General features: G+C 42.7%; 1 non-coding gene across 1 annotated transcript; it reads left to right on the forward strand.

Moving 5' to 3' along the window:
• Nucleotides 1-170,779: 170,779 nt before the first annotated feature.
• On the forward strand, nt 170,780-170,886 carry LOC128109222 (U6 spliceosomal RNA). Its single transcript, XR_008217757.1, has one exon. It is a non-coding gene; the product is annotated as a U6 spliceosomal RNA (small nuclear RNA).
• Nucleotides 170,887-288,358: the final 117,472 nt, after the last annotated feature.

The raw sequence follows: 288,358 nt of genomic DNA on the forward strand, positions 1-288,358 counted from the left end.
TTCAATGAAAGTATCTAGCTGCAATGAGGAGAGAAAAAATGAAAACAAAACCAAGCAAGGCTTCAGAAATGTTAATAAGCTGTTGTCCCTCAGAAAGAAAGGAAACTTACTTGAAGAAATAATGACTAAAAAGAGGTCCAAGTGTGATGAAAGCAATACTATATAAAACCAAATCCAACAGACCCAAGCAGGATAAACATCGGGATCCAGAAAACCACACTGAGATGTTGTCACAATCAAATTATTGAAAACTGAAAAGTGAGAAATCCACATCAGCTCACCTGAACTATAAAAATACGAAATGAAATCTTCAGCTGAAGGGACACACAGCCAGAAGAAAGTGTGGGTATGCTGGCGAGAATGAAGAACCCTGGGAATGGTATGTGTGTCGTTAAATATTGAAAAGAACTCTTTGTTTAGCATCGTAAAATTTGTATAGATGATATTAAACTCTTTGACACCAAAACAAAATATACTGTGGGCTTTACAACGCACACAGACATTACAAAGTCTTCAAGTTTTCTGTAATTATGATGTGATATATTCAGGTCTGTCTGTGTCTTGCCCTTTGGCCACTTACTACGTTTATTCCGTATGACTTTCTAGGATCACATTTTTAGTCTTCTCTTTTATATCCATATTTGCTTGCATTATTTTCTATGTCTCCTCTAGGGATTAAAATGCATACTTTTTAACCTCACAACCTAATTTGAATCTAATACTTATGGGAAGAGGGTATTTGATAAAAGTCACTGTTTCTCCATGAGCATTTGTTGCTCCAGCAGAGGACTTGGGTTCATTAAGTTCCCAGCACCCACAGGGTGGGTCACAACCATCTGTAATTCCAGCTCTAGATGATCAGACACCCCCTTTGGCCTCTTCATGTGGTGCACAGACACACATGAAAGAAAAAATTCATATGCATGAAATAAAAATAAATTATTGGCTGTAGAGGTAGGAAAGCAGTTAAGAGCTCTTGTTCTTGCAGAAGACACAGGTTAGATTCCCAGCACCCACATAGTGGCTCACAACGATCCATAACTTCAGTTCCAGGGCATCTAGCGCCCTCTTCTGACACCTGCAGGCACCAGGCTCACATGGAGTACACAGACATAAATGTGAACAAAACATCCATAGACATAAAAATAAAATCAATATTTTAAAATACTTAAAAGTAAATCTTTAAAAGATTCCTGAAATGTAGAAATCTTAATAATATGAAAAAAGAATCTTAAAATAACACCGTGAAGCTAACATTATATACGATGGTGAGAGAAAACTCTTCAGATCAGTAACAAAGCAGATTTTTGTCTTCATTATTTGCATTCAGATTGTATGGGATGCGTAAGGAAAATGAGACAAAAAAGCAGAGACACAAAGGCCATTAAATAAGTAAAATCCTAATGATTATGCAAAATTGTGTTAGTATTAAGGGATCTTCAAAAATACTATTAGGATGAATAAATTAGTTTAGCAAAGTCAGAAAGCTCAAAGCAAATACAACAAAGTGAATGTATCTTTCTATACCAGTAACCCACATTTGGAGAACAACATTAAAAATAGCATTACTGACAGTGTCACCAAACAACCAGTGAATAAATACATAAAAATATGCAAGTCCACTGCATAAGTTACATTACATTTTTCTGAAAGAATTTTAAGAGTCCCAAGTAAATAAAAACAGTGTTTGCAAATCCACACACTGTCAAATTTCCTCACCCTGAACAATATATTCAATTTAATTCAAGTCAATGGGAGCAGGTGCAAAGACCCACCATCAGAAATTACAAAGAGAGTCTAAATTGGAGGTCTACATTGAGTCCCTCCCCTCAGAACTCAGGGAATCTCAAGGAAGATGGAGAAGAAAGACTGTAGGAGTCAGAAGGAAGAGAGGACACCAGGAGAACATGGCCCACTGAATCAACTAAGCAGGGCTCATGTGGACTCACAGAGACTGAAGCTGCAAGCACAGAGTCTGCATGGGTCTGCATGGGTCTGCAGCAGGTCCTCTGTGTATATGGTATGGTTGTTAGCTTTGTGTTTTTGTGAGACTCTGAACAGTGGGAGTGGCTGTGTATCCAATTTTTTTGGCTGCTCTTAAGACTCTTTTTGCCCATTGAGTTGCCTAGTCCAGCTTCAGTGTGAGGGCTTTTTCCTTGTCTTATGGTACCCTGTTTTGTTGTGTTTGGTTATTGTCTCTTGGAGGCCTTCTCTTCTCTGAAAAGAAACAAAGGGGGAGTGAATCTGGTGAGAGGGGAGCTGGTAGGGAACTGGGAGGAGCAGAAGCAGGGGAAACTGTGGTCAGGATGTATTATGTAAGAGAAGAATCTATTTTCAATAAAAAACAACAACAAAAGATATCAAATGAAAACACAATTGTATGCCAGGTGGTGGTGGCGCATACCTTTAATCCCAGCACTCAGCACCCGGGAGGCAGAGTCAGGCAAATCTCTGTGAGTTTGGGGCCAGCCTGGTCTATGGAGTGAGATCCAGAACAGGCACCAAAACCACACAGAGAAACCCTGTCTCAAAAAACCAAAAATAAATAAATAAATAGGAAGAATGTAAAATAACCAAATAATTATGAAAAAAGATCAAATTAAAAAAAATTAAAGCAATGAAACAGCAGCATAATGTTATAAGGAAATACGCACTGTTAGCTGCCTCATACAGGGACTCCAAAAACAATTTGAAGCTTGTCTAGATACTGAATTTTTCAAAAACAACAGCCTACAGAATGGGAAAAGATCTTCACCAACCCCACATCTGACAGAGGACTGATCTCCAAAATATATAAAGAACTCAAGAAGTTAGACAGCAAAATACCAAACAATCCAAATAAAAAATGGGCTACAGAACTTAACAGAGAATTCTCAACAGAAGAATCTTAACTGGCAGAAAGACATTTAAGGAATTGCTCAACATCCTTAGTCATCAGGGAAATGCAAATCAAAACAACTCTGAGATAACATCTTACACCCCTCAGAATGGCTAAGATCAAAAACATGGATGACAGTTTATGTTGGAGAGGATTTGAAACATGGGGAACATTCCTCCACAGTTGGTGGGAGTGCAAAGTTGTACAGCCACTCTGGAAATCAGTATGGCAACTTCTCAGAAAAATTGGGAATCATTCTAACTCAAGACCCAAGGATACCACTCTTGGGCATATATCCAAGGCATGCTCAGTCATACCACAAGGACACTTGCTCAACTATGTTCATAGCAGCATTATTCATTAATAGTCAGAGCCTAGAAGAAATTTAGATGCCCCTCAACTGAAGAATGAACAAAGAAAATGTGGTACATATACACAATGGAGTATTACTCAGCTGTGAAAAACAATAACATCATGAAATTTGTAGGCAAATGGACAGAGCTAGAAAGTATCATGAGTGAGGTAACTCAGACTCAGAAAGACAAAAGTGGTATGTACTCACTCATAAGTGGATACTAGATGTAAAGCAAAGAATAATCAGACAACAACCCACAGCTCCAGAGAAGCTAGGAAACAAGGAGGACCCTAAGAGAGATGCATAGATCACCTTGGGAAGGGGAAAGAGGAGATCTCCATGAGTAAACTGGAGATGAGGGGGGCAATAGAGGGGAGGGAATGGGGGATGAGAACATGAGGGAACAGGGTGGTTGAGCTGGGGGAGGAATGGAATGGAAGAGCAATGAGTGCTGTGGGATGGTCTGTATGTCAAGTGTGTTGCTGATTGGTCAATAAATAAATCACTGATTGGTCAGTGGCCAGGCAGGAAGTATAGGCGGGACTAACAGAGAGGAGAATTAAGAGAACAGGAAGCTGGGTGAGAGAGACACTGCCAGCTGCCACCATGACAAGCCGCATGTGAAGATGCCGGTAAGCCACGAACCACGTGGCAAGGTATAGATTTATAGAAATGGATTAATTTAAGCTGTAAGAACAGTTAGCAAGAAGCCTGCCACAGCCATACAGTTTGTAACCAATATAAGTCTCTGTGTTTACTTGGTTGGGTCTGAGTGGCTGTGGGACTGGCGGGTGAGAGAGATTTGCCCTGACCATGGGCCAGGCAGGAAAACTCTAGCTACACAATGAAAGAGAATCTTAATAGAGGAAGACATTATGGAGTAAGGGAGAAACCTGGTGCTAGGGAAATTCCCAGGAATCTATAAGGATGACCCCAGATTAGACTACTAGCAGTAGTGGTGAGGGTGCCTGAAGTGGCCTACCCTGGTAATCAGATTGGTGAATACCCTAACTGTCATCATAGAGCCTTCATCCAGTAACTGATGGAAGCAGATGCGAAGATCCACGACCATGCACCATGTGGAGCTCTGGGAGTCCAGTTGAAGAGAGGGAAGAAAGATTATATGAGCAAGAGGGGTCAAGTTCATAATGGGGAAATCTACAGAGTCAACTGAACCAAGCTCATAGGAACTCATGAACTTTAGACCAAGAGCTGTGGAAACTGCATGGGAGTGGACTAGACCCTCTGCATACAGGAAACAGTTGTGTAGCTGGGTCTGTTTGAGGGGCCCCTGGCAGTGGAATCAGGATCTATCTCCAGTGCATGAACTGGCTTTCTGGATCCCATTGCCTATGGTTGGACACCTTGCTCACCCTTGAGGCAAGGGGGAGGGGCTGAATCCTGCCTCAGCTAAATGTACCAGGCTTTGCTGTCCCCCCATGGGAGAACTTACCCTTCTGGAGGAGGGAGTGAGGGGTGGGTCATGGGGAGAGGAGATTAGATGAGGGTCGGGGGAGAGGGACAAGGGATGAGAGGGGGATCTGTGGTTGGTATGTAAAATGAATAAAAAAAATTTAAATAAAAAAATCACAAGTGAAAAAAATAAGTATCTAACCCCCGCTCCCAAATAAGTTTAATAGGCAAAGGAACATGGTTTCCTTACATGAATCTGGAAAATGTGGTTGATTTATGGGAAAACGTACATGACAACCACGCCGAAGGCAATCCCGGTTTAGCTGCTGTGCTGATTAATTTTTGTCAACTTGATGGAAACCAGGGTCACCTGGGAAGAGGGAACCTCAACTGAAAAATCGTCTCTGTCAGGCTGACCTGTAGGCATGGCTATGGGGCATTTTCTTAGTGACTGATAGGAGAAGGTTGGGTGTACTTTGGGTGGTGCCTTCCCTGGGCAGGTAGGAGGTCCTGGCTTGTATAAGAGAGCAGGCTGAGCAAGCCATGGGAGTAAGCCAGTAAGCAGCTCCCTCTGTGATTCTTGAGTCTCTGATCCTGCTTCATTTCCTGCCTGGATTTCCTTCCATGATGGATTGCGACTTAGATAAATAGTTATAAGCCAGATAAACCCTTTCCTCCCCAAGTTAGTTTTGGTCACAGTGTTTTGTGACAGCAATCAGACGCAAAGTAGACAAGGAAGGATTTTCAGAAAGAAGAGGAAGCCACAGAGCTTTTGAGGTCACAGAAACATATTGCCACTGGGTGAGGCATTGATGTCCTAGACTACACAAAAAAGACCCACTAATCTTTAAAGGAAACAAAAGACAAATTAAGCTCTAAGAATTAAAATGGTATCTTTAATAAAAGATGATGTTACAAAATAAGCAACTTGTCATTTGGGACAAAATAAAATAACATATATCTGATGTTGGACTCCTGTCTGGGATTTATAAGTAGTATCTACAACTTAATAATAATGAGGACAAGCAAGCCAATAAAAATTGATAAAAGATGTGAACAGATACTTCACGATGAGGATATAGGCACAGGCAATGAGTACTTCAGATGTTATTAAAGGTCATTAGTAATAAGGGAAAAGGCCTGTCAAAGCCATAAAGAGGCTTCTAACTGCTCAAAGTGATGAGCATAAGTGACTATGAATGCTCATCCCTGAGGGGGACATTCCTATTAACCCCTTCCACCAAAGCTCAGGGAACTTCAGAGAAGAGACAGAAAGAATGAGAGAGCCGGAGGATGGGGAGGTGTGCTGGGAAGTGTTGTCTTCTGGATGTGATATGGCTCTTATTATACTCATGAATTCACTCACAGCAGCTCTAGTTACCTGAATAGAGTGTGCATGAGATCAAACAGCTAAAATCCCAGTGTTGACGGCACGGCTCCAGACGTCCTAGCCCTAAATGAGAAGATATTGGCAGTTGATAGCTACCGGGGAAGGAAGAAATATTCTGTGCAAGAGTGGCTGCTGGTAGATGGTCCATGCTCTTCTGGGTGGCCTCACACATGTGGACACATGGGCAGCACCAATGGACTTACTAAGCTACTCTTTTTTAAAAGAAGGAGATGAAGTTTGGGAGGAAGACATGCTGAGGGACCCTGTGGAAAGTAGAGGTGGATGTGGTCTTATTTCATTGTATACATTTAAAGACCACTATGAGATATGACTTAACAACATGGTAAAAAATTTTAAAAATGATAACAGAAACTTCTTATAAAAGGGGCTTATATACTACTGGTGAGAATGTAGAGTAGTAACATTGTGCTGAAAATCTTGTGACATTTTCTTACAAAGTTAAACGTACATATATCTTCTAACCTAGGAAATCCATTTGAAAGTATTTATTAATTTAAAAAAATTATCCTCTAAAAGATTGTGTAACAGCTGAAGCCTGAGAAATTTCAATGGAGTAAGCAACAGAATGGATTCAGCAATAAAAATAAACTGGTGATACACACAACAGGCCTGGGACCCATCGGCATCTGGTGAATTTGAAAAAAAACAAACCAAACCACAGATGACTACCTGCTGTGGGGTTCTATTTTTGTGAAGCATAAGCATAGGCAAAGCTTGCCTACCATGGTAGAAACTGGAGTGGAAACTGACTTGGAGATTGGAGTGTGACTAGCAGGGGGTATTAGTTACTTGTCCTGTCCCTGAGACCAAATCCCCAACAGGAGGAACCAAAGGAAGGCAGGGTTTACTGGGGCTCACAGTTCTAGGGTGTGGCTCCTCAAGGTGGGAAACCATGGCAACCAGAACTTGAGGCAGCTCTTCATCCTGTATTTGCCACCAGGGAGGGAGGGAGGTGAACGCTGCTCGGCTTGCACTCAGCTTGCACTCTTTTTCTTTGGTCTGGCGATTAGGATGCGTCTTCCTACATCTATTACCTAATGTATAAAACCCCTCAAAGATTTGTCTCCCTGGTGATTCTAGATTCTATCAAGTTGACACAATTAACTATCACACAGGGCATATGTGGGCAGCTTCTTGAGTTGGTGGAAATGTTTTGTGTCCTGATTGGGACTTTCCAGAGATGCCACAGTTTTCAGAGCCTCTCAAAAAGGAAGCTTTGGATTTTCTTTATAATTACCATTCTGTGATGGGAAGGGAACATCATCTTCCGTGTGAAGAAAAGGTCGCCATGAAGCGACGACACAGTCACGAGCAATGCTGGGGACCAGAAAAGGAGATAAAGAGTTGAAGGTTCTGGAAAGACTTTTCAGAGAGATGAACTTGCATTTACACTGAACACCAAGTTAGGAGCGTTCTGCCAGCTAGGAGAGTGTCATAGGTGAGAGGCAAGAGCAATAGGGCAGACGTTGTAACCAGCCATGCAAAGGCCCTGAGAGCTGGAAGGCACAAGGCAAATTCAGAAAACGAGCCATTATGGCTGGAAGACGTCTGCTGAGGGGTAAGGCAGTAAGGCAACTTGTACATGGAATATGTAACATCACCTCAGTTGCAGTGCTGTTTTTGTTCTAAAGACATGGGTAAATGTCTCAAGTGTCTTCACAAGAGGCTGAGATGGTTGACAGCATTTAAAACTTGCCTTTTGAAATGTGAAGGGTCAGTGTGAAGTGGCCAGCGGTGGGTGGGGATGAGTGTGAAGTGGCCAGCGGTGGGTGGGGGTGAGTGTGAAGTGGCCAGCGGTGGGTGGGGATGAGTGTGAAGTGGCCAGCGGTGGGTGGGGGTGAGTGTGAAGTGGCCAGCGGTGGGTGGGGGTGAGTGTGAAGTGGCCAGTGGTGGGTACGTGGACATCACTGAGGAGGTTACTGCTGTAGTCTGGGATCATCACATAAACTTTGGTTAGAACAAGGGAGCTAGTGAAAGAGTGATCCAGAGGACAAGTCTAGCAGGACTCCTTACTGGATGAGATTGGAGGTAATGGTGAAAAGAACCTGGGAGGGATGTGATGCCAGCCACCCAGACACAACAGAAAGCACATCACAAGGACAGCACAGGAGCTGATTTTTGAGCAGATATAGATTGGTGCGGCTTTGAGACCTCTAAGTGGATATTGATTGAGCAGTTGGAATGCACAAAAATGATCTGGACTGGAAATGTATTTACTGGAAATTTGGGAGTCATTCACTTCGCCTAATGAAGCATTTCTGATGTCATTCAGGAAGTGATTAAAGCTAGAGAAGAGTTTAAGACCAAGCGTTGAGAAACCCCCAAAACACTGTGATCTGGCAAAGGAGAGAAGGAACTGCTAGAGGAATCAGAGGGGTGGATGGCAGTTGGCATGCAAGTCAAGACAGAAGAAGCACGCACAGATGGAGAAATGGCCACCAAGATCTAATACTGCTGCCTAGTTCAGTAAGAGAACTAGAAAAATGCCTTTTTAACTTGCTAGTAGAATAGCTTTCCACATAATAGAGGTCTACAGACACTAAGAGGACCCTGGATTCCCAGAGGCCATCCAGAACTGTTCATAAGGAGTGTGTCCTCTTCTGAGGATGTGATGTGTAGATTACATCATTATCCTGCGACAGTCACAGATCTGCTTTCCAGGGCTTAGTTGTTTATATATGAGTGCAGGTGGGAATTCATTCTCAGAGACTGGCACCTACACATCCTTGCTGAAGAATATTGGTATTTATTTTGTCTTTCTCACGTGAGGGGAAAGTGAACATAAAGATAGTTTTGCTTTTGTTCTTGATCAACAGTCTGAAGAAATTCTGCTGACTTTTTGTAGATCCTTTGACCTTGGGGAAGCAGGGTTGAATAGATGCTTAGACTCACCGAATTTTTATACTTCAATTTCTTTGTGAAATAAACACCTGGGTGGGGCAATTGGGACAATAAAGTATGAAGGAGACTTAGAGTTTTGCAAATTAAAGTGTTATAAAGTAACAAGTAATCTTTATGACATATATTTCACACGAAGAGATGTAAAAATGGAGAGGCTTTCTTGGTGTTGTGACTGGTAGACAGGTACCAGGCTGAAGGGAGAGGTGCTGTTCTCACACATCAGGGCAAAGTGTGAAACATTCTCTGCTGGTAATACTCAGCACACTGACTGCAGCAAAAACAAACTAAACCCAAACAAAACCCCAAACTCCCGCATATGAGGTAGGTGAGAGCATATGAAAAACCATTGTGTTTTATTTTTTATTTCATTTTTAAGTTTCATTCATTCATATTGTAAATAGAACAATATAAGCATATAAACATCATTAGTTGTGTATTAGCTAGTCAGTGGTTAAGAGGGAATTTAATAGAGAAACAAAATGTGTCAAGACTTAAATGTTGCCCCTTTTCGGTGGCTTGTGATTTCTTAGGTTTTCACTTAGAATGCATTTGTGTTTCTGTAGGAGGAGGGTAGCAAAATTCACTTTCCTTTCTCAACAGTAGAAAGATTTTTCTTTGACTATGTATCAATGAACACATAGCTCAGCACCGAGGGTCCACAATGCTGATGTGGACTCTTTCTCTCTACAGAGACTAATTTTCATTACCTTCCCCATTAATGCAACAAATGTGTTGCCTGGAATTCATATCACACGAAATTGTCTCATTTCACTTAAATATGGAGATCCCTCCTCACAGCAGATGTATGAGGTATTGTTTATGATTCTGTGAAATGAAATATGTTCTATGTTTGACAAGTAACAATAAAGGCCCTCGGCTTCCTCTCCATTCCTGGTGAGAGAGAGGCCCACAGTACTGAGGTGTGGTGTTAGAGAAGCCACAGAAATGACCTTCCCCATCTGTGGGGCCATCCTTGCCCATGTCACTAATTATGAAATCAGTTGAGGAGAAGTGCAGAGATGATGAGGAGGAATGATATCCATACAACACTGACTTGGAAATCACAGTTTAAAAATATAATACAGGTTCCCTAAAAATTGAGGTACTGATTTCATTAAAAAAGATTCAAACACTTGAGAAAATTAAAGGAATTAAATATAATCTTATTAATGTATAGGGCCTTTTGTTATATGTTAAGCTATATTAAATTTTTCACTTTATTTTTATGTGCACAGATAGGCATTTCGCCTGCATGTATGTCTGTGCACTTGCATGCATGCAGTGCTGGAGGAAGCCAGAAGAGGGCACCAGACCTCGGGGGACTGGAGATACAGGTGGTTGTGAGCTGTTATGTGGGTGCTGGAAATCAAACCCCTGGGCCTGGAAGGGCTGACGGTGCTTTTACCTACTGGGCTACCTCTCCAGCCCCAGGCTATATTAATTTTTAAAAACATGGGTTGTGACTGTAAGGCAACAGGTCATTCTCTTCAGTAGGTTTCCCCCGTTCTTTGTAGTCCCATGAGGGAACTATTTCAACAATAATATGATGTCAGCACTTCAAATGTTCCTGGAACATAGTTTGCTAGTGTTGTCACAGTGCCTTCCTGCCAGGCCATCACTGTGCTTGTCCCCAGTGAGTCTTGACTATTTGGCGACAGGAAAACTGTCCTCAGAGATAAAGGGTTCTCTACCACAGAGGTTATTTACATGATTCTACTTCAAGCTTTGGAGACTATGTTTTAAGCGGTCATTCCACATCTGGTTTTAGGATGGACAGCATTGTTGAAAAACAGTATACGAATTTTGGCTTTGTCAGCATTAGGGCAGCATCTTGATCTTGTTGTCCCAGACTTCCTTACTTCAGCACTGAAAGTCTAACATCCTTGAGAAGCTCTCAACTGCAGGAAAAAAATGAGAAGGCAGACCACTCTAAAGGGGTGATGGTGATCTTGGGCTCTTTGTGACTCTAGTAAGGTATGTGGGATCTAAAAGAGTATCAAGTGTCTGTGACGTTCAGGTTTATTCTTGTATCCGTTCTTTGCCGCTTTCATTGTTAATAGCAATAAAGCCCTAGCTATACAGATATAAAACAGCCCAGAATGAAGTCTCTCTTGCTAATTCCTCTTCTAGCTAGGTGTGGTCACTTGACTAAGTACTAGCCAAAAGGACGGAACTGTAGGTAATATGCAGAGTTTCTAGGAAGTGTTCATTGAATAGGAATGTGAACTGCTTTTGTTACATAGTAACTTTGTACTTTCAGAACACTCACTTTTCTCTCCCATCTAAGACTACTTTGTATTTCTTTCATTCTCTTCCAGGGACTTCAATTTTTAAAATTACAACTTGAACATTGAAATCCAGTACATACAACACACACACACACACACACACACACACACACACACACACACAGTGGCGGGGGAGGAATAGAGGAGAAAAAAATCTATTATAATGGTATCTCTACTTCTGAACTCCCTTTCCTTAACAAAAAAATAAAAAGAAAGAAAAAAATTCTTTTATTTCTTTCATAGAGCAAAGGTAAATAATCTTGAATTAACTTTATTTTTATAAATCCAATTACTATATGAAATACACTCAGTTTTCTAGTCTATGCTGGTTTACTTCTACTTGGCTCAAAATAGTTATCACAATTGTATTTTATTGTATTAATCCACTAACAGTCCATGGCACACAGTTTGAAAAGTATTCACTGAATTCTTCTCAAAAGGGAAGGTCAAAGAAGAATGGCCCAGGTATTTTCCAAAAAAGACTCGGTAAGATAATGACCACTGCTCGCTGTGTTTATGGTAGGAGAATAACATCTCCCCTGTTGAAGTGAAGTAGAGGCTGGGACTCATCTGCTTCTGGATTTTATGCACTATTATTATGTTGATCATGTCCACAATTTTGTCCTAGCTCAGGCTCTCTGCGGCTTCAGTCGGCTAGAGTCAACTGCTCTTTGATAAGTGTTTAACTCAAATCTGACCTGCTCAAGACCAAACTGATTGAAATGAGCAACTTCTGAGATGAGTGTGGTGATAAGTAGTTGTAATCTGGTACCTGGGAAGTGGAAGCAGGTGGATCAAGAGTCCAAGGTTCGGACCGGGATGGAGAGATGTCTCAGTGGTTAAGAGCACTGGTTGCTCTTCCAGAAGACCTGGGTTCAGTACCCAGCACTCACATGGCAACTTATAACCATCTGTAACTCCAGTTCCAGGGGATCCAGTGCCCTCTTCTGGACTCTGCAAACAGCAGACGTGCATGTGGTGCACAGACATACATGTAGACAAAATTCCTATAGACATAAAACAAATAAAACAGAATTCCAAAACAAAATATTAAAGAGTTCAAGCCCACATCAGCTTCATAGTGAGTTTGGAGGCAGCTGGAGCCATACAAACCTCGTCTCAGTAACAGCAATGACAAATGTATAAAGGAAGAGAGATGCAAAGGGAAGAATGGCTGCTTCACATCTCTAAATCTGCCTCACATCAGTCCTGCCTGAATATTTGCATTCCCTAAAGCCATATGCTGGAGCCTAATCTCGCTGCAGTATGATGTATTTGGAAATAAAAATTGGTTGTTGTGGGGCATTTTGATCACACTCTGACACTCCCAAGACTGACAATAAAGCTTACCTTGAATCAGAGGGCAGAGCTAGCTACTAGCTGGCCAGAATTAGCCATGGAAGTTTTGGAGGACCCGGGACATACAGAGAGACACAGGAAGTAGTAGGGAAGGGCTTAGAAAGATTCACGGGCCTTTTGGATCAAGGAAGGAGAGAGAGAGGAGGTCACTGGCTGCTTCTCTGGCACTTCTCTGATCCATGAGGTTTTTACTCGACATCTGACTCCCAAGTTTTATTTAATAGTAGAACAATGTAAATAATCACTTCAATTGGTAGTGAGTGGGTCTTATATGTGTTTTGTAACTTAAGTCTTTCAGTCTATGGTGTCCTGCTATAGCCCACTGCCTGGGACACATCTTGTGGTCTCAGTTTCTGTCTTTAAGCGACATAGACAATGACCTAAGTCAGAAACCAGCCATTCCCGACTCTGCCATTTTACTCACCCTCCATGACAAATACTTATTTGTAGCATGAATCTTAGAGAGTCTTATTAACTAAATCAAACCTGAGGCCAGTTATTGGGGTGAACTCTGGAAGGTCAGAGAGACAGAACAAGCCACAGCTAACCTCACCTGGCCAACTTCTCAGCTGGTCTTGTTTCCTCAGACTGGAAGCTTCTGTGTCCTCATATCCGAATGGCTCTCAGCTGAACTGTGCTGCTAGAAGCCTGAAAGCTTAACCAGCCAAATGCTTAACCAGCCAAATGCTTCTAGTTTCTGGTCCTCACGCCTTATATATCTTTCTGCTTTCTACCATCACTCCCTGGGATTAAAGGCTCGCTTTTCGGATTAAAGGCATGAGTCGCCATTCTTGCCTGTATCCTTGAACACATGGATTTCTTCCTAGCTCTGCCTTCCAAGTGCTGGGATTAAAGGCGTGTGCTACCACTGCCTATCCTCTATGTTTAATATTGTGGCTGTTCTGTCTCTGACCCCAGATAAGTTTATTAGGGTGCACAATATTTCGGGGAACACAATACCACCACACTTATTACTCAAGCCTTGCAAACTGTGTGGCTTAAGTGTTTGCCAAATGTCCTGTACATTCCTCAACGTTATTGCTGCTGGCCAGTTTCGATTCACCTGTTTCTCTGCTTGTGTTACTATAGAAACCTGAATCTCCTTCTTGCTGTAGTTTTGTGCTCCTCCAAGCCCATTCCTCTACCGGGGTGTTATAGGAACTAATCTGCATTTCAGATCTGTCTTCTGCCATACCATGTGATCATCTGGAGGAGGAGGCTTGGACAGAGATGACAGCCTTTGCCTGGAAGGAAGGAAGTCACCATCCACATTATTTTCAGTAGACTGTGAACAGACTCAATTCAACAATAATTCTAGAAATATTTTTTGACCATATTATTCTTGACAAGGTATCTAGAGTCAATCAATTTTGCATTTTATAACATGATACATTATACAGATTCTATAAACTCTTAGAAAAGTAGTTCATTTAAATGAGCCATTTAAATGGCTCAAAGATTAATTTCCAAGTAAAGAGAAATTGGATTGCCCCAATTGTGTGTAATATTTGGCAGGAAGCTAACTAGCTTTAGAATGCAAAGAAAAGTAAGCAACTAAAATGCTCCTTACAAGAAAGCTCTTAGATGCGTTTAAAATCATTTATATTTTTAGTGCATAATAACAGTAATTTATTCCAATCTCTCTTTCTGTTTTCAGACAGAGTCTTTTAATATAGCCCCGGCTGGCTTGGAACTTGCTGTGTACACCAGGCTGGCCTCGAACTTTGTGCTTGTCTCTGTCACTATATACATACATACATATATATATATATATATATATATATATATATATATATAGTGTGTGTGTGTGTTAGTAGAGATGATATGTATATATATAGAAATTATATATATATATATATATTTATTTATTAGTAGAGACAAGATTTAATGAGCAGAAATCACAGTATACCAAAACAATAAAACCCATGTTTGAAGTGCTAGAGGAATTTGGGTTATGAGTTTTCTTAGCATACTTCAGGCTAGGGCCACACGTTACAGAGGAAGTGGATGGATTGGCTTTAGGTACCATGTCTCTTCTGTGAAGGCTGGTGGGGTGTGGGATGATACAATGGTGGAAAGCTATCTTGGTGAAAGGCTAGGAGTGATCTTTGGTAGTGAGGTGCAATTAAAGAGAAACTCTGTAATGGAATCCTTTATAAATGCTCTCTTCTGTTACTTCCACTCAGGTCACATGTAGCCAGAACGGTAAGCCAAGGCTACGGTGATGTGTTGTGGGAAAAGATGCTGCTGTTTTTAAATAAATACTTGCAGAGGCAGGAGGAAACTGTGAGCTTCATACAATATCTGGTCTAGGTTTCCAAAATGGAAAAATCCCACATAAAGTTGTAACTGGCCATAAAAACCTGTATTCATTTGGACAATGCTTTAGAATAGAAATTGTGGCATGATTTCTTAGTTTAAGGATACTATACTTTTCATCTATCACAACTAATATGAGACACAATGGTATTTACCATTTTAACTATGTCTGCTTTTTAGATGGAGCTACTCTGAAAGCAAGAAAGGGTGGAAGAAAGATTGCTAGAAATAAATACATATACAGATCTATATGTACTTATATTTAATATATACGTGACAGTGAGATTTAATAGTTGCTGGCATTTACTCCAATGTTTTTCTTTCTCTAAAGGACTGAGGTTGATTTTCAAAATGATTTATCCTCATGGCTCACACTAATATATCAACTCTAAAATGTTGCTTCATACAGCTGTAGCTTTACCCATATGCCACAGGAAAACAAACCTTTTTAATATATGAAGGGTGTCAATGTTAGTCATGTGATTTGTAATGCTTTTGCTTAAATATCGATTTTTTCCAAATCCAATTTTTATTGATTTTGCTTAAATATTAATCATTTCTAATGACAGCTTAAAAAATAGGCTGAGCCCCATGAACATTCTTGCCATCCACTCCTGGTAGAAATAGAGTACATTTTAGTATGCTTCAAATTAAGTCAAACAAAAACATACTGCTTTTTCATTCTAGGATTTAATGTCATGAATCAAAGGTTTGTTTGTGCAAATCCAGGACTTGGTGCAGAGTGTGAAATGTGGCCATGTAGTTTCTTCCTGAACAAAGCAGTGGCTCCTGGCTGTAGCCATTTCGTCTGTGTTTGGCTGTGTGGTGACTTGAGGAGAAGCCATTCCTTGACTCGAGGTCAGAGTGCTGTAGACTCGGTGGTGCCTAGGCACAGCCTAAGTACATGAGCGGCCAGTTACAAATCATCAACACTTCCCGAGGACCTGCTTCCCCACTCCCCACCCCCAAAAGGGTGGGAAATGCCGTGACCTTCTGGAAAACAGGCCCCGCTTCCTCATATTGACTGATGTCTACATTTTTGGTTGGGAAATGATTGTCTCTAAAGGACAGAGGGCCTTGGTTAGAAACTGAAGGATCTGGTGGGTTGTGCTGTCATTTTGCTTTGACTCTAGGACTTTTAAATTTTCCTCCCTGATTTCTTCACTGATCCCATGGTTTTTCCAAAGTGCATTGTTCGATCTGCAAGTGTGTGTGTGGTTTCTATAGTTTTCCTACTGTTGATTTTATTTTATTCCACTATGATATGATGGGATACAAGGGGTCACTTCTCTCTTTTTTATTTTCTATCTGTTAAGGCCTGATTTGTGGCCTCTGGCATGATAAATTCTAGAAAAGTTTCTAAGGGCTGCTGAGAACATTGTGTATTTTCTATCTACTGGATGGATTCACTATTCTTATATTGAGCCATAATTAACCTCCTTTTGTCTCACAAGTAAACTGGGGACAAAACACAGTATAATAAGCAAGATGTGCCAGTCTTTGGTGATACAAGATGACTCGTTCAAAAGCCAAATGAGGCAAGAGTATGAGGATGGTGAACTATGGAGAAAGGACATGGGAGAAGTAGTGTGTACCGGTTTTCAATGTCTAGAAAAAAAATTCTTTGTGTTTGGAGGTATTTAGCTCTGTATATAAGCATTTCATGAAATTATAGAACTTCATTTTTACTACAAATCTGATTTAATCAAGCCCGGTTCCAATTCAGGCTATACCACATCAGCATTGTGTAAATCCAGGAAAGCTTTGTTTAATTTTTTCCACTCAGAAAAAGTCAAGTCTAAACTACAATCAGCCATTTTGGAGTACAGGCCAGTGGCGTGGAGTGCATTCAAAATGCCGGCCAATGTTTACCTAGTTTCAAAATCTTTTCACCATCCAAACAGAAAGCCACAGCAATAAGGCAGTCACACCCTGTCCCTCTTCCTGGAACCCACTGATCTACTCTCCATCTTTAGGGGTTTACCTGTTCTGAATGTTCACATGCAATCACACATTCCTGATCTTGCATGCACTTTTAACTTCTTTGGCTTCTTTTCTATATGTGGGTCCTCCGCCATATTCCCAACTTAACATGCACCTTACTGGAACATTGTATGATATTATTTATGTATATTATTTATTATATCTATAATTTATAAGTATTATTTATTGTATACTATGATATTAATAGGAAATGATATTATTGATATAATGTACTCTTCCTGGTTTTTTTTTTTTTTGTCAATTTGTTACAAGCAAGAGTTATTTGTGAAGAGAAGTCTCAATTGACAAAATGCCCAACCCAGATTGCCTGTATGCAAGTCTGTAGGACATTTTCTTGATTTATGATTGATATATGGCCCAGCCCATGGTGGCCAGTGCCATCCCTGCAGGTGGTCCTGAGCTGTGTGTTAAAACAGGATGAGCAAGCCTCTAAGCATCATTCATTCATGGTCTTTGCTGAAGCCCCTACCTCCGGGTTCTTGTCTGGAATTCTTGCCCTCACTCCCCTTCATGATGCATGTGGTCAGGACATGTAAGCTGAAACAAAGCCTTCCCTCCCCAAGGTGTTTTTGGTCATGGTGTTTTATACCAGCAATAGAAACCCTGAGACGATATCCCAAACACAAACCCTGCAGTAGTGTGGACCTGTCAAATAGTTTCTCTTTTGCTGTTTGGTTTTAAGTCACTGGTCCTTGAATGTAGGTATTCTTCTAATCAGTGGGGATATCCATAGTATAAACTCCTCCACTCCTCTCCCTGGGGAACCCTTTTAGTGGCCGTGCTGGTATAGGGGTATCCTGGGGCTCTCATGTCGACCTGCAATGCTGCCCTTTGCTCTCACCTTGTCTCCTGCTTTCTTTTCTAAGCACAGTGATACTTCCATCCATTTGGTGGGTCCTGGAAATTCTCTTTTCAGATCTGTGAAAACAGCATGCTGACAAGCTTCTTTTTGGCATGACACAGCGTGTGAGACTCTTATGTCGCGTCCAAGCAACTTTGTTCATAGTTAATTTGTCAAATTCTTTGGGAGAACAGACGTGGAGTTCCCTACTGAGCAATCGGTGCAGCTGTGAAGCTCAGCCCTGGCCAAACAGAGCCCAGTGGGAGATGTGTATTCAAAGTCCAGAGACAGCAATCGTGACTGAGCCCCTGAAAGTTTTTGGGCCTCACTTTGGGGATAGAGTCTGCCTAGGAGCCCTGGCTGCCAACAACCTTGGGAACATAAAGTGGCTGGCTCTGAAGGGCTAAACTTACAGAAAGACGTCTGCAATTGACATTATGACCTCACCTGACTCCACTGTCTCCCTCCCTTATTCATTTTTATCTTCCCTTTCTTTTCTCCTCTCTGTCTCTCTCTCCCTCCCTTCTTCTCCCTCTACTATTTCCCTTCCATCTACTTAGCTGCTTTGATCTTGGTGTGGTGCCCCTTTGACAATCAAGTGATGGAGACTGGCCCCCTGACAAGTCATTACGAAGGGAGCTGGGCTTTCAAAAGAAATAAACTTCAGACACTATTGGCGTGAGCCAGCACAGTCCACGAGCCACCTTGACTAGCGCAGACAGTGGGTGGGCAATAGGCGGTGTGTACACAGTCTTCAACAAGCACTCCCGATGAAGTTCCCCCAGCTGAGATGATCAAAGGCTGCTTTTCCCAGAGAAAGCAAATCCAGGGGTTCTGAAAGGCAGCTTGGCACATCATGGTCAGGACCACAGGTCTTGAAAAGGCCCATGTAGTCCAGGAGCTGATCTTTGCCATCATGGGTAAGAAAACAAGCGTAGACTCATGAGAACTGGATGTAGAGATTCAAGGCAGTGGGCCTAGTGAGATTATCAGCAAACTTGATGTCTTCTTTCCTTTGGCTTTGGGGTGCTGATAGGCGGCTCTCCCCAGTATTCTCTAAGGCACATAGAAAAGAGGGGCTTCTTGTAGACAAGAAATAAAGATCACAAAAGTCCCCTTCATGATTCTAGGTCTACCGAATTCTGCTGCAGGTTTTCAGTATTCCCAGCAGGTGTGTCTCAGTAAGCTTTTGCAGAAATGCTGCTAGAGAAAGAAGATTCTGGGAACTTCTAATTAAATCTCTGAGTGTGAATCTATACATTCATGTGTGTGCATACAAGTGTGTACACAGGCATGGTGAGCACTGTGTTGAGTTTGCGTGTTACAGTCTTTGTCACTGACAAATATGAGTTGGTATTGGAGAAAATCGAGATTAAGAAATGGAAAACGACATGCCCAAATCTGCCAGAAAGACAGTAGATATCAAGATCAAAAGTTGACTAAAATATCTGTTCCCAAAGACCGTACACTTTGCCATGTGTCCCCGAGGGTCAGCCTCATGCCTGATGTCCCACTCCTGTCTGTCAGTGACCTACGGAACTCATTCCTTGAACAGACGGAGACTGGATACACACACACACACACACACACACACACACACACACACACACACACACACACACACAGCTCTATGGGGAAGTAAGGGAAGGGGCCCAGTTCCTCAGGGGCATCACAGTCTAGGGATAAGGAACAGTCTCACAGACCTCGAGCCCAAGGAGAAACTAGCCAGGGGGGTACTGGGTAAGGAGAGTTTCATTTCCACCTGGAGTACATGGAAGGATGGGGGTGAGCTTTTGCTATTTGCTTTGAAGATAGGAAGCTTCAGAAATGCAGAGAAGGATGAGACACGGGCTGGGAGTGCGGAAGGGTAGGGCTGCAGAGGAAGAGACCCCAGTGAGAGCATGCATCCCCATTCGCCAGGCTCTCAGCCGATTAGGGCTGCCACCTGAGCAGTTTGGACTAGCTGCAAAGGCATGAAAAAGAAAGCTGAGCTCATACGTGGATGACTGACAGGCACATTGCAGAAGATCAAAATGAGGTTTTTTTTGTTTTATTTATTTATTTTTTTGATAAACACAGTGGTGTTTTTAAAAAGAGAATTTAGTGATTATTTAAAAGCAGAAGTAATTCATGTGCTGATCAGCTGGCATTTGGGAGGACAGCCATGGCTGCTGTGGAGTCACGGCTACTCCTGTCATGGAGGCTATACACAGCTCAGTCAGCAAAGTCCTGTAGAGGCCAATGTGCCTGTCTGGGCCAACACCAGCACTGCTGCATTCACTTTCCTTGTCCCTGTGGACAGTGAAGTCACTAGATCATGTCTTAGGCCATCACCAGTAGGTGATTAATTGTCATAAATCAGAAAAGCTCAAGATTTAACTTAATGGTCACACAGAGGTTAATTTTGTTGTAAGTATAAGGGGGAGAATAGAGGGATAATGGGAGGGGAAGAGCAAAACCAGAAGTTTCTAGAAACTTGGCTTTTGTGGATCTGAGCTTATTTTTCTTCCCATTATGGCAAAGACCCCCCCCCCTGGACTGGACGGACTACATCGGGATGACTTGAGATCCTGACCTCGGCATGCCTGGCTGCCTGTCATGCAGCGGCTCTCTTTGTAGAAAGCAGCTTTGGTCTCAGCCGGGGAACGTCACTGGGAGTCCTTATGGAGGACTGTGTACACACGCATGTATACAGCATGAAGTAGACCTGGATGCTGTGTTTGCAGCATGCTTTCAGAGACTGTTTTAGGTCCTCCTTGCTGCTAAAATAAATTACCACAAATATATTCGCTGGCACAGCAGAAATGTGTTGTTATATTAGTCTAGGTATCAGAACTCTAAAATGAGCCTGAAGAGGTTAGTTCAGGGTATCTGCAGAGCGGCATTCCACCTGGAGGCTTTAAAGGAGAGCTCAGTCCCTTGACTTTTCCAGATTGTAGAGGAAGCCTGGACTGGTGGGCTCATGGGACACTTAGAAATCCTGTCACTCTGCCTCTGGTTCTGCTACTACAGCCGTCTTTCCCTCTGGTACCTTACCTCCTTTTGTCTTCAGAACTATCACTGTCTTCAGATCTTTGGTCACGACTGTGCCTCTGTGTGGTCGTGTATTCAACATTCATAGGCCGAAGGATGGGGCCTTCGGAGAACAAGGTGCGATTCTATGTGCTAGAGACCATCACTAGAGTGTAACCCCAAGTGGGTACCTCTGTGAACTGTTCAAATTCCTGAAAATTTCTCAGAGCTTCTTGTTCTGCAAGAATAGCTAGGAACGAAAACTAAGTCAAACACTATCTTAAACTACATAGCAGGGGCCAGAGAGATGGCTCAGTAGTTATGAACACTCAATGTTTTCCAGAGTAACTGAGTTGGGTTCCCAGAAGCCACACTCACTGATGGCTCAAAACAGCCTCTAGCTCCACCTTGAAAGCATCATTACTCTTCTGACTTCTGCCTACCCTGATGTGGCGTGCACGCACGCATGCACGCACGCATGCGCGCGCGCACACACACACACACACACACACACACACACACACACACGGCAGTGGGGGAGTGGAGAAGAAGAGGAGGAGGAAGAAGAGGAAAAGAAAATCTAAAACAATCCTCACATCAGGCTGGAGCATAAATTCTGATCGAAAGTTCTGGATAAAAAGTGAAGGTAAGTGAGATGAACAGGTCCCTGTAGGGAAGGGTGTGGGAGGAGTATGTGGACGTGATGAACACGTAACTATTTGCACAATGATTACAGCTGGTCAGTGTTTCAGTGTGTCATCGTGAGACTCACCAGAGAGTTCACACCTTCAGACTGCACTCCCCCCCTTAGGTGTATAAACACAGTTCATTTTAGGTGACTTCTTGGGGACACACAGCTAAGTGGACATAGACAGGCCTTATGTGCAGATCGGTCCAACTCCAAGCCATACCACAAGGTGACCTGCTGAGTAATATGTGTTAGGAAGTGTGGGTGCCATCATCCACATTTAATAATTTATGAGTATTTCTGGAGGCTCATTTACTTTGAGAATTCCTCCAGAGAGAAAGACTAAGTTGCTTTAACAGATGCAGCTTATATCGAGGTCTCATAGAAAAACTGGAAATGGTCTAGGTCTTTTCAACAGAGAATATGACAGGTGACTTGTCATACAAATGTTGAGTGGTTAAAAGAACGAAAAAGCATGTTGTGTCAGTTTTCAGAACCTCCTGAACCAGCTGTTATTTTCCATGCTGCTGTACAAGTCATGCAGGTGACTTGATGGGGTTACCAGACCCTCTGGACAACTTGTAGATGGACACCCACATCTCTGCATTTGTTCCTCTAAAGAAGGGGCATGGTTGGCTAAAGCTGATACTGGCAACTTTCACAAATGGCTCTGGGAGTCCTCAGGCAGGGAGCAGAGCTCTAACCTGCACTGCGCACCAGAGACTACAGACAAGGCTGTCTCCAACTGAAAGGCCCTTCGCTCCCCTCTGCTTTTGACTCTCCCTCACTTTCAGCCCTCAGAAACTGACAACAGGGTGCTCTGGAAAGGATTGTGTGACCCAGCGTTAGCACTGGAGGGCAGAGACTGGGAAAGTAAGCAAAGACCCGTGAACCACAGCTGAATTATCGGTACATAGGCTGCATTGCTAGTGGAGTATGTGTTTACATCTGCTGCATTCCAGGCACTTACCTGTAAGATGTTAGTTAATGTTATCATCTTGCAGGGTATCCACAATGAGTCAGAGAGAAAATCATCAGTAGGAATTGATTAATCTAGCACATATTCTTGGTCCAGCATTCCCTTCATTATTCCTATGGATCCCAAGTTAATTTTTCTTTTGCATTTTTTGAGTTCATTTTCAAACATGCATCTTATGAATGACAGATTTAGGTGAACACAGCATTTCATTAGATCATACAGTATCTTACTGAACTAAGCCATGTAGTCATTCAAGACTGCAGGAGCACGATTACTGCTCTTGCCAGCTCAATGTCTATTAAATCTTACAATATCTGGGTACCTCAGTTTCCTAATCTGTAAAGTGGGTACAGTTTCATAAACCATTCATGATTTAACTGTCTTAATATGTGGGAAAGTATTATCCTGGCCTTATGGGCAGCCTTTACTTATAATTATTATTATCGTTGGGATAAGAAACAATCCTTCAGGATAAATTATTTTCTCTATCAGCCACTATCACACTCACCAAACAAACAACCTCATTGAGAGGGTGGCTTTGTCTAGATTTTTGGCCATCTGAGAGAAGTCTACCCTGGACTGAACTTTCACGTTCCTCTGATCTCTTGATTCAGGCTGGGGCTTTCCCCTTTGAAAGTCATAGATGAGTATTTTTGTCATCTCATGAATGTAGTCAGGCACCCCTCAGTGTGAAGGGTGAGCGTGTTTTCAATTCTTAACTTGGTGCTTTTCGGCTGTCTCTTCCTTCCCTTTCTGGTACGGATTAAAACTCCTGGCAGCTCAGGTCCGATTGCCCAGGTTTTCAGCTGAATGACTTTGTGCATGGCGTCTGCTCTCCTCGCCTGGCCGCCTTGGCTGGTTCTTGAGTTGCCCCTGTCTGCCAGGTTGTCTGACAGTGTGTTACGATTCCTGATGAAAGAAGGGATGGGTGGGGAAGCGTTCCAGGTGGAACTCTCCACTGCTCTTGTCCTTCTGCCTCAGTTGTGTTTCCCTGTTTGTCATTCAAGGTTTTGTTTATGAGACAAGAGGACTGAAAATGGACTCTGATAAGTTCCCAGTGGGGCAGAGAGAGGGTCCTATGCAGTACAGTTGATGCTTGAAAGTCAATTAAACAAGGACAGCTGAGGGTGTTTGTGGGGATGGTAGCTGTAGGGGCAGGAGCTGACTCATGTCAAAACTGAGCCTGGATTGGGTCCTTCACTCCCCAGCAAAGCCTGCTCAGTGCAGAAGCTATGTATATAACACACACTGGGAGAAGAGTTGCAATGGCATGGCATGTGCACCTGGCATCTTCCATGCCCAGGGCTCGCTAAGAGTCTTTTCAGGGGGTTGAATATATATTATCTGGAATCAGCTTATTAATTTTAAGGTACTTGTTGACTACTGTAGTCAATAAATATTTATCAGATTCCTACTATATTCAAGATTAAGATCCTCTTTTTCCTGTCCTTATCAGCCCCCACAAGGAGCCTCGACCTCCTGCGCTAACAATTGTCTTTACGGCCGTTCACAGCACACTTCACGCTGTCTTAGAGTTGTTTTGCATGGGGCTTCCCTCCTTCACTTCAGTTCCATGTTCCCAGGAACCGTGTTTCCTGTCTTCTCATCCCTACACCCAACAGTGCTCAGTCCTTGGTCAGCATGGCCATTGTGGGACTTAAACCAAGGAGACCGTCAAATTTGCCATCTGTTAACATCAGCAAGAATTCTACAAATGGTGTGCGTTTGCTGGCCATTTCCTTGACTTTAGTCATGAAGCTTTATTCTTTGTTCCTCACTTTCTTTATGTGTAAATTGCACATAATGACAGAACATATTTCATAGGATTATATCATAGTAAAGTGGATTAAAATGTATGTCTATCTATAATTTAGTACCTGTTACATAGTAAAAGGCATTTAATGGTCTTTTACAGGTTTTACTGAGTTCTGTTTACATATGCTATACTTTTTCTTGTTAACAAGCCTCTTGCAAGTACATTTTTGCAGATGAGGAATATGAGACTCAAAGTCTAGAATTTCACAGCCTAGGGTTGCCTGAGACTTAACTGCCAAGATAAGCTACCATCAAGCCTTCTCTCCAACTCCCATAGAGACTGCTGTGTTCCTGGTGTGAGATTTTGAACTTCAAGAATAATGGAGATGAGGACTATTATATTTCCTTCTCTCTACATTTCAATCAAACATCTTCATCCTGATATACTTCCTTCTCTAGCTTCTGCTTATTATAGTCTACATTTTTCAATCACTATGCCTCAGCAACAAGATGTTCTAATAATAGTATTTTTTTTCACTGATTGGCACAAAAAGAACATATCAACAATGTAATTTCTGCTTTACAAATTACTGAAATATAATTCATAGATGCTGAGTTCAAGATTCTGCAATTAGTAGAAATACTTGTCATCCAACCTTGTCTCTATGGTGTATTTATCAAGGTTTCAGGGACAGAGAATTTAACTATTGCCTTCAAGAAGGTTGTCTTAAAAGTTTCTATTGCTGTGATAAAGCACCATGACCCAAAAGCAACTTGAGGGAGAAAGGACTTATTTCAGCTTACAACTTCTGATCACAGTCCCTCACTGAAGGAAGTCAGAGCAGGAACTCAAGGCAGGAGCCTGGAGGCAGGAGCTGAAGCAAAGGCCATGGAGGAATGCTGCTTACTGGCTTGCTCTTCATGACTTGCTCAACCTGCCTTTTTATACAGTTTAGGACTACTTCCCAGGGTGGCTTTGCCCCATGGTGGGCTGGGCTTGCTCACATCAAACATTAATTTAAAAAAATCCTCTATAGATTTGCTGACAGGCAATCTGATGGAGGCATTTTCTTAATTGAGATTCCTCCTCCTAAGTAACTCTGGCTGTGTCAGGTTGACAAAAACCCTAATGAGCGTAGAGTTGAACAACTGGCATGAAGGAAGGAGGGATAACCAATCACAGTTGATGATCCATCTAATGTCAAGGTGTGTACAGGGTAAGTGGAGGCACTTAACATCTCGGAGGAGGAAGAAACTGCTGTACTGGAGCGCCCAAACTGAACATTGGTTGTTTTTGGGAGCAGAGACAGTTGAAGCCAGATGTGACTTGAGGAGAGAATTGGGTATCAGAAAACTGATGATATCCCAGAGAAGACCAAAACCTCTCCATGAGTAAATGTGCAACCTGCATGAAAACAGTGCGACACCGAGACAGGAACACCGTAAGTTTAGACTAGCCGGGGCTATAAAACAAGTTCAAGACAGCCTGATCTTGTCTCAAAATACAGGAAACAGAGAACCAAAAAAATCCAGGCAATTAGTTAGATTAAAAGTACTGTGATTTTTATGCTGTCTCCTCACATCTGGAAGCAAGCAGCTTCCCACAAACCCTTTGTTGAAATTCTGAAATTCTCACGGAGTTTCCGGTACCACAGACAGTTACCCAGAGCACTTGCATTACTGTTATAAGGTTAATCGATGAAGAAGCAAGGACTGATGTGGTAGGAAGTCTGTGTGTTGAGATCAGGTCATCCACTGAGATTTCTTGAATCTTTCTATCGCCTTTTACAAAATATCCTTCATTAATCTTAGCATTTGCTGGCATAGCAGACTGCCTATAATGTAAGGAAGTGACCATCCTATTTTCCCATTTACATATTCAAAGATGTAATATACACATATAATATACATATATGTGTATATCATATAATATACATATATAATATACATGCCCATTTACATTTATATTTATCTTCTCATTTACAATAAATGCACTTGTCTTCTCATTTATAATATATATATTCACACACATATGTACTATATTCTCAATACCTGTTGAAAAGCTCCAGATAAATGTTGATAGCTGTAAAGAAAATAATTCAGCAATGGTAGGCTTGTTGATCCCAGCCTGATTCCTTAGCCATTTGAAGGAATATCTTTTATTTGTCACAATAAAGTATCTGTGCACGGCTATTTTAAGGGCTGTAGTCTCCGCGGCTATCCATTAAAGTTATAAACCCATGCATTTTGCTTTGGGATTCAAGGGGAAGAGTTTTTAGGAGATTATAATATTTTCAGTGTATAGGAAAAGTCACTGTTATTAAATATTTAACATACTACAGCATCCGGCTTGACTAAACTGACGAGTCAGAATTTGATTTCCTAACACTTAAAGGTGGCTTTGATGGTTGTATTTCCTTTACTATAAAGTAAATAACTGACACAGAAAATCCTTAAACTCCGCTTCTTTTTGTCTGATAAAGCAGCAGGCTGATGGGAAGAAAATACCTCACGTGAGATGAGAAGGAAGCATGTGGCAATTCTATCAAGCTGAGCATGAAATTTCTAAGTCTTTCATACCATTGGGGCTAAATCTGGAAAATAAAATTCCCTGCCTGCTTCTTCAGGCCCACTGATTTGAACATAGAAAATAAAATGGGGAAAAAAGTGATTATGCCAGAGTTGTCAAAGGCCTTGTGGTCCAGATGAGGTAGGAGGAAAAATCGCGTGTTGAGATCCCGATCAGCTCTATGTGGAGGTTTCAGGTGGCTCACGTCCTTACATGCAGAATCTCAGTTCTCTAGAGATTGCTTCCTGTTTGAATGAATGAAAACCCACAAATCTCTGAAAGTCCTCATGATGGTGCAGGCACAGATCCTTAAGGGAAAAATATTTTTAGCTAACTAATGTTTTGCCATCATTACTTTTAATGGCTTTAAAATTGTTAAAAACGAATTATCTGTTTACCCCAGTAACTCAATAGTAAGTATACCAAGACCCCATTCTTATGAGATACTCAGAACCAAAGGATGGGATAGAGAGAAGTTAACTATTAAGTCAAGGTGCTGATGGTGGTCATCTCAGGAATATGCTTCATTATATTATTTAGTACCTCTTAAGTAAATTATGTGACAATCACTGAGAAACAGGGATTTAAAATAATTTTTAAATGAATAATGTTTCTGCCATTATGAAGCTTACAGCAAAATACAAAGAAATGGACATTCCACAAGAGAAAGAGACCAGGTTTCCACCATAAACTTGCCTGTAGTTCATCTACCTATAGCATGGTGAACTGGATTATGCATTTCCCCCACTGAATACCCTTACATCAAGTTTATTAATTGCTTTATGAAAAATTATTTGTACCTGTCTTATATTAGGTACCTTCCAGTTCTTTGACCCCTTGATTTTATGGAGTCTATGCTGAAGTATCTCCTTAATGAAAAACAGTTATTAAATTATAGATCCTATTTAGGAATCTTTAAAATAAAAGGCCTGTGAGCCTTCCTGTCATTTGGAATGGCTCCTGCTACTTGGCCCTCATTCTGCACATTGTTCACTGCCTAGCATTACGTTTTTGGACTGGTTATGTGTGAGTCTTAAGTCAATGTTAATTAAATAGCTCATGTAGCCAACCAAAAGTAACTGGGAGAGTGTAGAATGTTGCAAGCATGGTCTAGGCTGCTACTTCATGTCCTTGATGTACCAGCCTCTTCACTGTACATATGAGTGATTGGATCTGGCATTCTGGGGAAGGTTAATGAATATTTTTATAGGACTTTCTCAATAAGTGTTACACTTCCTTTGAGTTACTCAGTAATTTCAATGTACATTATAATTTCTAGAATAACTGTCTCCACTTCTTACAGTCTATTGTTGATCCATTTATTTGGTTTCTGCCGGTCTGCTTCTGCCTCTGAGTTTCCTCTATTATCCTTCACAAGTCTTGACCACAGTGGTCTGCAGAGGAGTAACTTTATTATGCTCACCTCTGAACCTTATCAGACATATCTCCCAGCCTCTCTGATTTATTCAGGGTTCCTAGAGCTTTTACCTACCTTATATTAACAGCTATTTTTAACAAGGTCTTCATTACTTCCTAATTCTGCAAATTCCATTTCCTTATTTATCTTGCCAAAGACAGAGTTGCAGAGGAGTTCATTATCTCAGCTGTTTTAGGGCCATTATTAATTTCACTCCTTCCCTTATTTGTTAATGGCTCTACATATGCTCAGAAATTTCTCTCCCTAGTACAGTTGTAAAACACCTCAGTCCCTTAATGTATTTGGCCAGCCTGAGCTCATTATCCCTTTGGGCTGTCCTTTCCATTCTGTTCCCGAGAAGGTGAACAGATTTTTGTGTCTTTGTGGGACAGAAGGAAGGACAGGGACAGACTCATGTTTTGGGGCATCCTGTTAAAAAATTATGAATGTAAGTGTGACTGTGAATTTTTATTATAAGATAAAACTGTGAAACACTTCATGTGTCACAAAAGCCAGAAAAGTATTTTTTGTTCATTATTTAACAGAAAAGCTTCATTCATGCTTTTTTTTCCTCCCTGAAAGTGTTGGCTACATAATCTTTGATCATTTCTTTTCACACTGATGATTTTGGAATATGTTATATATCTATACATATAACATATAGGTTTTTATATATTATATACAATAATTAATTAATAACACTAAATAATAATATTATATTGTATATAATATATAGGTTCAGCAAGTTAAACTATAGATGTTTTCTTCAATTTTAATTTTATATAATTAATAAATATAAGTATGTTCTGTGCACTATTTTAAAATATTATATTGGAAAATTATATGTAGAAAAAATATTAGTGTATGTTTTCTTCTATGTGAAAACTAAATAAGCAAATCAAGTACCTTCAAGCCAAAAGCAGGCGGTGCTCAGCATGGCTCAGGGGTGTGAGGAGGGGAAATGCTGGTCAAGGGTCTAGTATTTCAAATAGGCAAGAAGGATAAATGACATGTATTAGAAGTGATGGATATATTAACTAGGCAGATTCAATCATTCCAAATTGTATATTGCATACACATGTCACAATATCACTTGTTTTCCATTAATATATGAAATTGTAAATTATTGCTATTAAATAAAAATTAATTTGAAAAATTATTTACTGTTTATTTGAAGTTCATACTTAACCAAGGAGCTGTGTTTTATCTGCCAGTACTAGTTAATATCATTTTCTATAAAACAATATCAAAATACTTTAGTCTGTCCTGCTGAGCAGGGGTCAAAGAACAGAGGAGTTTCTGTGGCTTCACAAATTATTACTTACTATAAAATGCAAACCTTTAAAATTGTCAAATTTGGGGAAACCTCTGCCCAGTTTTTTTTCATATATGAACTGTAATTACTTTGTCCATATGTTCTAGCTTTATTTTATCTAAATGAACACACTCTCTCCCCCAAAAAACAAACAAACAAACCCAACTTAAGTGAGCAAGAGTTTCTTTGGTTTACAATTGAAGGTTGCAATCCATCACTGAAGGAAAGTAAAGGCAGGAACTCAAAGCAGCTGGTCACATCACAACATCACTAATAGCAGAGAAAAATAAATGCACATAGGCCTGCTTGCTTGCTTCTCTCTCATACAGTTCAAGACCCTGTGCCTAGGGAATGGTACCACCCACAGTGGACTGGTTATTTCTACTTTCATTAACTATCAGGACAACCCCCGACAGGCCATCCTTATCCGTATAATAATTCCTCAGTTAAGACTCTCTTCCCAGGTGATCCTAGATTGTGTCAAGTTGACTTAGAAACGAACCATTACATATGTTGTGGGAAGCATCATCTCTCCTCCCCCAGGCACCCCTTTGGTTGTAACTCCATTGGATATTATCTGTAGGGCAGCCTGCCCTCTGGCCATGTGTTCCTGTGACTGTGGAAACTGAAGCCAAATGGAAACTATCTTTAATTTACCTTGATCTTAGACTGAGCTATGAATGTTTACAGCCTTCTTTAGTGTCACCTACCTGGAAGAGGAAATGGAAAGGGAAGAGAACGTGGTCTTGACTGGTTTGGAGTTAAGGAATATTTGCAAATTTAATTAAATACATGACCTTTGAGAATGGACAACCGAGGCTTGTCTTTAAGTTTGGGAGAGGAGTTGAATGCTGTAGGATTACAAGGCCTAAATTTCACGGGATTCATGGTAAGTCTGCTTCTGGCACGGTATGTTGGTGTGTGCTCGAGGAGGGAGCCCCGTTCTCCTCCCCTCCCCCTCCCCCATTTCCCTTTGTCCTTCTCCCCCTCTCTTCCTCTTCTCTCTAGTGAATTTCCTGCTTGTATTTCAGTATGGAATCTTACTTTCTATGAAAAGAATCCACTGGCCCTCAAAGGATGTTATTTCTTATTTTCTCTGACTCTTGGATGTTAATGCATTTCTCAGTGTTCCCGATGCCCTAGTTAATTCTTAATTCTCCCAACAGCAGTCCTTTGAAACCTGAAACTCCTCTAGAACCGGTCCTCAGGGGTGATTCTTCTCTTCAGTTCAGATTGTTCCTTAGCAGGAACATTAAACTTCTTTAACAGTGTTACATTTTCAATGGCTTGGCTTTAGTTTGGAAGACTCTTCATGGGTCCCCCTGTGGTAGGCTTTCTATTGACCTGGGTTTGACCCAGCTCCGTGCACAGTTTTAGGGTCAACTGCATAATAAATGTTATCCAAATCTCACATCTCTTAGACTGAGAAATTGAGATTTTCGTATAGTCTGTGTATTTAGTCTGAATTTCTAAATTAGAAATTCAAGTAAGAACTCCCTGCCTTCAGAATTATGACTTTACAGCAAGAATTTCATTCACCTTGGGTCTTTGTGTTCTTTTCCTTCTGTTGCTCCTTATTATACACATATCCCAAGTCCCCATGTGAACACACTGTCTTCATAGATGATGGGGTGTTTTTAGAAAATGATTATCATCAGTCTTATTTTTGTAAGCCAGCTGAATGATTTATGTAGATGATCCATCTTACCACTTAGCATTTTCAATTCCTGATGAGATATATTGAAATGACTTGGATGAAAATAAAAGTCAAATTGATCCTGCAAACCACATCTAAACTACCATCAGTGCCAGCCACCATCTTTATAGCAGTTTGTGTGTGCTAAACACAGGGGCATGACTTCAGAAGCATTATGTAACTCAGCTTTATGTTATTGACAAGGAAACAGGGGCTATGAGAATTTGCTTCACTTCACATGTGTATTTGTAGGTGGTACAGATGAATTCATATCCACAATCTCCTGAATTTAAAGTCTGAAACTTAATCACCATGTAACATATATGTAACAGGATTTCCAATGGAACTGGTAATTTAAAAACAAAACCCCTCCAATGTAGAGGCACTTGCTGCCTTCTAAAGAGCAGACTAGCCCTGAGCAGGTCCTCGCTGTCTGAAGAGGCAATTGTTGCTGGGCCTTTAGTATTTAAGGTGGCACACTGCCCTCACCACTTGCTGCCGTTTGTCACTATGCCTACATTCTTCTTGGAATGCTGCCTTCATTCATTTGGCCTCATCTTTCATGCTATTTGTTTCTGATGGAAACTCCCATATCTCCTGTAATAATGTGCAACTGAGGGAGAATCGATCAAAGGGCTTCCGGCTCCTCCTTTGAGAAGCTAAACTGGAATGGGACAACATCTGGCCTAGAGTTGTCTGTAGCTATTAAAACTTCAACCTTCTCTCTGCTACATGGCTGCTGGACTCTCCTTTAAGAGACAGGCATAGCTTGGTGATAGAGGAAGCAGGACTTTGACAATGACAATGTGTGAGTATAGCATCCCAAGGAGTTGTGTTCCAAGACTTAGTTATGTGAACTAGTGAATTTCCTCCAGGGTGATAGTCTCTTACTTGTTTTCTATATTTGTTCATAAAAGTCTAGACGTGACTTGTATACCATTAGGTAAACCAGGCAGGCCCAAAACAACGCAAACTAGACAAAACTTTGCATTTTGCAAATATCAGACTTTCAAAACCCCACAAGCTGGGTTTTGGGAGAATTATTCTGCTCTAATTGTAAAATTCCACAGCCAGATATCAGCCTGTGAGTAGAGGTTTCCTTCTAAAGGAAGCCATCTGTGAACTGTCAGTCTTCTGAGTACACTGCCCTTGGGAAAGAGACAATTCTGCTCCTTGGCTGCAGTGGGCCTTCTCATCTCTTTCAGATTGACAGGATAGGGGCCCTGAAGGAGTGAGACTTGGATCCAGAGATTCTGAAGTGGGTTGGGCTCTTCCACATGGGAATGTAGGGAACAAAACCAGAGATGATGCCGTGAGATGTCCCACGAAGAGGACAATGCACCAGGAGAGTGGTGTGCTTGCTACGTCTGCCAACAGAAAAGGTGGTCATTGACAGGAAAGTGTAGTGGGCAGCCATTCCAGCTTTGATCTGGAAGTTCCAACCCCCATTGAGGCTTCAGTAACTGTCACGCCTACAAAGTGGGGCCAAGAGAGGACCCTAAAGACCCAAGATCCAGATGCACTGGCTCTCTTGGTTCCTGGACCCTGGATGCTGGAGGTAGACTTAGCAGAGTTCTCCAGAGTACACAGCTGGACTGCGACACACCTTTCCCAGACCCTGCAACCTACCTATCCCTTCATCTGTAAGTTACCCCACAAAATAAACCTCCCTTTTAACTACATGGAGTGGCCTTAATAATTTCACTAATAGCAAAGGGTGGGAAGGGACAGAAGAAAAGACAAGGCAAGCAAGGCTGAATGCTGAGGAGAGACATTTTCTGGGCTCCATGAGATAGCAAGTGCAGTTCGAGAGTTTTGTGTAGAAGTACTGGTGGGTATTGGAACAAACATCTGAGTTTCATGGTTCTCAATCACTAATGTCTGATACTTATTGTTAATTGGGTTAACAGAGACTTGCTGAAAGGGAATTCTTTTCTAAAACTGCTCAGTCCTGAGGCTTTGTACCCACCCTCTATTAGACTGACTAGTTCAGATGGAATGCTGCCAGAAAACCACTGTGTTCACACCATCTCCTCTTGGTTGTGGCTGTCATTACAGGTCATAGTTTATGCACTTTAATTAAAATGGAGATGATGTTCTTTAAACTTGACTCTGAGGTGGCCATGAGGCTGGCACTATTTTTTTTAAAGGAAAGTAAATAAAACTGACATTTTCATTCTTAATGTATCTAGCCCAGATTACATTTCCAAATCAACGCTGTGTCTAAAACTCAGACCTCACTGGCATATGGATTCTTGTCATATAACAATGATTGTCACATACATGGTTTGAATACCACCTTAATATTTACCAAGTGTTTGCAGGGCCTGTAGCTTTTCTGTTCATCAATAGCCCAGACAAGCCTATAAGGACAAGAATTATTGTTATTCCCAGGGTGTGGATGACACAATTAGGTTTAATGAAGTGAAGTATCTGGCCTGAGCTCACACTGATGGTGAATGGTGTTCCTATGTCTTTTGACTCTGGATTTTACTCTTTCCATTCGGCACTCTTATTTCCTACCTAAGTTTGTTAGTGGAACAACAACATTAAGATTTGTGGACCTCTTTCCACTAAGGTGAGGAATACATTGGGGCAGGCCAAGATTCACCTCAGAGTCTATATATACTCAACACAGTGGGTGGAGGTTGAGAATGCTGAGTGAGAGCTGGGGTACAGCTGAATTCCACTTATGTTACCCAGAGAATTCAATCTAACTCAACAACGAATTTCCTCATATGTAAGTTAAATGGCAAAGTTATACTTGGTTTCCTTCTAACTTGTATACATAATCTTCTTCTGCCATTTTTGTTTACATGATTTTACAAGATCTCTGAGAGTCTTTCTTTATGGCATCTATCTGCAGTAAATACTCTTTCCTTAATCACCTTGTATAAAGTCTTTTTATATGCATCTGTCTCAAAACTTTCAGGACAATTTCATTCTACAGGACTAATCCCCCAGCCCCCACCTCTGTGCTAATCGATTATTGGCAATGTTTTCAATCCCATCACATCTCTATCATAATATTCTGAATTGAGCCAGGCGGTGGTGGTGCACGCCTTTAATCCCAGCACTGGGAGGCAGAGCCAGGCGAATCTCTGTGAGTTCGAGGCCAGCCTGGTCTACAGAGTGAGTTCCAGGAAAGGTACAAAACTACACAAAGAAACCCTGTCTTGAAAAATCAAAATAATAATAATAATAATAATAATAATAATAATAATAATAATATTCTGAATTGGATTTGTAAGAGATTTAGATAAATGTCCCCTTAAGATGGGTCCTACTTATAAGAATCATGTATCTCCACAGATCAGTGGACACCCAATGGTCCCCCATGAAAGACTCACATAAATAAAATCAAGAAATTTTCTTGGAGGTTAAAAAGTTCATTAAAATAACCTTACATTCATGTGAAACTGCAACCAAAATGAGATGACTTGGTACTGGACTGAATGAGTCCTTCCAAAAGTCATACATTAGAGGTATTGACCTCAGAATGTAACTGTGTTTGCTTTTATGACCTTTAAAGTTACATAAAAGTAAATTAAAATGAAAGGCTTTTTTGTGTTCTCTCTCTCAGTCTCTCTCTGTCTCTCTGTCTGTCTCTCTCTGTCTCTGTCTGTCTCTGTCTCTGTCTCTCTCTCTCTCTGTGTCTGCTTGCTTGCTTAGAGGAAGGTTTCACTGTATGGTTCTGGCTGGGACTTACCATGAAGACTTACAAGTTGGCCCAGAACTCACAGAGATCTGCCTGCCTCTGCTTCTAGAGTGCTAGGATTAAAGTCATGCTCTACCACACTACAAAGAAGTTTTTGAAGTAAGTTTTACCCCAAATTGAATGCCATTCTTATTCAAAACAGAAGAAATTAGGCTCTACAGAGGGATGCCTAGGATGAGCACATGCAGTGAAAAGGCCAAGGGAAACTCACAGAGGCCACCATCTGCAAGTCTCTTGCAGGGAGGACTCAGCGGGCATCAAACCCGCCTGTACCATGACTCTGGACTTCCAGTTTCCAGGACATGTGAGAAAAGGAGCATCCGCTGTTGAAGTCAGTAGATGTACACCAGGTATCACACTGTGGTATCTTAGCTACATCAGCTGTAGCATGCTGATACATTGGACTTACGGTTTCTAGGTTGTAGAGTCAGTGAAGACTTCTCTTCCTCCTCAGCTGAGTGAAGGTGAATGGACACAAGTTGGCAGCACTGTGGGGTACGTGTCCTGGAATACTCCACATCACTGCTCTCATGTTAGTGTGGAAGACAGTGGAAACTACAGAGGAAACAATGGGATCAGGCCTAGGATGGCCAGCGAGTCACATGAATAAGCCTGTTTGTGTGGAACTCCAAAGTCTTTGAACTCATAAAATTGCAAGAGGGATCAATAAGGACAGAGACAGAAAGATTGGGTAAGTGGTGGCTATAGGTCGACCTAGGAGTTCTTGCAAGGCTGGGGGATGAGCCCCACTACTCTGTGGGACAACTTGAGAGAGGGAAGTACATCTCCTGAGGTAGCCTGTTTGCTCTGGAAAGAGGACCGTGGCCAGGGTGGCCCAGGCCCCCAGTGCCCCCTTGCTGGCATTGAGTGAGCTGGAATTTCTTGGTCCTGCTGCTTTCCTGAATGAGGCGACCTTAAGCGAGTGAGCGGCATGAAGCAGAGTCTTCAGAAGCCTCCAGCCAGACTCCTCAGCCTCATCTCAGCTCCTCCCCTTCACTGAAGTCAGGCCTTCATCAGTGTCTGTTCTGTTTTCTGCATACACAGTTGACGTTTTCCGACAGCTTGCCACTATTTTAACTGTTCACTTAATACATTCATTTTGGCAGTTACTATCTCTAAGAGAAGATTGTGAGCGACGTTCTTTTCTTCCCTTTACCCTATTCTCTATTTTACCCTATTCTCTAAAATTTGTGTCATAAACAAGTGCCACCTGTGTAAAGTAAAAGTGTTTCCACATGTAGAAGAATAGCAGCAGATATTAATGCCTCATTGAAAACTTGCTGTACTCTCACTGGGAGCCACTGTTCAGCTGCTTTTGTGTTTCCTTTCTGTCCTTGTCAACACTTATGCATATGGAAACAAGGTTCCAGAGGTTAAAGGAATGTTAGGAGCTGACTTTTTTTTATTATCTTTCATGAACTATGCTTTGGTCTGACAAGATGATTCAATAGGTAAAGACATTTTCTACCAAGTCCGATGACCTGAGTTTGATCCCCAGGCCAGGACCTACATGAGAAGGAGATGAGTAACTACCACAGCTTGTCTTCTGACCTCCACACATGTTGCCATGGCACACAAGCTGCATCCTAAATAAACAAATGCATCATGTCTGGAACCAAATAAATCAAATTTATTCTGCTAGTAACATTGTAAGCCCCTCTTGGCATGGATGAAGAACTGAGGTGGAATAATTTACCTTTGATCTCATAGTTATAGAATACTCAAACTTAGATTCCAACTTGGGAGTTCCATTCCCATGATTCCCCTGTGTGCCTATATCATGACCCATGATTTGGAAGGACCTTGAAATGGTAAACACTACTTTGAGACTATCATGCCCAGAAGTACATATTACTTAGCCTTTTGTGCAAAAGAAAAATAGTCCCTTTCGAAAACTGAAACGGGGCTGAGATACACACTTTTCATCTCGAGAAACAGGTTGATTGATCCAGGGAAGATATTTGTAATTCCTTGATTGGTTGTTGACACTCAAGGCTCTTCCAAACTAGCCTATGGAAAATGGCCATGCCTTCTTACTAGAGTCTTTGGGTCTTTGTACTCAGAATCATAAGTTCTGTGTCTATCTTTACTATTACATTGTTTGCAGCCCTGGTTTATATTTTTTAGTTTTTAAAAATTTTATATATTGGGTGTCTAGCCTGCCTGTGCATCTGTGCAATACATGTGTACAGTGCTCTCAAAAGCCAGAAGAGGTCGTTGGATCCCCTTGGGCTGGAGTCACAGACGACTGTTAGTCATGGATCGCCAGGGTCTTCAACTTTATTTATATCCCATGTTTTGTGAAAGGAGAAACAAAACATAATAATAAATAAAGCCTATGCATTTTCACTGTTAATACTATATGTCATAAGATGCAAGGAATGAGGGTGAGGCATAATTGAAGTTCTTACTCATACAGCGTTGTTACTGTGTGTCCTCTTCAAGGTCAATGGAATTCTGTTTTGTGATATTGAAATGGGACAGTGGATGAACATATTTAATAGCTGTTCCTTCTATATATTGGAGAAGAGAGAAATTATTATTATCTATTTTAACTATTAACTGAGCCAAAAATACTTTTAGTATGCATTTAGTTTAAAAATAATTTATTACTTTCTAATGTTACCTTCTAATTTTTCCTAAAAATCCAAGTTCCTAGACTATTGAGTAATATACATTAATCATCCCATTTGTAGAAAATCTGTTGAATTTTTTAATTGTCTACCTTATGACCTAAAGGGGAATCTATCAGGCAAAGTTGTGTATGAGAATACTTGTCAGCATTACTTTTCACTATGAAAAAAATTAACATTTTAAAATCATTCATTTCAAGGATTTTATCTAAAAAAAATTCCATTTGGAACATGAAAGATTGGGTACAAACACATACTTCTTATCACATGGCCGTTCATCTGTTCTGATACTGTGCAGTCTCAGTATATAAAAAGGCCAGTGTTTGGACTTCATGTGGCGCTGTGTGTGCATTTAAGTAAACATGTGGAATGACTTGCTATTTAAATAGCCAAGAAACCACGTTTGAAATTAACTTTATCTCCAATTACTTGGTTGCAAAAACCTTGTCCTGAAGCCTTGGCACTAGGGAGAAGAGGAACGGAGAGTGATTTATTTTCTTTACCGATTTCATTACATGGGGATGTTTACCTGCCTTTTCCATTTGCGATGGGTTGACTTTTTAGTTATCATTAATGGACTCATTTAGACATGTACCTCTAGAGACCTTTAGCTGCAAATTTCTTTTTTATCTTGAGTTTGAGGTAAAATATTCTGTTTTAGTAAAGATAAAAATGACTGAAAATGTATTTTATGAATGATATATGAGGTCAACATTTACATGCGAGGTTAAAAGAAAACACTGAATGGGCTCATAGGGAAAAGGATATACACCCATGCATGAATGCTATGTCCCTTCCATTGTCCTGGCTTGCCACTGTCCAAAGCGATGCTTGTCATCGTACTTCATTTCTAAACACTTTCATACTTCATTTGGTCTTTATACCAATTCTATAGGAGTGGAATGGCGAATACTAGGTCCATCTTTTAATGGATGAGAGGAGACCTTGTAGGTCAGTTAAGGAGAATGGACTGAAGTGAGTAGTGGGGTTTTGTGAGTATTTGAGACAAGCCCAGACTCATGCTCTCCGATTCCATAACTGTAGCTCTGCCTACAAGTTCAGCATATTTAAGTGGTAATTTTCTCCCAAAGATGGACAGGCCTCTCGGCACCTTTTCCTAAAGCTAGAGTCAATGCCTTTGCAGTGAAGTGAGCGAGGCTTTGTAGTATGATTTGAATGAGGAAAAACAGATTGACAGTTGTTCATGCTCTCTCATTTCTGCTCATGAGATGCCCCTATTGAAGATGAAATGTGTCTTCTCTGTGCACCTGGTACCTTTGAATATCCTGACTTAGATAACAAAGTAGAATCCTGCTTTTAGTGAACTATGGGAAAATGTGTATTAGAGAATGTGTTTCCCAGCTTAAAAGAGAAGTACTAATGAGGAAATTATTGAGAATATTAGCTATCCCTTCAAGCTGGAGACATCAAAGCCATGCTGTTTGAGAAAATAAGAATCATGTAGACTTCATGGATTCATTCACCCCTTCAACACAGACACAAATACATCCCCAGGCACGCTGGTAGCATATGTATGTGGAGAAGCTGCCCACAGATATGATGAGAAATGGATACAGGTGCTTGAGGAGGTCTGTTGAAGATGACTTAGAATTCATGTGTTGTTGATTATGTCTGAGGGTTGTAGCATCTGACAATAAAGAACTTGCTAATGGGTTTTAGTGTGGTGCCTCCAGGGTCCCTAGACTCTGATATTCCATAAACAAGCATTCTTCCTTACAAGGTCATGCCCATGCCACTTACAATGCATGTGACAAGTAGAGATACTTGTCACAAACTTTGACCATCAACAAGCTAGACTTGTTTTTGATGGTTCCTTCATCACTCTGTCTTATGATGGGAATATTGGCCAGACCAACAACAGCACCCTGGTTATATGGATGATGAACACATAACAACATGGGTTAGCTAGGTTTTTTTCACTTTATCAGCATTGTGGAGCTTTAGTCTGGATGTTTTTAGTGACTCTCACATTTTCAGTCTTCTTGAGAGGTAAAATTCTCCCTGTTTAAATCTCCTCCACTTACACTCCTTCCAATGGAATAAGCTCAAGCCTGCTTATCTTTCAATCCCTGATTCCTGGACAAAGACATATTTGTCCAGAACACATCACTCTTGGTCCAGTAAGAGAGAAGGGGACTGAGTTATGCACAGAAAATGGCAGGTGAAGACACCCCATTTGGCCAGCAGGCAATTTCCAGGGAAGGCAGCTTTCTACTCTTACTTACCCTAAGGGTATTTCTTCAAAGGAGCTGTTAAAACCATGTCAAAATCCACATGTGTACAGTACCATGCAAGTAACAAAATGCTTCTCTATACCTTCATGTTAGGTGAATGATAGAGATATCAGGATAGAAAGAGTTGTGAAAGGAGGAAGATCACATAGTTATAAATATATCTAATTAAACATTGCTACACATATTAATAGAACTCCTCCATACTGGACTTATGTAATGGTTCAGTGAGTTATGATAACATGTGACAGCCTGTTTGTTGGTGGGCAGGCAGGATGAAATAAGGAAACAGATATAACAGCAAATAAAAATAATAGGTAAAAAAGAAGGAAAAATAGCTAACATCTTCCCCCGAAGAGATGGTAGGCTGGAAGGCAACCCTTACCAAAGGTGAGCACAGCCATGGAGCCTGAAGCTCGTAAAGAGTGGAGGGTAGGCAGTGTCGGGAATGTGGAAGCATCCAGGAAGCTTTCTTGCATATGGTAAACACTCCTGAACTGTGTAGCTCTCCTGAAAGGGGGTCTGAGTGCACCACACGGGAATCCCAAGACACAGAAAGAGCCACGGGGAAGGTGGCAGAAAAAGAGGAGAAACTCAAAGCCAAAGAGCAAACGTAGGGAGGGTTGGCAGAACCTGGGAGCTGAGGGGACAGGAAGCCAGCAGGTGTCACTGAGCAGGGCAGAAGCCCAGCCAGAAAGCTGAGGAACAACTGCTCAGACATTTCCTGGGCTCTGAGCCCAGCGTCCACTGTCCCAGCTAGTGGATCAGGTGGCTAACAGGGAGGAAATTCTCATCTGATGCCAATGGAAACAGGCTTGAAGTACAAAGAGCAAGGATTTACTCATTCAAACCCTGAAATAGAGTGCAGCTGAAGCGAAGAGCTGCGAGAGACGACCCCAGGGCTGCTCCAGGGAGAACTCTGCGGACAGGAAGAGGGAACAGCTAGGGAATTGCAGAGAGGCCCATCACTGCTTATCCCTATGTTAAATGGCCCAAGCCTGGAAAATTCCATACTTGTGATATCTCAGCTTTAGTCCCTCTGAGGCATACAACCACAATGGTTGAATGTTCTGCATCCAGGTGGACATGATGGCAGCCTGCAATGCACTGTCTGAAGCAACTACTTACACCCATACACTTAAATTCAGATGGAGGATCATAGTTGTAGTTCAGTGGTACAGCACTTGCCTAGCATGCGCATGGCCCAGGGTTTGATCTCTAGTACCAAATACAGATAGAAAAAGGGAACAGAAGGAGGAAGGAAGAGAGGGATGGGGAGGGGAAAGTTCTAACATAATGAATTACAGTGAAATGAGATATAAAACTCTTGATTATTGGAGTTACATTTTAAATGCTTGAGAGCCATGTAGTTGAACTTTCTCTTCAGACTTTCTTTGGACCGCCAGTCCTCAAATGATGACTTGGAGACCTCTTATTATTTATGAAAGCTTGGCCTTTGCTTAGGTTTGTTCCCAACTGATTCTTAAGAGTTAAATTAACCTGTTTATATTAATCTACATTCTGCCACATAACTTGTTACCTCTCCTCCATACTGTATGTCTGACTTCCTCAGTGAATCCCTGGTATCTCTTGGGTGCCTAGATTCATCTCCTGAGTTCCTTTCTCCCTGGAAATCCCACCTACCCTCTCCTGCCTAGCTATTGGCCAGTCAGCTCTTTATTAAGCCAATCAGAATAAAACAGCGACACATTTTCATACAGTGTGATCAAATATCCTGCCACAGAGCCATGTGTGCATACGACTCCTGTTAGCACACATTTGGAATATTTCTATTCTCGGGGAAAATTCCCCTGGATAGCACTACTCTGGTAAGAAAGAGATCTAGAGAGTCTGGACTTCACCTGGAAAGGTGAATACCTTCTGAGTGACTCAAGGGAGGATGTCCCAGATAAAGAAATCTGTAGGATGGAGAACCTCCAACTGTAGAGTCATTGCATCATGTCACCAGACCCCACACCCCTCCTCTTCCCTCCTCACCCCTCCCCACTTTAGTATTCTCTAGTAGAGAAAGCAGTGGGACAGGCAAACAGATGATGAGCAATGACAGATAGCGTCACCAGCAGGGCTTTCTATAGGACAGATAGGACATCACCTTTTGGGTGTTATTTGCTGCAGACTCGGAGCTTAGTGAAGAAGCACAGACCCCTTTCACAGCTCCCTAGGGTCACTAGCACCTCTCTTAAAATGTCATGGGTTCCTCCCAGTATGTGTTCCTGGCTTCGCATCCTAGCACAAACAGGTTTCCCATAGTCCAATGTTCCAGTTGCCTCTCCTGGTTATAATCGATTGACTAACAGGCTAACCCATTATTTCTTATCAAGACGCCCAGGAGTGGGAGCAGTAGTCACTCACGCAAATTGCAGGCTCTTCTGTGGTTACAGAAACAGAGATGAGAATACTTACCAGAAAAAAAAAATAATATTTTCCCCGACAGTTGAGGGCAGTGAGTTTCCCAGGGAGAAGAAGCACTGGTCGCAGAGGGCTGTACACAGGGAGGCCTTTGTCATTTTATGGACGCTCATCTGTCAACTGTCAGCGTGTTTCAAAGGGACTCAGGCCATAATGTTTTCCTCTGTACCTTTCCAATCATGGTGGCCCAAATTTGCCTGACCAACCATTCGTCTTTCTGTTTGCCTAGTCTGGTCACTTAACAATGAAGAGAGATGTAATGGTGGTTCTGCAGCTGGGAACCGTGAGGAAGAGGGGCCAGTGGCCTGGCAGGGAGGCCTGGAAGGAGGGGCTGCTACCCAGAGAATGGGCTTAGCTTCTCTATGGAAGCAGTTCTGCCCAGGGAGGAGTTTTTTTTTTCCTACTGTTGTTACTTAGGAAAAAAAAAGGCTGAACCAAGTGTAAGGCTGGCAAGACAGTAGCAGGGGCCTAACAAGGCACAGTAAATCGTAATACCCACACATACCTCTGGGGTTCTCAGGAACCCGCACATGTGACAATATCCTTGATGGAACTCTCTGAAGAAAATGAAGTGCAATTGTCTGAACTGTGGTGGCTCATGAAAATGGCTAGGAGGGGTGAGTGCAATTCACAATCCTACTTGTTGTATGGCAGTGAATGCCTTGAATATATTTGTCCATTTCGAAGCTGGAAGTGGGAAACTGAACATCAGTAGCTTCAAATCCTGGCTCTTTCACATGCCTGATGCATCTTGACTATGTGTTCCTTCACCGTAAGTTGTATTTCCTCCACTGCCAATAGGAATAATCCAAGTACCTACCTTCTATGGCTGTATATAGTTTGAAAATAAGTGAGGTTATGCAGTGAGCCTTTGACTTTCATGCATGTCTCCACCACCTTCCCATTTTCTGTCACTTCTTGCCCTGTGTCTGTCCTTCCAGCGGTGACTTTCCCTCATTTAGATCCACATGCACCATACACGGTAGGCAGGTGTGCTGACAGCCACCTGGAGGTCAGGTTTTGTGGTTTTCAGTGCCACAGTGTTGGGCAGAGCTCCAGGGAGCCTGGGCATTTCCCCCAGTCCTTCCTTCCTTCTCACGTCATTGTCTGCATCTGCCCCTGTCCCATTACTTATCAGCGTTTTCCCTGAAATTTTTTATGATGCTCCTATTAGGTTTTATTGTGTCCTACTTTTTTATTTATGTATCGTGAGGGAACAAAACATTTAAATCTGTGCTCTCTTTATTTTCTGTTCTAAACCCCTTTGTCATGTTAAGACTTAAAAAAACATTTTTCTCTTGATTGTTAAATGTTTTGATTAGCATCTATTTATTATATGTAATAATGGGTTTCATTTTCATACATGTACATGGTGTATTTCAGTCACATGTACCACCTCTCTCCATTATCCCCTCATGTCCCTGAATGAAAAATGAGGACATGACAGCTCCTAGGTATGGCTGTGGAGAAGGGTTTTATTGTAGATACGAGGGAGAGAACAGTCGGAGGCATCTGGAAGGGTCCAGACTGAAGGAGCCAGCAGAAGAGATCAGGCCACCAGAGGAGAGAGAGGTGGGGAGAGCAAAAGAAGAAGAGGAGAGAGAGAGAGAGAGATGAAGAAGCCAAGAGGAACAGGAGAGCACATGGGAACAAAGAATGGAGCCAAGAGGCCAAGAGAGTGCATAGCCAAAATGGCTGAGCTATATAGGAGTCTGAAGTCGAAGAAAAGGAAGCCCAGCCCTGGACTGGAGAGGTTCAGGGTAGGGGACTGGGTGAGAAGTGCTGAGGGGAGCTGCAGGTTCTGGGTGCTGCTGGGAGAGCTGGCCAGCATCTGTTTTGATACGTTTGCTAATAGGCACCTCAGTTAGCCATTTGTCCTGGGTTTCTTTGGGACCTGTCTTAGGGTTTTATTGCTGTGAAGAGACACCATAACCACAGCAATGCTTACAAAGGAAGGCATTTAATTGGGGCTGGTTTACAGTTTCAGAGGTCTAGTCTATTATCATCATCATAGTGGGAAGCATGGCAGCAGACAGGCAGACATGGTGCTGGAGAAGGAGCTGAGAGCTCTACATCTGGATCAGCAGGCAGCAGGCAGAGAATTGGCTTGAGCTTCTGAGACAACAAAGCCCACCCCCTAATGACACACTTCCTCCATCAAGGTCACACCTTCTAATAGTGCCACTCCTTTTGGACCAAGCATTCAAACACATGAGTCTGTGGGGGCCATTCCTATTCAAACCACCACAGGACCTGAAGACCCCCCCCCTCTCTCATTAACCCCCTTCTGTTTCCCAAGTAAACTACCTCCTACTTTCGTGGCTTTTATTTATTTTTATTTTTTAAACCAAATGAGTTTCATTCATTAGGATTGTTTACAGGAGCATGGGTTCTGAGAATTTGTTTACAGGAGCATGTGAACCTAACTAGTGACTGTACCACCTCAAACTCTAAAAATCTTTCTCCCTCCCCTATCCACCATATGAATCGTCAGGGAGGGGCGGGGCTCACAGAACCCACCCTCTGTTTAATTTTTTCAACACAGAGCATTTGACTATTTTGGTATTATATTTGGGGTTTCTATATTCTGAATTATTTTTAAATATGTGGAATGTTCTAGCACTGTTTTGGAAAGTCATGCCCTTACCATCCCTTATCTCAGACAACTGGGTTTTGGTACAAGCCTTTCCTCCAGCTTATCTCTCATCCTGGAGAGTTAATGAAGCAAAACAGCGAGATTACTTCCACACTCCCATCAGTATTAGGGAAGGTACTCTGACTGAGTCCTGCTCCACATTGCTCAGCTTTCCTGGCCTTGCCTTCGGCTTCCTCATTAGTAAGTTGGTATTAAAGCTAGATCAAATTCCTAGACCTGTGTCCAAGGGCAGATATTACATGATGATTACCTATTGTTCTCTGTGTGGCAAGGTAGGGCTAGATGTCTGGGCCATGGTAGAGCCTTTGCAAGTGTAGAAAGGAGATCCCTATGGTCTAGGCAGTGTGAAGGCAGACACCTAAAAGGTGATTCTCAACACTCTCTTGTTGCATGGTACCTTGTGTAGCTTGAGAATTTTCCTCCAGCTCCCACAGCCAAGTTCCGCCAGTCCCGGAGCCCACTTATAAAATAAACACATAGACTCTTACATTATTTAAACTGTTTGGCCATTAGCTCAGGCCTATCATTGTCTAGCTCTCACTCTTATATTCAGCCCATTTTTATTAATCTTTACTTTGCCACGTGGCTTGTGGCTTACCAGTACTTTACATCTTCCTTGTCTTGGCGGTGGCTCCAGCCGGTCTCTCTTTCCTTCTTCCTTTCTCAATTCTCCTCTCTCCTTGTCCCGCCTATACTTTCTGCCTGGTCACTGGCCAATCAGTGCTTTTGAGCGCCACCTTGAGAATGGACAACCTTCTTAGTGGGCACAGATGGGGCCAGGGTCTCCCATACCCCTTTCAAATCACTACTGGTGGGTCTCAATAAGGCTTTTTCATATGTGGATGACACAGTTTTAGCATCAAGAAAACTACTCTATCATGTATGATCTTAATAAAAAACCATCTGTGAGGGCCAGAAGAGGAGGCATTAGCCTTTGGAGCTGGAGTTAGAGGCTACCCTGAACTGTCAGACTTTGATGCTAGGAACTGAACTCAGGTAAGGCTCTTCACTGCTGAGCCCTCTCTCCAGCCTCCATTATCTGTATGTTGGTGTTTTGGAGCTCCTTGCTTCATCTGGAAAAGCGGGGTGGAACTCAGTTCTTCAGGTTGTTTTTGGAAGGGCACAGGAAAGTACACAAGAGTGCAATGGGAATTGGAGGTGGCCTGAGTGATTTGCAAAGGCTTTTAATGACCAAGGTAACAAAACTGCTTCTTAAACTGACTAATAAAATTCTCACCACCTATGCTCCATGGCAGAGGACACTGGCATCTTTATTATCGAGTCTGTGTATTCAGGTAGATTTCCAGAAGTCCTTCTGGAAGAGAACCGTGGCCCTGCCTGGGACCCTGTCTGCTCAGTTTTCAAGGGGAGATGCCATGGCCTCGATCCAAGGCTTCTTAGCTTTGATTCATTCTGCCCTCAGCTCAGCTAGCTCACACGGTGCTGTGCTCAGCCTGCCACATAAAATAACATACCCTCTGAGGGCTTGTTGGGAAATGTAGTCCCCAAATTACTGCCCATCAATAGCTATTTATGTCTCTTGAATGCAAAATAGTATTAGTCCTGTTAATGTGAACTCCAGAAAGTCTCTTGAATCCATCCCCATCTCTTCATTCCACACTCCAGCCTTAGCCACCTGAGCCTTCTGGAACCTTCTGGAATGCAAGAGGCTTCTAAAGCTTCCTTCCATGTTTGCCCTCACCTTATTGTTCCTGCTCTTCACACAATATGCGATTTTTAAAACCATAATAAAACTATAGCATTTTGGGGGGTGAGGGGGAAACTGTTTTGTATAGAGTCCAGACCCCACTTGCATTCATGATCCTTCTGTCTCAGCCTCCTGAGTTTAGGACAACACAGGTATGCCACCACACCTGGTAGCAAACTCTTAAAATTTAAGAATGTGAGGAACTGGAAATGTAACCTCATTGACAGTGTGCTTGTCTAGTGTACACAAAGCCCTGAGCTTGATACCTCACCGTGTAAACCAGGTATTCAGTGTTTTGCCCAGTACACAGGAAGCAGAGGCAGGAGAATAGGAGTTCCAGCTCGCCTTCAGCTGCTTGGCCAGTTTCAGGTCATCCAGCTACAAAAGACATGGTTATAAACAAACACAAGCAGGGATATCTCCTTTGTTTAAAAGTCTTTGATGTCTCCTGAGAATTCTTTGGCTTACGTGTGAAATCCTAACCTGTCCTACAATGTCTGGTGTACTCTGGTCTCTGTCTCTCTCTATCTCGTTTTCTCGCCCCCCAAGTCTCCAGCCGTGCTGCCCTCCTCTCTCTGCCCTCAGGAGAACCGAAGTCCATCTACTCCAAGGCACACATGTCCTCTTGGCCATGCTGATGACTCCCCTGTCCACATTCCCTCTTCTCCACTAATCCCTCCCTTGTCCTCTTGGCACCACAAACTCTCCCCATGACTAGACACTTTCCACCCATCTTGTCTCACTTTATGTCACTGAGCTTCTGGATGATTCCATTAGCAAAGCTGGGATAGCTGATAATCATCAGTTTTTGAGTTTATCTACTCTATCTGCCATTCTTCTCAAATAAAGATAGATACTAAGACCACGTATAAGGATTCCACTGCGTGTTCTCTGCACATCACTGGTGACTGCTGAGCAGCTGAGAGAAAGAAAGGGATTGTTAAGGACATGGAATTCTCCCCTTCTTCTAAGTATTGCAGAACCCATTCTTGGATAAAGTCAGCAAGAACTATTCCCAGTCAGATGACTACATTTTCCCTTTTATCACTTCTACCTACTCTGTAAGCCCTTTGCTTAAATATGACTTAGAATTATTTCATTGACTTCTAATAAGGAATATTATGAGATATGACACCTTATAATTTTTTTTTTCATGAAATAAATTAAGACGTTGTCCATTCTATGAGGACCCAAAAGAAAATGTCTCCCTGAAACTTGTTTGGAGCATCTGGTGGGTTTTGATCTTGTGGACACCATCAGAAGCAAATTTAAACAGTATCCTTAAGGAGCCACACAGTGGCCAGGTTTGGGTAAATGTTCATGCTTTACCCTTTGTACCCTAAAGTTATTAGGGTTGAGATAATTTTTATACTTTTAATTTGAAATCAGTTTTTTCCTCTCTTTACATCTGTGTTATCATATGCATCTTCCTGGTCTGTCTTGAAGCCTTTCTGGGATGAGGTGGGTACCAATAAACAAATAATAACACCTTTGTGCATTTCCCTGGAGAAACCGAAGCAATTGCGAAAATAAGGCCAGAGTGTTCTCAGTTTCCTCCTTAGTCACAGAGGGTCGCTCAGGGCTCTTGAAAGTGTTCCCTGGATGGAGTCAAATTGCTTCTTTAATGATTCCATTCAGAAATACACACTGGCTGTCTAGGAGAGCACTTGGAATCTTGATAATCAAAAGCTTATTGTGTGTTTGTGAAGCTTGGAAAGGAAATTGTAGCTAATACCAAGGGAGAATAGAATAAAGTTACATGTTTTCCTTTAAAACCAGAGGGGGGGCTCCTCAGACATAATGGAATGCACCACTTCTAACTTTATGGGCCTTTCTGCTTTTCCTCCACTTTTTGTTTTGCGTTTCTAGTGGTAATATTACTCTGTCATACATAATTAACTTGCCCTGTATGAAAGCAGTTTTAAATTCTGCAATGTTTATGATGGAAAGGCACTTGTGGGACAATACTTTTTATCTGAAAAGGTGTCAGAAGTTAAAACAAAATCAAGGATTCCAGATATTGAATTTTTCTGGTTATTCGTCTCTCCCCATATTACATATAATTGCAAAATATAAATAGAATTACCGCACTGAAAATGTTCATTTAGAAAGGGGACAGTGGGAGACTATGGACACCGGCTTAGAGAAACAATGGAGTTCTGGGTAAGAATCACAAAGAAAGTGCTTTGGTTAGTCTTCCTGGATGGCCCCCTCCCCCCAGTGCCTGGAAAGTTGTCCTTGGATCCTTGTCCTTGAAAGTCCCTACATGAGCACACTGAGATGCCTTCCTCCATAACCACATGAGAGGGGGGCCTTGGAGCAATACCTTTCTTTGGGGTTTCACAGTTTTTATATCCTGTTTCCTGCTGGCACTGGTTTTGGAGCCTAGGGATTACTTCAGGGGCTGGCCAAAGTTTTGTAGACTGAGTCTGTGGTTTCTTTGGCCATGTGATCTCCTCAGAAACTTGGCAGACCTCTGGTCTGTTTGTCCAGGCTGGTTCCTATGTGGGCCACCCTTGCCCACTGGTCTTGATAAAGTATCCATGAATAAAAGCCACCATCTTCTGCTGTGTTTACTTCCTTCTCTCTCACCGAAGCAGTGGTGGTGCTCCCTTGCAGCTGCCTGAAGATGGGCTCCTCTGCGTTAGCTCCCATGTGTGCAGAGGATGCTCGTGAGCTGGCTCCCATGTGTGCAGAGGATGCTCGTGAGCTGGCTCCCATGTGTGCAGAGGATGCTCGTGAGCTGGCTCCCATGTGTGCAGAGGATGCTCGTGAGCTGGCTCCCATGTGTGCAGAGGATGCTCGTGAGCTGGCTCCCATGTGTGCAGAGGATGCTCGTGAGCTGGCTCTCATGTGTGCAGAGGATGCTCGTGAGCTGGCTCCCATGTGTGCAGAGGATGCTTGTGAGCTGGCTCCCATGTGTGCAGAGGATGCTCGTGAGCTGGCTCCCATGTGGGCAGAGGATGCTTATGAGCTGGCTGCCATGTGTGCAGAGGATGCTTGTGAGCTGGTTCCCATGTGTGCAGAGGATGCTTGTGAGCTATGTTGGAGCCCAGTCTCACTTATGGTTAGTGATTGCTGCTTCTCACAGATCCACTTAGGATACAAATGCAATTAGGGTTGCCACACACTCAAGAACTCAAATCACTGTTTTTTTTTTTTTTTTTCAGTTACTTATTGGCTACAAACCAAAAATTTTCCTTTCTGCTTCTATTTGTATATGAACTTGCTCTGAACTGAATTTATATTTCCCCTTCAAGAATTTGCTAAATGTGTGGTGAAGTGCTCATCGCACACCAGCATCCTGAGCTTTCTCAGTCTCATAAAGGACATGATGACCTTCAAAGAGTAGCTGGAAGTTGTGTAACAAAATCTTTTTGCAGTGTTTTGTTAAGCAAGGTGCTCCCCTACCAAAGACACTAAGCTAGGGACTAGTTAGCTGTGTTAATTTGCAGCACACTACCCCAGATATGAGATTAGGTCCAGTTGAAATAATAAACTTCACTGTGTCACTTTCTCGTTTGTCCACAATATTGAGAAGTAAGCGGGATAAGCTAGCACCAAGCTTCCATTCCTAGCACCTAGAGGACCCCATCCTTTCCAACCAACTACTATGCTCTCTCTACCCCCACCCCTGGTTCCAAGGTAGACTATTTGCTATCAAGTCCACAATATAAGCCACTGCACATCCACCCAAGTCAGACATGAGGCAAGCAAGAAATACATAGAGCCATGCCCCATCTTCAAAGTTGAACTGACCTTATAACTTACATGACTATATCCAAGAAGAATGCAGCCTTCATCTCTGGTATTTTGCTAAAATTTGGTGGTTATTAGATGAAAACATGAAACTGGGATTTGGGAGACAATAGCCTTTGTTGACTAGATTTGAGGGTTACAGGGATGACAGAACACTGGCCCCAAAGAGAGTACTCCCAAGATGCAGCACTGTCCTGTAACCAGGGCCTGAGGGAGCAGCTGGCGGTTTGCAGCAACAATTTTGAGTAGTTGGTGAGACTTAGCGACTACCTAATTAAAAGAGTGAGCTGATTGGATATGCTGTTTCATAAAGAAGGCTACGCAAGATTGTTCAGATTGATGTAATTTTGATGAGTCATATAGAAATGAAAGATGCAGCTTCAAAAACTGACTGAGAAGTTCTGGACAGTGTGGGTAGCAGTAGCGTTTCCTTTGTTTGGAAAGTTGACTTTGGCAGGAAATGAAAGATTTAGAAATACTAGAATGCAGTGGTGGATTGTTTTCTCTAAAAATAAAAAAATAAATTGGAGGGGAAAAATGTGCTGACATGGTCCAGAGGTTAAAATGATATTGAGAATAAAGATCAGACAAAACTGAAGTTCTGGAGAATTGGAGAGCAACAGAAACAAGGAAGAGAATGACTGGGGAGGGTCCAGAAGGAAATGTCAGGGAAGAATTGCATGAGAATCATTGTATCCTCATATCTATTTATCATGTATTATCTCATATCTACTTATCATCTCTCTGTCTATCATCTCTATCTATTATCCATCCAGCATCTATCTATCTATCTATCTATCTATCTATCTATCTATCTATCTATCTATCATCTATCTACCTCACACACATATGTGCATAACTATGTGTACAAATATAGAGTTTATGCAAATACTTAAATGTGAGCTTTGTGTCTTTCTTTAAATTGTAGTAGTATGGGCACTATCATGGCATGGAAAATTTGGAATAACATCATCATGTTAGTGGAAATACTTGATTTCTTCTAAATACAATGAGGGGGAGGAGACTGACTATAAGAAAATAAGGGTATGATTTTTTAAAAGTCCACACCATTGATGATAGATATTCCATAAGAGTCTCTCTGAGGGCTGAGGAGATTGTTTGACAGAACCACATAAGATGCTGGGCAGGTGTGGACGCTGCTCATAATTCCAGTACTTGGTAGGACGATGGAAGAAGACACACAGTGTCAACTCTGTGCCTCCACGTGCACATGCACTCTTGCACATGTAGACAGAAACTACAAAAATGAAAACAACAAGGGAGCGAATAAAGTCTCTTGAAGAGGCTACAATACAAAGAAACATTAAACCGGAAAACCAGGATGGAGATGTAGTAGACTTACAGAACCATATAAATTTATTGATTTCATAGCCTCACCAAAGACCTGCCAGACCATGACCTGGGACTCAGGTCTCAGCAATCTGTATCAGTAATGGGAGAAACATTCTATGATTTTCATCCTGGCACTGGCATCCGTGACCTTCTACCGAACATGGATTTCAGACACTGAGGTTGGGAAGGGTACCATTTTTCCACAACATATTGCGAAACTAACACAAGGAGCCATCATGCTGCTGGAGCAGATCTACCCCATGTTCCCATCAGTTTCATACCACCTTTGATGGAGCAGAGCTCCAGACATGCTCTGAACTACACTGGTACAACACAACCTCCTTTAACGCTGAGAAAGAAACAGGGAAGCACATATGTGGACTTCCTGTCTGCTTCCATCTTGGCTTCTATCTTGGTTGCATCCAAAGAAAGCCACAAGACTCAAAAGCCTGTCTTGTACCTCATCCAACTTCAGTCTGGGGAGATTAGGGCAGGATTAGGGCAGGGAGGCCCTCAAGGGATACAAGGAGATTTGGGGGGCACTAAAAGAATAGGAACTAGCCAGGTATCTTAGGATTTTTATTGCTGTGAAGAGACACCATGACTATGGCAACTCTTTTGTAAAGAAAACATTTAAATGAGGGAGTTCACATAGTTTCAGAGTTTCAGTCCATTATCATCATGGCAGGGAGCATGGTGGCATGCAGGCAGACATGGTGCTGAAGTAATAGCTGAGAGTCTACATCTTGAAGGCAACAGGAAGTTGACTGAGACACTAGGTGGTATCCTGAGCATAAGAAACCTCACATCACACTCCCACAGTGATACACTTCCTCCAACAAAGTCATACCCACTCCCATAAAGCCACACCTCCTAATAGTGCCACTCCCTCTGAGATTATGGGGGCCAATTCCATTCAAACCACCACACCAGGCCAGCACGAATCCCACTGTGTGTTCATTTTTCATATCAAACCTGTGACATTCATGCCCACAAACCTTATTTCAGAAGCTTGTCTGACATTCACAATGATAGAGATGTTCTGACTAAAACAAAGAACAAGCTAAATACAGTGGAAAGGCTGAGGAAGGAGGAGACAAGTGCCTCTCTGTGTGTCTGTCTGGTCTCGGTCTCTGTCCTCTCTCATTCTTTCTCTCTGTCTCTCTGTCTCTGTATCTCTGTCTCTGTCTCTCTGTCTCTCTCTCTCTCTTTCTCTGTGTGAACAATCATTGTGACTTTACTGATCTTAAACTGAATGTTCCCAGTTTTGTCCTCTCTTTCTTTCCTCCTTCCTTCCTTCCTTCCTTCCTTCCTTCCTTCCTTCCTTCCTTTCTTTCTTTTTCTTTCTTTCTTTCTTTCTTTCTTTCTTTCTTTCTTTCTTTCTTTCTTTCTTTCTTTCTTTCTTTCTTTCTTTCTTTCTTTCTTTCTTTCTTTCTTTCTTTTATTCTTTCTTTCTTTCTTTCCTTCTCTCTCTCTCTCTCTCTCTCTCTCTCTCTCTCTCTCTCTCTCTCTCTCTCTCTTTCTTCTTTTGAGATGGTCTCATGGAATTACCCAGACTGACCTAATTCCTCTGCTCAAGGAACTAGGATTACAGGCATAATGTTTGGCTCTAAATATCCCCATGTTTTAGACAGTATAGAACTTAGATGACCTGAGCCAATAATCAGAGGTCACCTAAGACACATCTTTGACATCACCCCACAGAACATTAGCAAGCACTATCCTTAAATTTACTATTTCTCAGGCTGGGCAGTGGTGGCACATGCCTTTAATCCCAGCACTCAGGAGGCAGAGCCAGGTGGAGCTCTCTGAGGCCAGCCTGGTCTACAGAGCGAGATCCAGGACAGGCACCAAAGCCACACAGAGAAACCCTGTCTCAAAAACAAAACAAAACAAAAAACAAAAACAAAAATCCAAATTTTACTATTTCTCCCTTTATTTGGACTTTTAACAGTTCTGGATACATAGTAAGAAATCAATAAATTCATTTTTTGGTTTGTTTGCTTGATTAAAATTTGCCAATGTGTCAACACAATTCTATGTCAATATTTATTCAACAAATGCATCCTGGTTCTCAGTGTGTGACTAGCACTGTGCCCGGTGAAGGCACAAGGGCTGATATAATGAGAAAGGCAAACATGAGGGTCCTTCCTCTCCGGGGGCTTAGATTCTAAAGGAAGAAGCTGCTGTTGATTAAATAGTCAAGCAAATAAATTCGTGATGATAAATTATGGCACAAGCTACAAAAGAAATAACTTGGAGTGACTTGAATCAGAGGATGCAATGTGATCTAGTGGTCAGGGATATCTTCTCTAGAGAGGGATATTTGAACCGTCAGGTGAAGGTGAACAAGAATCAACTCATTGAATGGAGAACTTTAGGACTGAAAAATATCGGAAAAGGGAAATTGCTAGAGCGTGAGGGAATACACTGTATTTCAAGAGGGCAGTAGGAAGAACCCAGGCACTGAGGAAAAGCAGGAGAGGGGAAAGCCAGAGAAGGGGCAGCTCTCAGGTCGTGTAGAGTCTTGTGGATCTCACTTAGAGTCGTTTAAGAGTCAATGGAAGTCATGGCCCTAAAGAGGAATTTTAAAATATCACTCTAGGAGCTGGGGAATAGCTAGTGAGTGAAACATTGGTTATCCAAGCAGGAAACCTGAGTTTGGATCCCCAGGACCCACAGAAAAGCCCAGGCACAGTGGACAGGTCTGCAATCCCAGCAGTGGGAGGTAGAAACAGGGAGATCCAGAGAGTTTACTGGCCAGCTAGCCCAGCTAAATTGGCAAGCTCCAGGTTCAGAGAAAGACCTTGTCTCAACATGTGTGTGTGTGTGTGTGTGTGTGTGTGTGTGTGTGTGTGTGTGTGTGTGTGTGTATGTGTGTTGGAACAAAATTGAAGACACATAGTATTGACCTCTGACCTCTGAATTACGCGCGCGCACGCGCGCTCGCGCCACTTTGAGAATACAGAAGGAAAGAATCATGGATTAGATCAGAAACATCCTTCAAAAGTTCATGTATTGAAAGTTTGGTCCTCAGTGTAGCAGCTCAGGCATGGAGTCCAGAGAGGAGACTGGGTCACAGTTGAGTGAAGCTCTTGTGAAGTGGTGGAGACATTAGAAGGGTGTGCAATTGGAGGAAGTAGGTCACTGGCATCAAGTTGTTGAGGGATGCATTTCATCCTCTTTCCCCTTCTACTTTTGGCTACCATGAGGTGAGTCGCTGTCTCTACCGCACTTTCTGCCGTGATGTTCTGATTCCCAAAGCCTAGAACAGTACATCCAACTGACCATCAACAGAAACCTGGAAAACCAGGAGCCCAAGTGAAATGTTCCTCCCTTTAGTTGATTTCTTCTCAAATATTTTGTCATAGCAACAGAAAATTGACTAACACAGAGGGCAAAAGAGAATGCTATCCAAGAAATAAAAAATGCTAGTTTGAACTAGAATGATACTTGGAACCAGGGGCTAAAAGAGAGTCCAGGATAGAGCTTGGGAAACACCAAGGATAAAGAAAAAAATAGCAAGATAACATTAAAGAAGAAGAAGAGACTAAGAAAGACAATTTAAAAGATATGAATAAAACCAAGAACATGTGTAAAACAGGGACTGTTGTGAAAAAGAGTGCCATAGAAAGGCCTGGATGGCCAACTGTTTGAGAAGGCTCTGTAACTACTAAAATATCTACTGGGTTTAGCAATGGGAAGATCCTATGTGACTGGTCGGAATAGGCTCAGTGGAATTATTAAACTGGTTATAAACAGAGTCGGAGAGATGGGAAAAGCAGACAAGTAACTCTACGGAGACCTTAGGCAGGAAAATAAGAGTCTCAGAGTGATGTTCATGGAGAAATTCTGTTTTATTGTTAAATGAGGGACCAGGAAAAATAAAATGCATGTGACAATAATCAACCCAAACAGATAAAAGACCAAGTGGATAGTGACAACCACTGGACTCCCCAGGAGGTATGACCTTTAAGGATCACAAGACAGGTTTAGGAATTAATTTTAAATGTCAAAAACATGACAGTAATCGAAGCAAGTTAAATCTGACCAATGAAGTACCCTACTTGTGGCCTCCTCCTGTAGGAGGAGGGCACTATTAATTTATAAATATGCTGATCAGATAATTTATGGCATTAAAAGGGGAACAAGAAACTGATGCAGCCACTGTGGAAATCAGTATGAAGAATTCCTAAAGCTGAAAATAAATCGACTGTATTATCCAGGTGTATCACTCCTCAGCATATGCCCAAAAGATTGACATCCTACTCCAAGTACACTTGCTCAGCTGTGCATTATGCTCACAATAGCTAGCAGATGGAAACAGCCTAAATGTCTTACAACTGGAGAATGGATAATGGAAGTGTGGTACATCTAAACTATGGAATACTATTCAGCTACAAAGAAAAACAGAGTCATGAAATTTGTAGGTAAATGGATGGAGCTAGAAAAGGTCATATGGAGTGAGGTAACTCAGACCTAGAAAGACAAACACTGCACATTCCTCCTCACTGGATGCTTCTACCTCTAAACCTTCAGCTGTGAGTACATAACTTTAGTAACTATAGAAACCAGGTAAATAAAACAGAATAGGGGATTTGGGGAGCAACAGAGGGGGGAATAGTAGGGTATAAGAGAGATGATTATGGAAATGGGGAAAGGGGGAATCTTCAGGGAGAGAGGGAAATACAGAGGACGGAGGAGGATAAGACAATGATAAGGATGCCTGAAAAGCCACAACGAATTGTATTATTAACTGTTTACCTTTAAGAATGTTAATATGTGTAATTACGTATGTATGTATATATATATATATATATATATATACATAGTTTTAATTAACTTTTTTCATATGGGATCGAGGTGCTTTTTCCAAGAGTAAAGACTGTCTGACAAAACCCCCAGTGCCAGACATGAGAAGCCCTCTTTTGAGTTGTTGGCAAGGGATGTCCAAGAGACTCCCCAAACATGCAGTCTATTGCTGTTGTCATTGGTTGCCCACAAGAGTTACAAAGTAAATCCTTATTTCTGAGACATCATTAACTTCAGAAACAAAGCCCAGAGACCCCTGAGCTAGAACTGACCTGAATAGCCCATCCCTGAGTACTAGCCTTGATGGTACCAGGAGATGCCATGTGAGCCTCCAAACAAGGGAGGCAATCAACATCCCTACCTAGCTATGAACTATATCAATGACCAGTATGGTATGATAACCCTAAGGGTATAGTAGTGGCACACATACTTGGTGGTAACTAATAGTTCTCAAATTGGGCTTAAGATCCACTGAGCAGGAAGGAAACCGTGCCTGGTACAGAAAACCTAGCTAACTACTCAGGGCTAGGAAAGTCATGGTTATTAGAGGAGAATCTACAACCACTAACTTACTAAGTCAGCATAATCCCTAGCAATAATAATAATCTATAAACATTTGCCCTTGTACCCACAGATAAGTGGAGTCTTCACTCCTTATCAAGGGAACTTCTCTTTGAAAGAGGAGACCACTACAGAAAACCACAGCCAATCAAAATGCAGAGTTATGGAGCCCAATGGATACATCTACAAAACACTCTAACACCTAAGGCTCAGGGACCACTGGGGGAAAGGGAGACAGAAAGATTTTAAGAGCCAGAGGATCAGGGAGTTTGCTGTGAAACTATGTCTCCTAATAATGTCAAAAGCCACAAAGTCTCACCAACATGACTGTCCAAATGTAAGTTGAACAAGGACAATAACAATGGACGTGTTGGAGAAAACTCATAAGACCTCAACCCTACACAAAAATTATAGCCAAATGAAGGAAGCTGAAGTGGGAGAGAGCAGGGAAGAGCACACCAATTGGTTGTCCAGTGCCAAATGGTTAATCCTGAAAACATGTGTACAAGTAACTCATATAGACTGGACGGGTTATATTTAGGAATTCATCTCTAGGTACATAAAAAATATGCACGTAACAGAGATTAATGAAAAAGAGACTTCAAAAACTGACTTTGAATGAGAGTAGGAAGGGCAATGCAGGAGACTTGGGAGGAAGGAAAGGGAAGGGAGGAATTATATAATTATAATCTTAAAACTAAAAGTGAGGCAAGGAGAGAGTCATACAAGGTCAGGACAGCAGTCCAGCTCTGCAGCTGCCCGCAGGGGGACTTTTAGTCACTGAGTATCCATGGCACACTGTGGAGTCTGGCACTTAAGCTTACTTTGACAGCATATCCTCGAGTACAGCGTAGCGACATACACGTGGTGCCTAAGGACTGAGCCATTAGTCTTCACTTAGTAAGACTGATACTTAGTTTTATGAATCACCTTGACTGGAGGATAGTCCAACACCAATCTTGAAGTTTCTGTGAAAATACTTCATGTGGGGTGTGTGTTCACGCGTGTGCATGCCCCCTCCACCCATTCATTCGGACACACTCATACATGCGTATGTAGACGTGGGTTTGGCATATGGATGTGTTCAAGTGGGTGTGTGTACATGCCTGCACATGGGAATGGTCTGACTCAATCAGGTAAAAAGTCTTAAAAGCAGAGTTGGAGCACCCTTGGATGAAGACTTTTGTCTGTGGCTTACAGCTCTATCTATCTGAGGATTCCAGGCAACCTGCCTGTGGATTTTAGATTTGCCTAGCCGGCCCCTTGTGATGGGTGTGTTCTTCCTCCTCCTCCTCCTCTTCTCCTTTCTCTCTTCTTTTTGTTTGTTGGTTTGGAGGATTTATTTTTAGCTCATGTTTCAAAGCATTCCCTTGGCCCCATGTGGTTGTCAAGAACGTCCTTGTGTGGTGGAGGCTGGTCTTCACTTACTGGTGCACAAGACAGGGAATGGCAAACCATTCATCCTAACCTTCTACTTGTCCTCTGGTTTAATTCTGGCTGGCACGACAGGCACATTGCAGTGTAAGACCAAGCCCTCACTGTCGGAGAAAGCTGGTGTTAAGGCTGTGCATGGCTTTGAAGGGTAAAAAGCTAAGCTAGCTACCTAAAACACCACACGTGCCCGTGTACAGTAAGAAAGATCATAGTATAAATACCAGAAATGCTTAAATCACATACTATTGGCTCACTCTCCCTCATGAGTCATGCTCACATCCACAGAAGATCTGTGGAGTCAGACACAGAGACAGAGGCAGCTGAACACGGAATCTCCATCAGGCTTCTGGCCATAGAGCCTCCTTCCCAGGATAACAGGAAGTGCTTGTAGCTCTTCCATTAAAACTCCACCCAGGGCATGTCATGAATGCCTTTAGTGGTAGTTGCCTCTTGGACTCGCCTTTTCTGAACTTGCCCAGTGAAATAATTCCTTTTTGACGATGTCCTTTTGTCGTTATTAATATAATCCTTCCCGCTGCCCAGAGCCTCAGGAGCTGAGACACGTCAACGTCCTTCTGTGCTCCCTGAGCAGCAGCTCTGTCCGGATCTTCCTCTGCAATAATATCACAAACCAACACAAGAGGGAAAGCATTTTCCTCCATTTCTTGACAGTCCAGCAAACACTTTTGTGAAATCAGTGCAATGGTCTAGACAGGGAGGTGGGGGGGGGGGGGTAGGAAGGCTGCAAGTTCACAGTCTAGAGAGAGGTGATTCGAATTAGTCCTCTGCTCACTAGCTAGACTCTAGTGTACAGTCTCTATGTTCTGTGCTCTGGTTTTCCCTTCATAATCTGTGTGTGTAATGCTGTGTCAGACATTGCATGCGTGCATTTCCACAGTCCTCATAAAAACATAAGCACTTTGAGGAGATATCCTTATCTCCATATGGTTGATGGAAAACGCAGGCTCAGAATTCAGGTGAGTTGCAAAGGTCACATGCTTGTAAGATGTGAAGCCAGAGCTGGGCATACCATGTCCAGACATACACTGTGTGTCTCATACCACAACACCAGTCTCTCCAATGACTAGGTATGCCTGTGAGAGAAAATGGAATAATAAACTGTCTTTTAATCCCAAAATAGATTTCCTCCCAGATTATCTTCTAATCTGCTATGTTCATGGCATCCAACATGTTAAACCATCTTTTTTCATTTCTGCCTTTGTTCGGCCACAGCATGATGTGAATCTATTGTTTTTCTTTGTTTGGCCCAAATCACTTCTATTGACTCACCCTCCTCTTCTTACCCTTCTTCTTTGTTTACATACATTTGTTTCATACATTTAAAAGATAGTAGATTCTTTGAGTTTCAAACACCCATCAGAATGATAAATGTTTTAATTTAAGGGGTAAAAATCACATTTTTGTCATTATTTTTCATAGTTGATATTTTACATTAAAATCATATTACCATAGCAAAACACATTTATTCCAGAACTTTTGCATTCACTATATACATTGTTCTGTGTGATCCTTCAATATCCTGTGAGCTTGGGAATGTAGCATTTTTTTTTTATTCCCATTTTGCAGACCAAGAAATTGAAACTGAAAATTCGAATGACTTACCATTTTCTGGAAAAACAGATTTGATGTGCACAGATTCATATGGTAATGCTCACTAGGGCTTATTCGCTTAAAAGATAGAAGTAAACATACTGGAGTTTGGTGGGGAAATTGGGCCGCTCAGTACAACCACACCAGACGACCATAAACAATTGAAAGTGGTATGGATAATCTCTGAAAGGAACTTACTCTCTCTCCAGTGAGACCAGTCTGAGCTTGGTTTAACCAAATCACACTTCCTCAAATTCCCATCCTTATGTATGTCATTTAGACTCAGCTTTTCTGATGATTTTGTACTCTTTTGTGGGAGTAATGTAGGAAGACACCTAGATTTAATAGTTTTCTTTTTCCAAAAGTAACTAAAAATGATGGCAGCTATACACTTATTTGAAATTCCCCATGAGTTTTCAGTTTATTCTTTTTTGTCTCCCTTTATTGTCTAACTAACCCCTATCACTCCATATACATCCTCTATGTGTGTGTCTTTGTCTCTCTCTGTCTCTTTGTGTGTCTCTGTCTGTCTGTGTGTCTGTCTGTCTGTCTCTCTCTCACACATGCACATAGCCACACACACACACACACACACACACACACACACACACACACACACACACAGCCACATTCCATAAATAACACAACTACAGTGCAAATACTAAATGATGTAAGAACAGCTCATGGACCTCTCTAGTATTCCACCCTTTTCCTGCCATCCAGTTTCCTTTGCTGACAAAGAGAAAGGACATTTATTTTTAGCTCAGCCCACCTTACCGAGGACATTCATCTAAAAACATCAGTAAGGACTCCAAGTGTCTGGGAGAATTACTTACAACCTCCAGTAGCAAAGTACCGGTGGTTTAAGATCAACCCTCTGTCACAGGCTGCGGCTGAGAGGGAGGGCACACATGGAGCTGAGCGAGCCTGGGGTGTGCTTCTCTGCTTCCTGGGGGGCAGAGGTTAGCACATCTCTGCACTGCAAAGTCTTTGTGTGCCAGCATGTACCCCATTTTCTTGTGCTGGGCACCAACTGCATTATTGAGATTACAGAACTATTTGGATTATTGCAACCCACTTTCTTGAAGCTGGTTGTATAACATGTGTTTCCTACCTCTTGATCTAGGAAATTTAAAAAGGGAAAGGAAGGAGAATAAAGAGAGGAGAAAAGAGTTAAGAAAGGATGGTCTGTGCCACTTCAATTTGATCCGGATATCCATCCTTTAAAAAATAGTTCAAACCTCAAATCCAACAACCAAGAAAACCTCCGACAAAACAATAGACATTTTAAGCCGAAAGCGTTCCAGGTCCCCCGACAAAGGGTCTCCCGAGGATTACAATGCAGTCAATGTTGCTTTAATTAAATTTAATGCTGTGTGAAATGCACTCCAAGAAACTTTGATGAATGACTGGGGCAATTCACGGAGCTCACTAAAGGGCATCCAGCCCTTGCTGGGGTGTCAAGCCACGATGAATTGGTTAGTACGGGTATGTTTATAGACTGCCTCGGGAACCTTGTATCTGTGTGGTAATGTCAGAGATAATGTTATGATTCGCTGGACCTGAGGGGGCTTTGATGACACGGTTAATGAGATGTCCCAGAGAGCATCCCAGCAGGTTGTGGGCAGACCTCCCACATCAAACGAGGCAGCTCGGCCCCTCCAGAGCTGCTGCCCTCCAAATCCCTCAAGCCGGGCTTTTCTTTCTTTGCGGTCTTCCCCACCCGTGCCCCCCACCCCGCCCAACCCCCGCTTTTCTTTTTTTCTTTTCTTTCTTTTTTTTTCTTTTTGCCTCTTAGTCTACACTCACGTTTGTCCGTCTGTTGAAACCCAAAAGTTGTTAGTTTTTAATTTGGCTTCTTGTTGGCCTGGCAGTGAACAAAAGGTTCCCTGGGATTCTGCATTGTGCTGTGTGGAAGAAAAAGAAGAAAGAGAAAAGAAAAAAAAAAGATGCTGGGGAAAGAGAGGGAAAAGGATTCACGGCTGAGGGAGGGGACATCAAAACCCATTAAGTTTCCTTCCTGTGGACGTTGGTGGCAACGGCTGTCATATTTTGGGAGGACTCTGAGTGTAGAACTGAAATTCCACGACTTTCTCATATACAAAAGAAGAAATTTTCAGAAAAGTACATTGGCAAACTTTTAAAAAAAGATCATCTCAAACAAGCCTATAATAATTCTCTTCTAACTATAAAAAACACATTTTTTTTTTCAGCAACTTTTTTTTTTTTCCCGTTATAGTCTGTGGGTAAAAAGAAGCCCTGCTGGAAATTGAAGGAAGGAATGGTGCCTGGTAAATAAATACGCTTGCAGTATATGCGTCTCTGCAAAACGTCCCCGGCAGGATGTGACCAGACAGCGTTGCCTCATTAAAGAGGATGTGCCGGGAAAAGGTGCCAGGGCCGGATCAAGTTGCTCCTCCTGAGAAAGAAAAATGGTTTTGTTTATTTTAGACTTTAAAGACAGTCTAAAATGCTTGCCTAAGGGTGCCCAAACACCTCCTCCTTGGGGAGAAGGCAGTCTCTATTGTTAATACTTTTATTTATTTTTTCATGGAGAAAAAGTAGAAAGCTATGATTACCGCCTCTAAATTCCATTTTTCTTATTTTCAAAAATCGCTTGAAATTCACAGGAAAGACATGTAGCCAACTGTTTCTATTTTTCTATTGTACTTCCCTTTTTAATAAAAATGAAATATTCTTCATTCCTCATGGGGGGACTTTTGAAGGGATAGGGCAGACCAGTGGGGGAAGGGTGAATAAAAGCTCAGTATAATGTCATCTATATGTGAAAATGCCATAGTGAGGTATGGTAACTAAAAAACTAAAGCTTAAAAAAGAAGTATCCTTCCTTCCTTATTGCTGAGGGGAGAAATGAACTATCAGTGTAGAGAATCTTTTTACTAAACGACATTCATTTAAAAATACACCTTTTTTTGGCTGATTGCTCTCTAATGAAGTTGGAATTAGGTCACAGGTACCAAGCTACGACACATGGCTTGGCTGGGTGTTTCCTAAAGAGAACAGAGGTGAAGCAAGGGCTAATTTGTTTTGAAACAGGCCTAGTTCCATGGTGGTGGGGCTCATAATCCTTACATCCATTAAGGATCAACTAGCGTTCCTGGTAACTGGAGTCTTTCCCACACCACAAGCAAAGAGTAGTTCACCCCACTGAAGGTGCCTCTCACTGCCTGGTTAGACATTGAAAGGATAATTTTAGGTTAAGTGGTGTTATGAACTGCACTGAAGTTTGAGCATGAGTTGATTAAAAAAAACACAAGCACAAATAGCTAATTAGATGTTGCAATTGTCTGGGAATATGAGGCTGTTCCTTTCAAGGGGAGGAGTAAGTGCAGGTAAGTGGTGGAAAGGAGGAACGGTAGGTCTACAGGTGAGCCAGATGACCAGACTCCTTAAGTGGTGACCTGTTAGACCTTTGTGGAGTGTGTTGACTTTGCATAGCCTCAGTCCTACAGGAAGCCCTGACACCAGGCAAGCTGCCTGTGCGCTGGACTCCACACACAGGATCACACAGATCTCTTTCTGTACAAAGGTCAGAAGCCTTGACTTGGTCGAAGTAAACTTTTTTTTTACAGAGTCTATAATTTTTTTTTTATTTTGGCTGAATGAAGTCTATTACAGCTGTCTAGCATTGACAATGTAAGATTAATTGGTAATTCATAAAAGGTTTTTAATGTGGTCTGTGTGTATGTTCAAATTTTCATTTCTTTGTAAAACATCTGGTCTCTCTGCTCTGGAAATTATATTTAGATATTCAAAAGAAAAGAAAACAGAAGTACAACAACATAAATTCCCCAGACTTATTCACACTTTAGTGCATGAACTTTCAAGGATAGAAGCACTGGCTTTTGTCAGTGGGATGTGTAGTAAGCGATCATGCCTTGAGTTAGAGCTTCATTCAGAACCTCTGCTCCCTGTGCATTATGATCCCACTTCACCTCATGATGACAGCAAGCTGCAGCTGCTCCAGCCTCATCTACTTTTGAGTCTAAGTTCGATAGATGAGGCAGAGTTGAAATTCACTCCAGTTTCATAGGCTTGGATCATGTACCTATCACTGAAGCTCCAGCCCTCACCAAAACAATGAGTGTCTTAGTTTACTTGGGGCTGGATTACCTGTGCCATCCTTAGAGCTGAGGATAACATTCCACCTAGACCATAAAGGCCTAGAGTTAGGAGATAAAACATTGCTGTCTGCTCCTGGAATATGAGGAGTGATATCATGAAAAAGCAAACAAAAGTTTCCCCCACATGCTGTATCTCACCATTCCTGCAGCAGATGCTCCACTTTTTCCTGAAATTGACATGCACACCAGCATAGGTTTGGGGTGATGGTAAAGCAAAATAAAAAGATTGTTTTCCCTTACAATGTACCTGTTTCTCAGCATGAACCAAGGGGAGAGTGCAAGTCGTCTAACATGTTTAACTTAAGTATGTGTACTCAATGTCCAGAGTGTGGCATCATCCTAAGTGGTAAAGGACTTTAGCTTCCTGTGGGTTTTTTTTGTTTTTGTCCTTGGAGTTTTAGGTACTGAATGGCACAAGGAATACAAGAAGACCATAGTGGGAACTGAGTCCCAGGAGGGAAGGCATCTGAAATGAGAGAGCAACGAGGAAGGCAGCAGCCATCGAGGCAGCAGAGCACCAGGGCAGACGCAGAACGGCAGAGGACTTAGAAAGATGACATAGATGGTGCACAGAGCTGCTGAGGGCCAAGGAAAAGCACGGTGTGGACGGAGTGGGGAGACACCGCGGGGGAGAGGGCGCTGTGAGAGGCGTCAAGGATGCACAGCCAGTTCAGAGACTGCAAGAACTTTCTGGATCCAGACAACTACCGGGAAGGTCCTTGACCTGGAAAGTGAGACCTAGCAAAGAGAGGTCCAGTTGAGAAACAATGATGATTGCATGTGTGTGTTTATATACATATATACATGTGTGTATATAGGCAGAGTATACATATATCTACATATATACACATACATTATACACACACACACACACACACACACACACACACACACACACTGTGCCTAAATATTATCTTCATTTATATCTTGCTTCAGCTTGACAGATGATGATGATGAATGAATAAGAGTTACTTACTTAATAGTACTTTTTAATTGTAGCCTTTTTTGAAAAATGAGAATTGGCTTAATTTGCTTACTCCCACATTTCTCTTTTAAAATATTTCTTATTCTTTAAAATTACATCATGTATCTTGGTCATATCTACCCCCAACTCACTCTCTCCAAATCCAGCCCCCTGAAGTCTCCAACACATCTCCCTCCCAAATTCATGTCCTTTTGCTTTTTAATTCACTCAGTCCAATTAGTGCTGCCTGTGTGTGCATGGACCTGAACAGAAGGAAGAGGACAGGCCGTCATGCACTGGTGAGCCAGCCTCTGCCTTGACCCAGACACACGTCGGGGGGGGGCCTGCCCAACTTGCCTGTGGTGATGCAAAGTCAGCAGGGCAGTTAAAGAGTGAGGGGCACAGAAGGGAAACGCCAAAGCTTTCAAAAGGCTCTAATACCCTGGCACCCCCATTGCACAACATCTCAGTCCTACGTAGACTCAGAGCAGAGCCGCTTGGTTGAAGGGCCATTCCCTGCCTCACCGCCTCTTACTCCAGCAGGCGCAATACAGAGCCACTAAGGACTAACTACATTTTGGAAGCTCTGTGAGCACGGACCTGAGAGAGCGAGGTGTCTGGAGAGACAGTTTCCTAACAGGCAGCTGGGTGTGTGAAGTTCTGCTGAGAGAGGGCACACAGGTAGATGACAGGCATGCCGGCCTCTTCCTCCTCTACTTCCTGTTCCTTGGACCAATGACTCTTCATGCAATCTCCACACCAAGATGTTACCATGGAAACTGTATTGGTCTAGCTGTGAAGATGAGGAAACATTAGTGACTTCAAAGAGAAAAAACTTACACTAACAGCAAAAGCCAGCTATTCAGGAAGTACATAATTCTAAATGTCCTTTGGCTATTTGTCACTTTCACATTATTAATTATTTTGAAAATACAGTTGAAAATTTGTAAGCTAGGTTCTAGTGATAGTAATTACAGTAGGGTATGTGTAAAATATAATATATATATATAAAATAACAAATAGTGTATCTATAGTATTTGTATTACATTGATACATATTTATTTTAGTATATATTAAATATAATGTATGCATAAAATGTAATTAAATTTTATCAACTGAATAAGTCATCCAACAAGTGTTTACTGAGTGTTTCCCTCATGATCGAGAAAGGGCAGTGTTCCTGGCAAACCTACCCTCTCCTCCATAGGACTTACATTCCCAAGAATTGAACTCAAGCATTGACAGTAGCTTAAAGACCAGGTCTGGAGGGGAGGGACTCCATTACCCACTCAAGCATTCCAGCATGGCAGTGTCTGGTTCTGTCTTGCAAGCTGCAGTGCCCGTGACAAAGGACACAAAGGCCATGTGAAGTCGGCAGCAACACCGGGGGATGAAGTCATTTGACCTATGTTCTCAATAACAATGCTCTGCACTTGAATCAAGCCTTGGTGTGGACAACCGCTCTTCAACATCAAAAAACTGATGCTTGCTCTGGTTCTAGTGAAACCTATGATGTTGGGCAAGGTAAAGGATCACCAACTTTGGCAAAAGGAAGATTGAATGACAGCGACAGTGGTCAGGAAGTCCCCCTCCCCCCAACTGAGCATCTTCCTGTGTTTTTCACCAAAGCTCCTGGAGTTACTCATCTTATCTCTTTGCCCTTTTCATTTATTTTTGGTGAAAACATTCAAAATCTTCTCTTCTGGCTACTTCGAAATAGGCAATATATGTATAAAACTCTAGTCACTAGGTCATACAATAGAACACTAGTACATTTTCCTACTAGAGCTTTCTATCCATCTCAGGCCATTCTTATCCCTCTCTTCCATACCTTCCTTGCTTCCACAAAGAGTGAGATAGTTTGTTGTTTGTCTTCTGTGCCTGGCTTATTTCACTTAATGTTATGTCCTTCTGGCTTATCCAAGTTGCCCCAGATGACACGATTTTGCCCTTTCAATGCTTGAATAATAAATATATTGCATAAATGTACCATGTTTTCTTTGCTCACTTGTGTGGTTTGATTCTTGTATCTTGGCTGTTGTGAATAGTGTTGCAATCAACATGGAAGTGAAGACGTCTTTGAAAACACTGAGGTCATTGGAAAACTATTTGATGGGCAGTTTTCCTTAGCTCCTCCCCTTTATCCTTTGGTTTAGTTGTTGTTTATTTTTGCTGCACACACTAGGAGGCTGGTTGTATGGACATCACCTTGTCTTCTTGCTTCCTCTGGGGAATTAGCCAGAAAACCAAAAGAGGAAAAGAACTTGAGGGAGTTGTTGCTCTGTTCCCACTGCTTAGCTGTTGGGGATGGACATGGACTCAAACTCCACAGTCTCTGGAGTACAGCTTGTTCTCTCTTGCTCTCTCCCTCCCCAACCCCCCTTAACTTTCTCTTTTACTAAGTGCTCCCACCAACCCTTGCCATCTTTCAGGCCTTAGCATGTAAGTGCCTCTCACATCTTTGAAATTTTGCATGGTGACATATTGTGTACCCTAATAAAGCTTACCTGAGAACCAGAGGACAGAGCCAGCCACTAGATTAGACATAGAGGCCAGACAGTGGTGGCACACATCCTTAATCCTATCACTCAGGAGGCAGAGATCGATCTGGATCTCTGTGAATTCAAAATCACACTGGAAACAGAGCCAGGCCGTGGTGGAACACACCTTTAATCCCAGTACTGGGAAGCACATACACCTTTAATCCCAGGAAGTGATGGCTGGGCAGAGAAAGGTATATAAGGAAACAAGAACTAAAGCAGTTCAGCTGAGACCCTTTCTGGCAAGGACCCTGAGACTTTCAGTCTGAGGAAACAGGATCAGCTGAGGAGTTGGTGAAGTGAGGTTGACTGTGGCTTGCTCTGCTTCTCTGATCTTTCAGCTTTCACCCCAACATCTGGCTCTGGGTTTTTATTTTAAGACCATTTAAGACTCGAACAACAAGTTTGTCTTTTGTTAAACTCATTGAATGACCCAAATCAAGTGTGCCACCTTCTTCCTGCTGGGATGTTGACCTTTACAAGCTCTCATCTTATAGGAAGACTCATCCAATGCCATGTGTGTAGCTGAAATGGTAAATATCTGATTTGGGAGTCCTCATAAGGATATTTTATTATGTGTGCCTGGGATTTTTGTGGTTAGCAGGTAAATACTTCCTGATGACTTATTTATAAGTGAAATCCTTTGTAAAATTCCAGAGTGCCATCAGTCATACTCATATATTGCCACAACCTGCACAGCTTGATCCTGGACAGCTGACCAGGGTGATGAGGGAATGTAGAAAGGACAGGCACACAGACACACTTACAGAAAAGCTGAGATTCCATGGGCCATGAGCTCTGATGGAGATGCACCAGAAACTCAGACATTAATTTTCTACATCATAATGGAGGAGGCAGGCTTATTGTATACAGCTGAATGAGGAAGCAGATTTAGCTAATCTCCAGAAGTGGTCTTCATAGGGGAGCAGTCTCTGGCTATCAGTATTGGGAAGAGGAAGCTTAGGTAGATTCCTTCAGACACACTGTCAACATCTGCACATGGCCAGGGGAAGGCTTTGCCATCCTCACGAGTCTGAGGCATTGGGGTCCTTGACATGACTGTACTCATGTAAATAATACATGGTCACTCAGGCCTTCATCTACTCTCTACAACATATCCTAGAAAATGGTGATTTTCCCCCTAATTCCTTATAAAAATATAAATATTTCTCTCCAAGTTAGTATCATTCACTTCTTCATACGTACTAGAGACCCTCTGTAAGATCAGAGACACCCCCCCCACTAGGCCCCACCCCATAGGATGGGAACTGATTCTTTCACACAGGGGCCTGTGAGGGATACTCTAAACCACAGCAGCAGACACCACTTTGTGTGATCCCATTGATCTTCACTATGGACAGTGGCATCCACTTCTTCAGCAGCTCCCATTACCAGACTAGGGCAGACGAAATAATGTGAAAAAATGACAGAAAGAGCTGATGACTCCTTTTCTACTGTTTTTTTGTTTGTTTGTTTGTTTTTTTTTTTTTTTTTTTTTTTGCCCAAAGCAATTACGTTAAATTCAGTTTGACTTCAGTTTGGGGCGTCGAAGCACCAGCTAAGGTTATGTATGCTGATATGCAAATTAGACATTACCAAATCCCTATACTTTTCCTGTAAGAAAAGGAAGAAATATAAATTATATGTGAAATCTCTCAAATATATAAAAGTTGATAACTAATTCAAATATTTTTTTAAATACCATTTGAGTCAACGTTTTTGGGATAAAAACAAACCAGTTTGTAAGTTGTTTAATAGCTGCTTATTAAGATCACCAGTATCTGAACCTCCAACGTGTTGACTAATGTTTGCCAAATTTCTATTATTCATTTATTCTTCTTTCATTCCATTTACCCTTGTGAGAAGTATTGGGTGTCCTTTGGATAAAGGACAATAGTAGATGTTGTTGGAAGCACTGATTGGGCCTGGAAATACGAGAAGAGAAAGATTTGGTGTAGTCCTCTAGGGGAATTGCTTAAGACTCACTCTTACATGGCTCTGGATCAGAGTCAGTAGGCCTTTGTTGATCCTGACTCAGTTGTCTGTAGTACTGTCAGCAGTACCCAAGAGATGAGCAGAGTGTTGCTGAGTCAGAATACATGAATCCCTGTGAAGCCAGTATGTAAGACACAATCATTTTCAGTCACAGGGTCTAAAAACAAGTGTAGTCAGGAAGGAAGGGAGCCTGGCTATGAGCCTGGCAGAGTGGCCACTGGTAGATTGATTAGCCATTAGGTCCAGGTGAGGTAGGCCGACTTCTTATTTAATATACATTTCAAAATATAAGAGTCTGTAAACATTGAGCTCATTGTGTATCAGGAGAGATATGTATGTGTGTGTGTGGGGGGGGGGGGCTGTGTTTGTACCTCCTTTCCCAAGCCTGGCTTAAACAACCTCAACAAGCTTGAGCAAAGTTGCTGTGCCTCCAATCTGCCCACGTCATGAGTCACTGCTGCAGAGTCTGAAAGTTACAGATGCCGATCAAAGAGCGAACGAACTGATGCAGAAGGAAAGTGCTATAGCTTTCACATTTGTTATTTGGGAGTTTTTGAGTGCTTAAAGGGGTTTCTTGGAGAGGTCCTTCTCTTCCAAACATCCAATCAGAAATGTCTAGTTTCTGCGCACACCAACGGGCAGCTACAATGGGGGAAATGATTCTGTGATTTCACACGTTTCCTTGACAAGTCACAAATGGGTTTTAGTGACCAGCAACAGCTTGTGTGTTAAACTCAAATAATTCATTCTTGGTAGTTATTTTTCACATTCCTGTGCATTAGGGAAAAAAAAAAGAAAGAAATATACTGCCTACCATTATACATGGTAGAAGGAATAGATTCTATCATATCAATTTGAAGAGGATATTGCCTGCTAAATGCACAGAATGAAAATGTCAATGAATTCAGCAATATGTTTCTTCTCTGATTGGTAGGGCGAGCTTAGAATCTTTAGTCAGCAGGTCTGCTCAGACCTACTGGGAATTTTCTTATCTCATAAACTAGGGGAAATGTGAAATGAAGATGACTGAGGACTATTCTCCAGGTACTCCAATGGAAATGAGCTTTGGGGGTGGGCGTTGATCTGGAATTCTTAACCCCTCTCAAGGGTCCAGTGCCAATAACAATAAGCCAAACAGACTGTCAGTCTACTCAGTATATCTTTGGTTTCCAGAAGTTTTTCTCTCCAACTCAAAGGACTGGTTTGCACACAAGTGTCTTGAGATTTATTCAACAAAGGAATACATTTTTGATTCGTTCTTGATAACTATGTTTTTTAAAGACAACGGTCATGTAAATGTTTCCTAAGTGAGGAAAATTGAGAAGGTCGGGGTGATGTTATGATGATGAGTTTTGTCACCCTGGGGGTGGTTTAGTGGAATAACATCACTGGGTATTTTGCACTGTGTCCTGACTGACTCAACAGCATTTCTCACTGACCTATTTAATCTAAAATTAAGTGCTCCTTCCACTGGCCTCATTACCTCACCAGAAAAGCTGTTTTTGCATCTGTTTTCCCTCACGGTGAAAAAAAGGTTCTTCTACTTCAAAAGTGAGTTTTCCTCTCAAGTCACTTGTCACAGGATTTCTACCCAAAATAAATATGTTTTCTCACCTACCAGCACTTTAAGACCGAATTGTGTCTTCCAATGCATGTAGGGTGCTCAGTGCAGACATTTGACTTTAGTGAATGAGCTAGGTCCTTGAGAGCCTGGCTTGACCCTGTGTTTGGACTCAGTGTATAATTATTTAGGTAATGTTTTCATTTCCCAACCCACTCAGTATCACTTTTTTGGCAAAATATGGTCACGTCACTCATATTTTCCCAGTCTGTTCTATTCTCAAGTCTTTCAGTCAGCTTACTTTCTTTTCATCTTTTTTAGTCCAGATACCATTTTCCAAAGAGAATGCATGTGTGTGCGCACACACATCATTGAAAGAACCCAGTGCATCTGCATTCCTCTGGATGAAGCATTCATATTGGGTTCTATACCAGTCAGCTGTGCATAGGAGATATGACTATACCTTTCTACCCACCTTTACAGTAATAAATTAGATTGACCTTTGTTGCTGTGTGGCAAAGAATGTGGTCTGGCAGAGACCTTCGGTGCTGAGTTTTCCTCATTTCCTTCTCTGGCTCTCCTTCTGTGGCATGGTCTAAGGGAAGTTTGTCTCCTGATGAATACTCTTTGCCTCCAACTGTCTGTTTTGAAAGCCCCCCTAGCTTTAGCCCCTCAAAAGGTGTTGGCATTCAAGAAAGCATCAAATGGGAGTCTCAGCCATCTGTAGATTCGCTCTGGATTCCAGGTGGGTGTTGGAGGCGCAGCAAATGAGAGCCCTATTTTAATACATTTGCCTGCTCTTGTCTCCTCACTTGACTTCCCAATCTAATTTCTTTGCTGCCAAGGCTTCTCACTCATATCGCCATTTAAAATTTAAAAGCAATATATATTTAAATGCAAAACAATGTGCACATGCAGGGCTGTCACGGTGGGGAGATGACAGTGGGCTTCACATCAGGAAGTTCTGGATGGTCTCTCTCTAGTGGTGGAGCCAAAGGAGAAATGTCCCTCCACTGACTGGAAATAAAACAAATATTATTTCCCGTCCCGTCATGGTCTGCATCTTCCAACATTAGGGAAATGTTTTTATTCATTTGCTTTCTGTCATCCTCCATTTGGAGGACTGTGATTGCAGAGCGACTTCCCAATGCATTGTTACACTAGGAAGCCGGAAGCCGTCCATGCTCGCACTTGGAGGGGATTGGGTTCTGGTCATCATAGGCATGCATTTTGGGTTGTTCTTAAACTCTCCCTATTTACTCAAAACATGGTTCTAAAATTTTCCTCCCGTCTGGAATGATAATATAATTTGGACGGGAATTTCCTCCTCATGTCCTGTTTCTGTCAGTCCACTCAGGAACACCCAGCAGAGTGATCAGTTACACAGAACCAGCTCTTTGCACAGCCCTCTGTCACAAAGGCTAATGATGAAGCCAAATGTGACAAGCTCCATAAAAATGGAAAATACTTTATATGATGCAGTATGAATATTTACTATGAATGTTCATATATCTTGTAATGCTAGTTTTTAGAATACACAAGTGTGTTTGCTTCTGAAGTTCAGGACTCAAAAGTGTGCTCTGGAGAGGATACACAGAATTACTCCGGTAGTGAAATGGAACAGTGGATTTCAAAAATCTCTAACTTTGAATATAATTTTTCAAACTGCCTTTTTTCCTTTGTTTTTAAATGTGCCTCCAAAGAGCTGTGGTTCTCCTCTCCCCGTGGAAGTACCACTTGTAGATGTAACCAACCTTCTTATTAAATAAGAAACACAGAACCAATGCAAAGAAGAAAGCCAAGAGGTCAGAGCTATGAGCTAAAACCTTACCCTTCCTCCTGTGGTGGTCCTACCTCTCCGAACCAGAGCTACCCCTGTGTTAAAGTCTTTATATAGAGTTCCTGTTCTGCTTTCTCATTGGTTGTAAACCCAACCACATGACTGCCTCCTCACGGCCTGTCTGTATAGGCCTCCAGGTTTTCCATGATTGGTATTGAGATTAAAGGCATGTGTATCCAATAATGGCTATATCCCTGAACACACAGAGACTTGCCCAGCTCTGCCTACCAAGTGCTGAGATTACAAGAGTACGCCACCACTACCCTGCTTTCCTATGGCTTGCTAATAGCTCTGACCCCCAGGCAACTTTATTTATTAACATAAAAATAACATTTTAATACAAATAAAATATCACCATAACCACTGGTGCTTTCATCAAATAAATTATCTGGTGTGTAGTTTGTTCTTAGAAACTTCGGAAGTGAGATGTTGCAATGTGAGTGTTACATGTGTGTGCCCGTGTAGTGTGCAAGTGTCAACTCCATGCCTGGAAAGTTATTGATATGTGAATAAATATAGATTATATCATACCATAAATGTTCAATGGTGAGTGTCTAAAGATTAGTGTCCTAACTAACTTTGATGCTATCATTGATTGTATTGTTATATTTTTTCCAGTGCTTGGGGTCCAACTCTGAGTCTTTGGCTTGCTGGACAAACACTTTACCACGGAGCTCTATCCCCAGCCCTCAGTTTATTATTTCCTAGAAGTTTTATGAATTTCTCCTTTTTGTTTTTTCATATAACATCTTACTACTACTAAAACTGTGTTTCATTTTTCTATTTTTTCTTTCTGTAAATTACAAACGACTTTTTATAATTATTCCCTTATCTTTCTTGTTTGTTTATTTCGATGGGAAAGTCTCAACTACATATTTTGCACTGGGATAGTACAGTCTGTTATTCACTTGATAAACCTGCATAGACACAGTCTACCATGCTTATCTTCCTAAGTAGTCTACAGCTTTGTTTCATTTCTAGAGGGTTATGTGCAGTGAGTGTCATATGGAAATACCTCTGATGCTATGCTTTCACAGCATCTAATTTTAAATAACCATATTACCTCTGCTATCTGTTAATATATGCAATTCATATACTAACTACCTATCTGAATGCTAATTTTTTTCCCTCCAAACCGGGTTTCAATAAGTTATTTAAAAATCATTTCCTTCTTTCAACTTGTCAAGTATCTGTCATGGTATCTGAATACAAAATGAGCATAAAATGTTTACATGTCCAGGCTAGAGAAGAGAGTAAACGGTGTTGCTGGTACTTGAGTTTCAACATGTATAGAAATAGCCCACAGGAAAAGAAATGAGATCCTTGGCAATTCTATGGCTGCCTTCCTGGGATGCAACATGAAAAATCTTCTTAATAATGGGACAATGGTTTGAGCAGAGGGTTTCTAGATTACCTTGCAATAATCTTTCCCATCTATAAAAATATGATCATAAAACTACACATTTTACATCTCCTCTTAGCATGACGGATATAATATAAAAGACCAAGAAAATTTGATAGCCCCCAGTCAGCTGTTTTTAGCATTACAGAAACTAATGCACCTTCATTTCCTTGTTATAACGGCAGCTTTTTATTTGACATCTCTTCTCTGTTTAGCTTGATTTAATTTTAGCTCTTGTATTCAGAATGCCTTTATGCTACTCCATCTCTTGTTAGATAGCTGTTAACTACAGCTGTGAATCTAGACCCACAGGATACCGTGCACACGTGCAGCACAGGCTGCCCCTAAGTGTACAGGACAGACAGGAGAGAGGAATCGGAGGAGCTTGCTCCAGAGAGTGAGAAGAATGCTTCTAAAATCACAGAAGGAAGATGGGATGGAGGGGAATAACAAAGCGCTGCTTCAAAGTACTTTAGCAATGACGAGACAGTGATTGCTTTTGAGAGAAGGTACTGATGTCAGTAAGGTCTCCAACCTGTTTCCTGTTTGAGTAACTCTGCCTGTCTGACTGAGTTTTAAGGCTAGTGTGGCATATGGGTAAAGAAGCCAGCCCACCTTCATATAGACACCAGGGGTCCTAGTGCCTGTAGAAAGGCAGTGATTAGCATGAAAAGAATCTATGATTCTTGAAGATTGGCATGAATCTCTAAAGGACAGCAACAGGAAGGGAGAAATGTGTTATGTGCCTAAAGATGCTCCCATCTATGTTTTCATTTATAGAGTAAGGTCTATCACTATATTGACTCAGAATAGAAAGGCTCAGGCAGAGCAGTGTGTTCAATGTAATGTCATAGAGAGGATGAGCAAGGCTGGAAACTAACATGATGGGCATTGATTACCAGTCAGTTACATACAAGTGAGTAACGGATGAGTCTGCAACCTTAGGAATCACAAAAGCATTAATAGTTATAACCAGAGAAAGAAATCCAAAATTAAGTAGTAGAACTGAGCAAGTAGTTGTCAAAAGGGATGCTGACACCTTGAGCACCCAGAAGTAAGGGCCATAGCCAAGAGATAGACAATTCTGGAAGATTCTGCAGGGGAACATTCCTCTTGCTTGTACATCCCTATAGGAAGCCACATCTGCTATGTTGCACTGCTCAGAATATGACAATTAACATAGTAATTTAAAATATTGTCATTCCAAGTCAAATTAACGCCCTACCTCCCAGTATTCTCTGAAGCCCTGAATTAGGTACTGAAGGTGGAAAGCAAGGAGGAAGAGCAGTTACTAACAACTTCTGCTTGCAGTACACCAGCACAGCTCAGTGACCAAGGTACCTCCCAACAGCACACCTCAGTGACCCCAGGACCTCCCAGCACACACCTCAGTGACTGAGGACCTCTCAGCACACACTTCAGTGACCGAGGACCTCCCAACAGCACACCTCAGTGACTGAAGACCTCCCAACAGCACACCTCAGTGACTGAGGACCTCCCTCTAGGCTTCACCTCCCAGAAGTCTACAGTATATCTCAATAGTGCCACCCTAGAGACCCAGCCAGCCCTTTAGAGAAAACCATAGCACTGTCTAATAGTGTGTTTTATTCCAATTTGCCTCTTTCTCTATGCCTGTCTATCTTCCCACTTACTGAGAGAAGAAAGACATATTTGAAATAGGTTATATTCCAAGTTTAGGACGACACCCTGTGCAACAGAGGGGTCACGAGAACAACATTTTTTCACCCTCCTATTCTCCCGTCATGTCCTAAAGACAAAAGTGGAAGATTTTCTAAAAGGTGTGGAGTGGGTTATGAGTGACAGTTCTATTGGGCTCTTAATGTACAAGTAAGCCCAGATGATATATGAATTATATTTAAATTCCAAGCCAAGAAGTGTGGGCTTTCTTTCTAACTAGAGTTAACCCAGTGGAAGATTAAATGTGAAGTATTTACTTAAATTTTGATGATAATTATATCCCAATGTAGCTGAAACATTTTAGGTAGAAGTTTGTTTCTAGGTAATAGATAATTTCTTAATTTGAAAACTGTTCAACTAGACCAGAGTTGAAATACACATGGTGAGTATATGTATTTTAAAAACAATGGGAAAATTTTAGGAAACTGTTCTTTTTTGGAGTTTGACTTTTGAATATTTTGTACAGATATTTGCTTTGCCAACTGTTTTTTTTTTCTTTCTCATATTTTTGTGTGAGGATCTCTCTCTCTCTCTCTCTCTCTCTCTATATATATATATATATATATATACACATATGTTTGAAATTAATAGTATCGGAATTTTGAATAAGACATCTATCACTTAAATGTTGTGACTGAGTGCAAAACATCTGAGCTGTTTGCCATGCAGTCTGATTTGATTTGCGTACAAGCTCAGGGAAGGGCCAGGAGAGCAAGCAAGGCAAAGCTTCCCAGGAGATGCCAGAGGGTGGTCTGAGGCTCTGCAGGTTGTAGCCTCCTGTGCTCACCATGGTCCAGGACAAGTGATGTCTTGGTGGTGTCTCTGTGGCTAAGGCAGTTCATCTCTTAGAACTGCAGTACAAAGTTCCCTGTCTTCTGTTCACATCCTCACCTTGTAACATTTGAGAATGGTGGAGATTTATAGCATGATCACTGTGAAATAAAATAAATCCCAAAAGCTTTTATAGTGTTAAAGGTTGGGTAGGGGGCAGAAAAAGCCATCAAGCAAACACATCTTTTCTCAGGCTTGATACTAAACACACCTCATATGAACGAGTTTATGGATGTAATATTTACTCCACAGAATTCTGGCCTTGATGCTTCGGCTAACATTTTCTCCTTTTTTCTCCCGTCACCCTCTCTTGCTCTCATTAGACTACGTCTCCCCTCATCATATCCTTGAACTTGTATCACACACACACACATACACACACACACACATATGCACATGCACACACACACACACATATGCACACATGCACGCACACACACACACACACACACACACACACACACACACACGCACGCATAAGCACACAGTTAAGCCTAGATTGCATAGATGAGAGAAATCATTAAGAACTTGGTTTTTTTTTTTTTTTTTTGAGTCTGTATTGTCATTTAACCCTTCCATCCATGTTGCTTCAAATGATGATATAATTTCATTCTTCTTTTGGCAGACTATAGGAAAGAAATTATTTTAAAAGATTGTCCAAGAGTGAAAAAAAATCATAAATAATATTAAATACATCTAAGAAGTAAATACAAATTAAAAAGTATTTTTCAAAAATTTTTTGGGACTGGTGGAAATTCCCCAAACTGCCTCATGTCAAGGAAATGCCCCAGCACTGGGATGGCTCAGCTGTCCCGCCCGCTTGTCGTGTCTCCAGGAACACGCGGCACTGAGGAGGTGGGTCGTGGAATTTAACCCTGCCAGCCTCCGTCATTTGTTGCCATGTACACACTTTGGTACTCGTACTTCCTGTTTGCTTGTGTCCACTCTCCCACGTAATAAAAGGCTGCTGAGCCCAAGGCCTGAGGCTGACATCACATGTCCCGGGGTGGGGGGGCAGCCCTGCTGGTGTAATAGACTTTCCTTTCTCCAACTGAAAAGGCTCAGTGACTCAGTTTCCCAGAAAGTACCACATCAAGATGAAGTAAAAAATATGACTAACGGTATTGTAAAGAGGAGGGGAAACCCAAGAACTGGGTAAAGACATGGTGACGGCCTGGAACTGCCATCTTAGCATCTGCAGCGCAAGTCTTCCACGTGGCCTTCCTGGTCAGTCAGTTTAGAGGCTTCCATCCTTCCCACAACCCAGCTCTTCTGCTGACCAAGGCTGGATGTCCGCCAAAGCTGTCTTCACTTCTGTACCTTCCTTCTTGGCAAACCAGGGTCTGCTGACTGCACGCAGCACTGTGGCCTGACAAAGTGTGGGCAAACATGTCCTACCACTCTTGGGAACTGCGTCTCTCCCATACCCATGTCTAGGTCCTGGGATACTAGCCAGGGTTTGTCTGGCAAGTGTGTTGGGAGTGGAAGCAAATGTAGAACTGAGATCTGTGTACACAGACCTGAGTTTGTACTTGCAAAACCCACTAAGCATTAAAGATGCTTCTTGAAGGGTAAGACTATGGATGTCAAGTAGTCACTGGAACATCAGATGTTTCAGTCTCTATGGCGGTGAACCTCCGTGAAGATAGGTGATGCCAGTAGTTGATCTATCTGCTGACCTCAGGAACTCCACAGGTATTTTCAGTAAATAAAGCGAGATGAATCATCAAAGCATGTGCTTCACTGTTTGAACTGAGACTCTTGCCACCTGAGCTTTTGGGGTTGTTAGATTCTAGCCCTCCTCTGTTCAACACTGCTACCCTGTGGCTCTTTCTTACCCTGAGGCTCTGGCAGATTAACTTTGGTCTCACTCCAGTTCTTTCTTCTGTACTCCAAAGTTTATCAGCTTTGAACAATAGGTTCCCTCCACTGTAAAGCTATTCTGAATTGAAACATTCCCTCCTGGAGGGAGAAGTAAAGTTCCTAGAATTCAGGAAGAAAATGAAATTTACAAGGCTCAAGAAGTTCCTGAAACTTACAAGATTCACAAGGCCTCTCCCCAAGGTTATATAAATACTAACAGTAAGTAGGGAAGGATACTCTCTGGCCGTCCTAGCTGCCAGCAAGTTGTGTAAGGAGCACTAAGGCTGTGGCTTTTGTTTGTCCTTGTTCATGATGGGGTGAACTTTTTGATGATGCAGCTGCCTTTTGGGTCACCCATGTTCCTATAAGCAATTTTTTATTCCTGTTCCTGTAAGTAACCACCCACCCCAATTCACTGATGTGCTAAGCTGGACTTGGGTAGAATATGTTTGCTGCTGGTGATATCTGGTCTGCTAGTGCTGTCCCAGGAAAAGACTGGTACCCTGCTACAGACCTTCAAGTAGTGAGATGGACAGAATGGACCACCTCTCCATTGCTGGCACAAGGAGCCAGAGAAGTTGCTAGCTCACCAAACCCAAAAATTAACTAGAGTTAAAGCCTGTGAGATCTGTGGGCTTTTTCCTGAGGAGGACCACCAGTCTCTTCACCAAGGCTGCCTGCATTACCTTTAAATGAGGATCCACAGGCTGCTTGCTCTTGGCTGGCTCAACCTGCTGTTTCTCTTCACTTTCAGTTGTCTTTTCCCTGCTCTGTGATTTATGATGCTCCTCCACTCATCCTTTCTCCAGAACACTCCATTCTTTGTTATTCCACCTCCCTCATTCACGGCATCACAGGGGAGCAGAGTCTAGTTCACCACCCAACTCAGAAGCTGTAGTAATCTTCATCGACAGATCTCAGAGCGAAATTCTGATGTACTAGCTTTCCTGGCTTGAACTGTGGTTTGCATTCATACTGGCTTCCTTCTGAGGAAAAGTCATTTACCATGTATTTTTATTAGATTAGAAAAACACAGTGCTGAGGCTAATGCATATTTGTTTTATGAAGTTTCCCAACACATTCCCCCCTCACTGCAAGCACGTTCAAAGTTGAAAATTTTACATTAGTCTACAAAAGAGCACATCATTTTTTAAAAATTCAAATTTGATCCTGTTCTCTTTATAGCCATCTAGCTTATTCCCTAGACACAGAATTAAAACAATGAAAACCTCATTAGTTTTCACATTCATTAGTGAAAACATCTAAAATTTCAGATTTTTCTCGAGGCCGGTCCACAGAGAAACTGTAGGGGCCAGTGAGCACTCATTAAGGAGGCCACCCCTTGGGAAGGCATGAAGAGGCATTCTTCCAGGGTTGTTTTCACTGCCCCCCGTGGAGGTTCACTTCCATGGATAAAGCAGCCTCATGAGTCAGTCAGGTAATTTAAAGCCAACCTCTTGATACCATCGGTAACGTTGAGCAGGACAGAGAGAGATGTGTGTTTGATGCAGAGATACTCCAAAATGTACCAAATGGGACCTAGCATTGGAAAACCATGTTGTCTTTAGTAGATGACACATACTGAGTAACTTGACTCGGACTCTGTTCAAAACTGGAATATAAATACTAATCACATCCAAATTTCAAAAACCTATTTCATTGCCTGGTTACTCAGAAAATACTTCACTAACAGTTGCTAAATGAGTGAATAAATTCACACAAAAGCTATTCTACACCTAACCTTCTTTACTCCTCAACTGGAGAGCTAGATGGTAAATGTTCATGAGTATCTATGCCTTGGTTTGCTAGAACATCTCATTGCTGAGCTTAACATGGCCAATACTTCTTCTTGTTCTTTGTTTCCAAACTGATGTAGCCAAAATGATATTAAAGCAAATCAGTCACACTCTCGAAGGCCAAGTGGAAAGATGTACCCTTCTGTAGACACAACTTAACTCCCATCATGTTTTCATGTGTTGGCATAACCGATGAAAAGCCAAAACTACTAGATCATACAAGTTCAATGATTTTTTTTTTAAAGCAGAAAAACTGAGAGAATCCACATAGAAAAAAAATCATAAAATTGGTGAGAGACAAAGAGCGATATGTTTAAAAAAAACCTTTATGTTAGCCACGTTAAGAACTAAGAGTCAAAGGAATACTATTTCCCAAGGCTTAACCTCTGAGTTAAAAGAAAGGGCAAATAAATATGTTTTTTGGACACAAACAGAGAGTTTACCACACTTAGAAAAACAAATTTACAGTTGTGCTAAAAATACATAAAATAAGCAGGCAGAGTTGAAAGGGCATCTGAAGAAGGAAGGACAGGCTGAGTGCCAGGTCATCTGCTGGTGGGTGGGAACAAAGACCTCTGCCCTCTCAGTTCATAATCCTGCATGAGAGAGTCAAGAATCGGCAAGAGTTAGACTTCTTACCTCCTGACCTTTCCATTGGTCGAGTCTGTGTTCTTCCCAGTCCAAATAAGAAAGTTAAAAGATGTTGAACCTGTGCTCAGTGCCTTTACTGCTTCATGAGGGGAGAAGCCACGAGCATTTTAACTGTTGTTAGAAGGTCTAATAACAACTGTACAGGATAATAGTGTCACTTGTTTGTAATAAGAATAGTGAAATAGCAAATAAAAATTGCGATGATCATTTCTTTTGTATTTATATGACAAAGCTACCAAAAAATGTCAGTCCCTCTGTCAATGGACTAATAAGGAATTAATCACCACCACCCCAAACTGTAAGTTATCCTGCAGGGGGAATGAAATCTTAGGTGAAGGGAAGGTTACCAACAGAACTTCCAGAGGACACAAACCTGAGCCTAAATCTAGGTCCTTCTATATTGTATTCTTTGCCAACATCTAAATTATTTGAGTTTCATTGTTTCCCTTCCATGAAATTGACTAATGCCTCCTTATAGTACCACCCATATAAAATTGGACACCCACAGCAATTTCTGTATGCCTAATGAGACCTGAATTCTAGAATCTCATGCCACATGCTTTCTAAGAAATACTGAGAATGAATTTACTAGGCCAAGAAATCCAAAATTTTCTGATTCTCACTCTTCACCTGGGTCTTTACTTCAAGCAGCCTCACACCTCCCCAATTTGAACCAATGTGACACTCCTAAACCCTCCACACCGTTCTTTAAAAACAGACCCCAGAACAATAGCTTAATGCTTCATCTCTTTCCTAATGTTCTCACTTTCTTGATCCACGAGAACCTTGTTTTCTTTGGAAGTTTTCTTGTTTGTTTTTGTTTTTTCAAGACAGGATTTCTCTGTGTAGCTTTGCACCTTTCCTGGAACTGACTCTGTAGCCCAGGCGGGCCTCGAACTCACAGAGATCTGCCTGCCTCTGCCTCCCGAGTGCTGGGATTAAAGGCGTGTGCCACCACCGCCCGGCTTCCTTGGAAGTTTTTATTATCAGCATCAAGTATGGCTGTTTTCTCACTCACACACCTGTCAACAGTCATTGTTCCTTAAAAGCTGCAGCATTTTTGAAGATGCTGCTTTAGATCATAAGGTGCTCTATCCTCCTTGGGGAAACCATCCCCAAATCTCAACATAAAAGTCATTCTCTGAAGGTTTTGGTATCTATGGTTTCTTAAACATTGCTATTATCATTTTGACCCAAGTCAGTCTCTTAACTCTAGCTCCCTGTAAAATCAAAAAGCAAATTGTATACTTCCAATGTACAGTGGGACAGATACACATTACAATTCCAAAAAAAGTAGAAATGAGTATAGTGAGGAAATACCAGACCAAAATAAGACAAATATCTAGAAAGGCAAATGCCAAATCCTGTGGCCCCATGTCCTGTGTCTGGAACTTTAGTTTCGAAGGACTTAACTATCTAAGCCAAAGTTGGCTGCAATGTATGTTGGTCTCTTTAAGTAGACGAAGTGAAGGAACTGAGACAGAGGATTTTATACCTCTATAAACATCTATTTCATGCATTCATTTTATCATTCCTGTTCTTTTAGAGAACCCTGATTAACATACCCCACTTTTAGATTGCTTTCCTCGATTCATGTTTGAAATTGAAGATGTGATATCTCCATTTCTTACTCTGGCCACCTGTTGCCTGCCTCCCTGGTAGTTATGGACTACCTCGAGAACCGTTAGTGCAAATGAACTCCTTTTTCCATAACTTACTTTTTGTCATTGTATTTTCTCACAGCAACAGCAAAGTAACTAATACACTTCCCTATTTGTATCCTTTATTTTCTTCTCTTGTCTTATTGTGCTGGCTAGGACTTCAAGTGGTATGCTGAATAGAAACGGAAAGAATAGACGCCCTTGTCTTGCTTCTGATTTTGGTGGGAATACTTTGAGTTAAGATGATGTTTGCTGTAAGTAGAAGAGGTGAGGGAAAGGGTGTAAGAATCAGGAGATGGGGAGAAGGGCTGTGAAATGCCATCTTTGGGCATGACACAGCCAGCACAATGGCTGCCTGAGATGGGTCTGCCCGAGACTGGGCTGTCTGTTGATCCAACTGTTGTAAATCATAGTTCAGGGAGAGGCCCGTGTGATCCCACCCCTCACTGCTGAACTATGGGATACTTGTGTATTCTAGGGGAAGGACAAACATTCTGTTCAGATGGCTACCCACTGATGAGTCTACCATGTTCCAATCATGGTCGCACAAATGGCCCCAACTGATCTCAATGGGTCACAACACAACACAAAAATACTTGAAGGTAAGAGAAGTACTTGTGGGGAGGAGAGGCTGTAAGGGGTGGGAGGAAGGTATAAGGATAGTGAAGGGACCAGAACTTTCTCTCTCTCTCTCTCTCTCTCTCTCTCTCTCTCTCTCTCTCTCTCTCTCTCTCTCTCTCAAACTTGATGAATGTTTGAGAACTGAAGTCAGTAACCTAAACCCTCTCTCCTGGTGAAGTCATTCAGCCACATCTGAAGATGGACATTTTGCAGATGGCCTAAGGCAGCATCTTGGGTCCTTCTCAGAGTCATCTCTCTGCTCCTTGCTGTGACTGGCAGGTGAGGGAAGGGCAGGTCTTTAGTCATTGCTCATGATTTCCATGTAAACAAATTTTCCCTCATCCTGTTTTCCTTAAAACTTTGACCTGATTTCTTTCACATGCTGAGTTCATTCTCCTGAAATCTAAAGGTTGCTAAAAATATCAGTGAAGTCTGCAAAAAACTCAGAAACAAGAGCCCATTCATTCAAGCCCAGGACTCCTGAGTCATCATTTCCTTAAATGCACGATACAGATATATTTTGTCTCTTCTATTGATAATTTTACATTAGGGCATCATTAAAAAGCAGCTGCTGGGCTGCTTTTCAAGACACAGTAGCTGAACTCATTTTCCCCCCATTCACTAAAAAGGTGCTTAGTTCACATTATAGATTTCCGATTAGCAGTGAACCCAAAGGGCTACGTCGGGCGCTTGCTATACTTAAGGGACTGCCTTCAGAGGGAACCTTCAAGGCTCACATCCAGGTTCTCTCTAGTGCCTATCAAAGGCCCGTGTTTATTCCTCCAAAAGTTCTTGGTTGTTTGTGTGTTTGTTTTTCACTGCTGTTGACCACTGGCTCCTCTCACACAGGGATATTTGTTCTGAGAGGGCAGACTCAGGAAAAGAGGAGGCAGGGAACGCAGTGCAAGCTTTCTGTTGGGGGCACCATGGGTCTCCTCACTCTTGCAGTAGTTGAGTTCATTCTGTTTCTACCAAGAGATTCTCCAAGACTGAGGCTTTGGGTAGAGGAGTTGAAGGAGTGGGGGCAGATTTAGACATCTTTGTTCACCATCACAGCCCATCAGCACAAAATGGCCTCCCCAGGGCAACTTAGAACGACTGACTGGAGACTCGCAGTAGGTTTTGCAAACTGAAAGCAGGCAGGTCAGTCTGCTCCAGATCTCCTCCATCTGTGCTTCTGTGATGGTCTAGTCTGTGTAGGATCCTTCTGAGTTTTAGAAACACAGCACCTCCTAGTTCCACAACCCTCTATTCTCAGGCATGATCCACTCACAATTTAGCATAAATTCCAACCAGTATGCCATCACCTCCAGGAATTGCCGATTTTTGAATTTTGATCTTTCCTGAAGAAAATGATTGTCTTCAAGATTTAAAGACTAGCTTTAATGACCCTGAGAGAAGTGGGTGGAACCTTCCTCTAATCTCCAAGGTGTCTCTTCCAGCACTAAGGTTGGCACAGAAGGCCCTGAGGAGGGTTTGTGTTGTTTACTGTGGATTTGGGCTAAGGCAACAGGACAAATGATAATTTTCCTTCTCTTATTATTCATCATGCTGTTACTTTAGTGTTGGTTCATCTGGACTGGTGGGGGTTTTCCAAAAGGCTGAGGAGGAATGAGCTGACCAGCATGCACTCTCAGCCCAGGCAGACGTCAATATGAGTGGGCACGGTGGCATTTTGTCCTGCCCAGAGCAGCCTTCAGCCTGTGTGGCATCCATCACTGCTTGTTGCCTTTGTTTGGCTCTCTGTTTTCCTGGCCTGCTCAGCTGCCTGCAACAGCATCCGGCATTCTTCTCTTTCTATTTTCCCGGGTCACAAACCGCAATTTATGGAAGCCTTTAAGCAGAAAGGGCTTTTTGATAAAGGTAGATGCCAGGGAAATGACAAATGTCAGAGGCAAGCCACACATTTGGAAGGAGGCAACATCTGTTGTAGTCTGTCCTGTTTTCATTACGGTTTGTGTCCTGAGGAAATACCACAACCTGCAGAGTAGTCAACATAAAGACAGGACCGTGGAAGAACCAATGAGAGGGCCCGGCCCTTCCTCCTTTCCAACAGAAGGTGGGGAAACTTCGAAAGAAGTCTCAAAGGTCTTTGGTGACATAATTAAAATTTGAACCAAGCCCTTCAAATGCCTTCATGGCTGTGTTCCCCGCATGCTGCCGACTCTGTTATGTCTTTGATAATGAAATATGGGGGGAAAGGAGACGAGCTGGTTAGAGGAAAAAATAGTAGATGATCTTCTGTGTTTTAAGAACCAAAGTTTTACTTTAGAGTCGTTTGTCTTACGATAAAATGACCATCTGGTGGTGAGACCAAATGATGTCAAAGAGTGGAAGAGGCCCATACTATACCCCTGCCCTCCCACCTCCCTGCAGACCCTGAGGCCGAGCACATAATATACCCCCTGCCCCTCCCACCTCCCTGCAGACCCTGAGGCCGAGCACATACTATACCCCTGCCCTCCCACCTCCCTGCAGACCCTGAGGCTGAGCACATACTATACCCCCTGCCCCTCCCACCTCCCTGCAGACCCTGCGGCCGAGCACATACTATACCCCTGCCCTCCCACCTCCCTGCAGACCCTGCGGCCGAGCACATACTATACCCCCTGCCCCTCCCACCTCCCTGCAGACCCTGCGGCCAAGCACATACTATACCCCTGCCCTCCCACCTCCCTGCAGACCCTCAGGCCGAGCACATACTACACCCCCTGCCCTCCCACCTCCCTGCAGACCCTGAGGCCGAGCACATACTATACCCCTGCCCTCCCACCTCCCTGCAGACCCTCAGGCCGAGCACATACTACACACCCTGCCCTCCCACCTCCCTGCAGACCCTGAGGCCGAGCACATACTATACCCCTGCCCTCCCACCTCCCTGCAGACCCTCAGGCCGAGCACATACTACACCCCCTGCCCTCCCACCTCCCTGCAGACCCTGAGGCCGAGCACATACTATACCCCTGCCCTCCCACCTCCCTGCAGACCCTCAGGCCACCTCCCTGCAGACCCTGCCGCCGAGCATCACTTGCTTTGTAATATCCTTCGCATCATCTACTCTTTCTAGTTATATTCTAGTTATATTGTTACTCTGTGGTTGATATATTGTACACCCCAATAAACTTATCTGGGGGTCAGAGAACAGATCAGCCACTAGATTAAACATCGAGGTTAGGCAGTGGTAGCACACACCTTTAATCCTAGCATTCGGGAGACAGAGATCCTCATCTGGATCTCTGTGAATTCAAGGCTACATTGGGAACAGAGCCAGGTATGGTGACACATACTTTTAATTCCAGCACTTGAGATCTCATATATTAGCTTGGGAAGGACACACACCTTTAATCCCAGGAAGTGATGGCAGGAAACAGAAAGGTATATAAGGTGTGAGGACCGGGAACTAGAGGCTTTTAAGCAGTTCAGCTGAGACACTTTTGGGTGAGGGCTTCCAGTCTGAGGAAACAGGATTGGCTGAGGAGCTGGAGAGGTGAGGTTGGCTGTGGCTTGTTCTGTTTTTCTGATCTTTCAGCGTTCACCCCATCTGGCTCTGTTTTTTTTTTTTTTTATTATAAGATCTCTTAAGATCTTATAATTCACGTTACATTACTTTTATAACCCAGAACCTCACAGACATGCACCAGGACCAATCAGAGTAGATATTCTAACCATTAGTCTTTGGATAGAGCCTTCTTTTAATTATGATGAAAAGAAGAGAGAACTTGACCTTCCCAAATGTCAGCATGTTCCCTCCAGAGGACTGTCTGACTTCTACTTTTCTGATTTGTTATTCTGACGTGCTGAAGCTACGGCCCCATCACCTGTCACTGTTTGCCTCCCCTTACCTTTGCTCCACATACCAAATGATGTGTTTGTGGGGCAGAGTAGCAGTGGGAGTTCCATGCTGTAGAAGAATGACGGGAGAGTAACGGGGATTTTCACAAAGTAAAGCCACCCCGTCTTACTTCTGTTTAAATTACTTTCTCTTATAGTCACATTTCCCCAGAGATGAAGGTCAGACAGCGCCATGTCACTTGCCACTGTTTCCACGGGAGCCCTCTGTCCCAACACTGTCAGGAGAATGAACGACCTGCACTTGCCAGGTGCTGGCTGCAGTGACGTGCTCTTGGGTGCTTGCTTACTTTAGCCTGGCTTCTGTCTGTTTCCTGTTTTTGGTGTGGAAGAAAATATCTATAACTTCTGTCTATATCTGTACCTCCATCTATATCTATATCCATATCTATTGCCTATTAAAGGATTTTTTCCAATTTAGTAAACATCATGAATATCTTTGGGGACGTTATATTGGAGACGTTACGAAGTTGATCCACATCAGAGAAAATGAGGCAAAAAATCCTTAATAATATTTACCCAATATATCTTATCCCTCCTCTGTAAATCATGTTTCTGCTAAAAAAAATTGTCACAAAATTAACATGCCCTGCACCCACCTTACAGTGAAGTTATCTTCATAGACCAGCTGCTTTGACACGGTGATATTTATTTCTCTTCTGAAGTCAGAAGAGAATGTGGAATATACAATCAGATAAAGCAATGGGTGAAAACAATCAAAGGCAGTTCTCAACAGACACATAGTGTAAATTTTTGTTTTCATACTTATTATCAGCACTCCAACTCAGCATGTTTGAGTGAGTGATGTGCCCCTGGGATATCACAATATCACAAATTCAGAGAGGAAGAAGGCCCAATGTCAAGCTCTGGGGACCGTCGTCATCCAGCCAGTGAAACAGTCATGTCAGCAATCCTTCATTAGAACAGGAGCACTAAACTGTCCTATCATGTGTTATTAAATATCATCAGAGTAATTACAGACTCCTCGCCCACATATGCTTTCGAATCTTTCAAGCTCCAACCCCTTATCAGACAGGGAGGGATGGAAAATAAGCGTGTTTGGGCTGGGGAGGTTGGCTTAGCAGGTAAAGTGCTTGATACACAAGCCCTGAGTTGAGTTCAGTATCCCGAACTGACATGAAAAAGTCAAGCGGCACAGACTTACAGCCCCAGAGCTACTGATACAGAAACAAGCGGTTCCCTGAGCCTCACGGTCAGCCTCCTGAGACTACCCGAAGAGAGACCTTGTCTCACACACACACACACACACACACACACACACATACACACACATGCACACACACACGCGCGCGCACATACGCACACATACACACAGACACACGAGAGAAAGAGAGACAGAAACAGAGAGACAGAGAGACAGACAGAGACAGAGAGACAGAGACAGAGAGAGAGAGACACAGAGAGACAGAGAGAGACAGAGACAAAGAGAGACAGAGACAGAGATAGAGAGACAGAGACAGAGACAGAGACAGAGCGAACTTGACAGTGCCTGAGGAACAAGGCCAGAGATTGCCCTCTTGCCTCCATATCCACACATCCACATGTGTACTTAGACACACATGAACATGCACACGCATATTTACACATACAGCAGCAGCACACAAGAAAGAAAGACAATAGAAGTTCTACCAGTCTGTCAAACTCGGTCTGCTGGTGGTTGCTCTCTGAAGAAGCTTTAAAAACATTTCCACGACCAGCATTGGAGTTCTTAAATTAATCACCAGTTCTAGCCGGTAACCCAGGAGGAAGAGCCAGGGCCTGCTTGCCTGCCCAGCCCCTGCCGTCTCTTCTCTATGAGACGGAACTGCCGCGTCGTTTGCTCTCCCCCATCATATGGGCACTTGAGCAAAACTCTCCCCATGTGCACCGCTTCTCAGGGACAATTAAGTTGAGAATAGTGGTTTCCTCCGTCGCTGCTTTTACTGTGAGACCCTCTGCTTCAGGCACGCAGCTGACATTGGGATCCTGTCCCTCTTGACTTTGTTGCTTTGCGGTCATTGTGGCCTGAGTGTCAGAATATCTTGCCCACTGAATAAAAGGAAGAGATCAACTAGTTTTTCTAAAAATAGGAATTTTAAATTCCAAAATCGATTTAAAAAAAATCACAAAAATAAGCAGTAACCACGGAAATATTCGAAGTGCACTAAACTAGGTCAAAACCACCAGCAAACAGTAAACAGCTTAAGGAGCAAGGAACAGTATTTTCTAGAACTACGAAAGAATCACATATTTAACTATAACAGCAACTGATGGAAACAGATGCAGAGACCCGCAGCCAAACATCAGGTGGAGCTCAGGGAACTGGCAAAGTGGGCGAGGAGGGATTGTAGGAGCCAGAGGGGGCAAGGACATCACAAGAAAACCCACACAATCAACTAACCTGTGCTCCTAGGGACTCAGAGAGACTGAGTCAATAGTGACAGAGCGTGCAAGGGTCCTCTGCGGCCTAGGTCCTCTGCGTATATGTTATGGTTGTGGAGCTGGCTGTTCTTGTGGGACTCCTAACCATGGGAGCAGAGAGTCTCTGACTCTCCTGCCTGATCTTGGGACCCTTTTTCTTCTGCTTGGCTGCCTTGTCCAGCCTTGATATGAGGAGATGTGCCGAATTTTATTGTACCATGTCACGCTATATTCAGTTGACACCCTGGGTTACCTGCTCTTTTCTGAAGGGAGGCGGAGTTGGGTGTGGGAGGCTGTGGTCAGAATGCAATATATGACAGAAGGATATATCAATTTCTTTAAAAAGAAAAGAAACTAGTTGACTGTGAGAAATAAGTTTGTGCTGTGGTCAGAATGCAATATATGACAGAAGGATATATCAATTTCTTTAAAAAGAAAAGGAACTAGTTGACTGTGAGAAATAAGTTTGTGCTGTTTAAGCTACTAGCCTGTGTTATTTTGTTATGGTAGCCCTGAAAGACTACTACAAAATTAATGAGAACATGTACTTAACTAGCACACAGATCATAGCAGAAGAATAAGAAAAAAATCTTATATTTGCACACTTTAAATTGCAATAAAATCACAATTTTCTGGAAGCAGGAGCAAATATATAAATTGTTTTGATGCTGACACAGCATAGATTCCAGGATACTAAGAAGCATCCACTCCTGATTCGATCTCTAAGCAAAGGATAAATTTAAATTCATTTCCTTCAGATCAAAACCAAATTTATCTAGAACCAACCTCCAACATAACCACATTCCAGATGACAAAGAATATTTGCAAAAAAAAGGAAGCTATATTGATAAAAGTAAGTAAATAAATGAGGAAGAATTTGTAGTAAAAAAAGAAGGAAATAGAAAATACTATTTTCTATTTTTTTTTTTGTTTCAGGAAGTGGAGGACTTCCTTCTGGGGAAGGAATATTTGCTCACTGAAAAAAGAAAAAAACTCTTTGGAGTACAAAAAAGAAATTATAATTTTTCTTAAATAAATGGTATTTACTTTATTGTGACTATTTCAGATCACTCACTCCAGAATCATCCAATGCTTTCCACTTCATTCCCCTCTTCTGTAAGATTTTCTGTTTCCTGAACTTAATCATTGCTGGCTAGTTGGTTGATCTCTTGGATGGATTGCAATTTTCTCATCTAATTTTGTTATCTAGTATTATTCCTACCTTTTCAGTTTCTAATTTCAACTACCAGTCATCTTACCGAGTGTACTCTCTTGGTGGTGCCAGGCATTAGCTGCTGGGATGTTTCTGACTCCGTGAATACATGATTTTACCTGTCTCCTCCCTTATGGGACGTGTCCTCCTGTCTCTTGGGAACACTGCTGGTAGTTTTCTTGTGTGTTCTATTCCACTTCCTGTATCATTGCATACCCTGACTTCTTTTTCTATTTTCTGTTTTGGTCTCTGGGTTTCGTGTTGAGTCTTTGTGCACATGGCCTGGGATGTTTGTCGACCTGTTCACCTGGTTAAAGGTCTAAAAATCGAATTGGATACATCGGGGGCATGATTACGTCTACCAAATGGTGGTTAAATGATAGTTAGTGAGTTATGATGCATTAACAAACGTCCAAGGGAAGTTTGCTTTGGGATCACCAAATGTCCCCCAGAAGGAAGTCCTCCAAACACCTGCTGCATTTCCGGTGTTCTGTCCATCAAGGGGAAAGGCTAACAGGATGTTCACTATGGATTTGGTTTATATATAGTGCTTTGAGCTCACCTGCTCAGGCTTTGTGTCTAGGGCCTCTCCGGGGAGTACGGCTTTTGTCTTCGGGCACCTGGAATGGGGAATTGAAAGCTTCAAACAAATTCTCAGGTGCTTACTGCTCCCCCTGAAGATATTCAACCAAGATGTGTGTTGCAAACCTCTTCATGCACCTTCTTCAGTGTCTCTAACTTGAGACGTCTCTGGGCCCTGTGGATGGACCGGTACCCTGCCTCTGGTCTCCTCCACGGGAGCCTTGTCAACTGTCATTCATCCATCACTTTTCCATCACAGTACCCACTTCATTGCTATGGCCCACTTACCTTTCTGTTTAACCCTGTTGTAGCTCTGGATGGATTCAAACTCACAGAGCTCTGCCCATCTTTGGCTCCCAGTTACTACAAATAAAGGCCTGTACCACCATGTCTGACTGTGTTTGTAGCTCTTGTAAATCTATATGTTTTTATTCTTTATTTTGTATCAATTACAAAATTTGATGAGATAAATCCTGACTTTTGACATATTCAGTTTTAATCAGAAATCAGTTATTGAATTAAAAGAATGTTTTTTTTTTTTAAGTAAGACATGTTCAAAGCTATGCTTACCTGAAAGGAGTTTAAACACCACCTACTTTTGAAATTTTGCTAAAAATACAGAGAAATAAGACAGACGCAGATAGCATTAGGGTTTTATCACACATTCAGGCTGTTCAAATCAAACTCAGGACTCTCTCAGGATACACCTGTAGCAGAGGCCCTTTGTGTCTCTACAAACTGGCACCCTTTGGAAGTTAAAGTTACCTTCATCCACAATGTAAAGGACCAAGGACTTGACATCTAATTTTAGCCCTGTAAGCCCAATCCCTTGGTCATAGCAGCTGGGCCAAAGAAGCTTATCACAACCAATGTGGGTGAAAATTTCTCCCACAGCAATTGGAATTTGACTCAGAGAGGCTTCAAAATGTCATTTTAAATGAAGGCAAAAGCTTAGGGCAGTTGATCACTTTCTGGATGGCATAAAATGACTTTATTACTTTTGTACATGCTAAATAAAAAAGGTAATGAAAGTGTGTGTGCGTGCATGTTTGTGTGTGCACAGTGTGTGCGTGGCCCTGGGTCTGTGCCACTCTCTGTCACAGTCCTTTGTCTTTAAGCCATGCTTGCCACCTCCCCTTTTATTCCCTCAGAGGAAATATTTTCTGACAGATCACTTCAACATTAAAGAGACAGTAAGTAAGATCTGCAGGTCAGAGCAGACTCGGTGCCCATCCCGTGGGAAGAGGCCTCGGCACCCGTCCACGATGAGGCGGGGCTGGTGTGCTGCTGTGCACAGCAGACTTGGTGCCTCTACGTGATGGTTCAGGAGGAGTCAACCTCACAAAGAAGGTTGCTAGGGCTGAGTGCACCGAGAAGACACGAGGGGAAAGCGTTGGGGGAGGGGGGCCTTCTATGTAGGAATGCATGAGAAAATATAGAAACAAGCTACAAACAGGCCTGTGGGGGTGTGTTTGGAGGATGATTGATGAGGATCTGTCCATGACATGTCCATCCTAAAAGGAAAAAACAACAGAAAATACTCAGGGCAGCTGTCCCCCTGCGGCTTGCTTTTCCCCATCTCTTTCTGGGGTGGATATATGGCTCCAGGGTCTTTCAGCTGTCAGCTGGTAGCTGCTGGGGCTTTCTGTGACACTCCGGGTCTCTGTAGCTTCTAGGAGCGTTCCAAACCTTCCCAGTGACCTGAAGAAACCACACACATGCACATCCTTTAGGCTGGCTGCGGGAGGCTCTGCCGTGCAGGTTCCTTGTATCTTTGGAAACCTCTTGTTTTCTTTCCCCTGGTGTCTCCTGTGGATGCGGTTGAAAGAAGAGAAGGTGGCAGAGGTAGAGAAAAGGGCCTTTCTAAACCCTGACTTGATGCTCGATTCTAGAAACTCCGGCATTCTCACTCTCCTCTCAACTGTCCCTTAGGTGAGTAGAAGAGGCCAGTGTTATCCGAGTAAATGACCCAGATTCTAATATCAAAGTGTCAAATAGAAACCTGTATAAGCCAGGGGAAAGTTGGGAAATAGGACTCAAAAATTAAGGAACTGAATGCAGTAAGTGTAATGTTGCCATTCCTTTTTGTTATCAAAGCAAAACTACTACATATCACCACACTTAAAACTAAACAGTCTCATTTCATGTCCTGTGAAAGTCACCTTTGTGTCTGTGCTTACAGAGAATGGACCAGTCCCTCCCTGGTCTACCAACAGCACAATACATATTGATTTACCATACAAGCACAGAACAGTGTGCTACACTACTTTGTTTATATGTTTGCCACTATTACCTCCAAGAAACTCTGAGTTTTCTAAGAAATGTCTTACTTGACATTGAAGTTTTGGCACATGATACAGTACTGTCATAATTTAGACACATAATTTGGTAAAGAAAATGACTTCAATGTAGAAGAACATTAATTTTGTGAAAGTTTTTCCTGCCCTGATTCCTCCAAATATTTCTAGTCTGTCATATGTGAGATACAGCTGTTCCCTATCATCTCATGAAGCCAGCAGAAAACCAGCCAGTCTGTTCCAAGACCTGAAGAGGTCAGACACTAAGTGGGGTGGTTACCCCTGATCTCTGACCCCAACAATTAAAATAGTGGCCACAGCAAAACTTTTTTTTTTTTTTTGCGACAGGGTTTCTTTCTGTAACAGCCCTGTCTGTCCTGGAACTCTCTCTGTAGACCAGGCTAGTCTCGAACTCACAAAGATCCACCTGCCTCTGCCCCCAGAGTGCTGGGATTAAAGGCATGTGCCACCACTGCCTGGCCACTACTCAGATGTTTTTAAATTTTCTTGCCTGTGAGATGAGATAGCTGTTTCAGAGGGTGACAGAGTCATTAAAGTCCTTCTCATGTCCCTCACTCAGAGAAAGAGAGAGAGAGCTCGGTGAATACCAGACCCTCTCTGAGCAGACTTTCCCCAGGGTGCTACTTTCTAAGGAGGGGGATCCCTAATTAACCCCACCCTCCCATCAAAACATTAAGAGGTTGTTGTGGCTTATCTCTTTGAAATGAAGGACTCCAGGCTGGGGATATAAAGAACTTGCTAGGCAAGGGTGAAGACCAGAGTTTGGATCCCCAGAAACCCATCTCAATGCTGCGTGGAGCATGGCAGCCTGCCTGTAAATCCAGCCTCGGGGTGGAGGGATCCCCAGACAAGCCACTTGGGTTTTATTGAGAAACCTTCTTCAAAGAATAAGGTAGAAGAGTAATTGGGATGATTCCCAGCATCAGCCTAAGGATTGATGTGCGGCCACATGCATGCAAACATACACACACACACACACACACACACACACACACACACACAAAAAAAAAAAAAAAAAAAAAAAAACAAAGAATTCATGCTTGTATAGTAACTGTAAACTTGAAATTACTTGAGAATTGGGAACCAGATTTAAGTTGTTTAAAAATATGTTTTATGTTAAGACTATGGTTTTCATAAAGAAAAGATTTCTATAATTCAGAAACTTGAACAAAACAGACTCCTTAAATATGTAACGAATGAAGGAATAAATAAAATAAACCCAGTCAACCAAACTACGTGACTCATGACTTTTCCTGAAGAACAGAGATTCCCACCCCACCCCCCTGAAAAACACAAAAGCCCCCTCCCAATGCCCCAATGAAAGATACCATCACAAAGTCCAGGAGTTGTGGGAGACACTCAGACAGTTCTTTGAGATTTATATTCATGGTGCTGGTTTATTTTGATCATAGTCTAGACCTTGGACAAAGAATTGCATTTGGAATTTTTGCTATGTTTCCTACATGGATCATCTGCAAGTCACCAGTAGCATTTGCCAACAGATGCCTTGCTTGACCTAAGCTAGACTGCCTTGGCTTAGAGTCAAGGGAGCTGGCTCTGCCAGTAATCAGCTGTGCAACGTTTTATGGACATTTTCGTTTCCTCCACTTTTAAACATATTCTACTGGTATATATGGATTGTACAAAGTCAAGGGCTTTATTATAATAATGCATGTATATAACATATACTGATTGCACACACACACACACACACACACACACACACACACACACACACACACACACACCCGTTGTCCTCTCTGTCTCTCCCTTCTTCCTATTGGTTCCCACCTCTTCCCAGAGTCCCTTGAAATTTCTATGCCTATTTTTAGAATCTAGGTTTTATATTTGGAATAAAAAGATAAAATACTTGTCTTTCTGAGTCTGGTTTATTTTGCTTAACATGATGACCTTAGCGCTTTCCATTTCTCCATATATACGTGTAATATCTTATTTGTCCACTCATAAATGGTCATCTGTTCTCAGGTTGGTTGTATAATTTGGCTATTGTGAATAGTGCAGCAGTAATTATGGGTGTGGAGGTATATTTATGGTATGTTGAGTTACTTTCAGGTATGTACCCAGGAGTGGTATGGCTTTGATTCCTTCAGAGATGGTGAAATTTATTAACTACTAAAGTATCTTTGACTTCAAAATTTGAAAGAATGTTCTGCGGTGGTTGTCCTTTAGGACACTGAAGTATTAGGAAACTCAGAGATGAGCAGAGCGTCCTGTACTCTCTCTTCTGGGAAGCAGTCACCATCAGTCAGCACCCAGTCATTGGTCAGCTGTGCTTAGAGTCACTGGTCCATTGTGCTTGCAGTAGCTCCCATCTCTGGCTTTGTATGCCCAAGAGCTCCTCCTTTGTCTCTCACTCTTCCCTTCCCTCCATCTCAGTGTCGTCCTGTTCTATCTCCTTTGTTCTCTCCCTCAGCACTCTGTTCTGTGACTAAAACTGCAACTGCTGTACCATTTCCTCTGTCCCTGACCATCACCGTTCCCAACTTGAAGGCATCTCTCCTGGTACAGCCAACTTTTACTATGGCTCTTAGATTATCCCCTGTATCCTCCTTTTCTTCCTGAGCACCCAAAGGAGACAAAAATAGACAAGGAGATTGGTCATGGCTGGGCAGTGTGTGCAGGATTAACAATAATTAGACCTGAATATAGATGGATCTTTGAGGGTTCATAGAGGTTGCCCTCTGTGTGGGGACACAAGGATGTCTGTGTGATAGGGAAACATTTTGAACTCTCAGTGGTGGGGAACTCCCACTGTAGACCTGGTGCTAAAGGAGGAACCGCCTTGATGAAAACAAATCTTCAAAATGTGGAGCAGTGAAAAGTCTTTAGTTGTCCTCTGAAAGGACATGCAGATGTCTAAATCCACAAACATCCTACCCCCAGGGGGCAAATAATACTCAAAGGAGCTCTTCTTGTCTCCAAAACAAATCAATATCCCTAGAACACATTTGCTGTCTGTTTGAGAAAAGTAATATAGCATTAGAAATGAAAAATACCTTCAATTTCTCCTTGAAAGTAGAGTTACCACATTCTTCAGTATGTAAGCTATAGGATTTCTTAGTGTTTTTTTAAAAAAATGTCTTCAGAACACATGTTTTAAAGATTTATTTATTTTTATACATGTAAGTTTGTGTACCACATGCACAAACATTTTTATATTTGTTTTATGTATGTATGTTTGTGCACCATTTGCATTCAGTGTCCATGGAGGCCAGGAGAGGTCATCGGATCATCTGGAACTGGAGTTACAGATGGTTGTTAGCACCGTGTGGGTTCTGGAAACCAAACCCTGGTTTTTGTAATAGCAACAGGTGCTCTTAACCACTGAGCCATCTCTCCAGCCCCAAGAACAGATCGTTTTATTTTAACTTTATCCTGGGAGACAGAGTTTCCTGGGAGAGTCTCTAACTGTTGCCACTAGGAAACAAGTGCTTCCAAATGCCCGGTGGCTCCAGTGTGGCCTGAAAGCAGAAGCTGACTTGTTCATCTCACTAGCAAATAAATGGGGAGAAGATAAAGTCTTTACATATAAAATTATATTTTCAGGAAGCCAGAGGGCTGAAATCTTGAACCTGATGAGTGTATAGAAGAGCTCTCTGACCAAAGAGAGAGATCTTTTTCCTTAAAAAGAATGAAACAATAATTTCAGTAGAGGCTGGAGAAAGTAGGACAACTCTGCTTTTCATTGGTCACTGGAGAGGTCGAGAACCAGGGAGGCTAGAGTGATGGACTCTAGCAAGTTACAAACAGAATGAAGGAAAGTGTTTCCTGTCCTTTAATTAACAATTCTAAGGCACACAAGTCATCCCACCATGAACTCCACCCAGTGGAAACAACCCTCCCCCACCTCTTGCTGCCCGAGGTGTCAGAGGCCCATTCTTCCATCAGCTTAGTGTGTAAATATTGAAGCAAGTCTGGGGAGCCCGGGAAGGGAATGATCATTACTACATTAATACTAATGAGTGAGACAGAATCCACAGTGTGTTTGGCTAATGTTGCCACAGAAGGAATGACTTACAAAGAAGGAAATCAACAGGATGATTATTGATTAAAAATAAAAAAGATCAAGATAAAACCTATGAGGTAATAAAAGGAAGAAAAGAAGAGAGGGAGGAAAGAGAATATGGGCTTAGGAAATCTCTCCCTCCTCCCCTCTCCTCTCCCTGTCTGTCTTCTGTGTTCTCTCTCTCTTTCTCTCTCTCTCTCTCTCCCTCCCTCCCTCCCTCCCTCCCTTTTTCCTCTCTTTCCTTTCTCTTTCAATACTCTCTTCTTTCTCCGTTTCCCTCCCTCTCTGCTTTCTTTTCTCTCCCTCTCTCCTCTCTTCTCTCCTCTCCCTCTCTGTTCTCTCCTTCACCCTGTCCTCCCTCTCTCTTTTCCCTTTTTCTCTCTCTCCCTCTCCTTTCCCTCCCCTTTCTCTCTCCTCTCCCTCTCTGTTATCTCCCCTCCCCTCTCTTCCCCCTCTCCATCCCCTCTCTTTCCCCCTCCCCCCCTCTCCCCTTCTCCGATCTCAGAGGATCTGGATGCTCCCCTGTAAAGAGGAGTTTTGGGGAAGGGAAGAAAACAGAAGAGAATATAATAACAGCCATGTGAACTTAGAAAAGCCATTTTTCCTTTGCACCTCATTAAATGTTGTAACACCACCCTTATCAAACCCATCCAATACTTGCACAAAAGCCATTTATTTGGGAGTGGACACGGAGCTTATTTGTTTTAAAGGGTCTGCCACACAGCCGTGTTGCAATGACACTTCACATCCTTCATTTTGGAATGCTTTCACTTCAAAGAAATTCAATGTCCTGTACTGAAGGAGGTTTAGAAAGAAGCTAGGCTCTGGGTGATTTCCAACACCATAGCTAGCTTCCCCTTTCTGCTGGTTTGGGGAGCCTACCCACAGGCTCTGCAGCCGCTGGGGTGGCGGCAGCTCGTGCTTCTCCCAGCCAACACAAGGAGGCAGTGCGGGAAAGCTGGCTCCGGCTAGCAGGGAGCTGCCGCAGACTGCAGAGGGACGAAGGACTTGGTCACCAGCTGAGTTCCGAAGTCCCTCGTTGCTTGTTCAGATTTTATACAACTGAGACTTTTTTTAAGGAAAAGGGTCAATTTACCCGACCTTGGTGATAGTGTAGATGTGTCACTGGGGACAAAAACACTATAAAAACTATAAAAAAGTGACAATTATTTATTTAAAGCAGTTTTATACTGCGTAGTATATCCAGTTCCCAACACCCATGGAGGAGACATGCTGATTTCATCTCCCAAAAGAGCTCACAAAGCACAATAAAACACATCACGCTACCTAATTCTCCATGCGTCCTTGAGATTACAACATCACAACGTTGCTCCCATTTCACCAGGAACTGCGGCCCAGCCCATGACTGCAAGACTGCCTTTAGTAAGATCCCTCAACGGCTGGATAGGGACTTCAGCCTCCGCTGCCTCACAGTGTCACAGGTCACATAGACAGAAATCAGGAGTCTGGGTTCTCCCAAAGGGCTCCTCACAAAAGAGGAAACGGCATAAAGTTCACAGCCTCCTCCACGTAATCTTCATCCCAAAACTAATCCCCTGCCTTGCACTCAGCGTATTCCAAGTGAACTCTTTCCAGTTTTCCTCCCTAATTACTTACAGAACTAAACATCTGCCCTTGCAGGACATTCTGCTCTCATCCCTACTACCTTCTCCCCTCCTACTACTGTGGGGAGCCTGGAGAGAGGGGTTCCCTCTTCTGCAGGGTCTGCCCAAGCCATTCTTCTCCATGCCCGCCGCCATGATAACAAGGACTTGTTGTTGGAGGTTTTCAGAACCGGAAGTCCCTCTCCTGCTGTGTTCTGCCCTATGGACACTCCCAGAGTAGCCATTGCGAAGTTTCTATCATTAGATTACTACCCAGTTCCAAAATCGAATGTGTCCTGTTTGGATCACAGCTTTCCCTTGTTCTGATCCAAACAGGACACATTTGATCCAGGCAATAGCCAGAAACACACAATTTGATGTAAACTCACTTTCCAAGTCGAACCTGCTCTTCTTTATACAGACTGTGCCTCTCTCCTCTTGCCTCCTCCATCCCCACCAAGACTGCAGCATCTTTACAGGGACTCCCCTTTTTCCACACCTCCACATCATATATATATATATATATATATATATATATATATATATATATATATATATATATATATATATATATATATATTCAGGGAAGCCCACATCCAACCCAGTCACAAGTCTTTTTCCCCGTTAAAATCCGGTGTGAGGTGAGTGTGAGCAGTGAGTGAGTGCAAGCCTGCCAAGGCACCTCTAGGTAGCAATGGCCCCTAGCTTTATAGTCACAGTTGCCCCTGTGACCCACCTTTCCCATGGGGCAAGTGCTCACGAGCAGTGGCTAGGTCTTCGCTTCTCTGAGCACCCCACAGCCTTAGCACACACAGCCTTCACATGCTTGCTCCCAGGTAGGTGTGCAAGTAAATTAATAGAGGAAAGTTTCAACCTAAGCCAAAATAAAGTGTCCCGTTTGCCTCCCCATGTGCTAAAATAAAATACATGTAATTAAATATTCCACCACCCAATAAATACAATTTTAATATTTATCAAAAGCAACATAGGCATCCAGCACTATATGGTATGCTACAGTAAGATAAAACTAACAAAAACACAAAACAAGTACATCCCAAAGTTCTAGGGGAAGGAGACAAAGAGTAACTCATTGTTTTTGTAAAATTCAGTGGAACATTATGAGCTAAAGAATGGGTGAAGTAATAGAGGAGGGGTTGTGAAAGAAATGGATTGAGAGAGGGGTTCAAGGAATGTTTCTCAGAGGAGAAAAGGTGGGATTAAAGGATGAGAGGGAGTCAGCAATCTGGTGGCCAGGGGGAAGCTTGGGGCAGATAGAGGAAACTAAGGGGTATTAGCTGAGGGGTAGGGGGAACACATGATACTTCCCAGGAACTGAAGTTCATTCCTACATGTGAACCATGAGGAGTGCCTTGGGGCAATCAGGACTGGATGCAGATCTTGTAGACCTTAGTAGGGAAGTAGATTTTCTTCAGAATTTGTAGAAAGCCCTTCCAGGGTTTAATCGGCATAATGATATGATCAATCTGTGCTTGTAGTTCATCCTGGCTGTTCTGAAGAGAACAAATTGAAAAAGCATGAAAGAAAAGATAGAGAAACTTGTGTGGTGAGGACCATCACAAGGGTCCAGGGAAGAAGCAATATGGTTTAGAAGGGGCTTCAGCGTGCTTTTGTGGGATGGGAGGCAGAGCTGGGGTGCTGCTGGCCCACTTAGTATCAGTCACAAGGAGAGCATGGCTCAGGGATTCAGCCTAGAGTTCAGGCTGAGAGTCGCATTAAGCAGTTTCCTAATGCAAGATTAAAATAGATTTGAAGAGAAGGAAATCAATTTGCTCACACTCTAAGGCCATTTTGAGTTATTATTTAATGATGAGTACCCAGCATATCTTTTTGAGCATCTATTAAAAGTTGGATGCTATCATTAGATGCTATAGGAGGTAAGGCAAAATCCATGCACTTGTCTCTTGCCATGTGGTGAAGAATGCCAATATTATCTAAGAATTCTTCAAGTTAGATAGTATCCACAATCATGAGTAGGCATACAGATTCTGCTGTGGAGATCTAACGTAATAAAACATCACATAATTTTAAAGATGTTTCTTGCATTCTTTGTTCATGTTTGAAATATAAAATTTAGTCAGCGTTTTGCAAATAAACCTAGAAATTTGTGGACATTCAAACCCAAGTGAAACATATTATAATTTTAGGAACAGGTGTCAGTCATACTGTTCTTGTAAGAATATGGCTTCTAGTTTTCCTTATCTCAAGCTCAGAGCATCTTTGACAGACAAGCACAGCTGGAGTATGGCCCGAAGTCACCAGCCCCATCCATTCCTTCTTCTATCACCGGGTGCCTGTTCACACCAAGAGCTTGGTGACCTAAAGAAAAGAATGAGATTGTACAATTGTACAGCTTTACCAAGAGGCCAGTCTAAAAGCTAAAGTGAGGAACTACATGAAATTATAGTGAAGCTTGCTCTTCAGCCTGTTAGTACTCATATTCTAAAAATTTTCTTCATATACACCACCGTTTACGATCAGATCACTGACGAGAACAACTCACCTAAGGCTAAAGGAAAAAGTGTTTCTCAGGATGTCTCTTTTAAACATTTTACCTGGTCTTCCACAGTCGTATATAACTAGATAATAACACATTCATTAGCTGATCACGCATGGAGAACTCCGACTCTGAACTCAAGTTAATAAAATACCCATAAATTAAAATTTGGCCACAGGATTGAATAGCTCTCTTAAAATGCCCGGCCAGGCCAGCTGGGAGTGTCGTATGGTTCGTGTGATAGTTTACTTTTTACTCTATAATGTTTGTCTGCCTCAGGAATTGCTTTTCCCTGGGACTGGCCCAGAATTAGGCTCATCAGTTTTGTGACCTGTAGTCTGCCAGGGCTCACGTTGTCACAGGCACCCTCCTATTGCTCAAACTGTAGTCGTTTTCTGTAGGTGCTCAATATCTTCCATCTCCCCCCACATTCACAGTGTGCTGAGGTCAGCCAAGAGGGTCTGGGCATGGGAGCTGACAAGAACACTCTACTCCTCTAGTAACATCGCATGGATTCAACAGCCATCTATCTGTCTTCCTTTGATCCTCGGCAAGCGCGAGCCCTTTCTCACTGAGTCGTCTTCCACAGTTTGTTTTTGATATTTAAACAGTTTGGACATCTCTAAAAGTGGAATGACATTGACAGCGAGATAAGGTGCCAATCAATTTATTAAGTGATTTTGTACGAAAATGGCAATGTTAACATGACCCTGGAGCATGGCTAATTCATCCACCGAGAAGCGTGAAGAAAGCCGCTTGCCTGTTCTTGTCTCGCATGAGCGAGGACCTCCTCAGCGAGCCCTTCTCTGCTCTCAAGTGGAACAGGTGACCCCACAGGCAAGAGAGGGCTTTCTGTGTTTTAAAAGTTTGATCAGTAGACATCAAGAGTACTTCTTACTTCTAGATTTCTCTGTTTCATTGAATTATGGATACTAGGTAGATCATGAGGACGTTTGGTCTTCTAAGATGACCTGCCAATGTTTTATATGTCATCAAGCCTCCTGAGTTTATGAAATTTTCAGTAAATAATTTTCAAAGAGAGAAAGATTTATAGAAAAGGTAAGTTTGCTTATTCATTTCAGTCCAGAGCATTCAGGCATAGCTGGTGATAAACGTAGCCAGAGAATGCACATAGGATTTGTTATTTTGAAGCAAAATATACAACATCCATAGAAGTATGAGCTAAGGTTACCTTTATCCCTTATTCTATGTGAATGCCAAACAACTTCAAAATGAAATAACAAAGAATTAATCTGACCTTTCAATAACCTTGTTCAGGGTAAAATATCTAACTCTTGCAATGAATTCTCCTGGCTGTCTCACAAGACCAATTTTACATAAAGTAGACTCAATCGTTCGCCTGTCAGCCAGACACAACAAAAAGAGCCAATGACAGTTCAGATAGAGTACCACTGTAGTGGCTCATTTCATGTCAACTCCACGGAGCTCAGAGGTGTTCAGGTAATATTGCTGAGTGTGTGTGTGTGTGTGTGTGTGTGTGTGTGTGTGTGTGTGTGTGTGTGTGTGTGTGTGTGTTGGGAGGAAGTATTCCAAAAGGACACTGGCAGTGAAACCAGTAGGCTCCTCAGAAAGGAGGCATCATTCAATCCACTGAAGGCTGATAGATCACAAAGGTACATGAGGAGCAGCTTTGTTTCTGCTCACTCGAGGACGTCTGTCTTCTCCTGTCACTGCGTGTGCTTCTGATTCTTTAGTTTGACCTTTAGGTCCAAGATGGGACATACACCATTAGCTCCTCATCTTCTTGAATCTTCGTGTATGATCTGGAAGACTACTATCAGCTTCCCTGAACCTCCAGCTTGCCAATGAATAGATCCTGGCATTTTCCAGACTCTGTAATTGCATGAACCAGTCTTACTGAACAAATGCCTTTATTTGTAAATAAATGTAAAAAATGCCTCTCTGTGTGTATGGATTGGGGGAGGAGTGTTCTTTTTCTCTGGAGAATCCTGACTAATAGCCACATTTAAGGGATAAATGAGAAAGAAAAATGACTAAACACAAGGGATGAGCAGAGAAATAGTTGGAGAATATTATGTAATAAAAGTAAATTGATATAGGAACTACAAGATGGCAGGGCCCAAGAAATGAGAAAAATAATTCAATTATTATTGACTACTATGTCCAGAGAATATGGATTATTCTGTTTCTCAGGGATAAAGGTTTTTCAGGCCTGAAACATCCCATTACCATTTTCAGATGGCACATGACTTTCTCTAATGGGTTAAATTGGGTCCTACCAAAAAGATCTGCTATACCCCCAACTCCTGTACCTCAGAATATGACCTTAGTTTGAAATAAGGCTTTTAGAGGCAGTTAAGTTAAAGTGAGGTCATTAAGGTGAGCCCTAATTGAATGTGACTAGTGTCTTTAAAATGCAGGGACATTTGAATACAGAGACAGGCACACACACACACGTAAGACTGGATGAAGACACATGGGGAGAAGTCAGGAGAGAGGGAAGTGATGCTCCAACAAGCCACAGCACGACAAAGGCAGCCAGCCAGCTCCAGAGGAGGTTAGTGTTGCCGCTTAAAGCTGTCAGAGGTGAAAGCCCTTCCCTCTCAGCTCTCAGCCTACAGAACTATGAGACAAGGAGCCGCCACTTTCTCTAGCCACCCAGCTCTTAAAACTTTGCTTCAGCAGCCAGAGGAAACAAGTAAGTTCTGTCAGACTAGGCAGCAATGATATCTACCAGCTTTGACCCCCAGGTGGGAGAATTCATGAACCAGAACAAAGGAGATGCTTGGGTGGAGCTACTGGTGGTTTGATCCTGGTGGCGGGTGGCACCTTTCTTGCAGAGTGCTTACAGAATACCCTCTGCCTCCTCTTAAATCCAACAGTCCCCCATCCCTGACTTGTCCTCCTAGTAATGAGTGGGCTAGGAACAGGGGGAACAGAGGGTGTGGGTACCATGGTGAGCAAGGGGAGAAGCATCAAGGGCTTGGGGCTTGGATCAGGAAGTTGGAATTGTCCGTTCTCGTCCCACCCAATCCTGGCCTCCAGAAAAGCATACTTGGCCCTTTCTGGTAGTCCTTGTGCTAGATGCTTAAGGATGTGGCTGTAAATGGGACAAAGAAACTCTACCATGGAGGTTACGTTCTGGCCTGATCTCACACTATCTCATACAAATACATCTTTCCTGAACAAGCCAACCAAGACAGCTTAATCCTGCTTACACTCAAACTTTGAAAGAGTTGGATCCCATTCATGATCTGGAATTATTCAAACAACCTTTCAGTGAGTATTTTTCTTCTGTAGACATTGAAATCCAAATAGGTTGATTTCTAGTCTTTCAAAGCCTGACCTGAAAAGATAAACTACCAAACCTCCCCAAGTGTGTATGCACGTATGAGAGAGAGAGAGAGAGAGAGAGAGAGAGAGAGAGAGAGAGAGACAGACAGACAGACAGACAGAGAGAGACAGAGAGAGACAGAGAGAGAGACAGAGAGAGAGACAGAGAGAGACAGAGAGAGACAGAGAGAGACAGAGAGACAGAAAGAGGGGAAGGTACTGGGAGGGAAAATGGGAATATTAATATAAATTATGCTGCTAGCACTGATGTGTGCAGCTGGTATTTCCATTGTCTCATCTCTATGACAGTGCCCTCCTCTGGAAGCTGTTAGGCTAAGAGCTAATGTCGGCTGTGCCACACAAAGGTGATGGCAAATTGATGAGCCTGTAAAGAGATTTAGAGGCAAATAGGGAAATGCATTGTTAATGCTATTAAATATTACTTAGCCCACACAAGCTGCGTGTTCAACAGTTTAAACTTTAATTGCTAGCTGATGCAGAAACAAGCCTGGATGTATGTAAATCCTATTGAAAGCTAATATCATTCTGGCTGTTCAGATGGATTAGCAGCCACTACAATTAGCAGTGTGTGCAGCTAATGATATTAGGGTAGAATCCATCATACAGCAACCTGAGCCTTAAATCTGCAGGCAAGTTAAGGCTCTCCTCCTCACAGAAGTCCCATACTGGGGAATCCTGCCAATTAATACACAACAGTCCTGGATGTGAGCCAAGAAGGTTATAGGAAGAAGAGGACTCAGTGCACCATCACCTTGAGTTGTTCCTCTCACCCTTTGCGGTAACTCCAACGAAGCGCACTCCGGCTGACACCACCTCCTTCCCACTGTCCATGGAATGACGCTGCAGTCCAGCACAGAGGCAGAAGGGTCCACCTGCAGCTCTGGAGCTGCGATCTCACTCTGAATGCTGTGGTTGTGGCAGAAGGAGAAAAAGCGTGGCTTTTGCTCAGATGCGGCACCATCGGAGCAGGCTGCGGTACAGCGTACTTACCAAAATGCTCGTGATTCCTAAGAGGCCTCAGTGACAAGAAATCTCATTTAAAACATCATTGGTTTATGGCAGTCTACAGAAGCTGTCATACTCAGAGTAAAACATCTGAACTGACTATAAAAATAAGCATTGATGTTGTCATGGGAGTTGCTGAGTAGATGATGCCCACAGTGCAGTGGAGAGGATATAGTGAAGCATGGTTCTGTTCCTCAGATAGGAGAATAGCTGTCTGTTGCTAACAGATTTCCACTCCACTCTGAGAAACTTGAAAACTAACCTTTGTCAGTGAAACTTTCCCTGTGCGAAAGGCTGCAGCTTTGCTTATCTAAAGGTAAAAGCTGGTATAATTGTAATGTGCAGTCTGCATCACAATTAAGCTAAAATGACTCTTTACAAATAATTTTAGTGAACCTAATTTTTACAATAACTGTTTCATAATGAAATCTAAATATACCTAGGTTTTAAAAATACATTATTAATATTAATATATGAGACTCCTTATTTTAAATAGATGGGTATTTTGTCAGTTAAGACACATATGTATATGCACACATATGTATATACATATATATGTATATATATATCCAAAAGTGTGAATTATTACTGAGTAGTAAAGACTTCACTTTCTAATTCTGCATATTCAATAATTGATAGTTTGTTCATTTAGAAGTTAGTGTGTATCATACTGCTTGGGATGATGTTAGTGTATCAGATGTATATATAATTACAATGTAGGGAAAACATTTTGCATGCCTTGCTGCATGCTTGTTGGTGAAATGGTAGAATCGGATACATCACACACATGTTCCATACAAGGAACTTGTGCTACATGAACATGATGTGTAAATACTTCAGGAAATAACCTGTAGCTGGGAGCTCACAGGCCCCAGGGGTTAATGTAGGACTATGATTCTGCTAAAAAGGACCTAATATCAAACTGGCCTGTAGATTCCTATTTTTCTACCTGTAGATTTTTCTATCTCAGACATCATCAGAAAAGTTTCTTTGCATAGTAGATGTTGCCAAACACAGAAACTCACAACTGGTCAAAGTGTGCAGAGCAAGTGTGAGTGGAGTGATCAGCCATGAGTGGGACATGTAAATGACACTCCTCACCTAAGGTCAGGGACTGTCATGGAAAGGTGGGGGGTGGAGACACTGCAAGAGCCAGAGGAGAACAGTGTCCTGTGGACATGACAGGACCACTGCAATCATGAACACCAGCAGCTGTGGTCCCCTGCACATGGTTGAAACCAGTCAACATTCCAGCATGGAGGGGGAAGGGGTTCATGAGCCCCATCTCTAACTGACGATCGATCCATGGACAGTTGATAGTTTGGGGGGAGGAGAGTCAATCTCTTTAAGGCTGTGACTCCTGGCAGTTAGCTATGCTCAAGTGCACAGCCCCATACTCAGGAGTATATGGACAGCACAGATGAAGTTGGTGGATTAAGAAAAACAAGACAGGAAAGTGGGTGGGTGGAGAGGTGGGGTAGGGGTGGATCTGGGAGGAGTTCGGGGTGAATGTGATTAAAATACATTGTATGAAATTCTCAAATAATTAATGAAAGTGTATATATATACACTTGATTCGGAAAACAAAGCTTGGAATGTTGTTTTTGTTTCCCATCATTTAGAAGAAACTTTGGGCAGCATTGCTAATCTTGTTCTGTCCTTTGGGGATCTCTTATTCACATGGACAGCAGGCCTGGGTGAATATCTGTTGGTTTGGACTGGAGACAATCTGCCGTCCTAACAATGCTTTCCAGTTACGCTGAGAAAGCTGTGCTCAACAGAAGGTCAAACATGCCTACTCTAGTGCAAACTTTTATCCTGTTGTGAGTACTTCTCAATTGTTCGTCTGAGATGACTTAGGTGTATTCTTGAGCTAAAGAAAATAGATGGCACGTTTTCACTAATAAAGTCTGTTTCACAATAAATTTGAATCAAAATTTACTTCTGGCTGGTTCTTCTCCAGTCTGCATTGTGATCACAAGCATGCTTTTTCACTTCTTCCAAAGTGTGTGATATCCTAATATATGCATCTCAGGCTAGAGGGGTAATTGAATGACAAGTATTGTATATATGCAGAGTCATACAGTAATAAAATAAGGCTAACATTCATTAATGCTTGCATTCAGCATTCAGTGGGGGCATACTAACTACAAGATAGTTTGGTATGCTTCCTTGGTCCTTTGCTTTTCCTGAGGAAGGTAATAGCAGGGCCGGGAAGATAGCTTAGTTAGTAAAATGCTTCCTGCACAAACATGAGGACCTTTCAATCGCCAACTCCCATGTTCCACTGGGGGTTGTGGTGCATGCTTGTTATGCCAGCACTGGGGTAGCCGGGAGAGGAGGATTGCTGGGGCTTGTTGGCTAGTCAGTCTAGCCTAGTAAATAAGCTCCAGAGTCAGTGAGACATCCTGTCTCACTTAGGTAGAGAGCGGTTGAGAAGAATTCCCAGTGTCCATCTCTACCTTCCACATACACACGTATACATGTGCACCTGCATACATATGCATGCACGCACACACACACACACACACACACACACACACACACACACACACACGCGCGCCAATTGCTTAGTGAGGATAGGACAAGATAAGCCTAGTCAACATAAAATTATTCATAGACAATGTATTGACAAATTGTGTTTACAATCTGTATCCTAGATTGTAAGGGATCCAAGTCTAAAAATTTAGGCTGCATTAAAAATGAACTTTTTAATGGTAGGAACCATAGTGGAGCTGTATCAATTAACAATGGCACTTGCAATTTTGTGAGGTTCCTTTTCTAGTAAATTTACAGGATTACATACATTTTTAAATACATATATTAAGTTCTCTCCAAATGTTCAGAGTCAGGTCTTAGAACAGCTAATTAGGTAACTCTGACCTTCACCATGAACTGTCTGGCCCAGGTGCTTGCTGCATTTCCTACTTTTGGAGTTGTCTAGTGTCAGTAAACATCAACAGCCTCCTGTTTCTTCCTAGGGGACTCTCAGGATTATAGGCTTGAGTATATCTTCATAATTAGTATGTTTCATCAATCAGTTCATTTTCATAACCATAAATTATTTGGCTCACAAATTCTGAGTGGTAAAATAGTCAGAAAATAGATCCATTCCATTTACTCTCATTTTACTGTCAAAAATCTTAAAATGTGAAATATCTGGATTCCTGCCATTGCCTAGGTGGGCTTTGCAGTGTCAACAGAGGGAGAGCAGAGTGCTTATTTCAACTTGCCATAGTGTCCATCTAGCAGCTGTTGTGGGATGTCCTTCTGTACTCTGTGAATGTGTGCTGCATTGTTTATAATAAAGCTGATTGGCTGTATCCAGGCAGGAAGTATGAGTGGGACAACCAAACTAAGAAAGAGAAGAGAACGGCAGAGTCAGTTGGGCAGACATTAGCCAGCTGCTGAGGAAGCAAGACATGTAAAAAAATGAGATAACAAGCCACCAACAATGTGACTAAACTTGGACAAGAATTATGGATTAATTTAAGTGTAAGAGCTAGCTAGTAATAAGCCTAAGCTATCAGCCAAACATTTATAATTAATATAAGCCTTTGAGTGATTATTTGGAAGCAGATGCAGAACTGGGCAGGACAGAAACACCTCCATTTACAAGCAGTTAAGTACACAGAGATAGATGGTTGTTTAAAAAATAAAAGTAATCACTGTCCACTGAAGTAAGGTCACATTTATTGCATGTTTGGGAGGATTGTTTAAGACATAAACGTTTACTACAGTTATTTTCAAGTGGAGCCTCCTACATCCCACTTCTAATGTACCCAGGACTCTATCTTCCTCTAAGCTTGCTTCTCTTTTTTTGTTCTCCAACTTGACATCACGTGCCATTTGTCACATGCTCTGAAGATCGCACATTCCCTTTTGACTCCTTTCCTTACCTGTTATGCTAAAGGTCAACAAAGTCAACCCACCAATGCCCTGATATTTCTTTTACTGCCAATCCTGAATCCTGTTTCCCCTCCTGTCACCCCTCGGATGTGCTCATCATTACATCTCTCCTGGGCTATTGGACACAGACCTTCTCAAGGACCCCTTGTCTCCATACTCCCTTCACCTTCCATACTACTCAAAGAATTCCCTTCCCCAAATGCACAGTTGCTTTTGAAAGAGTGAGTGTCATTACTTTCTAATTGGAAATCAAGAACCTAAAAAACAAACAAAAACTTTGGGCTCATGGTCTCCTGTTGTCACAATATGTGAGCTAAGCTGTAGTTAGCTTGGACTACTCTGATTCTATTGAGAATTTTCATACTTTCACATCACTAGGCACATGCTACTCTACCCACTTTCCCTTGGTAAATATTTTTTCCTCACTTAGATCACTAATGCCTCCTCTCAAAGCTTTCTCTAATTCCTTAAGTATTCATTGAGCATCCCTAAGAAGAACTTTAGACCCCAAATGCCCAATTTCAGATTCCCTATATTTTCTCCTTCAAAAATATTTGGAAATGGCCAACTATGTCCCAAAGGCTATACTGGGCTAGGAACACAAAGCAAGATAAATAAGGCAAATTTCATGGAATTTTCATTTTATTGAAGAAAACAAACAATAGCTTAAAAAACAGGTTTATTTCAAATACAGGAGTAGAATAACATGTGTGAGTAATCAGGAAGATAAATTTTTGAGTTAAAGGGTTGGGGACCTTTGGGAAACAAAGGGCAGAAGGGCTGTAAGAGCCAGAGGTGGTAGGTAACTTCAAGGAAATTCGATTTCTGGATACAACAGGCAGCTGTACATGTGAACTCACCGTGATTGTAACAGTGTGCATAAGACCTGGGCGAGTTCAAACCAGACAAAATGCCATCACAGGATGGGGAGGGATGGCCGTGAAATCCGCCACTACCTGAAGAGCTACTGTCATTTCATAGTCTCTGGGAGATGGAGAGTCCATTTTCTTTAGTGAAGTGACCCATGGTACGTCGACCACACCTCAGGGCACGCCCCACTTCCAAGAGTAGCTGAGTACAAAAACTGAATTCAGTGGAAGAGGAGGAGGAGGGAGAAGGAGGAGGAGGGAAAGAAAAGGAAGAGGGAGGAGGGGTGGAGGAGGGAGATGGAGGCTGGAGAGATGGCTCCATGGTTAAGTGCATCGGCCGCTCTTCCAGAAAATCCAGGTTCAATTCCCAGCACCCACATGAGGGCTCATAACTGTTTGCAACTCTGATTCCAAGAGATCCAGTGCCCACTTCTGGCCTCTCTAGGTACTACACAAATGAGTGGTGTGTAGACAGACATGTGGGCAAAACTCCATTACACACATTTTGTAAATAAAGTAAACCTGTAAATAAAGTAAATCTTTTAAAAAAAAATTTAAAGAAAGAAAAACCAAAGCTGAGTGAATTTTCCAACTTTTTTATTTTATAATTAGGATTTCAGCTCAAATATTACTTTCTAAGAGATATTATTTGTCCATTAACAATGAACATCAAAGTGTCCTTCATAGCTCTGATTCCTCACACATATTACTCTGTTCCAGGAAAAAGACAGAGAGGGAGAATCTATAAGGAGTCGGGGAAGGGAATGAACATGATCAAAATATGTTGCATGAAATTCTCAAAAAAGTAATAAAATGTTTTTTAAAATGTCTGTCAAAATAAATTTTGTTTTGTTGGGGTTTGTTTGCAGCTATTGGTGTAACACGTTTTAAAGTAAATAGGTGACCCTTCATTATTTAAACTCCCGAGCTTATTTTAGGGAACATTTCAGGAGCCTTTACACCTAAACAAACTGGTTTCCCCTATTGCACCATAATAAGTAAATCCCTATTTCTGTGTCCTGAAACAGAAATTATTTATCTCTCAGGAAAAACACGGGGATGAATGACCCAAGTTGGTCTTGTCTGGATAGGTGTTTTTAACTCTTGGGTTTCTCTCACCCCTTTCTTCTGTGAGAATGACAGAGGTTCAAAAACAAGCTGCCCCGTGTGAATGGCTTTCATAACTCTACTTACAGCACATCTGTCACCATGTCATGGGCCAGAGTACGTCCCATGGCTGAGCACAGATGCTCTGACTTAGCCGTGTGGTAGACCATGTGCTATGTGTATATGCATAGCTATAGAGTGCGAATGTATGATGTATACATTGCATGTGAAAACATGTAATTACATGTAATAATCTGCATAAATGCTCATTGCCTTCTAGTCTGAGTACGTCACTCTTTTTGACCTCTGTATACATTTGCACTTTCAACCTCTGCGTCACAGATTTTAAGGGGCATCTCTAGTCCTTCTGGACAGGCACTGTTCTGGGAGTGGAGCCATCCTAGAAGGAACAGTCAGTGATCTTCTCGACAGTTCTTCAGACAGAAGGAAAACCTAGAAGGAATATATTCCAATTCACACCCAGAGAAGGAAGCAGCGCCTCTCCCCCACTTACTGCAGGCTTTTAGGCATGGGGGCATAAAATATGGCTGCAGCATTCTTTTAAATCCTTTTAAGCAGCAGTCACCCTCCTCTGGCCCCTCCTTGGTACTATTAAGCCCTTCACAGGTATCCATCGTCGGGAAGTAGGAAGAACCGCACTTTAAAAGGATTTTAAATAATGTCTCCAAGAAATATAGCAGCAGATTGTTCGGGGTAGATTACCAGCCAAGAGTGTGCTTAAGGGGGAGGGGTCTCTTTTAAAAGGTCTTTAAATAATGTAAGTGTGCTTCTTGGCAACGTTTCTCAGAAGCATTTAAAGAACAGCCATCTCTGCCACACCTAGCCACCAGCAAGGCATACCTGCCAAAAGATTGGAAGAGGCACAGAACAGATGGCATCCCCACACCCTTGACATCCTCACAGCACGAAGGTGACCTCTGTGCCTGAAATACGGAGTGCACTACAGACTTTCTTAGTAAACGTAGCCTCCCTCCTGAGAGTCGAGGTCAAACACCTCTAAGAACATTTGCAGGTTTACTCGGTGACATTTGCAGGGAAATGAACTTGCTATGCTTTCTAGAAGCGTCCTAAGAAAGGAGTAAATGCTTTAGTTTCTCTTTTCTTTTCCTTCTCATAAGATTCAGCTTCAAGTTTGAAAATCAACAGAGTCCCAGCATAGGCCCCAGGCTCCAAAAAGCCAGCCCATGCACCAAGGACAGGTCCTGGCTCCACTGTCTGGATGCCTCCCAAACAGTTCAAGCCAATCAACTGTCCCACTCATCCAGAGGGCCTCGGGACACTTTGCTCAGCCTTGGTGTAGGGAGGAAGAGACTGGACCTGCCTCGGCTGAGTCTACTAAGCTGGGCTGACTCCCCAGGAGAGACCTTGCCTTGGAGGAGGTGGGAATGGGGGGTGCATTGGGGAGGAGGGCTGGGGGTGGGAGGAGGGAGGACGGGGGAATACGTGGCTGATATGTGAAATTAAGTTAATTATAAAATAAAAATATTAAAAAAAAGAAAATCACCAGAGTCTAAACAGCCTGCTTGGTCTTCCTCTGACTACTTCCTCTCCAACTTCATTCTCTGTGTTCATTCATGTGTATGGGTTAATAGAGAAGAGGTGAGCATGGCGTAGGGCTCATGGGCTTTGCCTCTGGAATGGGAGGATGTGGCTTCCCGAAACTGGTGACTTTATGAAATATAAGTACCCTACTGAGTATCACTCCTATCTGACATGCAAGCTTTAAACATGTCTATTTCTGGTGTGGTCACTAGGATAAAATGGAATCAAAGTATATAAAATACTCAACTCCATGCCTACTAGACTCTAAATGTTAGTCACATGACCTCAGAGAACTGTGACCATGGATACTGTGATTATGTGAGTATGGCTTTCTTATTGAGACTATAGGAGGCACCTGCTTTAATTTATCTGGTTTGGTGAATCAAGTGTTAAGTCCGATGCATAACTGCTTCCTGTTTTAAAGACAGCTGTTTGCAGTCTACCTGAAATCCATGGGAGCTTTTCTCTTGAGAAGGAAGAATGAACAACCAATCCACATTCAGTGTGAGCTGGGCATAGTGGTGCATGCTTATAGTTCCAGCACTTAGAAGATGGAGACAAAAAGACCAAGAGTTCAAAGCTAAACTCTGCGACATAGGGAGTTCAAAACCAACCTGGGCAACATAAGCCCGTGTTTCAAAATAAATAAATAAATAAATCTGTGTGAATTTAGTGGACTGTGGAGTTGGCTGTCTATCATTGTGGAAGACACTCAAAACCATAGATTTATTAGAGGAAAGGGTGTGTTTTGAATCATAGTTTCAGATAGTTTGGCCCTGGATTGATTGCTCAATGATCTTTCAGTTAATAGTTATAGAGAAACAAGGCACAATATGCCAAGGAACATGTGACAGATCAAAGCTGCTCACCTAGCAGGAGCCAGGAACCAAAGAGAAGAGAAAGAGGGGCCAGGGCTCCAACACCCTCCTTAAGAGCTTCTTCCCAATGACATTTTTGCCTCAAACAAGAAAATAAATTGTAGGAAGACCAACGGTAGATACGCTAATGAGGTTGATTTAATCTTCCTATGACATATGCATAGGTCAAGATCTTCATCATATAGTTTAAATACACATAACACAAACAAAGACATATGCAGTTTCCCTTCATGGTCTAGAAGAATTTCAGAAATGAGAAACATCTTTATTTATTAGATTTTGCATATGTTATGTACTTGTAAAATTGCACAATGTTAGGACTGGGATCAAAGACAGCCCTGAAGGATACGGAACTGCCAGGTGATTGGAAACAATGCAGCTCCAATGATGTGAGAGAAAATGATGTTCCTCTAGTGTCCAGACACTGGAGCAGGTCTTGTGTCATTGACCACAATGACAGAAAATCAAAGTGAACCCCATTAAGGGGAAAAGCCATCTATTTTCGTTAGCTCAGCAGGCCCTGGACGCTCTCTCTTTCTAGTGTGAAAAGGATGGAGGGGCACTTGGAAAGATAGAGGTCTCCATTCAAATGACTGTGTTTGCACCTCCTGGAAAGGATGGATCTCTTTTAAATATGGGAGATTGATTTTGAAAACAGTCCTCTTGGCTATGCTAGTTCCTCTCCTGCCTTCCATGACAAGAGGACATGCTTGGGTGAGGACCTTTGCAGTAAGCTGAGATGAACCAAAAGACAGGGACCATTTTTTAACAGCAAAAAAGCTGGCCAGCCTTATATTTTCTAATGCTTGAATTCTGATCCATTAAACAGTGATGCCATAATAGGGGGAATTGGAGATGATCAGAGAAATTGAGACTACAGAGAAATGAGAAATGCATTCAAGAGTGTGTTAAAACACTTTGTCATCACTCAGAAAGGAGATGCAGATAGAGCAGCTTTCACTCTTGCCCCAGGTGATGGTCTGCAATTACCTAATGGTACAAACTGACTTGCTGGACTTCACCAAATGAGGTGAAGTTCTAAAACAGGAACCAGGTAACTCAGGCTCCCCGAACGTGTGAGCTGCAACCCAGGCTCCCCAAACGTGTGAGCTGCAACCCAGGCTCCCCAAATGTGTGAGCTGCAACCCAGGCTCCCCAAATGTGTGAGCTGCAACTCAGGCTTCCCAAATGTGTGAGCTTCAATCCAGGCTCCCCTGTAGATGTAACCAACCGTCTTATTAAATAAGAAACACAGGACCAATGCAAAGAAGAAAGCCAAGAGATCAGAGCTAAGAGTCTTACCCGCCTGCTGCAGCTAGCCTTTTCAGCCAAGAGACCTCTCCAAAAGAGACCTACTTCCTGTCTTTATATAGACTTTCTGTTCTGCCTTCTCATTGGTTGTAAAACCAACCACATGACTGCCTCGTCACTGCCTGTCTGTACAGACCTCCAGGTCTTCTATGGTTGGTATTGAGAGTAAAGGCGTGTGTCTCCAATGCTGGCTGTATCCTTGAACACACAGAGATCTGCCTAGCTTTGCCTACCAAGTGCTGGGATTAAAGGCGTGCACCAGCAACGCCCAGCTTTTGCTATGGCTCTAATAGCTCTGACCCCCAGGCAACTTTATTTATTAACATACAATTAAAATCACATTTCAGTACAAATAAAATACCACCATACTCCCCAAGTGTGTGAGCTGCAACTCAGGCTCCTCAAATGTGTGAGCTGCAACTCAGGCTCCTCAAATGTGTGAGCTGCAACTCAGGCTCCCCAAATGTGTGAGCTGCAACTATGCTGTGCAACACAAGTCCACAGAGAACTTTCAAAATGTGTTCATTTCTGTTTCATGTCAAATCTGCATCTGATTTCCCTGAACCACGCTCAGAAATGTTAACTGTTAGGAAGGCATACCCCATACAACATTTATATGCCCATTTGGAATAGACTTTGGATCTGAGTATAAATATGCTATGAAGTCAACTGCTACTGTGCCGTAAAGCAAAGATGTACATTGATCTACTTAAATAAGACAAGGGACAGCCTGTGACCATCAGATCTCACAGCCAGGCTTCACCAAGTACCACAGGAAAAGGAGGAGAGGTGGGATATCCTTGAAGCGAACTATTGCTGACTTTAGGGCACTTGGGTAGGTATTAGGAATGGGATGGATTGTGGGTCTAGAGATTAATTTCAGAGGCTCTTCCCCAACTCAAGAATGAGAAGATCCAAGCCATCTTAGCAGCCCTGATCACATGATGAGATGAGGGGATCAGAGGAGGTGTGTACCCATGTTATGGAATAATTTTTTTATTTGAAATAGAGTCAAAACCACTGACTGACTCATTGAAATCCTGGCACGTTTCTGTCTTTGGCACTGATGTTCTAAACAGAGATAGGAAATTTGAAGGGCAGCAAATCTGTGCCCCCCACCCCCCACCCACACTGGACAGGCTGCATGGCGAGCCTCATTCAGCCTGGTGGTTGTGTTGGTTCCAAATCGTGCGAGGGGGGTTGGCCGGCAGCTTAAAATGTCCCCATGGCGTCTGGATAATTAACTCGGCAGCTTGAGCTATTCCAAATGTTGTTCTCTTGTCGGAGAGAAAGGATAAATACATTGGGTGTGAGTGATGGCCAGCGAGGGGAAGCCGAAATGTTTGCTCAGCCTCAGTTTTCTGCGAGCTGAACAGCTTTCCAAAGCCACTTTTTTTCTCCTCTCCAGATGTTCCCGAGGAAGATGCAAATGAGCATATTTTAATGTTGCAAAACTGTCAGATGTTGTCCGAGGAAGCTAGCAGAATGCCATCACACCCAAGAGGTTCATCTCTGACGGGGAATGCCCACTGCCGTCAGTTCGGTTGCCAGATAGTTCATGACAAAAGACACTCAGACATCTCCTAAAGGTTTTTCCTGAGTATCTTCTTAAATTCCTTTTCCATAAATACCAGCTCAAAGGTGTCTTCCCATCGCACGTATGCGGAGCTTTTCCTTCACAATGTGACCTCTGTGCTTTACCCCAGAGCAGAGCATCTAAGCTGCTGAACATCCCTGCCTGAACAGGACCCGGTGAAGCACCCCTATCACCCCCTCCCCTTTTTCCTTCTGAATGGACTCTGCCTTCTTTTCAGGTCACATGATGTTTAAGATGTTAATTCTATATACTGCTAACAGTACAGCAGATGAAAATGGAGAGGTTTGCTGGCCATGGCGCCCTGAGAGAAAGGAGGGCACTGCAGGATCTGTGCCCGGCCTTGACATAGTCTTGCCATCAGAGCATCTGTCCTGATCTGGGCCTCCGAAACTGAACCCTGAGCACATGAGGATAAACCCTTAGGACTCTTGGCTAAGAGAAAAAAAAAAAAAGAAGGCTTAAGGAAGAGGGGAGGGGACAGTAATAGAGCAGATGTGACATGAAGGTAGGAAGGGAAGCAGAAGCAGAGATGGAGGCCAGAGGAATGGGAGGGCCTAGTGTGGGATCAAGTGAAAGTAAGCTTGTTATTTTGCATGTAATTTAACAGTCTGAAAATAGATCTACCATATGATCCAGCTATACCAGTCTTCAGTGCTTCCCCAGAGGTCTCCAAGTCGAGATATCTCAGAGACACTTGCACATCCATGTTCACTGCTGCTCTAGTCACAGTAGCCAAGCTGCGAAATCAACCTGGTGTCCAGCAACAGGGGAGTGGATAAAGAAAGTGTTGTACAAATACACAGCAAAAAAAAATATTTTTCATAAAGAAGAACACATACATGTCATTTACAGGAAAAAATAGGTGCATCTGGTGATAATCATATCAAAAGAGTTAACCACGCCTTATGCATGCTTGGTCATGCTCACTCTCATTTGAGGCCCCTATATTTTGGATAGATGCATAAAGTGAATGTATATGCAACATGGAAATAGAAGTGGAGCTGTTTTGGGGAACAAAAAGGACTAATCATGAAAGACTCCCGTCTGGAGTCTTCCCTCTGGAGAGACCCTCGCCCAGAGATCACACCGAGACCACAAGTCAGATGCAAACAGCAAGAGGCTTTATTCCGGAACACGGGTACCCGGGGCGACACAGTCACTCCAGAAGCTCAGGAGGCTGGCGCGCTGACGGGCTGGAGTGGAGGGTTTTTATAGGGTTGGGCAGCGGAAGGGCGGGTACAGAAGCAGGAAGCATAGTTTACAGGGTTCTGATTGGACGATTCATATGAGGCCAGGTTCAAACTCAGGACAGCTCGTGGTTTTTCCCCGAGCTCGACACGCCTGCTGACTTGGCTCTTATCCAGGGTACAAGTTGTTTTTCTGACCTTTAGTTACTTTTCAGGCCTTGCTCAAAAATGGCGTTAGGCTAAGCAAGTATGCTGCGGCCCTTCAATCAGAGTGGAGGGAAGTCAGAAAGGGATGGTGTGGGGTAAATATGCTAAATAAACAATATGTATTTCTATGAAATTTGTAATGATTCATTTTAATTATGTACATGGAGAGGGTGTTTTGTGCACTTGAATGCTAGTGCCCACGGAGTCTATGCTAGAGGAGTCCGATGTCCCTGGAGCTAGAGTTATAAGGGATTGTGAGCCACTGATGGGGGGGCCCTGGGAACTGAACTCAGCTCCCCTGCAAGAACAGTATGTGCTGCTAACCACTGAGCCATTTCTCCAGCCCTCTATGAAAATTTTTAAAAAATCAAATAATTTTTTGCAAGTCTGTAGATACCAGAGTGAGAAGAGAGGGGAATATATTTAAAGAGGAAGGTATGCTTGGAGAGGGAAACTTCCTCATGGGCCTACAATCTACAAGTCTACAATGCCAAAAGGCTAATCAAAGCAGGAAAGCTCATTCGTGTAAACATTTGTAATATTTTTGTCATTGCATACTTTAAGAAATATGCAACATTTTATTATTCCACTTTTCATCAAGGATTTTTGGCTTGGTGAAAACATAGCCTAATATTGAGTCTACCAAGAATATACCATAGGAGATAAGTCCACCAATTATCTCATTACTTTATGATACCTGTGTTGTAGTTAATAGGCCAATATTGGTAGATAATCATTACCTAAGCCCATAGTTAATCTGGATGTTAATTTTCCCTGCTGTCTTCTCTTCTGCTCCAGTACACAGCGCTGGGTGCCATGCTGTGTCTGGGTGCCATACTGCGTCTGGTTACCATTTGCGTCTGGTTACCTCAGCCTCCTCTTGGGCTTGGTCTCCTCAGTCTTTCCTTGCTTGTGATGACTTGAGACTTGAGTACTTTCAGGCAGGTACTGAGTACTTATCCAACAGTGAAAACTCGCCTGGTGTTTTCTCCTCATCACGAGGCTGGAGTGAGGCTTTAACAGGAGGAACACCAGAGACTTATGAGAGCACTATCACATGATACCAAGGGTTCTTGCTATTACTAGACCTCTTGTTGGCCAGGACCTACCCTCGGCCCAGGTAGAGTTAGTGAGGTTTTCCTACAGTGATGTTGCTCTTTCCTGCTTTTCACACTGTGTATTTTAGAAATAGATTACTTGTATCCTATGTATTTCTCTTCTTGGGGGCTGAAAATTCACAAAATTTGTTTGAAATGCTTTTTGTGGGGCAGATTTAGCCATTCTTCTCCATGTGTTACTTTATTTGATCATTTGTTTATGAGTATGAACACATGAATATTTATTTTACACTTTGGATTGGAATCCCCTACTGTATGGATTCTATTGTCATGGTACAACTTCAGCCTCCAGATACTGTCAGTTGGCTCTGATGCTCCTTTAATGTATACCATCAGAGTCTGTCTGTCTGCCTGTCTGTCTGTCTGTCTGTGTGTGTGTGTGTTTGTGTGTGTGTGTGTGTGTGTGTGTGTGTGTGTGTCTTTGTCTCTCTGTGTGTCTGTATCATCTCTGTCTGTCTGTCTGTATGTATGTATTTCCATTCCTCCCTCCCTCCCCTCCTCTTGCTCCAGTGTCTTTACTTTCTGACATTATACAATGTCCCAGAATGCTCCAGACTTACTTGGGATAGTTCTCATCATACTTGGAGATTCAGCCATTTCTGTAGGGAATCTTAATTATGTTTACTGAGAACAGTGTTAGACACCAAGGCATTTCATTTATATTATCTCATCTGGCCAAGCAAATATATATTTATGTCACTCCAGGTATATGCATATTTATAAATACTTTCCTACATAATTACATATGCTAAGAAGTATACATACTTTATCTGTTTATAGTACTTACATAGCCTGCACAAGCCCTTGAGTCTGACCTCTGGGCTGCCAAGAAGTAAGCACAGACTCTTAGTCCTTTTAAATATAATATTTGATTAATTCTTTGAGGATTACAGGCATGCATACTATGCATTTTGGTTATATTCAGCCCTACTCCTCACCTTAACTCCTCCTCTGTACACCCCTCATTCCCCTAACCCTTCTCCACTTCATGTTCTCTGGTTGTTTTTCTTTTCTCCTTTAAAAATAACCTACTGAGTCCAGTTTGTGCTGCCCATATACTCAAGGAACATGATCAACCTATCAGAGGCCACACCACTAAAAAAAAAAAAAAAAAAAAAAACAACCAAACCCACTCCCCCTTTCCCAGAAACCATCAACTGTCCATAGCCCCTCAGCTAATGGTGAGAGCTTGTAAGGCCCTCCCCACTCCATGTTGAAAAGTTGGCTGACTAACTGTGTGCAGGTCTTATGCAAGCAACCACAGCTGCTGTGAGTCCATAAGGGTAGTGGCCCTGTCACATGCAGAAGGTCCCATCATACCCTCTGAATGGTAGCTCTTGCAATCTTTTTACCCCATTTTCCTCAATGGTCCCCAAGCCTTAGGGAGGGGGAATATAATACAGATGTGATACATGTATGGCTGAGCCCTCTACAGACACCTTTCCTCTGCATTTTGACCAGCTGCGAGTTTCTACGCTCACCACCACCGCTGCACAAAGAGACTCTCTGATGAGGTCTGAGAGCTGCACTACTCTGTGGGTAGAGAAATACAAATTCCCAGGGCAGTTTACACTACGTTCACTTGACAAAATACTAGTGGTGGGTTTACCCCCAGGCTGGGAGCTCCCCAACCGTGGGTTCTTGCCATCGTTTTCTGCTGAGTAATCAAGAGCCATGGTGAGGGATTGTGATGTTTTGGAGTCTCCAGGATGCTCTTGACCAACAACTAGAGTGAAGCACCCCACACCTGGCACTGAGCTTTTAATTTGGCAACCTATGGCTTCTAGGAGAAAAATTATCCCTTGCGTAAGAATACATATGAATCTATTGGTGCGTAAACGTTCATTTGCAGCTCATAAAATGGTGGGTTTCCAAACAGTTTAGGAGCTTGAAGCAAAAGCTTTCAGATTCTGTTTCAGCTGAAGTACTGTATGTCATCATGACTCAAGACTTTACTTTCCTCTCTAAAGAGAAAGCAATTCTCTGCTGGATACATATATGTTATTTCTTATCCATCAAATTATAATGTGTTATATTTATAGCCTAACTTAAACTTAGAATTCAAGACAAGACTCATATTTATTAAGGTACTAAATTATAACAGATGCTCAAAAATGCAATTACATGTACAAACAGCTTCAAGGAAATCGTGTACATGAAAATCCACTGTATTGTTCTTGAAAATACTCACTGGATTTTTAATTTAAACAACACATTATCCCAGTGTACTTTAGATTAGCAAAAATTTTATTTGACATGTTGGTTCTCAATCGATTTATAGCTACAACAACAATCTTGGAAGTTACCAAATAACTTTCTATTCTCTATTTTTTTTTCATTCCCAACCAACACAATTCGGGTGCACAGTAAAATCCGTGTTTTAAACCACAAAGTCTTGAGGTGATTGATTGTCATGTCTTGCAAAAGCTTTCTTTTCCTCATAAAAGTAGATGCTAAGATTGGGATTTGATTGCAAGTAGATGGCTTAAGAGCCAATCCTATGAAGCGTTTTAGACACTATGGGAGTAGGGCAAGGGAAAGAAGTCAGTTGTTAGGTGTGCTAGTGAGCAGGTTACCACTGTGGCCACATGGCACCGCTTGCCAGGATCCCCAAAGATCATGGAAAAAATGGCTTCCTGCTGGATGAAGAACTAGGCACCCCCCATGCATGGACAGACTCCTAAGACAGCCATAGGCGTTGGTAGAAAGAAACTGTGGGGCTGGAACTTGGGGTGAGAGGAGCTGCAGGTGGAACCTCCAATCCACAGTTCAGAAAATGGAAGCCTGTAGGGCCACACGGGCTCAGGGCTCAGCCAACCTCTGGAAGCTAGATTTCAAATTCCACACGTGTGCCATCACATAAGTGTTCTGGAGTGGTAGCCCAAGATTTCATCAGCTTCTCTAACCTGGGCCAGTGACAACTAAGGTGACAAGCGAGAATAAGAATGGAAATTAATGAAATAGGCTGATACAAAGAAAATCCCAAAAAGCTTTCTCATGAGTGTTTTGGCATCAAACTTAAGCAAACCTTTCTTCTCTCAAGCTACTATCTTATTATAGGAGGAAGACAGGAGGAGGGGAGGAGGAGGAGAGGAGGAGGAGGTGGGGAGAAGAACTAGTTCCCAAGAAAAACTGGTCTGGAGTCTCAGGCTTTGGCTTCATGACAGAATTTGGTCACATCCTCCCATCTTTCAGTCCATTGGTATCAAAACGAGGACTATCATACTGCCACATTGTTTCTCTAAACCATAGCCTCCCCCAAGAGTTTATTTTACAAAAATTATTTCCTTCAGTTAGTTACATTGACTTTGTGATATTTATTATATTTATAGATGTTTGACTAATCCATCATTAATCATACTCCTAAATAGTTCTCAAGAATTCCATGTGAATTCAAAGGTGGTAAAGGCAAATGAGTTGAAATGAGTGTAGTTTACAGCTTCCTGACCTTAAAAGCAAAGTGGCATCACTTCCATGTCTAGCACTGTGGGCACTATAACTCAATTGCTTTTGATACAACAAGTCTGTGACTTATATCTGAACCAGATTTTTTTTTTTTTTTTTTGGTTTTTCGAGACAAGGTTTCTCTGTGTAGCTTTGCGCCTTTCCTGGAACTCACTTGGTAGTCCAGGCTGGCCTCGAACTCACAGAGATCCACCTGGCTCTGCCTCCCGAGTGCTGGGATTAAAGGCGTGCGCCACCACCGCCCAGCCTGAACCAGATATTTTCAATGAGCTGTAGGCAGTCTTTGGAGTGAGACTATTTCTCCTCTTCTATACCCTCTTCCCACCCCTTCCCTCCACAGAACAAGTAACTCATCCAAAGACCTTGCTAATGTTTTCCTCACAGCATCTATCAATGAAAGTTTATTACTACAAAGCCCTTAATGACTTTCAATTGTAGCGTCTATGGTCACATGAAACCATTTAAATCTTAGTGGATGCCTCTGTCTACCTCCTTTCCATGCAGAAACAAACAAAACAAAACAATATTCTTTCCAAGCATCTGTATTAACGTAGTTTATATTGTCCTAGAATAGATTGAGTTACAAAATGGTAATTTCTATAATAACTATATAATGTGACTTAGTCTAGTTGGAAGAAAAGAGAGTGATCCCTCTATGTCAATTTGTCTATCTATAATCCATGTATAAAAGAAACAATTATAATTTAAAGTGTACCCAAACTGTGTTCTCATGCTACTAAACATAAGAGTCCAGCCAGGCGGTGGTAACGCACACCTTTAATCCCAGCACTCGGGAGGCAGAGGCAGGCGGATCTCTGTGAGTTATAGGCCAGCCTGGACTACCAAGTGAGTTCCAGGAAAGGCGCAAAGCTACACGGAGAAACCCTGTCTCGAAAAAACAAACAAACAAACAAACAAAAACCCCATAAGAGTCCTAGTGAATATCTGCATAAATCTTCAACTATTTTATCAATCAAATATTGTTTAAGAAAATGACATTGTTATTCTTGAATCATTTGCCCATCTAAAAAGTGTAACAAAAAATTCATTCTGTCTTGTCAAAATTGAATTCAAATTAAAAACAAATTAAAAACACATAAACACTAAACTTGTTTCAAAATTTAGATCAATTAGCTGTTGATATACAGCCTCCCCAAATGTTAAATTGTTAAGTTGAAAGACCAGATAAACATATATATGACTAATTAAATTATATTGACCAATTACTTTCGTAGACATCTATTAGGAAGAATAATACATACATTGAAACTTCGATCACGGATGACTCTGCTGGTAGTGTTGTTTGTTTGAACAGAAGTGGGGGAGGGGTTATATCACCTCAAATTGCAAACAAAAGACTGTAAATGCATAAAGTCAAGGGTCCGATGGGAGGACCCTTTGGGAACCAAATTAAAAACAGTGGAGAGTCTATGTAGGTACTTAGGAGCATCCTAGCATTGAACAATCAGAAGCCAAACTTTCCCATGGAGGAAACAAGAGCAATGATGATCACAAGGGGTTGAGGAGAGGCAGAGATTGAACCTGGGTTTCACAGTACAGGACACATGTTGTAGCTGGAGTTTTCTCCAGTCCTGCCTGGCCCACGGTCAGAACAAATCTCTCTCACCCGCCAGTCCCACAGCCACTCAGACCCAACCAAGTAAACACAGAGACTTATATTGCTATCATACTATATGGTCGTGGCAGGCTTCTTGTTATCTAGTTCTTATATCTTAAGTTAACCCATGTCTATTGGTCTATAAGTTGCCACATGGCTCATGGCTTACCGGTACCTTACAACATGTTTCTTGGCTGACTATTGTGTGTCTGTGGGTGGTTTTGCTGCACTGAATGAATGCTAAGCATGGCATATGTGAGCAACCACTGAGCAGGATCATAGAGACTTGATGACTGAAACACCTGGAAGCAATGGTTCTCAACCTACTAGTTAAACAGAAACTAGTGGAAAGGAAAATCAACTACCCACTAAACACAGTTTGAGTGAGAGTAACATCTAGAAGTTATCACAGATATCATCACAACACAAGACTACGTTCACAAATCTGGTAAAGATGAGGTGATACTGAATGAACAATCAGCAGGGAACACTGTAGCTTCTCCTCATCAACCACCCACCCTGCTCTTCACATGGAAAATGAAAGTAGGAAAGGCTGGTGCTGATTGGATGCAGGGAGAGACTATGGAGCTGAACTATTTGGTGCTTCCAGAAACTTCTCTGGAAGTCACAGATCTTTTAATTCTACTAATAATGCCATTGGGTTACCAATATGCAAAATGAGAACTTGCTGAACGTGTGCATTCATGACGATGTTTCCTAAGATCCCTTTCTGAGTCACGATCAAAGATAAAACAGGGAAGCCTGATACCTATTTCTACAATAAGAATGTTAGCGGTAAACTTAAAGACAAGACCGGGAATTTCTATGAACGCAAATAAAAGTAAGACTACTGACTTGGGGATCTCCCAGCAAATCCTGGAACAACCTTAAATCCAACAAAATCTGAGTGAGCATGTCTGCAGTTAAAGAGTCTTTGTCAATGGAGTGTGCTTTTCCTATTTTTAGCCAAGAGCATTTAAAGGGAATCTTGAGAGGAGAAGCAGAGATTTCAAGGAACATGGGAAAGAAGAAGGTAACAGGATAAACGTTGTAAAAAAAAAAAAAAGCAGAATGGGAACTAACTGGAAGGAGGAAGAGAATCAGTCAGAGGGTCGGGGGAAGGCATTGCAGTGGGACAAATGAGCTCTGAGTGTAATGACTCAGCTGTATGAAACCCACCAGTGTGTGCTGACCTAGTAAAGAAAGAAATATATCCATAAAACACAAAGGGGTTGAGTAAAAGTCAATTACTTGATAACCCAGTCAAGGCATTCTGTTAAAGCATTTGAGATATTCTTAACACCATGTTGTACAATCCTCTGGCAATGTGTAGTTAGAAGGAAAGGAAAAAACACGCGCGCGCACACACACACACACACACACACACACACACACACACACACACACACACACATTCTATGGTTTGAATATTCCCTCTGAAACTTGTGTTCAAGTTTAATTGCTATTGAAACAGTAGTAAGATGACATGTGACCTTGAAGAGGTGATGAAGCCCTAAGAGCTTTGCCTATGGATCAATATTATTCATCTGCGGGTAGCTACAGGAGCAGATTTGTTATTATAGCAGAGATTTCCAGATTTTTAAGAAATGAGATCAGCCTGGCTTTCCTTCTGTCTCTTATACTCACTTACACCTTCTACCTTTTACTGTCCGATGCCCGGTGTGGGTATAGTTCACAGTCTTGAACTTTCAGACCTCCAGAACCGTAAGTCAAATGAGTTTATAATTTGTCAGTCTGTGGAATTCTGGCCCAGGTGTCCTTCCTTTGGGGTTCCATAAGTGTCCTCCACTAGACAAGCTAGTCTAAACTTTAAAACTCAATAACCCACAAAGTTTCAAAGATGGACAAAATACAGACAAGTTATTTGCCAGAATGTAACACCAATGATACCTTGTCAAATTCTCAACAGTCCTTATCCCCATCTGAAACCTCATGAGGGCCTCTGCTGTCCATAGTTCTGTTGACATTCCGGTCCTCCCAGCTCTCACCAAAATCACTCTAAGCTCTACTGACAGAATCCTGGGGCTTCTCTAGCCCACATCTCCAAACATTTCAAAACTCCTCCCACAAAGCAATTTAATTTTTAAAATGACAGAATATTTTTATTAATGTCAGAGTAAAACTGAATAAGAAAAGATGTTAAAACTGCACCTGGCAATGTGTGATTATACCCATTAAATTATGAAAAAATAAATTAACCAGCACTTTAATTTTTTAAAATATTTATTTTTGAAAATGTCATAGGGAATATAAAGTGTATCTTGACTTTGGAACCACACTACCAAACAGTCACAGCAGTGGCTGTATTTCTCAGTCTCAGTTTTCTGTGTTAGTCACTTTGCATCACCGTGACAAATACCTGAGAAATAAGGCTTAAAAGAGCAAAGCTTCCTTTTGGATTCAGTTTCAGAGGTATCAGTCGCTGGTCAGCTGCTCTGTTGCTTCTGGTCTGTAGTGTAGAATATTACAGAAGGGTTTGGTAGGACAGGGCTGCTCGGTGTCACAACCAAAGGACACAGTAGAGCAAGTTTGTTCAACGTCATCACAAAAGGATGTGATAGAGTGGGGTTGCTTGCCTCAGGAAGTCAGGAAGCAGAGAGAATGTGTCAATGTTAGCGGCTTGCTTCTGGTTTTGCACTATTTAGGCTAATCGTTGTAAAACTTCCTAATGCTGTGACCCCTTTAATACAGTTCCTCATGTGGTGGTGACCCCCAATCATAGAATTATTTTCGTTGCTACTTCATAACTATAACTTCCTACTGTTATGAGTCATAATGTAAATATCTGTGTTTTCCGATGGTCTTAGGTGACCACTATGAAAGGGTCGTTCAACCCTCAAAGGGGTCATGACCCGCAGGTTGAGAACCACTGATCTAGGCCCTCAGTCTGCAGGATGGCATAGCCTGCATTCAGGGTGAATCTTCCCTGCTTAGCTAATCATTTCTGGGAAACCCCTCACCAGACAAACTCAGAGGTGTGCTTTCCTGATTTCCTATGCATTCCTCAAGCCGGCCAAGTTGACAATCAAGATTAACCATCACATCTGATCAAATGCAGTGGTAAACTATTTGCACAGGGATTGAGCTGAAGTTTACATTTGCATTGTCTATATAAAATTATGGATATTGTTAGTAAATGAAAATCTCCAGGGGGAATACTTAAACAAATGGAGAGAAGGGTTGATTGGCACATGGTCCCTCACCTCTCGGTCCTTGGAGAACATAGGAGGATTTCCATACAGTTAGAGGCAGAGAATGGATCGTATGACAAAAAAGGGTGACAGAACAAAATTCTAAACAAAAAATTCTGACTGAGTGTTAAACAGCCTTTCAAGTAGTAAGACAAGGAGGAAGACTTTGTCATTTGTCCTGGCTGACATGTTAACAGATAGTAAGCTTTTGGTAGCTTTTAAATGCCTACAGTAGGGACAGTACAACATGTGACAGTAGACAGCAGCTTGTACAAACTGTTGTGCTGATACCATTCTATCAAAGAAACAGCAAGTAATGAGAATGATGAAGCTGGGCAATAATGGTGAAATTAATCAGATCAAGAAGAGTACTGACCAATACAGTGCGGATGGGGAGGTTCTCCCAGGACGAGACTTCACTAGAACGACTGGCATTTCAGGGATAGAGCAGAGGGTTAATTGTCTTCTCTCTATTCCTCAGTCTCCATTCTTTCATTCATCCCAAATGAATTTGAACATTCCAAAGCTTAATTTGGTAAAGATCTATCTTTTAGAAGAGAGTAGAGACGGCTTCAAAAATATATCACTACAGATACTTAAACATTAGATGTAGACAATGAATTCAGGTACACCTATTAATCTATATGTTGCCACGTGGTCGTGGTGTTACCGGTCTGCTGGCATCTTGTTGCTCCTTCGGTGGCGGCAGGCTGCTGTCTCTCCCAACTCTGCCCTTCTTCTCTTTGCTTGGACTTCCTGCCTGGCTGTAAGCTTTCTTGCCATAGGCCAACACAGCTTTATTTATTATCCAATGGGAGCCGCACATATTCACAGTGTACAGAAAGACATCCCACAGCAGATCACGTCACTAAAAAATGTGAAAGGGGTATGGAGAGGGTGGAAAGGAAAAGAGGCAAAATAAAACAAAAAACAAAAAAGAGAGACAGAGAAGCAGAAGAACCAAAGTAAGAGCAAAGTGACTGAGGCAAGGTGATGAAAAGGACATGCAACCACAGCGGCCACTGACTATAGAGCAGGCTAGCCTCAGACTTGCTACACAGCCAAGGATAGTGTTAAACTTGTGATCCTCCTGCCTCTACCTCCTAAGTCCTGGGATTACAGGTGTGAGGCGCCACACCACGTTTATGAAGTACTGGGAATCAAGCCCAAGACCTCATGCATACTAGGCAAACACTCCAATAACTGAACTATGGCCCCAATCCTTTATGCTCTTGAAGGATAGTCTTTCTTCTAAGTGGAGAATGTATTACAGGAAGTGTTTAAATAAGACATCTTGCTAGAAGAAATACTTTGTAGCTTGGATAAGAGCTCATGGCAGTTTGAGTAGAAATGGAAAGAAGTAAGTGTCTTTGATATGTAATTTAGGGATATGATAAATAAGATTTGCATGTGGAATGATATTGAGATATGGCAAATGGAAAAATCAAGAGTGTCTCTTGGATCACAACCCTGAGTTACTGAGATGGGAGATGAATAGAAGTTACATGAGGGCCACACAAGAAGGCCATGTAACCATCCAATGGTTAGATGCTCATTACTCTAAAAGACAGCCGCTCAATTTTAGCATAGCTTCAATTATTCCAAAGTTCTTCATAAGGCTTAATATTTGGTTCTACTACAAACACTAACCTTGTCTTTTCACCTAGCCATGAGGCAATACTTCCCCATACTTTACCTATTGTCTCTCATATCGATGTTAGAACCCTATTTCGAACCTTGCCCCATCTACTCAATGTCAACATTAAAAATAATTAAAATAGTAGATTTAGTTTGTTTTGTTGTTGTTTGGGGGTATTTTGTCTGTTTTGTTTTTTAGTTTTGTAATTGCCTTTAGTGTTCTGATTTCTGTTACAAATTCCCAATCTCTTTTTTTTTGTATGTTTTCCTTTTACATTGTGGGCAATAGTATAGCTTATTTACCTTCTAGTAAAAATATATAATTGCAATCATTTTCTAGTCGTGATCTGCAGTTAACCTAAAATTAAAAGAGAACACTGAACAAAAGAATTAAGTGAAATAATTCTATTTCTACTTGTATATTACTTTATCATCTTTCAAACTCTTATTTTCTCAACTCAATTCATTGTTATTGGGGGAGACATTTCTAACTTTGGGAGATAGCAGAGCTAAATGTAGTTGTCCAGAGTCATGTTAAACAAGAAATCTAACAATAAAAATTTGCATTTTTTTACTCTAAACTTATTTATTTTTATTTTTAAAAAGTTTATTATGGGGCTGGAGAGGTGGCTCAGCAGTTAAGAGCACTGGCTGCTCTTCCAGAGGTCCTGAGTTCAATTTCCACCTGCCACATGGTGACTCACAACCATCTATAATAGAACCTAATGCCCTCTTCTGGCATGCAAGTTATACATGCAGGTAGAGCACTCATACCAAAAAAAGTTTATTATGTTTCATTCTTAAATTTAAGGCTATAAACCTAAACTCAACCAGAACCAAATATTTTGGTTAGTATATTTGATTATTATATTTGGTCATTATATTGTACTTGAATAGTAGGGAAGCTTAAAGGAATATAAAATTAGAAGATATATATATATTAGAAGATATAGCTGGTGTTATTGAGTATATTCATGATCATTGGGTCAAATAAGTATTCAGAGATATAAAATGCTAATGTGAAAGAAGTACTGGTATTTCATGGATTTATATACCTAATATCTCTTGGTCCTTGGAAAGGCTGTGTTATAGTCACGCAGGTTCTCTGGGATATGTGGCAATTTCATACTAAGCTCCCCATGATGCAGGGATTCCAGCCAATTCTGACTGAAGGAAATTGAAAGCCTCCTCTTCAACCAACAGATAAAGTAAGGAAAGTGTCTTGAAGTCTCCCTGAGCAAGGACTACACTCCTCTCTGTATGGAAGATTGATCATCACCTTTTTGTTCTCTCAGAAGATGATTGGGGAGTCATTCATCACCTCTGGCTCTTGCAATCTTTCTGCCTCCTCTTCTGTGTAGACTTGTAAGACCTGAGGGAGGGTTTGACGAAAACATGCCATTTAGGACTGGGTGCTACAAAGTCTCTCACTCTCTACACATTGTCCAGTTATGGGTCTCTGTGTTAATTCCCATCTACTACAAGAAGAAGCTTCTCTGATGTGGGCTGAGTGAAGCACTGGTCTATGGTTACAGTGGTATGTCATTAGGGTCATTTTATTCTAGGTTTCTTTAGCAAAATAATAGTATTAGATTTTCCTCTATGCCCATACTCTATCTAGTCTTAGGTTCTTACACACTTTAATAGTATCAGGTGTGGGTTCCATGTCATGGAGTGGGCCTTAAATACAACCAAAAGGTAGCTGGTTACTGTTAATCCTAAAGATGGGAGGAGAAAAACCACTGACCCAAATTATCATGACCAAATTAATTAAACCAAACTTTTTTTTTTTTTTAATTCGTTCACATGGGATTTCTCTCCCTAAAGGCAGAGTTCAAGAGATCAGTTTTGGACATGGGTGAGAGAAGTGTTTTTATAGTTCAGGAGTAGGGGGTTTCCAAATGGGGATTTGGCAGGCAAATAGGCTGGGTTACAGAGTCAGAACATAAGCATGACAAGTTGGTCGTAACAACTTCCTGAAGCAAAGGCATGGTTGCAAGTTGGTCATAACAAGATGGTCATAACAAGGTGGTCAAAACAACTTTTTAAAACAAAGCTGTACAGGCAGTACAGAACCATTTGTAGTTAAGGTTACAGGTGGAGCATAGCCAATCCTTGAGAAACAGATTTCATCTACAGAATCTAATTTAATAAATAGGAATGAATCTAGTTTATTTTTTTTATACGATGGCTGGCTTTCAAGCCTAAGATGGAGGCAGGCTAGTTTGTCAGTTACTCCTATAACACTTATACCACTATTACAACCAGTGTATCTTACAGGCAGGTCACTGTGTAGGTTGCAGGGTCCACAGCTGGGTGACATCAATGATTACCTTTCTCTTCCAGTAGCATGCTGAGCACCATCCAGAACTGTGAATGCTACCCAGTAGGTGTGAAGCTTCTAGTGAGGCACCAGTTTGACTTCTCCCTGTCCGATGACATAAGTAAGTCTTGTCTTCAGCAATAGGGCCTTACCATCGAGTTGCGGACAGTAACCAATAGCCGTGGCAATAGTCTGGGTTGTTTGACCCCTTTGGCCAACAACTCAATTAGCTGTAGCCCATTCCTGGCACTGGAGGTTTTCTTTGACAGTGAGAGATGTCAAGTTGGGGTGATATCTCCCCTATTATTTGGTTACTCTGCTTAGATTCCCATTTTTATATGTATATACGTATGGAAGTTTCTACATTCGTAGGTTTACCTTTGGTTGTTCAAATGACCTTTTTGTTAGTTTGTTCCTCCCATATTCCCTCCTTTACCATTCTTTCCCATCCCCCCTCTCTAGTTAATCCTCCTATTATAGTTTCCTCTTTATCTCTCCATGACAAAGTTTTCTATTTCCCCTTCCCTGGGAGATCCTCTCCTTCACCCTAGTCCCTTACTAGGTACCTAATCTCTGTGGTTATTTGGATTATAGTACACATTAAAAGCTTAAAAGCTAACACCCATATATATGAAAAAACATACAGTATTTTTTGAGGCAGGGGAGCTAGGTTATCTCAGGATGATTTTTTTTCTGGTTCTATCTAGTTACCTTTGAATTTCATACTTTAATTTTTCTTAATAGCTGAGTTAAGGCCTGCATAGATTCCATAGAGAAAGGGTCCCAGCACTAAGAGGGTCCCACCTGGAACCAAGAAACTATCTACAATTGATACCCACAGGCCAAGGGGAAATCAGTTTTCTCCAGTGGAGTCTCACTGGGTGTCAACCAGGCTCTAGGGCAGGCCCCACACCTAGGAGTAGCTTGCTAACATAAAACGAACTCAGTGGTATTTATGTGGACTGTTTCATTATTTTTTGTTTTGGCTTTTTTTTTGTCTTATTGGTCTTTTGCTTATTTGTTTTGATTTTCATTTTTGTGGTGTGTATGTGTGTGTGTGTGTGTGTGTGTTTCTTGGTTTTATTTGTTTTTAAGAAAGAGAGAGAAAGAACATAAAGTTGGGTGGATGCAGAGGTGGGGAGGATCTGGGAGGAATTGGGGGAGGGGAAGACAGGATCAAAACATATTGCATGGATTTTTTTTCAATTTCAAAAAGATTTTTGTGACTATCACTCTGGGGTCGGGGGGGTCATAAGAGAGTACGGATTGGAGGGAAAGGCATCAAGATTAGTGTATGGAAGAGGGTAAGAGACAAAAGAAGTCTGGAAACCCTGCGCTGCCCACAGGTAACAACAGAACATGGGTCAGAACAGCCAGCAATGTACAAGTGGGGCAGGAAGGCAGCTGCTGTGTAAATGACCTTAATGGCCATGACCTGGGGTTCCTGCTTCTCAGTGTAGTTTAACCACTCCCTTTCAAGTGATTTCCCTTCATAAACAGTCTCTATTTCCATATCTGAGAGGAAGATTGGGAGTTCACATCTCTTCTAAGGAAAAATGTAGGTTTCTGGTGGTGCCTGGCTAAGTGTATTCACAGGTCAGCTGTGCATGTTCTCAGTGTAAATATTAAAGTGCCACTAGCAATAGTTTTTTTTTTTTATCACTGTGCGCACTTTGCTTTCCATGAAAACAACATGCTCTACAATTGCCTGCAGAAACATAGTCACCACCTTTAGAGCAATCATACAATGGTAGAGTCAGCTGCTTTTCAAGGATAAATTCTCCTTGAAATACCGTTTCTTCAGGAAAATAGAATAAGAGGGAAAGATAAGTAAGTAATATGGATTGGAGGGTCTCAGGTCATTAGCTTAGATGCAAATCTGATGTCCATTAAGCAAATGTTGCATACTCTAAGTATCAAATGATAATTCATGTCAGAGTAGGGGGACCGCAGGCAGCCAGCCTACTTGTATTTCACACTGCTCATTTTGGCTACATAAATACTGCCAAATAGATTACGAACCACCTTACAAAGTGTCCGTAGGAAAAGGTGAGAAAGGGGATAAAACGGGATGGTTATTACTGGACACAGACAGTTGTTCAAGTGATTTTGCTCAAAGGAAACTCTTGAAATGATTTTGATCCCTGCTAGACCAGTAAAATATAGGTCCATCTATTCCCCTTCTTCCTCCACCACTGTTGCCAAGTTGGATCACGTTGCACTTCGTGTGGAACTGTTCTGTGGTTCTTGTCTGTGATTCTTGAGGAGTCATATTCCACCTGCTCTCTCTGAGTCCCCTCTGTCCACCTATAAATGTCTACTTCTGGCCTCAGCTGAGTTATGAATTTCAACAAGGAGTCGATCTCATCTTTTATTTTTGTCATTGTATAATATTCTCCAGTCTCAGATGTTCAGCTTTAACCCCTGAGACAGTGACCTCTCACGCTCTCACTCTGCTTGCTTCTTCTTTGTTGCCAGGATGGCTGTCAGTGTTTCCCATGTATGCATAACTATGCATATAGCCATGGTTGCTTGCATATGCTTCCCTTGAGTGATGGAATTTATGGCATGGTTGCCTGCATTTGTGTCGTTTAAGGGATGGAATTTCTTTCTTCACCCCTTAAATCTAGGCTTACCCCCTGATTTGCTCTGGCCAATAGGAGGTAGCAGAGGTATCATTTGGTGAGTTTATCCTAGTACCCTGTCATGGGTTTGAATAGGAATAGCCCCCCATAGACTCATATATTTGAATGCTTGGCCCATAGGGAATGGCACTATTAGGAGGTGTGGCCTTAATGGAGCAGATGTGGCCTTGTTGGAAGAAGTGTGTAACTATGGGAGACCTACACTCAAGCTATGCTCGGTGTCTCACACAGTTGCTTCTGCTGCCTGCAAATCAATATCTAGAACTTTTAGCCCCTTCTCCAGCACCATGTCTGCCTGCATGCCACCGTGTTTCCTGCCATGATGATAATGGACTAAACTTCTGAAATTGTAAGCTAGCCCCAATGAAATGTTTTCCTTTATGAGAGTTGCCATGGTAATGGTGTCTCTTCACAGCAATAGAAACCCTAAGACAGACCCAAAATACTTTGTGTGCTTTTCGTCCTGATGCTACTGAATCTTGCTATGAAGAACTGGCTTAAGCTAGTGTGTTTGATGATAAAAGACCATGAATAAAAAGGTATAGTCATCCTAGACGTACCAGTTGTGGCTGCCATAAAGCTTGACAACCCACCAGGTAACCACAGATATAGGAGCAAAATCAACTGAAATTGGTTGAAATTGGGAGACCTACCTGATTGAGCCTGCCTTAAATGGCTGATACCCAAAATTGGGAACTAAGTAAATGTTTTTGAGGGCTTAGAAATACTGATTTCCCAAACTAGCAAGCACTCTTTGAAGGGAGACCTTGGTTTCAACTATGAATTGTCAGTAAAAGGAAATAGCATTCCTGGGAGAAATGGCTGGTTCTGGAACTGCAGTAAGGAATATCCACGACAATCCTTGAGCCTCACAATCAGGAAACATGTAAGCACAGGAAGAACTCACTGATGGGATGGATATACTGAATGGAAGGGGAACCAAGTAAAAGAGCCCAAACTGCAGCTATATAACACTGGGAAGGTTGGCATGGATGTATACTGATGAATAAATAAGCCAGTGAGTATGAGTGGAGAAGTCTTCCATGCAGAAGAATTACAACCAAATTATGCAGATACTCCACTCCATGTGTGACCCTGTAAACCTCTCAGTTCGTATGTACATCAAGGGCTTCCTATCTGAAGCTTCTCCATATACAAATTTCATTAACATCCCCTCTAAAACATGCCATAAGACTCCATCCTGTCTACATCAGCCACAGAGCTCCCCACACTGAAGAATAAGCAAATTAGCCAACAAAACTACATTTTCAAACTCAGACTAAAACTCAAAGTTCATGATTTGAACCCCATTTACCTTCTGTACTAGGTCCCATTTAATTCTCCTTGTGTTGCACATCCCAGCAAATCTGGCCTGCTTTAACATGCCCTTCATGTAGATTTTCTCTGTACAGTACTTCGCATGACTGGCCCCTCCTGCCACACATTCTCAGAGGCCATCCTTGAGCAGCTAATCCAAAGTCACTATTCAGTCTCTGATTGGCCGTTATTTGACTTTCTTGTTGCAGTGATTGACTGTTACAGGTTGGTGACACTCATGTGTTAACAGAGCAGTATTCCCCCATGAGGTCATTTGGGGACTAGACTGATGGCTTCTGTGCAATTCTTAGCCTGAGACTTCTTGATCCACGTTAGGAGGCTGCATGTTAAATGAGGCCACGTGGAGCTGCACATGAAGACAAGGGAGGCTGGAAAACGTAGTCTTTGGAAGCTTCCTCTCACTGATGACTGCTCTGGAGAAGGGGAACATAAATTCCAGTACACTGTTAGCCTTCCATGCCTCAGTTAACCTCCAAACAGCAATAGCAGGGCCCACTCGTCTATCTCCAACAGCTGTTGTTAGAGTCACCAGAGAATAAACTGTGAACGCACCATCATCGCCTGGTGCATCTGCAGAGAGTGGAATTTGCTTGGGAAAGCACTCACCAGTCACTGTTGTGTTGCTTTGGTCAAAATACTTAACAGAAATACCTTGTAGATTTATTTCAGCTCACGGTTTTGGAGGGATTTCAGCTCCTTGAGGCTTAGGAAGACATGACAATGGGAGACGTGTCTGCAGCGACAGACACAGGAGCTGTTTACTTCCCGGCCAACCAGGAAGCAGAGTGCAAGGTCCAGCCACCTAAAGGTTCAGCATTCCCCCTCAGACCAGCACCACCATCCAAGGAACAAGCCTTGAAAGCACAGGCCTGTGGGGGACATTTCAGATGATTCAAATCACAACAGCCCACTCCCATAAAGCAAAACGCAGTTAGTTAAACTTCAAGAGTCCCTGTGATCTTCATAGTTTCAATACTGCTCAAAAGTTCAAAATTTCTTCCAAGGCTCAAAGCCAACTCTTACCTGTGAGCCCATATGAAACAAAAGGGAGGGAGGGAGGGAGGGAGAGAGAGAGAGAGAGAGAGAGAGAGAGAGAGAGAGAGAGAGCTGTATACTGCCAAGACACTCAGGCGCCGAGTAAACATCATTCCAAAAGGGGAGATGTGGCCAGACCAAAGCAATACTGAAACCTAGCAGGGCAGACATTAAATCCAGCAGCTCTGAGTCTGGTATTTGGGGCACACAGTATCATCTCTAGCTTCCCACCTCCATCCAGGGCACACAGTAGTATCAGTGAAGCTCTGAAAAGCATAGATAGCCCTCCCATACCGCCTCACCATGTGCACATGGCCTTTCTTTTGGCCAGTCATATTTAGTGCATGCAGCTGTTCTCAAGTAGCTGCACCACATCCCTATCATCTCCTGAGATACCCATTGCCACTTCAGCTTTGCAGACTCATAGACCAGCTTCCTGGCAGTTCTCGTCAGGAATCTGATCTTGCTGTCCACTGTGTAGCCTCACTGGCTTTTCCCTAAAGCTTTGGTTCAAGCCTCCTGTTATTCTTTCATTCCACAAACTTGGAAAACAAACACCACAACTATCATGCCAGCTTCTTCTGCAAGCTCAAGACGTTGTCAAGCTCATCTGGACTTGTGTGTCATAACCTGGGAAAGCACCTGGTTAGGCAGAGCGATTTGAGAGTGACACCCCTGTGACTCACTTTTTAAGCGAAAGGTTTTCAGCAGGGTTTGTTTGCCTGGGAGCTTCACTGGGTGGGGTACAGTCCTCAAGGAGTGTTCTTTATTATTACAGCGAAAGCTGTACAGTTCTTTTTTAAACCACATGCATCTTCTTAACAATGACCTGCTTTGTCTGTGTTCAACACGCCCTCTTCCTGACCACTCTGCTTGTTTTTCACCTTCCTATCCACTTTTTGCTCCTGGTTGTCACTGTAAATCTGTTTAAGAAGCCAGCAATAACCACAGCACAGTCTAGATGCTGTACTGTCTCAGTATTTCCCCCACCAAAGAAATTAATCTGTTACTTTTATGTTCATCCTCACTCAAATTTCCAGGGTGCGGGTATAATTTAGACAAAGAATTGTCAGAATACGGTACAAATGTTCCCTAGTCTGATCCCCAACAGAGTCTTGTCCCATCTGGATCCTTAAGAGCATCCATTTGCCCATGTTTCTGTCTGGGTTCTAAATCCCAGCAGAATTCTCCTTTGTGTTCTGTCTATAGCATTCTAGAGCTTCTCTACGCCACACCTCAAAACTCTTCCAAATTTCTCCCCACACACTAGTTCCAACAGCCTGAGAACACTATGGTCAGGTTTCTCACAGCCATGATGTCACTTGCCTGACTTTCTGTATTAGTCAGTTTTGCAGAGTTATGACTAAAATCTTGGGCAGAAAGAATTCACAAGAGGAAAGATGTGTTTCAGAGTGGTGAGTCAGTCATCATTGCATCGTGGAAGGTATGTCTACGGCAGTGGAAGCATAAGGTAGAAACTGTTCACATCCTAGCCAATCAGGAAGCAGAGAGCAGCCAGGGCTAGGACTGGTCTACCAGCCTTCAAAAGCATGTCCTTAATAACCTACTTCTTCCAGAAAAATCCCTCGACACAGCACCTCAAAACAGCACCACCCACCAGAGGACACGCATAAGCCTGTAGGGGACATCTCATACTCAAGCTTTAGCACACAGGAGTACAAATGCACAGCCCATAGATCACCTGCTTGATGCAAACCCTCGAGTTAATCCCACTGCCCTTAGAACGCCATTCAAACTCTTCACCACAGTCTAGAGCATCCTGAAGGTTCCACTGCCTATGGATGAACCCACTGCTCTCCCTCTGTCCTCTTCCTCTCTCTGCTCTGGCCATACTCAGTCCCCTGGACCTTCCCTCAGCACCACATTTCCACCATCGAGCCCCCCATGTGTTAGACTAGATTTCCCCCGACTCGTCAGAGCTGATTTACTCTCTAGACTTTAGTCCCCAGTGTCTCTTGTTAGCCTGGGGGAATCTTCACTGAACAGACTTCTGACATCCCCTGCCTAATCCATCTGTTTTCTATTGTGTCACAGAAGCCATGTCCCTCTGTAGAAAGCTATGCAATGGTCCTCCTGTTTGCTATGACTCTACTTTGCATGTGAGTTTCGTGAGCACAAGAGTCTCCTCAGGCTTCTTAGCGCCATCATCCCCTTTCCTCTATGTAGCGCCCCCAGCACACAGTTAGCACATGATGAATACTTTAGTGAACAAAAGAATAGACCAAGATGGATCCAAAATGTGTACTTTGGATGGATGTTCTCATCATTACCGCGGAATAAAACAGTTTGAGACCCTGACCTTCTGGCAGCTCACCAATACCGTCTGCATCAAGAGAGGGAAGGGCTCAGCCACTGCATACTGCCACACTATGCCCCTCCCCTGGCTCGACACTGGACTTCAGATAACCAAAGGAAGCATGTTGGTCATCGATGAGTTTCAAAAATAACTTGCCGTCACGTTTTCCATGATGCACAGACTACAAAGGAAACATGATGGAGATGGTTAGTGGCAGGGACGGGTGGAGCAGGGAGGGGTGAGCGGTCACATGTCACAACAGTCTGGAACCAACAAGTTCTTCTGACAACCATAGTCATCCTTTGGACAGGCTTGAGTTAACCTTCTGTGAAAAGGGAGGAATAAAGTCTGTTTTTATTGGAGGGACAGAGAGAAAGATGTAAATGCAGGGTCTGGCAGTGGAGAAGAAGCAAGAAAGGAGACTGATAAACAGGCACAAAACAATTCTTGACAGCCAAAAAAGGTGCTGTATATTAGCTGCTATGGTGTGAAATGGCCCAGCAGAGATCCGCGCAACATCTGCCCTCCTCATTTCTTGTGTGTCTACATATTCATGCCCAGCTTTGGAATTCTCGGGAGGCACTTGAGTATATAGGAAGATGAGTTCCGAGGAGCGACAGCCTCCTGCTTTGCTGAAGGGAAAAACAAAAAACAAAATACCCTGCCTTCCTGATTCTGCCTCAGGCTCAAGCATATCTGGTCCTTTATGAATCAATGAAGACATTCGGTATGTGTGAAAAGGAAAAAGAAAAGGAAGATGAAGCAGTAAATGTGATGAACGCGCCCGGCCGGTGTTAGGACCACATGCTGGAGAAAATGGTGATGGTCCTGGACTTAGACGGGATTGGTTTGCATCCTGGCTCGCCCTCCTACAAGCTGTGTGGGAGGTCACTTACCCACCTGAGCTTCAGTGTCTGCATCTGAGAAACGAGCAACTGTCTGGTGCTTCAAGTGGGAACTAACATTTGTATAATATTGAACATGGAATAAACAGTAGATATGTATTTATCATTCAGCACAACTCAAGCATCCATTGACCTCTTCTTTTACTTACTGAAGTAAATTTTACAAAGATCTCAGATTTAGGACTTTTGATGCAAAGGCTGATGTACATAGAGAATCTACATTTGGTCTCAGAATGCCTTACGTTCTCCAGATATATTGTTGGAAAGGGCAAGTTTCCTGGTCAAAATGAATGAGAAGAAGAAATGAAGAAATCTTCATGCTTACGAAGACACACACACACACACACACACACACACAGGATCATATAAACTCTATCTGTTGGTTACAGTTGTTGTCACTGTGACAAAATACCAGATGGCATCAACTTATGGAAACAGCATTACAGCCAACAGTCTCAGAGGATCACAGGGCATCATGGTGAGGAGGGTGAGGCAGGGCACTTCCATCCATGGCACAAGGCTCTTCCTTCAGTGGCACAGGACACGTCCATCCTTGGCAGTCGAAGCATGAAGCTGTGGTGACTCACATTGTCATCAACCAGAAGACAGCCATAAACCTCTTCTTCATATTGAGCTGTCAACACTTTGAACGCTTGCCTGAGTTTGGAGAACTACATCAGTTCTCAGTCAGCAGGAGCACATGCACATGGCATCCAACACTAAGAGTCCAGTGAGGTGAGCTCGAGACCAGCTTGGTCTACAGAGCGAGTTCCAGGACAGCCAAGGCTACCCTGAGAAACCCTGTCTAGAAAGAAAGAAAAACAAAAAGAGTTCAGTGAGCATGTCGCAGCCGCTAGTCTCCTACCTGTCCCTTCTGCTTGGCCTCTGGGTTTTTCATCTGTCAGAACCCCTGGGATCTCCCAAGGTTTGCTGGGTTCTTCAGGTCAGACTCAGAGTCCTTTTCCTTGGCTCCTGTTTCTCCACTTCCTCAGGCATTTTATAAACAAGTATTGAGAATCTGTGAGAGCCCAGGACAGTTGCCTAAGATATAACATTAAATAAGACAGTTCCATTGCCACAGCCCAGAGGAAGACTAAGAATTGAGCAGATGATTACATTTGAGCATGACCCTCGCAGTTACGGTGTCCACATGCACCCAGGAGCTATGGAAGAGGCTCTTGCACATCTCATCATGGTCAGGTTGCTTTCCCTGCACTGTAGTTTATTACAGACATTATCATTCTCCTGGTTACACGTGAACTCCTTGAGGACAGATGCTACCTCATTTGCCATATATTCTTTTAAAGTCTTGTACACTAGATTGGAAATAGTGGGTACCCAATGGACGTGTTCTTGTGTTGCGTGACTTTTCCTAGGAAAATGTGCAAGACCATCTAGTCACACCAGGTAGTCAGCAACAACTGAAGAAATAATTCCACCCAAGTCTAGCTTAGCAAGCCAGTGAGTTTACTGGAGTTACTTGAAGGAGTATGGGTGTTTCAAAGGCAGCTGCATCACCCCCCAAGACCCCACCACAGCGTGGGTGACAGCTTGTGAAATCTGCATCCCTGGATCTCACCGCACAGTTTACAAGCAGCTTGGCTGGTTTCAGAGTCTCTTATGTTCAGCCCTTGGTTGTGGTGGTATTGTGTTCCCTGCTGTGGGATGTTCTATATGGCAAATGTGTTGCTAATTAGTCAATAAATAAAACACTGATTGGCCATTGGCTAGGCAGGAAGTGTAGGCGGGACAAGGAGGAGAATAAAGCTGGGAAGTGGAAGGCTGAGTCAGAGAGACACTGCCAGTCGCCACGATGACAAACAGCATGTGAAGATGCCGGTAAGCCACGAGCCAAGTGGCAAGGTATAGATTAATGGAAATGGATTAATTTAAGCTGTAAGAACAGTTAGCAAGAAGCCTGCTATGGCCATACAGTTTGTAACCAATATAAGTCTCTGTGTTTACTTGGTCGGATTTGGGCGGCTGTGGGACTGGCGGGTGACAGAGATTTGTCCTGACTGTGGGCCAGGCAGGAAAACTCTAGCTACAGTTCCCCAAAATATTGTGCACCCTAATAAACTTCTCTGGGGTCAGAGAATGGAACAGCCACTAGATGCAGAGGCTAGAAAATGGTGGCACACACACCTTTAATCCTAGCATTCCAGAGGCAGAAATCCCTCTGGATCTCTGTGAGTTTAAGGCCACATTGGAAACAGCCAGGCATGGTGACACATGCTTTAATCCCAAGAAGTGAGCCTTTAATCCCAGGAAGTGATGGCAGAAAGAAAGGTATATAAGGCGTGAAGACCAGGAACTAGAAGCATTTGGCTGGTTAAGCTTTCAGGCTTTGAGCAGCACAGTTCAGCTGAGATTCATTCTGGATGAGGACTCAGAGGCTTCCAGTGTGAGGAAACAGGATCAGCTGAGGATCCAGCGAGGCGAGGCAGCTGTGGCTTGTTTTGCTTCTCTGATCTTCCAGCATTTACCACAATACCTGGCTCCAGGTTTGATTTTATTAATAAGAACTTTTAAGATTCTTGCTACACTTGGTACTGCTTATAAAACCACAGGGATAGAGGTCAAGTGAATGGTGTTGTCCTTGTGAATCTTGTAAGTTTCAGGTGTTTCCTGAACTTTGTAAGTTTTATTTGCTTCCAGAACCTTAGAAGTTCTGTTTACTTCCTGAATCTCAAGGAGCCGCCTTCTAGGCAGAATGTTTCAGTTTGGAGGAAACAGCTACACAGCAGTTTCGAATGTACTGTTTGTATGTGGATGTGCAGAGGCTATGGGCATTAAGCACTTGCAAATGCCTCGGTCTGTCTGGGGAAAGCAGTGTATATGGCCTAGCGATTGCAAGGGCTAGGATGGTAAAGCAGATGGCCTGAGTTTCCAACTCCCCTAACAGTCCTGAATAACTGGGTACGTTAAGCAAAGCACATTTTCTTGATTTCTTCTACTGAATAAAAATAATAACATGTACTATGTGCTATAAAGATGAAATGGGTTAATCTGTTCTTTTAAAGTACTTTACCAGAGGGCCTTATTGGTCATTTCTAATAAACATTAGTTACTACCTCCTTCTAAACAGACTTGAGCCTCGGTTCCTACAGGACATGAATGGCCATAGACAGAATTCAAATCCACAGATGACTCTGAACTTCCTGCCAAGCCTAGCTATAGTCTATTAAAAATCTAGAAACTTGCAGATTCTTGACATTTATAGACCAAACCTTCACCTTCTCTGGTCACGTGAATACAGTGATGTCGTCTTGGGGAAGTTTGGTTTGAAATCATTCTTTGTTTTTTAATAGATCAATGTGAAAAGCCCTGTTAAGATAATTTTTAAATGGATATTTTATTATTTTCCTTCTATGTGCTATGTACTTTACGTGTACTACTTTCTGTCTTTAAAACAGTATTCTAGGTAGGTAGACATTTTTGTACCCATCATGCTCAGGGAGATCAAGTCATCCCTGCAAGGGTCATCCCATGGGTACCTCATGGTCTGTTTGACCTCAGTTCTGTCATTCTGTCTTTGTCGCTTACAGACTTTAGCTGGTTCTCAGGTTCATTATCCATGATCTACTTACAGTTGAGGAACATTCAAAAAAGAAGTCAAAATGGTAGCATTTAAATAGAATCATTGAAAATGCCTTAGTGTATAATTCCTGTGATTTAATATGATTCGAGGTAGAAACAGGGTTTGAAGCAGCCTTCTGACCCCAGTCTGAACTTCTAGATGGCTCGGCTACAAGGCTGACTGACATGCGGCTGCCAATCTCTTTGTCTAAGGTTGGTAGGCAGGCCCATTGCAGGCCTTTTGTTTGCCAGTTCTGATCTTTAATAGCCAGTAATCTAGTTTATCCTTTTTTGCGTCTTGGTGCTCTCTTTGCATACTAGGCCCATTAGCTTTTACTCTGTCCATTACAGATTCAGAGAACAGCTGGTCATTGCTGTCTTTATAATTATCTTTCCTGTGGCCAGCACCAGCACTGTCCAAGAGAAATATACTGTGAACCACATGGATAATTTTAAAGTAACTGGTAGTCAGTTTCTAGGAAGTAAATGAAACAGGTGGAGTTCATTTCAGTAACATAGTGGCCATTTCAATAACATAGTTACTATGATAAATCACCACAAGCTTGGTGATCAAACACGATACATTTATTCTCTATGAATTCTGGAAGCTCCGAGTCCAAAGTCAGTACTACTGGGCTGAACTGTCTACAGTGCTGTTCTTTGCAGCTGCTCTGGGAGAAATGTCCCTTGCCCCTTCCAGCTTCTGGTGGTGTTTGGGTCTTCCTGGCTGTGCCATGGCACTCCAGTCTTTGCCTGCATCTTTCCGGCTACCGTCTCTTGTGCATGGGTCTAACTCCCTCTAATTTTCTCTTATAAAAATACACATTTGCAGTTAGGTTCAGGTCAAGTCATCCAGAGTGATCTTTCCATCTTAAGATCATGGCTTTCATCATATCTGCGAAGGTTTTTCTTCCAAAGAAAGTAACAGTTACAGGGACTAAGGATGAAGGCTGTTAGTCTCCCCATTATGAATAATGTATCTTACCTGATCAATATACCCATGAGATTATCATTTCAGTATGTAATTCCTCTATTCCATGTGACAACTTCTAAGTGTGGTGATCAGCTTATAGCAGATATCAATAATAAATAGCCACTTTTCAAGTGCCCAGTAGCCACGTGTGGGACTATATTGCACAGTGCAGAAAGAAACTCTTTAGTGTCTTGAGGGGATGATTTTCATTCGTTGCTCAAAAGCAAAGCATTTTCTAGTTGTTTCTGCCTTGGATATCTTTGTTTCTGTCGTCATCTGTGCAGCTATTCACTTTCTGTCTCACAGAAGAGCTGTGAGGATCAACTTAGGAACGCTCTTGAAAACCATAAATGATTGCATGGTCCCTTCAGGAGCTACCAAATCAACTGTCAGAACGCTACAAGAAAATAGAAAAAAAAAAAAAGGTGGAGTGGGGCTGCTCTGCAGACTGGCATTAGGGCTTGAGCAGTAGAGCTGGTCATGGTAAAGAAATATGAGGGAGAGAGGAAAGTGCTTAGGGAAACATTGAAACAAAACCTCTTTGCAGCATGGGTGGTATCCATGTACACAACCAATTCACTCTGTCCTAGGCATAATGCTAGGTGCTGGGTGCAATGCTCAATAGTTAATTTTTTTTTAAATGTACAGTTCTTTCCTTCTGGCATTCAGAGTACAGAGAGGAGACAGAAATAAAGTACAAACTGCAGCTCTGAACCTTCTGCCGAGGAACAAAACTGGTGTCAGAGAGAGGGGAAGGAGCCTCAAAGAAGCGAAGGTTCCCTGGAAGAACAGCCGCGACGCTGTGAAGCATCGGTAAGGACCAGCTTAGCGAAGGAGACAGAAAAGGACAGTGCAGGTGAGGGACATTCATGCACAGAAACCTTTTTGTGGAAAGAATCATAGCAACACGGCAGACAGAGCCAAGATGCCTGCAGAGTGGAGAACAAGCAGAGGGTCCAGGCTCAGGAAGAGGCCAAGCAGGAGGGGATTTGATTGCACCAACAAATGAGATCTATCATTTTTTCTCTAAAGTAAGCAGTAATCTGTGGTTTCATGTCTTGGAAAGATTCTGGTGAATTCGAGAGTGGGTAGGTAAAAGGTATGAGAAGGTACAAGCAGATGCTGAGAGGGTACTACAGAAGTCCTAGGTAATGGGATGGTACAGAATGATATGAAATGAGTCCCACAAACCCCTTTATTGCACAGGATACATCTAATCCCTTGCAAAGGCTTGTTAGCTGAATCCAAGTGGCTGCTTTTTATCATCCCTAATGTTAGACTATAAACCAAGTTACTGTAATTTCTCTGGATTGCACCATCTGTCTTTTCTAGAGTCCAGCATTAGCTCTACACGTGGAAGCCAAAGAGATCTTCCTTAAACACAAGTCAAACCATAAGGCTACCTCAACTCTCCTCAGTGCCTTCCCATCTTACTCAGAACAAAAGTACTTCAAAAGTGCTGCAAAATCTGGGCTTGACCAAGCCTGACCTCACCTCCCACTGTTTGCCACAGTGATCATCAGGTAAGCCAAGCATCGTCCCAACTCAGAGCCTTGGCATTTGCTCCGTCTCTGCACAGAACAGCCCTCGACTGGATCTGGCCATCCCATCTCCCCTAGTCTTCTTCACTTGGCTTCCTTATTTAAAGTTATAATTCCATATTTTGTGCCTCCAAAGATAAGAGAACAAGCCCACAGAGATTCTTGGGAGAACGGATTCTAGGTTGTAGGAATCACAAACGTACGATCCTGGGAGAGGATAAAGAGAAGAGCAAGGAAGTCAGAGGTCTGCCTCACAGTCTCTGTGTGCACATCACCTCGAGGTCAGTAATCACACCCAGTGACAGGAAATCATCAGAAGGCTTCTATCAGAAGGATGATGGAACCAGGCTTGTATTTTAAGTGATTCAGTCTAGATGCTGTGTTGAAATTTGATTTAAGCTGGGTAAGGACAGAAGCAAGAATTGTAGTCAGAAAGCAGGGGCTAAATGCTGGCGACCATCCTGATGCTAATAACAGTGGCATAATAAGAAAGATTCAGATTCAACATATGCTTTGCAGATAAATGTGCCAGAATTCAATGACAGACCAAATGCATAGAGTGAGAGAAAGAGATTTGGAAAATCCAGAATTCATTGCTGAGATTGAAAAGCCTACAGATTAGAGAAGTCACCAAGAGCTCCATGATGGAAGTCAACTGGGACTGGTCATCTGACATCTGATTAGTTACTCATATGCTTGCTTTCAAGGGTGAGCATTTGGCATTGGACACCAGTTGGTGCGTCTTCCCTGGAGAGGACCACCTTTCCCACTCCCAATTTTAGAGTCTCATGGGCTTTTCTCCACGCAGTTTGGCATGTTCATTGTGTGTCCTTCTTGTTCAGCTCCCATTTGGAAAGTCATGTTAGTAAGACTTTATGTACAGACGGAGTTTCTCTGTGTCTTGGCAGCTGCTCCCAAATAACCACAAAGAGGCTTATTATTAATTATTATTAATTAATTATAAATACTCGGCCAGTAGCTCAGGCTTATTACTAACTAGCTCTTACAACTTAAATTAACACATTTATATTAATCTACATTTTGCCATATGGTGTTACCTCTCTTTCATCTTGTACCTCCTGCTTCCTCTCCGAGTCTGGCTGGTGACTCTTCTGACTCCATCCTTCTTCTTCCCAGTGTTCTCTCTGCCCTGAAAATCCTGCTTAGCTATTGGCCAATCATCTTTTTATTAACAATGAGAGCAACACATTTTTATAGTGTACAGAAGAATTATTCAACAGCATTTGTGGGTATAACTTCTGGTCCTCTGGCTTTTACAGTCTTTCCTCCCCTCTTTCATGATATTCCATGAGCCTTGGATGCGGGAGTGTTTTGTAGATGTATGCATTGAGACTGGGCTCCACAACTCTGCATTTTGATTGGTTGTGATTTTCTGTAATGGTCTCTATCTGTAGCTAACAAAAGTTTCCTTGATAAGGGGTAAAGACTAAAATTATCTTAGGGTATAAAGACAAATGTTTACAGATTATTGTTATAGATTATGCTGGCTTAGTAAATTAATGGCTGTAGGTTTTTCTCTGATAACTAGACTTCACTAGCACTAAGTAGTTGGCTGGGTTTCCAGTACCAGGCATGGTATCCCTCTTGTTGAATGAGTCTTAAGTCCGATTAGAGGGCTGTTGGTTACTGCCAAGGTGTATGTGCCATTACTGCATCACTGTAGTTGTTGATCTGGTTCACAGGTGTCATAATGGGTAGGACTACTGATTGCTTTCCTTTGGAAGCTTGTATGGAGCTTTCTGGTATCATAAAAGATATTCCCCAGGAGGGGTCTTCAGGTCAGTTTTTTTTAAAAAAATAGGGGCACTAATTCCATTGATGAGGGCTCTACTATTGTTATCTAGTTATCTTCCAAAACTCCATTTCCAAATACCACTATGCTGATCATCAGAATTTCAATCTGTGAATTTTGGCAGGACATAAACTTTCAATCCATTGCAACATCCAAGTGGAAATATCAGTAAGGCCACCCCATATCTAAGTTATACTTAGGAGGGAAGGTCAAGCTAGGTATATGTGTCTGGGCTTCACCAGGGTCTGCACGGTATTTAAAGCCCCACACTTGGAAGAGACTATGAGAAATGCAGCTACTAGCAACAAAAACAATATACTGCTGGTTCCCAGTTGTAACATGCTGACAAGTTGGTCATTTTGGACTAAAGCCTACACAGAGAGAAGGAAATACCATGGGTGGGTTAAGTAAAAGGAAATGATGTAGGCAGGAAGTTGCGGCAGAGTCTGAGCTACCACTCACAGATGCCTAAGTCATAGCTAGCTTCACAGATGTGTGACCAAATTAACTCTCCGGCTCAACTGCCTGCTTTCAAAGACTCAAATATCCTCCAGGACCAAAACTCTTACATGAGTTAAGATGCTCATATCACCCCTGAGCTGATTTATTGTCCTGAGCATAATTTTATATGCATTCTTCATCCAACCATTTATATTCTGCTTCTGTGATTCATCAAAGCTCCCAGAATACAGTAATTACAATGAAGACTGTAATGATCCCAGTTTCCTGCCCACAGCCAAAGGAAGAGGAGAACTTTCCTCGGGGGTTTCTGGGCAGAGCAGACGGCACACCTAGTTTCCACAGTCATCTACTCCTCACCTCAGCTTTACCAGTTGCCTTGGGTTCTCTATGGGAGTCTGACCTGGGGTGCAAATATTAAAGTCATAGTACTCCATTTATGAGGTGTGGAAGATAATAAAATGTATACGATGTGATGGATGGGATTTCACATCCACTCTGCTTCCATCAATTCCATCAACATCATCACCAGGTGGAGTGAATTTAGTATTTAGTAGAGGTCAAATCACAAGTTGCTATCCCTTTTCCTTCGCCGCCCAGCCTACAGCCATGGTTGGATGACTCCTGGTCTAAAGAAGCAGCCAGTGCCATGCCTTAGGCAGTCAAAATCAAGGACATCGCCGGTTTTTATACTTTATCTATCAACTCCTTACCATCCTACCTTATCCATTGCCTGCCTATTTACCAAGTGGCTACTCATTATTAACCTATGCTTCACATGAGCTAGCCTGTAGCATAAATTTCCGTTTAGACTAGAAATCTCAGATGATCCTGTCCCCATCAATTAGACTGTGAGATGCATCTTTTCAGAATGTAGACTTGCCTTTGCACTAAGAAGACATGACAGAACTTTCATATGGTTAAAACTATTCACTCAATTATTCATTTAAAAATATGTGGAGTTCACCAAACACACTCCAGGGATATATCTAATGTATGAGCTGAAGGATGATGGCTGAGTAAATGAAAATATAGTGGTGATCAAAATAGTTTCCTTGCATTAATAGACTATAAAATTATGATAGAGGACAATAGTAATTGTATTAGAATTCTATAGAGTAGTGGTTCTCAACTTGTGGGTTGTGACCCCTATGGCAAACCTCTTTCTCCAAAAATATTTACATTTACATTATGATTCTTAACAGTAGCAAAATTGTATTTATGAAGTAGCAACAAAAATAATTTTATGGTTGGAAGTCACCACAACAACATGAGGAACTGTATTAAAGGGTCCCCGCCTTAGGAAGTTGAGAACCACTGCTACAGAGGAAAAGAAGTCATAGATTAAATATATATTAGAATATATATTAAAAGAGGACTTATTAGATTGGCTTATGGTCTGGGTAGTCCAACAATTTCTGTCTGAATGCAGGAGAGACTGACAGACTGACTGTTCACTCAGCCCATAAGGCTGGACACCTCAGCAGTACCAATCAGGCACTGAGACCTGAGTGTTCCTAGAGAGCCACTAGTCTTCAGTCCTCATTGGAAAGGAGAGGAGGCTGGGTGCATGTCAGTTAAGGACAGCAGCATCAGCAACAGTAGTGGAAACGGGGCAGCAGCAGGGTAGATGAGCTCTCCATCAGACCAAAGTAAGATTTCCCCTCATACCTCCTTATATCTGAGCTGCCATGGGAAGGTGTTGCCCACATTTAGCCCTTCAATTAACCTAATCAAGAAAATCCCTTGTTTCTTAGTTGATTCCAGATCCTAACAGATAACCAAGATAAATCATTAATAATCACACATGTATCTATATAATAAACACATTGTCCTAGATGCTATGATGAGAAAAGATAGTTGCTACGAGGCTATTGATCGGTAGATTATCCTATTAATATTATGGAATTATGTCTAGATAGATAAATAGAGATAGACAGAAAGACAGATAGATGATAGAGATAGATAGATAGATAGATAGATAGATAGATAGATAGATGATTGATAGAAGATAAATAGATAAGACATTAGATAAAATCAGCTTACATAAGAGGACATGTGACTGTGTGTGATATTCAAGATATAAGGTTGTTCTGTGTCACAACCCTAAAAGGAGACCCCAAAGCAGAGGAGATGGGTATTGCTAGGTTGGGAATCCCTAGAACTTGGTTGTCACCTGCCCCACACCAAGATGGTGGGATGTTACTACTTAGACCTCCAAAACATGAGTGTGCATTCACAGTCAGCCTGGGACCACACCTGTGTGCAGACAGAGCCCAGTGAGAGATGCTCAGACCTCCCCAAAGAAAAGTAAACAAAGATCCTTAGGGGTAAGTTCAGCCTGGAGGTAAAAAACCCTAAGGCGCTGTCCCAGCTTCACTTAAACTTTTGTTCCTTTCTTCTTCCTTCTCCTCTTCAGCTGCTTCCTACGACTTTCTGAAGTCCTCCTGGTGAAATCTGGATCTTCCCAAAGTCACAAGCACTGGAAACGCATTGTTAAAATCTCCAACACTTCTTTCTGACTCCTTTTAGCTCAAGAAACTCTAGCTTTCAATGGATAAAGGCCATCCTTTCAACCAATCTGATATGTCTGTGGAGGCAGGGATTGTGTGAATCGTCACCATAAAAACGCACAGGCGGAGGGCAGACAGGGAGATAGCTCTGGGGGTGGAGGGGAACAAAGGAGGTGTTATGTGTAGTACAACCATTCACTGCAAAGGGATTGTTTAAGTGGCGCTGACTGGTCGACCCTCACACAAGAGGGAGCCTTCATACGTAAATAAAGGCTGGCTGCCACGGAAACCCCTCCATCTGTTGCTGCGCATTGCCAGGCTTCCAAGGGGCTGGCTGCACTAATTGAAACCATGGGTGGATTTGTGCCCTCTCATAATCACTCTTAGGAAATCCCCAAGAGTTGGTGTCCGAGCAGCCCAGCACCAGGCTGGCTCCTGGGCCCTCTAAGCCAAGGGGCTTGGTGCTTCCCAGCCGTGTCTTTTGGTCGTTGATTTCTGTGTCTTTCCTCATTCAAAATCTCTTCTGAGTTTGAATGTCTCTGACCATCAAGACAGGGAACTATTTATTAAGCTTCTAGCTTCTTTCACTTGGAGGTCCAATTCCAGGCAGCACCCTCCTCGGCAGAGAGGAGAGACTGTAACAGCTTGTGTGGGTGTGTTCTGTGAGGAGGGCACGGTTGGGACATCTGCAGAGACATACTTGCTATCCTCTGCTATCACAAATTGCAGCATGTAGTCCGGACATTGGGGCCCCTGCGATGGGGAGCCAGCGGACATTGGGGCCCCTGCGATGGGGAGCCAGTGCCATGTAATGCTACTGGCTCCACCTCTGTCCTTTTCCTTGCATGGTCAGATGCAGACCCTAAGCACCGAGGTCTTCTGGGTGCTCACAGGAGGAGATCCTGAATTGGAACTTCTGACAAGTTTTGGGCTTTTTCCGGAGAAAAGGCAACTACAGGTGCCAGGCCTGTTCTCACTCAATGTGTGAAATAATGCACAGCCTCATGAAAAATGAATAAGAGACCCTCCTGACTAATAATGTGGAACTTGCTTTCTGTTAGATCACACAAGCTTGAAAACAGCCACCTGGCTCGACGCCCCCATAGAACAATGGAGGCACGGGGGTGGGGAGGGATCTGAATTACTTACTTGATGGACAGCGGGTCACAGAATTGCATAAGGCTAGAATCCAAAACCCATTCTCTGAGCTGTCCATTCAGGCTTCTGGTCAGTCTACCTGAGTACATTGTTTCTTATGTGAAATATAAAGAATAAACGGTTTTCTTCACAGAGAGTTTTAGAAATTATTAAAGGACTGGGGTGAGAGACAGCTCAGTTATTATAGTTCTTGTTCTGCAAGGATGAAAGATAGTTCAGTTCTCAGTGTCTGCATGGAAGAACCTGGGCATGGTGATCTGGGCACAGTGATGTGGGCATGGTGATCTGGGCACAGTGATGTGGGCATGGTGATGTGAGCATAATGATGTGGGCATGGTGATCTTAGCATGGTGATCTGGGCATGGTGATGTGGGCATGGTGATCTAGGCATGGTGATGTGGGCATGGTGATGTGGGCATGGTGATCTAGGCATGGTGATGTGGGCATGGTTATCTAGGCATGGACTCTCGGTGCTGGACAGATGGAAATACATAGATGCCTGGGGTAGATGCCAGCCTAACACAGTAGACAGCTTACGGGACAGTGACAAGCCCTATATAAATAAGGAAGAAAGGTGGATGGTCCTAAAAACAGCACTCAAACTTGTCCTCTGACCTCCAGTGCATATGCAAATGTATAATTCACATGCACCCACACACATGCATACAAAAGAAAAATGTCTTTACTTACTAAGAGTTGTAGATGAAGAGGTTCAGGCAGTCATTGGCTGTGGATACAGGGAGAACCAATCTTCTCCAGGAACAAGCTCCCTGGTAGGTTTTGTAATCCCAAGTGTCAGCACTGAACACTGTACATATGAGTGACATGGAATGAACTCAGTGGGTTACAAACATACACACAGGACATATATGTAGCAATAAACTTAAGAACTTGTGGACTTGAGAAGGATTTGGGGAGCACAGTCGAACTGGATGAGGAGGGAGATGGGTGGAAATGATGTAAATTTCATACCCTTGTATGAAATTCTAAAAACTATTAAATTGAAATTAGAAGAGAGGTCAGTGCAGCACACAGAGCTAGCTGAAGTGGTACAGAGACCTCCCTCAGCATTTGTGCCTTCATGGGTTGTCTGCTGGATAGGAAACTAAGAGTTAATGCTTCCCTGGATACGGTCCAGAGATGGTTTTGGGTGTGCAGACAAATTTAACCCATAGACAACTTTCCTCTAAAAACTTCTAACCAGGAGCCAAAAGAGAGCGATGGAGGGTGTTAGAAATAAAGCAACCCTGGAGAGCCTGAGCAGGGAAACACAGCCACATTTGACAGGTTTTTACTGCAGTAGCACCCACTCACACTAGAATTGAAAATGGAAAACTCCTGTTTACTTTATAAACATGCTCATAGATTTTGGAAAACACGGATTTAGGAGATGTTTTGTTTGTTTGACTCATCAAACTCATCTGTTTCCCCAGTCTGTTAGCAAGAGTATTTATTTTATTAATGGCTGACACCAACTTTATAAACTAAGAGCTGTTTTGAGTATTTGTTTTAATTGTCAATCACCTCATATATCATTTAATGTTTGAAGTACAATGTGCAGGTGCTATTTAAATAATTTTAAGGTCCCACAGGTATTTTTGACAAGGAGTCCAAATGAGTACATAACAGATTCATAACTGTTGTTAATTTCCGTATCTTTTTCCTTTAATCCAAGTCAGCAAAGCTAAGAAATTGGCCTAACTCAACACAAGAGTGAGCAAGGGGTTGGGGAACTCCTGTTTTGATAAGGGTGTTCTGCTGTGGGATGTTCTGTATGGCAAATGTGTTGCTAATTAGTCAATAAATAAATCACTGATTGGCCAGTGGCCAGGCAGGAAGTGTAGGCGGGACAAGGAGGAGAATAAAGCTGGGAAGTGGAAGGCTGAGTCAGAGAGACACTGCCAGCCGCCACGATGAGAAACAGCATGTGAAGACTCCGGTAAGCCACGAGCTGTGTGGCAAGGTATAGATTAATGGAAATGGATTAATTTAAGCTGTAAGAACAGTTAGCAAGAAGCCTGCCACGGCCATACAGTTTGTAACCAATATAAGTCTCTGTGTTTACTTGGTCGGGTTTGAGCGGCTGCGGGACTGGCAGGTGAGAGAGATTTGTCCTGACTGTGGGCCAGGCAGGAAAACTCAAGCTACAGTGTTCGGTTAATATAACAACTCCCCTATGGACGTCAGCGGCCCAAGTCAGAGGTGCGTAGATTTGGTCTGTTCTCACTTGGTATTTGACGACATTTCTTAATGAGCATTCCTTTTTGAACCAAAGAAAGAAAAGTTTTATCTTAAGTTTCATGACCTGAGACCAAAAGAAGCCTTTTCTTCTTTCTTTGCCTTCGCTCTTTAACAAAAAGGGAAAAAATCCTCTTTGTGTGTTTTTCATGGTGTTTTTAAAGGTCTTTTTGCTTCTATTACATTATGACTTTTTCCCTCCTACTCTTGTTGGGGGAACATGGACTCAGCTGATATTTATTTATCTTTTTCTCTTCAAACAGGTAAATGAGTTAGTTGCTGTAAAAGGTACCAGGTTTCTTGGGTCTGACACTGGAAAGTGAGCACAGCTTTGTATCTATAGACATTTCAAATGTCCTTTCTTTTGTTTGGGTAGACTTACTTTAGCCTGCTCATTGATAAGAGTGAATGGATACAGTCATTTTCTTCTGGAGGAATGTGCGTATTACCCATCTTCAAGAAGATGTACACATCCTGGTGGGAACAGCTGGGTCTGGGTTCACAAGCCCTTCCTGACTCTCCTATTCCCACAAAGAGAAACATGTGGTGAGAGCTTCTTTCCAAAGAGCAGCAGAAGAAACTGGTCTCATAGCTCAGGCCTCATGACAGTTCCGTCTACCAAGGACTGACTCCTGCAAGGGGCAGGTGGTTTCCTGACTAAAGGAGAGAACCAGAAGGAGCCAGAGTGTGGGACAAGAGAAACCCAAAAAGACAAAATCTGAAGGAGGCAGAACTAAAAACCGAGTTTCCAGGGAAACAGAACTCATGTTGTCAAGGAGATAGAGAGCTAGGGAGTGGCCTAAGACATCTGCCTTTGCTGAGCCCTCCCTGCATGATGTGCATTTGGCTTCTGTCTGATGCCCCTCTCCTTTCAACACGGTCTCTTCTCTTGAGCTTTTCCTAGGGGCCTTTGTTTCCTGAACACCAGTGTATTCTGACCCAAACAGGTGCCATTATAAACTTTTAGCAAAACCTCAAATCACTTCTTTTTGCTAAGGAGGAGATATTTTAAGGACAAAATTATTGAACTACTAAATTCGGAGAGAAACGAGGCACTTCGTGCCTCCCTCCCATCATGGCACCTTCCCGGTCTCCTCGCACTGGAAGGTGGGTGAATGGTTTGGAGGGGGGTTAGCGTACCATTTCCCAAGGGCTCAACACAGGAAGGTAATAAGGCTAAACAGCTAACTGACCCAGCTGATGAATTCCATTTCAGTGGGAACACATCTCCTCTAGCACGGACAGATTCTGGTTTTATTTAAATCCTTCTCAGAATCAAATCCCAAATAAAGCCCAAAAGGAGAGCCAGACATGAGGCCGCACTGGAAGCAGGCTCCTAACTGGGGGAGTTGTGCTAAAACAGCCCAGAGTGAGGTGGTGGCTAAGTATCTACGAGGAGCAGAAGGGGGTGTCAAGGAGCAGTCACCCTGGATTTGAAGGGGTGGAACGTCTGTCTATCCTGTTTGTTTTTCTTATTGGAAATATCACTCTTCCAGTCAGTACCCAGCATCGTCAGATCTCAAAGCAGATCTTGTGAAGAGTGTCGCTTCTCTCTCAGTTTAAGGGATCTGGGCTGATTTACCAACAGGCATTGGGATTGAGCTTAAAACTCTCCATAAATCAGCAGGGCAGTGGTGGCCCATGCCTTTAATCCCAGCACTGGGGAGGCAGAGCCAGGCGGATCTCTGTGAGTTCCAGGCCAGCCTGGTCTACAGAGTGAGATCCAGGACAGGCACCAAAATTACACAGAGAAACCCTGTCTTGAAACAACAAACAAACAAACACCTTCATAAGTCATAGTAAGTGGCAAGCAGATATACTTGCATGCCCAATCTCAGCATCTTCCTGTTCCTGTCTGATTATTCTTCCTGGCTTTTGGGGCGTCTCCCATTTGGGAGGCTTTCAATGCATGCACTAAATCATGTGCCACATGAATGAAGTTCAGGTATGTGTCCTAAATTCATTCCCATTCAGGGACAAAGAGTCAGCATGAAAACCCTCCCCAAAATACATATTTTTACATAAAAGCAAACCTGCCAGATGAGCCTACTATGATGAGAATTCAGGCATCCCTGGGCTGCAGTAGATACACAGAAAGCTGGGGACTCTCCTGAGGTTCACAAAAGGAGCTGACTCTCATCCCATGGGGCTACATCTGGGCAAACATCTGGCTACACTGGAGCCCAGAATCCTAGAGTTGAGCCAAGGACACTCTTCCTTCCCACCAGGAAATGAGGCATGGCCCCAGGCTGCCCAGCACCGTAGATGAGCTCCAGTGACTCCCAAGGAAAGAATCTCAGAAGACATTCAGTGTCAGATAGACTCTAGAAAGTCACACCATATGCTCAGAGTGCTGGACAAATCCAGAGTACTATTTCAATATTTATATTCCTCAATTAGGAAAAAAAATGGCAAAGGGGATAGATTGTGAACGATGTGAGTGGCCAGCACAGGGTCACCCTGACTACGCTACTAGTAATCCCTTGTCTCGGCGTTCCCCCTCTACACCTACACTGCCTTTACTCCAGCCCAGAGCCCACGCCACCCATATCCGCGTTCTTGTACCAAAGTCAAAGTAACCATGTTGCTAGGAGTCCAGTTGGAAGTCAAGATGAGGCAGGATAACAAAAAGAGGGCGGAGGGTGAGCTAGAGATAAAAGTCTCCAGACTGATTCATAAAACACCAACTGCACTTGCCAGTATCTTTTTTCTTTTCTTTTTCTTTCTTATTATTCACTCATGGAAGAATCTGCTTTTTCCATAGCAGAATAGCAAGATCTTTAGGATAAGTGCATCCTCAATATGACAAGGGTATAAAAGCCAGCCCTATGCTTAAAAGTCTACCACTATGGTTTCTGTTCCCAGGAAGAGAGGAAATGTCACTGCCCAGAGGCAAGAAGAGTCAGCCTCTGCATGGTTTTTTCCAGGAGAGATCTGCTCCATTACCAGCTGAAGAGCACCCTAGTCAGGGAGGTTTATTCCATGCTCTTTGAAGAGCTGAATGTTCATAGTGTGAGGACAGAGAGAGCTTCCAATGACAGAAGTTATACATTTCAGAAAGGAAGAAACATCTTACAGAGATTTCACATCAATCCCAGACTTGTTCAATTGCTTAGTTAATTCTAATAGGATGTGCAGTCTCTGTCTTCGTCAGTCCCCAAGGCCCTTCTAATGTTCAGGCCACAAGAACTAAGGACCTTTTTTTTAACATATTGGATTACCCCTACTTTCTCCACTCACAAGTTGAAAGCGAAGAGAGAACACACTGAAACTCAGACATCTCCCAGGATTCCGTTCCTGTACTTCCTTCATTTCAGGATGGGCACAGGCTACATGTGGTGTGCATGACATCAGCCAGCCACCTTCTACATAGATATTTTCCTGTGTTCTGGTCCTCATGATCACTAGCTGGTCTTCTCCTCATTTCCATAGCCCTTATTGTTCAGATTACTCTTCAAGGGAGACCCACATAGCAGATAGGGAGCGTCTGATAGCATCGCATTTGGCACTGCAACCAGGAGCCACTTTGAAAACCATTTGTAACCAGGCCATTATTCCACTTATAATCTGCTTTCCTGATTGCTTTTAACTAACTCGGGGAGTAGATGCACTGAGGTAGAAAGGTTTGTGACCCATCTGTTGAGTGTATAATTTCCTTTTCATTGGCTAGCACAGTCCAATAAAAAATATATTATTAGGTGCACTAACTCAATCAGCAAACAAATGACAGGCAGATGGTCTTCAAAAACAATACTGGTCATGAATGCCACAGAGCCATGATGCGGGCCCCAGCTTTTAGGCAGCCTTTGTCTGAGAACACTCCGCTGGGTTAAGTGATGCAAAATCAGACAGAAAGACAGAGATGCTGTGTGTAAATTAGGGAGAAGTTAACGGCCTCTGAAGTGCTCCATGAAAGCCTATGATAATTTTATTGGGAACAGGGGGAAGAAAAGGCATCTCACTGAAATGACAGCCACCCTGGGATGATGCTGACGGCCCGCAGAGTCTGCAAGTAATATTGTGTTCTAAGTCTTCATTTTAGCCGGATATATCCAGGGTTTTATTTTTCTCTAAAAGGGTCTTTATTAGAATTTTCTCAAGTTTAATTCAGCTGAGTTATGCGAAGAGGTAAGAAGTAGCTTTTGTACATGAGAGAATTTCACAGGAGAAGGGAAGGGAGGAAGGAATTGCACAGACTTCTGAGGAAGCAGTTAGGACAGAAACCGGCATGGGGAATTTCGAAGTTGTGAGGGTATGTGCGACCTATGTGACAATCCTTAGTGTTTGCTAATGCTGACAGAGGGTGAGCAACATGGCGTCAGTGGATGAACTCTACCTAGGGCTGGATTCCGCTCCTTTCTGGGTGGTGGCAGGCATGGCTCGGCAATGCATTAAGATCTGCTGTGGGATCTAGGATACATTTAAAGAAGTCCTTGACCTAAAAACAGCTTAAATTTGGTCAACTCAATTATGAGGTTGTGTGTGCATGGGGAAGAAAGGAGAAGAGGGAGGAAAGGGAAGGAGAGAAGGAAAGGAGGGAGGGACCACGGATACCTCTGACTTTGAGAAGAAAGAGAAACAATCATGTCTTATGGATCTCTCTCTCTCTTTCTCTCTCTCTGTGTGTATGTGTATGTATGTGTGTGTGTGTGTGTGTGTCTGTGTCTTGTGTGTGTGTGTGTGTGTGTGTGTGTGTGTGTGTGTGTGTGTGTGTGTGTGTAAGAGGGATAGAAGTTACTGGGTTTGTTCCCAGGGTCTTGTGCACACTAAGCAAATACTCTATCACTGAGCCACATCTCCAGTCTTCCTGATAACTCTTCCTTGTGTTTTTCTAACTACTTTATAATGTATCATAGGCTATTTTCTACTTAACCTATTGTAAAGCTCTTTGTGAATACCATCTTAAGTGGTGCATAGCATTTTATATTTGTGTAGAATAGAGTCTTACCATCCTGAAGAGATCTGCATTCACCTGTGTGTCTTCCTACTTGGTAGTTTTGTAAACTTAGACTATTACCTCCTGAGCCTCAGAGCATGAAAGCTGACTCAATTTCTGCTTAGCCCAGCATTTCTCTGTACATAGTAAGCACTTAATAAAAGTTATCAGTGGTAAGAACTTGAGGATTAGAATCCTTGATCACATGTCAGGTAATTGCCATAGTAAAGATTCCCAGAAAGGAGAAAATATTAAAAAAGCACAGTGAATATATACTGTGAAATACTCCATGTATTTGATAATAATTTACACTAAGTCTTTCCTACACCGACTCATGCTTTAGGAAAATTACTTATTTGATAATATAGCATCACATCTTTTCATAAATTTGGAGGCTTTTAAAAAAAGATGTTTTATCTGTGTGTATATATGTGTATGTCTGTGTGAGCATATACACATGTGTGTGCAAGTGCACATGGGTGGGAAGGGGGTTCATACAGGAGGCCAAGAAAGGATGTCAGGAACCCGGGAGCTGGAGTCACAGGAGTTTGCAGGAACCAATCTTTAATGTGATGCTGGATCTGAGCTCCAGTACTTATGATTGTACAGTGAGCATCCTTAACCATTGGGGCATCTCTCCAGTCTCAGATCTGGAGTTCTTTAACTTTGTTGAGTGTATCTTCAGCATTTCCACTGGTGAAATTTCCACATGTCTTCTTTTGCTGGGTCTTTATAATTCCTTGATCCAAATAATTCTACTGTAGTATGTCCCTGGTGCTGTCCCATACCTCACACCATGATTCAGCTGAACAATTCCTCTCTTTCTCCTTCACTCATTGAACTAAACCCTCTAAGGCAATGCCTTCTGGGCTTGAGTCATCCAGATGACCTTGTTGAAATGGGAATTCTGCAGTCTTAATAAACCCCTGGGGTGTTATTGATGCTGTGAGTTCTTCTACCCTCTGTAGGGGTTACTGGGAGTATCTTACAACTGATCCAACAATGACAGCCTGAGGAAAGAATCTCCCTTCATAATTTCCATTTTAAAGGGGAAAACTTGTGAATGGTGATGGATGGCTTCAAGGGAAAAAAAAAACTAGGCAGAAGAGGCTTCCTCTGGTGCAAATGCCCATGGTCTATAATTTTCCGTGGACTATCTTGACTTAGTTATTAGGGGCTTAGTGCCAGTTGCCCATTGGTTGGAGATATACACGTTGACTGATACTCTCGCCTCTGTTGCTTCCATCACCACAGAACTCTGTTGGTGTTGGCCTTGTTGCCTATTGGGATAATCCATCATACATAAGATGACAGACTGTATCACCTGGCTTTTGTCATTCTGGAAACTGGCTCCAAACATCTACACTTCTTGATCGTGACTTTTCCTGTCAACACAGCCTGTAAACATGGCTACCACTGAGTTTCTCCAAGGTGTTAGAGACTTTCAACCAGTGAATCCAACTGGACCCCGGTTATGGTGGTAAGGACCATGGCTGCCAGGATACCATGGAGGGCAGTGGGCCTGTGTTCAACACTCACTCCTCTCTAGGCCCTTGGGTTTCTCTCATTCCACCCTGTAAAGGCAGTCTCAACGTTCTTAACCTTGTCACCGTGTCTAACGGGCAAGGGACTGGCAAGCACACCCATGGGTGTGCATTCTACCACTTCCTCCTGCACTCTATTCTAACCAAGTACCAAGTTCCACAGCCATCCTTCAGATTTCTGTCTGTGACTGAAGGATTAAAGGAATCCAGGGGTTAAAACTTTCCTATTCAATATCCCTAGGGCAGAGATCAGGACTCCACTATTCTATGACCAGGGTCTTAGCTTCATCACAGAATAGCCAAGGCTATGCAATCAGTGTTCTCTATAGATTAGGTGGCCTTCTACTCATATCCTAGATACAATATTCAATAACCAAAGGAGATAAGGTCTCTTTAAACATTTGCCATTGAAGTCCTCTGATTGTTTTGTTGTTGTTGTTTGTTTTGTTTTCTAATGGCTTGTGTTTTCTCTTCTCAAGGCCTTTAAAGGAGTTAACAAATTCAAGCTTAGCTCCCAGTGTTAGTATCATGACCTCTATCCTGTCATTTTGCTTACCATTGTCCCTCTACACCACAATCCACTGAAATGCCACAGCCTTAGGTGAACCTGTACCACAACCGCAGTGCACTCAAGCACTAGAGAAGCTGTGATGTTGACATACTAGAGACTGTGCTGTCACCATTAACTTACAGTCAGCACGGGAGGTGTCACTACCAAGTGACTGACAAGGGATTTGGTTCTGAATCCCATCCTAAGAGCCAGATTGCTGGGCATTTCTCTAGACCCAGCTGCCTTGGTCCTGGAGCTTCTTCTGACATCAGAGCCTAAGGCAAATGTCAGAATGTGGACACTTTCTGGGGAGCAGGCATGTTAATGTGAATGAACAGTGAAGGAAGGAACGTCCATAGAAAGATTGTATATTAACCACAACCATAGGTTCTCAGTTCCATGGGGCTAAATGGAAATGTTTAGAAAATGTTCTCAAGCATGTCAGGCCAGGAAATGAAAGAGGAAAGTGTGCGCCATCAGTTCCCATTCCCTGATGGTCAAGGATGACCTTGTGTGTATTAACTCCACCACACTTCCAGGCTGGGGTTTGACAAGTCCTGAGTGGTCCCTTTTCAGGACGAATGCCTGAAGCCTCAGGGTAACTGCACTGGGTGAGTGGCATCATGTGCTGTGCATGTAATTTTCTGATCATCCTTGAGGTGGAAAAGCTGATAGCAGTGCTAGATTTTATTGTGAATTGCATGCTGAGGGGACCCCAATCTATCTGTAAATCTGTGATCCAGTTATCCTTCGGCTAATGTTCATCCTGACAGGAACATGCTTTTGTCTTTTGAAAGGCTCAGCTCCTGCATGGAGATGGGAACACTGTTGGCATTGGTTTGTGAGCTGTTTCTAGTGCGTTGGAGGCACTAAAGTGTCTAGAGATATTCAGCTGAAAGCGTCTTGGTCCTTGGTCCAGCAGATGCTCTTCTCACTCTTCCTTCCACTGAAGTCTCCATGTTGGGTCAGGTCCTTCCTCCTCTTGCTTTTTATTCTTCTCTTTTCTTGAGCTCCTGATTCTCACAGAACCAGTCCTGGTACTCTAGGCCATGTGTCCTTTGAGCGTTCCAGGCTGAAATGAGGCAGTCAGGAAAAAAGAAAACTTAAGTCACCATTACTCATGCCTAAACATCTATTATTAAAATGTGCACATGGGAATACTCATCTTTAATTTCAGAACTTTCTGGGAGTAAATATGGGGACCATAATACTATTCATTAGGAGAAAAAGAAAAGAAAATAGGGCTTAGAGACAAATCTGTGAAGTGTGGATGTGAGGAGCCAGCACATGAGCCGACGCCTCTGAGCGTTAACACATGGTCCCTCCATCAGAGGTCTGTATATGCAACCGAGCTGCTTGCCTGACAGCAGATTTGGAGTTGTTAACACACACTTCATTAAAATACCAGCAAAAGTCCAAGTTTGAAATCCCACCGTTTGTGTTAGTTGATAAAACTCAATTGCTTCTAATTACTGTTAGTACGTCTTTAAAATAATATTTTGTTGTAATAAAGGATTCAATATGACAAGCAAGAGTTGGCCTGCTGAACTGGAAACACCAGGCTGGAGAGAATAGGTGCTGTTCTGCCTAACTTGTTCTTCTAAAAAAACTTTTTTAAAGCATCCGACAAAGAAAAAAAAAAAAATGACCAAGCTCTAAGTGGACTTGAAAGGGAGGGGACAATTCAAACACTGATGTCATTTGCATCTCTGATTAGACACTGGTTTTAAAAAGAAACACTGAATTGAAATGAAACAGGCCAAGACAGGCAATTTCCTAGTCCTTTGTGAAGCATGTGCCCGAATTACCCAGCATGCTCTTCTTCCACCGCTGTTATTTCCTCCCTTTGCCCCACTCCTAGAGATTGCTAAGACTGGTCCATTTGATGAGACGAAGCATCTTCAACTTTTAAAATTGTTTGTTTTGGCATTGGAAGAGAAAGGGAAGTGTCTCTTACTGACCTCTTCACCCAAGTTCTAATCCAGGACCACTGGTCGTAATGCTTTCCAGCAGGCTGAACTGACTCCCATTGCCCTGCCTTGATACTTATTCTACCCCAAACCTCTACATCTCTTGACCAACGCTACCCAACCCTTATGTCTCAGCTTAACTCTGACCCTGAGAGAAGCATCTTTGACCTTTATGTTTAGGTTAATCCTTCATCAAATACACACTGTCACCGTGGCCTCTTTCAAAGCTCTTTGATCAGAACTGTGATTATTTGCATAACTGTATGTTTAATATTCTTTCCCTAATAAGCTCCAGAGTAAAGGCATTTCCTTATCCTATCTTTTATACAGCTATGTCCTAGTTACATGGGACGTAGTAAGGCATTGCCAGGTAAATGATAGCAAATATCAAAACACTAAAGCTATTTTTATCAAGGATGGTGATGAAGAAGAAAGTGGGAACATAGAGACATTGGCTACCAGAAAGAAGGAGGAACCATCTCACCCTCTTGGTGCTCAGGGGACACTATAAAATACTCTTGGAGAAATCCAGGTTCAGAAATTGATCAAGCCTTGACTGCCTGGGGAAAACAATCCTAATCTCAGCATTCTGTCATGCAGTAACAGATGTACCCAAACATCCCATGTCAAAAATATCTACTTCTGTCCTGGGGTTTCTCTTGACCTATTCATAATCATAAGTTCCATTCCAGCCTTGAACCCTCACAGCATATTTCCAGGGATATCATACTGTATTAAAATTCCTGGCATATGTCTCCAACCTTCAAACAACAATAGGGATAGTAAGTGATACTCACAATAAAGCTGAGTATGTTGGCGGGCATTTTCCTTTGGCTGGCCAGTATCCATCATACTTTCTCATAAGTAACCCTCTGATATCTTTGGTGGACATAGCAGTTCCCCTGTGGTTCTCTCTTGTCTAGATTATTCAAACTCCCACTCCCTGGAATTTAAGCTCCAAAGAAAGTAACAGTAAGATGAAAGACTGAATTTATTCATTCATAGAGAAACTGGGAAGAGAGCTTACATCTCTACCCACACCTTGAACTGAATGACCTTCAGCCACACCTGCACCAGGGCCTCCTGAGCCCGTCAGCTGGCAACTGCTCAGAGGGAATTCCTCTCAGTGTGATGGTAAGGGTGGAAGATAGCCAGCCAGTGTCCAAGACGGTCAGATTTGGAGCCATGATGCTTCATTTTATTCTGAAATCTCATGAGATCAGGGTAATTCTCAAGAATTTACAAGTAAGGAAGGAATTATTCAGGAAGTCATTCAAATGCACTTTCAAAATGTCTAACTATTTCTGTCTGGCACAAATATTTACCTTCTGTTGTCCAAAGCCTATTATAGACCTGAGCCCAGCATCAGTGGGAGCGAAGGCAAAGTATATTTTATATACACTGAGAAGTGAATATTTTAAATTTTCCTGAAGAGTAATCCAAACTATCACATTAACTGGCAAAGCATCTGAAAGACATATTTTGCTTATGTATGCACAATTGTTATGTTGACTGGGTAACATCCATGATGGCTTATTTGATCATGCACAAATATCAGGATATCAGAAGTGAGTTTGAAACTGGCAAATAGCTAATAAGCCATCCAAAAATCTAAGGCCACAGCTGAAGCCAGATTGGAGACTAGAGATGAGGTCTAAGCCAGCTGGCGTGTCCTTCAGTCCTGGCAAGAACGTACACAGCTGGGCTCTGACCCTTATCCAGCCAACCCGTATCCCATGATTTTAGGCAGCATGCTCTGTGCTGCATGGTATATATCTTGTCTTCGTTTTGGAAAAGAAGAATTGAAGCATAGAGCGCTGTAGCATTCAGCATTTCCTCTGCCCCAGGCTTTGAGACACAGCATTTGTATGTTTCATTCTTAAATCTCATGAAGTCAGAATAGTCATCAAGAACTTGCAGATAAGGGAAAAACTGGTCAGGAAGTCATAAAAATGTACTTTAAAGTACCTAAAGACAGGTGTAGATGTATCCAACCTTCCCATCAAACAATAAACACAGAACCAATGCAAAGAAGAAAGCCAAGAGGTCAGAGCCAAGAGCCAAAACCTTACCCTTCCTCCTGCAGTGGTCCTACCTCTCCGAACCAGAGCTACCCCTGTGTTAAAGTCTTTATATAGAGTTCCTGTCCTGCCTTCTCATTGGTTGTAAACCCAACCACATGACCGCCTCCTCACAGCCTGTCTGTATAGGCCTCCAGGTTTTCCATGATTGGTATTAAGATTAAAGGCATGTGTATCCAATAATGGCTGTATCCCTGAACACACAGAGACTTACCCAGCTCTGCCTACTAAGTGCTGGAATTACAAGCGTACGCTACCACTGCCCTGCTTTCCTATGGCTTGCTAATAGCTCTGACCCCCGGGCAACTTTATTTATTAACATACAAATAACATTTTAATACAAATAAAATATCACCATAGACAGGTAGGTAGAAAACTTAAAATTTGAAGCCAGCCCTGTATGACCACACAATACGTGCTTTCCTGTCAACCTACACAACCATCCTAAACAGACCCACACTTTTCCACCCAGGTAGCTTATTGCACAAGCAACCATATTTTTAAGGCACTATATTTTTCTTCTTCTTTTTTTTTCTTTTCTTTTCAAGACAGGGTTTCTCTGTGTTGTTTTGGTGCCTGTCCTGGATCTCACTCTGTAGACCAGGCTGGCCTCAAGCTCACAGAGATCCACCTGGCTCTGCCTCCTGGGTGCTGGAATTAAAGGCGTGCACCACCACTGCTCGGCTAAGTTACTCTATTTTATTTTAGTAGACAATTTAACAATTGTTCAAAATATTTATATTTAAGATTTTCCAGTACTTCCTAGGTAACGTTGATATATGATAGAGCCCCTTATTATTCATTCAGCCACCATCTCGACCTCTTTATTAAGGAGAAAGGATAAGCCACATGAGGTGTGTGAAATGTGTTTCCTGTCACTAGGAAAAGAATTGTGTTACCAAGGTGAAAAGTAGTGTAAACATCTACCCAGGTACTTCATTTACGTATCCCCATTGCCCTGTGTGTAGGGTAAAGTTGCTTCTTGCCGCTGATGCAATAACAGCAGTTAAAAACATAGAATTTGTGCTTAGACACCCTCCATAGAATGTAATTAGGACTCTTTGAATTAACATATTAATGATTCTTCAATTTTACAATACTTAGAATCTAACTCAGGACCTCAAGCTTGCTGGGCAAGTGCTCTGTTGCTAAGCCTTGTCTGCAGCCTCACATTAGTGATTTTTTTTTAATATTATTATTTTTTCATAGACTTTGTGATATGCTCTTCAGAGGAAAGCTACTTTTGGCAAGCTTTTAGCAGGACCACTATTATGAATATATTTCAAAATATATAGCTAACTCCCTTATAATAGTCTATACTGATTTTACTGTACAAAGAATCTTGGCCATGGCTGACAACCCTTTATATTATGATGGAATTTTAATTTTACTACATGATGATTAATTGAAAGTGGAATGATTGCAGCAAAATAAGACTAAAAAATCATTTTCTGTCTAACTTTAGGTGATTTAATAGGAAATTCATCCACTGTGAGAAAAAGGATTCTTACAAAGAAATCTAAGAGATCACATGGACAACATAAAGGCAGGAAAGACTTTAAAGGTGAAATCTCAAAGCTTTAAGTGAGAACATACTCATATGACTACATATATGGTTACATAAAAAGTGAACATGTTGTATGACAAAATTTTTTTTAAATTTTGTGAATAAAATCCAGCACCAAATGATGGGGGTCAGGGGGAGACTGGAGGCAGATTTCTAAACAGAGAACAAACAGGGGTGTAATGTCCTTAATAAATAAAGGGCTCTTGCAAGTCAATAAGAAGAAAATAAGCAAAGGCAGAAAAGCATTTTATGGATGAGTTCGTTCAGATGGCCAGCTAACCAAAAACCAGACAGAAAGGCAGGTCACGTGAGAGCGAGACAGTGGGTTAGACTTACCACCAAGTCACATGAGAGCGGGACAGTGCGTTAGACTCACCACCAAGGCACAAGAAAACACAAACGTAAGCAGATGGCTAGGAACTTGCAGTTACTATGACTCTGGGGGAAACAATCCTTCAACAGAGGGGCATATATTTTCTGTAGAATAATATCAGACTTTTTTTTTTAAGAAAATGATCTAAAGCTGGGCAGCACACATTTAATTCCAATACTTAGGAGGCAGAGCCAGGCGGATTTCTGTGAGTTCAAGGTCAGCCTGGTCTACAGAGCGAGCTCCAGGACAGGTACCAAAACTACACAGAGAAACCCTGTCTCAAGAAAAAAGAAAGAAAGAAAGAAAGAAAGAAAGAAAGAAAGAAAGAAAGAAAGAAAGAAAGAAAGAAAGAAAGAAAGAAAGAAAAGAAAAGAAAGAAAGGAAGGAAGGAAGGAAGAAAGAAAATTATCTAAAATACACTTGAACATAATTCTTATTGGTACAAAAGTATAGAAATATGTGAATAATATAATTGCACTTTTTCTAATTAGATGAATAAAGGACAAAATGTCCCCAAAACATAGTGTGTGTGTGTGTGTGTGTGTGTGTGTGTGTGTGTGTGTGTGGTATGTAAGCATGTTATTTGAAGAGGCCAACAATAAAGAACAACACAGAAGGAGATATGCTGGGTTGTTAAAATAGTTACTTCATGACAAGAGAGAATTAGTTAATTTAAGGGGTAAGGAAGAAACAAGAACCAAAAAAAGGGAGAAATATACTAAAAATTAATAACAAGATCATATTCATTTTTCACACACTTTGTAATTTTTTTCACTTAAGTGTAGGCATGAGATGTGTAAGAAAAGTTTTAAAATTAATAACTTTAATAAAAATGAACCTCCTTATTAGAGTGGTCTAACTAGAAGTATTAAAACCTCCATGTCCTTGAGCTCTTAAATAGATCCAGAAAGGCTTGTAGCAGAGTTCAGCATCCCTTGATGAGGAGCACTCTGAAGAAAGTAGGAACAGAAAGGACACACCTCCACACAACAAAGGCTGTCCACAAAAACCAATGATCAACACTGCGTTAAACAGGGACCAACTGAAAGCATTTCCTCTAACATCAGGAATGCCACAGGGTGTCCGCTCCACTCTCCACTCTGGCTGGAAATAGTGTTTGTACTCACGGTCAGGTCAGGAAAGTGCAGCAAAGCAATAACTATAAATGAAACAGACACAAGTAAGAAGGGAAGAGACCAAGCTATTTCTGTTTTCAGACTATTTGATCCTACACTCTAAAGAGTTCGCCAGAAGCCCTTTGATGCAATCAGCACTAAAAAATACCCAGGAACTTCTTACATGCTAACATGGTAAGAGAGAAAGAAGGAAAAGAACCCCAGACATAATAACTTTAAAAAGTAAAATAAAATCTGCACAAATGAGCTTAACTAATGAGGTAAAAGTCCTGCACGATAAAAATGTTAAAACAATGAAGAAACTAGAGAAAGCACTAGGAGATTAAAAAGAAGACTCATGGTCATGGGTGTCAGAACTAATACTGAGAAAATGACTGTTTTACTCAAAACAATCTGTAGCTTCAATGAAATCCCAATCAGAATTCCAATGCTACTCTGAAACACTACTAGGAAAACACACACACACTTACACACACACACACACACACACACACACACACACACACACACACACACAGAGATCAGGTAGAAATAATAGATAGATAGATAGATAGATAGATAGATAGATAGATAGATAGATAGTTAGATAAATACCTGGGTAGTCAAAGCAATCCTGGGCAAGACAAGCAACAGCTGGAGGTACTGCAACATGTGGCTTCCAATGGCATGCAGAAGCAACCAACAAAACATGCTGATATTGTCACTGAGGGGATGGAACAGAGAACATGGACTACACAGCTACAGCCATTTAATTTGGGAGAAAGGTGCCAAAAACATATGCTGGAGGAAAGACAGGCTCTTCAACAAATCGATGTGGGAAAACTGAGAAAGTATGTAGAAGAAGGAATCTAGGTCCCTATTTCTGACCCTGTTCAAAAATTTCTTTGAACTGGATCAAAGACCTTAATGTAAGCCTGAAGCCAAAATAACGCAAGGAAACACTCTGAGATACAGGCAAAGGCAATGACATTCTGAATGGGAGTCCAAGAGCTCAGAACATTATAGCAAGGTTGCTCCATAGGGTTGCCTCAAATTGAAGCAATTCTGCTCAGCAAGGGAAGCAACTAGCGGAGTGAAGGAACAGCCTACAGCATTGGAGAGTATCTGCCAACTATTCATGTGACAAGGGATTACTATCAGGAACATACAAAGAACTCAAAAAAATTAAACACCAAAGTAACAAGCCATCCAGTCCATAACTGGGCAAATGAATCAACAAGGCAGTCATTTAAAGTACAAATGAAAAGAGTCCAGCATCCTTTGCCATCAGGGAAATACCTGTTAAAACTATATGCTGTTCCATCTCACCCCATTCAGAATGACCGTCACTGAGGATGTGACAAAGGGGAACCTTTATACCTTGCTAGACAATGTAAATAGGTGTTGCCAATATGGAAATGATTATGGAAGTTTCTGGAAAATGGCATAGGTTAAAAAAAATGTGATTCAGCCCCTCCTGGTATATATTAGAAAGAATCAAAGTCTACACACAATATAGTTACACACCTGTGTTCTTTGCTCTGTCCTTCACAACAACCCAAGTGCTCGCTTCAGCAGCACACATACTAAAATTGGAACGATACAGAGAAGACTAGCATGGCCCCTGTACAAGGATGACATGCAAATTCATGAAGCATTCCATATTTTTGGATTCATTCAAAGTTAAAGATGATCATGTTCAATGGAACAAGACCCTCTGAAAAGTCTCCAATGACAGTGATGGCCCAGATGATCCAATATCCACAACAGCTTTAAAACTATTGGCTGAGATGGACCAACCACACAAAATACCTCCATCAGGACTTGACCATAATTCTGAATTTTCTTAGGGTCCCCATAAGATTACCAGTGCCCCAATCAGCAGGAGATAATATAAAAAACTATGCCCAAATTTCCAAAATATTGTTCATGAATGTTTGTTTTTATTTAAAGGGGGGTGGTTAGAAATGGTTAATGGTCATAATCAATCTCTTTCTAAAGAAAAAAAGGGGATGTGATATAGAAATGATTTTTTTAAAAGGTAGATTATTGGGTCTACTTTAATTCAAAAAACAACTTTTGGTCTCAAAATATTTTACATTGTCATGGATTTTGGTTTATTAACACAGGTTTAGGGTCAATTTTGTTATACTATATGTATATTTCTGCTCTTGTTTAAGATACTATGTTTATGCAGCTCATTTGAAATTATAATGTATAATTAAGAAATACAGATTAATAGTCATTTGTAATAGTCAAACTGATAGTCATATTAGTTAGATTTTTCTAGGTATACAAAGATATATTTCAGATATATAGGCAATCTTCAAATACTTCAAAGACCTATAGAATATGACATTTAAAATGTTTTAAGAATTTAGACTTTTCTTGACAGTGAGACACGTCTGCTCCTGACAGCACCAATTACTTCAAAGAGGATGATGGGCATTGAAGAAACTCCATAGGAGATTACTTTCATTATGGAAAGATTAGCCATTTGGGTAAGAAACTTCTTTTGCCTTGACTGCTTGACTGTAAGCTACAGAAATTGGACAGGCAGGACCCAAAGGAAAATGACTGCTAAACTTTGCTAAAACAGGTGGGATAGTCCTTCAGGGTTCCCGCTGCACAGAAGAAACTGTCAGACATTCCGCAGGACACAGAGGAAAGCGACTGACATTCTTTCCAAAATAGATGAGACAGTCCTTGAAATTTCCTGCTTTACTAAAAAGTCTGTCAGATACTCTAGGCCTATATGCTGGAGATGGATGCCCCAATGTTACAGAGGAACTTCAAGCAACTGTCTAGGCAGCCAGATGTCTCTGACATTTCTTTAATTTTGGAAGTTACTTACAATGTACTTCCTGTTTACTTAGGTAATATTATATCCTTCTAGGGTCTTTGGAGTTGAAGACTAGATAGTTATAATTATAGTTTTCCTTGGTTATGATAAAAGGTAAATTAGATATGAAATTTTAGACTCAGAAATATAGCATAGATGATAGAGTATTTTCTTTAATTTTTCCAAATATAAATAGACATTGTTGTAGCTGAAAGTTTTCCTGTGTCCCACCTGGTCAGTGGTCAGGACAAATCTCTCTGACCCACCAGTCCTGCAACCACTCGGACCCAAGTAAACACACAGAGGCTTATATTAATTATAACTGCTTAGCCATTAACTCAGGCTTATTACTGACTAGCTCTTACACTTAAATTAACCCATAATTCTTCTTTATGTTTAGCCACATGGCTTGGTACCTTTTCTCAGTTCTGCCTTCACATCTTGCTTCCTCTGTTTCTGGCTGGTGACTCCTGACTCAGCCTTCCTCTTCCCAGAATCCCCCTTGTCTGCTTCCCCTGCCTATACTTCCTGCCTGGCTACTGGCCAAACAGCATTTTATTTATCAGCCGATCAGAGCAATACCTATTCACAGCACACAGAACATGCCACAGAACCTCCCCTTTTTTGTCTAATCAAAAAGGAAGGTTTTAACTTTAACATAGTAAAATTGCATATAACAAAACAGTTATCAAACAAGAATTACAGTTATAATATCTAGTCTATTTGTACTTGGCAAAATTAAAGAAAGTATTTTATCATCTATCCTATATTTGTGAGTCTAGAGTTTTATATCTACATTTTCTCTTATCATAACCAAGGAAAACCATAATTATAGTTATCTAGTCTTCAACTACATCAAAGAACTCGGAAGGATACAATATTACCTAAGTAAACAGGAAGTGCATTGTAAGCAATTTCCAAAAATCTAGAATGACAGAGACAGCTGTCTGCCTGGACAGTCATCCAAAGTTCCTCTGCAATGTTGGGGAATCCATCTTCAGTCCACAGGCCTAGAGTCTCTCAGCTGCTTTTTCCTGTGTCCTGTAGAATGTCTGGCAGTTTCTTCTGCAAAGCAGGAACCTGAAGGATCATCTCACCTTGCAAAGTTCAGTGGTCACCTTCCTATGGGTCCTGCATGTCTAATTTATACAACATATCACCAAACAGTCGACGCAAGGGCACTTTTTTGCCCAGTGGCTAACTTTTGCCACAAAGAAAGCAAAGTCCATAATGAGTTTCTTCAATTCCCATTGTCTTCTCTGAAGCAGATTGATGTTGTCAGGAGCAGACATGTCTCAATGTCCAGAAAGTCAAAGTTCTTAAAACATTTTAAATGCCATATTCTGTAGGTCTTTGAAGTGTTTGAAGATTACCTATCTAATTGAAATATGTATACATATTTCTATGTATACTTAGAAAACTTAACATGACTATAAGTTTGATTATCATAGAAGACTAATTTATTAATTAGTTATTATTAATAATTATTATTAATCTGTATTTCTTAATTATCCATTACAATTTAAATTAGTTACATAAACATAATACCTTAAATGAGAGTAGAAATATATATAGTATAACAAAATTAATTTTAAATTTATATCAATAAACTAAAATCCATAGCAATGTAAATTATTTTAAGCAAGTTGTTCTTTAAAGTAGATTTGACAATCTACCCTTTTATCCCATCATGTCTATATCCTATATTTCTGTATCACATTGTGACTGTAATTCTTGCTGGATAACTGTTTTGTTCTATGTAATTTTACTATGTTAAAATGAAAACCTTCTTTTTTGATTAGACAGATAAGGAGAAGTGCTACAGGATGGTCTTTCTGTATGCTGTGAATATGTGCTGATAGCATTGGTTAATAAAGAAGCTGCCTTGGCCTATGGCAAGACAGGATATAGCCAGGCAGGAAATTCAAGCAAAGATACAGGGAGAAGACAGGTGGAGTTGGGAGAGAAGCTGTGGGCTGCCGGGGGAGCAGGATGTAACAGAACACAGGTAAAGCCACGATACATGTGTCATTATACAGATTAATAGAAATGAGTTAATTTAAGATGTAATAGCTTGCTAGCAGTAAGCCTGAACCATAGACCAAACAGTTTGTAGTTATTATAAGCCTCTGCGTGTTTATTTGGGACAGAGCAGCTGTGGGACACAGGAAAACTTCCGGCTACACCTATCACCTGATGCATGGGAAAGGAAATTGGGGTATATGGAGGATTATTAGCCATAAAGGAAAATTAAATTATGTTGTTTGCCAGAATGACTGGGACTTGAGATCGTAAAACTGAATGAAACAAGCCATTCTCGGCAGGAAGGCAGCGGGTTCTACTCTGGGGCAGCAGAATCAGTGGCAGGAGGCCAAGAGACACTAATGGGAGGTGACCGTGACTGAAGTGCACTGGATATGTGTATAGAATGTCATAAGAAAACTAATATTTTGTACAAGTGATATCTGCTAATATATTCTCATGTTCCTCAGAACCTCAGACTGTCACATTATTGAGAAAGAAGGTCTTTGAATGTTGCTTAATTAAGAAAGGATCACGCTGGAATAGAGTGTCTTCACTGCAATGACTAACTCTGTGGAGATGAACGGGGAAGGGATCATGTGATGATATGGGAGACACTGGTAGGCCAAAGGCTACCTAAAGTTGTAAGAGGCAAGGAACCCCACAGCCTTCCAAGGAAACGGACACTTTTATTTGGGGGCATTCTAGCCTCCAGAACTCAGAGGAAACAAATTCTTGCTGTTTTTAGGCCATCAGCATTTGATCCTTTGTTAAGACAGACCTAGGAACCCATCAGAAAAGATGTTACATTGGATCAAATAGAATCATTTGGATTCTGACTCCAAGTGAAATGGCAAACAACAGTGGGATCCCTAGAACAACGTAAACTTCAAATCTCTTTCGTCCATCCATCCATGTACCTCTGGTGTCTAGCACTGCCTTGGAGCACAGTTGGCCCTTAATAAATATTTGTGGGATATATATAAAGGGATAAAAATACATATAGCTCTGTAGTCAGAAAGTTTCTCAGGTTCCAAATTCCTCCAGTCTCACCCAGCCCTTCAGTCCCACAGCTGCTTATAAAATAATCACTCAGAGGCTTATATTATTTACAAACTGTATGGTCTATGGCAGGTCTCTTGCTAGCTAGCTCTTATATCTTAAATTAAGCCATTTTTATTAATCTATGTTTTGTCACATGTTCTGTGGCTTTACTGGTCTGCTGGCATCTTGTTCCTTTGGTGGCAGCTGGCGTCTCTCGCCTCTGCCTCCCTTCTTCCTCTCTCTCTCCTTGGATTTTCCCACCTGCCTCTAAGCTGCCTTGCTACAGGCCAATGCAGTTTTATTTATTAACCAATCAGAGCAATACATACTCACAGCATACAGAAAGACATCCCACAGCATTTCTTCCCCCTTTTCTGTCTAATCAAAAAGGAAGGTTTTAACTTTAACATAGCTCCATACTTTTGAATTTTGAAAAAGATTTTTATTTCCATGAGCTATTCCTTGAGGCTAGCTTACAAGAATACATTCTGTTGAAGGCTAATTCCACTGGAGCTTATTCAATATGGGTGTTGGGACCAAATCTCAAGTCTCGTCTCTGAGAATAATGACTGAAGAGGAAGGGCAGCAGAGCCAGAGGCCTAAAGACAGACCCCAGGCCCTTCACCTGCACAGGGGCGCTGCTCCTTTCCAGAACTTTCTAGATTATTTGTGTCGGCAAAGCTGAAGTAACTTTGCCACCAGACACACATGTAGACAGTTTTGAACAGCCCTGCCTCTCAGACTGCTTCTCTGAGGGCTGAACCTCTGCCATGCCAGGCAATGAATTGATACAGAAACCGTACTAGAACATAAAAGTTCTCCTGGCATCAGGCTGCGGGTCGTGTTAGCATCCTGAAAGAAGCTCAATGGGAAAAGAAAGGACAGGTGAGAAAGGTCCTTTCAGAGCCGTTCTTGGAAGGTAATGCCTGTGTTCCAGAGGGACTGCAGTGCTCAGCTGGAGGGCAGCAGAATGATCACTGAAGTACTCCTCTCAGAGAGCTTTAACCCCATGGCCGAACTGTATTCAAAACAATTCTGCTGTGATAGTAAAAAAAAAAAAAAAAAATTATATCCATGCCATGAATTCCCAGAAGAGCATATTGGCCTCCTTACCTACATGAGCCAAGAGCTGAAAATGAGCTGAGCAGGTGACTGATCAAGTGCCATCACAAAGACTGTACCCAATCCTGGCCACAGAAGCCCCACAATCCCAAAAGATTAGAGACATCCCATGTTTTACAGGGTGTGTACCTGAATGAATAATTCGTGGAAAAATGCTTCTAACTCTATTCAGGCAAGATCATATGGTAAAATAAGTGGAAACACCAGATATGATATTCTTTGCTGTGTAGTCCTTCTGCAAAGTCCCTGAATCAATCCTCCAGGTTCACTCCTCCCTGTGGAGGACCAACCCAGGTGCTAGAGAGATATGGGGATTGTTCTCAAGATAATTGTGCATGGAAGACGAGACCATGCACAAATAGTTACTTAGCTGTTGCATTTTGAAATAGATACTAAGTACTGTATTAGTCAACCTTGTATTACTTAGAGTGAGGTTTCTGAGTCTACCAGTTTATAAAGAGGTTCTTAGTCTATGATATTGGAGGCTCAAATTCAGGATTGAGTGACCTCTGGCAAGGGTGGCATATCATGAGGTGGCACACTTAAGAGTAAGGGATCACATATCAATCCCAGAAAGAGGAGGAAATGAGGGGATCCCACTGTTCCCTTCAGTCATGCTCTAGTCATCTAGGGCCTCCCAGCAGGCTGTACCTCCTGAGAGTTTCACTGTGCTTCCCAAGAGTGTTACCCTGGAGCCACGCTTTTAATCACAATGGCCCCTCCAGGATCCCTCGGACCACACTCATGACGTGACACAGTCCTTGGTCTGGGAAAGCGTAGTAAAGGAGACATCTCAAGAATTCAATCCATTGATTTTGAAAGCCCAGAATGATGGGTTCTTACAAGATAGACTGAGAGGTGCAAGTGAGCTGGTACAGCCTGCTTCCAGCCCTGTGCCTCTCCCCTGCACAGCTTGGCACTCCTCCCATGACCTCAGGGGCCCTGTGTCCTCACTGCTGCCCATCTGACCACTCTGGTCTCCTGTCACTTCCCCCTGGCTCCTCGGCTTCCAGACTTTGTCTAGGAAGACAACTGAAGCCAGCAGCATCTCTGCTGTCGGCATGCTGTTGTCCCATTGTCTAGGTCTTGGCTGTGGTGTCTTCTCCATGAGCCTGTTTACAAAGAACATACCCCCTTTTGATGTGTCTCCTCTCTTCTTCATTGTGTTCTTAACACTCATTCACAATTCCTAACAGCTTATTTATTTCCTGAGAGACTTTCACAGCGCATTAGCAGGTGCCCAGTCACAGGCATACAGCCAGAACTTTGTACAGCAAGTACATAACAGTTACTTGGGAAAACTCGTGTTTTCCCAAGTGCAACAACTGCTTGATCAACTGTATTGACTGAATTGAACCCAGGCTGAGCAATGCTGAGGTCAGCTCAGCTTCATAGAAATTGACTCAAAACTTGGTTACAGATTCTCATTCTCCACAAACTCAGCACTATGGTAGTAGGTTCCAGAGAAAGGAGAAAGTCAATTATTGTTAGAATAATGTCACTTCTGTTGACTATGGTGGATTTCAGAAGCTGACTATTGTGGTAATACGGTGGAGTTAGCCAATGTCTCTAGTGGAACTCCTAGGCCCTTGTCTTTCCAGCCTTCCACCACTGTGTCCTGGGAGATTGAATCAAAGATACAGTGCTTAAGCTATTAGCAATTAAGTGGATAAGTGACTGTTGTAGTTAGCTCATTCTTCCTGTGGCTTAGAGGGATCCTACAATCTAAATGCTAAAAGCATGGAGGACTCGGGTTGGGATATAGCATGAGGAACAATGAATGAGAAAGGTATCTCAGGCATCCTGATCCTAGATCCCACTCAAGCTAAGGAGCCATGGACTCATGTACTGGGGTCTGGTTCACCAGAAGACTGTGAGTGTCTGGGACTCTCATTGTGCTGTCCTCAGGATGGGTTACACTATGGCTTGATGAGGGTTCTGCAGTTTGGGTGCAGGACTCTGGGTCCTGGGGAAAACTGGCCTTACACAGCCATCGTGACAAGATATATTCACCCAGGGATGTTTTGATAATTAAATAGAAGATTTAAATTTATTGATGATAAATTTATGATGGGGTCATACTCAAACAGAATGACAGTCTCTTACAAGCCAGATAATCAGGGAGGGCACATGTTCGGGATGGTCTTTCTAAGGTCACCGAAATTTAAAAGGTACTATAGGTTCCCCCCTCCCTCTACTCCATAACGTGGGATACTTACTCCCCCTGCTGCTCCCTGCCCTGCCAAGGTCACCTGTTGCTTTCCGTCCTCAGTTTCCCACTCTTTCTCTGTTGTTGCTCACAAGCAGCTTCTGTGCAGTACAAATGCATCCTCTGAGTGGTGGCAGGAGTGGCTGGCCTGCAGGATTGCATAACAATCTCCAGCACTTGACACAGGCACCACTGGCCCCCTCACAAGACTCTCACACTCACCTCCTGGTGGTGGTGTATTAGTAGCTTCATGTGGATGTATTCCTGGCCTCCAGCCCAAACTGAATGTAAACAAAAGTATGCAGCACCCACTGTGTCTTCAGCTCTGGGGCACAGGGATGCAATTTTGTAAACCAGCCTAATACAGAAGGAAAAGAAACATCTTTTCCTTAAAGTAACTTCAAAACTGCTTGTAGTTTGGCAGTAATAAGAATTTTTTTAAGTATATAACCAAGTGCAATCACAAAACAACAGCAAAACAGATTGATATTAAGATAAAATACAGTTGCTAGTTAAAACCATAAGGTGGTTCTTCGAAAATTCCAGTTTGAATTCTTAGTATCTATCAATTCTATTTATGAATATATATCCACAGGAATTGAGGGTAAGAATTAGATATTTAATACAGCTGTATTTGTGGCAGCACTATTTATAGCCACAGGATGGAAGCAATCGAACTCTTCATCAGAGGAGGTGAACAGTGGGACACCACACACAATACAGAGACCATTAGTCATCCTTATAATGAAAAATTTCACACATGCTGCAGCATGGATGTACCTCAGAGAATGATGCTAAGACAGATAAACAAGTCATAGGGAGACAGCTGATGTTACATGAGCTATCTCAACTAATCAAATTCACAGACATAGAAATACTGTGGCAGGTACCAGGGCCTGGGAGAGGGTAGAAATGAAGAGCTATTGCCCTACTGGCATAGAACTCCACTTCTGGGGGATGACAAGTTATTAGTTTGCATAACAATGTGAATCTCATTATGCCACTGAATTTATACTTAAGAATGGCTAAAATGGTAAATTTTAGGCTATACATATTTTGTCAATATTAACATTTTGAAATATATCAATGCAAGAGCCTGAGTTATTGTTTGACATATTTTGTTTTGTCTTGGTGTGAGGCCTCCACACATCAGGCATGCAGGTATTATTACATGGCTCGGTTTTACCCCCACAGGTACCAGAAACCTTCCTCGGAAGGCCCCAGCAACTATCCCCTGAGTTTTCATTTCGATCCGTTCTCTCAAGCACAGGTTGGAGGGCAATCCTCATGGGTTATTGTTGGTGTCTTCCCCCAGACAGCCTGGAAGAAAAAATTAGATGGATCAGCATTTTAAAACATTGAATGTCCTTCAAGGACAGCACCTTGTACACAGAGGCCACCGTGGGAAAGGTAGGTACATTAATCATCGCTCTTGCTGAAGACGAAGGAGAAGAAATAAATAAACAGCCTATCATCATAACCAGGTATCAGAGGTTTCTTTGAGGTCATACCCCCATTAAAAAGAATCCCCCTGTTGTCAGGAGCAATGTCATGAATCCTCTGTTCTCCCTTTATGGGTAATTTATGCAAGGAAGAAGCATCCTGCCTATGTGCACAGTATTGCATGCCCCTGTCAGTCTCTCCACTTCCATTGTGGGTGATCTCAGGGCAGGAGAGAGGCCCACTGCATGTGTGTTTTTCCTGTGCCTTGAGTGCCTCTGCCTTAAAGAAGTCCCTGCAACTGGAAAGAAAGACAACCACTTAAAAATGTTGAAATACTACCAACATGCCATCCTGATCATGCTTTTCCATGCGGAGTTACAATCTGAAAATTATTCTTTAAAGCTTGTCAATTCAGCCAACTGTTTAAATCACTTATACAGCAATATTAGAAATACTAGAAATGCACAGAAATAAAACAGATGAAAATGGAAAAGTGATAACAACTGCCTAGTGATAACAGTTATTAGCACTTCGGTGTAACACAAAATCATTTTCCAATGTGTATATGAACATAAGAAACAAATGCAAATAAGTGAATGAAGCGTTGCTGAAGATGATGACGGTTTTTTGCTTTGGCAGGCAATAATCTGAGCTAGCACCTAAGCTTTTCTGCCAGACATCAAAGGTATCTCAAAATAGGACCTTTTGCTCTAAGGATTCTGGGAACATGAGCAACGGGCTAAGCACAAAATCTTGCCAAACTTGGTAAATCCCCCTGAAAATTCTGTCCTAGTGGTGCAGATTGAGAAACATCATCTCACCTGGAGAGGGAGGAAAGTGGTTCTGATCCCTTTAAATGACCAGATTATAGAAAAAGAGAGGGAAGAGAAGAAGACCTGTCACCCCATCCTATTCAAGAAGGAAGCTTGGGAAAAGAGACAGAGCTAGGGAGTCAGACAAAGGAGCTGTTTATGGCCGTCAGATTTAGGATAAGTGTTTCTGAGTTTGGAATTCTTTAAATAGGCGCCGTCATTTTTAACTTGTGTGTTTTTTAAAGTGTGGTAGCTCAGCTCCCACCCTCCCCTCCCCCCAAGCTGGACCCAGTGGTAGGAGCATTAAAATAAAATCCAAGTCAATAAACAAAGTCCTGGAGGCCTGCACTACGTGGAAAACCAAATGGGGCCCATCCAGCTTCTCTCTTCCAGTACAATGCCCACAGAAGAAAAGTTTTCTCACACTGGTAATCTAGCTACCATCAGATTCCCATGGGCAGGAATGCCAAGACTGTTAGGATGTAAAAGAATTTGGGTGGCTTTTCTCAAAAACAGAATGATTTAAAGATCATGGCAGCATAAATTAACTCCTGGTGGCTTTAGAGCACCAGCAATTTCTACTCCTAGAAGAGTATACTTTTAATTTAAATATTGTTATTTATTAAAAATTTTAAAGTTTAATTTATTTTATTGTTGTTTTCTTATCTTACACTCATGAATACAAATTCCCATTAAGTAAGACACTTTTATCAATATATTTTTTTCTAAAATGATGTGGGTGTGGGTGTGTGTGTTCTATAACTCTAGGTAAATATTTGAAAGTGCTGTTCAAGTACTAGACAAAGACTCAACACTCACCTGTGATCTTGAAAGAAAGTAAAGCAAAAGTTCTCTACATTTCTTCCTTGAAGTATTTCAAGGAGGAGAGGGGAAGACAAGTGGATCATGGTGAGGATCATCATGAGCTCCCGAAGAGGAAGGACCAGAAGGATGCTGCAGCTACAACTCATGGTAGAAAATACTAGAAGACACAGAATTGCAAAAGTGCAAACAAGGATCTTAGGTTGGCTGCTGCTGGAAACTAAGCATCCTGGGTACAGGATGAAACGCCATGAAGCCAGGTGTGATGGACAGCCTGCACCGTCAGCCTGTGGCTGGACTTCGGATCACCTAGCAGATGGCCAGGCACTTGTCTGGCTGTATCTGTCACAGCATTGCAGAGATGACAAATGCAAGAAGAAAGGCCCAGCCTGAGTATAAGTGGCACCGTCTCTTGGACTGAGGAGGACTCCAAAGAACATAAAATACCAGTGAAGGGGCAGGATTAGTTATGTTTGCCAGGAGACCACGTGTTCAGTGACATCCTCTGGGCTATGATGACTGGAGTCTTCTGAAACTCTGAGACCAAGCACACCCTTCCTCCCTTAAGTAACTTCCTTCTGGTATTTAACCAGAATAATGATACAAGTAACTAGTAGGTAACAATTAACATAGTGCAAAGCAACCAGTTCCAGTGGTGGCCAGAGATGACTGAGCCAGTGTGAACTCTGAGTATCTGGGGCATTCTGTGTGCATCCCAGAGCTCTGTGCCCGGAGAGTGGGACCAAATCATTCCTGGGGCACAAGCTAGTCTGGGTTTCCCTTATTAAAATATTCACCAGTTTTCCAAATGGTCAAGCTGAGTACATGATTTGCCTGACCAGAACAAAGCCCACACACCCTTTCAAACACACCAATGAAAGCCTCACATCCGGCAACATGAAATCCATAGTTTTCAGCACTCAATCCAAAGTTACTAGACATGGTCTCTGAACCTAGAAGGTGAGCTCAAATTCCAGGATGAAAAGCAATAGAAATAGATTAGTAGAACATTTATAAAATAAAAAAAACTATTTACAACTTTTTCCTTATCACTTCCTATATTTAATGAAAAAGTTACCTGATTTGGACTCTATAATAAAAACCAATGCAATGGTCAGCCCCCAGCAACAACACTTACCACCACTAACCACCATTACATGGGAAAACAGAGAATAAAGTATCTAGATTTTTAATAAATGCACTGATGGGTCACATAAACATGTCAGTAAAGTACCATGTAATTGTTGTTATAAAAGATTCTGAAACCAGGTTGCTTGGCCACGAGTTCCTCTCCCACCCGCTGTGGCAGTGTGACTAGGCAACCACTTCCCTTTCCCTTATCTGTGAAATGAGATGACCACAGTGTCTATCTCATACAGTTGTTGGAGAACTTAATCAGTGAAGAATTGAACCAACATATTGAACACATCAGTAACATTATACAACCAATGATAAAAGAGCTGAAGAAAGTTTCAGGAGCTTTCTAATGACAATACTTTATACAGTGATTCTCTTTTCTGAATGGATGTAGTTTTGAATTTACTTTCAGACTCTCTAAGCAAAGCGTTGTGGCCAGTAATATTTCTGTGACCATGCTAACATGAGATATTCATATAATATGTGAAGAAAAGAAAGTTCCTTCCAGGCTAAACTCCCTAAGAGACTCTAGACTGTGTCTGGAGGAAAGGGACCACGAATCTTCTAGGAAGACAATCCTTGGTCCAACTACAGTGATGAGCCCAGTTCGAGACATTCAGCTGAACAAACAAAGCCTAAGATTTAGTTATTTTCCCAGAAACTAGATAAACAGTGACTTCCTTCTTAGTGTCTCTTTTTAAAGTAAGGAGGTCTCCACCTCCCCTAATCATCACTTCGCTCTGCACTTCTATTTTGAAAGTTGCTTTTCCTAGATTTTAGCTATTTTAGGATAGTAAAAAGTCACTGGCAAATATGCTCCATAAATAATGAATGGATGTAAATAATATGTTGCTGCCAATACATGCATTTTAAAGCCACAGATTCACCCAATAGTCAGAAGTACAGTGTCAGACCCAAGCAGTTGTATGGACAGAAACCACCCCACTCAGTGAGGATGCTGGATCTGGATGCAGCTAAGGCATCAAGAGAATAGACAGCTCTGAAAACAGGCCATTTTCTGTAATCACTTGCAATGGACACAAAGTGCTTTACTTCGAGTCTTTGCTTCTTGGACACATCTACTCCAGTCTTCTCTTCATGGCCCCTGGCTCTTTCTGTCTCACAACAGCTTCCATCCCCTATCTTGGACTTGGTCCTGAGTCACAAGGATCTTACTTAAGGCATCACTGAATTTTCCACTCAGTTCACTTATGAGCGTCTGCTCCTTTCAGTCCAAATCAGTGACAGGGAGAGAGAGAGAGAGAGAGAGAGAGAGAGAGAGAGAGAGAGAGAGAGAGAGAGAGAGAGAGAGAGAGATTAAATATATGGCCAGTCCAGCTTACCCGAACAATCTACAGATTGCTTGTAGATTGTCAAACTGCAGACTAGTAGGTTGGATAATCCCAGGTCTGCATGGGAGAAATCACACAGTGCAGAGCTCCCACTCCCCTTCCACCTCTCTATGTGTTACATGAGTGCTTTATCAGAAGAGTCTGTGAGAAAGCAGGCATCACGCAAGTATCTAGTGTACATGTCAAGTGAAAACAAGCTCTGTCCAGGCAACATTCTGAGGCTGGCATCGCTTTCTTGGAGTGCCCAATCTGAGAGCTAGAGTCTTAAACACAGATGTAGGTTGAGTTCATGTAGGTCAAATATTACATATCAATATTTCATAGGATTATTTTAGAATAGAACATAGGAAGGGCCTTTTAAAAAGGTAGAAAGTAGAGTTTATAGCTTGAAATAACTCATGAACAGTTCCCCAGTCAACTCATATCTAAGAATAGCTCTCTGCTACAGTAGCACAATAAATAACACATTCACAAGTCACAGATGGTCCCCATCTCATTTATTTACTCTGTTGCTGGACTCCTGAGTCTTCTTGACTCTGAAAGGTTTACCTGTTGTTATTTTACTTTCTCTTGACGTACGACTTGTTCACGTTAGCCATGTGAAACACTGACACTCCTAACAATTCTTGCCCAGTTGACCACCTCTACGTGTCTAGGCTGGGCGGCTAAAATGTGTGCCTAACCTCTGAAAGGGTAGGCCTCACTATCATTTAAAGTTAAATTTTAAGAATTGTATCTCTGCTTGTCTAGATCTTTCTCTCCTTGTTAACCAATAAAGAAGGTCAGCAGCCGGGTCAGCCGCAGCCTGCTTCTTTCCCTGGGTTCAGATGCTTTTCATAGCCCTGTGGATGCGGTTTTCATTTTATGTCATTTTTTTATTGTACAGTACTTAAAACCTAGAGAAAATTCACAAGAACTGTACTAGATTCCTCTGTCTAGTCCTTCCTTCCCCAACTTGATCCATTTTCCCCTATCTCTATGTCCCTGAGTTTCCATAAATTATGTGTATATGCATATATACTGTGTGTACACACATGCTTATTCAGATGAAAAGCACCTGCCCCTTTCCTTTTATATAGCCTTGCAGTGATCTTTGATGTACCTGTGTTTATATATGTGCAAGCATTTCTCAAAAGCAGTGGTTCTCCAAATGTTCACAAATCTCTGGGAATCCACAAGAGTTCACAAGGTCAGATAATTTTCATAATACAAGAACATTATTTTCCCTTTACATTGACAGTACTGATAATATGAAAGTGAAAAGTAACAAGTTCATGCTTAAAGACAAAGGCAGCAAAGCCTGTCAGCTGTCACGGCATCAGTGAGCTCATAATAAAGATATAATACCAAGGGAGTTAGTACTGAAGGCACAGCAGGGATGTGTGCTCTTACTATAAACAATAATAGCTGACCATATTACTGTTATGGGCTTCATCGCCATGCATTTGCGCTTCTTAATATGAGTCTCTTGCAAAAAATTCTCTTATAATTCAACAAAAATAAAGTCTAAAGTTTCCACCTCAAGCATGCATGTTTTTAACATTCTTTGTGACAACATGAGAAGGAATCATTAAGCACTTCCAATATGTGCGAGGTGGTCATCTCAGGAAAAGGAGCCATGTATTTTTGTTTTGGTTTGGTTTGTTTTGTTTTGTTTGCACTCTTTGGAAACATCATTTTTTATTGATTAAACTTGCCCTTTGACAATGTCACATGTATATGTTAATATATTCTGATTCCTGTTGCCCCTTATCCCCTCTTACCTCTCCCTACACTTACCCCTTGCCTCTCGATGTCCCTCCAACCTACAGGCCCTTTTCCCCACAGTCATCTTTTGTTTTTGTTTTTTTATGTCCTCTGAGTTTAACCAAGGCATGATCATGCTGTGAGTTCACAACCAATGTGTTCACAACCGAAGACTGACATTATCTCCCTCTGTGTGCATCACTAGTTAAGTCAGTCCTTTGCCGGGGGAGTTAGGGCCCTCGGCTACGTCCTGTGGTGGTCCAGGACAGGCAGCTGCAGCTGCCGTGTTCAGTACTGAATGGCTGTGTCATGGTAGAAGACAGCGACTCAGAGTCCAGAGTCCGTCTCAACCATCATTTCCTTACATTCTTTCTTCTCCCTGGTCCATTGTTCTCTGGACCTTAGAGGAGGCAATAAATGTCCTATTTAGAGCTGATCACTCAACACCCATTGATTCTTAGCACCTTAAGCAGCCATTGGTCTTTGACTGTAATTTTTTCAGTAATTACAAAAATTACATCAAGTAATTTTATTTTTTTTTTACTTAAAAGAACAACTGGTTTTGGCCTAGAAAATTAGAAAAATTGTACTCATCACCACGAGTTTGTGATCTTGAAGCAAAAATATTAACAGTATTTGTTGTCCATACTAAAGTTGAAATTTCAGGAAATTTTTAAATTTTGAAGAGAAGTATCTGTCCTCACAAACTCAATGGTTTTGCAGTATCTAAAGACTTTTCTGATATGATCTGTAAATCGCACTAACAACTCATGCATTGGTATCTGTAATAGCTAGAGTCTTAGTCGCTGTTCTTGCTCTGAAGAGACACAACGTCCAAGGCAATTCTCATAAAAGAAAGTATTTAATTGGGGCTTGCTTACAGTTTCAGGGGATCAGACCACTATCATCACAGCAGGGAGCATGGGGGCAAGCCTGGAGCTGAAATGGTAGTTGAAAGCTACAGCCTGATTCACAATCAGAAAGGGAAAGGGAGAAGGAGAGAGAGAGGGAGGAAGACAGAGTATCTGGGCCTGACATGGGCTTTTTGCCACCCCCAGTGACACACTTCCTCCAACAAGGCCACACCTCCTAGTCTTTCTCAAATAGTGCAACTCCCAGATAACTAAGCATTCAAATCCATGAGCCTATGGGGGCTATTCTTATTCAAACCACCACAGCTAGGTAGCTCAATGAACCCATATTGTCCAAAAGACTAATGTATGATGTTATAAATTCATGTACAAGTTTAGGACCAGGTTCTCAAAAGACTCCAGATGAGCAATACATTTCTGTGCAGGAGTGTAAGACTTCAACCGACAAATGTCAGATCCCACACTGCAAGCAGCTTGAAGGAAACATGCAGGATTTTAATAGAGTATCAAAAAAGAATAGCTCTAGTTATATGGAAGTAGCTATGAAATAATGCTTTGCTTTGCAACTACACATAGAAAACGACATTTTCTTCATATGCTTCACACAGAGCAACAGATAGCAGCAGACAGTATGAAGAGGCAGACATGGGAACCCAGCTATCAAATGATACCATAAAGGGATTTACAAAATTTTTAGAGATGACAATGCCAGTCCTACCATTTCTTTGTGTGTGTGGTATATGCTTATTTTAAAATGTTTTATTAACATTTAACACATTTGCAATTCTGGTTGATAAATGAATCAATAAAATTGCCTTTAAAATTTTTGAAAGTTAAATTTTAATTTCATAGGTATAGTTCACACACAAAAAAAGAGCTGCTAGGTGGGGTTACTAGTTTTACAAGGGAAAATGAGTTCTGAAACTGAAAACATCTGTAGATTGCTGCTCGAGGTTGTAAATCCGGAAGTGGATTTGGGAAGGTGTAAGGTGGGCACAGACTCACCGCTATCAGATCACGTCAAATTGGTACCATACAAACATAATTATAGGTCTGCATGGTTGGGCTAAGAGGCAGCAGCCTAGCTGAATTATCAGCGTATCCCCTTGTCATGAACTGGTTAGTAACTAAGCATAAAATGTTTAGGTATATTCTATATAATGTAAAGATAGCTATAAAACAATTTAGTCTCACTATATATCCTCTACTTCTCTCATTATTTAAAAAACCCTCAAGAATAACGTTTTTTGAAATAAATACACAGATTAAATGTGCTGTATCACTGCTGTGACCAAAATATCTGACAGGAACAACTCTACAGGAAAGAAGGCATGGCAAAGCCACTCAGCAGACCTTCTTTCTATTTCAGCCAATCATAAGGCAGAAAGCTGGACTAGAAGGCGGGCCAGGGATGTCATCCTCTAAGCCCCTCCCCAGCAACCAACTTCAGCCAATCAGGTCCCACCTCCTAAAGCTTCCACAACCTCCCAAACATATCTCCAACTGGCGACCATTGTTCAAACATACAAACCTGTTGGAAAGGTTTCAGACTCAAATCAGAACTTGTACCTAGAGACATTAAATTTCATTGCAGTGTTTTACTAATAATTAAGTCACATAGGTATCCTAGACAACCAATAAATGGAAAATACTATATATTCTTCCAGTGTATCTACAATATAATTATTCGGGGAGCATATGAACTGATTAAAAGAAGTGCAATGATTGAAACATGTGGCCTATTACCATGTAAAATAGATTTGGGACTAATTCTACAACTGTTTGATATTTAAAACGAGTGTGTGATTCAGTATATTAAAGAGTTTTATGTATAGACAATGAGAGATGATTTAAGATTTCTTAACATGAAAATACAATGCAAGAAGAAGGTAGGAAGAAACTATATTAATTCTTTCAGAGCAAGACATTATATTAAGCTGAATCATACAACTTTTAATTTTAAAATTATGTGTTAAAAGGAGTAAAAGCTCTTGGGACCGGATAGAATGGGGTAAGATTATGATTCCAAAAAGAGACATTTTGGAGATCATTTCTACTAACGTCTTCTTATGAAAGCCTCATAGATGAAATGGCCTTTCAATCGCGTCTGAAGTCATAGAGAATTTTGTGTATAATGAAATGTTAATGTGATTTTTCTTGACTGACATAATTCTAAGTGATTCATTTTCAGCACTATTTCCTACTCATTATAAGACTGATTTAATTTGGTAATTATAATTAAGGCCTGTTTTTTTTTTTATGGCAGCCAACTATATAGGGAAATGAGACTTTTCTCGTTTATAAAGCAAGAGTTTTCTTTAGAAAGGAACATTTGCTAGACTCCACATTTATTGAGTTAAATCTTAGAGGGGTAGAGAAGTGGCTGAGCAGTGGTTCTCAACCTGTAGGTCCTGACCCCCATGTGTTCACTTATCAGATATTTACATAATGATTCAGAACAGTAGCAAGATTATAGTTTTGAAGTAGCAATGAAATAATTTTATGGTTGAGGTCACCACAACATGAGGAACTGTATTAAAGTGTTGCACTTTAGAAAGGTTGAGATCCATTGTATAAGACAATCCCCAATTAATTTTAATTAATCTCCCACTTTTCCTAGCTCTGACTCCACTTTAGGTTCAGAAATGTGTGAAAATATTTTTTTTTTTTTTTTGGTTTTTCAAGACAGGGTTTCTATGTGTAGTTTTGCGCCTTTCCTGGAACTCACTTTGTAGACCAGGCTGGCCTCGAACTCACAGAGATCCGCCTGCCTCTGCCTCCCTAGTGCTGGGATTAAAGGCATGCACCACCACCGCCCAGCCGCGTGAAAATATTTTAAATTTAGTTTTTCTATGTGAAATTATTACAATATTTGAGGCATCTGTACATTTATTCACCTGTTAGTGGACTATAATGATAGGTAGGTTCTGACTCATAAATGACTTCGGTCCATCCAAATAACATACTGTGCCAATACGTTAATACTGGCACAGATGAGCATTAGCTTAAGTGTTCATCATAAATTAGGACCAGAGGCTGTGCTCGGGTGAGATCATGTGATTACCTGTAAGGGTGTGGTCCTCAGAGTGTAGTGTGGGCTGGCAAAGGAACTTTGCACGCTGCCCTCTTTCTGTGGAATGAACTCAGCTAAGGAACTGGCACCCATGATCCCATGTTAACATCCTCACAATTAAGGGAATGAGCTCATCTGGGAAGCCACCCAAGATGGGGAGCTTCAGGGCTCCCAGCCCAAGGGCTTCGGAGTCACAACCACCTGTGAAGTCCATCCGCAAGCCTGGCAGAACTGCCTGACTGGCCAGCTGCAGTTCGGTCCTTGTTGCAACAAGGCTGAGCAAGCCAGGAGCCACAGCAGAATCTGAGAAACTTCATTCTCAGCTCCTTTGTCTTCTCTAGGTAAACAGAGGCAAGAGACAATAAATAATCTTTTTTTCTAATTTTGGCTTACAGGAACCTCGGGGGAAAACACCATCTATCAGGGAAGAAATGAATCATTTTGAGTAGTAGTCTAGTTCTCAAGCTCAAGTTCAGCGCCACCCTTTGGGGCTCTTCCTTGGCCAGCCTGTGACACACAACCCCCCATTTTTAGTTCTCTACAGAGGGCCATGTTCTTGGTCATTTGGCAGCTAGTGAGGGTAAAGTAGATAGATAATTCAGATGCAAATCCTGAAACCAGGCAGTATGGATCAGAATCCTGACTCTCCAACTCTAGAGCTGTTAGCAAAACTCTGCGCCTCCGTTTCCCTCTCTGAAATGTAGATAATAATTTTAACTACACCCTTGACTTGGGATGGAGTTCACTGCATAATAAGCAAAATATTCAATGCAGGACAGGACAGGTGAGTACTTAATGAACCCGGGCTTCCCTTCTTTGTTTTCTTGATGTCTGTCCTTCCAGCGAGCATGTTCCTGTCGGCCTTGGTGACCCTGGGCCTAAACTGCTGCCTGAAGTACAAGTGAAAATTTCAATATTTATGTTAAAAACTAATTAATTAATAAGTCTCAGATAGGGCTCATTTTAACCCAGCTTAGCAGACTTTAAGAAGGTCTGAACAGGGGGCTGGAGAGATTGTTCAGCAGTCAAGGGCACTCGCTGTTCTTGTAGAGGACCCACATCTACTCCCATCTACTTCAGGCAGTTCACAGTGTCCGTTAACTCCAGCCTCAGGAACAGCTGATGCCCTCCTCCACCCTCTTGGGTACCTACAGACACAGGATGGTTGCATAAATAAAAGCAAAACCTTTAAAACTAAAAAGGCCTAGGCTGAAGAAACTGCTCACTCGACGGTTCCCACTCTGAATGGCAGCCTTTGATTCAGAGGGTAGTCAAGAATATTAGCTGCTACAAAATAACGAAAAGACTTTTCTGCTCCATGCGCTCTGTGGGTTTTAAAACCTCATTTGCTATTGTAGTCAAGTTCAAGCCACACTTCTCAGGTCACCTCCGAATCCACATTATAAGCCTGCCTGTCTTTTGGTGCCTCATGCTGTTCCCTACTTCTCTGAGCTATGTGACTGTCTCCAGAGTATTATCCTTGAGAAAATCAGTTGTAATTGCCAGCCTCATGATAAAAGGCGTGTAGTATGTTTTATCCAGACAGGTTCTCAGTGAATCCAAGCTGCCTTCACATCCAAGTTGCCCTTTTCTCAGTCAGTTGGACTAGACATGTTATTAATAATTCCAAATTAAGTTAGGGGCTCAAATGGAATAAAATCTGGTGCTGAAAATACATCCATCTTCTCAAATGACCAGACTCAAGATGATTGCATCACAGTGCCTTCTCCATATTCTAGTCCATCCATGAAAAGCCTTCTTCACTGACTTTCAGGAGTCCAAGGCATCCCTTCAATCAGTGATTGTTGTGGGTGATTTATAGCATGTGTGCGTTTCAGAGAATTCGTAAGACACAGGAACCTAGAGCAGCCATAGTCATCAGGAAGCTCCAGACAGTTCTGTTGACAAAGGAGAAAGTTGCAGAGATAATTGAAAGGAAAACGAACCAACACAGAAAAAAATGTGTGTCTCGTAAGGAAAATAAGATTCAAACTAAGAAATTACTGTATCAGTAAAATTTCATTTTCTTTTTAAATCTCTCTGTCTCTCTGTCTCTCTCTCTGTCTCTCTTTCTCTCTCTGTCTCTCTCCTGTGTGTGTGTGTGTGTGTGTGTGTGTGTGTGTGTGTGTGTGTGTGTACCATTGCTCACACATAGGGATTAGAGGGTAACTTGCAGAAGTCTTTCCTTTCCTTCCACACGCAGGTCCTAAGGACAGAATTCATGTTGTCAAGCTTGGTCTCTGGTACCTTTACTATCTGAGCCATCTTTCTGGCCTCCAAGCTTCATATATTTCATGAAGTTACAGTGTTAGTATCGCTCTATTCTGGTTAATTTTTGTTGTTGTTATCAACTTGCTACAAGCTATTGCTATCTGAGAAGATGGAACCACAACTGAGAAAATGCCTCTATAAGATTGGCTTATAGGCAAGCCTGTGAAGGCTTTTTCTTAATTAATGATTAATGTGGAAGGATTCAGCCCATTGTGGGTGGTGCTCACCCATGGGTAGGTAATCCTGGGGTATACAAGAACCCTGCCATAAGAAGTTCTCAGTTCATTGGTGACACAGAAGTAGCATCAACCCACCAATCTACCACATATAAAACCAAAGCTGTGGTAAACCATAAGAAGAAAAAAAGTTGGATGTAAAACCAAAGGAACTGGAGAGAAGAAGGGAACCTCCCTAGGGAAGACAGCCTCAAACTAAAGAGTAGATGGGGGAAGTGGATGGTAAGTAGATAAAATGGGGTAGCATGCCCAGATTCTGTGCGGAAGGAGGGTGATGCGCACTATGAGTCTCGAAGTAAAGTCGAGGGAGGAACAAGGTGTAGTGGGTGTGATGAGGTATGCAGCTGTACAGAGACCAGATTCTTTGGGGCCTTGTCAGTCTCGAGGCTTTCTTACTTTATTGTAAAAGTGATGGGAAGCCTTTTAAACATGACCCTTTGTCTCCATCACACGATCCCACCACTGTGCAAGCTGCTGCCCAGTGCTTTTATTGTTGCATATAAACTAAAACTGCGCTTATTCCGAGGAAAGAGAGGAAGGACATATCTAGTAGACTCTGAGGAAGTTTCAGCTGGCAAGCCCTGGTCAGCACTGCTGAGGATATGAGAAAAGCCTGGAAAAAACATGACTCAAAATGCTATGTGTGTTGAAAATTTTATCTGCAGAAAGATCTACAGAGTTCCCACAAATCAGAGCTGCATGCTCTCTCCTTCAAACACCCCACCACCAGGTGAGGGTTTTCTCATGTCCCAGCCCTCCAAATGTCCATCACAACTACAGAAGTAAAATGAATGGTAATAAGAAATTGATTGAAGTTCTGCCCTAGGGTAAAATAATGATTCATTGACGTTTGTAGCGTTTTATTGTAAGTGTGGTGGAAATGATTATTATCTTTAATGGTTAACTGAGTAATTGATTATTGATAAATGAGTACTCTATTCAAGCCAAGATCCATCTTACATCACCTGGAAAAGGACGATGTTCCTTCTCTTTTAATGACCGTTAAGTGGTAAATAAGGAAGTGGAAATGTTTCATAACTTACATATTAAGTATCTTGGTCATTTAACCACCTCTACAATGAGAGCCATAAGGCAGCTGGGGGTAGGTAGCCAACATACGGAAAGATCAATGACTGTTTTTCAGAGTTTTATTGAAAGTGCATTATAGATTGTCTTGCTTTTAACATTATTACTTCATTGAATAACGATATATGAATAGGCCAAGGGGAAAAATCAGGACACGGCTGTGCAGGGCCATCCATGTGACAGAGTGAGGATGGTGTAGGAAAATGGCCTCCAGACAGAACTCTAATCCCATCCTCACTTTCACTATCCAGTGCAAGAAGGATGCACCTTCTGTGCTTGAGCATTATCTACTTGCTTTTCCCCCCACTTCCTCTGCCTTCTGCTGTCTCCTCAGAGTTAACACACTGAACCCCTCTGCTGGTCTCTCATTACCGAAAATTCCCTCCCCACCACAACTGCTGTCTGCCACTGAGGTGTACAGTTCACATAAATCTCCCAAGTACTGCAGTGTTCTCTTCTGAAGTCATAATTTCCTGCTACAATTAATTCCCCTTCTATCAGTGTTTTGATCTCAGTCCAACCTTAGGAAGAAAGCCATATAAGCTATATAGTTTACACTGCTTCCATCATCCTTCTTTGGGGTATATTCATGTGAATTCATCTTAGTAGACCATGTTAATTGTGTGTTGGGTTGCTGATGAGAGGAATGTTGGGTGGGTTCACAAAGGGATAGACAGTTGTATGAACCTGTGTCTCAAGACAGATGGAGCCTTTGCTCTATTGTTATTAGAGGCAGGAAGAGTGGTTGGGAAGTCACAAACTACATAGTCCACAAAACTGGTTAAAATCCTTGTTCTTCCTCATCTTCTGGATCACCTTCAGAACTGATATTCAACTGTCTCATGAGATTAGGACAGGGATTAAAAAAACACTGTAGGTATTATGCCCAACACAACAGCTGGGCACATGAATAATAAAAATAAATAAACCTAATTATAATTCTTACAGAAATGAGTTACCAAGGCATGCAAAGAACAGTGTGCCCCACCCATAATCATTTAGAGTTTTGTGTTTGCTTTATTATAATCCCAAGGAAGCACCGTGTGGGCTAGCCAAGCACTCGGAGGGAAAGAATGGATGAAACACCTGGGAATGATGGTTCGTAGAAGAACAGCCCTGACTCTGCATCATCTGAGCCTTGGCTTGAGAACTGAGATTCTGGAGGCCACACCATCCTCTGACCTGAAATCCAGTAGCAAGGCATTAACATCAGTCCTGAGCACCTGCAGTATAGTATGAGAGCCCATTCAGTACCCAGATACTCATGCCGATCTCAGAATGATCTGAGGTGACATAGAATAATTGTATTTTTCATTGCTCATGATGGTACAATCACCAAGAAAGACGTTTCTCTAACATGCTTTCCCTTACAGTAGTATCTGGCATGTTTCTACCTACCACTGCCTTCTGACATTTCCAAACCTGGGTTCTAGGAAGTCCAAATTGACCACTGCCTGTCCCTTTTTTTTTTTTTTTTTTTTTGGTCTAACCCTAAACTCGGCACCCTGGTTATAACTTTGGTTTGTTTTTCTTTGCCCTAAGTCTCCCTCTCTTCAATCATTTCTGAGAACACAGCAAATAATGAGGAGAGTCTGGCTGCGACTGGAAACTATTAATTTAGTATATCTCCTCTAAGACCATTTCTGGAAGGAAAAATATTCATAATTTAATGTTCCAAATATACCATCGCTTTTAAAAGTGAGAGGAGACATAATCTAGCAATAAATTCATTACTTCTGACCCTTGACCCCAGAGCTTCAAGCCAGCCATATATTATACAGTCCACAGTCAAAGTTCAGAGTCTCCTTAAATCATAGAGAGTGGTTGCTCTTCTACTGGTCTATTGAAAAGACTACCAATCTACTTTAAACGAAAGGGGAAGGAGTCCACATCTACCACAGCCCCACTGCTGTGCAGACTTCTGAATGGGGAAAGACCATGGAGAGAGGTGATGGGAGAGAGCTGAGGCTGGGAGAACGTTGGCAGTTTGTGGCAGAGGAGTGGCCAGGGCACTGCGGGAAGTTCTGGAGGCCGCCAGCAGTTACTTACTCTAAGCACTGGGGCTCAGACTGTGCCCTCTCTATCTCAAGGACTCAATGGAGGTTCCCAACACAAAATCCAGGGACAGGCTACCCAACAGCTGTGATGTAGAACTACAAATTGATGCTGGGAGAATTTTTTGAAAAGGCACATGTAAGTGCGAGCTAAACAACATTCTTGTGAGTAATCTAGGGGTTAAAGTATTAAAAGGAAAATTTAAAACATCTTGGGTCAAGTGACAATGGAAAGACAACAAACCACCCTGTGTCATGTTGTAAAAACAACTTTAAGGAAGGAATGACAGGCAGCCATTCCAGTGAGACTTCTGACGTGGGCGTGGCTTCTGGCGTGGGTGTGGCTTATGATGTGGGTGTGGCTTCTGACTTTACTAGGAGACAGTATCACAGAAAACTCCCTGTTCCTCTGCTTCTTACACTCTTTCTGTGCCTTGAAATGTTCTCTGAAGCACAGTGGGGTGGGGTGGGGGAAGGATTTGAAAAAGAGCAAGGAGTGGTATATGGGAGGGTTTAGGAGGAAGAACGGGAAGGGAGAAACGATGTAATTATATTATAACTTCAAGAATAAAAGAGATTTTTTTTTTAAAGAAAAAGGTGATAGTAGTAAATTCTACATTGAAAATGAAGACAGGTCTCAAACAGCCTAACATCGCATCAGGAAAATAACTACAAATCAGACTCAAATTTACAATAGAAAAGCTACAAAATAATTCAAAGAGAGAAAGAAAGCCTGGGAGAAGACCAACAAAATCAATAGTTTTATAAGACAAAGATCAACAAACTCATAAATATCAAAGAAAAAAATGAAAAGACTCAAATACATAAAAAGTTTAAGTGAAGATATTAAAACTGATACCCAGAGAAATAAAAAGTATTACTAGAGGCTATCATGGGCAATTTACACAAACTATTTTATTAAAAATTAAACATATATATATATATATCAGCCCACGATATTTTATATACACTAAAATATTTACAGTTTTAAATTTTGCTGACATATACTAATGGTTCGTATTGATGGTATCTTGCTTTTCTGCTGGTGTAATAAAACACCATGAGCAATAGTGACTTAGGGAGGAAAGGCCTTATTTGGGCTCATGCATCCCTGTCACAATCCACTGCTTAGGAAAGTCAAGCAAGGAGCTCAAGCAGGAGCAAAGACAGGCACCATGGAGGACCACTGCTTACTGACTTGCTCGGCTACCTTCTTATACATCCCAAGCCCGCCTGCTTAGAGATGTACCCCATAGCTGGCTGCACCCCCTGTATCACATAGAAATCAAGAAAATGTTCCACACACATGCCTACTGACCAGTCTGGTGGAGGCAACTTCTCCATTGAGGTTCCCTCTCTCCAGGTGTGTGGAGTTGACAACTAAAGTTAACTGTCGTCATAGGTTACAGTGTGTCAATACGGGGCACGTGCATAACGTGTAATGGTTATGTTAGGGTCATCAGCATGCCTCTTTCTTTAAATGTTTCTAATTTATTTATTATGTTTGGGGTGTTTGCATTCCTTTCTTCTACTAGTGTATAAGACATAAATGGTTCACAGGACTCTGCTGTACCCTAGAGCATCAGGACTTACTCCTCTTCCGTAACTAACTAACCTCCCTCTACACCCTTCTCCTCCACTGTTCCTAACCCCCAGTGACCATTATTCTACTCTTTCATTGAACATTTTACATAATATTCATACATGCATATAGTGTGCTTGGATACAGTCCATCCACCATTCCCTCCCCTCCAATTCCTCTTTTATCCCTCCCTGAACCTTCACCTCCAAACATGCTACCCTCTCAAATTTAATTCCCACTGAGTACATTTTTTTTTTTTTTCTTCGAGACAGGGTTTCTCTGTGTAGCTTTGCGCCTCTCCTGGAACTCACTTGGTAGCCCAGGCTGGCCTCGAACTCACAGAGATCCGCCTGGCTCTGCCTCCCGAGTGCTGGGATTAAAGGCGTGCGCCACCACCGCCCAGCTCCACTGAGTACATTTAAGTGCTTCCTGTAAGGACATGGTTAAGGACTAGGTACTAAAGCATGGGTAGCCTCTCAGGGCCCACGTTCCAGTGTGACTCTTGTTCTCACAGGAGCCGTCAACTGCCCATAGCTCCTCACATAAGGGGGAGGGACTTCCTTAACCTCTGCCCCACCTTGCATGCAGTCACTGTACATGTGTGCACACAGTCATGTGTGCAGCTGTCCTGCTTTGTCTGACAAATACTGTTTGGTACTGACATCCACTCTCTCTGGCTCTTACCATCTTTCCACCCCTTCTTCCTCGATGATCCCTGAGCCTTGGGGGTGGCAGGGGAGTGGTTGTGATATAGAAGTCCCACGTAGAACGAAGCACTCCATGGTCTGTTATTCTCTGCTCATTGACCAGTCGTTGGTCTCTGTGTTAATTAATTGCTATCTGCTGCAGAAAAAAGCACCTCGGTGGGGGGCTGAGCAATGCAGTAATATATAGGTGTAAAGATAAGAACTGAGGGAGCAGATCATTACTATGTTCACTTAGCAAAATAGGAGTATTGGGTTCTTACCTAGAGCCTCTGATATAACCAGCCCAAGGTGTTTGGTCCAGGTCTGGTGTCCATCTCACAGAGTGGGCTTTAAATCCAACCAGAAAGTGGTTGGTAACCCCCATATTGTTTTGCCACCGTCGCACCAGTGGGCACTGGCCAGGCCATTACTGCTGTAGTTTGCAGGGCTTACAGCGAGTAGGACTGGTGATCACTTTTCTCCACAGGTAGCATGTGAATTACCTTCCAGCACTATGAAAGTTAGTTAGAAGAGGTAACATTTCCAGGTTGGTACCAGCTTGGTTTCTTCATGTTCAGTGACTCAGCTTTGTGACATATTCAGCAACAGAGTCTTAGTACCAAGTTCTTGAGGGTAACCAAGAGCAATGACAGTAGCTTATAATGTTTGGAGGGGTCTATGTGACCCCACTTAACAACACCACCAAAAAAGTAACCCATACTTGCCAGGCGTCACTGGTGCACACTTTAATCCCAGCACTCGGGAGGCAGAGGCAGGTGGATCTCTGTGAGTTCGAGACCAGCCTGATCTAGAGAGGGAGATCCAGGGCAGGCACTAAAACTACACAGAGAAACCGTGTCTCGAAAAATAAAAAATAAAAAAAAATTTTAAAAAAGTAACCGATATGCTGTGGGATATTCTGTATGTCAAATGTGTTGCTCTGATTGGTTAATAAATAAAACACTGATTGGCCAGTAGCCAGGCAGGAAGAATAGGCAGGACAAGGAGAGAGGAGAATTCTGGGAAGTGGAAGGCTGAGTCAGAGAGACACTGCCAGCCACCGCCATGGAAAGCGAGATGTAAGGTTCTGGTAAGCCATGAGCCACGTGGCAACTTATAGATTAATAGATATGGGTTAATTTAAGATATAAGAACAGTTAGCAAGAATCCTGCCGCGGTCATACAGTTTGTAAGCAATATAAGTCTCTGTGTTTACTTGGTTGGGTCTGAGCGGCTGTGGGACTGACAGGTGAGAGAGATTTGTCCTGACCGTGGGCCAGGCAAGACCAGGAAAACTCTAACAACACCCATACTTAGCACTGGGCCTTTTATTTGATAGCCAATGGTATCTGGGAGAGGCATTGCCATCCTTTTATAGAGTAGCTCCACTTAAACCCCTTTTATACATGTATGTGTATGTGTGGGTATGTGTATGTATGAGTATGTGTATATATGCATATGTATGTGTATGTATGTATCTATGTGTGTATGTGTATGTATATATGTATGTGTATGTATGTGTATATGTGTATGTATATATCTATGTGTGAATGTGTATGTATGTGTATATGTATGTGTATGTAAACATGTATGTGTACATGTATTGTGGGTATGTGTATATATATATGTGTCTGTATATGTATATATTTTCAGATGCTTCTGCATTCAGTTTTCATAGACCTTTTTCAAAGGTCTTTAGTGTTAGTGATCCCTCCTCTAATATTGTCAATAAACTGGAATATCTAGAAGAAATGACCAAATTTCTAAATTAAAAAAGCAGCCTTCCAGGTTTCAGTGAGGAAATAGAAAACCTCCGCAGGATAATAAGAAACAAATGAGTGAAATTAATGTGATAATAAATGATTTCCAACAAAACATCAAAGACTTTTATAACAGAATTCTTTCAAACTTCCAAAAAACATTTAATGTCAGTATTTATGAAACTCTTCCAAAACAAGTAAATGTAGCAAAAATACTTCTTAACGCATTTCATAAAACCAGGAGCTCCTTGGCACTCAGGCTAGACAAAAATATCACAAGAAATCTGCAAGCCTATGTCTTTGATAAACATTGATAGAAAAGTCTTTCATAATATATTAGTGTCAAGTAGACTTTATCACTAATATAAAAATGCTAATTTAACATATACAAATCAACCACCATGATCCATTACATTAACATTCTGAAATACAAAAATACTGATAATACTGACACAGAAAAACATTCAACGTAGCTCAACATCCTTAATAATAAAGATTGCTTGACAGTGTAGATACAGACAGATGCTTTCTCTCACCACAGTAAAAATCTCTTCTGAAAAACCCGTAGCTAGCATAAAAGAATTTGAGGTTTTTTCTCTACGATTTGGTACAAAAGAAGAATGAGCATTCTCAACTCGTCTATTTAACATAGTACAGTGGGTTATCAGGAATAATTAGACAATAAAAAATGATAAAAGCTATCCAAAACAGAAAGGAAGAGGTATATTTGTCCCTATTGGTATATGACATGACCCCATGCAGCTCAAACCCCAAAGACCCAACAAAGAAAAAGTAGATCTAATAAGTGAGTTTAGTCAAGCTACTAGATATGGAACCACTGTTCAAAAATCATACAGATAACAATTTAAATGCCAGGTGTGGTCCCTCATGCCTGAAATCTCAGCACTCAATAGTCTGAAGCACCAGAATTCAATCAACTTTGAGGCCAGCCTTGGATATACAGTGAGTTCCAGGCCAGCCTGAGCTACAATGTGAGACCCTATATCAAAACATCAATAATACTAATGCTCTAAACAAAAAAAAAAGAAATTCATAAAACAATCCCATTTATGGATTGCACAAATATGCTCTAAAGTTAATTCAATCAAGAAGGTGAAAAACCAATACACTGAAAAATACAAACATTGATAAGATCAGTTAGAGAGGATGTATTCATAGGCTGGAAGAATTAATACTGTTAAAATGTCCATCCTAGGTAAGTCGATGTAGAGATTCAAAGGGCAAAGGGTCCTTAAATATTTCAATTATATTCTCCCTAGAAATGGAAAAAAATCTAAAATGTATATGAAATGCAAAAGAGGAATGAGGCATCACACTTTGTATTTTAAAATGATGGTACAAATGCTGAAGAAATAGCTCAGTAGTTAAGCGTGTGTACTGCTCTCACAGAGGACCTGAGTTTGGTTCCCAACATCCTTGTCTATCAAGCAGTTTAAAACATCATTAAGAAAAGCTCCAGGGGTTCTAATGTCCTCTTCTGGATTCTGCACATGTTCATGAGTGCGTGCTGCTGTGGATATTGCTCTATATAAATAAAACACTGATTGGCCAGTGACCAGGCAGGAAGTATAGGCGGGACAAGGAGAGAGGAGAATTGGGGGAACGGGAAGAAGGAGGGGGAGACACTGCCAGCCACCGCCAGGACAAGCAGCATGTAAAGATGCCGGCAAGCCACAAGTCACATGGCAAGGTATAGATTTATAGAAATGGGTTAATTTAAGATATAAAAACAGTTAGCAAGAAGCCTGCCACGGCCATACAGTTTGTAAGTAATATAAGCATCTGAGTGATTATTTTATACGTGGGTTGTGGGACTATGGGGCTTGGTAGGACCTGGAGAGAAGCTCTCCAGCTACAGCGTGCGCGCGCGCATGCGCGCGCGCGCACACACACACACACACACACATTGACACATAAATGGAAAAAAACAAAAATTAATCTTTAAAATTGTATGTGTTGATTACGTCTCTGTTACTGTGACAAAACACCACGACAGAGACACTTTTAGAAGAGTTTCTTTTGGCTGAGGACGGTTCCAATGAGGCAGAGTGCATAAGAGCAGGGAAGCACAGAGCGGGAAGCTGCCAGCTCACATCCTTTACCACAGGCAGGAAGCAAGCACACAGAAGGAAGTGGAAGCAGCCCATGGCTTTTCATCTCAGAACCCTCCCCCTCCCCTGCAGCATGCCTCTTCCAGCAGGGCTGTATCACCTAAACCTCCCCAAACAACCACCAACTGGAGGCCAAGTGTACACACACCCAAGACTGTGAGGGACGTGTCTCACTCCAACCACCCCATGATGATTAAGTCACAAGGGCGGTGTAGTACCAGCATAAAACTGACATAAAAGTCATTCAAGCGGAACAGGGAGCCCAACATACACAGCCAACTTAGTTTCAACAAGGGCAGAAACACAATGGAAAAGAACAGCCATTTCAATAACTAGGAGGAAAGCTAGGCTCCCATTGTTTTCTGTTTGCAGGTCTGTTTCTAAATACTTCAGTTGCCTTTTCCATTTCTATATACTCTCTGGAACCAGCTTGTCAATTCTTGCCAACTAAAACTGTGATAGTTTATGATGGCGAGTACATTAATTACATGGGCTAATTTAGGAAGAATTGATATCTTAGCATTGAGTTATCTAGTACACGAATTTATTCTGGACTCCTTTGACTTTTCAGGGTTTATCCTAGTCTAGAGATTCTGAACATCTCTGGATAAATTTATTTCTAATATTGTGTGTTTTGACAGTATTGACAATAAAATTGTTTAAATTGTATAAAAACTTGAATATTCCTGCTCTGCAGAGGAAACAGTGTTGGAGACAGAAGACAAGGACCAGAGGCCTCATTCACCAGCTCCTTGTGGAAGCCATCCACTGTCTCTGGTTCTCAGTCTGGTCAGTCTGTAAAGATTGATTTCAAATAAGAACACCCCTTCAATGTCTTATAGTCTATGAGTATTTATCATATCAATAATCCACACCAAAATGTCAGATTTCTGTTTCAGAGTTCAGTTTTTTGTAACTGCTTTAAGCAAGGTCTAAAACAGCTGGAATGCCTCCAGGCATGATCTCCCTCTCTTCCTGATCATTTCAAACATTTCTCTCTTTTTTTTTCCCTACAAACTTTGCATCCATCTTTATTTCAACTAACTTGGCTTGACATAGAGTAAGTCCTCATTTCAGCTAAGTAGACTTTGCTCATTCATAATGCTCATGGTCCCTCACTCGAGCTTGGAATCCACTCCAGGGCCAAGTAAACAGCCTCTACTGGGGCTGTCTCTCTTGTTACCTCCATTTGTTGTTATATCAGATTTATTTAAGTTTTCATCAAAATGGGAAAAAGCAGTTCTTATTTTGGAGAAAATTAATCTATGCTCTGACTATAGACTATTAAGATACATAAAATATCAAGCTCTATGCACAAGTTAATGAGACCAGCTGTTAACAAACCATATCTATAATCTTGGTTAATGAAACATTTTGGTGGCTGTGAGAACCTTTGAAGGAATGTTTACATTGACATAAAATATAACTATAGCCATTTTGCCAGAAGACAAAGGATATAAACTTTTTTCTAAATGTTTCTACAATTGAAAATATATCTAAATCACAGAACTAGGATTCAATTGTTTCCAAAAGATCCTACATTGACAGAACTTCCTTTCAAAATGGAATTGATTGTAAATCCTAATCAGATTCTTGCAAAGTCTGTCCAAATGCATCATTAGCACATGGACTTTGATTTGGGCAAGAGTAGGGGCATGTGGGGATTAGAAGTATTTCCCAGTAAGAATGAAGAATTTAAAATCTCAAAGCCAAAGAGTCTGAAAATTTCACTCATTGGTTAGCAATGTTTCTCCAGGGCTGGCAGATGGCTCAGGTGGTCAAGTGTTTGTTGTGTAAGCATGGGGACTGAGAGTCAGATCCTCAACACCCACTTAAAAGGTGGATGCAGCATGCACTTGTGATCCTAGGACTGGGGAGGCAGAGACCTGTGGATTCCTAAAGCCCCCTGGCCAACTGGTCTAGACAAATCAGTAAGCTCTGGCTTCGGTGAGTGACCCTGTCTTGAAAGAACAAGGTGGAGGGTAATCAAGGAAGATGCACAATATCAGCTTCTGATCTCCAGACGTATGCACACATGCACCAACACACCAACACTTGGGCGGGCACACACACACACACACACACACACACACACACACACACACACACACACACCATGCACACAAACTAAATTAAATATTAAGTTCCTTTGAAATTAGAGGCTACAAATCAATCATTATTTAGTCCCAGCCTAATTAATATCCTCCATGTTTACTTTACTAGCCGCCTCTTGCAAGACCTGAGAGAAATGGAACAGCAGCAGCAGCAGTAAGCAGACCCCCATGCACAGTTTCACCTCTGCATGCGTAACTCCTGCAGGAACTAGTACCTGGTCTCACATTTTCAGAGCGACATTTTTCAGAGCCGCATTTGATGGCATGAAAATGATAATCTGAATAACCAGTTTCTGCATTGGTGGCTTCCGAATGGTGGAACACAAAATGATCAAATGGGATAGGCGGAGAAAACATTAACACTTCATCTCTTTTTAAATTATAAAAATCTAAGATTTTACTAGTACCTCACATGGGTGGTGTACATGTATGTAGATCAGTGAGGCTCTTACATGCATTGGAGGGACAGCAGTCATGCTCTCCAGAAAGAAACAGAGATGTTCTTAAATTGAGGAAACTGAGGGGTTTAACATATGAACAGAAGTTTGTGGGCACCAAAGTTTAGTAATGGCCACAGGGAAGAATGCATGTAAGATAGTGACTTAGGGAAAGGCCACTGAGGGAGGAGCTGGGGTCTAGTAAAGAATGCCACCTGATGAGACCTGTGGCCTTTGGTAAAGGCGTCAACTCACCCAGAGAAAGGCCTCACTCTGCTCTTCTCTACATTCCTTTCCAAACTCACCTGGTCGTCAGGACAGAGGAGCCCAAAGATGCCACCTATCTGGGCCAGTCTCCACATGCCATCTGGAGGGCTATGCAGAGGCTACCCACACAGGACACATCACAATTATTTCAATCATTTCTACTTGTTCCTGTAATTTAAAAGCTAGCATAACCTTGTTCTGAATAGCTATACTAGATACTAAATTATGCATCTCGTTAGTAATTCCTACAATAGACCAAATATCCTCAATGTAGAGAATTGTTGTTGTTCTGAGTAACTACACCAGAGCTATGAGGTTCCCAAAGCTTAGGATGCAGATAGGTCAGTCCAGTGGGCTAATCCAACTAAGCTTTCTGTAATCCAATCTGCATATGAGAAGGAAGGAGGCATCGGGTCCTTCCTACATTCATCACTTCCATTTTAGGTTAAAAAAAAATCAACATTCATTCCCTGGCTTTGGTTTCAACCATTCACTTAACTATTCATTCTTTTGTGAGAAAATATGCATGTGCTAAGACTACAGAAATTAATTATATAGCTCCTCAGCACCAAGTTTCTGTCAAATTAGTTGAGGAAGACAGACATACAGTTTAGCATGTAAAATAACACTGCAGTTATGCTGGAAAATCAAGTCAGGCCTCGTGAGCATGCAGAGGGTGGGAGATGATCAGAAATTGCTGCCTTTGAACAACATGAGTAAGTTCTAGGAGTCTTGATTACAGTACTGTGCCAGTAAGGTACCGTGGTGTCAAGGATACCGCATTATACAATCAAAAGTGTGGTAAGAAGGTGGATAGCATGTAAAATATTTTTACAAATTTTAAGATTAATTTTTTAAAAGAAACATCTATAAATATTTGATTGAGAAAATGGAAGGAAATTTAACAAAAGATTCCTGCTGATGGAAATATTATAAGTAAATCAAGTTGGTGCATTTGGGGAACTAGACACATTTCAGGAGAGCTGAGATTTGGAGCAAAATTGAGGGAAAGCACACAGTAAAACTCCAAAGGCAACCAAGAAGACCTGGAAGCCTCATTTTCCAAGCTAAGAAGTGAAACCTTTTATCTGAGCTACTTTCTATTGAACCCTCAGTTTGGATTCTCTTAATTTGTTTGAATCAATTTCCTCAACAGGCAGATATACACTGAACACATGTACACCACATAGAAACCACTGAAAACCAATTCTGAACCACAGTGTTGACTGATCAATACCACAGCACCAATGGATTCCTCTGTGGTAAATGAACCAGTTGGGCGACCTGTATGGGTATGGGTGTATGGGTGTATGGGTTTGGGAGTGTTTTATTTCTGAAAACAGACCAGGCTAATCAGTTTTCTCCTTTTGTCTAGCATGAGTAAGTTTGATTTTCATCATGCCCCAATCCCAAAATACCTGTTCATTCTTGAAAGCAGTTTAGGGAGGGCCCTGGCTGTGTGGCAGCTCAGACACAGGAAGGGCTTCAATAAGGATGCCTACCAAGGGACAAGGGAATAAGGAATAAATTCCAGGAGGACTGAAAGGCAAAGCTGACCTCTTAAAGGAGCACATCAAATGAAAGAGCAATAAATTTCCCACAAGGCAAAGCAAAGTGTATTTCATGAAGCGAGAATTGTCTTCCCTGAACACTCAACAGGAGCCTAATTGCCCGGTTCTTCTCCGATGTGACTCTGGCAGGCTGAATCTGCTCTTCTCCCAACACACATATTTCATCCGGTAACTCCCAATCAATATTCCTGCCATGGCTGCCTAGCAGTGCCACAAGGAGGAAATTGGAGGCACTGCCAGCAGGGGTCTTCCCAATGACAAAACCAAGTCTTTAGGTAGAGCTCAACACAGAGTCCTTACCAAGGGAATTCCCTGAGGGATTTTCACAGTTGACATTCAAGTCGGAGGAGCTTCTAAAAGTGATGATGACTATGTCCAGCAGCCCTCTCAAGCATCAATGGCTGCAGACACTGACCCACTTCAGTCAGCAGGGACATAGTGGGTGGCACAGGAAGTAGGTAAGGACCTCTTCTGTCCCTGAGAAGATCAAGTCTTTCTTCTCAAGAAACCAAGAGTCAGGAGGAGGATGCAGAAACCATAGCAGCCTTCCTACAAACCCTCACTGCCTCCTCTCCGCCTCACCCAGGCCTCATCACAGGGGTCTCCCCAGGGTCTGTGAGTTACACAACCCCAGCTTATTTGTGTCGTAATCTATGGAAATGAGAAGAAACAAAAGCGTTACAGATGGATTGACTGTGACTGATTTATGATCCTCATTGCATGAGAGAAGTAATTTTATGCATATAACTTCTTTCACAGTTACCTCTACATGATTTCAAAGGTGTTCACTGCTGTGGAAAGAGACCATCAATAAGGGACTCTTGTGCAATCATTCATTTTGATCAGAGAATTTTTAAAGACTTGGGGGAATAGTTCAGTGTCATTGAAAATTACTTTTTTTCCAGCAGGTTTTCCCTAAGTGTGGTTTTTTTTTTCACACGTTCTGATTCTTTTTTTCACTTTTTCTACTTTTTCTTTTAAGCAGATTGTATCCAAGAGGGCTGACAGAAAGGATGCGTTTATCAAGAGGATGCCAGCTATGTTTCAGGAATTGTCTGCCCAGGTGTCTACACTGGTCTGATACTCTCTGTGAGATCATGGTTACTTTGTAAGTTTCACTAACAGGAAACTCAGAGAACCATAAGAATTTGCACAAGGTCAACAGCCAACAGCCATTGGTGGAAGCAGAAGGCGCTTTGGTTGGGTATCTTGTTCATCAATGAGAAAAGTAATTAATACACCAAGCTTGGTTGTCGAACTAAAGCAGCTAACAGACAGTAACATGGCTGAGGAGTTTGCTGGAAGCTTTACAGTGAGAAGGGGTAGCTGGGGCCTGGCCTGAAATAAGACCACCAAGTCAAACAGTTGGGGTGGGGGCTATTACAGAAATGGAGGTCTGTAAAATGATGGTGTTGGTCCAACAGCAACATTCATTTATTCTCAAGGAATTCTGTTTAATGAGGAAGCATATATTCCAGTAGGCCTTCATTCAGGGCCACTTTATTTTTTCTGTTAAGTGATGCTGTAGCTATCTGGCAGACTGGTCACTTCTGAATGCTTTCTCTACCGTCCAGATCAATAAAACATTGTGATGCTTTGGATCAGATCACACAGTTTGGCTCAAAATGTGTTGTCTTCTCCCAAAACTGAAATAAAGATCCAGCAAGATAGAGGCCTCACCCATTGATAGCCAGTCTGATTAGGATGTTTTTTCCTGTGAAACTGATGGATATTGATTCATTTACAACCAATTAAAGTCTTTTTTTGCCATGCAAAATCACCTCAACTCTTGCAGAAATGAACCTTGTAAAAGCAGGTAGAAGCAAACGTTGAAAAACAGGTGCCATTGTTATCCACAATGACTGTAAAAAGTTGCTTCATTGCTCAGAGTGTACAGCTATCATTTTCTCCACAAGTTTTCCCTAAATCCCAGACTTCTTAGTGACATGTTTCCTCATGAAACAAACATTGTTTGTAGCAAAGGTGGGTGTAGCATGAGCTTCATATGGCTGTCATTTTCTTCAAATTGTCCTCAACAACACAACATTAAGAAAAATTGTGCAGTCGGGGAAGTTTGTGCATGACTGTAGTCACGGGACCTGGGAGAGAGCGGCAGGAAAAGAGTGGTGTGGCCAGCCTGAACTACATAGTGTGTGTGTGTGTGTGTGTGTGTGTGTGTGTGTGTGTGTGTGTGTGTGTGTGTGTGTACAGGGTGGGGGGGAGGAGAGACCTTGTGATAAAGATCCCATTTATCCAACTGTGGCTTAGGATAGGATTTCTAGAGGACGCGTATAATAAGCATGCGTTTCAAAAGGTAAATGGTGATGTATAAGCTTGTGCAATCTAGCAGCTGTGTCTGTGATGATGGCAGAGGCAGTAATGGCGAAAGTGCTTCTGAAGCATTTGGACACCTCTGAGTCATGGAATGTGTGAGTGGAAAGGTGCTGTCTCCACACTGTTGTTATCTACACAGCCTGCTCTAGAAGTCACAAGTCTTTTAGTGCTACAGACAGGCAGCCGCCCAGTCTCTGCTAGCCTAAGCCCCAGATGTTCAACTCACTGCCTGCTTTACTTGAAAGATTTTTTCATTAGGAAAACAGGAAGTTGTTTTGGTAGAGATATACATTTTGGTCGTATGCCTTGCACATGCCAGTCAAGCATTTTCCCTCTAGGCCACACCCCTGACCCAAATCTTCTTTCTCAGTCATCATATTCCCACTGCTTAGCATACAGCCTAAAATGTCACAAGTGGTTAAAGTGTTTTAACTGGTATATTAAATAGAATAAAAATAGAAATTAAACAGAAATAGAAAACACTGTATGTTATAGAAAGCAGAAACAACAGACGTCTCCAACAAAATCCACCAGTGCTAATCTTGAGGCACCCTGTCAACAGGGTGTGAGATTCCTGAGGCTAATAGAAAGTGTAGAACTTTTGAATAGAAGAAACACATGAGGTCATTTAACCAGGCTCTTTGTTCAGCAAAGGATGATATGACACAGAATTACAGTGACCTGCATGACAGCTCTGATGATGCCGGTGTCTTCAAGATCTACACTGCTTTCCTCCGGCAGTGTATTCCAGTCTCCAATCTACGTCTCAGCTGGGAGGCAAGGGACATCTCTTGCTTGGGAATGGTTTGAGTTGAGTAAAGTACTTGGACAGAGAGAAAGAATTAGTGGCACAAGTCCAAGCCTACTCTCAGTTTTCAAGTGACCACTGATCTTCCAAAATGGAGGGTTTGGTTGGTTGGTTGTTTGGTTGTTTGGTTGGCTGGTTGGTTGTTTTCAAACACCTTCATTTCTTCTGGGCCTTGGTTCAGCTGACAGTACTAGACAGACACCATGAACCAACTCCCACAGCAGACCACATATTTCTTGCATGATATTCTCTCTCCCTCCCCTCCCCTGCTCCATGTACATGCCTGTGTCCACACATGCGAAGGCCAAAACTCAATGCCAATGTCTCCTTCTCTTTCTCTACACCTTACTTTTTGAGACAGATTCTCTTACCGAAGCTGAAATTCTCTGGTTCAGCCGGACTGGGCAGCCAGGAAGCCCATGGGATACATTTGTCTCCACCCTCCCCGGTGCTGGAAACACTGAACACCACGATACCTGGCCTTTATGTGGGAGCTGGGGATTCAAACTCAGAACTTAGAGCTTGCACAGCAAGTATATTACCCACTAAGCCATTTCTCCAGGCCCCCAAAGGATGAGTTAAATAATAAAACATGACCTGGCATGAATTACAGCATCTGAACTCATTTCTCCAACTACTGTGTTTGTGAGCCCAAGGTTGAAAGCAATTGGGTGTGAATTATTGCACCATCTTCCAGGCCCTGGACGGTTTTACGATGACTATAAAATTTTATTATTAATGGCTCACTGTTTTTGAAGGAGTTGTTAATTTAGAAATATATATTTATATTACTAATTAATTAATAGGAAAAATTAGTTTAGTGAAATTACTAGGGGCCAGAGAGGAGTTGGTTGACAACAGGTACAGCTCCCATGGCTGACCAGAAAGAGCACACTGCCGCTTCATCAGGGCCACTAGGTGCCACCTTCTCATCTTGTCCGGTGTCTTTGTTTTAAAGATGACAGGGGAACAGGCTTGGCCCTGAATTACACCACAAGTGAGCAGCCAAGAGAGGTCAACTCAGTCAAGGATAACTGAGCCCTGATTCCTGAATCCATGCCCCACCTTTACAGCAGTTTAGAAAGATGTGGCTGAATATCTGGGCAGATACAGACACGGAAGGCAATAAACATCCTTAAAGTTAAAAGCAAGAGCTTTGAGTTAAATAGGATAATCTGAAGATATCTACAGAAAAGAAACCTCCGTACAGAAATGTTGACTGAAAGGGGTATGGGAAGGTTTCCACAAGCTTTCTATTGACTGGAGCTCTTAGAGGCAATAGTAAGATCACGCAAAAGTCCATGGGAAAAAGAAGTATTCTCTACAAATGTGTCTTCCACACACTAGGCCCACATCTGGATAAAGCAGAAGGCCTGTAACCTCTACACTAGCCTGAGTAATGGGCCCACATTATTTCCACATCTGGGTCACCTTGCCAAGCTCAACTCCTTTCCATCCTTCATTTCGAAAGTCTCTCTTCCTCCTGCTTCATGGAGGTATTTTCTTTGAAAATTTCAGACATCAGAGAGCAATTGAAAACCAATGACTTTATTGATGGGCTAGGCGAGGGAAAGGATGGGCAGTCCTTTTGTTAAGTTTATAACCAAACTGGTGATAGAAGGAAGTATCCACCTGAAACTGTGAGCAGATGTCCACGTTTCCGTACAGGAAAGCAGGGTCCCATTCCCTGTAGAACCCTCCCAGAGGACTTCAGCAAATAGTCAAAATGTATGGCTTCGAGATCACAGGTAGATATGTGTCAATTTGTTTTTCCTTCTCCAATTCCAAGTGTGTATCAGGCAAAGCCATGTCAACAACAGACATCAATCTGACCTAACTGGGCAGCTATTGACAGTACCTTCTCAACTTAGCTCTTACCTCACCTGAATCTTCTCAGATTGCTATTCCTGTCTGCTGATCAGGAACGGAAACAGTTGATCAGAGATCAAACACACTTCCTAGAAGTAAGTGCTCTGTACTTCATGTTCAGATTCTATCTGGTGCTGCTAGAAATCAAGTCACCCACATGAGCTATGGTTTCATCAATCGCCTCTTCCATGGCCCATCTATTGTTATAATGTTACTCTTATCCCATTAGACAGTCTTCCATTGTGAATTCTGCAAAAACCACACATAATGAGAAAACCGTAAACAACTATCAGGCAATGCCTTACTTCCTATAATCCTATAGAAAAGACAACACTTTGCTACATTTACACAATTGAGTATCATGAAATTTGGAAGCAAATGGGTGGAACTAGAAAAGATCATCCCGAGTGAGGTAACCCAGACCCAGAAAGACAAACATGGTATGTACTCACTCATAAGTGAATATTAGTCATAAAGTAAAGAGAACCATGCTACAACCCACAGACCCAGAGAAGCTAAGTAACAAAGAGGACTCGGGGTGGAGTTGGGGGTTGGGGAGGAATGCATGAATCTCACTGTGGAGGAGAAATAGAATGGACCAGTGATAGAAATGGACCAGAAATAGAATGGGAGGAGGGACCTGAAAGGGGGTATGAGGATGGCAAGGGTAAGGGTCAGGTGAGGAGAGAATGGAGGGAGAGAGTACTGGGAGAGACAACTGAAATCAGGGGCATCTCTGGGATGAGCTAGAACTTAGAGCAATGGAAACTCCAAGGAATCTATGAGGGTGACCCTAGCTAAGACTCCTAGCAATAGGAGATATAGAGCCTGAACCAGACATCTGTAACCAGGCAAGACTTCCAGTGGAGGATCTGAGACACCAACCCAGCCACAAACCCTTCAGCCTACAATTTGTCCCACCTACGAGATGTGTTGGGATAAAGATGGCACAGAAATTGTGGGAGTGACCAACTGATGACTGGCAGAGCTGAAGACCCACACCCTCAGAGGGAACTCCCCCTGAGGCACAGGACCCAGAGGAGGATACCCCAGAGACCCAGGATAGACCAAACACAAATGCCAAAAAAAAAAAAAAGCCAATGACTGATGCCTAATGATACTCTGCTATACTCATAGATTGGTGCCTAACCCAAATGTTATCAGAGCAGCTTCATCCAGCAACTGATGGAAACACATGCAGAGACCCACATCAAAACATTCAAAACATTAGGCAGAGCTCAGGGAATCCTGCTGAAGAGCAGGAGGAAGGATTATAGGAGGCAGAAGATATCAAGGACATCACAAAAAAACTCACAGAACCAACTAACCTGGGTTCATAGGGGCTCACAGAGACTGAATCGACAACCAGGGAGCCCGCATGGGACTGACCTAGGCCCTCTGCGTATATGTTACATCTGTGTAACTTGGTCTTCTTGTGAGACTCCTAACAGTGAGAGCAGGGGCTTTCTCTGACTCTGTTGCCTGCTTTTGAGACCCATTCCTCCTACCGGATTGCCTCATCCAGCCTTAATAGAAGAGGAGGTGCCTAGTCTCACTGCAACTTGATATACCATGGCTGGCTGATATCCATGGGATATCTGCCTGTATCTGAAGAGAAACTGTGGAGGAGGAATGGATGGGGTGGAAGGGGCAGGGGGAGTGGGAGGAGGAACTGGGAAGAGGGGAGGGAGAGGAAACTGGTTGGAGTGTAAAAACAACAACAAACAAACAAACAAACAAAAAGACCACAATTGGAGGTCTCCATCTCTCCTGCTTATGCTCCCATGCCTGAGCTGAGTGTGGCTAGAGTCATAGAGAGATGATTACTGAATTATATATAGTTCAGTGCCACAGTGTGAAAACCCAGTGTTAAGCCTAACACACCTAATGATGTCTCTACTCACTCCTTCAAGCAGAACTCTGAAATACTCCATATTCCCCAATAACAAATTTGCCAATAATCCCAGACTCATGTGTTTCCATGGATTTTTTTCCATGTAAATTTTCCTGTTTTATCTATAAGTCTGAAGCCAACTCCAATATGGCAAAATTAGGTGTGCCTAACTAAATAAATGAGCATTTCTTTCAATCTGTTGTCTAATCATTAGGACTAACTCAATGCTACTTATAGGTGTCCATTTAGGCCTTGATCTACAATAACCTCTTCACCTCTGTCCTCCATGTGTTTGCCAAACTTAGATGCAATGGAAGGCAAATTCCAAATGAGATCATTTACTGCAGGGGCAGATGTAAGTATTCCAGGACTAGAAACTTGAATCAGTTAGTAAAATGCTTGCCAAACAAGCATGAGATCCTGAGTTTGGTCCCTAGAACCCACATGAAGCAGACCTGGTAGCATGCATCTGTCAAGAGACCCCCTAGAAGTTTGCAGGCCACCTGTCCTGGTGTATACAGTAGCAAACAGCAAAGAGACACTGTCCCAAATAAGATGGAAGGTGAAGACCAACATTGGAGTTTGTCTTTTGACCCATGTTACGGCACGTGTGTACACGCACTCATGAATACATACATAATACACATGCACAAAAATTATTCTGTAAAAGGGAAAATGATGTGGGATGTCTTTCTGTATACTGTGAATATGTGCTGCTCTCATTGGTTGATAAATAAAGCTGTTTGGCCAATGGTGAGGCAGAATAAGGTTAGGCAGTACACTCAAACTGAAGATAGAGATGAAGAAGGGTCAGGTTAGATGCCAGTCCACTGTCCAAGGAGCAACATGCCAGCAGACTGGTAATGCCATGCCACATGGCAGGACGTAGATTAATAGAAATGAGTTAATTTAAGATGAAAGAGCTAGCTAGGAAGAAGCCTGAGCCAGAGACCAAACAGTTTGTAATTAATATTAAGCCTCTGAGTGATTATTTTAAAAGCAGCTGCAGGACTGCGGGACCAGGGCAGGACAGAGAAAAGTGTCCAGCTACAGGGAAATGACTACAGGCAGTATAGATATAAAAATATACTTTATATTTGGATGTGGAATACCACATGTATTACCCCATGTCCCTGGGGAAGGCAAAAGCAATCCAAGAAACAGGGCCTGGGAGGCCAAGACAGGTCCCACCAGCCCAGCTCTGCTCAGCATGGCTTACTCTAACCTACACCTGAAGTTGCAACTCTGAAAAAAAGAAAAGGGGGGGAGCATTTTGCAACATGAATCTTTAAAGGTCTTATTAATAGAAAACATGAGAGCCAGGTATTGGAGTGAATTCTGAAACATCAGAAAGACAGAACAAGCCACGGCTAACCTCACCTTGATAACTTCTCAGCCAGTCCTGTTTCTGCAAACTGGAAGCCTCTGAGTCCTCACTCAAATGGATCTCAGCTGAACTGCTGCTAAAAGCCTAAAAGCTTAAAAAGACCTAGTTCCTGGTCCTTACACCTTATATACCTTTCTGCTTCTGGCCATCACTTCCTGGGATTAAAGGCGTGTGCCATCATGCTTGGTTGTTTCCAGTGTGGCTTTGAACTCACAGAGATCCCAAATGGATCTCTGCCTCTGGAATGCTAGGATTAAAGGTGTGTGTGCCACCTTTTTCTGGCCTCTATGTCTATCTAGTGGCTGTCCTGTCCTCTGACCCCAGATAAGTTTATTAAGGTGCACAGTATATTGGGGACACAATATCACCACAGCATTTAACTCAAACTTCTCCTTAAGTCATTTAAGAGCTCAACTAAACCACATATTGCAATAAAATCTCAGATCACTTCCTAAAAAGACATTTCCAGGAATGAGCTATTCTAACCCCAAGCCCAGCTGGTTTCAGTCGCTGACAGGAGAATCTCCCTTTCAATGCTGCACTCCATGTACTTTCAGAAAGAAAGGAGGCAAACTCACCCTACTGCCTTTCCAAGTCAGCTGGCTCCATCCTTGAGCTCAGAAACAGCTTCAGCATTCTCCATGGAGAGGCAAGGCCGTGTCTCAGCTTACCTCCCATCCAGTAAGACTGCCCTAGCTTCCCAGGACTTCCCCAACAGAGTATCCATCATGGCCAGGGTGACGTAAACATCGGAAATGTTTTGTCCGAACCCTGCAGCCTGGAAGTACCTGGTCAAGGTGTCAGCGGGCTTGATTTTCTGTGAGACTTCTCTACATGCTTGAAGATGGCTACCTTCTCCTGTGTCCACACTGGCTCCTCTCCATATGTGTTTGTGACCTAGGCCCTTCTTAGACAAATGCTACTCCTATTGAATTAGGATTTGCCCTCCTAACCTCATTAGGATACATAACCTCAGTACCTGAGCAGACGGTGTCTGACTCAATGCTCTTCTGATTCTAGTTGATAATTACTTATCTCATGAGCCTGACGATCCTTGATTGTGAAGCAGTTGTTGGATTTTCAAAACTATTGTTGTAAATATTACACTTTGAGGTACAGGACAATACTAACTTCTTTCTGGGAGAATTATCATTTGTCTTACAAGGTTTGTATGGGAATTAGCAATCTCAGTTCACATAAATTCAGTTAAGGGCACTGGGCCCCTACTGGACCAGTAAGCAAACTTGATCTAAGCCAAAAATCCCTGTGACCAAACCTCCAGCCATCTTCATCACGGGATTGTGCCTTTTGGGTCCCAACCCAAAGGACATAGTTTACTTGGTCCTCATCCTCCTTAACCATATGTTCCATCTTTTATGTCCCTAATCCCATAAGACTGTCAAATATCCTGTAGTCACTTTTATTAGACTACCAGTCAGCACTCATGAATAGTTACCCTGTAAGCCAAGCTCATCATTTTAGACCTTGATCTTCTCCTTGATGTCACACCAGCAATTCGTCACTACCATGTCAGCCATCAGCCGCCTCCAGCAGAATGTGGCTCCAGCTTGTCTCTGTGCCCTCCGTGGAGGAGCAGGTACCTGTCCCCTTAGTCGCCATTACACCGGGGACTTCAAGGTAGTTGCTTTGTTTCTAAATTTCCAACAATAAACGTGAATTATCTGTACAATCAGGCCATAAGAAATACTGTTTTTCAGTAGTATGTATCTTCCTATAATAGTAAATTAAAAGTATTTTATGTGCCTTTCTAGATCATGCTTTCAAAACTTTATAGTAAATGTAGTTGGGGGGAAACTGTGATGTGGACTCGAGTTCAAATAAAGACTTAAACTGGTGCTCTTCTCCCTATTCTTCTGCTGAATGCTGAAAGTCATTGATAATGAAAGAACTAGCCACTGCCCCCTCCAATCTGTTCTTTACAGCTAGGAAGAGCCAGTGTTCTAAAGTGGAATGTTCTATAGAGGGAGACCCTCTGTCAACAAAACACCATTACTACTAACCCTAACTTTAACCCTAATCCCCCCACAAAAAAAACCAAAAAACTGAACAGAACAAAGGGGATCACTCAGCTCTGGCCCTGTGTCCCTCTCCTGCCACTTGGCATCATTCAGACGTGTAATAGGCACCCCAGCAGCCGCCCTCCCTTCCCCTGCCCCCTTCCATGCTTGCTCTGTGCTCACAGGGTAGCACTGTCCAGAACATATATATGCTAGCCGAATGGTGGTGGCGCACGCCTTTGATCCCAGCACTCGGGAGGCAGAGCCAGGTAGATCTCTGTGAGTTCGAAGCCAGTCTGGTCTACAGAGAGAGTCCCAGGACAGGCACCAAAACTACACAGAGAAACCCTGTCTTGAAAAACAAAAAACAAAAACAGAACATACGTATGCAATGTGCCTTTTTACCTTTAGATTTTCACGGAGATAAATCCACTTCTAGACAACGTGAGCCACTATACTGTGAAGTCTCTTAATTAACAATTACAGCCCAAATCCCAATTAATGCCTATTCCTTGCTCCTCTCCTTCCTCAAATATCCAGTAACATACCCTTACACTAGGAACTCTTTTTGTCTCCTCACAGGTTAGGTGCCTCTTCCGTAACTCACGCATGGTATTTACCACTTGTACTGAGGTGACCTGCTTCCCTGTCTCCCTCCAACACTAAGCTGAAGCCTCTGTCTCTGGAGATTGTGCCTCATTCATCTTCCTATCTCAGCACCAGCTGGGTCTGGAACACACGAGAATCAGTAAGTATGTTTAAATTCATGTTAAGTAAACCAGTTTACAAAGTTTAAATCACATTTTATAAAAAGTCTGTGAAAAGAGATTGTAGGATATCTTTGAAAGGTCCTAATTTTATGTGTAGACAAATGTAGATGAGAAGCATGAGAAAAGAGTATATTTTCTCAATCACCAGTTTAAAAATAGATGTATGAAGGGGCTGGAGAGATGGCTCAATGGCAAAGCACAGCCAATCAGTGAGCTCCGGATTCAGTAAGAACCATCTCAAGCCGGGCGGTGGTGGCGCACGCCTTTAATCCCAGCACTCGGGAGGCAGAGGCAGGCGGATCTCTGTGAGTTCGAGGCCAGCCTGGTCTACGGCGCGAGATCCAGGAAAGGCGCAAAGCTACACAGAGAAGACCTGTCTCGAAAAACCAAAAAAAAAAACCATCTCAAAATATAAGGAGAGCCATACAGGAAGGCACTCAACGTAAATCCCCGGCCCCCACCTATGCGCACACAATTGTGTCTGCATATGCACTGTGTGCACTCACACACGCGAACACATACTTGTGTGATAAATTGCATGGTTGTATATACTGTGTGAGTCAGTTTCTCTTATTCCTCCAACATATTCCCAAATCTCTCAGCCCCTGAAACTGTGAGTTGTTACCACAATATTCACTTATTTGAACAATGACAAGGTTTCTCTGAAAAAAACGGTTAAACTTTATATGTTAAGAAATGCTTTAGTTTGTATATGAAGTATCCCCTAAAGGTCCATATGTTAAAGGCTTGCTCATTAGCCTATGATGCTAGAGGGAGCTAGTGGTGGGATGAGTGGGGTTAAATGGAGCTATTAAAACGGAAGTTCTCTGTCTGTTTTCTCCCCCCCACACACACACACACTTATCTACCACGATGTGACAGCCTCCTGAACCACAGGCCCTTGTTATGATGTGTTATGATATACTGTGTTATGATATACTTGTACCATAGGCCCAAGGCAATGTGCCTCAGGTACCACAACTGAAGTTAAGAGCCCAAATAAACTCTCCTCTTTAAGTTCACTATCTCGGGTATGTTTGCACTACAACAGAAAGCTAAAAAACCTAAAATACATCAAACCATTATCACATACATACACGCCCCATAGGAATTAGACCATCAGAATACATAGACAACGTCAGTCATAAAGACATAGAACAGGACACTGGACAGAGATGGTCAAAAGGAGAGATTGTGGAAAGCAACGTTTGGAGAGGGCAGGCCTGCAGCAGGGTTTGAACAGGGAACATCTGGCTCCTAAGGGTAGAGCATCGACCAGGGTGGCTGGGAGCTAGTGAGCCAATTCCTGCCTTCTGTCATTCGTCCTGACAGATGATGTGATGCACATCTGTTTCTGTTGCTGCTTCCTTTAGGGGAAGTTACCCGAGAGGGGTTGTTGGAAACACATTGTTTCTTTGAAGAAGTAGTTTGTCTTGAAAAGGAATCTTCATTTTTGTGTCCAAAAAGACAGATGCTAGTGGCCTCCCGCGATCGAGGGAGAAATCACTCAAGTCCTCAATAGGAGCAAATCAGGTATGTGTTGTGATATATCCTGGAAAACCCTCTAGAGGCTTCTACTGAATCCACTTTCTTACCATGACACTTTCAACAAGAGCAAACCCACGCCAAACTCAATGCATTTTTATGACCAGAATTGAAACAAGAGTGGCAACTGCCCCTCATTCTTCTGTACTGGGTCATGACTGTAATCTCATGGCCCCGCTCGGATGTCGACCTCCTGACTGAAAGGGCAGGCAGGTGACACAAGAGTTCATTCTTGTTCCATCTCCAATTTGTTCACTGCAGAGTGAAGAAGGGCATGCCAGGCATCAAGCGAGGCCTGAGACTTTCATTTCGTATTTAACCCCTGGTGTGTACAATGAAGTGAATGGTGAGGACCTCCCACACTGGAATCTCTGCCAAGTTAGCTGGATCATGCCGTGTCCTGTGGTGTGGACACACAGGTACGGAAGCACAAACACATGCACACGTATATGCATAGTCCAACAGTAACCAAGAGCTGTGCTTTTTTGCGGATCATTCATCAGAGGCAGGTCTCCTGAGAGCTAATGCATACAGCATCTGCGAAGTCTGCTCATGTGCACAACTAACCTGAAATTTTATTTTGGATAGTTAAATTTGTTATAGATGCCAGGCATAATGGGGCCTATTTTCTGAGAATATGGGATTATATAAGGCTACAGAGTTGGTTAATGGACCTTTATTTCATATAACTTGACACAGATATATTACACTTGGGGTAAGAGGCTGCAAGGCTGGGGATCTTAGCCTTTCACTGTCACAGACTACTTCAGAGCCATGGATACAGTCTCCCCAAAATACACTCATTATATAGAATGTATTATATAGAGCATATTATTGCCTCCAATAATATCTATTATAATACTGCTATGTATTTTCCAAAGACTATAATATTACATTGGGTAAAATGCTGTTGCCTATCACTTTAGTGTTCAGTCTGAGTCCCTTTTATATATATATAAATGTTCATTACATAAATGTGAATGGGTGAGTGGATGGGGGAAGAATGAAGAAATGAGATGGGGGAGGAGTACTTCATTGCTCCTTTAGTGCTGGACCATTGCTTGAATGTGAATGTAACTACAAGTCCAGGCAGGTTCCTCAAGGGCATTGTTGTGTTCTAACTAAATGAGTTTCTTACAGTAGTCAGGAAATTGCTCAGACTTTTCCTCGGAGATCGAGATCCATTTGTTGGACATTTTGGATGCCTGGGCTAGCCTGAGGAGTTTTTGTCACGTGCTCATGTCCTTCTGAGGAACACAGAATGAAGAGTGACCACCTCACCACTACACCCAGGGACCTTAGTTTTTCATTGCAGGATTTGAAAGCCTTGCCAAGAATCAGATGAAAGACGTGTGCTTTCACATGAGGAGCAAAGTGCCAGTCCTCCCTGAAGAGTGTTAAGTGTTAAGGCCCAAGTTCTCCAGGCCTCCTTCATCAGAAGACATGCAAAGTATCAATTCATTGTAAAGTTCTGCAGTATTGCAGATCCAAGCAGAATTCCCTAGTGAGCTCAGTCTGGTTGGCATCAGATGGGAATTACAGCCAAGTGAATTCTCCATATTATAACCCTATTATCTCTCTCTCCCTCCATCTATCTTTCCTGGGCTGTGCTTGGTTGGGCCTTATGGAAAGTTATCATTTGGATGCAAAACAATTATCCTAAAACAGTTTGCCAGAGTGGTCTGGACACACAGATTTATCTTCCCTCTCCTTCAGTGAAGAACATCTATCTTCCATGACCTCTTGATTACTGAAGCCTTCAGAATATATTCTTTGGTCTGTGACACTGTGCACACTGCCGGGCAGAGCATTAAATATCACCCTCTATGATTAATTGGAAGTTAATTAAATCTATCACTGAAACAATGGGAAGGCAATGAGCTATGTAATCATTGCAATAGTAAATGAAATGATGTACAGGTCTCTCCATCTTGCTTATTGACAATGATGGAGGGGTGGCAGGGCCTGGGATGCCTCATGAGGCTGGCTGCCTGACCTCACAGGGTGGCTCTCTCTTGCCACAGAGCCCAGGGAGAAGACAACTAAAAACCTGTTTCTGAGCCCTCTGCTGATGGAGGGAGCCTGTTTTCTGGAGCCTCCCAAGTGTCTTTTGCAAGGTTCTCTTGTCTTAAACAATCCAGGTGGAGAGTGTATGGGAATGGCTAAAGGAACCATAGAGATGCTGGTTACTAGGTACCACTGAAGCAATGCTCTGTCTCCAAATTTCAGGGTCTCTCCAGAGAGACAGTGCATGGCCACCCAATTCTTGGTACTTTTGCCTTTCTTTCAAACTTAGGAGTTTTCAAAATGCTTTCATGGTCATGATGGCATGTGGCCTTAACAAATCCCTATACAACTCGAGAGCTTTGAAACAGTGCAAATAACTTGCTTGTGTTTCCACAGCTGATCAGGGACGGAGGCGAGGAAAGCTAATTAGAAAATCAAATGGGCAGCAGCCTTAGCTAAACCCTCAGGTCCTGTGTCCACACTTACTTAACTTGTAGAAGGGAGCGCATAGGAACCCACAAGGTTTGGAGTTAATGATAAATTACTGGATTACCCAGCATCCCCGAGATCTAGACTGGCATTCCCTTGCCGGTATTCATGGAGATCACAAAGTAGTGGTCCAGATACTCATTTGTCTCTGTTTCCTCCCACTAACAACTTGAACAGATCTGGAGGCTGGGTGTCCGAGATGAGGTATAAGTAAGGACGGGGTAGGGTGAGGACTCTACTGGCTGGCAGACAACTGCTGTCCCACTGTGTTTACAAGTAGTGAGCTTCCTTTCTTTATAAACCTACAGTCCTATCATGTTAGGCAAGCCTCAGTCTCATGGCTTAACCTTAATCACCCTCTTAAAGGTCAGCCTCCAGCCATAGTCATCTCAGGGGAAACCGAGGGATAGCACTTCTAACATAACACGTAAATATGTTGGGATTGGGAGTCACAATTCAATCCACAGAATAATTTAAAAGACGTTTTTTAAAAAACATTATCCCTCCATAGGAATTGCAAATTAAGATGCCCTCTTTAAATTCTAGTGTACTAATATTTGAAATTTCCATTTGTTCTAGATGTCATTAAGCAGAAGCGCATTTTCGGTTCTCAGGATTAACTTGGGATCTCCTCTCCCACTTTCCTTCAGTTCTGTCCTCTGATGTAACAAACCACCCTGCAGTCCCTATTGGCAGGTCCCTGTGTGAGCAAGTTCTGCCCTCCTGGGAAGGCTGTTCTTACCTCTCAGATAGTCACTGGACAAATGTCAAAAGTCAGAAAAGAGGTTGTAATCAATGTGTGCTAGGGTCTCATCATCCCAAGAGACCTGTCAAGAGACCAAGCCACTATTTTGGGATCAATGATAAACAAATTAACTAACAAAGGATCCTTATCGCAGTATTAAACTTTAATATTGTTTAGTAACAAGCCAGTTAGGCAAAAATTTTATCACACATAGACAAAAAAAAAAAAAAAAAAAAAAAGAAAGCTATCCATCCCCCAAAGATCCTTCTCTTCTCTTTCTCTCCCTCCTCTGACACAATCGGGCCCATCTGCTCTCTATCTCAGTAAAGATCAAAAGCTTTCAAAAGTATCACGCTGGATCTGGTTCCAAAATTGTCCAATACTAGTTCTTCGCAGGAAACCCCCTGGCTCCTCTGCAGTGTAGAGGCTGTAAAAGGACACAGACACTCAAACCAGGCTTGGTCTGAAAGGTGAGCCTAGGGAGGTTCTAGAAGGGCACGCCTTGCCTTTTAAGCCATTGTGTCTGTTCTCTTTCGTGAAGCACTCAGGGCCTTGGCCACTGATCTCTCTAACTCCTTCAAGTCATTGATTAAACGCTTCCTGCTCAAGTCTCTTACTAAGAAAGTGATGTCTCCTCTCCAGCCACCGCTCTTTGACACCTTACTCCATCGTCTTCGCTCAAGAACACTGAGCACCTTCACACTGTGGTATTCAGCGCTGCGTCATTTTTTTTTTCTCTGCAGACTCCATGAAATCAGCGGGGTTGCACGTTTTTGTCTTTGCACACTGTGCAGAACATACAAGGTGCCTTGGTGAATGAGTAAGTGAATGGGCAGAATGAAGGGGCAACACTAAGCAGGTAAATAGGACAACATCCCGAAGTCAAGTCAGTCACGGAAGCAGTTGACACGACAAGAGTATTCAAGTTCATCTAGGAAGGTGTGGTTTCTCACTGCCAACCTAACCTCCCTGGACCACAGCCATTCATCTGCGAAAAAGCTTTGAAACACACACTCCCTTCTAGTTCTAACATCCTGTGAGCTGTTCTTTAGATGTTTTCAACTTGAACTTGATAACATTAACGTGCTGTCAGTTTCAGGAATGCTGGTCCTTATCTATCCAAAGAGCCAGGCAGCAAGAGTTGGGATACATGCACCATGACTACCTTTCAAATAATTTTATTCATTTATTTATGTATGGTGTGTGTGTGTGTGTGTGTGTGTGTGTGTGTGTGTGTGTGTGTGTGTGTGTGTGTGTGTGTTTGTATGTATGTATGGCACAGTGCACATGTGGAGGTCAAAGGACAACTTTTCAGAGTTTGTTTCCTCTTTCCACACGTATGTGCATTCTGGGGATCAGTAAGTGCGGGGCATTTACCCACCAACCCCACAGCTCCCCAGAGTTTTCCTGAGTGTGAGCAGCATGAAATATTAGATAGAAGGATTTAGATGGTGGAGATAAACAGAAAATAAAGGATAGCCTCGAGAGGGCCTGGAACCTATTCCAACAGGCCCTGACTGTCTCTGCCCCAGGGTATTTATAGAGACACCAAGGGGTGGAGCAAAAGACCTTCCCCCAGCACAGCCAAGTGCAGACCATCCTAGACACCTGCACTCAGGCCCGTGGTCCTAATCATCCTCTCTATGCGGACCTGTTGGGTAAAGCCACGAGGAACCTGAAAATGGGCTCCCACAAGTAAGCACCTTTATCTACTGAGACATCTCACTGGCCCATGGCTATCTCTTGAGTTACAGGTATCTCAAGTCTGAAGGACTAGCTAGGAGCTATCCCAGATTCCTCAACACAAAGATAACTAAAGATAGATGATACTATCTCACACTGGGTTGAATCTTACATTTTCTTCAGATATTGGCATTCTTGAGTTTTGGGCGTTTTTTTTGTAAAAACAATACAATTATTCCGGCATAAATCAATCAAATAAATAAGTTTGCTCTAAAATATATTTTTGGTTTAAAAATGAGCAGGATTAAAGACAGAAAAAGAAAATTCAGCATAGAATTTTCCTGAAAATATTTTGCATAGTGAAAAGAGAAGCATGGGTACCCTGTTTTAGCTCAGGGGAACTCTGGGCTAATATGAGAGTATAATTATGTTATTGATGTCACTTCTGGTCATAATGACTTGGAGTATTATAGCCAAGAGAATGCTATTAAAGTGACTGGAGAAGTTTTGTTTACCTATTTAGGCCTATTGACTTAAAGACTCTGGGCAAATGTACAAAATACTCATTTGAATTGCAAATTGAATCCATCAGCTAAAGTTACATGTTTTTTTTAAATCAAATTTGGAATCTCAAGCCATTAATTCATAAATGGTCTTCTGTAGAGTATATGAATTAGCCTATCACAAAGATAATATAACATTATTGAACAACATAAAATAACTTCCTCCTATTTGCCCATAATGTCTGCGTTCCAGGTTTCCTGACTCTCTCATAATGCCTGATGGTGCCATGGGGCAAATACGTGTGAATTGCAGTCACAATATGAAAAGTGACTTTGGAAAAGGCGTGTTGGGGCTTTCAAGCTGATTCCCTGTCAATAGCCTCTAAATCAAGCTGCCTCAGTGTCTGGGTCAAGCAATGCTTTCCATAGATGTGGCTCTGTCAGAACAATGCAAAACCTGAGCTGTGTGAACCATGCCTTTTAAATTAGCCCCAGCTACGGTAACTTTGTGCAGAGGAGTGGTATAAGGGAAGTGGCCTGACTTTACTTTGGGATGAATATGTTGGATCTTGTCTTTTGTAGGGAAGTAAAATACATGTGGCTAGATTATAAACTGTTCTATCATATTCCCAGTTTCCCTAACCTCCTGGTCCTATGACAGAAAGCTCAAAAAGTTTGCAAAGACAAAAGCAGAGGGAATTAGAGATGTTATTACAGAAAGAAACATTAATGCTTTCAAAGATAATTAAATGGGAAATAGAGACATTTGCCTATTTCCAAAGGAAGTCTGGCAGCCCGGGGAGGACAAAACAGACTTTGTCTGCCTCGGTACTCATTTCACTTAAAGCGAAATTGCCCAGCTACTAGCCATCCTGAAGCCTCTGAATTAAATAAAAAGGAGAGGATTAGGGTTTTCATTTCATTCAGCAGCATTAAATAAAGCATGGTGTATGAAAGAGCAGGAATCCAGAACTGTTTGAGCCATCAGTTCTTCAAACACGTGTTTGTTTTAGCGTCTTGCTCCTTTGTCTGGGCTTGAGTTCTTCATGCCCGAGGAACCTATTGCAAAGGGAAAGTTTGGTTTAGTCAATGTTTTTTAAATTCTTTTTGATGCCAAAAAAAATGAATGTGACTAGATAGCTGACTGAGCTGATCCAGTATTTAATGTCATATTGACATAGCCACCATCCCCTATCTTAATTTATCAATTAGGAAAATTAAGACAACAAATGATCCCCAAGCTCTTGCTCTGCTGTTCAACATCTGTGGGTTTCACAATGGTGGTCAACATTCCTTCTTTTCATTTGTGTTGCTTGTTCTCTTGGATACTGAAAGGCAAATGAAGGGAGTCAAGAGACAGGACAGTGAAGCCAGCGAGTCTGAGCTCAGACACTGGTTCTGACCCTAGTAGGGTAGATAGCCTCTGGCTCATGACCTATGTGACCAAAGCCTAGGCACAAGGGCATGAGAGAAGGCACATACAGCACTTACACATGCACTGATTCGTTTTTCTGTGCCTTAAACACTGACAAGAAGCACTCTAGGGGAGGAAACAGTTTATTTGGCTTACAGGTTATGTTTCATCACGTAGTGAAACCAAGGCAGGAACCTGGGTGCAGGGATTAAAGCAGAGAACATGGAGGATGTTGCGTACTGACTTGACTTAGCTTGCTCTCTTACACCACCCAGGCCCACCACTCTACAAGTGACACTGCCCACAGAGGACTAGGTCTCCCACATCAATCATTAATTAAGAAAATGTTCCACAGAACATGCCCGCAGGTCAAGCTGATGGAAAAAGTTGGTCAGTTGAGGTTCCCTCCTCCCAGGTGACTCTAGTATGTATCAGATTGACAAAAACTAACCAGCGTAGCATGGTACTGGGAATATAATGAATGCTTAATACATGACAACCATCTTAATTAAATAAAATATTATTAAACAAGAGCATAAAGGTCCAAGATCTTTAATTGTTAGTTCATAAATTTAAATTCAGAGCAGAAATAATGTTCAGAGTTTACACTGAATACCTGCATGTTCTCACATAGAATTCATGAACGAAAAGAATGAAATCTGCCTTCTATGAAAACATCAGGAAGTTCCCACAGCCCATCACACATCAATCTCAATCAGGAAAGATGTCTAATTCTTAACCATGGCAAGTATTCAAAGGATGGACCTTCTTATTCCTAGAAAAGTAAAGCATTAAAGTTACTTCATATTGTGTCAATCAGGGGCCTCAAGAGGAACAGACCCGGTGGAAAGAGAGAGAGTATTCGATGGTCTTATGTGATCAGAGGCTGCATAATGCCACAGTGGTTGACTAAAGTAGAGAACTGGAAATCTGCTCAGGACAATGATGTAACCCCAATCCGAGGCTGGAAGCTTTCTAGAGAGTGGCTGGTGTGAGTCCACATTCAAAGGCTAAAGAAACTGGAGTTTGATGATTATGGGTGATGTCAACAGCAAAAAACAGCCACACTGAAAGGGTCAAGCTTATACCTGTTGACTCTCATCTCCCCAGCCCCCCTTCTTTTATGTTTTATTTTGTTTTCTGTGTCATGGGAGAATTCAGAAGAAATATGAGCAAACTGGGAGTTTGTAAAGCCTTCCACTAGACAACACTTTCAAAATGACTCCAGAGACATGTGGCTTCACTGTAGGCCCAGTCCTTTACCCCATCTGGGTCAGCAGGCATGGCAGAGGAATTCACAGAGCACATTTAGTGCCCAAATGGGGGAACAGGGGCGTGGATGGGAGCACTCACAGTGGCTCTCTTCCCACAGACGATTTCTACAGTGCTGAGAGTCGGCAAACAGAATGTGTAACTTGCCGAACAGCTGGCTTTAAGAGTTAGCACATTTGGAAATTCTAACCCTCTCACCTTTCCTTCTTAAATACGTCCAAGTATAACGCGGGCCTCTCTTGCATTGTCCTGAGGCACAGGTTGGAATGGTGAAAACACAGGTTCAAATCCCCCTTGTCATTAGTTACTTTGTGTCGCTCTGATCAAAATACTCATGAGGACAACTTAAAAGAAGCAAAAGTTTACCTTGTGGCATGGTTTAACAGGATTCCAGCCTTGGGACCAGGCCCCATGTGGTTGGGCAGAGCATCACGGAACATGTGACAGAGGAAGTCGTCACTCACCTATGGTAGAGAAGAAGCAGAGAGAGATACAGGAAGTGAACAGAGAAGGCACAGCCCCAGGACTCAACCTGTGTGATGGCCAGTCTTGTGTCAACTTGACACACGCTGGAGTTATCTGGAAGGAGGGAGCCTCAACTGAGGAAATGTCTCCATGAGATCCAGCTGTAAGACGGTTTCTTAACTAGCTATCGATGAGAGAGAACCCAGCCCACTGTGGGTGGTGCCATGCCTGGATTGGTGGTCCTGGGTTCTATAAGAAAACACACTGAGTAAACCATGGGAAGGAAACCAGTAAGCAGCACCCCTCCATGGCCTCTGTATCAGCTCCTGCCTCCAGCATCCTGCCCTGCTTGAGTTCCTGCCCTGACTTCCTTCAGTGATGAACAGCAATGTGGAAGTGTAAGCCAAATAAACCCTTTCCTCCCCTACTTGCTTTTTGATCATGGTGCTTTGTCACAGCAATAGACGCCCTAAGACAACTTGTCTCCTCACTTAAGCCTTACCTACCTTCTGAAGTTTGTATCACCTCCCCAAATAACATTGCTAGACCAAGGTATAGCACATTATCTCATATTCAAACCATAACATTCCAGATTGGGCTACTTCCTACCTTTGTACACTAGAAACGGAGCCTTGCTTTTATTAGTTGTTACATACAAAGTGTTTGACAGACTGCATAGTTAGAGCAAGTATTGAAGAAAATTTTATTTACGCTACCATTACTACAACTAGTATTCCATTTTTTAAAAAATGTGTTGGGGAATGGGAATTTGTCCATATTATACACAAGAGTAGTGTCAATGATCTTTCATATGACTGATTATTTTTCTAGGTTGGTCTTATTTTTAAAGGTTCTTGTATTGGGTAGTATAAAAAGAAAAGACTGGTCTAGGGAAGAATCATAGAGATTTGCACTCAAATATATCTTCACAGCCTCGTCACCATAACACCTAGGCATTCATGTGGACAACATCATTTCATCATAAATGAGAAGGGAGTACTATTGAACTGTAATCCCTCCATTGATTTATGGTCCCAGGTTCCTCCAAGGATTTTCACAAATGCCTGTGACGTTTCCTAGTGCTGGACTTTGCATTTGGATCTGTGATTTAGATGACAGATGTGTGAAATCATATGTAGCCAGACAAATCCCTGGTGATAACACATTGGAGGGGGCTCAAGCAGTGATGGATTAAGGTCCAATCAACCAGATCAGCTAATCTGAGCCCTTTCCAGTGACACTGCCCTGATGCTTTAAAGGGGCATCCCAAACAAATTACTTTCCAGGAATGATGCTTTCTGTTCTGCATCTTACCCCTTCCCCACGGCCCTCAACGCCATTGGAGAAGACCTGCCTATATCAAGAGAGCAGCCTCTTATGACTGGGGTTGACCTTTGCCTCAATTGACTGGCTAACTTCACTTGTAAAACCCCATTCTGAGTAGTAGTGGGATTGCTTTGTGTCAATTTGACCATGGCCATTTTGAAAGTCTGACATTGCAGAAGACACATATCCGGGGTCTTGGTGACACCTTCTCATATGCAAAAGAGTTCGTTCCAAAGAACTGATAGTTGGAAAATCAAGGCTAATTCTTAGAAGAGAGTAATGTATGAGCTACACTCTACAACTTCACCCAGCAGTGAAACACCAGGGCCATGGGTGAGCTTATTTTAAAAATACATTGTCTCACATGCGCTTACAGGGAAATCATTCTCGTGTGTATGAGGAAAGGAATACAGCACAAGACAAAGAGCTCCACTAAAATATAAAGTACAAAAAGCAAACTTCCGAATTTTGCAAGAACCTATCTAGCACCGTACAATTCCTTCATCTTGTCCTGCTATGGTGTTCCCATTCAGTTTCAGAAAAAGCAGATTTGACTGCTGTACTAGGTGGAAATTTCTGGAAACTTTTTTTGAAATTCTGTGCTCATAGGATTTGCTTTAGACTGTTTTTTTTTTTTTTTCCTTTTCCATGGTTAATTGAAGTATTATCCAAAACAGCGTTTTCTACACACCAGTGCATACCAGTGACAAGCCTCTGAGGAAGTCTGTGTCGTGTGCTTTGAGTAATCAAGAAACGTTGTGCAATAAGGAATCTGATATTATTCGTTGTGTGCTGTGACCTTGACAAGCAAGTAAATAAAGGTACAGGTTTATAATTTGGATTTTATCTTATATTACCTTATCTCTGACCTGGAGCATTAGTCACCTTCCCATCCCCATAGGAAAATACTCAAGCCTAGCAATTCATCTGTGAGGAAGGAAAAGCTTATTTTGCTCCATATTCATGGTGCATGGTCACTTGAGTTTGCTGTTTTGGGTTTAATGACAGTGCATTGTAACAGAGAGTGCACAGTGGGCCAAGGCTTCTCAGCTGGTGGTGGACAAGTAAGAGGAGAGAGGGAAAGGTGCTAATTTCTCAATATCCCTCCCCAGGGCCTGCCTCCCACAATGTAACTTCCTCTCACAGAGTCCTGCCTCCTAAAGATTCTACTGTTTCCCAACAGTACAACAGGCCGCCAACAAACCTTTAGAATATGAGCCTCAGGGAGACACTTAAATTCCAAATCCGGCTTTCTCTTCTTCACTGAGGTCTATCCTTGCTACTGTTAAGACCGTCTCAAAGCTGACAGTGTATAATGTTATTATTCTTCACCTTCTGGAGTCACATGACTGTGCATGCACTGTCAGCAGCCAGGCAAAATGCCTAGTCACTCCAGCGCCTCACATCCTACGTAACCCATGTGCAGCGTGGTCACGTAATCTGCACACAGTGTGATCACATAATCTATGTTCGTGCATGGCGTAGCTATGTAAGCCCGTATACACAAGCACCAGGTGACCTATAAAAGCAGGCTCCACCCTCTCCCCATTCTCTCTCCCTCTCGCCAGAGGTATTATGCAGTCCCCCATCCCTGCCACACCTTTCTTTTTGGTAGGCCTACCCACCTCCCCCCTTTCTTTTCCCCAATCAAAACTCTTATAGTGGGTCCCACTGTACCTTGTGTTTTCTCACACCCGGTAAATAATGCTGACAAATAAATAACATTGGTGCCGTGACCAAACGGGCCCTCCCGGCACCCTGCACCAGGATCCTGAACCGAGGTTGGTTCATCTGAAACTGCCCACTTTCCATCTGCCTGGCTGCCAGATCACTCCGCACAACATCGGCTCCTTTGATTGGTGAGTTTTCCCTTCACCAGTCAGTATAAACAGTTCTCTGGACCTGTGGGAATGACTGTCAATCATCCAGGGTCCCTCTGGTGTCCTTGGAACTGAGGTCCCTGTTCACAGTCTTTAGCGGCTACTATCACTGACTATCACCCCTGGCCATTCCCCCACGACTGCAGTCTGAGGCCTCGTGTTCATTCATTTCTTGTCTCTCATACCCTCATCCTCAGGCTACCACCCCGGCCCTCTCTCTTTGCTCGACAGAACACTGAGTGACTTATATCATTTTTGATTCCCAATTAATCTCTGGGATGCATGAGATATTATAGCCATTGGATCTTGTTTTTTATTTTTTTTAATTTTTTTTCTCTCTGCCGCAGTCATGGGAAACAAGGCCTCCAACCCCATAAGCCCCACATCTCCTCTGGGATGCCTTTTAGAAACCCTGAAGCCTCTCAGCTTAATGCCCTACTTACAGACTTCTAAGCTTATCCACTTCTGCACTGAAAATGACCTAAATATCCCTTAGATAACAATAAAAAATGGGCCGGGCGGTGGTGGCGCACGCCTTTAATCCCAGCACTCGGGAGGCAGAGCCAGGTGGATCTCTGTGAGTTTGAGGCCAGCCTGGACTACCAAGTGAGTTCCAGGAAAGGCACAAAGCTACACAGAGAAACCCTGTCTCGAAAAACCAAAAAACAATAAAAAACGGCCAGCCAATGGCTCATTGAACCCCAATATTTTACAGGAGTGATCTAACCTCTGTCAGCGAATGGGCAAATGGAAAGAGTTACCTTATATCCAGGCTTTATTCTATCTCAGCTCCAAACCCTCTCTTCTTGATTTCTGTTCACCTGCCCACATACTCCTGGCTATGCAACCTGAACCAGAGGAACCTCTCATTACTACTCTAGACCCTGCTAATGAACCCCCGCCTTTCCGACCTCCCGCTCCTCCTCCAGTGACTGCTCTAACGGCTCTTCTCGGCTGTCCCTCCTCTCCAGTACCGGACTACACCAACCACCAGACTCGGCCTCCCACCTTTACTCCTCCTGTCACGTGTTCTCGAACGGCTAAGGAACCGAACCCCAGTCAAACCAACCCAGCGGCTCACAAGGGAGCTTTGTGAGAGGTAGCCAGGGTGGATGGACTGGTTAAGGTTTATGTCCCTTTCTCACTAGCTGAACTCTCTCAGATAGAAAAGAAACTGGCTTCTTATATGTCTAACTTTACCTCTTTTATTAAAGAATTCTAACATATCACCCAATCCTATAGTCTCACCTTTTATGATATATGCATGATCCTAACTAACAACCTACTTTCTAAGGAGCACAGACAGGTCTGGGAACAGGCTAGGATACATGCAGATGAGGTCCACCAGACTAATGCAGCACATTCTCCCAGAACTGAGGCAGTCCCCAATCAGGATCCATGTTGGGATTATAACACCCCAGCTGGCTCCCTAGCTAGAAATCAGTTTACAACCTGCCTCCTAGCAGATCTTTGTAAGGCTGCCCTCAAACCAGTAAACTATGAAATGCTTCAAGACATAGTTTAGGACAGACAAGAGAATCCATCTCAATTTCTAGAATGACTTACAAAGGCCCTCTTACAGTATACTAATCTACATCCTGAGAGCCTAGAGGGCAGACAGCTCTTTAAGACTCATTTCGTTTTGCAGAGCTTCCTGGACATTAGGGCCAAACTTAAGTATCTGGAGAGAGAGCCCTTGACCCCACAGGCAGAAGTCTTAGCACTGGTAAACAGGAATACCAAATGTTAGCCAAGGCCATCCAGCCATCTACCTGAGGGCCCCTGGGTCCTTGTTTAAAATTGGCCGAGAAGGCCATTGAGCTTGTACTTGCCCTGCCCCATGTGGCCCATCAGGGCCATGTCCAAAGTGCCACCAAGAGGGACATTGGTCAGTTGCCTGCCCCCATGCACCTCATGGCATGCAGACATCAAACGCAGACCACCCTCCAGCCAACCTTCTAGGCTTGGCCATGGATGATTGAAGGTGCCCAGGCTCTGGCCCAACAACTGTCATCTCCCACAGGGAGCCTCGGGTAGCCATTACAGTACTGAGGTGATCCATTTCCTTCCTCATGGATACTGGGGCCACTTACTCAGTCCTGAGGGAGTTTTGGGGACCCACCTCTCCTTCTCGTCTCCCTATTGTTGGGGTAGGGGGACAGCCTTACCTGCCTCATCAGACCCCACCACTCAATTGTATTTTCAGGGGTATCCCTCTTACTCACACATTTTTTGGTCATGCCAACTTGCCCTGTGCCCCTAATGGGAAGAGATTTTTTTTAGCCAAGGTAGGAGCTTCCATTTCATTTACTGCCCCCATTCACCTGATACCTGACTCACCAGCAGCTCCTCTCCTCCTCCTAGCCTTTTACCCCACCCCCAACCCAGGGGAATTCCTCCTCACACACTGTGACGAAAAAAGGGCCCTGCTCTCTTAAGTTCCAGAGGACACTGAGATCAACTGCCTTCTCACAAATTCCAGAAGAATGAGGTTTCATCCCACAACCATACTCAATCCCACTGGATTGGGAACCCTATATGTTTTTCTTCCCGATTCTCCCTCCGAGTTCTCCTGTCTCTACCAACCACATTCTGCTTCATCAGTTTCCCTCTGTGTCTCTAATAACATACTCAAATTTCTAATTAACTACTCAGCTAATTTTTACAGGACCACCATCAGCCACAGAGCTAGAGGTGCAGGGACCATCAAATACACCCAGGCGGTAAGAAACAGTAACACTCCAGAGGTATTCACATCCCTAGACTCAAAAGGGTCTGGATTCTGCAAAAACAAACTTTAATGTAACAGTTTACTACTATTAAATGCCCTCAGCAATCAATCACCTGTGTCTCCTGGATGCTGAAGTGATACCACAATAATGAAAGGAAACAGGTGCCTTAAAGTTTGTCTCAGGTGAAGATAGGAAGCCTAATTGATAATAGAAAAAAAAAAAAAAAAACATGTTCGAGATTTCTTTGTCTCTCTCTCTCTTTTGCTATATGACTCCATAACTTTAACACTAACCAATAAAATTCTGATAGCAGAGTACTAAACTCTATAATATTATAGCTAGCAGCTCAGGATTTTAAATTCCCTTTGGTTGCTTCTTAATATGTCTAAAATTTGTCTCCTTCATAAACTTAAAAATTCTTCTGAGCTCCAGGGAGTCAGCTTGGATCCACCCGGACAGGTCAGATCCACTTCAGCTTGTCAGATCCAAGCAGTGCTGGACAATTCCACAGGGCTCAAAACAGCAGCAAAGACACTCATCTACCTCAACATCTGGCTACCTTAAGAAAAGCCCCTCCCCACCCCCCCAAAAAATTAACCAATGCCCACCAAGTCTGCTAGAAGCAGTTCTGAGAGACACAGCACCCCCATTCCTGTTCACCCACCATCCCTAACCCCTTACTTTTTATAATAACAAAATGGGTGGAATGTTATTATTCCCAGCTACTTCTAGAGTCACATGATTGCACATGCACTGTCAGCAGTCAGGCAAAATGCTTAGTCACTCCAGGGCCTATGTAATCCGTGTGCAGCATGGTCACATAATCTGCATGCAGCATGGTCACGCAATCTATGCGCATGCATGGCATCGCTACATAAGCCCATATATGCATGCACGAGGTAACCTATAAAAAGCAGGCTCTACCCACTCCCTGCTCTCTCTCTCTCCCTCTCCCTCTTGCCATAGGTAGCACACACCTCTCTCTCTCCCCCCTCCCCCCACACCTTTCTTTTCAGTAGGCCTACTCACCTCTACCCTTTCCCTCCCCTAATAAAAACTCTTATAGTGGGTTTCATTGTACCTTGTGTTTTCTTGCACCCAGTAAATAATGCTGACAAATAAATAACATATACGCTCCTGGTTCACCACTGATGCATCTTTTAAAAGCAGCCCTGCCTTATACAGAATTATTATTGTCACTGAATAGCATTCATTCAAGATCTTCACAAGTCAATTCAAACACTAAGACCCTAATTCCCATACCTACACTGGTTTTGGTATGGAAAACACATATCAACAATAATGCAACTATAAAACTAAATGGTTGGTGTGGTGGTTTGGAAAAAAAATGGCCTCCAAAGGGAGTGGCACTGTTAGGAAGTATGGCCTTGTTGGAGGAAGTGTGTTACTGTGGGGGCGGGCTTTGAGGTCTCTTTTGCTCAAATTTACCTCACTATGACAATTGACTTCCTGTTGCCTGCAGGTTGTAGGACTCTTAGCTTCTCCTGCAGCACCACATTGGCCTGCATGCTGCCACACTCCCCACCATGCTGATAATGGACTGAACCTCTGAAACTGTAAGTGAGCCCCTCAATGAAATGCTTTCCTTATAAGTGTTACCATGGTCAGAGTGTCTCTTCACAGCAATAGGAAATCTAAGACAGAAGTTGGTACCAGGGACTGAGGTATTGCTAGGATAGGCCTGACCGTGATATTGTTTGGAGTAATATGGACTTTTGTACTTTGGGTTAGGAAAGCAGTGGAATGCTTTAAGGGCTGATTAATGGGCCATACTAGTAAAAGCATGGAAGACAGTGGTGCTGAGTGTGATTTGATTAACTGTCCAGGCTGGATCAAAAAGTTACAAATAGAAGAATTTTAATATGTTGCCTAGAGATCATTCTTGTGATATTTTGGTGAAGAAAGTGGTTGCCTTTTGCCCTTGTCTGAAGAGTCTGCCTTAGACTAAAGTGAAGAGTTTTGGACTAATTCCATTGGCAGAAGAAATCTCAAAACAGCCTAGTATAGACTCTGTCGTGTGGTTATTAGTAGTAACTCTAAGATATATAATGAAAAAGAGCAAGCTGAGCAAGGAAAATATTTGAAGAGAAAAAGGGCACCAGAAAGTGGAATAAAGCTAAATCCTATGTTCAAGTAGATAAACAGATTAAGAAATGAAATAAAGGTAGTGGTGACCCTAGGGCAAGATCCCACCTAGCTAAGTTTCCAATTTGTGAAAAGGAACTAAAAGAAAGCTTAGAGCCAGGTGTGGTGGGGCACACCTTTAATCCTCTGCACTGGGAAGGCAGAGGCTGGTGGATCTCTGAGTTTGAGGCCAGCCTGTCCTACAGAGCAAGTTTAGGCAGTAAGGGACAGAAAGCTGGTGAAGATGTATTGAATGAGGGGGCCATGTTCCAGCTCCAGGAAGCAGCAGAAGTTGGCAGCTTCAGCCACATGGTTCTGGCTTTAGAGTTAAGGATAGAAGAAATAAATTATAGAAGTTGCCTCCCCACTAAGGACAGCCACTGAGGCCAGGCATGTATCAGCGGTGTCCCTGAATGGAGGCCCAGAGAGGCCATTGCAGAAAGCTGTGAAGGTGAAGCCTGGATTACCTTGGAGACTTCAAGATGTTAGAAAGGCCAGAGTCATGGGATAACTTCTGAGGAAAGCTGCTAACAGGGATTGGAAACAGCCCAAGAGAAAGAAGTGTGTCGCAGTCAACAAAGCTGAAAGGAGTTGGAGATGAGGAGAGAATTTTGACATCAGACATGGAGCTGCAGAGTTTGGAGTTTGCCCAGCTGGTTTTCATTCTTGCTTTGATACAGTATTTCCTCACTATGCTCCCTTCTCTACATTTTGAAATGGTAATGTATATCCTGTGCCATTATATGTTGGAAGTATGTGATCTGCTTTTTTATTTTTTATTTTTATTTTATTGGAGATTACAGTTAAGATATTGCATGAATCTCAATAGAGACTTCGAACTTTGGATGTTTAAACATTGTTGAGACTGTGATAGACTATGGGAACTTTTGAAGTTGGACTAAATGTATTTTGCCTTATGATATGGCTATAAGTCTTTGGGGGGCAGGGAGTAGAATGTGGTAGTTTGAAAGAAAATGGTTCCCAAAGGGAGTGGCACTATTGGAGGAAGTGTGACCTTGTTGGAGGAAGTGAGTTGCTGTGGGGTGGGCTTTGAGGCCTCTTTTGCTCATGCTTTCCTCAGTGTGACAGTCGACTTCTTGTTGCCTGCAAGATGTAGGACTCTCAGCTTCTCCTGTCTGCATGCCACCATGATGATAATGGACTGAACCTTTGAAACTGTAAGCAAGCCACCTCAATTAAATGCTTTCTTCATAAGAGTTGCCGTGGTCATGGTGTCTCTTCACAGGAACAGGAAACCCTGACTAAGACAGTGGGTCATCTCCTAAACCAGGCATAGTTGATTCAGTAGAAAAGCAAGGCAGGGCAAGAAACACAAGGTGCTCTCACTAAGTTCCCTTTTTAATATTGCTTTTATTTGCAGGAACCTCTGTGGACTTTTTTGAATTTATGTGAAAACAGCAGATGTCTATATTATAATAATAAGACGATCTAAAACGGTAAAAGTGCATGTGGGAGCAAGAATGAGAATGTGGCATTACAAAGCATAAAGTTTACAGATCAGAATTGTTTTGCTTTTATATGTTTATACTTGTCCTACCAGAAAGCTGAGAAGCAATAAACTTTTAAAATATTGTCTCTCACACAGGTCTAGTTGGAACAGTAGTCTGTCACCTCCTCATGACCAGTATTCACTTACTGCCTGTCTCTGCCTTTGTCCTACAGTTGCCAAGTTGAGTGGTTAGAACAGAGGAAACAGTGCAGGAAATGAAGCTGAAAGAACTTCCTCGCCCTTTGCAGAAAAAAAATTCAACTTCTATTTAATCTTCCCAAGGGAATTTAGAGTATTCCGAAGCTAGATTCCATGTTCATGTCAAATACAATCTTCAGTGATTTTTGCAATGAATAAAACTCATCGACTTGTGTTTGGTGTGGCAGGGACTGCTGTCATGTAGATGTGTATGCACTTGAATATGTGCCCCCAAGTTCTGTGGTGCTCTAAAGGGCACCTGCTCTGAGAGCTTCCTGACTAGCCAGAGGTCTGTGTGTTGTGTCAGTTGAGGGACCACAGTGGAAAGATACCCTCTGGGACCAGGAGAAAGAAGTTGGAGTCTCAGTGACACCACCTTGGACAAGTCATTCAACCTCCATTTCCTCAACTTCAGGATGAGAGTTCTCAGGTCTCCTTTCAGGGTTGTGCAAATCAGATGAAATTATCCCTGTGGGAATCCTTTGTTACCCCGTGGATTACACCACACACTCAGTGTCCCAAGGCTTTTAATAAAAACGGCATCTAGAACAAGGTTGTTGCAGTCAGCTGATACTTGCAGGCCTCCAAGACCATCACCAGGAACTTTCTACGTGGCATCCAAGCACCATGGCAAAGAAAACATCACTTTGAATTAAGAAACCTTGAGACCAAGGATCAACACATGAGGTGCTCTGGTCCAAGTCCGTGTGCGTGGAGTGATTTCCAAGCAATGGTCATAGATGACAGTCTTCCCTCCCACCACCGGCGGTCAGTCCATCCTGCGGCGTCTGCCGCAGCCCCTTCCTCCTCCCGCTGTGGCTCACATCTGCCTCTCTTCCCTCCTTTCTCTCCACTGTCTCCTTTATCCTACCCCAGTCCTCTTTGATCCCTCGCTCATTTCTAATTCTGAAAGCCCTTTGAGGAAGGGGGAGGGGAGGAAAACAAAAGGTTAATTTTCTCCAGCCTGCCCAGGCCGACTTAATGTAACAGAAGGCAGCAAATTGTATTGATTTAGTGACATGCAACTGTCCAGAAAGAGCCATTTATACATTATTCAGGACAAACACTGTCATAATGGACAAACAGCAGCAGCATCTGGGATGTTAATGTCTACAAATAAGATTATTCTTTGAAAGGATTAGGATGAAGCATTTTGTGTAATTAGATTTCTCCGTTTCAGGAATGAATTGCCTTTTAGCAGTAAAAGCCGTCACTGAGGGAGCCATTAGCTCCTTATAACTGAATTAAATGCATAATTAGTGACATGATCACATTAGGATTTGTTTCATTTTTAACTAATCTGAGGAGGGAGGGACCAAGGGAGAGTTGGAGAGAGGAGGCGGGGCCATTTCCAGGTCACTGCGGGCCTTCCTCAGCTGGGATAGGCCTCAGCTGGTGTGCTGAAGTTGGTAAAAGTCAGGCGTGTGTGAATCAGAGCCCAGGCCTCGCCACGGCGACGGCCAGGCTATTCATCACTGGGTGGTGGGTGACAGTGACTGATGGGCTAGGCCCGGGCCTGGCACTTCACCAGTGCAAGAATCATACGAGCCAGGGAGCAGAATGACAGCTGGAGCGCCGTGTCAAGTGGTGGAGAGACCAGAGCTATTAATAATGTGTGCCACATGATCTCAGCCGTGAGGAAACAATGATTTAGACATTGGTGAGAATAAAGATTTTACATTTAGTCCGGGGGTGACTCTTCTCCTTGGCACTTGTGGAATAAATTGCTATGCAATCAGCATGTATGGAATCAGGCAATGCATATATTAGGGACAGACTCATGAGGGAGGGGCATGAGTGGCGATGTTGAAATCCTTGCGTGGGCTACGTGCTCCTAACGCTCTCTTCCTGGACTTCTGCAGACGCCTCAGGTAGCAGAGGGTTAAAGGATGATGAGAGAGCGTTTTCACTCACTGCTCACTTGGTCATTCACCCTTCCGTTTCCCCCTTTTGGGATCCACCATGGACGGCACGGGAGGACTAAGGAGTCTAGGATGCGCTCTATCTCATGGAACTTACCTGAACTAAAAGGGAGCTGGGACACCAAGTGTGTCTTGCTAAGAGGTTGACATTCTCTCTACCTTAGGGACCTTTAATCTTGTTTCTTGGTCTGAGAATTAGGAGAAGCAGAGGCAAGAGTGGGGTTGGAAAGGAAGGTAGGCAATCAATGACGTTTGCTTCTTGTTAAGTAAGGCCTGTGGCACTTTGGAGGTGAAGGACTCCCTCAACTTTGTGGGGAATGAGCTCCTTCCCAGTGTGACCTGAACCAGCTCATAGGGACTGGACATGGTTGAGTATCAGGTTCTTGATGGTTTGAAGTTTCTACTGTAGTGATGAGGATTTCCCCAGTGAACACAGGAGTGAAGAATAATTGAGATGTCTCACTCCCTCAAAACCTCAGCACTCCTCCACTAACGTCACGTAGAGGTTCACAATTACTAGGGTTTACTGGTATGGGGTCATCTTTGATAGAGTGTATTTTAAAGTCAGGAAATACATTATAATTTAATGATCGAATGGATACTCCTGCAGAATTAACATCTTACCATCCATGCTCACAATGCATTGTTTCAGAATGATTGAGTCATGATGATCAAAGATTGTCAAGAGATATCAATGTCACTGGTAGCCATGATGGTTTGGTAAGATGTCCTTTATGCCACCTAAGGGATGGTGAGAAATCACGAAGGTCTTGGTGACCTTTGCTGTACCATATGCAAAGTCACACCAAATCCCCTCAACTAAAGGCTCAGTAACAGAGAAGAGAGGAATGTATACTCTTCAAAGACACCATTTATAGGAGATTTTTACTTTCAGAACAGACTTTTGTTCATTGCCTGAAACCTTTGGAGCTTTCATAATGTTATGCCAGGGAAATGTATGTAAAAATTCACATATAACCTTTATATATTGGTGGGCATTAAGATTTCCTGTTCTTTGAGGCAAATATTGACCTTGACTTCACCTCAGTCAATATTTACCTCTCAGGTCAATAGATCTTGATGTTCACCTCAGCAGAAGTCAATATCTACTTATTATCTCATTTCTATCTGCCAGGTGCCTGTGTGTAATCAGTAATGTGAATTTTCTCCCCTTATGCATTTTCTGAGGTTAAGATGGGATTAATTTGGGACCTTCTGCTTCCCATTTGTTAAATACTTTCTCCCCACAGGAGCTAATGGCAACCTCATGCAGAATATCAACGATGTATTTTTTTCATTGTTTTCACTCCTCTAAGGTGAAAGCAGTACCCCGGAAGCAGAAAATATTTTTAAATGAAAGCATGAATTTATTCAACAAGTATTTATTGTCCTTCATATCTCTGGCCACATGCATAGACCATAACACAAACAGACAGACTTGATTCCTGCCCTCAGGAAGCTTCCTGGAACGACCTATACTGCCCAAACCTCTGCTTATCGAAGGAGGCCAAGTCGCCTACCCCAACATCACTAGTGTAGCACGAATTGTTAGAATGTCTTATTAATAAAAACAAACCTGGAGCTGGGTATTGGGGTGAACGCTGGAAGATCAGAGAAGCAGAACAAGCCACAGCTAACCTCATCTCACCAATTCCTCAGCTGATCTCGTTTCCTCAGACTGGAAGTCTCTGTGTCCTCATCCAGAATGAATCTCAGCTGAACTGCTGCTCAAAACCCTAAAAGCTTAACAGGCTCTAGTTCCTGGTCCTCACGCCTTATATACCTTTCTGCTTCTGCCATCACTTCCTGGCATTAAAGGCGTGAGTCACCATGCCTGGCTGTTTCCAGTGTGGCTTTGAACTCACAGAGATCCAGACTGATCTCTGCCTCTGGAATGCTAGGATTAAAGGTGTGTGTGCCATCATTTTCTGGCCTCGATGTCTGTCTAGTGGCTGTTCTGTTCTCTGACCCCAGATGAATTTATTAGGGTGCACAATATATTGGGGAACACAATATATCACCACACACTAGAACAGTTGGTTTGTTTACTTTTTATTTGGTTTGAGGAAGAAGATGTAATTTTTAACAAAGAATACCTACATATGCAAGGTTGTTCCGGTGAGCAGGTTCTTGGGGTACAGGCACGTTGATTTGTTGTTTTGTCTGACTTCTGTGGTATGAATACTCATGCCATGGCTAATTCCAAGCCACAGGTGTGCCATCGCTTCCAGGTCACTGGAAAGAGCCAGCCACCTCTAGCACACTATCACTACTTCCTTTTTCTTATGATTTTATTATTTATTATGGGGGGAGCGTTACACATGTGGGTATATATAGAGGTGTGTATGCACAGGCATGTGTGTAGAGGCCAGGTGTCAACAATGGCTACAGATCCTCAGGTGCCGTTCACTTTGATTTTTTGAGTTAGGGCTCTCACTGGCACATGGGACTCACTAATTCAGCTTAAGCTGGCTGCCAGCTGTCTCCACCTTCTGCGTGCTGGGATTTACAAGCGTGCACCTCCATGACCTGATTTTTAAGTGGGTGATGGGGATCGAACTCAGGTCCTCATGCTTGCCATGCCTTAGAGGCTGAAGTGTCCTCCCAGCCACAGTGCTGCTGTTCTTAATTGAGGCAGGCCTACTGTTCCCATTTCACACCATTTGGTTTAGCTCATTCTCGTCGCCCACACCTTCAGTTTCTTCTCTACATCCCTGGTTTTTCTACCTGACTTTTTGAGGGACAAACTTCTTAAACTTACAGATTTCAGAATATCAGATCGGTTAATACCCAAGGAATATGTTATCGAAAATGAGTAAACTCCATAGGGAATGTTCCCACACGGCCAGACGAAGGGACTCGGTCCTCCTCTCACAGACCTGTGATGTGTTGCTAGAGTTTTCCTGCCTGACCCACAGTCAGGACAAATCTCTCTTACCCACCAGTCCCACAGCCGCTCAAACCCGATCAAGTAAACACAGACACTTATATTGGTTACAAACTGTATGGCCGTGGCAGGCTTCTTACTAACTGTTCTTACAGCTTAAATGAATCCATTTCCATTAATCTATACCTTGCCACATGGCTCATGGCTTACCGGCATCTTCACATGCTGTTTGTCCTGATGGCGGCTGGCAGTGTCTCCCTCCTCAGCCTTCCACTTCCCAGCTCTATTCTCCTCTCTGTTAGTCCCGCCTATACTTCCTGCCTGGCCACTGCCAATCAGTGATTTATTCATTGACCAATCAGCAACACATTTGACATACAGACCATCCCACAGCAGTGATGTGGTGACATTCGAGGCTCATGGAGTTTACTTTGATCTCAGGAAGGACCAAATGAGTCTCCTCAAATCTCTCACCCTGGTCACAGCACCTACCCTCCTGATCTGACTGGCCTATCCTTTCACCGAGTTCTCAATAAAATCTGGTTTAGACGGTTTTTTTCCTCTTCACTCTGCTCCCGTGGAAACATTACTCCGTCTTGCACGCCCTCCCAGAGTGATGAGCCCAGCTGTAGACCAGCAGGAGCAGTGGGGGTGGGATGACTTATGTCACTTAGGTGAAGAGGGGATGCCTCTGGGTTCTTCTTGGCCAAGTCCATCACTGCTGTCTCTTTCTCTGTCCCTTTCTCTGTCATTTCTCCCTCGTGCGCACTTTTGTGTTTCAGTGGTAGTGGTGGGGTTTCGTTGGTCTGTTTGTTTTTGAGAAGGGGGCCTCATTATGTGCTCTGGCTGTCCTGGAACTCACTCTGTAGACCAGGCTGGCCTCACACTCCCAGAGATCAACCTGGTTCTGCCTCCCAAGAACTGGGGTTAAAACTACCTCCACAACACCTTGTAGATGTAACCGTCTTGTTAAATAAGAAACACAGAGCCAATGCAGAGATGAAAGCCCAAGAGGTCAGAGTAATAGCTAAGGGCTAAAAACCTTACCCTTCACTGCCGCTCCTGTCCTTCCCTCGGAGTTTATCTTCACCTTGGCAAAAATAGCCATTTGGGCAAGAAACTGTTCTTGCCTGGACTGCTTGATCCACTGGACATGCAGGACCCATAGGAAGGTGACCACTGAACTTTGCTCGGCAAAATGGTCCTTCAGGATCCTGCTTCGCAGAGGAAACCACCAGACATTCTACAGGACACAGAGAGAAGTGACTGAGAGACTCTAGGTCTGTGGGCTAAAGATGGATGCCCAACTTTACAAGAGAACTTTGGATGACTGTCCAGGCTGCCAGGTGTCTCTCGCAAGACTCCTGAAAGTTGTTTGCATCCTTCTCCCCTTTCTCAGGTAATATTATATCCTTCTGAGGTCTTTGATGTAGTTGAAGCTAGATAGTTACAATTTTCCTTAGTTATATAAGAGATAGGTTAAATATAAAACCTTAGACTCACAAATATAAGATAGATAGGATATCTTCTTTAATTTTGCCAAATACAAATAGACTAGTTATTATAAATAGACTAGACAGTGTAACTGTAATTCTTGCTTGATAATTATTTTATCTGTAATTTCACTGTGTGAAAGTTAAAACCTTCTGTTTTGAAAAAAAAGAAAAGGGGAAGTGCTGTGGGATGTTCTGTATGTCAAATGTGTTGCTCTGATTGGTCAATAAACAAAACACCGATTGGCCAGTAGTCAGGCAGGAAGTATAGGCGGGACTAGCAGAGAGGAGAATTGAGGGAACAGAAAAGCTGAGACGGGGAGACCTGCCAGCCGCCACCATGACAAGGGAGATGTAAGGTACCGGGAAGCCACGAGCCACGTGACAAAGTGTAGACTAATAGAAATGGGTTAGTTTAAGATAAAAGAAGTAGATAACAAGAAGCCTGCCACGGCCATACAGTCTGTAAGTAATACAAGCGTCTGAGTGACTATTTTATACGTGGGTTGTGGGACTGCGGGGCTTGGTGGGACCCGGAGAGAAGCTCTCCAGCTGCAGCACCTGGCTGTGCACAGCCTGCCGTGCCCACGGTATAAAACACAGCTGTGTGCTCCTGTGCCTGCAGATGTGACACACTGACACAGATATGACACTGACATAACTGTGGTGACTGTGGTGACTGTGGTGACTGTGGTGACTGTGACTGTGGTGACTGTGACTGTGGTGACTGTGACTGTGGTGACTGTGACTGTGGTGACTGTGGTGACTGTGGTGACGGTGACTGTGGTGACTGTGACTGTGGTGACTGTGACTGTGGTGACTGTGACTGTGGTGACTGTGGTGACTGTGGTGACTGTGACTGTGGTGACTGTGACTGTGGTGACTGTGACTGTGGTGACTGTGGTGACTGTGGTGACTGTGGTGACTGTGGTGACGGTGACTGTGGTGACTGTGACTGTGGTGACTGTGACTGTGGTGACTGTGGTGACTGTGGTGACTGTGGTGACTGTGGTGACGGTGACTGTGGTGACTGTGACTGTGGTGACTGTGACTGTGGTGACTGTGGTGACTGTGGTGACTGTGGCTGTGGTGACTGTGGTGACTGTGACCGTGGTGACTGTGGTGACTGTGACTGTGACTGTGACTGTGGTGACTGTGGTGACTGTGGTGACTGTGACTGTGACTGTGGTGACTGTGACTGTGGTGACTGTGGTGACTGTGGTGACTGTGACTGTGGTGACTGTGGTGACTGTGACTGTGGTGACTGTGGTGACTGTGGTGACTGTGACTGTGACTGTGGTGACTGTGACTGTGGTGACTGTGGTGACTGTGGTGACTGTGACTGTGGTGACTGTGGTGACTGTGACTGTGGTGACTGTGGTGACTGTGGTGACTGTGACTGTGACTGTGGTGACTGTGACTGTGGTGACTGTGGTGACTGTGGTGACTGTGGTGACTGTGTGGTGACTGTGGTGACTGTGGTGACTGTGGTGACTGTGACTGTGGTGACTGTGGTGACTGTGGTGACTGTGGTGACTGTGACTGTGGTGACTGTGACTGTGGTGACTGTGGTGACTGTGACTGTGGTGACTGTGGTGACTGTGGTGACTGTGACTGTGACTGTGGTGACTGTGGTGACTGTGACTGTGGTGACTGTGGTGACTGTGGTGACTGTGACTGTGGTGACTGTGGTGACTGTGACTGTGGTGACTGTGACTGTGGTGACTGTGGTGACTGTGGTGACTGTGGTGACTGTGGTGACTGTGGTGACTGTGACTGTGGTGACTGTGGTGACTGTGACTGTGGTGACTGTGGTGACTGTGGTGACTGTGACTGTGGTGACTGTGGTGACTGTGACTGTGGTGACTGTGACTGTGGTGACTGTGGTGACTGTGGTGACTGTGGTGACTGTGGTGACTGTGGTGACTGTGACTGTGGTGACTGTGGTGACTGTGGTGACTGTGACTGTGGTGGCTGTGGTGACTGTGACTGTGGTGACTGTGGTGACTGTGGTGACTGTGACTGTGGTGGCTGTGACTGTGACTGTGACTGTGACTGTGGTGACTGTGTCTGGGGTGACGGTAGCATTAATGGGCGGAGTGAATGGAAAACAACTTCAGACAGGTAATGCCTTTTCTTTTCTTTTACTTTCATGTGTGTGTATATGTGTGCCTGTGTGTGATGTGATGTGTGTGTGCGTGTGCGTGTGTGTGTGTGCACGTGCGTGTGCATGTGCGTGTGCGTGTGTGTGATGTGCGTGTGTGTGATGTGCGTGTGTGTGTGTGTGTGTGCGTGTATGTGTGTTTATATGTCTGCCTGTGTGTGATGTGATGTGCGTGTGCGTGTGTGCGCGTTGTGTGTGTGTGTGTGCGTGTGCGTGTGCGTGTGTTTGTGTGATGTTATGTGCGTGTGTGTGTGTGTCTATGTGTGTGTGTGTGTGTGTGTGTGCGTGTGCGTGTGCGTGTGCGTGTGTGTGTGCGTGTGTGTGTGTGTGTGTGTGTGTGCGTGTGTGTGTAGATGCCCGTGGAGGTTAGAGAGGGACGTCAGATCCCTTGGAGGCGGAGCCACCCACTGTGAGTGCTGAGTCCAAACCCGGGTCCTCTGATGAGCAGTGGGTGCTCGTAACCTCTCAGGCATCACTCGAAGCCCAACTGTGAGGCTCCAACTTCTGTAACTTGCTTGTCTGGTAGCTCCGCCGTAATTCACATACTGTCAGTAGCAGATTGTTGACAAGGCAGCTCAAACGACTACTTTGAATTAAAAATAAAAATCTGTTGACTTCCTCCATGATACCTCTGGACAGTGTCGTAATGAAGTCCTGGAGTGTGGGCAGGGGTGAGCTATGCCAAGATTGCTAGGTGGACAGATCCTCTGAGTGCCAGGACTGGACCTCGTCAAGTACAAAACGTCCCTGTCGATCTACCTGGGAGTCCCGGGATTTGGGGGAAGAGCAGACTTATTTTTCCAAAATGTTCAGACTAGGCATCTGCTTACGTCCCTGTCACCCCAGACGAGCGCCTTAGCCTGTTTGAGCTGCCCGTGTCTTCATCAGTAGAACAGGAATATCAATGCACGTAATATCTTTGTCATGAAGAGTAAAATACCAAAAATCACCTAAAAGTCCTGGATAGATTCAGGAACATGCTAGATTTCGTTTCATCCACTCTGCCCATCACTACTACAAAGTCACACATATAGTGATTGTATGATGGCAACACTATGTGTATTTTAATGCGTCACATCTCCAGGCATACACACACATATACACACATCATACACACATGCACACAAACAACACCTTTTATAAGTTAGGGACTGAAAATCTGGGTGTGACGGGGAAACCCTAGTGAAATGGACCACAGTGGTGAAGACGGTGACAGTGAGCAGCGGTGGCTGTCACACAGTGGTCCCCAGGAGTCCCCAGCAGGCCGAACAGGCTCATCACTCGGGTAAAATGTATTCAAATGTCATCTCAATGGATAATCATTGGAATATCACAAAAACTCAAATTCTTGTCAGAAATACTTAATTCTATTGTCCTGTAAAAAGAAAAATGAGGACAATAGTGCTTTCTCTAGATAAAGGCCTACTTTAAAATTTGAGGTTTTAGGACACAGTTCAGAAACAACTTCTCAGGTGGCCAGAACATCCAATGTGAACACCAGCCACACAATGAGATAGGAATCGTTTTTCATTCTAGCGTTTCCTAAACAGGAAAGACAATCACCAGAAGGTAAATCCTATGAACAAAACTTATATTCATTATAAACACCATAACTTATCTTGCCAGAAATAGTCTCCTGCCGAGGTCGATTGACTTTGAACGTCTGTCTAGTGTTATTAAACCAATAACAATCCCCAGTCCAAACCTGTAAACGGCGTCCCTTCCATGGACTGAGAGGCTCTTTCTTCTCACTGACCTCAACACCCGCAGCGGTGGACGTGTTACAAAAGCTGTTTTGGCCCACATCCTGCTGGAGGCTGAGGTGGAGTGTGTTCCTTCAGGAAAGATTCCTAACAGCGCAGACCAGCTGTTCTCACATCTTGACTGCCTCATTCACCTGTGGAGATAAATGACAGTCGCCCTAGTTCCCAGCGGCCGCCGCTGCCGCCCACTGTCCTGTTACTTTATGTTCCCTCCAAGATGCACAACACAGACTTCAGTCCAAAGGAAAAGAGCTTCCGGTGGGCAGCGGCACTCATTTCCCGTGGAGTGTGCAATCTGACACTGTTAAAATGGTGATCATTTCAGTTTTAAACTGACTGTGACGAAAATCAATAGCTCTCCTTCACCTCTGAAAAACTGGGTTCAGATCTGAATTTGCTCTCCAGTGAAATCAATTTGGTGGCCTCTTAACCCAGTGTCTGGGAACCACTGGTCCCCATCACACAATCACCCTGTTGCTTGTATTCAGCCTAGTTGCCTTTACTCGGGAGAGATGAGGGATCATAGGTGAGAAAGGACCTGAGATGGGGCCAAGAATGAAAGTTGACTAGGAGAAGCCTGATGCCACCAGCCAACCCCTGTGGCTTTCCGCCAAGAGGGAATCTGAGGGCGGCAGAGGGAAAAACGGAGTCCCTGCCAGACACTTGTCTCTGGAGAGAATCTTTCTCTTCTGGCTAATCCCAGCTGTGCTTCCCGTTCCCTTTTCTCTTATAATTAAACTTTAGATTTAAAATTCACAATGAAAGGTAAAACCAAGATGTGAAATGAGGGGAAAAAATTCAGTATCTATCAACATTACTTGAGATGTTAAGTCCTAAGGAAGGAAAAACTTAAAACATACTCAAAACTCCCAATTTTAACCAGTTCTCATGACAAAAAGGCTCCCAGGTTTTTGGTATTGCCATCCTGACAGTCTTTTTTAAAGGAATTATATGTGTACCTGTACTCTGTATATGTGGAGGCTGAGAGAAAAAGAATGATTGCTTTCTGCTAAGATTATCACCCTCTATCATCAAGGCTGAATGTGTAGATAGTCTCCTTAGGATTTATTTTTATCATTTTTAATTATGCATGCGTGCATGTCCATGTGTGGGTATAGGCATGTGTAACCCAAATCTTAAAAGGTCTTACTAATAAAAAACCCGGAGCCAGATATTGGGGTGAAAGCTGAAAGATTAGAGGAATAGAACAAGCCAGCCACAAGTTCTTACCACTAGGAAATCCTCAGCCCAAGAGAGAACTACTTCCGGTATATTCATGCCTTATATACCTTTCTGCGCTCTGCCATCTTACTTCCTATCTTTACATTACTTCCTCTTTCCTCCCAGCTCTATCACTTCCTGTCTGTCTGTACAGACCTCCAGACCTCTACGGTTAACTCAAGCTGGGATTAAAGGTGTGTGCCACCACTGCCTGACCTCTATGTTTAATCTAGTGGCTGGCTCTGTCCTCTGATCCCCAGATAAGTTTATTAGGGCACACAATATATTATTGGGGTACACAATATATCACCACAGGCATGTGAGAACAGGTGTCTAAGAGACCAGAGGAATCAGATCCCCTGGAGCTGGAGTTAATAGTCATGAGGTACCCGACATGGGTGCTGAGAGCAGAATTTCCATCCCAGCCATGCGTGTACAAGCTCCTAACTGCTGGCCATCTCTCTAGACCCTGGCATATAGATGCTTCCAATAATACCACTCTTTAAAAATTTTTTTCATTTCCAGTTCTTTTGAAATTTTAGGAATTTGGCTTTCAGGATTGTAAAAAGTTTAACTTTATATGCAAAATTATGTTCTGGCTCTGTAGTCAACAATTAAGCTAATAAGAGGTAACTTGGCTATGTAAAAACAAGGCAATGTGGGCTGGAAAGTACAGGCTTAAATTCCACACGTTTGAGGTTCTTTACTCATTAAACTCCACATGTTTGAGGTTCTTTATTCACTCCATGAAAACACGTGTGATCCCTTCCCTTAAAGCTGCAAAATCACAGCCAAACTAGCTTTTGGACCTTTCTATTTAAGGTTTTGATTTGTTTTATAATTTAAGAAGAAATTTTGAAATTTGAGCATAATGATACGATTTCCCCTTTTCCTTTCCTCCCTCCAAACCCTTGCATGCATTTCTCCCAGGGATTTTTAACACATTTTTAAATGTTTCTGGGAAAATTTATTTAATTGAAGCATATTATTTACTTATTCACTCCAATCACGTTACTTCTAAATATACACATCCATTGAGGATCTATAGTTACTAAAATCCCATTTCCTTCGTTTGACTTACGAGTCCCGTGTCCTGGCCTCTGTTACGTGCCCAACTTCCCTGTTCTTTTTTCTTCTTTTTTTTCTTTCTTTTTTATTTTTATTTTTTCAGCTAGCACACAAAGTAACAGTCTTCCTTACAGCCTTTTCATACATACTTGTCTGGACTTCAACCATCACTGACAGAGAATGCATTTTACTGCCTCGAACTCCCCAGAGCACTTTCTTGCCTCAGAGCATTTCTAAGAGCTCTTCCCTGTGACTCCCTGTCCTTCCCCTGTTTACCGGATTAATACCCATTTTCTTCTCTTGTCTTCTTTTAAGCTTTTACTGATAATTTTCATATGTTTTTAGTTATGCAACCATCCCCAGTGCAACAGAACATCTTAATCCTTCTCAAACACTCATCATAGGAAGCGTCACTTCTCCTCCTCCCAGACCATGCAGCCGGGAAGCCGCCTCATCTGCCTTTTCCAAGTGTTTTCTACAAGCAGTGTCCCACAGAAAATGCTCAGCTGTGCTGGCCATTCCTTGTCAACTTGACACAAGCTAGAGTTGCTTGGGAGGAGGGAACCCCAACTAAGAACTGCCTCCATCAGATAGGCCGAGAGGCAAATCTTTAGGGCATTTTCTTAATTAATGGTTGATGTGGGAGGGCTCAGCCCACTGTGGGTGGTGCCATCCCTGGGCTGGTGGTCCTGGGTGGTATAAGAAAACAGTCTGAGCAAGCCAGTAAGCAGCACCCCTCCATGCATCAGTTCCTGCCCCCAGATTCCTGCCTTGCTTGAGTTCCTGCCCTGAGTTTGATTAGGGTATGTAAGTCAAATAAACCCTTTCCTTTCCAATTGCTTCTGGTCATGGTGTTTGATCACAGCAGTAGGAAGCTAACTAGAGCAGAGTTCAGCCTCTTCTACTTAGCATCATTTGGCTTACGTGTGGTCTAGCATGGTTCAGAATTGATTTCTTCTCATTGCTATATAAAATACGTAGTTCATACACTTGGGCAATATATTATCCAGTTGCTGGACATTTGTATTGTTTCCATGTGGAATATTATTTTAAAATGCTGCCATGGATATTCATGTGAAAAGCTGAACGAATATATGTTTTTATATCTCTTGAGTAGACATGTAGAATAGAAAAATGGGCTTCATGATGCATGTGTGTTTAACTTCACAGTACACCAGCCCAGTATTTTTCAAAATGGCTCTAACCAGCAGTGTGGGAGTTCCTGTACCCCCAATCCTCCCAGCACTCACCATATCTTTCTCTAACTATGGCCATGCTGTTGGATGTCATGTGGCCCCATGCGGTTTTGATTTATAATTCCATATTAAATGTCTATGCTAAGCAAACTTTCGTGTTCTTGCTACCTATTTGCATATATCTTCTTCAGTGAAATACTTATCAAATGTTTTAGTTTTATTTTAATATTTTTAGTCTTCTGCTTATTGAGTTCTAAGAAGAGTTTATGCTCTAGATGCATGTGTCCTTTATCAAATATTTGCTTTGTAAAGATTTTCTCCTTGTCTCATCTGCCAATCATGAATGAGGCACGCAACTGTAGAAAGTGGGAAGAGTGGAGAATGAGCTTTAAACAAAAAGTTCCTCACTCACTCCATTCCTTTATAGTCCAACTTCTCAAGAACTAAAGGGATATCAATGTTTCTGTTTTCCTCTTCAAGTTTGTGAAATTCAATACCATTTGAGCCTCCACGGTTTCACCCTTTTGTATTTCTAATTACACTCTCCAGAAGTTGTTATTATTACCTGTGTAATTAATACATTTTCTTTTTTCTTGAAATTTTTATTGAAAAATATGGCCTTTTGCAACTACAAAAGTAAAAAAAAAAGATTTTCTCCTTGCCTATGTTGTCGTGTTTTGTTCCGATGCATGGAATGCTCTTGTGACAAAGTTCAGTGTCATCATGTGGGCCTTTTCACTTATACTTGGGTGCTGGGTCTAAGAACGCTTTGCAGAGCCCTAGGTCGTGAACATTCCCCCTTTGTTTTCATTAAGTGTCCTATAGTTGACTTCTTACATTAGATCTATCATCCATTTTGGGGTAGGGTCAGTCTGTTTTGGTTTATTATGATACATCAATAGTGAGATTCTAAAGTCATCTTTTGTATGTAAATATCTAATTGCTTCACAATTGTTTTTTTTTTCCACAATTGTTTTTTGAAAACTGTCCTTTCTCCTATTGAGCTGGATTGATTGATTTCTCAAAATCTAACTGACTGTAAGTGTGAGACTTTGAATTCTGGATGTTCAGACCTGTTTCATTGATGCTGTGACTATCCTTACACCTGGTCCACCCTGACCTCATTACTGTCCTGCTGTGGATTATGCTCATCATTAATAATAAAGCTGACTGGCTGATAGCTGGGCAGGAAGAGGTTGAGCTCAAGAGCCAGACTAGGAGAATTCTGGGAAGAGGGACAGTGGAGTCAGGAGTCACCAGACAGATGCAGAGGAAGCAAGATGAAAATGCTCTACTGAGAAAAGGTACCAAGTCACGTGGTTAAACATAGATAAGAATTATGGGTTAATTTAAGTGTAAGAGCTAGTTAGTAATAAGCCTGAGCTACCAGTTCACCATTTGTAAGTAATATTAAGCCTCTGAGTGGTTATTTGGGAACTGATAGATGAGAGAGAACCATCCATTTACACTGTCCAGTAAGCTTAGAAACTTACAAGTCCTTCAACTTTGTTCTTTTTCAAAATTATAGCATCAATTTTGTGTTGTCACATTCCTATATAAAATTTTGAGTCAACTTGTCAACTTCTGAAAAAAAAAAAAACCTTGCTGAGATTTGGGTAAGAATTGTGGTAAATTTTAAACAATGTCATTTTTACCAGTCTTTATCCATGGACATGGAATATCTCATCACTTTTTCATACCTTCATTTTAATAATTTCTCTCAGTCATGTTTTTTAATTTTGAGTATAAATAACTTGCCAATTTTTATTAAATTTATGCCTAAGATTTTACTCCTCTAGGTGCTGTTAATTAATAATTCATATTACTTTTTAATTAAATCTCTAGCATGTAATGCTCCCTTTCTCAAAGTCACCTCATTTTAATTGTCACTGTTACACACACACACACACACACACACACACCACAGATACATACCACTTGTTTTCTACATTTTAACCAGTTTGAGTTTTCTGTAATGGTCTTCATCTGTTGCCAAAAGACAAGTCTTTGATGAGTGTTACACTCATCTATGGGGATAGGATAAATATTCAGAACATAGGAATTATGCTGATTTAGTAAGGTGGGGATAGTGGGATTTTGGCTGAGATCCTTGATGTTATTTTTAATAGACTTGGTTGTTTTTTCTTTTTTAATTTCAGTTTGGAGAGTTCGCTACTATTACATAAAAATATTGGTTTTTTTTGTACCAAAATCCTTCATCCAGCAATCTTTCTGAACGCATTATTAGTTGTAATTATTTCTGAGTAGGCTGGCTCGAGGCTCACCTCTGACGAGCCCCTTCAGACCTGGTCAGGGCAAATACAAGGCTCTGCCTGGCAGGTCTTCCACAGAGGGTCTTCCCTTCTCATAGAAGACTCAGGACACAGACAGCATGCTGAGTTGTCTGAACTCTGTGGCCAAGCACTCCGTTTCTCCAATACAGGCTACATATACTCAAATACAAATCTACGCTCCCAGTCCATGCATCAGGTCAGAGATTTCCTTACTGAAGTCCTGGGGTGCAGCACCTCCCAAGAGCCTTTGGGAGACCTTATTGGAGGTGTTGGCCTCTGCGCATTTGATTCAGTGTGCTTGATAACCCAGTGTCGGTCTGTGGAAGAAAACTGATTGTCCTCTCAGCAGCTATCATTTGCAAACAGCTTCTTGGCTAGGGATGGGACTTGGTGCCCACTTCCCTGTCTCTGTGCTGGGAGTTTTGTCTGGCTTGAGCAGGTCTTGTCCATATTGTCAGTCTCTGTGAGTTCATATGAGAATCTGCCCTTTGTGTCTGAAAAATGCTCTTTCCTTAAAGTTGTCCACTGACTCTGACTCTTACCTTCTTTCTGTGCCCCTCTCCTCCTTCTCATAGATCCCTGAGCCTTGAGTGGGGGGATGTGTAAAGATGTCCCTCTCTCTCAGTCTCTGTTGTGGAATTTCTATGTTAATTACCATCTACAATGGGAAGCAGCTTCTCTGCTACAAGCTGTTAATTCTTTATGTAAGCCTCGTGCTGTCTATGTGGGTTTTAAATTATTCTCTTATCTTTGTAGACTTCTACAAATTTTTTCAGCTGTTGATTTCTGGCTTCATCTTCTGATGAGAACGTATGTCCTTAGAACTCCTTTTACTGTGTTGAGGATTGTATGCTTTTTACTTGAGAAAGGCTCCATGTGTACTTGGAAAAACCATGCGTCTTATTATTGTTGGTAGATCATCCTCAAGACACCGGTTAAGTCAAATTGACTGATACTTTGGTTAAAGTTTTCTACATCTTTTCTCTTTTTCCCCTTTCTTGTTCCATCCACATTTTTTAGAATGTGGCAGTGGAGCTGATGAGATGACTCAGTGTCTGCTGCCAACCCATGATAACCAGTGTTTGATCCCCAGGACCCACAAGGTGGAAGGAGAGAACAGCTTACCCAAGCCCCGCCCCCTCAATAAATAAGTGTAATAAAAAAAAAAAGTTAAGGTTTCTATGTGACAACGAATTTGTCAGTTACCGTCATCATGTTACTTATCTGTCATTTCAGCTTTCCCAGCTTTGCCTCAGGTATCTTGTGCTTTCTGTCACCAGGGGTCACATGTCTTTGCTTACTGTAGCTTCCTGAGAATGCAAACCCTTTCTCGTTGTTGTAAAAACGTCTCCTTCTCCTTCAACATTTTTCTCTGATACCTTTTCTGGTTTTACCTTTCTACTCAAATGAGGTCTTTTCCAATGCTTTCACTGAAATGTATTAGTCTGTGTTCAAATCCAAAGCGTGTCTCTAGAGTTTGAATCTAGTGTTTCTCCTCCAGCCCGCCGGGTCTACTTTTGAATGGAACATTTAGTCGGTCGTGTTGGACCAGCGGCGGATGGACCGCCATGTGGCTGCCATCATGCTGCTTTTATCCTTCGGAGATTATTTTGGTTTATGGGGTTTTTTTTTTTCCTTGCGTTTCTATGAATCAAACCCAGAGTCCCGTGCATGCTAGACAAGCACTCTATTACTGAGTCGCATCAGCAGTCCCGCCTACGCCTCTTTCACAGATTTCTTTTGTATTAAGTAGATATTTTAAGTGTGTTTTTAACCCTTTTGATTTTAGTGTGATAGTTTTAGTTTCCTTACTGGTTTTCCTAAAGGGTAAATAATTCATCATCATCTGTTTCCTTAATTTTTTGATTGAACACGTGGCACTCTATGTCGTGGGACAGCTCTCCATTCTGATTGGCCCTGAGAAGCTGGTGTTTGTGTACCGAGGAACTGCACTGAAGCCTGTCTCCTCCCGGACAACGCCTCTGCTGGGCTTCCTGTTTGTTTTTGTTGTTTTTAATCCTTGTTTTTACATCTCAGCCTCTCTTTCTGAGCGCTGTTTGTCAATATGTCCATTTAATAAGCAGCCAAAAGTTGTGCTTCAGTCCTCTGAGCCAGGGGCCTTCCACTCTGGGTAACGCAGCAGCGAGCAAGGCTGAGGGAATGCACGCATAGCTGAGGGTGTTTACAGCACTTCCTGCTCTTGTGTTTGCTCTTTTCTCTGACGTGTTCACTGCCGCACAGTCACGGAGAACAAGGACATACCGATATCCTCTCTGTCGTCTTTTCAGCATCCCAACGCTGTTCATTCGTGCACATCCCTCCAAGCCACCAAGGATGTAAGGAGAACTTAGCACAGTTCACTGCAGTTGTCTCGCGTCCTCAGTCTCCTTCCTAAGTCTCTTTCCACCCTGCTTTGTCCGTCCCGTGACAACTTCGAACTAGCCATGGAGCTGTTCTTTGCTGATCTCCACCACCACTGTGAGTGTTTCAAACAGTTCCTCGCCACATGCGCTTGCTGGCGTTGTCCGATCATGGCTGCCCTTCTCTGGTGGAACCTTGGTGCCCGTAAGACTGGAATGTCCTAGGCTCCCACCAGTTCTTAAGATCCGGTCGCTTTCTTGAATAAATGTTTCTGAATGTGTCTCATGACTTTGGCCCATATCTAGGTGTCCCAGAAGCTTTATTCAGCTCTGGCACTGAGGCTGGAGGACTTAGCTGGGCCATCACTCTGCAATCCCAACATTCCCTTCCAAACTTACCATCTTCATCTTTTATCTGACACTACTTCTAATATATATCTCCTGCGAAGCCTAAAGTAAAATTCCTCTTCGATGTTCTCATATCCCACCCTGTGCTGTTAACGAAGAGTTTCCCATAGTCTCACAAATAACTTCTCTACTTAACTACCTGGCTCTCTCACTGAGCTATGAAGCTCAGAGGACAGAGAATATATCTTTTCTGTTCATTCCTATACTCTAGCAGGTACCATAGCATTTGCCATGATAGACACTGAATGAAAATTAATTGACAGACTTGAATTAATGAAGTGAAATTTAACCCATAGATTTGTTTATATATAACGACAACTACATGGTTCAAGATAATGTGTGCTTACCACTACTCAATTTGTAAAACATGGTAGATCATGAACTTAACTTTACTGGCATGTGTTAACATACATGTAAATACTAGGGAGCCAATATGTCATAGTGGTAGACTTTTAACATACACACAGAAATCTCGCCCTACCTTATGGAACACCTGGTTTGGCACATTTCATAATGAGTAACAGGACCTGTAAAAGACTTTTATATACACATATGTACATCATTTTAAATTCAGGTTCCATGTGTGAAAAAAGACACACTGTGTTAGTCTTTCTGGATCTGGTTTATTCCACTTAACATAATAATTTCCATTTGCAGGCATTTTGCTGAAAAATCATGATGCCGGTTTCTTTTTTTTTAATGGCTACATAAAATCCATTTTATATATATATATAGATATAGATATAGATATAGATATAGATATAGATAGATATCTATATCTATATATATATCACAACTTCTTTATCCCTCCATCTATATTGATAGACATTTACATTGGTTCCATTTCTTGACTGTTGTGACTAGAGCAGCAGTAAGCATGGCTATGTAAGTGTGACTTTCTCTGTGGTGTGCTGACTCAAAGTCCTTTGGGTCTATACCAAGAGTGGTATAGCTAGGTCATACGGTTGGGCTTTTTTTCCTGCGGTTTTATTCATTTGTTTGTTTGAGTTTATTGTTGTTGTTGTTGTGTGAGAAAATTTCACACTGATTTCCTTAGTGGCTGCACAAGTTTACGCTCCCACCAACCGTGAATATGGGTTCTTCTATCCCCACATTCTCATCGGCATTTGCTGTTCATTAGTCTTGGCAGTAGCCATTCTGACTGAAGTGAGATGAAATCTCCAAGTCCTTTTACTTTACACTTCCCTGATAGCTAAGGGTGTTGGACACTTCTTCAAGTGTTATTGGCTGTTTGTATGCTTTCTTTTGAGAACTGGCTCTTCAGTTTATTTACTGGATAATTTTTGCAATTCTTTATATTCTGGCTATTTGTTCTTTGTCTGATGTGAAATTAGCAAAGGTTTTCTCCCACTCTGCAAACTGTCAGTCCAGCCTGGTGATTGTTAATGCCACTGTGTGGAAGATTCTTGTTTTCTTGGACTCTGTTGAAGATTTTAGCATTTAGTTTCTGGCTGGCTGTGGAAGCAATTTCAGACGATAATGCTGCCCTCATTTTAGAGTCTCTCAGAGACATGCTTTCTATTTCCTACCAGAAGTAAATGGGACCAGGGCAGGAAATGCAGAGCTCGGCCAATACTGCATGGATGTGTACGGGGAGGATTCTGTGACTGCTGGATGAATATTGAACATTTTAAATTTTATGGCATTAATTTTCAAACTGAAGTGTCTCGCATAATTAAAGATTAGGAGAGACCAATTAACAGGTCTCTAGACTTCTATATCTTTTCCTCCCACTCATGTGTGGTTTCTATTTTGAAACCATAACAAAAAATAGACTACTGGTCTAGAGTTAGGTGAGATAATCACAATCACTAAATCTGCTGTTAAAAGTACTGTCTTGATTAGAATTTCTATTACTACGATAAAACACTGTGTCTAAAAGCAAGTTGGGGAGGCCAGGGTTTATTTCAGCTTACAAGTCTCAGGTCAGAGTCCATCACTGAGTGAAGTCAGACAGGGCAGGAACTCAAGGAAGGAGAAGTCATGGAGGGAGTTGTTGCCTGGCTTTCTCCTCATGGCTTGCTCGACCTGCTTTCTGATACAACCCCACCCCCACCACTTGCTCAGGGGTGGTGCTGCCCACAGTTAGCTGGGCCCTCCACACCAATCACTAACTCAGGAAATTCCCCCACAGGCTTGCCTACAGGCAGTCTAAGGGAAGTATTTTCTCAGTTGAGTTTCCTCTTACCAAATATGTCTAGGTTTGTGTCAGGTTGACAAAAACCAACCTGCACAAGGACGTTTCTCACCAGATGATTGCGAGCATTAAATGTAATTATGCTCTTAAAAATGGTTTCCTGTCTTAACCCATTGAGGCTGCCAAAACCAAACACCATGAGCCATGCACCATATAAGCGACTGAAATTTATTTCTCACATGTCTGGAGAAGAGAAAGCTTGATTTGGTATCTTGGAAGTACCCACTTTCTCATTGTGTTCTTACCTGTGAGGTAATTTTCTCAAGTCTGTTTTTATAAGGGGGCTCGTCCTTATGATCCACTCACCTCTGAAAGACTCCTTCCTCCCAATACTATAATTATAGGGACATCTTTTCAATATGTGAATGGGGGAAGTCATGAGCACTCCATTCATTGCATTTGCAAGCTGTATAGTGTTTATAAAGTTGGATCATACATGTAGCTACTGCCCTTATGAGCCTGTAGCTAAAGACAGATTATCATGAGAAATATATTCATTCTGGATATATTTCAAGCTATTGCCATTTTCCCACTTTGCTTCAGAACTACTGTTTGGAAGCATCCAAAGAATCTACTGAAGTCAGTGTATCATTTATGTAGATACTGGTCGGCTTTTACCTCTTAGCATTTCTGGGGTCCTAGGTAAACCAAGCTCCCAGCACTGAGCTCTGCTGCCTTAGTCATTATCACAGGACAACACCCTGCTTTATAAACACAAGGTGCTGGAGTTTTAATTAAAATACGATTCCATTCTGCTTCCATGTACCACTTACCCAAGTTATGAAGGGGCAGCATCCTGCTTAAATCTAGTTTTCTCTCTCTCTCTCACCCCTGAGCCTTAAGAAAAGAAAAATAAGTATCCCTGGTCTTCATTATTCTGATAATAAAGAATGCTCTCTTAATTTCCTATTGTTGTATACAAGATTTAGTACTCACCCTTTCGTTTCAGTGTCAGAATCTGAGCTGTAATTAATTTTCATAAAATGGAAAGCAATAAACTCAGATATATTAAAGGCTGCCTGTAGGGGTGGCATAATTTACAATTAGGGGTGGAGGGAAGAAACAGCCTACATATGAAATGAGTGATAACTCATCCAGGCCTCAGCTTCAGAGATTATGAAAGTGGTCAACAAAACTGCTCAAACAGAACCCCTGAATCCATGGGGCAGCTGGAGATTTCTCAAGGAGGTCCATCAAACTTGGCGTTACCTCTCCCTATCCCACCATTTGGATCATTTTTATTATCATTAATTAACAATAATAATATGCATGAACCTAAATTATCACCTAATGAATCACCTAAAACCTTTCCTGGGCTTTATTTGCAACACACTATAGATAATAGACCATAATTCTGTATCAACCATAAAATAAGTCAGCTGCCTACTGATTAAAAATGCAGGTTCCCTTCATCTTACCACTGAAGATCCACAGAAGAGGTATGTTTGAGACTATGCAGTATTTTTACAGTGAGTAATTATTTATTATTTGGGCTGTAGACTAAAGAGAAGCTATGTAGTACAACATTATATATAAAATTTTGTTGTGTTTAAAAAGTATATTCATGTTGGAGGCACAAGCAAGTTCTCTTTCTCAATATATTGCCTTGTTTGTTGCAGGGCATGCTCCCAAAGGAAGAATACTCTGGAATCAGCATTAAAAATTGACAGAATGTTGTGGTTTCTCAGTTGACTCAAAGCTTATGCTAGAAATTAAAGCATTGCGGCATATAAAGCTCTTTCACACATATTAGCGTGTGGCAATTTCCTGTTATAACTAAGGTGAGGAAGGGCAGAACAAACCCGGGTGGTTTGTGTTCCAAGATGGACAGTGAAAAATGAAGCGGCTTGACCAAGTTCATGTCATCAGTAAATGATTAAGCCAGAACCTGGATCTCAGTTCAGGACCCACTCAGTCCAATCCTGAAACCAACATAGGCAACAACCCCTGAGAGCATCAATAAAGAGTGCCGTAACTGATGTGAGCCATACTCACAGAACAGAAATGAAGAATACTTATAAACATTGAGAAAGAGAAACCAGGATCCCCAGCACTGACGTAGGAGTAGGGATAAATATAGCAACCTCAGCACTACTGGAGAATAAGGAAGACTGGGTGAGGAGGGAGTGATGCCCGAGATGTAGTGACTTTCAACCTAATCGGTTGTAGACAGTAGAGGAGCAACAGGACCGTGCAGAATGACACCCAGACTGTGTCCACCCTAGCCTCAGTAAATTACCCACATTTTTTTTTGTTTTGTTTTTCGAGACAGGGTTTCTCTGTGTAGCTTTGCGCCTTTTCCTGGAACTCACTTGGTAGCCCAGGCTGGCCTCGAACTCACAGAGATCTGCCTGGTTCTGCCTCCCAAGTGCTGGGATTAAAGGCGTGCGCCACCACTGCCCGGCAAATAACCCACATTTTATCTCCTCCATGGAGAAGCACTTACAGAAGGCATGGTCAACCACCTTCTGTAATTAAACCACATTGCTGTGAATTAAAATGGAGGTGATTGCTCATCTGGCAGTGGCCAAAGAGATACAAAAGGACTCCTGAGGAGCAGGCAATGATTACGAAATACTGTGATTATTTTATATTCACATAGAAAGAATGATATTCATGTGAGAAAAAACTCAAAACAAAACTAAATCATACTGTGTACTTCAAAGTTACTTTGAGAGATACACTTACATGATAGTTATACTGTTACTTTATATTTCTATATTACCTGTTTTTAGAATGAACAAGTATTATTTTTATTTTTAGAAACTAAACATGATGATTACATACTTAGAGTCTCTGCAACTTACTGCCTGAAACAGGTTAGTCAAATTGCTGGTAGGGCTGAGACTCAGTGTCCATCATGAGCTGAACCCCCAGCTTCAGCTAAATACTGCTTCCTTCAGGTCACATTTTTGGACACACACCACCTATCACTGACTCTTTTTGGTGAGTTTCTCTTGTCCTGATTTCTTCCTTTATAACACTTTCAGAACTTGAAGCATAAGATTGCTGACAAACCCAGCTAAACTCAAACAAGAGAAGTTTTCTCCTGTGACATCTGCTTTCGAGAACCACACATACTGGGCTGTAGAGATGGCTTCATGCTCTTACAGAAGATCCTGGTTCAATTTCCAGCACCCACATGGGGGCTTACAACCATCTGTAACTCCAGTACCAGGGGACCCAATGCCCTCTTCAGATCTCAGTGAGCACTATAATACACATGGTACACATACATACAAGACAAAATATTCATACACCTAAAATTATAAAATAAATATTTAAAAATTATTTTGAAATATTCACACATATTACAGACTTCAAAATATTCAAGTATTTAAAATTTTTTTGAGGCTCTGTCCTAAACCATGTAGGATGTCTTTGTTAGGATTTCTATTGCTGTGATGAAACACTATGACAAAAACATCTTGGTGAGGAAAGGGTTTATTTGGTTTACATATCCCAAGACACAGTCCACTGAGGGAAGCCCAAAGCAGGAACTCAAATCAAGTAGGATCCTGGAGGCAGGAGCTGATGCAGAAGCCATGGAGGCATCTTACTAGCTTGCTCCCCATGGCTTGCTCAGCCTGCTTTCTTTCTTTTTTTTAATTCTTAAAAATAAATTCATTTTTATTTGTATTTTTGTTTTGAAAATTTACATTTATTACTTTGTGTGCATGCATAAGTGCACACATGCCCATCACTGCGCTTGTGTGAAGGTAGGAGACAAGTTTGCAGAGTCACTTCTCTTCCTGGGATCAAACAGATCAGCAGAGTTGGCAGCAAGCACCTTTACCCTTGAGCCATCCAGTTGACCCAGAAAATTATGTTTAAAAGTGATAAAATTTCAATTTTTTGGCAGAAACTTTGAAGTTTGCTATAGGATATAAGACCACAGAATCAGCCATTATTCCTTATTTTTAAAAAAAAATCCTTAAAACTGGGTGATGGTGGTGCATGCCTTTAACCCCAGCACTCCAGAGGCAGAGGCAGGGGATCAGCCTGCTTTCTTATAGAACCCAGCCCTAGCAGCCCAGGGATGTCCCCCACCCACAATGGGCCGACCCTCCCACATCAGTCACTAAGTATCAGTTACTATTTTTTTGTACAGTCCAATCTTATTGGGGAATTTTTTCAATGGAGGTTCCCTTCTCTTCGATGACTCTAGCCAGTGACAAGTTGACATAAAACTAGCCAGCACACAGGGTAAGATATAGAGGATTCAGAAAGTGAGGGTACATCATCGTTGGGGAGAAAACCTTAGACTCTGCCCTGGAAGCCAGAGTAGGGGCTATGTCTCTGTGAAGTGGTTGGCCTTGAAACTCCACAGGGTTTCTCAGGTGACCAATACTCCATGACACACATCATCTCTGATGGAGATGTACCTACCCAGAACTGCATGAAAAGGGATGTAAGGAAGTAGAGGATGAAAGTTGGGATTTCTCAGTTGTGATCCTGGGAAAATCTACACTACATCACTTTGGGGTGAGTTCAGTCACCCAAGACTCTTAGGCCATCTCACTTTCTGTCCTGTCCTGCTTATAACTTTTGCTCTTCAAGGGTACAGGTGGCACGGGGAACTGGGTGATAGCAAGGTGTCTGTAGCCTCAAGAAAACAGCAATGAACCCCAAGACATAAGCTTTGAGGGTCTGAACATGAGCTGAGCCAAGACAGCGTAAATGATAACATATCAGTCTCTTAAGGTCTGCTCGGAGGCCATTTATACTCTTGTCCAGGCTCCTCAAATGTTACTTGTTTAATGGCTGTCTTCATGAATACAGTGTACAAAGCAAAAGACAGTTTTATTTCAAACCCTAACAACAGCCCCCACCATTATATTTTGGGTGTGCAGTATATGTAGAATGAACAAGCAGCCCACCATAAAGTGCTGTATAAGATCTAGCCCTGTGCCTGCCTTTGAAAACATGTATGAGGCTAGGAAACACAAGAACTGGGAGGAACACACTAGTAAAAAAAAAATAAAAAATCAGTGTACTGCCAACAACTTCACCACCAATACAGTATGGGCAATTTTCTATCTAGAATCCATGCCCAACGCTGGACACTTGCTCAACATGCACAACGCCCAACACCGAAAGATAAAGTAAAAAATGAACTCACGCCAGTGACTTCTGGGAGATGGTCATGAGTTGAAGTCTGGCTGAGGGAAGAGTAGACACATATTTCTTCATTCAGTCCATCAATAGCGAACAGGTGTTTGCAAAGCACCAAGAGGAGTGTCTATGCTCGTCTCCACCGTCCAGTACAGTAGGATCGAGAATGTAGAAAGGGGTTTTTTCCTCACAGTGGATTGGTTACACTGGACACATAAAACAGTTTCTTCCCAATGTTTAGTTGAAAACTGCAGAGACTTAACCCGAACTTTTGCTTTGGCTTTGCGTGATGGCTGACAGTAAAGGACGCTAGTTCTTTGTTAGTCCCTTGATCTTTGTGGTAGCTAGGAACTGTAACACAGGTCACACACCTAACCAAGTCGGGAATTCCATTCTGTTTTCCCTGCAGAAACCTAGAGGAATTTTTCCATCGACGTTGAATCACGTTCACGAGAGTGCCTGGAACCAGCGTCTAAGGTTATCTGCCTGAGAGACCCCAGCCACTTTGTGCGGGCAGGGTGCTGTCAAGACCAGACCTCTCCAAAGGGTGGGCGGGGAGGACACTTTTGGAAGGGAAGGAGCATCACTTTTTCCCCAAGTGGAGTTTACATCTTGCTATAACATTTGAACTTTCACGAGAGACGTAATAATTTCGATAATAAAATTCTTAGCCATAAAAAAAGGGTTATTTACGTGTCTCGTGTAGTCTGGGCCCACACATTGGACAAGGTACGTGAAGATGTGGCTGTCTTGCATTTCACCACTGGCTGTAGCTGAAACGGTGCCTGTAAGTTTTATAGTTTATTAGTTGCTTTACTCACGCCATCACCAAATACCTGACAAGAAGCAATGAAGGGAGATGGGGTTTATTCGAGCTTATGGTTCAAAGAGACATGTTCCGTAGGGATGAGAGTCAAGGCAGTAAGTGTGGACGCCACAGCAGCAGGGGCAGGGCTGCCTGGTTGTGTTGTATCATAGTCAGGAAACGGAAAGTGAGCAGGAAGTGGTGCTGGGTTCTTATCACAGCAACTGAAAAGAGACTAGAACTCCTGTGTGTGCGTGTGCCTGTGTGCATGTGCGTGTGTGTGTGTGTGTGTGTGTGTGTGTGTGTGTGTGTGTGTGTACATGTGCATGTGTGCGTGTGTCTGTGTGCATGTCTTTGTGTGTGTGTGTACATGTGCCTGTGTGTGTGTGTCTGTGTGCATGTCTTTGTGTGTGAGTGTGTGTGTGTGTGTGTGTGTGTATAAAATCATGGAGGACAGAAGACATCCTCCAATTTCATCATTCTTTTTCAAACAAGTTTTTTCACTGGCCTAGAACTTTCCAAGTTGACAGGGCTAGCTGGCCAGGGAGCCCCAGAGATCCTGTCTGGCCTCCCAACACCCCACCACCACCACCCCGCGCTGCAACCTGCACTAGGAATACATGCACACACCATCACACCCAGCTTCCTTTTTAAATGTGGGTTCAGCTTGGGTCCTGTGCCACCCAGCTTCTTTAAATGTGGGTTAAGCTCAGATACTTGTACTTCCAAAACAAGCACTTCTCCACACGAGCAACCTCCCCAGTCCCAGCCCGGCCCTTCAGAAGGATTGTTAGCTCAGTGCTTTGATAGTGTCCGCTTCCATCTCGACCACCCCATCTGAGCTTTGTCATTGTTACTATTGCTGTTTTTCTTCTTAATCAAGCATGATGTTTAGAGTTGCACCAAATCCCGCAGTAAAAAGTCCCAGTATTGTTCCTGGTGTGAATCTCCAGACCCCATTAGTCCTGCTCTTTTGTAACAGCTGATCTGAACCAAAGCCAAGGATGAAGAAAAAGAATGAAGTACTTCTCAAGGCAGACTCAAAGAGCCCGGAGAGCAGGGCTCTTTCCTGTGCCGCTTCCAGCCTGAGATTTTACACATGGGAGGTGCTGACTAACTGGCTTTCCGAATAACGACACTGAGACACTTCATTTTCATGTCAAAAACCCTGAATATATTTAAAAGCTCTTAAATGGAAATTTGATAACTTTAGGCGATAGAAACGAATGCTTTTTTAAAATCTTAGAAGAGTGGGTATATCTCAGCAGATTGATAAGAAACAAAGCATTAAACCCTGATATTAGCATGTAATGAGAAGTTGGTCATTTCCTTTATCATTTCCTAATCCACGACTGTTCCCTCCAGTCTTTTCAAAGTGGCTTTTGTCTTATGAATGGCCCTTGACTCACTGGCTCCTCCCTGCCTTCTGGAATCCTGAGACCAGAGCCCCAGAGTGTTAAGCTGTAGCCTTGCAGCAACCTTGCAGAAACAAGCTCTGGCCCACATGGCAAGGCCTTTGTTAAGCTAAGAATAAAGTAGTTGAAGATGGAGAAAGGGTGGGGAGGCAGTTCCGCAGGAGAGTGTCTGCCTCCTCGCAGGCACAGAGCTCTGGATTGGAGCGCCAGCACCAAGGAAAATAAGGCAAGGGCAGAGTAAGATGCTGCTGCTCCCTGCAGATAACCTGGTAGCAGGAAGTGAAGAGGTGAGTGGAGGGTGGCTCTCCTGTGCCTCCTGTGTGACACAGCACACATCTTTTGAATAAAGGAATATAAAATCGCCACCACCCACCCAACCCAGGTCCTTATGCCTTGGACATGTATGTACTCGTGCACTGCAATGGTCTAAACAGATGACTGCATCCACCACCACCACCACCACCCCCCACCCCACCCCACCCCACCCTCACCCCCGTTTGCCATCCTGGCTACTCCTTTGCTATTTCATTCAAGTTCAGCAGCACTCCTTGGCAGAGTAGACCATGTGCTCTTTCTTCTCTAGGTGTGATCTCACCTAGAGATCTGTGTGAAAACACATTCTGCTTCAAGGGCATCCCTGGAAACGCACTGGATATTCATTCAGGAGCCTGTACACACCCAGGCCACAGCTCCAATCTACCTTCTTGGCAACGCCACCCTGGATACTAGAGGCGCCAAAACAACCACTTTTCAAGGCAGAGATGGCATGTCAATGGCTTTAGAATGTGAAGGACCACACAATACCCTCTCTATGACATGACTGGTTTCAGAGAGCTCATTTGATGACACTGAGATTACATTTCCCATTCAGGCCCGGTGTATTTTAAAGGGTTTGGAGCATGAAGTCTGGTTTGAGAACACAGACTGCAACTCCTGCCCATCCCCTGGCTGTCATTCACTTGATGGACAGCTCTTCAACAGCTTGGACTCCAGGGCTGGCTAGAGGGAGATGGAGGGAGCAGGCAGGGGGAGATGGAGGGAGCAGGCAGGGGAGAGGGGAGGAGGAAACACTTAGGGAAGAGATCTGTTAGCAGTGTTGTTTCCTCAGACTTTCACAAGCGCCACAGATGCTCAGCCCCAGTCCTCCCCAGGAAGACGGCTGTCTCTGACTTCTTGGCTGCCCTGTGTGAAAACGGCACCGAAGGCTTTAACCTGCTCCATCACCCTCTCCAGACACCTGCCCAAGCAGCAGACTAAACAAACAGGGATTCTCCACTGCACAGAAGTTGGCCTCTCTCACTGGCGCTCCCATCTGTTAAAAAGCCATTGTCTGAGAAAGTGTTGGGCTAGCTGGGGAGCGAGAGCAATTGCATACTGAACTGCCCCCTGCTCCCCCATAAAGAGTCCTCTTTAGCATTTTCTTTTCTCCCTGGTTTTCACCGCCTGATTTATTCATTGGTTTCACCTCTTCTCTCCTCCCCCTTGGTTCGGGAGGAGAGCCTCCTTGTCTTGGGTTTCTCGGGGGTCATGTCTTTTCAGTCACCGGGACAATACCTACTGCTGGCATCTGCTTCCAGATCCAATCAGCCATATTGTGAGCACATCCTGCCGGAGAATTGTTCCCCCTTTTGCCGGGCTTTGTTGCCAATTTCATGCCATGTATCGCTCCGTGTTTTGTGCTTCATGAAGCTGTCACAGGCATAAAAGTGGTCTGACCAGGGTCGTAGTAAAAGGGGTGGGAATGAAACAGCCACCAAAATGTTGAGCAGGCCACCCACAGTCCACACACACACACACACACACACACACACACACACACACAAAGATCAGTCTCCATGTTCATACCCAGCCCCCCCCATACACACACAGTCCACACACACATACACAGTCTCCCCTCAAATTCAGCACACACGGTGTACCCCCCAAAACACACCAATCTCATGGGCACAAAATATATGCTATCTATACACACTCAGAATGCACACATAATATACAGTCTGCTTACACTCCCACACAGACACACACCCAAACAATTCTCAAATACAACATATACATGAACACATATACATTGGGGGCTCTCACATAGGTTTTATTTCTCTCCCCAAGACTGAAATGTTTCATTGATAAGATACTCCATGTTTCTCCAGGAGGGAGCCTTGCTTTGATGGGTTTTGCTTCCTTTAATTATGATGAGAAAAGTATTAAGTAAAGGCTGTGAAAATTCAGAGAGCTCATAGGCTCCTCCCTCACCTCCATGTTTCTAGTTATAATATTATATCAATAATAATATTTTAGTGGATGATCTTGTTTTCTCATTGGTTTTTTTGAGTAGGCCTGGCTGGCCTGGAACTTGCTCTGTAGACCAGCCTGGCCTGGAACTCAGAGAGTTCTGCCTGCCTCTGCCTCCCAAGTGATGGAATTAAAGGCATGCACCACCACACCTGGCTTTTAGTGTATAATCTTTAAAAAAACAAACAAACAAACAAAAAAACACCAGAAAGGATTTTTAAGACAAACTTATTCCATATTAAAAGAATGTTAAATAAATAACAACAATGTATAAACAGAGGGGCACATGTTCATAAAACATGTCAAAATTAACCTTATCTGGGCAGAAGGTGTGTATGAACTTCCAGGTCTCAGAGTTATGGTTCCTGAATTAGGAAAATTATGACATGGGGGAGAGAAATGAGGTGAGTGTGTGTGTGCGTGTGTGTGAGAGAGAGTGACAGTGAGTGTGTGTATGTGAGACAGAGTGAGCATGTGTGAGAGTGTATGTGAAAGAGTGAGAGTGTGTGAGAATGAGTGAGTGTATGTGTGTGTGCGGTGTGTGTGTTGAGCCCAGAAAATCAGGACCCCGTTATGATCATTTCTAAAACAACCTTCAGGAGGAGAAAGTGGGGTCTGAGTCTCCCATTACCCACTGATGTGGTCTGGGCCCTCCCCTGCCCCAGCCAACCTGAGAGGAATTGGCCATTCTCGTTGATATTCTAAGTTAAGGGGAAGTAGGAGGGACCACAGAATGAGAAATCCAAGGTGCTACAGTGTACGCTGCCTGAAGCATCGTTTCCTTTCTATGTCTAGTCTGTTTCTCTGCTTCTTTATGGCAGGTGAGGCTGGAGCCCCTGAAGATGGCACATCCACACTCACACTTCCCCACGCTTCCAAATCCATCCCAGCCCAAGCGGAAGCCATCTTGCCTTTTTCAATAACAACACATTTTGATTTTGACTGGTTTATGATTGTCAAAAAATTGGGGTCACAAATAGGAGATGACAGATACCTACAAATCAATGGGAAGAGTCTTAATATAAAGCTACCCTGTGGATACCTTGATCGTAAATGTCAATGCTCCAAAGTGTGAAAAATAAATTTCTGTTGATGAAGCCCACACTTTCCGCTGTGGGTGTTTAGAGCATGGCACACTAAGTTCCCTCCATTGTGGGTGCTTAGAGCATACTACACTAAGTGCCCTTTGTTGTGGATGCTTAGAGCATGCTACACTAAGTGCCCCTTACAGGCATGAGTGAGTCTCAAAGTTCTGAGAGAGGACAAAACAGTCAAGCTCTGCTTGCCATCATCAACAATGGGGTGTCCCTTCATAGACTGCCCAGGGAACATGGCTTCTCTGTGAGCTCGAAGCCATCCTGGTCTGTGTAGTGAGTTCCAGGACAGCCGAGGCTGTGTAGTGAGAGGCTGCATCCAAAAACAAAATAAAGGGGTGTGGGGATGGAGAGGAGGTGCCAAGGTGAAAGTTCAAGGTAGATGGAAGACCACGCCAGGAAACTGCTTTCTAGGGCCCAGGACCAGGCTGAAGGGATGGAAGAGTCCTCATCAATTCAGAGAGCAAAGAAAATGAGCCCAACACTCAGTTTCCTACTCAGCTCTTAGACATGCCAAGCTTCGGCTTTTCTCGTGACTTAATTATTTCTAGGAGGCCTTTTGACATTCCAAATGTACCCAAGATCGCCACAATCCCAGATCTGCTCTCCCTACCGACCGCATGGTGAGACAACAGTGGTTTCATGGGTTTTTTTTTCTCCCCCTTTCTAGCCCGCTACTTCGCATTTCAGTTTAATAAGGACATTGAGAGGACCTGAGCCAGCTTTGTGCTCTGTGTGAGCGTGTATGTGTGTGTTAAACAATTTCACGGACATCTGTCATGCACAGTTAACTTTGCATTGCTGCATTTTAAGCGGTGGTCCCGAGCTTGGCCGGCAGTGATAAAGTAGCTGGCAGTTTTGAAAAAGCCACAGGCTAACGGAGCACGAATCATAAAACACACTACTGTGTAGCAATATCCAAGTTCATTCAAAGCAATGAAACCATGCAGAGGCCCTTTATCCCCGGCTAATTATGTGGAAACAGCTAAGACAATAAAGCATCTGGTGGTCTTTATTCCCCATTTCAATTTTTCTCAATATTGTGACAGGGGAAAGTATTGTGCCTTTCCCAGGGTAGTTGCGGTGAAGGAGAGTAAAGGCGAGGTCAGGGGAGAGCAAATAGATGAATTTATAACTCTCTTTCCATTTATCCCTTCCCCATTGTTCCTCGGAAGTCTTCCTTTAGGGTTGTGTTTCGGGATCACTATTCTCATTGCACACGGCTTGAATCCTCCCTCCCCCCCCCCCCCCCCCCCCCCCCCCCCGCTTAAAAATAAAATACCACCCAAACCGCCAGACCTTCTACATGTCCCCGTGACTTGTCAGGACCTTTTCCCTGCTGAGCATACAGAATAAGAGTGTGAAATGTATGCTCTCCCTAGACTGAGCTTAAGGATTGGATCTGTGCTTCTGGGGAGAAGCCTAATGTACAGTTTCCTTTCTAGACGGGGGAGATGAGCATGGTCTCTGTGGTTAAGGATTTCCCAGGGAGGATTCCCCATAATTGCCTTGCACATGGCTCTTTTTGCTATTCTCTTGAAAACACACGCAAATGCCATGGGCTGCACTCCTGGGGATTTTCATGAAAGCCTCTTTATAGCTAGCTAGCCACTGTGCGAGGAGACGGGAGCCAGAGTCTGATGAGGTGACTAATTGGTCCAACTAGCTTAAAAAGCTAATAAGTTAATTAGATTAACTTTGTTCATGTTTGCACAGAGCTTTGAAGAGGAAAACACCACGGGAGCCCTAAGCTCTGAAGCACGCACAAGTCCCTCCTGGAGCCACATGAGTCCATTGTTGTGACATTCTCCATTCTTCTAGGCTGTTATTTTATTTCCCAGCCATCTCAAAGGTGAAATCAAAGCAACTTCTTTCCTAATGAGACAGTTTTAGTCAGAAATCTAAATTCCACTTAAATTTTCCCTGGGTATTGGTGTAGCACAAAATCCAAGTTGGGTTTTTTGTTGTTGTTGTTTTTTGGGGTTTTTTTTTTCTCAGTTTTTCTTTTTTTTGAATGCTAACTTAGTCATAAGTCCAGACTCTTTTCTATCCAAGGACAGAAATAAACATAAAAAGGTGACCTGATTGGGGGGTGTCAGTTTCACACTGAATCTCTTTACTTTTCCATATCTTGAAACTGCAATGAAGTTCAGAGTTAGGATGTAAACTGTTTTGTAGAATGTTGACATTGGTTTGATATACAATATCCGTTCCCCTTTTATCCAGCTTTCTATCTGCCCATCATCTCACAGTTTCGGCAAATATTGGGCAGGTCATGAAGATAATGCCAGGAGACACGAAGATGATGAAGATGAGTCCAGCCTTGCTCCTCAGGACCACCAGTCCAAGAGTTGGGCAGGAAGGAATCTACCCAGCTAGAGAGGGCCTGCCTGCAGAGGCTGCAAGGCAAGAGGGTTTTAGTGACTGGAAAAAGAGAGAAAGACACAGCCTGGGCAAGCCTAACAAACAACAACAGAGACCTGATGGAGGGGAGGGTGCATGGTGTCCCCAGCCAGCACTAAATAACCCGGTGTGGCTGAGGCTCGCACGCAGTGGGAGGTGAGTGAGGACAGGAGAGGAAGGTTGGGTCAGCTCAGGACAGGAAGGTTGGGTGCTCTCAAGGTGCTTTCTCAGGTTTGCGGGTGTTGATTCTGTTGTTTGTGCAGAGAAGTGACACTAAAGACACCAGCAAGGAAAGACAATGGGAAGACCCGTGACGGCGTTGGGCTGTGTCCTCTCAACGGAAGCAAAGGTCTAAGGCACATTGACAGCAGACAGTGATGGGCATGAGGGAAGGAGAAAGGACGTCGACGACCCGTGAGCAGGACTGGGCAGGCTACTTAGGAATATATGCATACACACGTAGACATTTGTGAACGCAATCACAACTGGAGAAAAAGAAGGGCATGGATTTGAAGGAGAGCAGGGAGGGGTTTATGGGAAGATTTGGGGGGAAGGAAGGGAAGGGAGAAACGTTGTAACTATATAATAATCCCAAAACTAAAATCTAAAACGCGTTTAAAATTCATGAGTTTTCTAAGTGAACACTAAAGAGCAGATACAATGGAAAGGCACATGACCATCATGTGAAGTCTGCCTTCTTCATAGGACCATCATGCCTGAACAGTAGGTCAGTGGTGTTCGCTGAAGACTTCTGCAGTTTGTTTATTTTCCTTAATAGTGAATAAACACTAGTTGTAAAAAAGGGGGAGTGAATTTTATCAGCTAACAGTTACAGCATGAGCATGAGACAGTGATACAGACACAGTGTTGCTAAACTGAAACCGTCAACCATGGAGAGCCAGTGTCGGGAAAGCAGACACAGAGAGTCCTACCTCTTTTACTGGAGCTCACAACACTACCTAAGCTTAGCCCTGGACAAGTTACTTAGAGCTCTCAGTTTTCTTATCTGTAAAGTGGGGGTAATATTAGCACCCACCTTTCAGGGTTCTTGTTCGAGTTATGAGAAATAACTCATGCAAAGTACCTGAGGTGTGATACACACTCGATACATGCGTCAGAAGCTGAATAAAGCCACTGGAGAAACTACCACAGAATTTCTGATCATCCCTGTAATTTACAGAGAGTAAAACTGCCCACGGAGGGGGGCCACCAATACTACTTCCTTTATAAGAATATTGCGCTCTCCCTCTAAGTTTCTCCTGCTCCCCTCCAGCCACTCAGAATAGACGTTCTCTGCTTTAAGTTCAGTTGGAGAGAGGTGTAGAATGAGCTCTTGTTCTTGGGTCTCCGTGTGTCCTTTCCCGTCTCTACAAGGGCATTCTCATTGGATGCAGAGCCCAACGTGATCTGATTGGTTTAGTCACATTCTGAGGGTCTGGGTGGGTGTGAACTTGGGGGAGCAGACCCTGTTCAACCACTGCACACTTACAGTCTCATTGGCTTTTCCTTCAGCTGAGTAAGCCGAAGGGAGCTGGTCTCCCTTGCAGTAAGCACACCGATATCTTGGTTTCTGATACCATTCTCCGATTAGGGGAAGGAAGACCCCCTCAGAGAAAAAGCTGATTCTAGAAGGAGAGCACGGGAGGCACTTGAAAGCCCTCGATGGTCACAAACAGAGCACTTGGAGCGATAAAACGAATAAGGTGACATTAAGTCATAGCCAAAAATGTCCACAAGATGTATAAGTAAACAGTGGAGTCAATTAATTAATGGGAAAGAAGGGAGAGGTTCCCACTGCAGAAGTCCACACAATCTGTGTAGCACTGCATCACAACGTCCGCTCCATGTGTGGTCTGTACAGTGTGGCTCCTTACCACAATGCAGTGAAAGGAATGGGGGAATATCCAGTGGAGAAACTGAGAAACTCTGTGTTACCCAAGTGACCAGGGCCAGCATCCACGTCACAAATGATCTTGATGGTAGGTAGTCCAGATACAATATGTTTTTTTTTTAATGGCACTTTGCCTCTGTCACTTTTGTCCCGTAACGTAGAACCCAATTTTTTCATGAGAAAAATACCACACACCAGAGTAATGAGGCATCTTACAAACTCAACACTGTCAAGGTCGTCGGACTCTAGGGCAGTCTTAGAAGATGGCCTAGCCGGTAAGAGCCTAGGAGGTATGTGACTAAATGCAGTGTGGAGTCCCAGGTGGACCCTGGAACAAAAAGGGGGAAACTGAGGAAGTGTGAACCATGTGTGTCTGTAAACAAGAACCCATCAGGAGCAGTTCATTTAACCATGTCAGACTAAGATATCAACTATAGGAAAAACTGGTTTGTGGGATACATAGAAACTCTGCAAACTGTCTTTCCAACGTTTCTGTAAATCCAAAACCATTTTTTTTTTCAAGACAGGCTTTCTCTGTGTAGTTCTGGCTGTCCTAGAACTAGCTCCATAGACCAGGCTGGCCTCGAACTCACAGAGATCCGCCTGCCTCTGCCTCCCAAGTGCTGGGATTAAAGGCGTGCGCCACCACCGCCCGGCCCAAAACCATTTTCTTAGTTAAGTATATTTAGAATTATATCACAGGAAAATCATCCATTCGGTCTCTGTACCTCGCAGGGGACTAAATATAAAATGTGCTGAGTTCAGGTCTTTTCTTTTCCTTTACCCACTTCATTTACTGCTCTTACCTAGGAGCTGATACCGTGCAATGGCATGGAGAAGCACTCTACAGATGAGGAGAAAGGTCCTTGAGAAAGACACGTTGAGCATTTTTAAACTTTCTAGGTCCTTCCACCATTTATTATTGGATGATTCTATGTACGGAATATTTCTTTGTGTAGAAATACATCTCTTCTCTAACCGGCGTCCTTACTCACAGACATTAATTCACCCAGCACTCATACTTGAGAAGCTTTGGATACACCTTAACTAAGAACTTTGGGAGACAAGTGACTCCAGGTACATCTGCTGTACACTAAACAGCTGGTGAATTGATAAGACATCCAGATAGATATCACTACCTATCAAGCTGCATCTAAATACTTATCTTGATACCCAGGGGAGCTTGTCTTTGCAGTTGACAGCGTTAGTACAGATGGAATCAGTTGAAGTGCAGAGAATGAGTGACTGTGGCTTACTCAGCCCTCAGTGGAATATCTACCTCACACTTTAAACACATAAGGCTCAGAAAACACCATGGAAGCGGTGGTGGAGAGGCAGTAAGGGCCAGAGGCTGGGGAGGACAGCTATAAAACAGTTCCTCTGGGCCTAACATCAATGACGCTCCCGTGAACTGCCTGGAACAGTGTCTGCCTGTGCAAGCGCCGTGTGAGGCTGGCCCATCAGCAGCACTTCGTCCTTGAAGAGTTAAGGGGTCATGAGGCTCCAGCCTCGAGGGACTGGCAGAAGGGTGTCACTTTCTTCAGTGGGCTAGCCCCTGACAACTTGCCACCTCTCGTGCCCACGCAGTCAACCTTGTTTGAGCAGGTCACGCACAGAGAGACAAAAAGACACGAACACAGGAAAGGAACTTACCGAGAAGGGGGAGGGGGAGGAGCTTCAGCGAGAGAAAGAAGGATAATGAGACAGAAACCAAAGATGAGGAAAGCTAAACTTTATTATCTATGTGTAAGACTATCCGAGGATAAAAATAAGCAATTTTTAAAATAAAAAAAAAAACCACTGTAAATATCTCATTACAATGTTTTAATCTTTCCAGAGCTGGTGGTTACTCTGGTAGCTACCTGCTTTCTGTTTAAAATATGAGTTGTTTTTTCTAGTATGGTTGGATAAGAAGAGAGCCTTGCATTTCAACTTTTGATTTGATTTTTAAGTGCTTGTGGCTAAAACGAGGCTTCACTTCCAAGGCTCAGTTCTCCCAGCTGGATCGACTCATCGTTCTCACTTAGACTCTGAGGACATTTAAACAAAGCCATCCGGAAGACATAGAGTGAGAGGCACTCAAACGAAGAGAGCTGGGCACACCAAACTCCAAAATGTTTTCTGGGTTGTCCGAGTGTCAGTCACTGGCATCACTGGGGTAACGGAGTAAGGAATTTCCTGGAATCACATGGGAAGAAGTCATAAGAACTGCCAAGGCACACTCGCTGCCTCAGTGTCACAGGCTACCGTCCACTCACAAACATTGCTGTTTGCTCTCCGGTGCTAGGGATAAAACCCTGGCTGGGCCTTGCACATGCTAGGTAATAGCCTACTGCTGAGCCATGAAATCTGCTTATTAGATGTGGGTTATAATGAATGTGAGTACATTTCTCTTTTAAGTCTGCTTCTCTTTAACTTTCTCAGTTAATCTCATTATGCATCACTGGATACTCAGAGTGCATGTGGATGTGACTACATGTACATAGGCATTTCTGTGTGCACATAGATGTGTCTCCATGTACATGGGTGTGTCTACGTGCACCTGGGTGTATCTGTGTGCATGGCTGTAAGAGAAGCCCTGCCTGCTGCCTTGTCTCTTTTCTTCTGAATCTTCAGGGTTCTCTTTTTCCTTCATTGTATTTTATTTAGGCTCTCGTGTGCCATGGTGTGCATGTGGACGTCACAGGAACGCTTGCAGAAGTCGGGTCTCAGGCCATCAGTCTGGAGAGCAAGTGCCTTTATTTACTGGGTCATCACTCCAGCCCCACCTGGACTTCTCATGAGCCTCGGAGCTCGGCTCCCACCACCAGTGTTGTGTGTTCTCCGGGGTCATCCCTGACTTCCTACGTGACAGATCTGCTGGGCTCTTCTCCAGCCACACCCTCCTGCTCTGGTCAGTGAGCTAGCTCATCACTGCAGTCATCTCCTCTGAAACTCCTGCTTCATCACCCTCGTGACACTTCAGATTCCTTCCTGCTGCATGACTGCTCTTTCTCATCCTTCCCCACGACTCCTCTTCTCTCAGCGTTAGTGGTGCATCCCTGGCCCACTTAAATCCACCTTCCCTAACAATATCTGAACTGCCTAGCAGACCCTCCAAACAGGAGCCCCTCAGCCCGCCCTGGGCCCTACCACCTCTGTCTCCCTTCCCTAAACAAGTTTCTCGAGACTTAGGTAAAGCACTGTTTAGCCAGGCTTTTCCTGTAGGGACAGGCTTTGTGTTGTATTCCAGCGGCGTAGATACTGCTGTGCATAATCAGATTGCAAACAAGGTGGTCTATAGTGTTTAAATAAAGGCCCAGCAAACTTTCTGTCCAGTCTGAAATTCACCACAGACCTCAGCTTCCTTGTCTGTAAAATGGGAATCATGGCATAAGTTATTTCCTGTCATGCCATGAGGAGCAAGTGAGCGAATACATGTAATAAAGACAGGCCAGCATCTAAGTCATACAGAGTCCTCAAAAAGTGTTAGCCATTAGCCATCACAGCACATCACCATGCAAATCAGAATTCTGTATTTTGTTTCTCTGACTTTGTCACTAGGGTAGGAAACTCTCGGGTGTGGGAACAGGGTCCATTTAACATTCTGTCCCCAACTCTTATCACAGACTACCTGACAGATGCACAAACTGTTGATGGAGTAGAAGACCATGCAGGTAAGGATAAATGGAGAATGAAATAAAAGTGATATTGATCTGGGAGTGCGTTGCAGTTCCCCTGCCCAAGCAGAAGTGTGATGCCCTTATCATAATGACTGCAACCCCACTTTTAAAAAGTGAAAAACTTGTAAAAAGGAACCAACTGCCTAGGGAGCTGCAGGAATGAACAGATACTGGTAGCAGGACATCAGGTGAAAACTGACATGCTCAGGATACAGAGGCTGAGGGAAGACATGAGAGCCGGAGGAACGGTGGGGCTGCAGGGATGATGGGGCTGCAGGGATGATGGGGCTGCAGGGACGATGGGGCTGCAAGGACGATGGAGCTGCAGGGATGATGGAGCTGCAGGGACGATGGAGCTGCAGGGACGATGGAGCTGCAGGGATGATGGAGCTGCAGGGATGATGGAGCTGCAGGGACGATGGAGCTGCAGGGACGATGGAGCTGCAGGGATGATGGAGCTGCAGGGACGATGGAGCTGCAGGGACGATGGAGCTGCAGGGACGATGGAGCTGCAGGGATGATGGAGCTGCAGGAATGAACCATTCTGAAATATGAAAGACCTGAGATTTGAAGGTCCTTGACATTTAACAAAGGTCTTTAATATTTAACAAAGATGTGTTTGCAGCTATTCCACAAGCAGCAGTTTTCTCTTTCTTGTCCCCCATTTTTCTTCAAGAAAAGTGTGTCTGTTCTCTTCCTGTTTTTAAGATTGCTAGCATAGGCCAGAAGTGGTGGTATATACCTTTAGTCCCAGTGCTTAGGAGGCAGAAGCAGGTGGAGCTCTGGGTTTGAGACCAGCCTGGACTACAGAGCAAGTTCGGGACAGCCAGGGCTACACAGAGAAACTCTATCTGAAAAAAAAAATGTGTGTGTATGTTTGTGTGCATGTGTGTATGTTGCTAGTATAGATATAAAGTATAGATATAATACCTTGTAGTTTGTTATCTGGAGAACCATCTGTCTTTATCTCTGTCTCTGTCTCTCTCTGTCTCTGTATCTGTCTCTCTCAGCATGTAACCCAGCATCCTTCACTAGGAAGCAGCTAAGTGGCTGCTTACTGAGTGGCTAGACAAGACGAAACAGAAAGGGATGAAAAATGAAAAACACAGGGGCAGATAAATGCCTAATTTGTTGGTGAACTCTGAAGGATCTGGTACATTTCTACATGGACCATAGTAAGGAAAGGAAACCATTACAAAGGCCGAGAATTCTGATCTTTGCTCATTAGGAGAAACTGGTGGTTTTTATACAAATGATCAAAAGCAAGAAGAAGAACGTGCTTCAAATTTGTCAACTATGGGTACACAGTAAAATTTCCAAACTGAGGGCGACTGTATGATCCTGGAGCCCAGGGCAAGATTGAAGCTAGGTCATTTAGAAGAAATAAGTATAAATGCAGGAAGAATTGGAGTCATTGGACATCCCAGGAGTTAAAAGACAAGGGACTTTCTTGAAGGAACTCATGTCACCTGTGAAATTGACAAGCATCAGAAGGAAGGGGGGGATACAAAAAGGAGAGAGAGGGAGAGGGGGTGGTGAACGCCAGTGGTGATAGGTGACTCAGCATGGCATGGTGCTGGCCCCAGACACGGGCTTCAGTAAGTGACTGGATCCACAAGGCTCAAACAGATTTCCCATCAGGAAGTCATTTCATGTTTTTCTTACACCGCCTCTCCTAAGAGTCTGATTCCAGACCTTAAAATGGTAAAATGCATTGTAGCTTCTTCTTGGTGCCCATATAACTGGAAAGGTACTTGGTATCTTAGCCTTCTTCAGTTTCTTTGGCCTTCCTAGCACAGCTGCCCCAATTGGGCACATGACAACTGTGTCAGGAGCCCCACCATTTCCATCATGACTCAGTTCAGGAATAGCATCATATAGGGCTTCTAACGGACACAAGGATAAATTACACCCAGATATTCATTTGAAGCTAGAAATTCTGCCTCTTCACAAAGCCAACAAACCTTGTTGGACTAATAATATATTCAGCAGCCACCTAGCCGGCAGTGCAAAATGGCCTCCTGGGTTCAAGGCTCTTATATATTAGAATATAATTTGGCTGCAGCTTCTCTCTCTATTATGGAGAACAAATGCATTTTTGAATGACTTGAAGAAGAGGTCGTGCCGTTACTTATGATGTGTAAGCTGAAGGAGGGTCAGAGAAGGAACACAGTTCAGATCAGGCCCTAGAAAGTGGGTGTGCTCTTTCAACTCTATTCCCTTTTCTTTGTCTCTCTCTCTTCACACGCAGGGCAGGGAACTTAGCTGCCAGCCGGGCTCTATTTTCAACCTCGGAGATTCCTGACAGCAGCTGTAGCTCTTGTACTTGCTCAGCCCTGGTTACTCCATCCATGCAACATGGGCACTGCCACCTACATCAGGCTAAGGTTACCCTAAGAAGCTGGTAGTAGGTTTGTGGTTGTGGCGACAATGACGGTTTCTTTCTCAGAAGACTAGGATCTGGCCCGCGGGGACTCTGACGACAGATGGGCAGTAGTGGCTTACCTTCCTTCACACAGAGTACTGAAAAGAGGTCTGTGTGCTTGGACCCTGTGATCTTCTCGGTAGCCTTGTCTGCTTCATACACAAGTTCAAGTCAACAAGAGAACCAATTTAAGCTCTTTGCTAAAGAGCTCAAGCTCCGACTTCTCACAAGCAATTAAGCAGTATATTTAGAGAGAGGGCAAATATGCCTTAGGTATTCTTAACCAAACCCTACAAGGGAAATTGCTTAGCAGTGTATTCTGTTTGCAATCCTCCCTTTCGTAATTAAACTGGGTGAAAGGAGGATGGAGAAAATTGCATAATTACATGAAAAATCAATTGCCCTTATTTTGACAGGCATCGAATGCATTGTAAAAAAAAAATCATGACTTTGGGTCAACTTTTTTTTTTCTGTGTTCAAATACTTATGTAGTGTGCTATAGGTCTAGCCAATTTCCAGCTCCTAGTAAACCTTTCAGGCATGTATCGGTAGAGGCCTAGAACTGTATGAACTGTATTACAGTCCTTGGAGCGAGTACTGGTTGTACACTCTTGAGCCCACACCAAGTTTCTTTTACTGGAGAAATAGTCACAGTCCATCTACTGTGCAAATACACAAATAAAAAACCATCACCCATTTCATTAGGACTTAGTCCCCACAAGGATACAGCACCCCTTTCATCTTTGAGATGAGAAATGAATGCTGGAATTGTAGACCGGGCTCCTGTAGAAAAGTCTTTCTTGGAGAACCAGTAGAGTCCACCTTCTCTCCAGAAAGCCACTGGGCCTGTTGTGCCTTCAGAAAGTTCTGGACTCTAAGCAAAAATGACACATGTCAGGTCTTAGTCTACCTTCCCTTTCCTCCTTAGCAATCTTTCTTCCACAATGTTGGTGCTCATCAGGCAGCACTCAGTCACTGTAGAGGTAAAATCACCAATCATTTCCAAATCTCAGGCACACTGGTTCCAGTCCACTCCAGCTGGACTGTCTCTGAATGCTGTCTTCCCGGACACATTGGCTTTTTGAACCCTAAACTCCCAGAAGACTCGGGTCTTGGAGTCTTGTATGTTCCTTACATTTTCAGTTAATGCTCAAAGGCTGGAGATGGTTCAGCAGCTAAGAGTACTTGCTGCTCTTCCAGACAACCTGAGTTCAGTTCCCAGCACAAATCCCAGATGGCTTCAAGGAATAAACACCCTTTTCTGGGGCATCTGCATTCACATGCACACAGCCGTGAACACACACATACACACACACACACACACACACACACACACACACACAATTTAAAAATCTATAAAATAGTAATAACAGTCAAGTCTTCTGCAACTGGTGGAAAGGGGAGAGCAGAACACCATGGGATTTTATGTGATCTTCTTGCAGCCTTCGGCAAGGTTAAATAAGAACAGGATTTAAAAACCAAATCTTACAAATAGGCGTAAAATATCTCGGGAAACCTCTTTAAAACCCTACAGCAGTGGTCACCTCTGAGGAAAGAATTGGATGTTGTAAACAAGGATGTCAGCATTTGTGGTGGTTTGAATGTAATTGACCCTCATAAGCTCAGAGGGAGTGTCATTATTAGGAGGTGTGGCTTTGCTGTAGTGGGTGTGACCTTGTTGGAGGAAGTGCGTCACTGTGGGGGCAGGCTTTGAGGTCTCCTTTGCTCAAGCTTTACTCAGTGTGACTCTTAGACCACTTCCTGTTGCCTGTGGATCAAGATACAAGACTCTTAGCTCCTTCTCCAGCACCATGTCTGCCTGCACATTGCCATGTCCCACCATGGTGATAATGGACTGAACCTCTGAACTGTAAGTCACCCAATTAAATGTTTTCCTTTATAAGAGTTGTTGTGGTCATGGTGTCTCTTCACAGCAACAGAAACCTAAACTAAGACAGTCTTGAAGATGAAGGAGGGGCAGGTGATGTTTTCAAAGAGTTTCATGTTGTTTTACGTGGAATTCAAGGAAACGCCTTTCTCCTGTATGTGAACTTGTATACGAAGCAGACAAGGCTACCGAGAAGATCACAGGATCCGAGCACACAGACCTCTTTTCAGTACTCTGTGTGTAGGAAGGATGGGAGGAAGGAAGGAAAGAAGGGAGGGAGGGAGGGAGGGAGGGAGGGAGGGAGGGAGGAAGGAAGGAAGGAAGGAAGGAAGGAAGGAAGGAAGGAAGGAAGGAAGGGAGGGAGGAGAGAAAAGAAAAAACTCAATTCCCAAAATAGCCCTTGGGAAAGTAAGTTCTGGTAGTCTAGAATTGAGACTTTTTTCGATGTCTAGAGTGCAGATTCTTTCAATGTCCCCCCAGTCTCTTCTTTCTCTATTGGACACACCCATAGAAGCGACACCTGTCCCACCATGAAGCCGTTGATTAAGCAAATGCAATTTGTTCTTCCTTAACATTTGTCCCTCAGGCCCTTTGTGTGTGTCCTTTTATGCACCATTCTGTTCCCTAAGAATTTCCATTTGTTTATCTGACGTTGCCTTCTCTCTAGTAACACTTACTGCATACTTACTATGGTCTTCCTCATCCAGTGAGTGCTTCTTCACCGACAAGCAGCCTCCGAAGGGCTCCGAACTGGGTTCATTTCAGAGCAATGATACAAAGGACCATTACCATCTACATTCTGCAGTGGGGAAAGTCAGGTATTACAGAGGATGTCAGTTGAGCACTAAAAACACAGTTCATGCAGGTCTGCCCACTAGGGCCTTGTGTTCACACTGTAAAACTGTTATTCTCACTCTGCCCTTAATGCTTTATTAGTTCACTCAGTTCTTCTTGACCCTTGTTCTTTGTCTTCACCCTCTTCTTATTCCCCTCTTCCTTGTTTTGAGGCAATACCCCACCATGTACTCTGCCTGTAGTGCTATCTTTTTCTCCCCTTTTGTCCACAATACAAGCAGAACCTTCTCTTCAGGTCATTTCCTGTCGCACCACACTGTGAGGGCCCAGCTGTGATAGCCAACGACCTTAGACTATGTTATTCTAAGGAAGTGACTTCCTACTTACTTTCCAATGACATTACGGTCAATCCTGTCTGTGTGTGAAAACTGTATTTATCTCAATGTAGTGAGAAGGTTCAGTGTGGCTACACAAGAGTCCAACTGGAGTGGTTAACTGTGAAACCTACGTTTGTTTGTTTCGATGAAATGTAACGTTCTCACCTGCGATAAATGCAAACAATACCCTCTTATAAACAGATGCTATTATTTTTAGCTCCACAAGTAGCAAACATTCTAAACTGTGAAACATGAAATAACCATCGGTCATAGGCTCGTTCTTGTTCTATGGAAGCCATGTGATTCCCAGAAGGTTTAAGCTCGATTATTATTCGATTGTTTTTTAAAAACCAATGGGGTTTGGGGAGATGACTCAGCAGGCAAAGTGTTTGCTATGTAAACATAAGGACCTGAGCTTGGATCCCCAGCACCCTTGTGAAGCTGGGACTGGAGGTCCACTTGTCTGTCTCCTCGGCATTAGGGCTGGGGAGACCAGTGGACCTCGGGAACTTGCTGGCCAGCAGTCCAGCAGAAATGGTGTGCTCCAACTTCAGTGTCAAAAAGCAAGGTGGAAAGTGTTTGAAGAAAATAGCTGAAGTGGACCTCTGGCCCCCAGATAGCAAGCATGGGAGGTACACACACACACACACACACACACACACACACACCCCACCCCACCCCACACCAAATAACCAATGGGAAAAAAAGAGAAAGGAAGAGTATCAAGTTTCCAAAAGTAAAACCTTTATGTAGATCTTGTTCTCACTCCCACACTTCATTGAGTATAGGCTAAGAGAAAGTATGTATAGTTAAACAGTATATTGAAAGACCAAAGTAAAACAATTGTCTAGAAATAAGCACGTATGTACACACACACACACACACACACACACACACACACACACACACACACACACACACTACCCACCTGTTGGTCAGAAGCCACACAGCGTCAGCACAGCGTTAATCGTATGTAGTAATTAACTCACTGCGTGCTATCCATAGCCGGAACCGCATCCCTGCCCCACCAGTTTCCCATAGGCAAGCGGAGTTTGTGTACCACCGGCCACTCAGCCTACGTGCTTAACACATTCATTAACCAGGGAGACTGCCCTTCTATGGTTCTCATTATTGAAAAGAACAAGTTAATCTCCCCCTTTGGAGGGCTGCAGCACTGGAAACCACAGGATCCTCTTAAATAGTTCTTTGCCCCACATCCTCCCTTGTTGACAGGTCTGCTTTCATAATTTTATTGTCCTGGCTCCAGAGCAAATTTCAGTGAGGTAGAGTTAGTTGATGGAAGGGTGGGAATGGGCAGGACGATGAGGCTGGGAGAAAACCGTGCGGCCAGAGGGAAGGAAATCATCCTGTGATGTATGGCAAGCCTTTTATCAGATACATCTCCTTGCCTCCTGGAGTGCCCATCATATCACGCAAACTGCTCCTGAAGAGCCCTCCATTTACCTTCTCCCCTAATTAAATGTGCACTTCATTAATGTAAATTGGGGGTTTAATGCTCTTGTTGAAATTCTGAAGAAAGTGCTATGGCCTTGCGAAATGCTTAAGCATCATTGCAAATTAGATTAGGGACCAAGAAAGGCAGTAAAATTACAATGATAATGGCTGATGTGGCTTCCTGACAGGCATGACTATTCAGGGATCAATGGAACCAGAGCAGTTTCCCGAGCCCAGAGTGAAAGGCAGGGACAAACGTCAGCCTACAGATGTGGCTTTTGGAAGCACTTTCAATTAGTTTAATTTGGTAAATGGTGGGGATTTAGAGGCTCTCAGCCAGTCATACAAGACAAGAATACATTGAAATGTTTTTCAACTTTTTAACATAAAATAGGATTGGCCTCACATTTGCATTTCTCGAACAAGATGGAGTGGGTTGGGGTGGGGCAGGTGGTACAGGGAAAGTTTCCAAAGTGTTTGACCAACCAACTCGGCTTTTGAAAATGGAAATGACTTGTATAAGCTTGGGCTAAAACCCTGCAACGAGTGGGAACGCGGAGAGTGAAGCCCCAGGCTCAGGTTCTCAGCCTGAGCTCCAGAGCGCAGCAAGACCCAGTGCGGTCGGTCGCAAGGGACGGGGCGTGAAGCCCACTCAGAGATACCCACATTTTCCTCAGGATCAAATGATTCGCTTTTTAAAAATAAGTATTGTTGCTCAACTGCGACACCTTCCCTGCTGTCTACTTTTAGTTAAAATAAAACCACATTTGGAAAGCGTAGAAAGGAATATCCCTACCCGTATCTCCCAAATTCTGGCCCTAGCGCGTGGGCTGAGGGTCGCGCTCCAGCAGTTGCTTGGAGGACTGCTCTGGCCTGTGGCTTCCGAGAGCCTCACTCTTTCGGGGAACTGCTAAGTGTGCCCTCCCCTTTCTGTTCCTTCCTGCTATCCCCACCCCACCCCGAGACCACTGGTGTCTTCATTGGAAAATAAATTGGCGCTGATCTGGTGACGGGACGTTTGCAAGCAGGAAGGCTTCTGGGCACAAAGACCTCCTTCAGATATGCTCATTTTGACCACAGCTCCCTCCTTGTGTTCCCAGAACACTGTCAAGCTTCACTTGGACCTCCTCCCTGAAGGCGTCTGCATGTTTCATGAGTGAAGAGAAAGGAGATGATGCGTCAGAAACTGCAGTAAATATTACCAAGTCCCCCGTGGCTCCCAAAGCCCGGGTTCAACCTTGTGAACCCGCGGCGGTTGCGGATTCACCCAGCCCTGGCTCTCAGGCTCCCCTATCTCTGGTGAAATTTGCTCTGAAGAGCAGCAGCAGCAGGCATGGAAAGGAACGGACAGAAACACAGAAGGCATGGAAGCGGTGTCCGTCTGGTGTCCTGAAAGCGAACCTGGGCAAAGGTGCCCCAGGAGACTGTGCCCTGTGAAGACCTCCGCCGGGAGCTGTGAGGATGGCAGGGGATCCTCATGCAAATTCACACACTTCATTAGGCCCTGTTTCATAAAGCTACTCGCCGCCCACAAAAATCTAGACGCGATTAAGGAAGAAAATTCCTACCAAATGGTTTCCATTTAGTTTGTAAAAAAAAAAAAAACTGTAATAGTAAAACCTAATATCTGCCTAGTACTTTGTTACTTTTTTCCCCAAGACCCCATTTTCAATTATTTACTTAATGGATAGCAAATTTGGAAGGCAGTAGAAAAGACATAATAATTCTTCCTGTTTTATAAATAATAAAAATAAGGATCCTCAAGGACATCCCAGTTATTTTCCTGAAAACACAGAGGCAGAAAGTTACAGAAGATGGGTTGAGACAAAAGCCCCCTTTTTCCAAAGAGTTCAATATAGGAGAAAAAATGATGGGTGGTTGTTGTGGGAAAGATTCTACGTAATATAAAATGTACGAAGCAAAAAAATCAAGTGCACTGCAAGAATCTCTGTGAATCTTTTGCAAACAACCTCTCGTGTGTCCTTCTTTGCATATAGATAGATAATATAAAGAAGATGGAAAAGAGGAAGGTGAGGAGGAGGAAGAGGAGAAGGAGGAGGAGGAGGAGGAGGAGGAGGAGGAGGAGGAGGAGGAAGGGAGAGGATTTCTAACCGCATGTCCAGGATCTGGGGATACTGTTTGCATTCTCTCCTCAGAACAGCCCTGCCAGGTAGACGGATCTTATGAATGAGGAGGATGAGACTTGGGGAGATGAAGCAACATAGCTAAATTCACGCAGTATGAGCATCGTTTACAAAAGCCTGACCAAAGTGATCATGTGATCATGAGGTGTTTAACCAGGCAAAGCACGTGAACAACACTACTTGTCATGTTTCAAGGCTATGGGTCCAGTTATGGCTACACGATATAATTCAGTGAGCAAATCCCCTACTGAGGGACGATCAGTGCTTTTGTTTTTTCCACTACAGGCAATGATATGGTAGAAACAGTGAGCACACTTTCAGAATTATCTTCTTAGGGTTAACCCAAGGCACAGGATATATTGTAAAACAACACTCAGCTCTTCTGTTTGCTTTCCTTCAGGCAGAAGCCCGAGTAATGGATGCCACAGGAAATCAATAGCTGATAGCCTGGAGGCTAGTAAAATATGGACCCATTGGGATTACGCCCCAAGCCTCCCTAGGTACCCACAGAACTGCCTGTAAGTATAGTCCTTCTATCCTTTCTGGCATTCCACAACCATTGGAGCAGCCATGATGGGAACCACACTGTAGGTTACAGTAAAGCCTCAGGAAACGCTTTAGTGTTTACAGCCCTGCATGATAGACTGAGTCATAGGATTCTTAAAGATTTATTTATCTATTTTATGTATATGGACGTTTTGTCTGCACACCAGAAGAGGGCATCGGGTCCCATGAAACAACAGCTATAGATGGTTGTGAGCCACCGTGTGGGTGCTGGGAATTGAACTCAGGACCTCTGGAAGAGCAGCCAGTGCTCCTAACCACTGAGCCACCTCTCCAGCCCTGAGTCTTGTGACTGTTACCAACAACCAAACTCTGCACACAGTCAACCTGGGGGGCTGCTGAGGAAGTTCAAAAGGCCTAGCTAGGTTTGCTCAGTCACAGGTTGGTCATTGGCTGTAACAGGCCTCAGTTCTAGCCAGAGCCCCCCCACCACACACACACACACACACACACACACACACACACACACACACACACACACACACTGCTGACTTCACCAGACCTGACAGCCTCTCCCCAGTCTGTCCCACTCATTAAAACAAAGAGTGACAATGGTTTCCTACCTACCACCCTCCATAGCCTAGGGGATCCTTTTAAGTTGCAGACATTCTGCCCTGCTCCTTGCACTCTGGAGGCAGAGGAAGGTGGATCTCTGGGAGTTTGAGAGGTCAGCCAGGGGTCCATAATGAGACTCTGTCTCAAACAACAATAATAATTTTTTAAAACCCTTTCCTAGAGCTGCCCAGCAGGAGACCTGCTCCCTCCCCCACTCCTAGATGACTGAATATATACATAAATAAAAGATAGAAGCCAGCTCTGTGGGTAGCCTGGTGTCCCTGCTGGGTCCACCACCTCAGAGCCGCCTAGGGTAGAAGTCAGAATCTTAGGTCCAGGAGACACGCAGCTCTTGAGCCTGGATCATGTCTTTGTTGACACAAAGATCTCAAAGGGACGTTTCTCTGCTGGCATCGGTCAAAAATGTTCAATTCCGTTTCACTTTAATTTGCAATAAATGTGCCTAATTTTACTTTTAATTTCCTAAATAGATTGATTTGGCAAAGCCACTTCACCAGCTCAAAGGTTACATTCCTGATTGAAAATGCTAATATCGAATTCATTTTCTCAAATGCTGATTTTTCTAATTTTCTAAAATCACTGCTTTAAAAAAAAAAAAAAAAAGATCTGTAGACATGGGAGATTTGTTCAACATGCAATCCAGTAAGCCCAACAAGGTTGAAAACTCTTTCCCACCAAGATGAACCCTGCTCATAGCATTCTTTTATTACACTGAACTGGAGCCTGGAACACTCGATCAGGTCGACTGTCACCCTAAGTGTACTGCCTCTTAAGAGTGACCCCTTATGTTTCGCGAGACTCCTCTTCCTCTGGAATTCAAACCGCTGTCAGGTAGATCCTTGGTTCTAATCACTATGTCCTAGGCAAAAAATAAAATTGAAAAACAGCAGTAACAGAAGAATATCACAGGAAACCAATAATTGTAACTGATTCCCAGAAGGAAAAATGAATGGCAGGGAGAAGAGGATAGAAAAGAGAATTGGCCGGGCGGTGGTGGCGCACGCCTTTAATCCCAGCACTCGGGAGGCAGAGCCAGGAGGATCTCTGTGAGTTCGAGGCCAGCCTGGACTACCAAGTGAGTTCCAGGAAAGGCGCAAAGCTACACAGAGAAACCCTGTCTCGAAAAACCAAAAAAAAAAAAAAAAAAAAAAAGAGAGAGAGAATTGTTCAGCATGGGTTAACTGGTTACATGTGTCGTTTACTATCTATGAACTCATTGGTTTGAAAACTGAACCGGTGTCCTGAGAGTGTAAAGAGAACAAATCATCGTGTAAATTCTGTGCGGAGAGAGACTGCCCACTCTGAGTGCTGTAGGTGACCGGAAGTCATCCCTCTAGACTTCCGAGGCAGTGGTCTCAGGGAGGGGACAGAAACAGTAATAATGTGAAGTCGAAGAACAAAGAACGGTCACAGAGTAGACATGGAGGGTCCCATCATCAACCGGGAGGGTCACATCAACCTCGAGTATCCGGGCTGTCTATTAGCACGGGGTTCCCAGCGTGGAGGAGTGCTCCAAGGGGAAGGGATGTCTCCACAGAGGCCTGTGCGAGATTAGGAGGCGAA

The sequence above is a fragment of the Peromyscus californicus genome, unplaced genomic scaffold, assembly GCF_007827085.1.
Source record: "Peromyscus californicus insignis strain IS unplaced genomic scaffold, ASM782708v3 Scaffold_13__1_contigs__length_99412109, whole genome shotgun sequence".
NCBI lineage: Eukaryota > Metazoa > Chordata > Mammalia > Rodentia > Cricetidae > Peromyscus > Peromyscus californicus.